The sequence below is a fragment of the Oncorhynchus keta genome, chromosome 27 (genome assembly GCF_023373465.1).
Source record: "Oncorhynchus keta strain PuntledgeMale-10-30-2019 chromosome 27, Oket_V2, whole genome shotgun sequence".
Classification (NCBI taxonomy): Eukaryota; Metazoa; Chordata; class Actinopteri; order Salmoniformes; family Salmonidae; genus Oncorhynchus; species Oncorhynchus keta.
In genome coordinates, this window is record NC_068447.1 from 45,277,764 (window position 1) to 45,566,121 (window position 288,358).

The 288,358-nt window shown below is 42.0% G+C and overlaps 2 protein-coding genes across 3 annotated transcripts; one reads left to right on the forward strand and one right to left on the reverse strand.

Annotated features, from left to right (window-relative positions):
* The first annotated feature begins 72,811 nt into the window (after positions 1-72,811).
* On the forward strand, positions 72,812-88,992 carry LOC118360192 (large neutral amino acids transporter small subunit 1-like). The gene is made up of 12 exons (XM_035739431.2): positions 72,812-73,166; positions 76,658-77,055; positions 77,177-77,348; positions 77,727-77,852; positions 79,757-79,862; positions 82,348-82,392; positions 82,616-82,739; positions 82,916-83,019; positions 83,177-83,273; positions 83,697-83,846; positions 86,381-86,555; positions 86,908-88,992. The coding sequence occupies exons 1-12, from the start codon at positions 73,088-73,090 to the stop codon at positions 87,015-87,017; spliced, it is 1,686 nt and encodes a 561-aa protein (XP_035595324.1). The 5' UTR covers positions 72,812-73,087; the 3' UTR covers positions 87,018-88,992.
* Positions 88,993-95,890: 6,898 nt separating this feature from the next.
* Positions 95,891-220,892, reverse strand: LOC118360193 (TOX high mobility group box family member 2-like). Of its 2 annotated transcripts, XM_035739432.2 has the most exons (9): positions 220,292-220,892; positions 171,036-171,131; positions 149,819-149,878; positions 137,102-137,362; positions 118,385-118,612; positions 106,304-106,384; positions 100,362-100,733; positions 100,028-100,164; positions 95,894-97,382 (listed from the first exon to the last, which is right to left on the reverse strand). In XM_035739432.2, the coding sequence occupies exons 1-9, from the start codon at positions 220,379-220,381 to the stop codon at positions 97,340-97,342; spliced, it is 1,368 nt and encodes a 455-aa protein (XP_035595325.1). In that variant the 5' UTR covers positions 220,382-220,892; the 3' UTR covers positions 95,894-97,339. The 2 variants fall into 2 exon arrangements, with proteins under 2 accessions (XP_035595327.1, XP_035595325.1); XM_035739434.2 differs by lacking the exon at positions 220,292-220,892 and having other exon boundaries at positions 95,891-97,382; positions 170,948-171,043.
* Positions 220,893-288,358: the final 67,466 nt, after the last annotated feature.

Sequence of the window (288,358 nt, forward strand, 5' to 3'; positions counted from 1 at the left end):
TTAAGTGAGGAAAGGTAAGTAAATATTCCTTCATAAATAACTACAGCTAAGGTAGGTGGAAAATCATGTTAGTTTTGTATTCTGAGTAAACTATCCCTTTAAAGATGGTATAGTGTGTTTCTGAAACAAGAACACTTACCCTCAGATGGACAAAGAGGTTTGAAGTTGTTTTTGCTAAACATCCAACTTGCTGTTTGCATTTTCTTAAATGTCTTGAATTTATATTTTATTGTATTTTCAGGTATCATACATTTATTGCAGCCTTCAACCTTTTCATTGGCATATTGAGAGTCATGCAATAACTGAACATCACAATTTATTTACAGTTATATGTACAAAATATCATTGGTTATTTGGTTTGACTTGATAATGTACACCTGGGGCAATGGAATTTCAGGAGAAAGGACATTTAAAGAATGTTTGGATAGAAATGTTTTGTGTAGATACAATATGACTGTCAGATAGATTGGAATAGTATATTCCAAACTTCAATATGAAGTTCCAGATACAACCCTGACATTAGTTGAACGCAGAAAACGTAGTAGCAGAAGATGTCCTGATATACAGTTGAAGTCAGAAGTTTACATACACCTTCGCCAAATCAATTTAAACTCAGTTTGTCACAATTCCTGACATTTAATCCAAGTAAAACTTCCCTGTCCTAGGTCAGTTAGGATCACCACTTCATTTTAAGAATGTGAAATGTCATATGATTATTAGAGAGAATGTTTCTTTTCAGTTGTATTTCTTTCATCACATTCCCAGTGGGTCAGAAGTTTACATACACTCAATTAGTATTTGCTAGCATTGCCTTTAAATTGTTTAACTTGGGTCAAACGTTTTGGGTAGCCTTCCACAAGCTTCCCACAATAAATTGGGTGAATTATTGCCCATACCTCCTGACAGAGTTGGTGTAACGGAATCAGGTTTTTAGGCCTCCTTGCAAGCTTTTTCAGTTCTGCCCTCAAATTTTCTATAGGATTTAGGTAAGGGCTTTGTGATTGCCACTCCAATACCTTGACTTTGTTGTCCTTAAGCCATTTTGCCACAACTTTGGAAGTATGCTTGAGGTCCATTTGGAAGACCCATTTGCGACCAAGCTTTAACTTCCTGACTGAGGTCTTGAGATGTAGCTTCAATATATCCACGTAATTTTCCTCCCTCATGATGCCATCTATTTTGTGTGAAGTGCACCAGCACCAATCCCTCCTGCAGCAAAGCACCCCCACAACATGATGCTGCCAACCCCCATGCTTCACGGTTGGGATGGTATTCTTCGGCTTGCAAGCTTCCCCCTTTTTCCTCCAAACATAACGATGGTCATTAAGGCCAAACCGTTCCATTTTTGTTTCATCAGACTAGAGGACATTTCTCCAAAAAGCACAATCTTTGTCCCCATATGCAGTTGCAAACCGTAGTCTGGATTTTTTATAGTGGTTTTGGAGCAGTGGCTTCTTCTTCCTTGCTGAGCGGCCTTTCAGGTTATGTCGATAAATAGGACTCGTTTTACTGTGGCTATAGATACTTTTGTACCTGTTTCCTCCAGCATCTTCACAAGTTCCTTTTCTGTTATTCTGGGATTGATTGGCACTTTTCGCACCAAAGTATGTTCATCTCTAGGAGACAGAACGCGTCTCCTTCCTGAGCGGTATTGCGGCTGAGTGGTCCCATGGTGTTTATACTTGCATACTACTGTTTGTACAGATGAATATGGTACCTTCAGGCGTTTGGAAATTGCTCCCAAGGATGAACCAGACTTGTGGAGGTCTACACATTTTTTCTGAGGTCTTGGCTGATTTCTTTTGATTTTCACATGATCAAGAAATGAGGCACTGAGTTTGAAGGTTGGCCTTGAAATACATCCACAGGTACACCTCCAATTGACTCAAATGATGTCAATGAGCCTATCAGAAGCATCTAAAGCCATTACATCCTTTTCTGGAATTTTCCAAGCTGTTTAAAGACACAGTCAACTTAGTGTATGTTAACTTCTGACCCACTGGAATTGTAATACAGTGAATTAGAAGTGAAATAATCTGTCTGTAAACAATTGTTGGTAAAATGACTTGTGTCATGCACAAAGTAGATGTCCTAACCGACTTGCCAAAACTATAGTATGCTAACAAGAAATTTGTGGAGTGGTTGAAAAACTAGTTTTAATGACTCCAACCTAAGTGTATGGAAACTTCCGACTTCAATTGTGTATACAAAAGTATGTGGACACCCCTTCAAATGAGTGGATTAGGGTATTATTGCCACACCCACTGCTGACAGTTGTATAAAATCAAGCACACCACCATGCAATCTCCATAGCCAAACATTGGCAGTAGAATGGCCTTACTGAAGAGCTCAGTGACTTGCAACTTCATAGGATGCCACCTTTCTAACAAGTCAGTTCGTCAAATTTCTGCCCTGCTAGAGCTGTCCCAATCAACTATAAGTGCTGTTAATGTGAAGTGGAAACATCTAGGAGCAACACCGGCTCAGCCACGAAGTAGTAGGGCTCACAGAACGGGACCGCTGAGTGCTGAAGTGTGAATGCCGTAAATATCATCTATCCTCGGTTGCAACACTCACTACCGAGTTCCAAACTGCATCTGAAAGCAACGTCAGCACAAGAGCTGTTCTTTGGGAGCTTCATGAAATGGGTTTCCATGGCCGAGCAGCCGTACACAAGCCTAAGATCACCGTGCACAATGCAAAGCGTCGGCTGGAGTGGTGTAAAGCTTGCCGCCATTTGAAGTTAGAGCAGTAGAAACACATTCTCTGTACTGATGAATCACGCTTCACCATCTGGCAGTCTAATGGACAAATCTGGGTTTGGCGGATGCCAGGAGAACGCTATCTGTCCGAATGCATAGTGCCAGCTGTAACGTTTGGTGGAGGAGGAATAATGGTCTGTGGCTTTTTTTCATGGTTCGGGCAAGACCCCCTTAGTTCCAGTGAAGAGCAATCTTAACGCTACAGCATACAATTACATTCTAGAAGATTCTGTGCTTCTAACTTTGTGGCAACAGTTTGGAGAAGGCCCTTTCCTGTTTCAGCATGACAATGCCTCCGTCCACAAAGTGAGGTCCATACAGAAATGGTTTGTCGAGACCGGAATGGAAGAACTTGACTGGCTTGCACAGAGCCCTGACCTCAACCCCATCAAATACCTTTGGGATGAATTGGAATGCCGACTGCGAGCCTGGTCTAATCGCCCAACATCAGTGCTCGTGGCTGAAAGGAAGCAAGCAATGTTTCAACATCTACTGGAAAGCCTTCCCAGAAGAGTGGAGGCTGTTTTAGCAGCAAACTCCATATTAATGCCCATGACTTTGGAATGAGATGTTCAATGAGCAGGTGTCCACATACTTTTGGTATTGTAGTGTACCTGACAAATATTGAAAACTCAATGCCCCCTTTGCTATTTTCAGAATACAAAAAAAATCTCAGGTTATAAAATTAATGTGGAAAAAACATGAAATAATGACAATAGGAAAAAATTAAAAATAATAACTCACGATCTACAGCGATCCTTTAAGTGGATACTTAGGATGATTAATGAGTGACAAAAAATATATAAATATAACTTTATTCCATTACTCAGCATAAATCTTGCAGGTAAAATTAACCTCTTTAGAATACCAATTACCCCACCGAAGACATTCTTTAAAAAAAAGTATACTTGGTATAAAACAGACTTGATATAGTCAAATAAAATTCATAGAATAAAAATAAAATTTTTTCCTAAGTCTGAGGCTTTCACCCAAGGCTTTCACTTGCGACATATACACTGAACAAAAAACATGAACGCAATATGCAACAATTTCAAAGATTTTAATGAGTTACAGTTAAGGAAATATAAGGAAATCAGTCAATTTAAATGAATTCATTAGGCCCTAATCTATGGATTTTCCATGACTGGGAATACAGATATGCATCTGTTGGTCACAGATACCTTAAAAAAAGGTAGGGAAAATCAGAAAACCAGTCAGTCAGTATCTGGTGTGACCATCATTTGCCTCAAGCAGTGGTGACACATCTCCTTTGCATAGAGTTGGTCAGGCTGTTGATTGTGGCTTGTGGAATGTTGTCCCACTCCTCTTCAATGGCTGTGCAAAGAAGTTGCTGGATATTGGTGGGAATTGGAAGACATTTTCAGCTTCCAGGAATTGTGCACAGATCCTTGCGACATGGCTGTGCATTATCATGCTGAAACATGAGATGATGGCGGATGAATGGCAGGACAATGGGCCCCAGGATCTCTTCATGGTATCTCTGTGCATTCAAATTGCCATAGATAAAATGCAATTGTTTTCATTGTCCGTAGCTTATGTCTGCTCATATCATAATCCCACCACCACCATGGAGCACCCTGTTCACACCGTTGACATCAGCAAACCGCTTGCCCATCTTCCTGGTATAGTTGAAGATGCGATTAATCCATGAAGAGCAAGCTTTTCCAGCATGCCAGTGGCAGTCGAAGGTGAGCATTTGCCCACTGAAGTCTGTTACAACGCCAAACAGCAGTCAGATAAAGACCCTGGTGAGGACAATGAACACGCAGATGAGCTTCCCTGAGACTGTTTCTGACAGTTTGTCCAGAAATGCTTTGGTTATGCATAAGGCTGTTACAGTGACCGTATTAGTACCACACCAATGGTCAGGAGTCATGATGGCAGTTAAATTCCATGTGACCGTTTAGTCACGGTAATTAGGCTTCTCCAAGCTCTGATGCTGCTGATGGTCATTAGTAGCCTACCAAACTTGTTAACTGGACTCAGCACTCTATTGTCCCTTTAATCACTCTGACGTCAATGCAAATGTATTTGAAAAACGAATCAAACACTTCATAAGAGCAAATGAGCTCATGTTGCGCAACATTTCTATAGGCTATGCAATTGTGTGAGAAAACAGTGTGATGGCCTCTTAAAATGAGGATGATCCCATCAGCTTTCTATATGCTAGGCCTAATGTATTTATTTCTCAACCTTCCTAATATTAAGCACATGGCTTCTATTTAAAACAGGAGTATAGCCTACCTGGATGGCATGAAAATTATCCACAGGAAAAGCATTCTCCATTTGCTATTTAAGTGCATAGATGACATGTATTTTTTTCCTCTGTTTCCAGACAGGTGCATGATAATGGTCTATTCCAAATTTAAAAAATGTCACACATATATTATTTAGTATATTTAAAGACAATATTAAATCAAGAATAGTGTGATGGGTAGCATATATTAGCATATCACTTGTGAAGTAATATATTATAAATTGTGAATTGATTGAGGCAAACATCGCATGCTTATTTGTGTGACTATTTCAAAACATACATTACAGGTCAAAAGTTTTAGAACACCTACTCATTCAAGTTTTTTTTTTTTTAAACTATTTTCTACATTGTAGAATAATAATGAAAACATCAGAACAATGAAATAACACATATGGAATCATATAGTAACCAAAAAAGGGATAAACAAATCAAAATATATTTTATATTGAGATTCTTCAAATAGCCACCCTTTGCCTTGATGACAGCTTTGCTCACTCTTGACATTCTATCAACCAGCTTCATGACATAGTCACCTGGAATGCATTTCAATTAACAGGTGTGCCTACTTAAAAGTTAATTTGTGGAATTTCTTTCCTTCTTAATGCGTTTGAGACAATCAGTTGTGTTGTGACAAGGTAGGGGGGTATGAAGATAGACCTATTTGGTAAAAGACCAAGTTCATATTATGGCAAAAATAGCAAAAATAAGCAAAAAGAAATGACTGTCCATCATTACTTTAAGACATGAAGGTCAGTCAATACGGAACATTTCAAGAATGTTTAATGATGAAACTGACTCTCATGAAGACTGCCACAGGAATGGAAGACCCAGTGTTACCTCTGCTGCAGAGGATAAGTTCATTAGAGTTACCAGCCTCAGAAATTTCACTCCAAATAAATGCTTCACAGAGTTCAAGTAACAGACACATCTCAACATCTGCTGTTCAGAGGAGACTCTGAATCAGGCCTTCATGGTTGAATTGCTGCAAAGAAACCACTACTAAAGAACACCAATAATAAGAAGAGACTTGCTTGGGCCAAGAAACACAAGCAATGGACATTAGACCGGTGGAAATTTGTCCTTCGGTCTGCAGTCCAAATGAGAGATTTTTGGTTTCAACTGCTATGTCTTTGTGAGACGCTGTGTGGGTGAACGAATGATGTCTGCATGTGTATTTCCTACCGTAAAGCATGGAGGAGGATGTGTTATGGGGTGCTTTTCTGTTGACACTGTCTGTGACTTATTTAGAATCCAAGGGACACTTAACCAAAATGGCTACCACAGCATTCTGCAGCGATACGCCATCCCATCATGTTTGTGCTTAGTGGGAATATCATTTGTTTTTCAAGTGGACAATGACCCAACACAACTCCAGGATATGTAAGGGCTATTTGACCAAGAAGGAGAGTGATGGAGTGCTGCATCAGACGACCTGGCTTCCACAATCCCCCGACCTCAACCAAATTGAGATGGTTTGGGATGAGTCGGACCGCAGAGTGAAGGAAAAGCAGCCAACAAGTGCTCAGCATATGTGGGAAATCCTTCAAGATTGTTGGAAAAGCATTCCAGGTGAAGCTGGTTGAGAGAATGCCAAGAGTGTGCAAAGCTGTCATCAATGCAAAGGGTGGCTACTTAGAAGAATCTAAAATCTATAATATATTTAGATTTGTTTTACACTTATTTGGTTACTACATGATTCAAAATGTGTTATTTAATAGTTTTAATGTCTTCTCTATTATTCTACAATGTAGAAATGAGTAAAAATAAAGAAAAACCCTTGAATGAGTATGTACTACCATTCAAAGTTTGGGGTCACTTAGAAATGTCCTTGTTTTTGAAATATCTATTTATTTTTGTCCATTAAAATAACATATTTATCAGAAATACAGTGTAGACATTGTTAATGTTGTAAATGACTATTGTAGCTGGAAACGGCAGTTTCTTTTGCAATATCGACATAGGCGTACAGAGGCCCATTATCAAATCAAATCTAATTTGATTTGTCACATACACATGGTTAACAGATGTTAATGCGAGTGTAGCGAAATGCTTGTGCTTCTAGTTCCAACAATGCAGTAATATCCAATGAGTAATCTAACCTAACAATTTCACAACAATTACCTTATACACACAAGTGTAAAGGAATGAATAAGAATATGTACATAAAAATATATGAATGAGTGATGGTATAGAACGGCATAGGCAAGATGCAGTGGATGATATAGAGTACAGTATATACATACTGTATATTTTCCAGTGGCTGGAGTTGAGTCAGTATGTTGGCAGCAGCCACTCAATGTTAGTGATGGCTGTTTAACAGTCTGATGGCCTTGAGATAGAAGCCGTTTTTAAAGTCTCTCGGTCCCTGCTTTGATGCACCTGTACTGACCTCACCTTCTGGTTGATAGCAGGGTGTACAGGCAGTGGCTCGGGTGGTTGTTGTCCTTGATGATCTTTATGGCCTTCCTGTGACATCGGTGGTGTAGGTGTCCTGTAGGGCATGTAGTTTGCCCCCCGGTGATGCGTTGTGCAGACCTCACTACCCTCTGGAGAGCCTTACGGTTGTGGGCGGAGCAGTTGCCGTACCAGGCGGTGATACAGCCCGACAGGATGCTCTCGATTGTGCTCTCGATCAGCAACCATCACTCCTGTGTTCCAATGGCACGTTGTGTTAGCTAATCCAAGTTTGTCATTTTAAAAGGCTAATTGATCTTTAGAAAACCTTTTTGCAATTATGTTAGCACAGCTGAAAAACTAGTGATGCACCGATATGACATTTTTGGCCGATACCGATATCCAATATTTTCCTTGCCAGAAAAACCCAGATACCGATATTCTATACTATTATTCTACAATGTAGAAATTAGTAAAAATAAAGAAAAACCCTTGAATGAGTAGAGTAGGTGTGTCCAAACGTTTGACTGGTGTATGTACTACCATTCAAAGTTTGGGGTCACTTAGAAATGTCCTTGTTTTTGAAATATTTATTTATTTTTGTCCATTAAAATAACATCATATTTATCAGAAATACAGTGTAGACATTGTTAATGTTGTAAATGACTATTGTAGCTGGAAACGGCATTCTAGTACAGTTAAATAGTTAACACACACACATGGACGCAGTGGTCTAAGGCACTTAATCTCAGTGAAAGAGTTGTCACTATGGCCCCTTTTCGAGTCCAGGCTGTATCACATCCGTCCGTGATTGGGAGTCCCATAGAGTGGCGCACAATTGGCCTAGCATTGTCCGGGTTTGGTAGGGGTAGGCCGTCATTATAAATAAGATTTTGTTCTTAACTGACTTGCGTAGTCAAATAAAGGTTAAATAAATAACTAAATAGAGTAAAGTTTAAACCATGAGGTAAATACTAATGCTCAGGGATTATTTCAAATAAATGATTAAAATAAAACCTTCTTGCCTTTCAAAGAATCGGGTGTGTATGTGTATGTCTATATGTGTATGTGACCAATACAATATGATTTGATTCTCTCCTCCCAAATATTAAATAACCCTTTCTTCCAAAAACAGTTCTTAGGATGAAAAGGGTTCTAGGTATAACCCTTTGCCTTACAAAGAACCCTCGTCTTCCAAAAATATTTTTTCAAATTAAAAGGGTTCTTGTTAGAACCCTATCCCTCCGCAAAGAACCCTTTTGGAATCCATTTTTCTAAGAATGTAGGTCTTTGAAAGGATTTTGTACTGATTGGGTGCAAGATCCTTCTTGCATCCAATGGATACAGTGATGAATTTATTGGACAAGGTGTCACTCACATACCACTTGAAGACTGTGAAAGTGCCTAATTGTACTTGTGTGTTAAGACATTCCCCTCTCATTTGTGCAAATATTTGTGCCTAAGCAACCTTTTCCGGAACAGCTAGATTACAGTTTTGCCTGGCAAGTAACCAATGTTTCTCAAATAACCAAGAATAATTTGCCTGGCAAATGACCAACTTTCCTCCTGATCTGCATCCTGGTAAACATATATGTAATTGTTTATCATTTACAGAGATTACCTCTCTCTCAGATATAAAAAATGCTTGCAGATGTTATAGTTAATCTTTACTGTTATATTGTGCACCAATGCAGTATGCCCAAACATCTATTATGGTATTATACATGGTCTGTGATTCATAAATACATAGTCTTCCTAATGTTATTTCCCATCCTGGTTGATGTGTCAAGGCAGAATCTCACCCTTTTATTTTGTTTCCAATTTTCCACACCGTGCAGTTTTCCTGAATGTCTGTGCCTCTTTTATTGTTTCACAATGTTGTTATTTGAAGCTTTGAAGCTAGAGTCCTTAATTGAAACAATAAGAAAGTAGTTCACCTCTGTTTCGGTAAAAAGATGAGGGATGGGCCTGGATAAATGTAACCACTCTCAACTTCATAGACAGATTTATGGATGCAAGGACTGGTCATCCATGATTTCAACATTACAGTTTTAACCATGTTTTGAAGCTGTACAATGTCAAAATATAATCAAATGTTATTTGTCATATACACATGGTTAGAAGAGGTTAATGCGAGTGTAGCGAAATGCTTGTGCTTCTAGTTCCGACCATGCAGTAATATCTAACAAGTAATATAACCTAACAATTTCAACAACTACCTTATACACACAAGTGTAAATGTTTGTTTACGTTTACATTGTTTACAAATATTGGAGTAAAATAAGCTTATATTTTGGGTTCTGATCGGGTATGACAGTTGAACTAAGCTCATGAACCATTTATAAGTTATATTCTTCAAGAATGAATTAGTATTTATCATACATTTATAATTCCAAAAATGGATGTTGAATCTAAGGATTCTAGCTTTAAACATCAATTATGTAGATTAGTTGATTTAATTATTTATTTTTATTTCCAGATATTTCACTGTGCAGACAAAAATGGTGAGTACAATTTTTGCGATTAATAAGACGGTCATGCTAATGATTTGCTTTATATGAACTGTGTGCGACTCAGTATGTTTACTCTTGCAATACTTAATTTAGGTGTTTATTGGTGGTAATATTGTCTTATTACCGGCAACATAGAATATAGAATTAGCAAGGGTTTAAAAATTAGAACAAGAATCTAACCAGTCTTTAAAAACATCCTTATTTGTTTGTTAATCAAATAAGTAATTCTAGTTTATAGCTTGTACAGAAAATGATTAACTCTGATGACTTCTTTCAGAATCAAATCAAATCAAAATGTATTGCTAACATACACATGGTTAGCAGATGTTATTGTGAGTGTAGTGAAATGCTTGTGCTTCTAGTTCCAACAGTGCAGCAATATCTAACAAGTAATCTAACAATTCCACAACAACTACCTAATACACACAAATCTAAGTAAAGGCATGGAATAAGAATATATACATAGAAATATATGGATGAGCAATGACCGAGCGGCACAGGCAAGATGCAATAGATGGTATAAAATGCAGTATATACATATGAGATGAGTAATGCAAGATATGTAAACATTATTAAAGTGCCATTATTAAAGTGACTAGTTATCAATTTTGGCCAATGATTTCAAGTACAGTATATAGGGAGAGACATGCTAGATTCAAATCTAAGGCCAAGCATAATGTTCTTTGGGTGATGTTCTTTCCTGTTCATCGGATACAAAAGCAGCTGAGCCTTATTATCTATGTGTTTTGCTGGGACTTTTCTCAGACTTGGGAGCAAAACCTTGTAGCTATTGCAAAGGGGCGATCTGTCTTATTATCTGGAACATGACGATTGACAGGGCATGCCTTGTAGAGATTGAGGGATTGAGGAGATCCTCTTGACTGAGCATCTGGTGTGCAAATTGTCAGTGGAAAACAACCTCATGGATGGGGTTCATCTGAATGGGCCTCATCTGAAAACTGGCTACTCCTCCAGACCCCAGACAGATAATTTGCTATTGATTTGTCATATATTGTGAAAACATGGAAGAAAGCAACATGGTGGAAGAATACTAGACCTGAAGCAGCAGTGAAATTAAATGCAGCACAAAACAATAGTAAACTTGATAGCATCCATGATCCATCCCCTTTAAGCAAAATTGTTTCTTTTTTTAGATTGGTTTATCATTAACTTTATTATTAATCATTAATTTATTTGTGTTTCAAACACAATGTCTTTAAGTGAGTGCCGTCACGATGTCACACCCTGACCATAGTTTGCTTTGTATGTTTCTATGTTTGTTTGGTCAGGGTGTGATCTGAGTGGGCATTCTATGTTGGATGTCTAGTTTGTCTGTTTCTGTGTTTGGGCCTGTTCTCAATCAGAGGCAGGTGTTAGTCATTGTCTCTGATTGGGAACCATATTTAGGTAGCCTGTTTTGTGTTGGGTTTTGTGGGTGATTGTCTATGTTAGTTGCTTGTTTCAGCACAGGTCTCATTTATAGCATAGCGATTGTTTTTGTATAGTTTGTGTTCAGTGCTTTCTTTTATTAAATATTCATCATGAACACATACCACACTGCATTTTGGTCCTACGATCCTTCTCGCCTCTCAGATGAAGAGGAGGACGACCGTGACAAACTAATCTCCTAGGTGGAAAAAAACATCGAAGCGTTTGGCTTTGGGAAATTACAGTGACAAATAGGACTTTATTTCCTCCTCATGTTTTATTGATTCAATCAAATCAAATGTTATTTGTCACACACGCCAAATACAACAGGTGTAGACCATAACCAACAATGCAGTTCAAGAAATAGAGTTAAGAAAATATTTACTAAATAAACTAAAGTAAAAATAGAATAAAAAAAGTAACACAATAAAATTACATCACAATACCGAGTCAATGTGCGGGGGTACAGATTAGTCGAGGTTATTTGTAAAGTGACAATGCATAGATAATAAACAGCAAGTAGCAGAAGTGTAAAAACAGAGTGGGGAGTGGGTCTATGTAAATAGTCCTGGTGGCCATTTGATTAATTGTTCAGCAGTCTTATGGCTTGGCGGTGGAAGCTGTTAAGCCTTTTGGTCCTCTACTTGGCGCTCCTGTACCGCTTGTCGTGTGGTAGCAGAGAAAACAGTCTATGACTTGGGTGACTGGAGTCTTTGACAATTTTCTGGGCCTTCCTCTGACACTGCCTAGTATCTACAGTGATGTACTGGGCCGTACGCACTACCCTCTGTAGCGCCTTACGGTCAGATGCCGAGCAGTTGCCATACCAGGCGGTGATGCAACCGGTCTTGATGCTCTTGATGGTTCAGCTGTAGAACATTTTGAGGATTTGGGAACCCATGCCAAATCTTTTCAGTCTCCTGAGGGGGAAAGGGGTTGACATGCCCTCTTCACAACCTTCTTGGTGTGTTTGGACCATGATAGTTCGTTGGTGATTTGGAAACCAAGGAACTTGAAACTCTCGACCCGCTCCACTTCAGCCCCGTTGATGTTAATGGGGGCCTGTTCGGCCCTACCTTTCCTATATTCCACAATCAAGTCCTTTGTCTTGCTCACATTAAGGGAGAGGTTGTTTGTCCTTGTACCACACTGCCAGGTCTCTGACCCCCCCCACAGGCTATCTCATCGTTGTCGGTGATCAGGCCTACTACTGTTGTGTCGTCAGCGAAATGAATGATGGTGTTGGAGTCGTGCTTGGCCACGCAGTCATAGGTGAACAGGGAGTACAGGAGGAGGCTAAGCACACACCCCTGAGGGGCCCCAGTGTTGAGGATCAGCATGGCAGATGTGTGTTGCCTACCCTTACCACCTGGGGGTGACCCGTCAGGAAGTACAGGATCCAGTTACAGAGGGAGGTTGTTTAGGCCCCAGGTCCTTAGCATAGTGATGAGTTTTGTGGGCACTATAGTGTTGAACACTGAGCTGTAGTCAATGAATAGCATTCTCGAATAGGTCTTCCTTTTGTCCAGGTGGGAAAGGGCAAGTTGGAGTGCGATTGAGATTGCGTCATCTGGGGGATCTGTTGGGATGTTATGTGAATTGGAGTGGGTCTAGGGTTTCCGGCATGATGGTATTGATGTGAGCCATGACCAGCCTTTCAAAGCACTTAATTGCTACCAACGTGAGTGCTACGGGGCGGTAATCATTTAGGCAGGTTACCTTCGCTTTCTTGGGCACAGGGACTATGTTGGTCTGTTTGAAACATGTAGGTATTTCTAGACTCGGTCAGGGAGAGGTTGTACATGTAAGTGAAGACACTTGCCTGTTGGTCCACACATACTTTGAGTTCAATGAATCACTAACCTTTGATAATCAGATGGAACTCACAGGACTTCAGGTTACACAATAAATGTGTGTTTTGTTTGATAACGTTAATCTTTATGTCCAAAAACCTCATTTGAAATTGGTGTGTTATGTTCAGAAATGCATTGTCTCAAACAAACATCCGGTGAAAGTGCAGAGAGCCACATCAAATTACAGAAATACTCACAATAAACATAGATAAAAGATACAAGTGTTATGCATGGAATTCTAGATGAACTTCTCCTTAATGCAACCGCTGTGTCAGATTTCAAAAAGGCTTTACGGTGAAAGCACACCTTGCGATTATGTTAGGTCAGCACCTAGACACAGAAAAACATACAGCCATTTTCCAAAGGAGAGGTGTCACAAAAGTCAGAAATTGCATGATAAATATTCACTTACCTTTGATGACCTTCATCAGAATGCACTCCCAGGAATCCCAGTTCCACAATAAATGTTTGTTTTGTTCGATAAAGTCCATAATTTATGTCAAAATACCTCTTTTTTGTTCATGCAGTTAGTTCACAAATCCAAACTCAAGAGGTGCCAGGCGAAAGTTCAGACGAAAAGTCCAAAAAGTAATATTACAGTTCGTAGAAACATGTCAAACAATGTATAGAATCAATCTTTAGAATGTTTTTATCATAAATCTTCAATAATGTTTCAACCGGACAATTCCTTTGTCTTTAGGTATGAAAAGGAACTCGGCTACCTCTCACGGCCGTGTGCATGATTTAGCTCATGGCATTCTGCCAGACATCTAACTCAAACAGCTATCTTTCTCTCCCCCTTCACAGGTAAGCCTGAAACAAGGTTCTAAAGACTGTTGACATCTATCGGAAGCCTTAGGAAGTGCAATATGACCCCATAGACACTGTATATTCGATAGGCAATAACTTGAAAAACGAAAAACCTCGGATTTCCCACTTCCTGGTTGGATTTTTTCTCAGGTTTTTGCCTGCCATATGAGTTCTGTTATACTCACAGACATCATTCAAACAGTTAGAAACTTCAGAGTGTTTTCCATCCAAATCTACTAATTATATGCATATTATAGCTTTTGGACCTGAGTAGCAGGCAGTTTACTCTGGGCACTTTATTATCCAAGCTACTCAATACTGCCCCCTCGTCCCAAAGAAGTTAAAGGTCAAATCAAATCAAATATATTTATATAGCCCTTCGTACATCAGCTGATATCTCAAAGTGCTGTACAGAAACCCAGCCTAAAACCCCAAACGGCAAGCAATGCAGGTGTAGAAGCATGGTGGCTAGGAAAAACTAGAAAGGCCAAAACCGAGGAAGAAACCTAGAGAGGAACCAGGCTATGAGGGGTGGCCAGTCCTCTTCTGGCTGTGCCGGGTGGAGATTATAACAGAACATGGCCAAGATGTTCAAATGTTCATAAATGACCAGCATGGTGAAATAATAATAATCACAGGCAGAACAGTTGAAACTGGAGCAGCAGCACGGCCAGGTGGACTGGGGACAGCAAGGAGTCATCATCTCAGGTAGTCCTGAGGCATGGTCCTAGGGCTCAGGTCCTCCGAGAGAGAAAGAAAGAGAGAATTAGAGAGAGCGTACTTAACCTCTTGCTCCTACCTGGCACGCAGGCGTCCCATCTAGAGTTCTGGAAATGCAAATGCGCTACGCTAAATGCTAATAGTATTAGTTAAAACTCAAACGTTCATTAAAATACACATGCAGGGTATTGAATTAAAGCTACACTCGTTGTGAATCCAGGCAACAAGTCAGATTTTTAAAATGCTTTTCGGCGAAAGCATGAGAAGCTATTATCTGATAGCAAGTAACACCCCAAAAGACCCGCAGGGGACGTAAACAAAATAATTAGCATATTCGGCGCTACACAAACCGCACAATAAAATATAAAACATTCATTACCTTTGACCATCTTCTTTGTTGGCAATCCTAGATGTCCCATAATCACTATTGGGTCTTTTTTTCGATTAAATCGGTCCATATATAGCCTAGATATCGATCTATGAAGACTGTGTGATAAACGGGAAAAAATAGCGTTTCATAACGTAACGTCATTTTTTAAAATTCAAAAAGTCGATGATAAACTTTCACAAAACACTTCGAAATACTTTTGTAATGCAACTTTAGGTATTAGTACACGTTAATAAGCGATAAAATTCATCAGGAGGCGATGTAAATTCTATAGGCGTCTGGAGAGAGCTCGACCAAAACATCCGGTCGGAGACCGGAGGGAATCGGTTCCCTTGATTCGGTTTGACCAAGAATCAAAGCTGAATCAAATGACAAGACTCTAGACATCGTGTGGAAGTTGTAGGCACTGCAACCTTGGCCTCATTTAATTCGGTTCACTTTGAACAATTCCTGGAAGTAGCGCAAGGATATTTATTTCCATTTTCAGTGATCAGAATTTCCTGCACTTTTCGATGAAACGCACGTTCTGTTATAGTCACAGCCGTGATTTAACCAGTTTCATAAACGTCTGAGTGTTTTCTATCCACACATACTAATCATATACATATACTATATTCCTGGCCTGAGTAGCAGGGCGCTGAAATGTTGCGCGATTTTTAACAGAATGTTCGAAAAAGTAGAGGGTCGACTTTAAATTAAATTCACACAGGACACCGGATAGGACAGGAGAAGTACTCCAGATATAACAAACTGACCCTAGCCCCCCGACACAAACTACTGCAGCATAAATACTGGAGGCTGAGACAGGAGGGGTCAGGAGACACTTTAGGTCTTGCTCACATCGGCTAAGGATAGCGTGATCACACAGTCGTCTGGAACAGCTGGTGCTCTCATGCATGCTTCAGTGTTGCTTGTCTCAAAGCAAGCATAAAAGGAATTTAGGTCTTCTGGTAGGCTTGTGCCACTGGGCAACTCGTGGCTGGGTTTCCCTTTGTATTTTTCAAGCCCTGCCAAATCTGACGAGCGTCAGAGCCGGTATAGTCGGATTAAATTTTAGTTCTGTATTGATGCTTTGCTTGTTTGATGGTTAGTCTGAGGACATAAGTGGGATTTCTCCTCCAATTTGGACAGAAGGAAATAGGATATGAGGAATCACTGAAACAAACCCATTAGTGAATCGTGTCATCCAAGACATGAAGCCCTAAAATATGTTATTTTGCTGGTCAGGGAGATAGGCTGTTGTGTATAGAAGAGGCAGAGGATGTACAATACTGACTTCCAGGAGAAAAGGTCAACTCTTTTTGTATTATAGAGAGTGCCAGAGAGTGACCGTTTGGCTCTGTAGAAATACAGAAGGGTAGAATCTTTGAGAGAGTCTATAGTGGGGATGAACTAAACCTGTGGGTTACATAAAGGGCCTAATGTTGGACATTGATATGTGTTAGGTATGCGTAACTGGCTGTAAGGGAGTCAGGCGCAGGAGATCAGAATTTGGGTAGCAAACAGAGACTTTTATTTAGGTGAACAAAACACACGGCGCAAAGAACACTAAACACAATACGGGTTGACATAACCCAGTGCAGCCAGTCTAACATGGGCATACACAAAACAATAAACAATTCCACACACATACATGTAGGAACAGAGGGTTAAATACATGTCAAGTAATGAGGGAAATGTAAACCAAGTGTGTGGGAAAACAAGACAAAACAAATGGAAAATGAAAGGTGGATCGGCGATGGCTAGAAGACCGGTGACGTCGACCGCCGAACTCCGCCTGAACAAGGAGAGGAACCGACTTCAGCGGAAGTCGTGACAGTATCCCCCCCTTGATTCACGGCTCCAGCAGTGCACCGACACCGGCATCGGGGTTGACCCGGAGGGCGAGGTGGAGGGCGATCCGGACGGAGACGGTGGAACTCCCGCAGAATTGAAGGGTCCAACACGTCCTCCACCGGTACCCAGCATGGGAACCTGGTCTGTAAGAAAGCACTGGAAGCACTCCAGATTGAGGTTGTCAGTCCAGATGAGAAAAGGGTGTTTAGCCCCCTAAAGCCAATGCCTCCACACCTTCAAAGCCTTGACAATAGCCAACAGCTTCCAGTACCCCACTGGTGAAGTCAGGTGCAGGAGAGCAGAGAATTGTGAACAGGTGCACACTTTATTTCAGTCATAGTTTCGCTCCTCCAGGCTGAGCTTCCTCGAGAAGAAGGCACAGGGGCGGAGCTTCGGTGGCGTACCCGAGGGCTGAGAGAGCACAGCTCCTATCCCTGCCTCGGACGCGTCCACCTCCACTATGAATGCCAAGACGGATCCGGATGGGCCAGCACGGGAGCTAAAGTAAACAGAGCCCTGTCCGCTTCAGCCGACCACTGCAAACCGTATCGGTCCCCCCTTCAGCAGTGAGGTAATGGGATTCGCTAACAGACCAATATCCCGGATAAACCTCTGGTAGTAATTGGCAAACCCTAGAAACTGCTGCACATCCGTGGTATTGCTGTGGTGGGAGTCGGCCATTTACGCACGGCTGAAATGTGGTCACTCTCCACCCCTGAGCTGGAAATGCGGTACCCTAGGAAGGAGACAGACTGTTGAAAGAACAGGCATTTCTCAGTCTTGACGTACAGGTCATGCTCCAACAGTCGACCAAGCGCCCTGCGTACCAGGGACACATGCTCGGCCCTTGAAGCAGAGTATATCAGAATGTCATCGATATACACCACTACACCCTGTCTGTGCAGTTCCCTGAAAATCTCATCTGCAAAGGAATGGAAGACTGATGGAGCATTCATCAACCCGTACGGCATGACGAGGTACTCATAATGCCCAGAGGTGGTACTAAATACCGTCTTCCACTCGTCTCCCTCCCTGATATGCACCGGGTTGTAAAACGGGTACGAAAGTTTCTATATCCACAGTAAAACAAGTCCTATATCGACATAACCTGAAAGGCTGCTCAGCAAAGATGAAGCCACTGTTCCAAAACCGCCATTAAAAAGCCAGACTACGGTCTGCAACGCACATGGGGACAAAGATCGTACTTTTTAGAGAAATGTCCTTTGGTCTGATGAAACAAAAATAGAACTGTTTGGCCATAATGCCCATCGTTATGTTTGGAGGAAAAAGGTGAGGCTTGCAAGCTGAAGATCACCATCCCAACCGTGAAGCACGGGCTGGCAGCATCATGTTGTGGGGGTGCTTTGCTGTAGGAGGGACTGGTGCACTTCACAAAATAGATGGCATCATGGGGTAGGAAAATTATGTGTATATATTGAAGCAACACCTCAAGACATCAGTCAGGAAGTTAAAGCTTGGTCGTAAATGAGTCTTCCAAATGGACAATGACCCCAAGCATACTTTCAAAGTTGTGGCAAATGGCTTAAGGGCAACAATGTCAAGCTATTGGAGTGGCCATCACAAAGCCCTGACCCTGATCCTATAGGACATTTGTGGGCAGAACTGAAAAAGCGTGTGCGAGCAAGGAGGCCTACAACCCTGGGTCTCGACCCCGCCCTGTGCAACTGGGTCCTTGGACTTCCTGACAGGCCGCCCCCAGGTGGTGAGGGTAGGTAACAACATCTCCACCCTGTTGATCATCAACACTGGGGTCCTACAAGGGTGCGTTCTCAGCCCTCTTTTGTACTCCCTGTTCACCCATGACTGCGTGACCATGCACACCTCTAACTCAATCATCAAGTTTACAGACGACACTACAGTGGTAGGCTTGATTACCAACAACATGGCCTACAGGGAGGAGATGAGGGCCTTCAGAGTGTGGTGTCAGGAAAATAACCTCACACTCAATGTCAACAAAACAAAGGAGACTTCAGAAAGCAGGAGAGGGAGCAGCCCCCTATCCATATCGACGGGACAGTAGTGAAGAAGGTGGAAAGTTTTAAGTTCCTCTGCGTACACATCACGGACAAACTGAAATGGTCCAGCCACACAGACAGCGTGGTGAAGAAGACACAGCAGCGTCTCTTCAACCTCAGGAGGCTGAAGAAAGTTGGCTTGTCACCAAAAGCACTCACAAACCTTTACAGATGCACAATCGAGAGTATCCTGTCGGGCTGTATCACCACCTGGTACGGCAACTGCTCCGCCCACAACGGTAAGGCCTTCCAGAGGGTAGTGAGGTCTGCACAATGCATCACCGGGGTCAAACTACCTGCCCTCCAGGACAATTACACCACCCGATGTCACAGGAAGGCCAAAAAGATCATCAAGGACAACAACCACCCGAGCCACTACCCGTTCACCCCGCTATCATCCAGAAGGCGAGGTCAATACATGTGGGAAGGTTGTGGAAAGCTACCCGAATCGTTTGACCCAAGTTAATAAACAATTTAAAGGCAATGCTACCAAATACTATTTTAGTGTATGTAAAATTCTGACCCACTGGGAATGTGATGAAATAAATAAAATATTTAAAAAATAATAATATAATAATATAATATATAATAATAATATATGCCATTTAGCAGACGCTTTTATCCAAAGCGACTTACAGTCATGTGTGCATACATTCTACGTAATTCTCTCTACTCTATTATTCCGACATTTCACGTTCTTAAAATAATGTGGTGATCCTAACTGACCTAAGACAGAATTTTTACTAGGATTAAATGTCAGGAATTGTGAAAAACGGAGTTTAAATGTATTTGTCTAAGGTGTATGTAAACTTCCGTCTTCAACTGTAACTGAGTTTTTTTTCAGACATCTTGTTTCATCTGTAGCAGAGATTTGAAATTTCAGGAGGTGCCTGAATTAGGCCGGTGCACACCGGTACAGAGTACTGGCACTTCTAATGTTCTTCTGCTTTTTTAACAGTACCAACGCCTCATTTAGAATATTTGCTCTAAACATATGAACACTGGTAGTGTATATTTAAAATGAGTACTTGCACCTACAATTAGTACAGACACCTTTTACATCCACAGAGGTAGACAGAGGTAAAAGACATGCAGTGTAGTTTGGCCAACTTGCTCTGGGGGAGAAATAGCAGTAGTCATTGCTTAATCATAATAGCAATATAGCCCATCTCAATTCGGAACATGTTTTTACATGAGCAATCTGGACTATGTTGTCTGCTTACTTACATTCAGGTAAGTAAATGGGTGTGAAACTAGAACAAGGAGATTGAAGCATATGGTAGTGCAACCTGGAAACCTGTGCATGGGAATGAGCTGAAAGCTCAACATTCAGTATTTGCCCTAAGCACTGTACTTCTATGATTAAAGTAGAGCAGGCTTTGCATATGGACTACTTTGGAGAAAATGGTTCTGGTCCTTTATGTCATCATTTCCATTTGGGTTCAATTTGACCTGAACTACATTCTGATATGACTTAGGTCAAACCGTTTCCCTCATCCAGTGTAACGACATTCAGAGGAAGAAGGTGAGGACCAAGATGCAACGTGGTACGTGTTCATATTTATTAAATAGAACTGAAAACTAAATACAAAGTAACAAAAGGAGTAACCAAAACAGTTCTGAAAGGTGATACAAACACAAAACAGAAAACAACTACCCACAAAACCCATGTGAGCAAGAGCTACCTAAGTATGGTTCTCAGCTGTCCCTGATTGAGAAAAATACCCGGCCAAAAAGAAAGAAATACAAAAACATAGAAAAAAATAACATAGAATGCCCACCCTAGTCACACCCTGGCCTAACCAAAATAGAGATTAAAAAGCCTCTCTATGGCCAGGGCGTGACAGTACCCCCCCAAAGGTGTGGACTCCGGCCGCAAAACCTGACTCTAAAGGGGAGGGTCCAGGTGGGCCTTCTTTACGGCGGCGGCTCGGGTGCGGGATGCGGGCCCCGGACTGAAGACCCTCGTAGAGGGCAGCTCTGGACTGAGGGGCTGCGATTCTGGCGCAGCCTCTGGACTGACGGCAGCTCTGGCGCCTCCGGACTGACAGGCGGCTCTGGCAGCTCCGGACTGACGGCGGCTCTGGCAGCTCCGGACGGACGGGCGGCTCTGGCAGCTCCGGACAGACGGGCGGCTCTGGCAGATCCGGATAGGAGGGCGGCTCTGGTAGCTCCGGACAGACGGGCGACTCTGGTAGCTCCGGACAGACGGGCGACTCTGGTAGCTCCGGACAGACGGGCGACTCTGGTAGCTCCGGACAGACGGGCGACTCTGGTAGCTCCGGACAGACGGGCGACTCTGGTTGCTCCGGACAGGAGGGAAACTTGGTTCTGGGAGCAGGCACAGGACTCACCAGGCTGGGGAGACATACAGGCGGCCTCTTCCTTGGCCGAGGCAATCGGATATACAGGGCCGTGGAGGCGCACTGGCGGACTTGACCACATAGCTGGCCCCCCCCGTTCTGGCTGGATGCCAGATTCCACCTGGCAAATGCGGGATGCTGGCACCAAGCACACCAGCCCGTGAATACTTGGCCGAGACACAGTGCGCATCACCCCATAGCGCAGGGCCTGACCTGTCACCTGCTCGCCCCGGTAAGCACTGGGAGTAGGGTCAGGTCTCCAACGTGTGCTCCCCCCACGTTTGTTGTGGGTACTGCCTCTCGGGCTTCCTTTGCCAGACGTGTTCCCTCGTACCGCTGGTTCCCTTCTCCTGCTGCCTCCGCTCTCCTGGCTACCTCCACCTGTTCCCATGGGAGGCGATCCCTTCCAGCCAGGATCTCCTCCCATGTCCATTCCTCCTTTTTACCACGCTGCTTGGTCCGTTGGTGGTGGGTAGTTCTGTAACGGCATTCAGAGGAAGAAGGTGAGGACCAAGATGCAGCGTGGTACTTGTTCATATTTATTAAATAGAACTGAACACTAAATACAAATTAACAAAAGGAATAACCTAAACATTTCTGAAAGGTGATACAAACACTAAACAGAAAACAACTACCCACAAAACCCATGTGGGCAAGAGCTACCTAAGTATGGTTCTCAATCAGAGACAACGACAGCCTGCTGTCCCTGATTGAGAACCATACCCGCGCGGAGGACGAGGCGCCGGGCGATCCGGGTGGAGGCGGTGGAAATCTCTCAGAAGAGAAGGGTCCAAAATGTCCCCCACCGGAACCCAGCATCTCTCCTCCGGACCGTACCCCTCCCAGTCCACGAGGCACTGTAGGCCCCCCACCTGGCTACTCGAATCCAGAATGCCCCGAACTGTGTACGCCGGGGACCCCTCGATGTCCAGAGGGGGCGGAGGGACCTCAGGCACCTCACCTTCTTGCAGGGGACCAGCCACCACCGGCCTGAGGAGAGACACATGAAACGAGGGGTTAATACGGTAATACCTAGGAAGTTGTAACCTGTAACACACCTCGTTTATTCTCCTCGGGACTTTGAACGGCCCCACCCACTGCGGCCCCAGCTTCCGACAGGACAGGCGGAGGGGCAGGTTTCTGGTCGAGAGCCAGACCCTGTCCCTCGGTGCAAACACGGGGGCCTCACTGCTGTGCTGGTCAGCGCTCCTCTTCTCCTGTTCTCCCGCTAACCTTAGCGAGTCCTGGACGGCTCCCCAGGTGTCCTTGGAGCGATGTACCCATTCCTCAACCGCAGGAGCCTCGATCTGGCTCTGATGCCATGGGGCCAGGACCGGCTGGTAACCTAACACACACTCAAAAAGGGACAAGTTAGTTGAGGAGTGGCGTAGGGAGTTCTGAGCGAGTTCAGCCCAAGGAACATACTGTGCCCACTCACCAGGCCGGTCCCGGCAAAAACCTCCGGTAGTAATTGGCAAACCCTAAAAACCGCTGCACTTCTTTCACCGTGGTCGGAGTCGGCCAATTACGCACGGCTGTAACGCGATCATCCTCCATCACCACCCAGGAGGTGGAAATACGATAACCCAGGAAGGAAACGGACTGTTTGAAAAACTCACATTTCTCCGCCTTGCAATACAGGTCATGCTCCAGCAGTCACCCAAGTACCTTATACGCACCAGAGATACATGCGCCGCGCGTGTGGCAGAATAGATCAAGATGTCATCGATGTACACTACCACTCCCTGCAGGTCTCGGAGAATCTCATCTGCGAAGGATTGGAAGACGGCTGGAGCATTCTTCAACCCATATGGCATGACATGGTACTCATAATGACCAGATGTAGTACTAAATGCGGTTTTCCACTCATCTCCTCCCCGGATACGTACCAGATTATACGCACACCTCAGGTCCAGTCTTCTTCACAAAAAAGAAGCTTGAGGAGACGGGTGATGCGGAGGGCCGAATGTACCCCTGTCCCAGCGATTCAGCAACATATGTTTCCATCGCTACTGTCTCCTCCTGGGACAATGGATACACGTGACTCCTAGGAAGTGCAGCATTCTCCAGAAGGTTTATCTCACAGTCCTCTCGACGATGGGCTGGTAATTGGGCCGCCCTCTTTTTACTGAAGGCGATAGCCAATTCGGCATATTCAGAGGGAATGCGCACGGTGGAAACCTGGATATGGACTCTCCACCGTAGTCAAAACAATGGCAACTCCTATATACCTGCCTGAACACTCCTCTGACCACCCCTTAAGAGCTCCCTGTCGCCAGGAAATCACCGGGTTGTGTTGAGCTAGCCAGGGAATTCCCAACACCACTGGAAACGCAGGTGAATCTATAAGGAACAGACTAATCTGCTCCTTATGATCCCCCTGCGTTACCATGCCCAGCGGCACCGTAGCCTCCCTAACCACTCCTGACCCTAATGGTCGGCTATCTAAGGAGTGCACGGGGAAAGGTAGGTCTAACGACACCAGGGGAATCCCTAGCCTTAACGTGAGTCCACGATCCATGAAATTCCCAGCTGCGCCTGAATCGACTAGCGCCTTATGTATGTTAACACATACATATGACCGACAGGAAGCTCTGGGTGAGTCTGGTGCTTACTCACCTGGGGTGATCGAGTAGTGCTCCGCCTGCCCTCCCGACTCCCAGATGAGTTCCTCCAGCACCGGTCGGCCGTGTGCCCTCGCCGACCACAACTCGTGCAGGAGGACACTCCTCCTCCTCGAAGCCGCCCCTCCTAACTCCATAGGGATAGGGGCAGGAGGGCTGGGAAGTGGAAACGACAGGACCTGATCCGAACGCCCGCGGGCAGCCAGCTGGTTGTCGAGACGGATAGCCAAGTCAATAAGTTCATCCAGTGTGAGGGTGGTGTCCCGACATGCTAGCTCCCTGCGGACGTCCTCCCTGAGACTGCATCGGAAATGATCTATCAGGGCCCTGTCGTTCCACCCTGCTCCTGTGGCCAAGGTCCTGAACCTCCAGGGCAAAGTCCTGCACGCTCCTCGTCTCCTGACGTAGGTGGAACAGCCTTTCACCCGCTGCCCGACCCTCTGGATGGTCAAACAGCTCGGAATCGGCGGGTGAACTCTGTGTAATTATCCCTCGCCGAGTCCGGACCATTCCACACTGCGTTGGCCCACTCGAGGGCTCGCCAAGTCAAACAGGAGACGAGGGCGCTCACGGTCTCCTCTACGGAGGGAGCAGGACGCACGGTAGCCAGGTACAGTTCCAGTTGGAGAAGGAAACCCTGGCACCCAGCCGCCGTTCCATCATACTCCCGTGGGAGCGTCAGCCGAAGAGCCCCGGAGCCAGATGTGGTTGCAGGAACAGGAGGTGCTGAAGGAGGGGGTGCTGAAGATGAGGTGGGAAGGCCACTCCTCTCCCATCGATCCATCCTCTCCATCATTTGGTCCATGGCCGAACCAATCCTATGGAGAACGCTGGTATGATGGAGGACCCTCTCCTCCATCGATGGGAGAGGAGATGCGGCTGCTCCTGCTGATGCCATGTATTTTTTTAGGTGCGGGATTCTGTCACGGGATACTAGGAGTGGTGGGTTGGAAACAGGCGCAGAGAGCAGGGTTCAGTATATCGTGAATTTATTCTCTGGCCAAAAAAACGGTCACGCCAACATACAGGGCGCATAGAATTAGACCAGCCCGAACACAGGACCAAACAGTCCGGAGAATACACACATGAAAACCACAATGGGAAGCTAATTAAACTAAAATACACACAGGTGAAACTAATAAGACAAAACCAACAGACAAACGAAAAAGGGATCGGTAGCGGCTAGTAGGACGGTGACGACGACCGCCGAGCACCGCCCGAACAGGCAGGGGAGCCAACTTCGGCGGAAGTCGTGACAGAATGATTGCACATGTCCTAACAGATGATTTTATGTACTGTATGCCTAGCTGTCTGACATCTGTTGACTGGCAGATCTCTATCTCTCGCAGAGCTGTCTCTAAGCTCTGCTCAGCCTTGTGGAGCGGAGCTGTGATAGATATCATTAATCCACAGAAAGCCTGCCAGTGAGCCCAGACTGCTCTAACCACCCCACAGTCCGCCTGCCCGCCCCCCAGGGTCTTCACAGGCTCTCTGCAGAGACTTACCATAGGAATACACTGTACTTAACTTTGTCTTACAGACAACTGTCTGTGACAGGGTCACATAGCTGCATAGTCATTATCTTAAAGGGATAGTTTATTTGATTTGACAGGCAATAAAAGTGAACGACCTCTAAGACGAAGAGAAGTTTGAAAATTTAGAAGAGAGAAAGAATCAAATCGGATTGTCAAAGGTCAAGCATAATTAAAATGTTCATCAAAGTTATTGTTTCCATATCATTGGAGAGGATGAGAGACACTGTGATGTACTGTTAAGTAGGAAAGAATAAGACAAAGGAACAATCTGCTTTTTGCATACTTCAGTTTCAAGAGGATAAACTCTTTGAAGTAAATATTGCCTTGAGAAAGGGTTGCCATTGACAAGTGGTTTTGTGTTCTTTATAAGTAACTGAGTACATAGTTGCGTGAAATAATAGGAATTTGAGATAAAGCCAGGCATGAAGAATGATATTCCCAATCCATTATTAATTTATTGCGTGCACTCGACATGCTGAGTCTGAATTAGCTATTTTAGTTCTATTAATTTGAGTCTTAAACAAATGCAGTCATGAATATTCCTTTATTCTCTCTATTTCAGCAGGTAGTTAATATGTCCCTCTTTTCCCTCTCTCAGATGACGGCAAGCTGTCCCTGGAGGAGTTACAGTCGTACTTTGCCGACAGTATCCTCACCATGGAGCAGATGCAGGAGCTGTTCTATTCCATCGACTCAGTCTGAGTGAGTGCATCTCATCTGCCTCTGGGAATCCACCTTAGTCACCATCTGCAGGGTGGGACATCTACTCTTCAAATAGGATGTGTCAACATTTCATCAAGGGGGCATAGAATCTAGAGCATGAGCCCTAGTTTTAGTAGTCTAATGAGGGCTCCAGGAGAGGTGAAGCTTGAGGCTGATAGTGTCCTAAAATGTACACCATACATTTGAATGCGTTCAACCGAAATGTATCTTCTGCATTTAACCCAATCCCTTTGAATCAGAGAGGTGCAGGGGGCTGACTTAATCGATGCCATCGGCACCCGGGAGCAGTTGTTTTTGGGGTTTAACTGCCTTCCCCAAGTGCAGAACTGCAGATTTTTCCACTTTGCCGGCTCGGGATTTGAACCCAACGCTTTTAACGCCCTTAACCACTTTACACAGACTAAAGGTGAAGAATGGAATTTTGAAAGAGGAAAGAAAGAAAGACGATGTGGTCAATCTACTGTATGTGCTCGTAATTACTACCTTAGGTCAGGAAAATTAGAGGTGTAAGCCAGGCTTTCTTTGACGACAACACATGCATTATACAATAACATACACATACTAGATAATGGTCTTCTACACAATCCTTTGTTTTCTTTCTTTTTGCTTCTCTCTTGCTTCTCTACACACACATCCCCATATGGCCCCATATGGCCCAAGGCACAGTTTCTCCACAGTGTCCTGATACCAAATCAACACCTCCTTGTATCTCCAGGGAATGTATCACAGGATAAAATGGTGGCTTTGCTCATTTTTGGAACGTTCTAATCCTCTCTGATTCTATTCTTGTTTTTGTCCTCTTCTTCTCTTCTTCTGTTGACAATTTCCCTCCCTCTCAGTAACCTAGACATGGACAAACTCTCAGGTAATTATCCATGACCTTTGGCCTTTATTATTGACTGTGTGCTGTCAAAATGCTCTCTCCAGAACTTGAACTTTTGAATCCCCTGTCTTTTACAGTATGGTGTGAAGGTGTGACTACTATCCATACTTTGCTTTTGTTAAAATGAACACGGCCAACAAATGCTAATATTGCTGAACTATCTCTTTAAGCTTTTACATTAGAATCAACTTTTAGTGGTATGGGATTCTTAACGGCAGCTCTCATAACTCACTTGGCCATCTCTTTCCATTACATTTTGCTGTTGTTACAGCTTTTGCCGTCGCACACATTTCATGTGACAGCTTTTGTTGATATCTACTGAGAATTTGAAGTAAACACTATATCCGCTTATGACATTCAAACCACTTTTCCCCAGTATCAAATCAAATCAAATGTATTTATATAGCCCTTCGTACATCAGCTGATATCTCAAAGTGCTGTACAGAAACCCAGCCTAAAACCCCAAACAGCAAGCAATGCAGGTGTAGAAGCACGGTGGCTAGGAAAAACTCCCTAGAAAGGCCAAAACCTAGGAAGAAACCTAGAGAGGAACCAGGCTATGTGGGGTGGCCAGTCCTCTTCTGGCTGTGCCGGGTGGAGATTATAACAAAACATGGCCAAGATGTTCAAATGTTCATAAATGACCAGCATGGTCCAATAATAATAAGGCAGAACAGTTGAAACTGGAGCAGCAGCATGGCCAGGTGGACTGGGGACAGCCCAGTAGGATTTTGGGTAGCCTTTTCTCAGTGCCGAAAGCCTATGAGATCTGTCAGCTGTGATGGTGATATGGAAAGTGGATCTGCACGACTTAGTCCTCTTGCTCTTTCTGTTTGAACACACTGATGCTGGCAGGCTGAAATACCCCTGCAGAGACCTCTCACTTACATTTCCACTATGACTCCAAGTCAGGTATTTTCATTGTAAACTTTGGAATGAAATGTGTCTGTCTGAGGACCAACCTATCACTAGTTGGACAGGTGCTGTAAGTACGGTAGTCCTTTAAGCAAAATTACCTCCAAACCCAGTAAACAATTGAAGGATTTCTGCAGTTTCAACTGTGGTGTCGTCTGGGGGAGTGGTTTGCCAATGTCAATGTTGTGAACAGAGTGCCCAATGGTGAAAGTGTGATTTTGGTATGGGCAGGCATAAGCTACGGACAACGAACACAACGAACACAACACAACACATTTTATCAATGGCAATTTGAGGCCTAGCCCATACCTTGAAAAACAGCCCCAGACCATTATTCCTCCTCCACCAAACTTTACGTTTGGCACTATGCATTGGGGCAGGTAGCGTTCTTCTGGCATCCACCAAACCCAGATTGGTCCGTCAGACTGCCAGATGGCGAAGCGTGATTTATCACTCCAGAGAACATGTTTCCACTGCTCCAGAGTCCAATTGCGTCGAGCTTTAATCTACTCCAGCCGACGCGTGGCATTGCACATGGCGATCTTAGCCTTGTGTGCGCCTGCTCGGCCATGGAAAACCATTTAATTAAGCTCCCAACGAACAGTTCTTGTGCTGACGACGCTTCCAGAGGCAGTTTGGAACACGGTAGTGAGTGTTGCAACCGTGGACAGACGATTTTTACGTGCTACATTCTGTGAGTTTGTGTGGCAGTTGACTGGTGCAGCTCTAGCAGGGCAGAAATTTGACGACCTGACTTTTTTGAAAGGTGGCATCCTTTGACGGTGCCACATTGTAAGTCAGTGAGCTCTTCACAAGGCCATTCTACTGCCAATGTTTGACTATGGAGATTTCATGGCTATGTGCTCGATTGTATACACTTGTCAGCAACGGGTGTGGCTGAAAAATCTGAATCCACATGTTTCCATGTTTCATACTTTTGTATATATAGTGTATCTGGCGCTAATAGTGGACTGATAGTGTTTCACAGTATTTCTCACATAAACTTAAATTGAGCGAACAGTGTAGAATTTTAGAAACCAGGAAATGACAGAGTGATTTACACTAGGTAACACAGATGCCACTCTGGTGGGAGAAATCAATAGGTGAATATCACAGCTAATCACAACACTGGTGGATAAGTAATACTGCAAAACATTATCATTCCACTATTACTGAAGATACTGTATATTATGGACGTTTTCTGAAATTACAGTGCAAAATTTCAACATCAAAAATTCCTGTGTAGCACATTTAACTTAGATTTCTGGTTGAGTTGGAGACTTGAATCCAACGTATCAAGTCTGGCACAAACGATACATCTCCTTAAATTTTGATATTTCGTTACGTTGAAAACCAAACACAATTCAAGAATGCTTATGTAATAAATTAAATAGCCTAACGTTAAGGCTATCTTACAAACAAGTATTTATTCCAACTTAAAATACATCCATGGACAGATTTTGAAGATACAGTAACTATTAATGTCTTCTTATGTAATATCATAGAAAGTGTGCATGTTCAAAATAGCATGCAAATGTCACAGGTCTTCACAATATTGTAATAATAATCTGCACAGCATTGATCACTTTTTTTGTACCTTTATTTAACTAGGCCAGTCAGTTAAGAACAAATTCTTATTTACAATGACAGGCTAGGAACAGTGGGTTAACTGCCTTGTTCAGGGGCAGAACGACAGATTTTACCTTGTCAGCTCGGGGATTCGATCTAGCAACCTTTCGGTTACTGACCCAACGCTCTAACCACTAGACTTTGCACCATGTACTTAATATAATCTCATCTGCAATCCAGGTTATTTGGTTGTTCTATAAGATGAAGCAGAGAACACATTAAGTTGTTGTATAAATACAAAATATCTGACATTGTATTCCCATTTGAACTTTGTTGTGCTTTTAAATGGTTGAAAGCAAAGTGATAGCACATTTAGATGACAACTAACCCCAACATCTGACATTTTTCTATTTGTAATTTGTATGCGCTATTAGATGGTTGAAAGCATAGTGAAAACACATTGTGAATTCAACAAACTTCTGGCTGTCTTTTAGGGTGGGTGAATAAAGGTTGACATTTCATTGATCAATGTCTCAACCAAATAGTACCTACATTTCCACGTTGAAATTACATGGTGTGCCCTGTGGGATCTCTTGTCTTCGATGTTCACAGCTCCTCCTCCGTAGGTAGGCTTGATTGTCCACTACTGAAATGTAGTGGACAATCGCTTCAGCTATTGTAAAAGCGGCAGTAAGACCACCACACATCAGAGGTAGTCCGGAAAAGCCTACGAGTTTCTGCATCCATTCACACCGCAGTCCACTTCCCTCTAGGAACCGGGGCAGGTGGCCAAACTGCTGATACTGTTGATCTGGTGTTGTTGCAGCATTCCAATTCATATTCATCTGAACAAAAATATAAACGTAACATGTAAAGTGTTGGTCCCATGTTTCATGAGCTAAATTAAAAGATCCCAGAAATGTTCCACTTTAGCAGGGAAGATGGCAGACAGTGTGTATGGTGTCGCCGTTCGCTAATGTCAATGTTGTGAACAAAGTGGGATTATGTTATGGTCATGCATAACAATTGCATTTTATTGATGGCAATTTGAATGCACAGAGATACCGTGAAGAGATACTGAGGCCCATTGTCGTGCCATTCATCCTCCGCCACCACCTCATGTTTCAGCATGAATGCACAACCCCATGTCACAAGGATCTGTAGACAATTCCTGGAAGCTGAAAATTCTTCCATGGCCTGCATACTCACCAGACATGTCACCCATTGAGCATGTTTGGAATGCTCTGGATTGATGCATACGACAGCGTTGCATCATTTCAAGTATCGTGTAGTGAATCAGTATACCATCTAAAGCGCTGTGAAATATATTTTCCATAAACAAAAATATTGTATTTTCAGGTGTTTGAAGCTGGTGTACAAAACTGAAAGTCAAAGACGTAAAAACAAAACTTAGAACATAGAAAGAGCAAACATAGAACATTTCTACCCCGTCTTAGACATACTTTTAATGAGAATGACAGATCTATAACACACATTTCTATGCGAATTTCAGGTCACCCAAAAAGTGACATATTGCAGCTTATAAAACGAAATGTGTACAATATTTACAGAGCTTTCTGGCAGGGTTGCCATGTCTAGCACATTTCTAGCCCAATGACCACATTTGGGGGAGTGAGGTGTTGCCACATTTAGCCAAAAGGTGTCTCCATAATGACAATCTAAATACAACTGGTAAAATCGCTTTAAGACATTTACATTACATTTAAGTCATTTAGCAGACGCTCTTATCCAGAGCGACTTACAAATTGGTGCATTCACCTTATGACATCCAGTGGAACAGCCACTTTACAATAGTGTATCTAAATCTTTTAAGGGGGGGGGTGAGAAGGATTACTTTATCCTATCCTAAGTATTCCTTAAAGAGGTGGGGTTTCAGGTGTCTCCGGAAGGTGGTTATTGACTCCGCTGTCCTGGCGTCGTGAGGGAGTTTGTTCCACCATTGGGGGGCCAGAGCAGCGAACAGTTTTGACTGGGCTGAGCGGGAACTGTACTTCCTCAGTGGTAGGGAGGCGAGCAGGCCAGAGGTGGATGAACGCAGTGCCCTTGTTGTTTGGGTGTAGGGCCTGATCAGAGCCTGGAGGTACTGAGGTGCCGTTCCCCTCACAGCTCCGTAGGCAAGCACCATGGTCTTGTAGCGGATGCGAGCTTCAACTGGAAGCCAGTGGAGAGAGCGGAGGAGCGGGGTGACGTGAGAGAACTTGGGAAGGTTGAACACCAGACGGGCTGCGGCGTTCTGGATGAGTTGTAGGGGTTTAATGGCACAGGCAGGGAGCCCAGCCAACAGCGAGTTGCAGTAATCCAGACGGGAGATGACAAGTGCCTGGATTAGGACCTGCGCCGCTTCCTGTGTGAGGCAGGGTCGTACTCTGCGGATGTTGTAGAGCATGAACATACAGGAACGGGCCACCGCCTTGATGTTAGTTGAGAACGACAGGGTGTTGTCCAGGATCACGCCAAGGTTCTTAGCGCTCTGGGAGGAGGACACAATGGAGTTGTCAACCGTGATGGCGAGATCATGGAACGGGCAGTCCTTCCCCGGGAGGAAGAGCAGCTCCGTCTTGCCGAGGTTCAGCTTGAGGTGGTGATCCGTCATCCACACTGATATGTCTGCCAGACATGCAGAGATGCGATTCGCCACCTGGTCATCAGAAGGGGGAAAGGAGAAGATTAATTGTGTGTCGTCTGCATAGCAATGATAGGAGAGACCATGTGAGGTTATGACAGAGCCAAGTGACTTGGTGTATAGCGAGAATAGGAGAGGGCCTAGAACAGAGCCCTGGGGACACCAGTGGTGAGAGCGCGTGGTGAGGAGACAGATTCTCGCCACGCCACCTGGTAGGAGCGACCTGTCAGGTAGGACGCAATCCAAGCGTGGGCCGCGCCGGAGATGCCCAACTCGGAGAGGGTGGAGAGGAGGATCTGATGGTTCACAGTATCGAAGGCAGCCGATAGGTCTAGAAGGATGAGAGCAGAGGAGAGAGAGTTAGCTTTAGCAGTGCGGAGCGCCTCCGTGATACAAAGAAGAGCAGTCTCAGTTGAATGACTAGTCTTGAAACCTGACTGATTTGGATCAAGAAGGTCATTCTGAGAGAGATAGCGGGAGAGCTGGCCAAGGACGGCACGTTCAAGAGTTTTGGAGAGAAAAGAAAGAAGGGATACTGGTCTGTAGTTGTTGACATCGGAGGGATCGAGTGTAGGTTTTTTCAGAAGGGGTGCAACTCTCGCTCTCTTGAAGACGGAAGGGACGTAGCCAGCGGTCAGGGATGAGTTGATGAGCGAGGTGAGGTAAGGGAGAAGGTCTCCGGAAATGGTCTGGAGAAGAGAGGAGGGGATAGGGTCGAGCGGGCAGGTTGTTGGGCGGCCGGCCGTCACAAGACGCGAGATTTCATCTGGAGAGAGAGGGGAGAAAGAGGTCAGAGCACAGGGTAGGGCAGTGTGAGCAGAACCAGCGGTGTCGTTTGACTTAGCAAACGAGGATCTGATGTCGTTGACCTTCTTTTCAAAATGGTTGATGAAGTCATCTGCAGAGAGGGTGGAGGGTGGGGGAGGGGGAGGAGGATTCAGGAGGGAGGAGAAGGTGGCAAAGAGCTTCCTAGGGTTAGAGGCAGATGCTTGGAATTTAGAGTGGTAGAAAGTGGCTTTAGCAGCAGAGACAGAGGAGGAAAATGTAGAGAGGAGGGAGTGAAAGGATGCCAGGTCCGCAGGGAGGCGAGTTTTCCTCCATTTCCGCTCGGCTGCCCGAAGCCCTGACGTATGTTTCTTTTCTTCAGAAAACATTATGGTGAAATGGTGTTAACACCATGTTAAACATTGTGAAATAGGGTTAATACAAGTCACATTACTCCAAAATAATAATATTTTCAACTGGAGTATAAAAATCAAAAAGCCCCAACAGTTTGCTTTTTGTCGTCTTTTTGTCCCAGCCATCCATCCCTCTGGAACAACATGGAAAGGAAAGAGATAGAGGAGATCCATCGTGAGTCCAGTACATCCTTTGAGTTTTATTCTACTATTAATCAATCAATCACTACTGTAATTTGATAGTCAATAATGGAGTTAATCTATTCCTCTCTGTCCTCACCGCTGCACCACTTTCTCTCTCCTCTGACTTCAACTTTCTGGCCAATTTTCGCTAGCTAGCTAGCTTGCTACATACAGGGCGCAAGACTAAATGTTTTCATCACCGTACCAGATTTGTCTCGAAGTGCAATTTAAAAAGTCCTAAATTGCAGATTAACTGTCCCAAATGAAAATATTTGTTTAAACTGATAATTGTAGCCTACTACTGAAATAGATAAATAGGGACCATTAGAAAATGTTCCCTAAAAAGGACAACACTGGAGTAATATTTGATTATATTTTGATTAAATGTCTATAAAATTTGCCTACTTGTAAAAGTGAAGCCAAGGTTATATACACTGCTCAAAAAATAAAGGGAACACAATGTAACTCCAAGTCAATCACACTTCTGTGAAATCAAACTGTCCACTTAGGAAGCAACACTGATTGACAATACATTTCACATGATGTTGTGCAAATGGAAAATACAACAGGTAGAAATTATAGGCAATTAGCAAGACACCCCCAATAAAGGAGTGGTTCTGCAGGTGGTGACCACAGACCACTTCTCAGTTCCTATGCTTCCTGGCTGATGTTTTGGTCACTTTTGAATGCTGGCGGTGCTTTCACTCTAGTGGTAGCATGAGACAATCCACACAAGTGACTCAGGTAGTGCAGCTCATTCAGGATGGCACATCAATGCGAGCTATGGCAAGAAGGTTTGCTGTGTCTGTCAGCGTAGTGTCCAGAGCATGGAGGCGCTACCAGGAGACAGGCTAGTACATCAGGAGACGTGGAGGAGGCCAACAACCCAGCAGCTGGAAAGCTACCTCCACCTTTGTGCAAGGAGGAGCAGGAGGAGCACTGCCAGAGACCTGCAAAATTACCTCCAGTAATCCACAAATGTGCATGTGTCTTCTCAAACGGTCAGAGACAGACTCCATGAGGGTGGTATGAGGGCCCGACGTCCACAGGTGGGGTTGTGCTCACAGCCCAACACAGTGCAGGACGTTTGGCATTTGCCAGAGAACACCAAGATTGGCAAATTCGCCACTGGCGCCCTGTGCTCTTCACAGATGAAAGCAGGTTCACACTGAGCACATGTGACAGTCTGGAGACGCCGTGGAGAACGTTCTGCTGCCTGCAACATCCTCCAGCATTACCGGTTTGGCGGTGGGTCAGTTATGGTGTGGGGTGGCATTTCTTTGGGGGGCCGCACAGCCCTCCACTTGCTCGCCAGAGGTAGCCTGACTGCCATTAGGTACCGAGATGAGATCCTCAGACCCCTGTTGAGACCATATGCTGGTGCGGTTGGCCCTGGGTTCCTCCTAATGCAAGACAATGCTAGACCTCATGTGGCTGGAGTGTGTCAGCAGTTCCTGCAAGAGGAAGGCATTGATGCTATGGACTGGCCCGCCCGTTCCCCAGACCTGAATCCAATTGAGCACATCTGGGACATCATGTCTCGCTCCATTCACCAACGCCACAGACTGTCCAGGAGTTGGCGGATGCTTTAGTCCAGGTCTGGGAGGAGATCCCTCAGGAGACCATCCGCCACCTCATTTTTTTTTTCACCTTTATTTAACCAGGTAGGCTAGTTGAGAACAAGTGATCATTTGCAACTGCGACCTGGCCAAGATAAAGCATAGCAGTGTGAGCAGACAACAGAGTTACACATGGAGTAAACAATTAACAAGTCAATAACACAGTAGAAAAAAAAGGGGGAGTCTATATACAATGTGTGCAAAAGGCATGAGGAGGTAGGCAAATAATTACAATTTTGCAGATTAACACTGAAGTGATAAATGATCAGATGGTCATGTACAGGTAGAGATATTGGTGTGCAAAAGAGCAGAAAAGTAAATAAATAAAAACAGTATGGGGATGAGGTAGGTGAAAATGGGTGGGCTATTTACCAATAGACTATGTACAGCTGCAGCGATCGGTTAGCTGCTCAGATAGCTGATGTTTGAAGTTGGTGAGGGAGATAAAAGGAACGAAAGGCGGCCAAATGAGGTGTTGGCTTTAGGGATGATCAGTGAGATACACCTGCTGGAGCGCGTGCTACGGATGGGTGTTGCCATCGTGACCAGTGAACTGAGATAAGGCGGAGCTTTACCTAGCATGGACTTGTAGATGACCTGGAGCCAGTGGGTCTGGCGACGAATATGTAGCGAGGGCCAGCCGACTAGAGCATACAAGTCGCAGTGGTGGGTGGTATAAGGTGCTTTAGTGACAAAACGGATGGCACTGTGATAGACTGCATCCAGTTTGCTGAGTAGAGTGTTGGAAGCCATTTTGTAGATGACATCGCCAAAGTCGAGGATCGGTAGGATAGTCAGTTTTACTAGGGTAAGCTTGGCGGCGTGAGTGAAGGAGGCTTTGTTGCGGAATAGAAAGCCGACTCTTGATTTGATTTTCGATTGGAGATGTTTGATATGAGTCTGGAAGAAGAGTTTGCAGTCTAGCCAGACACCTAGGTACTTATAGATGTCCACATATTCAAGGTCGGAACCATCCAGGGTGGTGATGCTAGTCGGGCATCCGGGTGCAGGCAGCGATCGGTTGAAAAGCATGCATTTGGTTTTACTAGCGTTTAAGAGCAATTGGAGGCCACGGAAGGAGTGATGTATGGCATTGAAGCTCATTTGGAGGTTAGATAGCACAGTGTCCAATGACGGGCCGAAAGTATATAGAATGGTGTTGTCTGCGTATAGGTGGATCAGGGAATCGCCCGCAGCAAGAGCAACATCATTGATATATACAGAGAAAAGAGTCGGCCCGAGAATTGAACCCTGTGAGACTGCCAGAGGACCGGACAGCATGCCCTCCGATTTGACACACTGAACTCTGTCTGCAAAGTAATTGGTGAACCAGGCAAGGCAGTCATCTGAAAAACCGAGGCTACTGAGTCTGCCGATAAGAATATGGTGATTCACAGAGTCGAAAGCCTTGGCAAGGTCGATGAAGACGGCTGCACAGTACTGTCTTTTATCGATGGCGGTTATGATATCGTTTAGTACCTTGAGTGTGGCTGAGGTGCACCCGTGACCGGCTCGGAAACCAGATTGCACAGCGGAGAAGGTACGGTGGGATTCGAGATGGTCAGTGACCTGTTTGTTGACTTGGCTTTCGAAGACCTTAGATAGGCAGGGCAGGATGGATATAGGTCTGTAACAGTTTGGGTTCAGGGTGTCTCCCCCTTTGAAGAGGGGGATGACTGCGGCAGCTTTCCAATCCTTGGGGATCTCAGACGATATGAAAGAGGTTGAACAGGCTGGTAATAGACAATGGCGGCGGATAGTTTTAGAAATAGAGGGTCCAGATTGTCAAGCCCAGCTGATTTGTACGGGTCCAGGTTTTGCAGCTCTTTCAGAACATCTGCTATCTGGATTTGGGTAAAGGAGAACCTGGAGAAGCTTGGGCGAGGAGCTGCGGGGGGGGCGGAGCTGTTGGCCAAGGTTGGAGTAGCCAGGCAAAAGGCATGGCCAGCCGTTGAGAAATGCTTGTTGAAGTTTTCGATAATCATGGATTTATCGGTGGTGACCGTGTTACCTAGCCTCAGTGCGGTGGGCAGCTGGGAGGAGGTGCTCTTGTTCTCCATGGACTTCAGTGTCCCAGAACTTTTTGGAGTTGGAGCTACAGGATGCAAACTTCTGCCTGAAGAAGCTGGCCTTAGCTTTCCTGACTGACTGTGTGTATTGGTTCCTGACTTCCCTGAACAGTTGCATATCACGGGGACTATTCGATGCTATTGCAGTCCGCCACAGGATGTCAGGTCTGGAGTGAACCAAGGGCTGTATCTGTTCTTAGTTCTGCATTTTTTGAACGGAGCATGCTTATCTAAAATGGTGAGGAAGTTACTTTTAAAGAATGACCAGGCATCCGCAACTGACGGGATGAGGTCAATGTCCTTCCAGGATACCCGGGCCAGGTCGATTAGAAAGGCCTGCTCACAGAAGTGTTTGGCAATGAGGCAGTGATCGCTGAGATCCTGGTTGAACACAGCGGAGGTGTATTTGGAGGGCCAGTTGGTCAGGATGACGTCTATGAGGGTGCCCTTGTTTACAGAGTTAGGGTTGTACCTGGTGGGTTCCTTGATGATTTGTGTGAGATTCCATCTAGCTTAGATTGTAGGACTGCCGGGGTGTTAAGCATATCCCAGTTTAGGTCCCCGAACAGAACAAACTCTGAAGCTAGATGGGGGGCGATCAATTCACAAATGGTGTCCAGGGCAGAGCTGGGAGCTGAGGGGGGTCGGGAGCAGGCGGCAACAGTGAGAGACTTATTTCTGGAGAGAGTAATTTTCAAAATTAGTAGTTCGAGCTGTTTGGGTGTGGACCTGGAAAGTATGACATTACTTTGCTGGCTATCTCTGCAGTAGACTGCAACTCCTCCCCCTTTGGCAGTTCTATCTTGACGGAAGATGTTATAGTTGGGTATGGAAATCTCTGAATTTTTGGTGGCCTTCCTGAACCAGGATTCAGACACGGCAAGGACATCAGGGTTAGCAGAGTGTGCTAAAGCAGTGAATAAAACAAACTTAGGGAGGAGGCTTCTGATGTTGACATGCATGAAACCAAGGCTTTTTCGATCACAGAAGTTAACAAATGAGTGTGCCTGGGGACATGCAGGGCCTGGGTTTACCTCCACATCACCCGCGGAACAGAGAAGGAGTAGTATGAGGGTGCGGCTAAAGGCTATCAAAACTGGTCGCCTAGAGCGTTGGGGACAGAGAATAAGAGGAGCAGGTTTCTGGGCATGGTAGAATATATTCAGGGCATAATGCGCAGACAGGGGTATGGTGGGGTGCGGGTACAGCGGAGGTAAGCCTAGGCACTGGGTGATGATGAGAGAGGTTGTATCTCTGGACATGCTGGTTGTAATGGGTGAGGTCACCGCATGTGTGGGAGGTGGGACAAAGGAGGTAACAGGGGTATGAAGAGTGGAACTAGGGGCTCCATTGTGAACTAAAACAATGATAACTAACCTGAACAACAGTATACAATGCATATTGACATTTGAGAGAGACATACAGCGAGGCATACAGTAATCACAGGTGTTGAATTGGGAAAGCTAGCTAAAACAGTAGGTGAGACAACAACAGCTAATCAGCTAGCACAACAAACAGCAGGTAAAATGGCGTTGACTAGGCAACGGGGCCGACAGATAAAACAAACAAGCAGAATGGAGTACCGTGATTAATGGACAGTCCAGCGTGCATCAGCTATGTAGCCAAGAGATCAGTGTCCAGGAGGCAGCGGTGGATGGGCAGGGAAGCTGGACTGGCGAGTGTTATCCAGGTAAAAAAAAAACTAACAATGACTAAATAGCTTGTAGCTAGTTAGCTGGTTAGCGTCTGGAGGTTCTTGAGTGTGTTCTAAAAAAGTAAAAATAATAGCGATTCCGTATCACATTGGGTGAGGCAGGTTTCCGGAAGGTATAAACAAATTAAAAATCAAAAAGAGATATAGAGAGTAAATATGGGTCGAGTGAGTGTTTGGGACGTGGCGATTCAGACGGTTAGCAGGCCTGTGCTAACAAGATAACAGTTCATAGGCCTGGGCTAGACAAGGTAGCAGTTAGCGGACCGGAGCTAGACAAGCTAGCAGTTAGCAGGCCGAATTGGCAAGCAGGGAGATAGCGAGGGCTAGAGAGTTAGCCTTTGGGGGATGTCGCGATGGGGTGAGTCTGTTTATTCCTCTTCATGCGGTGACATCGATAGACCGGTCGTGGGCCCGGGTATTGTAGCCCAGGAGTATGCTACAGGTGCTCTGGCCGGGCTAGCTTCAAGCTAAGTGGGTGGAAACGCTAGCTAGCTAGTTGTGAAGATCCAGTTGAAAAAATGTTCCGTTTGCGGTGGGAATCCGGGGATGAATCCGGGGATGAAAAATAAATAGGTCCGTTATGCTCTGGTTAGAGTCGCGTTGTTCGAACTGGCGAGAGCTTTCCGGGCTGAAGGTTAGCTGATGACCGGTTAGCTGAAGACCGCTAGCATAGCTGGTGGTTAGCTGGCTAGCTTCAGTTGAGGGGTTCCGGTTCCGAAGTAAATATAAATACTTTAGGAAAAATAGCTACATTGGGTGAGGCGGGTTGCAGGAGAGTATTTGGAAGCTTAGGTTTAGCAAAATGTTTTTAAAGAGATATATGCGAAGAAAAATATGTAAAAAACGAAAAAGAAACGATATATACAAGGGACACGACAGGACGACTTACTGCTACGCCATCTTGGAAGCACGCCATCAGGAGCATGCCCAGGCGTTGTAGGGAGGTCATACAGGCACGTGGAGGCCACACACACTACTGAGCCTCATTTGGACTTGTTTTAAGGACATTACATCAAAGTTGGATCAGCCTGTAGTGTGGGTTTTCCACTTTAATTTTGAGTGATTTAATAAGAATATTTCATTCATTCAGATCTAGGATGTGTTATTTTAGTGTTCCCTTTATTTTTTTGAGCAGTGTATGTATTGCTACAGCCTCTCATGTCCACACCTATGCTGACACGAGGGAGGCGCCAGAAAATGTGGCTAAACTTTAAGGAGACTTTTAATCACATAAATATAGGCTAGCCATGTTAATTATCCTACATTATAATTGTCAAACATCTAAAGTCTTGATTCTTTTGACATACTCGAGGCACACTTCATTCAGATCAAATGGTTACAAGAGCAGAGTGAAAGGCCATATTGTCTAACCAGAGAGAAAGCACGTTGTTCGATCCTCGCTCCCTCTCTCTGAAACTGTTGATAATGTCTCAGTTTTTCTCCCTTGCTGTGTTGGGTCTAGTAATGATTGGTAGGACTGGGGATTGTCAGGATACAACACGTTCTACCATCCTCTCACTCATGTGACACAGCTGCCTGCTGCCTGCAGCAGCACTCTCAACACGTTCGAGAGGATCAAAGCCGTAATGTATATTGGGTAAATTGGGACTGACTGACTGATCTACAAATAGTACGTGCGTAGTTGTTTATGATGCAAGGTTCTTTGTAGATCAGTCAGTCGGCAGTCGCCTGCACTATAGGCTGCAATGTCGAACAAGTCCAATGACTGTGCTCAAGACGCACACACCCCTCCGGGTTCCGGGCCTCCCCCTCACTCCCCACCACTCACTCAGTCACTCACTCCCTCAGCAACAGTCTGCCTCACTGCCTGATAGTCAGAAGTAGCTCAATTTGCTGTGAAACCACGACACCATGGCAACCATAGAACTAGTAGAACTGCACCAAAGTTACACGGCGCCATGGCAACCACAGCTGTTCTCCCCATCTCCCCTTCTCTCTCTCCATATCTATTTCTTTCTCCCACCCTCACACAGTCCCTCTTCGCCTTTCCATTCTGTCATTAATCTGCCCAATGTCCGTTTTGATTCACTCAAGGAGACGTTATTGCCTGAAGGGCTGTACTGAAATCAGCTTTGCCTTCCCTAGTCCTAGCCTTGCTTATTCGAAAACAAACTGGCCCTGGAGCGTAAGAGCTTGAGGACAACTCCCATTAATACTCCTCTTTAAATCTCCGAAGTGATCTCAATCAGTCCCCTCAAAGGAAGGAATACAATAAACCATAGGTTGCAATTTTTCAAAACACAGCACACTCAATTTCGATAACTTCATTTCATAGGGCCATTGGGGCTCTTTAGTACTAACAAAAATTAAACTGAATCATAAAGAGACCAGTGCAAACACAGCAGGCTTTCTGAGCTACTGTAAATCAGTGTCCTCCAATGAAATTATGAGTGCAGTAAAACAAAAGAATCATTAACAATATTTTTACCATCATGTTACAGTACTTGTCACATACCATTACACATGGCACCTGCCACTGTAAAATGTTCACCTTTAGCACATTTAAGATCAATTTAGCACAAATTTGGTATGTGATCGAATCAGGCTGGGATTCGATCAAGTGCCTATAGTAGAATTCCGGATGGTACTGCCAGAAGTGTGTTGTTATGTGTTAATAACATTTAGACTACGTTACCCAGCAAGCATGCTATGCGGGCGCGGGAGTTGGTTAAAGAATGCCTTGCTTGGCTAAACAAGGAGTTTTCTAGCTGAAGTCTATGTTCATTAAAAGTAGTTAAACCTACGCCCCGGGTTTGTCATTATATAAGTAACAAACATAACAAGAAGTTAATGCAATTGATTTGCACAGCAGCATGTTCTGGGTGGAGGGTATACACTGAGTGTACAAAACTTAAGAAACACCTGCTCTTTCCATGACATAGACTGACCAGGTGAATCCAGGTGAAAGCTATGATCCCTTATTGATGTCATTTGTTAAATCCACTTCAATCATTGTAGAAGGGGAGGAGGGTTACATGGAGGTTACGTGGTTTACATGTAGAAAATCGGACCTCTATGAAAGGAAAATGGTTGGCCCTCCCTTCAGCAAAATATATTTGACCTAAACCATCCCTGAACGCTTAAAAAAAAACAAGTGACCCTCCCCTATACCCAAAATAATAATTAAAACAAAGTGGATATCAGAGAACATGTCTATCGTTTATCCTCACTTCTTGGACAGACCAGAGCCTTTGATATGCAGTTTTAGAAACAGTTCTTCATCCTGTAAGCATTACCTGGCAATTTTGATAGCACACAGAGCTGCAGGCCAGAAGCTTGTGGGTTCGCAGACCACCGTGGATAAGAGTAGGGGTGGAAAGATCTATATAGTAAAAGCATTGCATGAATCTATCATCGTGTTTGCAGGTCCGAGAAAAAAATGCCTTTTTTAAACATTTCATGCAATTCTATGTAATTTTACATATTAGCAGAATATTTTTTTAATACCACAGAAATTGCCGAAGTGACAGGCTAAGATAGGCCTGTGTGTTCCTCCTATCATATTTCTCCAATGCCAAATCAGTGTGTCTTGTTTGCAAATAATTAAATCTGAGACGTCATTACGAGCATTGTACTTTCAAAAGTTCGGCCTACCTTTCCACACCAGACAGGGTAGGCCTACCTTTCCACCCCAGACAGGGTAGACCTACTGACACAGAACAATTTAAGCTTTAACTGCTGGCTACTCTTCTTCTGTGGCTTAACCCAACGGGAGAAGGTCACAAGTGTTTCCCTAAAGGCTGTCTTGGTTTAAACATCTTCTATTGTACAGAAAGTGAATAGCTTAATCAATTGATAGTGACAGAATTAGATTACGTCCCAAACAAAGTCCGCCTCTGAATGTCAAATAAATGAAACAATGACATTCCCATATGCATCGGAGTCACGTCTTTCCTGGGTATTTTACAGCTTGTTTCTAGCATAAAGCATTGCAGACCAAAGCGCCGTTATATATCACTTTATATAATCAGATACAAATGTCTAAACTAACAAGGGGTAGGCCTGTGCTTTTTTGTCATACCCTCTCATACCCCCTCAATTTGAGTCTTGATTTTAACTTAACAGCCCTTCACTGACACAGAGGTAGGCTATTTAAAGAGTGCATGACGGATGGAGGAATTAACTGACAAATCTTTGGATATAGCAGCCTATAGCCTAATTTAATCTGTCGAACCGGTAGGTCTACTTCTTATTTCTTAAATAGGAAGAAATGGGCTCCAACACAAATCCCTCTTGTCTAATCAAAATGAAGACCGTTGAAATGAATTATGCCAACTCGAATTTGCCTACTTTCAGCACCGTTGGCTGTCTATTTCCTATTTTTTTGTGTGTTTAATTATAGTTATGATCTTGTCTCATCCTGCAACTCCCCAATGGAGCTGTCCATTTCCAATTGATTGTGCTGTGGCTGCTGCTTCAAGTTTCAGCACCACAATGTAAGTTACTTAAATCTGGCTTATTGTGAGGTCAGTGTCACGGCCCCTCCTCTGCAGTGATTGGAGTCACCTGGGCTCAGGGTATTTAAACTGCTTCACTAATCAATCTTGTCTCTCTCTGCTCCTCCAGGTATGATCCTGTTTTGTTTGTTCCTTTGTAGTTTTGTATAGTTTTCACTCAGTCATTCACACACACAGATTCACGCATCCCTGCACTTTACATACACCTTACATTATGGTACTTTCACACCTCATTCCCTTTTCTTTGTTTAAAGTTAATTAATAGTCTGGTTTATAATAAAGAACATTTTTGATTGGCCTACATCTGTTGTTCGTGTCCCCTCATTTTTACCACAGGCTATGAGCTGGCCTGTGACATCATTAACTCTGATAAATACATCATGGGCAAGAAACATATTGTTTTTAATCAAATCAATTATATTAGTAGCAAGCTGACAAAGTTGACCTCCGGTCCTCATTTTCGCGCTCTCCTTCTCATACTGAACAGAACATAGGCTTTAGGCTAGTACGTGCACAATATAATGCATTTTTCAGGCTAGGCCTAATAAAAAAATAAAAAAGAAGAAACATTTGCAGCCGACGTTCAGGGTTAAAATATAATTTGCAGTGTGTTATGCAGCTTAGTTTTCTTTACACCATCCCAGCTATCTTAGAAATATAACTTTGCTCTGAGCTTCTCAGAGCATGCACTTCCTGGTATATAGTCTATAGGCTATGAATCATTTGATTGAGACCACACTAAATAGCCTATAGGCGCAATTGATATTGAGCAACCAGCGGAGAATCAGAGATCAAAGGCAGCATCAGGCACACATCGATATATAGCCTAATAAGTAATACATTCTAAAACACTGAGAAATACTGACATGTTATCAATTACATGACCCTCCCCTGGACGAGAGTAAAACAATACTACACCCTCCCCTTGACTGAAATAGAAATAAACCCGACCCTCCCCCATTTTCCTCCAGGTAACCATTCTGGACATTTCGATCCGTCCCGTAGTCAACTGAAAGTCCAGTACAACATTGGTGCCAATAGACCCATAAAAGAATGCACAACTCTTCGTACCTTGACATGAATGGGATATGGTAGCCGACAACCTTACAGAGTTCCACTTCTTTCAGCAAAAAAACAACAAACTGCTGTTGCCTTGGGCTAAGGAACAAAAAAACACTGGACACTGGAGAATTGGAAAAACATTGCCTGTTCTGATGAATCCCAATTCCCGCTGTTTCACACTGATGGGAGAAATATGGTTGGAGAAAACCACAAGTACATTCATCCATCATGCAACGTGTCAACATTGCAGGCTGGTGGTGGTGTGATGGTGTGGGGTGTGTTTTCATGGCACACTATGGGCCCCTTGATAAAAGTGGAGCAACATTTGAATGCCACAGGATATCTGAACATCATTGCCAATCAGGTGCATCCCTTCATGACAGCAGTGTATTCATTTGCGAATTACATTTTTCAGCAGGATAATGCCCCATGCCACAATGCTTGTCCAGGAATGTTTCCACGAACATGACAGTGAATTCAGCTCACTGTAGTGGACTGCACAGTCACCAGATCACAATCCAATTGAGCGTCTGTGGGATGAGATTGAACAAGCTATTCGGTGTCGAGATCCACTACAAGCCAACTTGACAAAACTGTAGAGTCCATGCCCCAGTGATTTGAGGCTGTTCTGATGGCAAAAGGGGGTGCAACTCAATATTAGGAAGGTGAATATACAATGGGGAGAACAAGTATTTGATACAATGCAGATTTTGCACATTTTCCTACTTACATTTTTACATTTACATTTAAAAAGCATGTAGAGGTCTGACATGTTTTTATCATAGGTACACTTCAACTGTGAGAGACAGAATCTAAAACAAAAATCCAGAAAATCACATTGTATGATTTTTAAGTAATTAATTTGCATTTTATTGCATGACATAAGTATTTGATACATCAGAAAAGCAGAACTTAATATTTGATACAGAAACCTTTGTTTGCAATTACAGAGATCATACGTTTCCTGTAGTTCTTGACCAGGTTTGCACACACTGCAGCAGGGATTTTGGCCAACTCCTCCATACAGACCTTCTCCAGATCCTTCAGTTTCGGGGCTGTCGCTGGGCAATACAGACTTTCAGCTCCCTCCAAAGATTTTCTATTGGGTTCAGGTCTGGAGACTGGCTAGGCCACTCCAGGGCCTTGAAATGCTTCTTACGAAGCCACTCCTTTGTTGCCCGGGCGGTGTGTTTGGGATCATTGTCATGCTGGAAGACCCAGCCACGTTTCATCTTCAATGCCCTTGCTGATGGAAGGAGATTTTCACTCAAAATCTCACGATACATGGCCCCATTCATTCTTTCCTTTACACGGATCAGTCGTCCTGGTCCCTTTGCAGAAAAACAGCCCCAAAGCATGATGTTTCCACCCCCATGCTTCACAGTAGGTATGGTGTTCTTTGGATGCAACTCAGCATTCTTTGTCCTCCAAACACGACGAGTTGAGTTTTTACCAAAAAGTTATATTTTGGTTTTATCTGACCATATGCCATTCTCCCAATCTTCTTCTGGATCATCCAAATGCTCTCTAGCAAACTTCAGACGGGCCTGGACATGTACTGGCTTAAGCAGGGGGACACGTCTGGCACTGCAGGATTTGAGTCCCTGGCGGCGTAGTGTGTTACTGATGGTAGGCTTTGTTACTTTGGTCCCAGCTCTCTGCAGGTCATTCACTAGGTCCCCCGTGTGGTTCTGGGATTTTTGCTCACCGTTCTTGTGATCATTTTGACCCCACGGGGTGAGATCTTGCGTGGAGCCCCAGATCGAGGGAGCTTATCAGTGGTCTTGTATGTCTTCCATTTCCTAATAATTGCTCCCACAGTTGATTTCTTCAAACCAAGCTGCTTACCTATTGCAGATTCAGTCTTCCCAGCCTGGTGCAGGTCTACAATTTTGTTTCTGGTGTCCTTTGACAGCTCTTTGTTCTTGAACATAGTGGAGTTTGGAGTGTGACTGTTTGAGGTTGTGGACAGGTGTCTTTTATACTGATAACAAGTTCAAACAGGTGCCATTAATACAGGTAACAAGTGGAGGACAGAGGAGCCTATTAAAGAAGAAGTTACAGGTCTGTAAGAGCCAGAAATCTTGCTTGTTTGTAGGTGACCAAATACTTATTTTCCACCATCATTTGCAAATAAATTCATTAAAAATCCTACAATGTGATTTTCTGGAATTTGTTTTCTCATTTTGTCTGTCATAGTTGAAGTGTACCTATGATGAAAATTACAGGCCTCTCTCATATTTTTAAGTGGGAGAACTTGCACAATTGGTGGCTGACTAAATACTTTTTTGCCCCACTGTATGTCATGCAATAACATGCAAATTAATTACTTAAAAATCATACAATGAGATTTTCTGGATTTTTGTTTTAGATTCTACCTCTCACAGTTGAAATGTACCTATGATAACAATTACAGACCTCTACATACTTTGTAAGTAGGAAAACCTGCAAAATCGGCAGTGTATCAAATACTTGTTCTCCCCACTGTATATAAACTGAGTGTACAAAACATTATGAATACCTGCTCTTTCCATGACAGACTGACAAGGTGAATCTAGGTGAAAGCTATGATCCCTTATTGATGTCACTTGTTAAATCCACTTCAGTGTCGATGAAGGGGAGCAGACAGGTTAAAGGAGGATTTTTCAGCCTTGAGACAATTAAGACATGTCTTGTGTTTGCGTGGCATTCAGAGATTAAATGGGCAAGACAAAAGATTGAAGTGCCTTTGAACGGTGTATGGTAGTAGGTGCCAGGTTCATTGGTTTGTTTCAAGAACTGCAACGCTGCTGGGTTTTTCATGCTCAACGGTTTTCCGTGTGGTCCACCACCCAAAGGACATCCAGCCAACTGTGTGAGAGATTTCGACACAGTTGAAAGCTTTCGACAAATTGAGGCTGGTCTGAGGGCAGACGGGGGGATGAAACTCAATATTAGGAAGGTATTCTTAATGTTTTGTACACACACTATATTATTAATTGAAATTAACATTGAATAGGTGTAGTTTCATTCTAGTTTTCCTTCCCACTCTTCCCAAACCCCATAACCCCGCCCCCATACAGGAGTACCAGGGTTCTTCTGTGTTATGCCAGTTTGTGGCACGTTTCCTTCTGCGAGAGACCAAAAGCCAGTTGCAGTCCCTTCAGTTATCACTAGACTGCGCTATGGAGGTTGTGGACAAGCAGAGCTGCACTGGAAGGTAGAGTAACACGGCAGTTACTATCTATGATCTTCCGCTTTACACTGCTACATCAAGTAGTTGAACATCTTGTTGTACTATTACCATGACCAGTGAGTGATCAGTTACCGCACAGAATTATGCCTATATCAGGATATGTAGGATGATGATGCATTTGATGATAATGACAATTATAAGGATGCAGCTGGTACTGTTGATGACAATGATGATGACAATCATTGTATTTGACAATAGCAACAACCACACTGTTGTGATGATTGTGTCCCACTGCAGGAAGATAAGGAAGCCAGAGGATATTTCCCTCCAGATAATCACCAAACGCCCCAGTTGTCAAAATCAAAAATAACCTGTGTCTCTCCCCCAAGGACCCTTACTCTGGCATGCTCACTATGGGTACACACCAGTGGAGTACCATCCCCTCAGTGAATTTAATACAAATAAAAATAGTAAAACATTTACAGTTTTTCTCAATTGCTAAAACACAATTTCTGAAACCTTGCTCCATTTCCTGAAAACATTAAACACAAAACCTCATCTTCAGGCACTATTTACATACGTAACCTCTGACTCCTCTTGCAAAATGAAACATTTGCCTCAAAACAGTTTTACCTGTGTTCAAAATCAAACACTGCTCTCAAATCATAAACAAAGTGATCAAAATGATATACACTCTCAAGCAGTCAGTAAACAATACACCGAAAAATAGAAAACACATTGTTCATGTACATTTTTAATCTAAAAAAAAATCATATTTTTCCTTCATTGTCTTTTGATGAATGAAAACATGTTCTATCATAGTAGCTCAAAATTTCATCAGAAATTACTACTCTGCTTTGTTCTTTGCAATTTTGTTTTTTGTTCTTCCTCCTCCTTGTACCCCTGTTTTTACAGTACTGTTCCCTGCATCTCACAAACTTGTCCTTTGTCTCTGTGATACTGTAATTCTTGTTCTTTGTTGACATGAACCTGCAACCAGTCAAAATCTATTGAGCAGTCAGTACTGTTAATAAATGAAAAGCACAATGTTCAGGGCCATACAATTTGTCCATTGTACAATATACAGCCTACAATGCACTGTACTACAGTATACAATACAAGCAATATTGTCCCTCCTGAGGCAACGGGGGAAGAAGCTTCTTGTGTGCCGTATCCAGCCCTGACATGATTCCTCACCTACAGTATATCAACACAGGCTAAATCCATGACTTGCAACAGATTTACTCTGGTGTAGGGTTGTCTATCATACACTTTCCATCTCCAAGAGGAGAAAAACTCCTCAATCGGGTTCAGGAAAGGCGAGTATGGAGGGTTCATAAACTGCCCATTGATGTTAAACCATTCCCTTACCTGAGCAGCTCGGTGGAAACTGACATTGTCCCACACTATCACATAGGTGGGAATGGGATTCTCATTTAGCTCTTGACCCTGCTGCTCTTGAACCTGCTGCTCAAATAAAATCTCTTAGATTAGCAATAAATCTGAGAAGGTGCTGGATGTTATATGGCCCGAGTGTAACATGGTGATGTAGAACACCATGGTTGCTGATTGTGACATTGCCACCTCGTTGACCAGGGACTTCAACAATGGCCCGCTGTCCAATCATGTTTTGGCCTCTCCTTCTCCTCTTTGTTAGCTTGAAGCCTGCTTCATTGACAGAGATTAACTCATGGGGTCCGTCCAAGGATTCCAAGTCAAATATTGTCTGTGTAGAAATACAATATACTGTATGTAGGATTTTGTAAGTCGTACAGAGACAGTGCTATACTGTAGGGAACAATTAGGCTTCTGATTCACATACATTGTATGTACTGAAGAGTAATGTCACTCACATAGTATGTGTTAGTACTGTAGACTATCTGGATTACAGTAAATGTTTCTGAATGTACACTTACTTGCACATACTGAGCTCGCAGTTCTTTCCCCCTTGGTGAGTTGCGCTCAAAAGGTACTCTGTATACGAGTTTCATTCGCATCCTGTTACGATGGAGGACACGGTCAATTGTGGAAATGCTCACACTGTCGATTCCCTGGAAGTGTGTGTTGTCTTGTATCACTCGTTCCTGGATTTCTCTGAGTCGTATTGCATTATCTTGAAGGACCATGCCAACTATAACGGCCTCATGCTCCCGAGTGAATATAGCTGTCCTTCCACCAGCATGTGGCAGCCTTGCAATTCTACAAAAAGTAGTTGTGCAGTTACAAAACATATTCATGCAGTACAATACATACAGTGATTAACTTTACAAATGTTGATTGAAACAGCTACATATAGTGTAGTACAGTAAATTTGCAATTACAAAAATACAGTAGTATACTGTACCTGGTCTCTTCTCTGAATGTCCTTACTATGGTGGACACAGAAAATCGGCTCAAATTGGGTTGCACTCTAAGTCCTGCTTCCCTCATTGTCAGTCCATGGACAAGAACATGGTCTATAACTTGCTTGAATTTCATCAGATATTTCCACTCTTTGTCTTCCTCTTCCTCTTCGTCCTCCTCTTCCTCTTTCTTGCACTCCTCCTCCTCTTCCTCCTCGTCGCCCACCTCGCATACGCACTCGTCCTCGTCCTCTCACATTGTTTCTTCTATCCATTCTCAGACTTTCTCCTTCCCACCTTCAACAACCTGCTTGCTCTCTGAACTGGCTTCTATTGGTTGTGTCACATCATTTGAAACAGGTTAAATCAATTTTGAGTGGTTGTGTTCAATCAATGACATGTGTTCTCTATTTGTATTTTATTGTTGCCACTTGTGTTTACCAGTATGGATGACATGTGCATTAGAGTGCATAATGTGTTTTGAGAATGAGAATGTGTTTTGAGTTTTACTGAAAAGTCTGTGAGATCTGCAAATTGTGTTTTACCATGTGAAATGGTTTAAGGTATTGACAACAGACTGCATAATTAGCTAAATGAGTCCAGGCAACTGAGAACTTTATTCAGCCAATGGGTTTTAGTGTTTTAGCAATTGAGAAAAACTGTAAAAAGGTTACATTATAAACATTAAAAAGGTAGCCCTCTGTAGGGTATCACCATGGTGTAGGCGGAGGACAGCTATCTTCCGTCCTCCTCTGGATACATTGACTTCAATACAAATCCTAGGAGGCTCATGGTTCTCACTCCTTTCCATAGACTTACGCAGTAATTATCCAACTTCAGGAGGACCTCCTCCAACCTACCAGAGCTCTTGCAGCATGAACTGACATGTTGTCCACCCAATCAAAGGATCAGAGAATTAATCTAGCACTGTGAGCGTAAGCTACAGCTAGCTAGCACTGCAGTGCATAACATGTGGTGAGCAGCTGACTCAAAGAGAGAAACAATAGTTGAAAAGTTTTGAACAAATCATTTTTTTCAAAAATGAAGAAGCAAGACAGAAACTATGTCAATTTCACTTTCACTTACTTAACTAAAAAAATGCAGCAAGCTAGTTAAGCCTACTCAAACATCTGGCTCAAACATTGGGATGATATGTTAGCTAGCCACCTATGACTATCCAACACAACACTGGAACTCTTTCAAGTCAAGGTAAGCTTTTGGTTTTACAAGTGTATTGCCATAATTGTAGAAGGTATACTGACACATTTGTTCTATTAGCTATGATTACTATGATGTTAATTTAGTTGATATGGTGACAACGATGTAGGCTGTGTGTAGCGGTTATGATATGGTTTGGCTTGGAAAGTTTTTTTTCGCCTGGTCACACAGCCTGATGTGTTGTCCATTGAAGTCCATAAACGAAGGGAAAAGGTGAGAGGAGGAGTGCGCATAGATGCCATGGAATACAATGTGGCTGCTGTGATTCATTCTGCCGATTCTGTTGAAAAACGTTTCTCAAACTTTCAGTAAACAGGCTAAACGTGGATGAACATACCTGAATTTGTCTGTTGGAGGCAAGAGTGTGCAACCCGGTATTGAATGTGTCACTGTCTGTCCATGTGTCACTGTCTGTCACCTTAATATTTTCTCTCGACCTGTGTGTTCCAATGCTGTAAACTTTCATTCATAGGCTAAGTCGCTTGTAGCAACCTCATGATGGGTATTTGAGTATCATGTAAATAGCCAAAACCTATCAATGTTACATTGAACTGGGTTATTTGAATATGAATGACAGTCATCTTATATGCTGTAATAGAAATAAGGCCGTGCTCATGAAAAAAACAAATGTTTCTCCCTCATCTTAAATGTCACTTATTGACACTGGTACACACTGACACACACCTGTGTTTGGTCTCATTGAAATCTGTTTCATTTAAAAAAAACAATGTGTTTTTGGCACATATCATATAAAAGCCTATAGCAACTGGAAATCAATTCAGTGCAGTTGAATGTTTTGAAATGTAAATCCTTTTGCGACTAGGGGACAGTATTTTATATTTTGGGATAAAAAACGTTCCCGTTTTAAAAGGGATATTTTGTCACGACAAGATGCTCAACTATGTATATAATTGACAGCTTTGGATAGAAAACACTCTGACGTTTCCAAAACTGCAAAGATATTGTCTGTGAGTGCAACAGAGCTGATGTTACAGGCGAAACCCAGATAAAAATCCAATCAGGAAGTGCCGCATTTTTTGAAACTGCTTCATGCCAATGACTCCTTATATGGCTGTGAATGGGCTACGAATGAGCTTACGCTTTCTACGTATTCCCCAAGGTGTCTACAGCATTGTGACGTCTTGTTACGCATTTATGTTGAAGAATAGCCGTAAGGGACCACATTGCGCAAGTGGTCACATGATGGCTCCCGCAGAAAATCTTGCGTAAAGTACTGAGGTAGACATTTTTCCAATCGCTTCTTATGAGAAACCAATTGTCCCGACGGATATATTATCGAATAGATATGTGAAAAACACCTTGAGGATTGATTCTAAACAACGTTTGCCATGTTTCTGTCGATATTATGGAGCTAATTTGGAAAGATGTTTGGCGTTGTAGTGACTGCATTTTCCGGTCGATTTCTCAGCCAAACGTGAAGAACAAACGGGAGCTATTTCGCCTATAAAAATAATATTTTTGGAACATTTGCTATCTAACTGGGAGTCTCCTGAGTGAAAACATCCGAAGTTCTTCAAGGGTAAATGTTTTAATTTGATTGCTTTTCTTATTTTCGTGAAAATGTTGCCTGCTGCCAGCAGAGCCTAGCATAGCATTATGCCATGATAAACTTAGACAAATGCTTGTCTAGCGTTGGCTGTAAAGCATATTTTGAAAATCTGAGATGACAGTGTGATTAACAAAAGGCTAAGCTGTGTCTCAATATATTTAATTTGTGATTTTCATGAATAGGAAGATTTTCTAGGAAGATTTATGTCCGCTGCGTTATGCTAATTAGTTTGAGGTGACTCAAATTCTCATCTTATATTACCTAAGTTCATGCTCTCAAGGCTAGATTCAACCTGCTTAGGGAAATATACACTCACCAGCCAGTTTATTATGTACACCCATGTAGTCCCGGGTCGGACCCCCCTTTGCCTCCAGAACAGCCTAAATTATTCGGGGCATGGATGTTGTTGGAAACATTCCACAGGGATGTTGGTCAATGCTGACACGATAGCTTCACACAGTTGCTGCAGATTGGATGGCGGTACATTCATTTCTCAATTGGTATCAAGAGACCTTATGTGTGTTTCCCCACACCAGTACAGCACCGCCACCAGCCTGTACCGTTGACACAAGGCAGGATGGGTCCATGAGCTCATGCTGCTTACGCCAAATCCTGACTCAGGAATTCGTCGGAATCCCAGGCGATGGGGTTTGGGGAAGAATGGGAGGAAAACTTGAATGAAACTACTCCTATTCGATGGCAATTTCAATTAATAATATACTGAGTGTACAAAACATTAAGAACACCCTCCTAATATTGAGTTGCATCCCCTCGTTTGCCCTCAGAACAGCCTCAATTTCTCTATGAGGTGTCGAAAGCGTGGAACCCAGTGTGGTCGTCTGCTGCAATAGCCCATCTATGACAAGGATCGAGAAGTTATGCGTTCTGAGATGCCGTTCGGCACACCACTGTTGTACTGCACTGTTATTTGTCTGTTTGTGGCCCACCATTTATCTTGCACGATTCTTGCCATTCTCCTTCTACCTCTCTCATCAACCAGCTGTTTTCACCCACAGGACTGCCCCTGACTGGAAATGTTTTGTTTGTCGCACTGTTCTCTGTAAACTCTAGACACTGTCGTGCATGAAAAGCCTAGGAGGGCGGCTGACACCGACGATCATACGACGCTCAAAGTTGCTTAGGTCACTCGTTTTGCCCATTCTAACGTTCTAAAACTCACGGATGACTAGTGAAGCTCAAACTAAGTTTATTCACCCACTGGGTCACACAGCTGCATAAGACAAAGACATATTTACACAAGCACCGATATTTATACCTTCCTCCTATGCTGAGTCTCCTCCTTACACATCTGGACAGCCAATACATTTCTGTTGCTAGACAGGACTTTAGTGATACCTGTTCTTTCTCACTTTATCTGACCTCACCTCAGACCAAATTCCTCACTCCTCCCCAACTCACAGCTGTCCTACCTTATATGTTGACTGAAACATCCGGTTCCGGTTGGAGCGAGCGGTCGCATTCGCACTTCGCTCTGCAGGTTGTATAACTTTTTCATTACATTTCATTATAGTACAACGGTTGATTTGTCTAATCTTAGCAATTCTTCTTAGCTAGCTACATAGCCGTCCTTGTATCAGAGATAATTGCATAATTATCGTATTTCGTCGCCCTAACGTAGCCTTCACTGCTATTCGCCCAGGAGCTAGCTAACGCTAGCTAACGCACACAGATTAGCATCACTGTAGTGCTATTCACTCAACTGTACGACTTGATTAGTTTACTGTTAGCTAGCTACATAATCTTAGCAATTCTTCTTAGCTAGCTACATAGCCGTCCTTGTATCAGAGATAATAGCATAATTATCGTATTTCGTATTTCGTCGCCCTAACGTAGCCTTCACTGCTATTCGCCCAGGAGCTAGCAACGCTAGCTAACGCACACAGATTAGCATCACTGTAGTGCTATTCACTCAACTGTACGACTTGATTAGTTCAGTGTTAGCTAGCTACATAGCTGTCTTTGTTTCCAAGATAATTGTGTAGTTTAGTGTGTGTAGCCTTGGAGTGATTATCTTAATTCACTGAGGTTCGCTAGCCAGCTATTTGTCGTCCTTAACGTAGGAGACTCTGCTAGCTAGCCAACAGCTAACAGCTAGCCAACGTCACCACACGTTTACTGATTCGAATTCAATCACCGGTCAGGGAGTATCACATTTTCATTTCATTACAGTACAACGGTTTGATTTGTTTGATCGTAGCTAGCTACATAGCTAGCTACATAGCCGTCTTTGTTTCAAAGATAATTGTGTAGTCTAGACCGATTTCCTAGGTTAGCTAGCCAGCTATTGTCGTTCTTTTAACTCAACGTAACGTAAACAACACTGCTAGCTAGCCAGCTAGCCCCGAATAGCAGCACTGTAGAAATTATTACACTCAACGGAACGACTTGATTAGTGTAGTGCCAACAACGCAGCTACTGCCAGCTAGCCTACTTTAGCAGTACTGTATCATTTTAATCATTTTAGTCAATAAGATTCTTGCTACGTAAGCTTAACTTTCTGAACATTCGAGACGTGTAGTCCACTTGTCATTCAATTTCCTTGCATTAGCGTAGCCTTTTTCTGTAGCCTGTCAACTATGTGTCTGTCTATCCCTGTTCTCTCCTCTCTGCACAGACCATACAAACGCTCCACACCGCGTGGCCGCGACCACCCTAATCTGGTGGTCCCAGCGCGTACGACCCACGTGGAGTTCCAGGTCTCCGGTAGCCTCTGGAACTGCCGATCTGCGGCCAACAAGGCAGAGTTCATCTCAGCCTATGCCTCCCTCCAGTCCCTTGACTTCTTGGCACTGACGGAAACATGGATCACCACAGATAACACTGCTACTCCTACTGCTCTCTCCTCGTCCGCCCACGTGTTTTCGCACACCCCGAGAGCTTCTGGTCAGCGGGGTGGTGGCACCGGGATCCTCATCTCTCCCAAGTGGTCTTTCTCTCTTTCTCCCCTTACCCATCTGTCTATCGCCTCCTTTGAATTCCATGCTGTCACAGTTACCAGCCCTTTCAAGCTTAACATCCTTATCATTTATCGCCCTCCAGGTTCCCTCGGAGAGTTCATCAATGAGCTTGATGCCTTGATAAGCTCCTTTCCTGAGGACGGCTCACCTCTCACAGTTCTGGGCGACTTTAACCTCCCCACGTCTACCTTTGACTCATTCCTCTCTGCCTCCTTCTTTCCACTCCTCTCCTCTTTTGACCTCACCCTCTCACCTTCCCCCCTACTCACAAGGCAGGCAATACGCTTGACCTCATCTTTACTAGATGCTGTTCTTCCACTAACCTCATTGCAACTCCCTCCAAGTCTCCGACCACTACCTTGTATCCTTTTCCCTCTCGCTCTCATCCAACACTTCCCACACTGCCCCTACTCGGATGGTATCGCGCCGTCCCAACCTTCGCTCTCTCTCCCCCGCTACTCTCTCCTCTTCCATCCTATCATCTCTTCCCTCTGCTCAAACTTTCTCCAACCTATCTCCTGATTCTGCCTCCTCAACCCTCCTCTCCTCCCTTACTGCATCCTTTGACTCTCTATGTCCCCTATCCTCCAGGCCGGCTCGGTCCTCCCCTCCCGCTCCGTGGCTCGAGCGACTCCTTGCGAGCTCACAGAACAGGGCTCCGGGCAGCCGAGCGGAAATGGAGGAAAACTTCGCCTCCCTGCGGACCTGGCATCCTTTCACTCCCTCCTCTCTATATTTTCCTCCTCTGTCTCTGCTGCTAAAGCCACTTTCTACCATTCTAAATTCCAAGCATCTGCCTCTAACCCTAGGAAGCTCTTTGCCACCTTCTCCTCCCTCCTGAATCCTCCCCCCTCCTCCCTCTCTGCAGATGACTTCGTCAACCATTTTGAAAAGAAGGTCGATGACATCCGATCCTCGTTTGCTAAGTCAAACGACACCGCTGGTTCTGCTCACACTGCCCTACCCTATGCTCTGACCTCTTTCTCCCCTCTCTCTCAGATGAAATCTCGCGTCTTGTGACGGCCGGCCGCCCAACAACCTGCCCGCTTGACCCTATCCCCTCCTCTCTTCTCCAGACCATTTCCGGAGACCTTCTCCCTTACCTCACCTCGCTCATCAACTCATCCCTGACCGCTGGCTACGTCCCTCCCGTCTTCAAGAGAGCGAGAGTTGCACCCCTTCTGAAAAAACCTACACTCGATCCCTCCGATCCCTCCCTCCCTAACATTTCTAATAACCTGTTTTTTGTCATTATATGGGTATTATGTGTAGATTGATGAGAGGGGAAAACAGTTTCAATCCATTTTTAGAAAAAGGCTGTAACGTAACAAAATGTGGAAAAAGTCAAAGGGTCTGAATACTTTCCAGATGCAAAATACATGGGATGGGGCATGTACACTGGTTGTATAAAACATTAAGAACACCTGCTCTTTCAATAATAATAATAATCTTCCTCTGCTCTCATCCTTCTAGACCTATCGGCTGCCTTCGATACTGTGAACCATCAGATCCTCCTCTCCACCCTCTCCGAGTTGGGCATCTCCGGCGCGGCCCACGCTTGGATTGCGTCCTACCTGACAGGTCGCTCCTACCAGGTGGCGTGGCGAGAATCTGTCTCCTCACCACGCGCTCTCACCACTGGTGTCCCCCAAGGCTCTGTTCTAGGCCCTCTCTTATTCTCGCTATACACCAAGTCACTTGGCTCTGTCATAACCTCACATGGTCTCTCCTATCATTGCTATGCAGACGACACACAATTAATCTTCTCCTTTCCCCCTTCTGATGACCAGGTGGCGAATCGCATCTCTGCATGTCTGGCAGACATATCAGTGTGGATGACGGATCACCACCTCAAGCTGAACCTCAGCAAGACGGAGCTCCTCTTCCTCCCGGGGAGAAGGACTGCCCGTTCCATGATCTCGCCATCACGGTTGACAACTCCATTGTGTCCTCCTCCCAGAGCGCTAAGAACCTTGGCGTGATCCTGGACAACACCCTGACGTTCTCAACTAACATCAGGCGGTGTCCCGTTCCTGTAGGTTCATGCTCTACAACATCCGCAGAGTACGACCCTGCCTCACACAGGAAGCGGCGCAGGTCCTAATCCAGGCACTTGTCATCTCCCGTCTTGATTACTGCAACTCGCTGTTGGCTGGGCTCCCTGCCTGTGCCATTAAACCCCTACAACTCATCCAGAACGCCGCAGCCCGTCTGGTGTTCAACCTTCCCAAGTTCTCTCACGTCACCCCGCTCCTCCGCTCTCTCCACTGGCTTCCAGTTGAAGCTCGCATCCGCTACAAGACCATGGTGCTCGCCTACGGAGCTGTGAGGGAACGGCACCTCAGTACCTCCAGGCTCTGATCAGGCCCTACACCCAAACAAGGGCACTGCGTTCATCCACCTCTGGCCTGCTCGCCTCCCTACCACTGAGGAAGTACTATGTATTTTTTTTAGGATAAAAATAAATGGAATAGAGCTAAGCACAGGCAAAATCCTAGAGGAAAAACTGGCTTTCCAACAGACACTGGAAGACAAATGTACATTTCAGCAGGACAATAAGCTAAAACAAAAGGCCAAATCTTTGGTAAGAATTGAACATGACTGTCTAGCAATGATCAACAACCAACTTGACAGAGCATGAAGAATTTAAAAAAGAGTAATATGCAAATATTGCACAATCCAGGTGTGCAAAGCTCTTAGACTTATTACATTTTCAATACATTTGCAAAAATGTCTAAACATGTCTTCAATTTGTCATGATGTGGTATTGTATGTAGATGGTGAGATTTGTATTAATTTAATCCATTTTGAATTCAGGCTGTAACAACAAAATGTGGAATAAGTCAAGGGGTGTGAATACTTACTGAAGGCACTGTAGGTTGGGACATAAACCCAACAGCTTCAATGACACATTTTCCTGAACAGAAAAATATATATAAGAATCGGATGTTAGGTAGTATAATTATTGAATATTATATGAATCCTATAAGTTAAAATGGCCAATTTGGGTGGAATCAATTAGCTTAATTTCTCAGAGATCTAATTATATTTCAACAAAATACTGTTTCAGGAATGATGATCTTATCTGTTTCTAACAGAAACGATTTCAGAACAATCTGAGATGGTGGGTGTCGACTTTTATCTTGTGCTACGACCCAGTAGCCTAATCATATTAAACCATTGTGAATAGGTGGTCCTTCTGTAGCTCAGTTGGTAGAGCATGGCGCTTGTAACGCCAGGGTAGTGGGTTCGATCCCCGGGACCACCCATACGTAGAATGTATGCACACATGAATGTAAGTCGCTTTGGATAAAAGCGTCTGCTAAATGGCATATATTATTATTATTATTAATAGTTGTGTTTATGCCACACATACTGTAAAAGCTAATACATGTTCAAAGTTCATTTACAAATATTTAGGCTATATTGAACCGTGAGGTTTTACGTTGAGTAATAGCCGCTCGGATCGGAAAGAACGCAGAACACGTGTTAAGTTTTCCTGAATAACTAGGCCTGCTGGGAGCATCGGCCTGTTGAACAACTTCAGAGAATGATTGGGAACAGACAGCGCATCAGAAGTAAAAATACAGACAATCTGGCCTGCTACTGTGCCTTTCTATAATCTGTCAATCTGTCAAGAGTAGAGTATTATTATATCATTGAGCAATTGACTATGACTTTTCAAATCACCCAACAGTGCAATTTACAGAGTTAACTTCAGCCATTCATGAACCTGCTAACAATAAAAAACTACATTATGGACAGTACCAAAACAAATGATCTAATGATTCTGCCTCTTCAAAGCACAATCTGCAGAACTGGGTGGTTGTATCCCCCATATATATAAAACATTCAAGTGGTTGCAAAAATTCTGTATAATAATTTAAATTGAAAAACTGTGTTTTGAATCCGACGTTGTTGTGTGTATCAGTTCACAAAACATGTGCCATGGAATCGGTACATCGAAAATCTCATCCCAACTACTTAAACAGCTGCAGACTGATTGTGGAGTCTTTAGTATGCAGAGATTTTCTTCTTCTCTGTTGAAGGTAGAGTTCTTAATCATTTGTAATGTATTCAGCTGGCACTGCACTTAACTGGTCTAATTTAAATTGCCAACCATTTCAACATGTAGCTACTGCTCCATGCTCTCTGTTCTAATTTACATTTTGTTGCAGGGTTTTTTGTAGTGCAGTAGAAAAAGGGGTGTATCATCACTCCCACCCAATGTCTGTGTACACTTGGAGTGGGGCTACTGACGGATCACAAGTTACTATGAAAACAATTCTCATTTAGAAGACTAAAATCACGTTGTTATCTTTCCAGAAGTATTTGTATACTTAATCATATATTTTATACAACATTCAGATGAAAACCCCATAATTGAGAAGTGTATACAAACAAAGATATAGTAATGTGGTTCTACTGTGTTTCATGATGTCACAAAATTAAACAAATTGGACATGGTCGTTCTTTAAAAACCCACAGACCATTCCAAATGTTTGGAATAGAGAAATACTGTTTAATTATTCAACCTTCTGATGTTAAAGTTTGGCCAAGTGTTTCTCTGTGTCCCTCAGTCACACATTCCAATCTCAATACTACAGACCCAAAAGGAGAGTATTTACGACTGTCATAAAACTGTGGAGAGAGAGAGGGGGAGGGGGGCACCTATGATCCTCCTCCCAAGGGCACGTCATGACACCCCCTACCCTGAAATCCACACACACTGGTCCCCCGTTGTGACCATTTTCCCAAGCATCTCTGTGCAGTCAGACCTTTTGATTACTTTTTGCCACCATGGCCACCATCATTTGCAGAGTCCGAGTGTGACCCCCTCTCCATGGGGTTCTGCAGCTAGTGTTGCCAGCACTGCCACTACCTGGGTGGGGGCACCCCACCGGAATTCTCACCAGCTTGGTACAAGATCGTCAAGGTTTTCATTAGCAGCTTTGAGAAATTCCTTGTATATTATGCTCACACATTGGCTTTGTTGGACCAACCCTGCCAGGCAGGCTCAGACTGTTGAGGGGGCAGTGCTGCTTTAGTGGGTCTCTGACCACGTTTAACTTTTGGTCTTGGCTGTATATAGGCTACTTGCAGTAGGCCTATAAAACAGGCCTATAAAACAGATAAGGACTTTTCCTTAGTGTGGTATGGTACAGGGTTGGGGACTGTTCCATCATGATATGACAATAAACTATATTTATAATTTATTTAAAAATGTATATCCTATCCCATGTATATCCCAAAAATGTTTATCCCCCCAAAAATGTTTATCCCCCCACGTTCCATCACAACACACCCACACATACTGTGCCTTCTATGTCCTTTGTGTTTTTATCCCTACTGTGTTGATTCCTACCTCATTTCTGGCTTTTGATTACTTTTGTGTTTCAGTTCCTTGTATTTGAAGATGTATTATTTCTATAATTATCCTTTCTTCTAATGCTGTCTTTATCTATTTATAAATAGAAAGTTGAATACTAATTATTTTACAACATTCCCTATTTTTAATGGTATGGTGTATTTGTAGTTTGATTTGCCCTCACAATGTGTAAGCTACAAAGCTTTGCAGACACCTGGCACTCTTCCAATAAATAATCGGGGAGGCACAGGTACTGTTAAGAATCTTTAGTAGAATATATTTTGTTTGTCAAACTGTAACAGATACAGAAAGGAGAAAATATATTATAAAAATCACTATACACATTCACACAAATGGATACAAATAAAGAACAGCATTCCTGTCACGAGCTAGCAACAAGAAAATAAGCCTAGCTAGCCAACTTGACCATGCAGAAATGTTGACAATTTACATCACAGGGAAAGGTGCCACAAAACATATACACACAATCTAAGTGCCCATATAGCTTAATAACTATACTTTAGCTCTGCCACAAGTGATATCTGAACACTTAAAATAGTTACATACATCCAAAACCCATAGAAGCTAAATTCCATCACACAATGTTAGCTAGCATGCTAACACACAATGTTAAGTGAATGGTAGAAGTTTTCGTAGTTACTTTCGCAATTAGCTTAGCATCATCGGAACTTAGAAAACTAGAATAAATATGTAAAAAACAAAATGAGCAAAAGCATGTCCTAATAACTCAAAAGTACTTACACATCAAATCGGTGTCCAAAAATAACGATTTCCGATTGTTATGAAAACTTGAAATCGGACGTAATTAATCGTCCATTCCGATTAATCGGTTGACCTCTAGTACCTCTAGCTTGTTTGTTTCTTTCTCCATTGTCGAAGCTATTTCATCATGCATCTCGAGGCTTGCCTTCAATTCCTTTACATCTTAACTTGGGCATTCTTGAACTAGTCAGTAATCATTCATCGACTTTAGCAAGTCAGTTTCTACACTTACCATTCCCGATGGTGAAATGCATAAATCGTCTGTGTCCATCGGGGGAGTCTTTCTTTTGGGGATTGGTTCTCCATGCTTACTCTCCGAAATGTTTTTGTGTTGATTGAATTGGTTGTATTAGCCTTACAATTTGTTTTGTGTTGTTATCCAGATTGATGGTTATTGTCCATTCTACACCCCAGTCTTCAGTCTGCCATACTAAGCGAAGATATGGAATTGTTTTAAGACGGTAATACCATGCATCATTAGCTATTTGATATTGAATTGTAGGACCCCTTTAGGTATCAAAAAACACATATACATATTATTTGATCAAACTCAATTGGGCCTTTATTACTATAGCCAGAAAGAAAATAATAGACAAGCATGGTATAGGTAAAAGCTACAAGACCATCTCCAAGCAGCTTGATGTACCTGTGACAACAGTTATTAAGAAGTTTAAGGCCCGTGGAACTGTACCATCGCACCATCCATCACTTTTTGAGTGGAAGTGGGCTCCATGGAAGAAGACCCAGGAGAACTCCACTTTTGAAAGAAAAACATAAAACAACCAGACTGGAATTTGCTAAAATGCATATTGACAAGCCACAATCCTTCTGGGAGATTGTCCTTTGGACAGATGAGTCAAAACTGGAGCTTTTTGGCAAGTCACATCAGCTCTATGTTCACAGAAAAAAATGAAGCTTTCAAAGAAAAGAACACCATACCTACATTGAAACATGGTGGTAGCTCGGTTATGTTTTGGGGCCGCTCTGCTGCGCCTGGCACAGGGTGCCTTGAATCTGTCCAGGGCACAATGAAATCTCAAGACTATCAGAAAGCTCTGTCTAAGTCGCAGGTCATGTGTCCTCCAACAGGATAAGAACAGGAAATGTGACTATTCTGGAGGGGCCTTCTATGAGTTCTGATCTGAATCCTATCGAACATCTATGGAAAGAGCTTAAACTTGCAGTCTGGAGAAAGCACCCCCATCAAACCTGAGACATTTGGAGCATTTTGCTCAGGAAGAGTGGGCCAAATTATCTCACGGAAGTCTCATTGAGAGCTACAGAAAACATTGTGCAACAAAATATTAGGGTAAGGGTCCCATCATTTTTGTCCATGCCATTTTCATGTGTTTCATTATTTACAAAATTATGTTGAATAAAAAAATCGAAAGCAAAGTCTGATTTCTATTAAAAGTGGAATAAACAATGATGGATGCCAATTACTTTTCTCAGTTTCAAGTTATTTCATAGAAAATTATGCATTCTTCATTTTTTGTGGAGGCTCACCAACACATTTTAGCTCCTGGGTCTTCTTCCATGGAGCCCACTTCCATTTCTGAGAAAGCTCAGAAATATATTTTTTGGGACATATTTAACCCCTTATTTTTTTGGGACACAAAACTACCTCCATACTTCCAATCGTTTGTATAGATTATCTTCAGACGAGTCCTGTGACACTTTCCGTGAGCACACCATTGTGTTCGTGAGAGCCTTCCCTTTCCATAGAGTGCTCATAATAGTTTTGTAGGCCAAACCATTCAGATGCTACAGATGTTTTCAAGAGAAGACCGATTTTCTGGATGTTTCATGGTCTGACAAAGATGTCTGTAGCTTGGTCACCTTCTACCGCAGATGCTGAAGGCCGACATAGGCAGATGCTTGGATTGAAATGCATAAAAACTGATATCTCTCATTTAAACTGACAGATTTTTTTGTATTATATTACTTAGATTGACGTTCGGTGCGTTATTAACCTATTGCAGATCTGGACAAGAGATCCACCTACCACTATGGATAGAGGGCAGGATAGACAGTTGACTGGTAGACAACATTGACCTGTGATATTGTAAGCGTGAGGGAAGAACCAAAACACCTTGATAGGGGAGGAGCATGCATCCTTGCAGATCAGCATTTTACTTTGTTTATTTAACTAGGAAAGTCAGTTAAGAACAAATTCTTAATTACAATGACGGCCTACCCCGGCAACACTGTGCGCCAGCCTATGGGACTCCCAATCACAGCCAGATGTGATGCAGTCTGGATTTGAACTAGGTACTAGTGTCTTAGATGCAGTGTCTTAGACCACTGTGCCACTCAGGAGCCCTTGAATCAATGTAGGTTTCTATACCTCCATCAGTAGAGAAGTTCACTGTGAGGATCATCTGTACTTCTTCATTCACCAGGCAAATGTAAACCTCTGGTCATCCCACTGTGTGGAAGAAAAACATAATGACATCTGTGACGAAGTTGAACATTACATTGTGCACATGAGATCATTTCTAAAAGCCACAAACAACTGTTTTACTCAACATTTTGAAATTATTGTCAATAAATAGATTAATAACCTGACAGGTTAAAATCAGGCTTAGAGCTAAAAGGATAAAACAAGGATAAAAAAAGAGAGTCCTTGCCATCACTAAATGGGGGTGCATTCTAGAGCCTTGCTTGTCTATGACACCACAAGGAAGGGTATGTTCTAGTCATGGGTGGCACTTTTCATCACAATATTTGAACATTCGCTATAGGACCTGAGCATTCCACTCAATGCATTGTCAATGAGCACTGATGAAGATTTAATTAAAAATGCGTTACAGCGGCTTGGAAATAAAATTACATTTTAAAATGAGGCAAATAATTAGTAGGAAAACCTTTTGTCATTATTTTGATGTCGCCAGATTGACTTTAGTTTCAGTATAGAGTAAGCTAGCTAAGATTGAGGGGAGACCACAGGATTTTAGCGAGCTAACGTTAGCATTGCTAGCTTTTTGACAAACTTTGCTAACTAATGATGACATTGCCATCTATCTAAAGTAAATTTGACGACATGATGATGGATGAATGGTAAATGAATTGCCTCAGTTCAGAACGACTGGGGTTATCACAACTTTTGGGCACCACTATGGCAGAGGGCAGCTTGAGAATGTTCATAACAATGGTATGACGCGATCGAGTGATGTACAGTAGGTGCCATCTATGAATAACTTACAAGGGTGTATTCTAGAGCTATGCATGTCTATGCCATCACAACTAAGGGTTTTTTCTCAAGCTTTGTTAATCTATGACATCACACATTCTAGCACTTGTGTGAGTACATGACAGCGCAAATAATGGTGAGTTCTATTGTCTTGTAGGGTACATTATCATTATCATTGATCACACTGTCTCTCAGGAGACCTCAATAAAGATATAAACCATATAATTACTACGGTATAGTATTAGTATGCTTATTCTAGGATTCGGATCATTGATTTTAACACTAACAGGTTCTGTAGCCTACCCCCCGTCATTTGAGGTAATTTAACAGGACTCCTTTGGAAAGTATAATTGTTACCAAAGGAATTTGGCACAATGTCACCATGAAAAACCAGCATTCCACATTGTATTGGGGTTGGTTGGCGTTTGTGGCACAGTCAATAGGGGTTGCAGCCGTAAATGTACCACATTAAAATGGATTCAGTTTGTTTTCAAATTTGATTTACTAATATTTCACAAATAATGTTGAAGAAAATGCAAATGAAAACATCTGTTGGCCTATGAATAGGCCATAGTTGGCTTACATGGCTACTGCTAATCAACAAGTAAAATCAATCAACAATCACCCATGGAAATAAGAAATCTGTCTACAAATCGATAGATACATAGCCAATGTGTCTATATGGGTCCACCCTTTTCATGGGTTAAATTAACACACAGTTTAGTGTAAAGCCTTTGAAGAAAAGGACTAGGGTGGACTAAGTTTGGTTCAGGACTGTTGCTACCACTATGGTACATTGACAGTGTGATGTCGGAGCAACAACCTCTCCCTCAACGTCAGCAAGACCAAGGAGCTGATCTTGGACTACAGGAAACGGGGGAGCAGGTAGAGAGCTTCAAGTTCGGTGTCCAGATCAATAAAGTCTTAAAATGGTCCTAACACACACACACATAGTCGTTAAGAAGGCGTGACAGTGCCTCTTCCCCCTCAGGAGGTCCTTCTGTAGCTCAGTTGGTAGAGCATGGCGTTTGTAACGCCAGGGTAGTGGGTTCGATTCCCGGGACCACCCATACGTAGAATGTATGCACACATGACTGTAAGTCGCTTTGGATAAAAGCGTCCGCTAAATGGCATATATTATATTATTATATAGGAGGTTGAAAAAGTTTTACATGGGCCCTCAAATCCTTTAAAGGTTCTACAGCTGTACCATTGAGAGCATATTGACTGGCTGCTTCACTGCTTGGTATGGCAATAGCACTGCCCTCAATCGCATGGCACGACAAACGGTTGTGCGGACAGCCCAATACATTACTTGGGCCGAGCTCCCTGCCATCCAGGACCTCTATATCAGGCAAAGATCACAACCACCCAAGCCATAGACTATTTTCTCTGCTGCCGCACGGCAAGAGGATAAGAGGTACCGGTGCATCAAGTCTGACAACAACAGGCTCTTGAACAGCTTCTATCCCCAAGCAATACGACTGATAAATAGCTAACAAAATAGCTACATGGACCGAGTTTACCTTGTATCTTTATTGACCATTTATTTCAGTATTTGCACTGTCTCTATGCACACTCACAGGGCCCTAAACACACACACACTGTCACTCCAACACACACAAACACTCACTTCATCATTTGCTCACTTACACATAATATGCACATACATTTAAACCGACTCTACACAACCGCACACCCACTCACAATCAAGTTGCTGCTACTCTGTTAATCTTATATCACGTTGCCTAGACACCTTACCCCTATACATATTTACCTACATCACTCCAGTATCCCTGCACATGTAAATATGTTATTGGAACTGACTTTTTAAAATATTTCCTGTATATAGTATACTTACTTTATTGTGTATCTCTTATTGTTTTTTCTCATGTTTTTATTTGTAATAATACATTATTTATTATTGTATTGTTGGGTTTTGAGTTTGCAAGAAAGGCATTTCATTGTACTTGTGCATGTGACATTAATTGTTGAAACTTGAAAGACTAAAACCATTTGTCATTACACATAGCTAATAATTCAGTTCAGACAGGTTTAAATAAGATCACAATATCCCCCAGTCTGGTCCCAATTGAGAATAGCAACTTTTATATCAAGTAAATGTACCTGCGGGTGTACAAAACATTAGGAACACCTTCCTAATATTGAGTTGCACCCCTTTTTGCCCTCAGAACAGCCTCAAATCGTCAGCGCGTTACACAGGGATGTTGACTCCAATGCTTTCAACAGTTGTATAAAGTTGGCTGGATGTCCTTTGGGTGGTGGACCAATCTTGATGTTGACTGTGAAAAACCTAGCAGGGTTGCAGTTCTTGATACACTCAAACCGGTGCACCGGGCACTTACTACCATACCCCTTTCAAAGGCACTTAAATCTTTTGTATTGCTCATTCACCCTCTGAATGGCACACATACACAATTAATGTCATAAAAATCCTTATTTTACCTATCTCCTTGTCATGCCCTGATCTGTTTCACCTGTCCTTGTGATTGTCTCCACCTCCTCCAGGTGTCACTTATTTTCCCCGGTGTATTCATCCCCGTGTTTCCTGTCTCTCTGTGCCAGTTCGTCTTGCATGTTTCCAAGTCAACCAGCGTTTTTCACGTTCTCCTGCTTTTTGCATTTTCCGTTTTCTAGTCCTCCCAGTTTTGACCCTTGCCTGTTTCTGGACGTGGTACCCGCCTGCCTGACCATTCTGCCTGCCTTGACCACGAGCCTGTCTGAAACTCTGTACCTCCTGGAATCTCATCTGGTTTGGACCTTTTTGACTGTCCACGACTATTCTCTTGCCTACCCCTTTGGATAGGGGCTCAGTTCCTTGACGGAACGTCATGACCATAGGTTCAAGACTATTATGGAGCTATTATGGAGCAAATCTGAAAACCCCCAATCACCCGGTAATTGTTTCCCTATCTGTGGTGAGTTTGTACAGCTTATCCCGACTCCCCGTGAACCCCGCTTACCTCCTCCAGAGCGATATTTTGGAATCCTGGTACCTGCCGGGGTTTTCTTTCTCAATGCTCACTAGTTTTTGAGCTACAGCCATCTTAGTTTTCTTCAGCCCGATCGAAGATATCATATATAATTATGCTAATGTCGGGAAGGGCGCTCTCCTAGGTTACGGCATTTTGGGAACAACAATTTGCCATTTGTGGTCAATTGGAGGAATTCATGGCAAAGGTGAGAAAAGCTTTTGAGTCTCCGGTATCCGGGAGAAAGGCGGCCAGCAAACTCCTTGACTTATTCAAAACTCCCGTAATGTGGCAGACTACACGGTGAACTTTCGCGCGTTGGCCAGCGAGAGTGCCTGGAATCCGGAGTCTATTTTCTATACTTTTCTGCACAGATTATCTGAGGTAAAGGATGAGCTAGCTTCTCTCCCACTGCTGGTGGACCTCGGCTCTCTTATTGCCTTAACCATTCAAATTGATGGACGCCTAAGGGACTGCAAGAGTGAGAGGAGGTCTAGCCTCGGGCACACTCGCGCATCTGATATGGTGTGAATCTATGACTGCTGAGTTGGATACTCCTGAGCCTATGCAGTTGGGAAGAACTAGGCTATCAGTTTGGGAGCGTTCACAGAGGATGAATAATAACTGTTGTCTGCACTGTGGAGGGGCAGGACATTTTATAGCTACCTGCCCTATTAGAAAGCCCCTGTCTCTCGTGGGTACCAGTACTATGGAGAGCCAGACTGGGAGTTCCCTTATTCCCATCACCTGCACACCCCTTTTTGCTCTTGTGCTGTGGGGAGACCAATCTAAGTCTCTCCGAGTGCTCATTGAGTCTGGGACTGATTCATGTCTTATGGATGCCACGATAGCTTCGGAGCTTGGTATTCCAACTCAGCCTCTCTCTGTGCTCATGGATGCTAGGGCACTGGATGGCCGCTCTATAGGGGAAGTCACTCATACTACCGTGCCCGTTCAATTACGAGTTTCTGGTAACAACAGTGAGACCATACAGTTCCTTCTGATTGCATCTCCCAATGTTCCAGTTGTTTTGGGATTTTCCTGGCCACAAAAACACAATCCTGTGATTGACTGGACCACAAGCTCCATCCTGGGTTGGAGTCCTTTTTGCCATTCCCACTCCCTTCAAGCATCACAGCCTTCCCCAAGTCGTCCTCCTTGGGATGTTAGCAAGACGGTGGATGTCTCTGCTATTCCTACTGAATACCATGACCTCCTGGAAGTGTTCAGTAAGGCAAGTGCTACTTCTCTTCCCTTTCACCGTCCTTATGATTGTGACATTGACCTTCTCCCAAGCACTACACCACATCTGGGTCAGTTGTATTCTCTGTCCGGACCAGAAACCAAAGCTATGGAGGAGTAAATAGAGCAGTCTCTGGCCACTGGGGCCGTCCGTCATTCTGGATGTGCAGGGTTTTTCTTTGTGGAGAAGAAGGACAAGACCCTCCGCCTGTGCATTGACTACTGGGGACTATGGGGACGAAATCACTATCAAAAATCGTTACCCCCTACCTCTCCTCTGCATTTGAACCTCTCGAGGGGGCTACCATGTTTTCCAAGTTGGACCTTTGGAATGCCTACCACCTGGTTCGGATACGTGAGGGGAATTAGTGGAAGACAGCCTTCGACACAGCTAGTGGACATTATGAGTACCAGGTCATGCCATTTGTACTCACCAATGCCCCCACAGTCTTCCAGGCTTTGGTCAAAGATGTGCTCTGTGACATGCTAAACCGGTTTGTGTTCGTATACCTGGACGACATCCTGTTTTTTTCCCGATCTGCCCAAGACTATGTACTCCATGTCAGACAGGTCCTTCAGCGCCTCCTAGAGAACCAATTGTTTGTGAAAGCCAAGAAGTGTGAGTTCCACCGCTCTTCTATCACCTTTAATGGGATATTTCATTGCTGAGGGCAATGTTCAGATGGATCCTGGAAAGTTGAAAGCAGTGGTGGATTGGCCTCAACCAACGTCCAGGGTGCAGTTGCAACGGTTTCTTGGGTTTGCAAACTTCTACCACCATTTAATTTGGGATTACAGCACTTTGGTGGCCCCCCTCTCGGCACTCACCTCCCCCAAGGTACCGCTCAAATGGTCTCCAGCTGTCGACAAAGCCTTTGTGGACCTGAAGCATCGTTTCACAACAGCACCCATACTCATCCACCCGGACCCGTTTGTGTCAATTTGTAGTGGAAGTGGATGCTTCGGATGTTGGAGGGGGCCATCCTTTCCCAGCGATCTGCCCAGGACCAGAAGTTTCATCCCTGTGCCATCCTGCTGAGAGGAATTACAATGTGGGCAACCAAGAAATCCTGGCAGTGAAGATGGCATTGGAGGAGTGGAGGCACTGGCTGGAAGGAGCAGAACAGCCATTCCTGGTCTGGACCGACCAAACTTACTTGGAATATCTCTGTTTAGCCAAGCGCCTCAACTCAAGGCAGGCCCGGTGGGCCCTTCTGTTTACCAGATTCAACTTTACCATCCTGGGTCTAAAAATGTGAAGCGTGATGCGCTCTCCCGCCTATACAGTTCCTCTGCCACACCCTCGACTTCCGAAACCATTCTCCCTGCCTCATGCCTTGTTTCCACTGTGGATTGGGGTATTGAGAATCTGGTTTGCGAGGCGAAACACTCCCAGCCTGGATCTGAAGGGAGCCTGGCTAACCGGCTGTTTGTCCTTAACCCATTTCGGTCACTAGCCTTCTTTTGACAACATTTCTGGTGGCCCACAATGGTCCCTGATGTCTCTGCCTTTGTCACCGCATGCACTATGTGTGCTCAAAACAAGACTCCACAGCAAGCTCCTTCTGGCCTCCTGCAGCCACTACTGGTTCCTCATCGTCCCTGGTCTCATATCTCTGGACTTTGTCACTGGGCTCCCTCCATCTGATGGCAATACTGTCATTCTAACGGTAGTCAACCAATTCTCCAAGACCGCCGATTTCATCCCTCTCCCCAAACTACCTTCTGCCAAGGAGACGGCCCAGCTTATGGTGCAGCATGTCTTCCGGATCCATGGACTCCTGGAAGACATGGTGTCCGATCGGCGTTCTCGTCTCAGTTCTGTAAGGAATTTTGCATCCTTATTGGGTCATCGGCCAGCCTGTCATCTGGATTCCATCCCCGAACTAACGGTCAGTCGGAGCGAGCAAACCAAGAGCTGGAGACCACCCTAAACGGTCTCAACCAACATCACTATCTGGAGCCGTCAACTGGTCTGGGTGGAGTATGCACAGAACACTCTTCCCAGTTTTTCCATGGGACTTTTCCCTTTCGAGCGCTCCATGGGGTATCAGCCTCAACTCTTCCCTGAACAAGAGCAGGAGGTCAGCATATCCTCGTCCCAGGTGTTTGTCCGCCGTTGCTGACGTACCTTGAGAAGAGCCAGGGCGGCAATTCTCAAGACCAACACCAGGTATCGTCGACGAGCGGACCATTGCCGGACCCTTGCTCCCCGCTACCACATTGGGCAGACACAGGCTTAATCCTAGACACATGGAAGATAGGGTGAATACGAAGGGTACGGGGTAACACACGACGGACAGCAGTGGAACTTAGGATTCTGGAGATGGGAAAAGGACCAATGAACCCGGGGAGACTCTACCAGAAATGGCAGATCCCAGGTTGAAAGGCATACGAGGAGAGGTGCTGAGTTCCTGTTAAAGACATCTTGGATCTGGCCCTCATCGCCGATAAGATGGCATCATGTACAGTAATTTCCTTATTTTCCTTATTTGAGATATATTGGTTTAATAGATTCATCCTTATCACCTTTACCTTTTATGTCATATAACCTGTCCATGCATTACCATCTGTAGATGAGATGTTCCATCATGAATCGGAGCTTGGTGCTCACAGGTCACCTTTGGCGGTGTGATAGGTATGCAAGTAAAACTAGCGCATTAAAAGAACATGGCTCATTCTCAGAATGCACTTTTATGAAAATGCACTACTGGTTTAGAAGAACACTTGTGCAGTCAGCGTAGAACAAATGTTCTGTATGTAGCAAACAGGAATGGGCAGCAAGAAATCACAAGCCATAACCACTTTATCTCTCCCATATGCATATGTAAGGGGTGCCATCTAGTGGAAATACGTCAGATACATAAGTTGATGACTTAGAATGACAGCCATGCAGGGTTTCAACTTCATATTCAATCACACATATCCAGATATGAGGGCTAAAAAGTTGTAGTTACTTCCATAGAATCGTTATTGGATAGTATGACTTGCAGTCATTAATTAGGCCTAGTGGTGGTCAAAGGGTATCCTCCTGGAAGGATTGTATCCCAAGGGAAATGCGGTGCTCTCTGTATATATTTGGACAGTGACATCCAAGATGGCTTTTTTTATTTTTAGATCTGATGCATTCTATATGACCCATTCATGGGAGAGAGAACAAAGACAATGGACTTCCCTGTCATGGCCACTAGGTGGAGTGCCGGAGCTTTTTGCATTCTTTGTCCGTGTGCCACGCTCGCATCAAAGCATACAGCCATACACACATCGTTGCCTCACACACGGCACAAAAAGATTTGTCACGTGGCTGCAGTCCCTCCAAAAGCTGACAATGACCTAGTTCCCCCTCTCTTGCTGAGCTCTCTATCACTCCCATCATTCATCAAAAGTGGGCGTAGGCTAGGTGGCAGCATCACCATCACCACATCAGGCACCACACTAGGTCTGCTGCTACCTCTCCTGCACTCACTATCACACTGGAGAGAGGGAGACAAGCGGGACGAGATATAGTGTGAAGGAGAAAAAGAGGGAGGAGGAGAGAAACAGAGGGAGGGTGTGTGTGAGAAAGAGAGGCTGTAGGGAAGCCTAGCTAGGAGGAAGAGAGCAAAAAAGGAAGGGTAAAAGAGATAAGGGGGCCAAACGAACAACAGGATGGCAGAGCCGGAGCTGAAACCATGGAACAGCCAGGAGAGCTTGAAGACGGCAACCGAGGGCCAGGAGAAGATGGAGGGTAGGTACACCGCTCCCGCACAACACACACACATAAACACACACGAACACACACACAAACACACACACACACATAAATTAGCCTAGCCTAGATACCACATGGTGCAGAGTTGCATCAGATGCTCAGGCTACTGCATAATCTGGTGCAGCAATGCATGCATTTATACATGGATGTTCATGTACTGTATATGTATTTGGTCATGCACAGCTTTAAGGCATCTTGAGGTGGTATGGGGTTAGCTAGAGTTTTCTAATGATGTGATTTGCTACAGGGCTAGTGAGAGGTTAAGAGTGGGGATATGTTCTGACTTGTGAAATGGATCTGTCTGAAAGGCCTATGACAGCGCTTACACACACACACACACACACACACACACACACACACACACACACACACACACACACACACACACACACACACACACACACACACACACACACACACACACACACACACACACACATATATACAGTGTGGAGAACAAATATTTGATACACATACACTGCCGATTTTGAAGGTTTTCCTACTTACAAAGCATGTAGAGGTCTATAATTTTTATCATAGGTACACTTCAACTGTGAGAGACGGAATCTAAAACAAAAATCCAGAAAATCACATTGTATGATTTTTAAGTAATTCATTTGCATTTTATTGCATGATATAAGTATTTGATCACCTACCAACCAGTAAGAATTCTGTCTCTCACAGACCTGTTAGTTTTTCTTTAAGAAGCCCTCCTGTTCTCCACTCATTACCTGTATTAACTGCACCTGTTTGAACTCGTTACCCGTATAAAAGACACCTGTCCACACACTCAATCAAACAGAATCCAACCTCTCCACAATGGCCAAGACCAGAGAGCTGTGTAAGGACATCAGGGTTAAATTGTAGACCTGCACAAGGCTGGGATGGCCTACAGGACAATAGGTATGCAGCTTGGTGACAATTGTTGGCGCAATTATTCGAAAATGGAAGAAGTTCGAGGTTACGGTGAATCACCCTCGGTCTGGGGCTCCATGCAAGATCTCAACTCGTGGGGCTTTTTTTTCTTTGAGGATGCTTTTCTGCAAAGGTGACAGGATGACTGCACCGAATTGAGGGGAGGATGGATGGGGCCATGGGGCGAGATCTTGGCCAACAACCTCCTTCCCTCAGTAAGAGCATTGAAGATGGGTCGTGACTGGGTCTTCCAGCATGACAACGACCCGAAGCACACAGACAGGGCAACTAAGGAGTGGCTCTGTAAGAAGCATCTCGAGATCCTGGAGTGGCCTTGCCAGTCTCCAGACCTGAACCCAATAGAAAATCATTGGAGGGAGCTGAAAGTCCGTATTGCCCAGCGACAGCCAAAATCCCTGCTGCAGTGTGTGCAAACCTGGTCAAGAACTACAGGAAATGTATGATCTCTGTAATTGCAAACAAAGGTTTCTGTACCAAATATTAAGTTCTGCTTTTCTGATGTATCAAATACTTATGTCATGCAATAAAATGCTAATTAATTACTTAAAACTCTTACAATGTGATTTTCTAGATTTTTGTTTTAGATTCAGTCTCTCACAGTGGAAGTGTACCTAATGATAAAAATTACAGACCTCTACATGCTTTGTAAGTAGGAAAAACTGCCATATCGCTAGTGTATCAAATACTTGTTCTCCCCACACACGCACACACACAGACAAACACTCAACATTTCTGCATTAATGTGTTAATGAGGTCTGGTCTGTCTTGGTTTCTTATGGCTGAGATCCCATTTCCGGGAGCGATATAACAACAACCAGAAATAGTACAGGGCGCCATATTCAAAACAACAGAAATCTCAGAATTAAAATTCCTCAAACATACATTTATCTTATAACGTTTTCAAGGTAGTCTTGTTGTTAATCCCACCACAGTGTCCGATTTCAAATAGGATTTACGGGGAAAGCACCACAAACAATTATGTTGTTGTCACCAACAATACACAGCCAATTTTACCAGCCAAAAGAGAGAGAGAGAAAAAGCACATATAGAGATAAAATGAATCACTAACCTTTGATAATCTTCATCAGATGACACTCATAGGACTTCATGTTACACAATACATGCATGTTTTGTTTGATAAAGTTCATATTTATATCAGAAAATCTGAGTTTACATTGGCGTATTAGATTCACTAGTTCCAAAAACATCCAGTGATTTTGCATAGCCACAACATTCAACAGAAATACTCATCATAAATGTAGATGATAATACAATTTATACACATGGAATTATAGATAAACCTCTCCTTAATGCAACCGCTGTGTCAGATTTTTTAAAAACTTTACGGAAAAAGAAACGCATGCAACAATCTGAGACGGCGCTCAAAAGTAAAAACACCACAGCCGCAAAGATGGCGTCAACATAAACAAGAAATTACATGATAAATATTCCCTTACCTTTGATGATCTACATCAGAAAGCACTACAGGAATCCCAGGTCCGCAATAAATGTTTGTTTTGTTCGAAGATGTCCGTTATTTATGTCCAAATACCTTCTTTTGTTAGAGCGTTTGGTATACATATCCAAACACTAATTCTGGTCAGCGTTATATCGAACAAAAACTTTAAAAAGTGATATTACCGTCTAAGAAACATTTCAAACTAAGTACAGAATCAATCATTAGGATGGTTTTAACATATAGCTTCAATAAAATTCCAATCGGAGTACTCCTTCTTGTCTTCGTGAGCAATGGAATGCAAGTGACTACCACGAGGAATAAACATGATCAGAAAATGGCTGACTGCCAGACACTTGACTGATTCTGCTATCGTTTACTCCCACAACATCATAGAAGTCTCATTATAATTTCTATTGATGGTTGACATCTAGTTGAACCCCTAGGCAGTGCAACAGCATTCATATCTCAAGGGGATTTCATTGGGGACTCTGGTGAATACATACAAAGCTCAGATTTCTGACTTCCTGTTTTGATTTCAACTCAGGATTTTGCCTGCCAATATGAGTTCTGTTATACTCACAGACATCATTCAAACAGTTTTAGAAACTTTTGAGTGTTTTCTATCCAATACCAATAATAAAATGCATATATTATATACTGAGACTAAGGAGCAGGCCGTTTACTTTAGGCACCTTATTCATCCAAGCTACTCAATACTGCCCCCCAGCCATAAAAAGTGTATAGGTTCGAAGATGCACTGGAGTGGTATTAGTCAACTTGGCATTCATCTGATGTCATCTGTGTTATAACCCACATATTTTCATAAGCATCCAATACAAGTCATGGTGCTTGCATCATCCTACTTTCTCTTCATGACATAGCTTATCAATTCATTCCCTGTCTATTCAGTCTATTTACAATACAGGGCCATGTAAAGTCAATGTGCTGCTCAACTCCTGAACTGTCATCGAGAGGAGAGTGCCAGCAATCCCTTTTAATGAACTCTACCTTGTCCCCCTCTTTCCCACCCTGTCACCCCCTCCTCCCTCAACCTTTCCCCCTCATCCTGCAGCTGAGGCGGCTCCGGACAACACTGACCAGCCTCCGTCGCTGGACAAGCTTCCATTCAAGCCTGCCTCTCCATCCACCCCTACCCCTACGGCTGCTGATGCCATGGAAGCCACCACCCCTACCGCAGAGGCCTCCTCCCCAGCCAAGGCGGCAGGCGGCACGATTGAACTGAAGCGCAGCATCACGCTCTTTAACGGTGTGGGCATGATCATTGGCACCATCATCGGCTCGGGCATCTTCATCACACCCACCGGGGTGGTTAAGGAGGCGGGCTCGGCCGGTCTTTCGCTAGTGGTGTGGGCCGTGTGTGGTGTGGTGTCCACCATGGGTGCCCTATGCTATGCCGAGCTGGGTACCACCATTACCAAGTCGGGCGGAGACTACACCTATATCCTGGAGGTGTGTGTGTGGGGGTGGGGTGGTTGTGTTTGTGTGTGTCTGTGTGCTATCTGCGGGGCTTGAAAAACAAGCAGAAGCCAAAACTGTTGTTTGCAGCTAGACAAATGAAGTTGTATTGTAGGTGTACGGTGAGCTGGCCGCCTTCCTCAAGCTGTGGGTGGAGATGCTGATCATCAGGCCGTCCTCCCAGTACGTGGTGTCGTTGGTGTTCGCCACCTACCTGCTCAAACCCCTCTACCCAAACTGCAGTGTGCCCGATAGTGCCGCAAAGCTCATCGCTTGTCTCTGCCTCAGTGAGTATAACCATCACTACCTCCGGAATCGGGGTGCCTGTACATTGCAGAAATAATACTTTAAAAAATATTATTAGTCAACTATACAAATACTGACACATACTGCAACACACATCAACCAAACAGGTGTTTCTTAGCCAGCTGCACGATTTAATATGTGTTTACCGCCACTACTTCTGTATTCACTCAATTACTATTTTGCTGGCCTCCCTTATGTCTTTTTTTAAGGGACCGTTTTCCCCCACTGATGTTCTCTCACGTCTGCTGTATATTTATTTTTAAATAACAAAAATACATTAATAAAATAATAAAAACATAAAAATATGCAATTTACATTCGAGGGTCAATCATGTTCTACCCTGTGTTTCGCTCGGTCAGCATCGTTGACCTTTGTGAACTGCATCAGCGTGCGGGCTGCCACCAAGGTCCAGGACTTGTTCACTGTGTCCAAGCTCCTGGCCCTGATCATCATCATCATCTTCGGCTTCATTCAGATCGGAACCGGTAAGTTCACACACATGTACCGGTGTCTGTGGGTAAATCGGACACACGCCTGACACATCCTCTCATCCTGTCTATAGGTTCGTGCTTGTTAGACATATTTCACCACGGCTTAGCTAGTCATGTGTATTATCCAGTGTTTTTGCAACCATCTCTTTATAAAATACTAAAGTGAAGCTGAAAATTATTTTGAAATTTCATAGCCTACTGTCTGCGATATAGCTAAACCATCTGCACCCTCATGAATTCCTAGCAAAATAGCTTTGTATTTAAAGACAACCCACCCATCCAACATACATTGTGCAGCCACCTTTTCCCCCTACTACATCTGGTCCCGCTGCCACAAGACCACTCCGGCTACCTTGGTGCTGCACATTGGGTTGCCATGGAAACTAAAACAAATCAATCAAATCAAATCTTATTTGTGACATGCTTTGTAAACAGCAGGTGTAGACTAACAGTGAAATGCTGTTACAAAATCCATTCCCAACAATGCAGAGAGAAAAATTAAAAATTATATTTAAAAAAATAACTAGCCAATGAGCTTGTTCCTTGTGCTGTGCTCTTAAGATTATTTTACGACTGGAGTGGAGGATGGGGAAAAATGAACGCTCTGCCATCTGAAAAGAAGGGGTGTCTGTTTCAGTTTTCTCTCTCTAGCATCTTCTACCGCTCATGTAGATTCTAGAGTAGGAGAGACAGGACAAGGTGAAGGAAAGACTCATAGCTTTACATTGTACAGATATATTGTGCACACGAGAGCAGTGATAGAGAGATCAGCAATCAGCACTGCATATGGATGGGGTCCAGCTCCCCTCTTCACTTCTAATATGTCAATGTGTCATTGTACCCACATGTATCATTTTAGGAGTCAAGGACATGTGGTTTCTGTTACAAAGCAAGTTAGTATATATTACCCTACTTTTCTCCCAATATATGCTTGAAAATAAGATATTTGCCAAATATAAATGATCTTACCGCATGGGCGGATAATTTGGCATGCAGATTATCTTGTTGAGTTCAAAATCAACACAACTATTTAAAAAAAATCTTGATGAGATTGCCATTTTGCAGTGTTGTAAACCCTATTTTCATTTTATCACCACTGCACCTTTGATGTAGGCCTGGATGACAACAAAGAGCCACAACTCATAGGAGTATCATTGTTTGCCTCTAGAGATTATGTTCATTTATTCCAACATGATCAATAAGGCCTAAACTCTTCCAAGGTATGCACCCTTCTGCTTGTTCAGGGACGAGAGAGAGCTATAAAGACAGAGGGTCAGAGAGAAAGAGAGAGGTACAGTATACTAAGCAGTGCTTCTATGGCAATCCTAACAATTGAAGCGCTGTCATTTACAACTAAAATGAACAGGTAGACAAGACAGTGGATTAGAAAACAAACATTTTCCATTTTCCAATCTTGACAGCATGTTCCCTTTCTGATGTAGGCCTCTATAGTAGGCTTTTCACTGGCCTGGATATTACGTGAATAATTGAGTGGATAGACATTTGTTATCATCAAAAAGGTCTCCCTCCTCATTTTAAAATGTCAACTCCCAAACAGTATTATATTCTCAGCGCCTCAATGGCAGATGGACTAACCCAGGGTTAGGTGTTAAAAAAAGCCATTTTCTCTTTTTCCAAATGTCATCTCTATCAGTCAAATGTAGTCATACATAGCAAGTGTGCAAAGGCAAAACATATTGGGCCAAATTATCACAACAATTGTGACTTTATATGGCTTCATATCAAAACGCTCACGTGTGCGTGTGTACACGTGTGTGTCTACCATATTCCATGCATTCAATATACTGTTTATATTCTCAGTTCATTGTTCGTTGGAGTCGGTCCCTTTTTGCCAAGTAGTGACATCTAATGCTGCTTTCTTGTCTGTGTCTAAACAGGTGATGTGCCATACCTGACACCAGAATTAGCATTTGAAGGCAGCAAATGGGGAGTCGACAACATTGTGTTGGCTCTATACAGTGGACTCTTTGCTTTTGGTGGATGGTAAAGGCCTTTGCAACACCACACAGGGCACGTTTACACCTGAGTCGTATTAGGTTCCAACATAACAAAATGTTTCAAAGCCATATGCAATGGAAAGTGTAAACAAGCACTTCTTATTGGACAATTTCAAATAGTTGGCTTCCGTTTGCTTCTATTTTGTGCGCAGTATATACGACCCTGGCATTATCATATGACTTTTGTTAATCAAGATGATCTGATCACAATTGATCCAGGGTTCAATGCGTCTACACATGGTATTAAAAACATGTCTATTACATTGTGACAACAGTGACAGCATGTGTTTTGACTGTCTACCTACACAATCAGAATGTGGACACAAACTGTTCACAGGATGCTTGTTATGTACTATGGATATAATTCCAGTGTGTAGCCTATAGAAGGTTGATGCTATGCAACTAATCTAAACGGATCTAATATTAGATGCTGTAATGTACAGTTGACGTCGGAAGTTTACATACACTTAGATCGGAGTCATTAAAACTAGTTTTTCAACCACACAAATTTCTTGTTAACAACCTATAGCTTTGGCAAGTTGATTAGGACATCTACTTTGTTCATGACACAAGACATTTTTCCAACAATTGCTTACAGACTGATTATTTCACTTATAATTCACTGTATCACAAGTCAGGTTGGTCAGAAGTTTACATACAATAAGTTGACTGTGCCTTGTAACAGCTTGGAAAATTCCAGAAAATTATGTCATGGCTTTAGAAGCTTCTGATAGACTTATTGACATAATTTGAGTCAATTGGAGGTGTACCTGTGGATGTATTTCAAAGCTTACCTTCAAACTTGACATCATGGGAAAGTCAAAAGAAATCAGCCAAGACCTCAGAAAAACAATTATAGACCACAAGTCTGTTTCATCCTTGGGAGCAATTTCCAAATGCCTAAAGGTACCATTTTCCTCTGTACAACAATAGTACGCAAGTATAAACACCATGGGACCACTCAGCCGTCATACCGCTCAGGAAGGAGATGCATCCTGCCCCATAGAGATGGACATCCTCTGGTGCGAAAAGTGCAAATCAATCCCAGAACAACAGCAAAGGACGCTGTGAAGATGCTGGGGGAAACAGGTACAAAATTATCTATATCCACAGTAAAACAAGACCTATATCAACATAACCTGAAAGTGTCACGGGTGTGTACGGGAGGCGAAGTCAGGTGCAGGAGAGCAGAGTGTAGTGAACAGGTGCACTTTAATTCCGTTCCACAAAATACAGCACATTAAAACAATAACGTGCCAAAAACACGGAACATGGCAAAAGTAAAGCGCCTGACAATAATCCACATAACAAACAAACAATTACAAAGACATGGAGGGGAAACAGATGAATAAATACATGCAGTAATTATGGAATGAAAACCAGGTGTGTAATGGAACAAGACAAAACCAATGGAATATGAGAAATGGAGACGCGATGGCTAGAAAGCCGGTGACGTCAATCGCCGAACGCCGCCCGAACAAGGAGAGGAGCTGACTTCGGTGGAATTTGTGACAGAAAGGCCGCTCAGCAAGGAAGAAGCCACTGCTCCAAAACCGCCATAAAATAGCCAGACTACGGTTCGCAAATGTATGTGGACAAAGATATTACTTTTTGGAGAAATGTCCTCTGATCTGATGAAATAAAAATATAATTGTTTGGCCATAATGACCATCATTATGTTTCGACGAAAAAGGGGGAGGCTTGCAAGCTGAAGAACACCATCCCAACAGTGAAGCATGGGGGTGGCAGCATCATGTTGTGGGGGTGCTTTGCTGCAGGAGGGACTGGTGCACTTCACATAATAGATGGCATCATAAGGTAGGACAATTGTGGATGTATTGAAGCAACATCTCAAGACATCAGTTAGGAAGTTAAAGCTTTTTCGCAAATGGGTTTTCCAAATGGACAATGACCCCAACCATACTTCCAAAGTTGTGGCATAATGGCTTAAGGACAACAAAGTCAAGGTATTGGAGTGGCCATCACAAAGCCCTGACCTCAATCCTATAGAAAATTTGTGGGCAGAACTGAAAAAGCGTGTGCCAGCAAGGAGGCCTCCAAACCTGACTCGGTTACACCAGCTCTGTCAGGAGGAATGGGACAAAATTCACCCAACTTATTGTGGGAAGCTTCTGGAAGGCTACACAAAACGTTTGACCCAAGTTAAACAATTTAAAGGCAATGCTACCAAATACTAACTGAGTGTATGTAAGCCTCTGACCCATTGGGAATGTGATGAAAGAAATAAAAGCTGAAATAAATAATTCTTTCTACTATTATTCTGACATTTCATATTCTTAAAATATAGTGGTGATCCTAACTGACTTAAGACAGGACATTTTTATTCTGATTAAATGTCAGGAATTGTGAAAAACTGAGTTTAAATGTATTGGCTGAGGTGTATGTAAACTTCCAACTTCAACTGTTTTTGTTGGAATATAATGCATCATGTTCTGTTTCCTCTCCTTTAGGAATTACCTGAATTACGTGACAGAGGAAATGATCAATCCAGAGAGGTGATTTATGTGTGATTTAAGGTTTTTTTGAGGATTGTACAGTGTTAATCAAATGCCACACTCATATAATGTAATCACATAGAATACAGTCATACAATTGCATGAATTTAAACACTAATATTAGATCAAATCACACTGTTGACTCTGAACCTCAAATGTGATTGGCTGACCCATTATGAGTGCCCCCAATGACATGATCTTTAATTGACGACCTTGTTTCTAGAAACCTGCCCCTGTCCATCATTATCTCCATGCCCATTGTAACCGTGGTGTACGTACTGACCAACCTGGCCTATTTCACCACTATCCCCCCGAGTGTGATGGTTGAGTCCGAGGCAGTAGCTGTGGTAAGGATGGCTTTTTTTTTAAAGATCACGTTTTGGAGCAGGATAACAGTGAGCTAAATTCCTGCCATTTATTTTGCGAACAAAAAGGTAACAGACAGCATAATAATGGTAAAGATAGTACATTGAGATGTTGAATTGGAATGAGAGTATTCAATGGTAGTGCTTTCCCATTGCAGATCTTTGGGGAATATCATCTTGGTGTGATGTCCTGGCTCATCCCTGTCTTCGTGGGCCTGTCCTGCTTCGGCGCTGTCAACGGAAGCCTGTTCACCTCGGCACGGTCTGTATCTATATCCATAGATAACTTGACAAAGAGTGTGTGTGTATCTGCGTGTTTTTAATTCAGTCCTTTGATACTTAAAGCCTAGAGATTTGATCAAAATGCTGCACAACTGCAGAACACTCAATCATCAGGGTTCGTCTGCCTCTTCTTATAGGCTGTTTTATGCTGGCGCTCGAGAGGGTCAGCTCCCTGCTGCACTGGGATTGGTCCACACTGACCTCTTCACCCCAGTGCCCTCCCTAATTTTCACAGTGAGTACTGCCATTGGTCCCTGAATTGATCTCAAATGTAATGCCATCCTTGGTTAGACAGAATTGTACATTTCAGAACCCAGAATTGGGCAAAGTTATAATCATAGTCATCGACTCAAGTCAATCTGGCACAGATTATTATTTGTAGATGCAGTACATCTCAACATCGTACATAGTAACTGAATAGTAGTTATTCCCATTACAATAAAACAATTGTATCAATAAAGTGGTACATTTACTGCATTTTAATGGTAACCTTTCGCTGAAAAACAGTTGGGTGTGGAGTAAACGTGTAAAGTAAAGGCAAATGTATAGTCTACATACTTATGCAGCTGGAGAATGCAATTAGCTATCACAAAATGAAATGAGGAATTAGGGTTAATACGTGAGCCCAATGTCTATATATGATTCCTCTCCCTGCAGTGTTTCCTGTCCATGCTTTACGCCCTGTCCAAGGACATCTTCTCGGTTATCAACCTGTTCAGCTTCTTTACCTGGTTGTGTGTGGGCATGGCGATCGCCGGCTTGCTGTGGCTCCGCTGGACCAAGCCAGAGCTCAGGAGGCCCATCAAGGTACTGTTTCTGAACACAGCTCTATGACCACAAGAAGTTGAAAATACATTGGAAAAACGTAGAAAAACCATAATTCAACCAATTTTGCTCATTGGGAGGCTCGGGTTATGGTTTGAATAATCTTCAAATGCATCCTTCCTTCATCCCTACCTTGAAGTAATCACTGATCTGACATGGCTGGATTGGTGTATACCAGATTTTATATACATTTCTCTCACCGATTATGTCATGTCAGATAAGTGCATTTCAAAAGTATTGAACAGGGTCTTATGGCCCTACTCACAGGCGGTCCCGTCATTAGGCAGGATTAGGCGGATCAACAGCTAAACTGAAGAAGACGCACCTCCAACAACAACACATAAAACCTCACAGAATTCTGCCCAAAAACAATGACAATTTCTCTCAACCAGTGGCATATGGGCTTTTTGGGTAAACAGTGATTTTATTTATTTTATTTTATTTCACCTTTATTTAACCAGGTAGGCTAGTTGAGAACAAGTTCTCATTTACAACTGCGACCTGGCCAAGATAAAGCATAGCAGTGTGAACAGACAACAACACAGAGTTACACATGGAGTAAACAATAAACAAGTCAATAACACAGTAGAAAAAAAAGAGTCTATATACATTGTGTGCAAAAGGCATGAGGAGGTAGGCGAATAATTACAATTTAGCAGATTAACACTGGAGTGATAAATGATCAGATGGTCATGTGCAGGTAGAGATATTGGTGTGCAAAAGAGCAGAAAAGTAAATAAATAAAAACAGTATGGGGATGAGGTAGGTAAATTGGGTGGGCTATTTACCGATGGACTATGTACAGCTGCAGCGATCGGTTAGCTGCTCAGATAGCAGATGTTTAAAGTTGGTGAGGGAGATAAAAGTCTCCAACTTCAGCGATGCCACCTTTTGATAAGCAGTACCCACTTTGTCAAAGGAAGGAGCACAATATATTTTGCTTGTCCATTCCCAGCGTGCCTCTCCAGCGTGCGTTTGGAGAGACACATCTCTGCAGCGCTCCACCAACGTTCCATCAAAAAAAATGATCTAACATAAATCATGTAGCAGATATAGGATATGGTACAAAGAGTATGTGGCCTTTTCTGCAGCTGGAGATAAAATGTATGACAATGCAATGGAGATGGACACTTTTTACATCGTGGAGGTTTCTCCCATCAAATAGCCTAACCTAAATTGCTCTCAATCAAATAGAAAATGTGCTGTCATGTTATCAAACAAAATATCATAAAAACAGGATAGGTCAAAGAGAAATGGACAATATATAATGGACAATATATAATGGACAATCACAGCTGTTGTCCAGGAGTTTCAACCCAATGTCAGTGGGTTCAAGTTTGAATCTGTCCATTTTTGACAAGCTGTTCATAGTGAAAAAGAAAATACTTCTGCATTTCACGCCGTGCAACCACATTGCAAATAGGCTCGCGATAACTCCTGATAACGTTGGGTAGCTGATATTTAGAGCTTAAATAGCCAAATTGATTAGTCACAGGCTTCAGGAATGCCAATACCTTTTGGACTTCTTTTTTTTGTGCAGTTCTGGACTGGCCTTGATTTCCACATCCACGGACATTGGTTTTTGGTCTGGTCCGGACAAAATTCTGAACCAATCATAAACGTCTTGATGTGGCCCAAACATAGACGTCTACAAATTCATGATTTTCAACTTTCATTCAGAACCAACAATTAGCTTGATGTCAACTTCCGGGAAATACATATTTTCAATGTCTGTAAAATAATTATTTTTATAATCCGGGAAAAAAAGTACTTTCAACTTTCATTCAGAACTGAAAATGAACCTAATTTCAACATCCGTAAAATACATGTTTTTTTTACGTCCAAAAAATATATATTTTATTGCAGAGCTAGCTGTGCCACCGGAGATTCTGGGTTCGCGTCCAGGCTCTGTCGCAGCCGGCCGCGACTGGGTTAGGGAGGGTTTGGCCGGTAGGGATATCCTTGTCTCATCGCGCACCAGCGACTCCTGTGGCAGGCCGGGCGCAGGGCACGCTAACCAAGGTTGCCAGGTTAACGGTGTTTCCTCTGACACATTGGTGCGGCTGGCTTCCGGGTTGGATGCGGGCTGTGTTAAGACGCAGTGCGGCTTGGTTGGGTTGTGTTTCGGAGGACGCATGACTTTCGACCTTCGTCTCTCCCGAGCCCGTACGGGAGTTGTAGCAATGAGACAAGATAGTAACTACCAATAATTGGATACTATGAAATTGGGGAGAAAAAAACTAAATTGAATGTCTGGAAAATATGTCTTATACATGTATTTTCAACTTAATTTTGCTTACTGGGACTATTCTAGTTGTGTGGGGGGTGGCATTTTTTGGCCTCACCTATAGAGGCAGAATGGCAAGGACCGGCCCTGGCCCTACTCAATTAAAATATGATGTTCCTGCAGGAAGTTGAAAATATATTTTTCCATCCACAGCGCGATAGAATGTTTGAAGTGATATGAAGCTGAGCCCATTTTTGTTTCTGTACATTTATCTTATTTTCCCTGGCAGATTTGGTTGGTGGTCCCTGTGGTGTTTGTGCTGGGCTGTGTCTTCATGATCGTGGTGTCCTTCTGGGCAGCTCCCTTCGAGTGCCTGATAGGCAGTGGGATCATCCTCACTGGTATCCCCGCCTATCTTCTGGGGTACAAGTGGAAGAAGCCCCACATTGTAAAGAAGATCTTAGGTGAGCTGGATATACATTTAAATCTTACATTCTGTCTGTATGTACAGTACTGCAAAGTCAAGGCCAATGATTTTGTTCCTGTTTTTTTTTTGTTTTGCGTTTTTGTTTTTGCACGTATAGTAACAAGCTGTTTTGTGTCATTTTGTATGACGTTTTTACTCAAATGCAAAGTTTGCATGTTTATTCCCTAATTAAATTGAACATACAAAGTAAATGAGGGTTTGAAAGAAAAAGGTTAAGGTCATTTAAAAAAGTCACATTTACACGTTTCTACATATGCAATCTTTCCATTCCTGCAAATTAAATGTGGCCTTCAGTTTTAGACTAGAAATGTGTGTTTTTCTATTTTCAGAGATCTTTACTCTGTTCTGCCAGAAGATTTTTATGTCCGTTCCAGAAGAACGTGAAGAGAAGGAGTCAGCTGAAGTAGCCGAAGAAGTCGAAACAACAAAGGATGACTGAGTCAATGCTTTAGTTGGAACATTACATGTTTACACTCATTGTTGCTTTTGTTACAGAGTTCCATGACTCTTGGTGAAAGTAGGGGTTTATGCGAATTGCTTCAGTGTACATATTTTGTATTTTACATGCAGTTTCTTACTCTGTTGTCTCTTTGAATTCTCTCCAGCAATTCAATTCCACTTTTCAGTGACATAGTTTACTTTCAAACTTTTTCACATTTTTCCTAAACTAACCTTTTTTACATTTCATATGTTGTAACCTATTTTGCACAGTAATCAATAGGCCTGAATTAAGCTAAAAAGGAAAATCTATTTCTATTAACAAAAGTCATGTATGTTCTCTAGACAATCATCCAATCATCTTTGATAATGCGTACAATACGGTCTTAAAACGGTCTTCATCGAACTAAAGATAATTTCATATTTGACTTATGAATCATATAACTATTAACCCCCCTTTACCTGAAGGTATGTCTTTAACTCAGTGTAGTTGAAGGAACTAGCTACTGGTTACCTAAATGGATTGAACAATGGCCATCAATCTGTGACAAACCCATTATTTTATTCAGGTAACTCATACCACACATTCTGTAAACTACCTTCATTTCCCTTTGACACGATTGCACTCATGATAACAATTAAAGATTTTAACATCTCGTTGTGCACTGTATTGCTACAATCAATTTTAAATCCATTGTTTGGAACACAGTTATATCCCAATTCTCAAATTCACTTTGAAACATTTTCAAATAATTCACTTATTCATTCGACAGATTACTATTTGAAGCACGTTTGTGCAAAGTGGATTTCTGATATGATATCTGATGTGTTGCCTTAAGATTGATGTCACACAAGTCAGTTGCTTGTATTGATACCCAATGCCCTGTGTACATAAAGGCATGTCAAACCATGCCTTCATGAAATCTACCGGTTTCCATACATTTAAAACCATTATATTCAGAGATTACATTTGATGTTTTTTTTTGTTTTATTGTTTGTACAGATACCATGCCAGAAATGTGATTATCAACATTCAGCCAACATTACAATTTTGCTACTGATGTATACTTTTGTCATGTTGTGAGCATCATAAGTGGATATTGAAGGGTCTTTTCTCTTTCGAATGAGCGATTACTGCAAGTACAGATCTAAGCTTTCCCTACCCCAGTCCAAACCTTTTCTGACCCCAAGCCAGACCAGTTCAAGCCAAAAAAAACAAACAAAAACAAAACACCTAATGGCACTATTACAATCCGTATCGCTGAAGCATTACAGATTTAGCATTAGAAATGTGAAGGTAATTTCTGATTGAGCCGACATATCCAGAGTTTACCATGAATGCCATCTCTGCCAACACGGGAGCATTGCATTTACATTTTTGTTGGGCTTTTAGCACTACATTTTTCGCGATATGGGTGGAATAGAGCCTTAATGAAATTCTGGAGGCACAAAATATTAGCACAAACATGTACATGTTACTGAATTAGGGACACAATGCAGTATAGAATGTTAACTGCTCCTATTCTTCTTCTTTTTTTAAAATCCTCATTGAATTCTTGAATCGTTGGGAAAGTAGGGACAATAGCACAATAGGTCGTTGCACTTACAGAAAGCACAAACTGTGAAGTAACTTGACAGGCACAGAGTTTACAGATAGAGTAAACAAGGGAGTTTAGGGAATAGGGACGTTTAAATGGATTACTGATCGCTTTGTCTTGTAAGAGTATATTCATGACTGCCAGCATGAAGGAGAAACTGTCGGGGTACCTTCATATTTTTGTGGCTCAAAATGCACCGCACAACATAGTTCAGGTGTGTACAAAGTCTTGCGTATTATGCACGATAAAGCCTTTGAATGTATTGAATGTTATGGGATATAATACTTTTTATTATTTGAATCGGAAGAAACAATTGTACCTCTGTCAGTTATTGGGACTTAAATGTCAATAACCATTAAACTATTTTTGTTCAAAAGGTCTGGGTCTTTGTTGCGAAATGAATGAACTCATTTTTCCTTCACATATTTCACACATTTTATTGTATTATCATTCTCATTTTAAGAACCCATCTAGGGAGTGATGCTGGAAATAATTGCAAGCTAAAGCATGATGGTGCAATGCTTTGAATGTGTCAACATCTTTATTGCATCTGTCTATTTAAAATAACTAAGGATTTGTATTATTATGCACTTTCATGGGAAACAACGTCAGCTATTGCAAAGCTCAGCGACACTGGCTACATACAGACAACAACCCATTCCCACAACAAGATAACACATCTCCGAAGAACAAAACTGGCTATATTGGAGGGTCTCGGAATACAACCACTATACCCAGTACTCCATGATCATCATCTGATATGAAGTGTTTGGATAATATTAGTCTTGACTCTATGTAATACGCTCTCTTTTGCGATTGTTTCTGTGTTGACTTCCAAAGCTAGTATCTAAGGCATGGAGTAATGAACTCTGTGTTCATTGATTCCCAAACGGTAATAAGATTGAGGCGTGCTCTGGGAAAGGAGTTCATATCCGCTAGGAAAGGAAATGAGGATGCGGCCTCTGTGATTTGAAGCCAGTCGCGGATCTACTGAGGATCATATTAAAGATGGTAGATTGTCTTGGTTCATAGATTTAGATAGTGGGCCCACTTGTTATGAAGCCTGTTTTAGCATGGCCTGAGCCATTGAGGACTTTTACCATTTTCAATTAGTCAAATGGGTGGGACTTCCTATGGGCTAAGGAAGGATACCATAATTCCAACACTCCTGAGCAAACATGTGATAACTGCAGGTGGCAGTAAATCACCATAGCTTGGCTTCATGCCTGTTCAGACGACACACTCCAGGTGGTAGTATGCACCCTTAATTACTGACTGTCGATAAACTTGTAGAAGCCAAAGAAGAAAAAATATACTACTTTGAAATGGAGATTGCCCTCAGTGGCACTGCTCATGATGTCACGGATGCCATTATGGCAAAGATGCAAAGGTGTGGCCTCTATCCAACTCTATGGCCTAGAAATACAGCTATGCATGGCGTGATGCCTTTTGACCAAAAGTCTTCATCAGGCATCATTGAGATTGAAGGTTAATGTGTCACTAAAATCGAGGTGGAGCTCAGGTGGAATGTCAACATTAGATGATAGCAATAACAATATCTACACAATGTGTAATAAAGAGCAAAGAAAATAAAGACAGGGTTGTCGAAATGTAGAGTGAATTTGTTCCATCTGTCATCATTACAGAGGGTCTGTTTGTAACTTTCACTCTTAACATGATACACAACTGGAATTTGTCTCCTGACAAATATCAATAGACCAAACAATTGCTAAGACATACTGTACCATCCAAACAGTAGATCCAAGTGCAGCTTTTAAAAGTGAAAGTTCAAAGTTTACTGCCTGTAGTCTAGTTTCTGAGTGGTCTACGATGGCGACACCTGCTCCTGTCCCTGAGCTGTTGCTGGCCGCTCTGGAAGGCTTGGTCATAGATTACCTGAAGAGATTTCAGTGGCACCTGACTATGAACGTGTTAGATGGCTTGTCTCCCATTCCAAAGGGCTGTCTGGAGAATGCTGACAGGCAAGATACTGTAAGAGAAGATGATGAAGGAGCTGTGAAGATCTCAATGGAAATTCTGAGGAAGATCAACCAGAATGATCTCGCTATAAAGTTAGAGAGAGACACTCTAGGAAAGGTTCTGGCAATAAAAAAAGACTGCATTTGATCAAAAGGAAGAACTGAAATCCAACAGGGAGTCTTTGAAAGAATCAAGAAAACGACTAAAGCATGGAGGTCCACATTAAGAAGCAATGTGCAGACATAGCGAGGCAGATGGAGAGAGTAGTTTGAGAAGTTTCACCATTTCCTTAGAGAGGAAGAGGAGGCCAGACTGGCTGGGCTGTGGCAGGAAGAACAGCAGAGGAGAAAAATATTGCCAGCTTGATGGAGAGAATTCAGGATCAGATCTCTCTGAAACAAGACCTGTAAGAAAGACGACCTTACATTCCTCATGAGCTACAAACACACCCAGAACAACACACACCCCGGTCCACAGTTGGTCTCAGGAGCGCTTCTCAGTGTGGCCAAACCCCTGGGAAACCTGCAGTTCAGAGTCTGGGAGAAGAAGAAAGAGTTAGTCCAATACACTCCTGTGATTCTGAACCATAACACTGCAAACCCCTGTCTCTCTGTGTCTGATGATCTGACCAGTGTGAGATCCAGTGGGGAGGTGTCCTTTTACGACCCCAAAGATATGACACGCATCTAAGCTCACAAAGACACCTTTACTGAGAGACTGTATCCATACTTCCTTGTTGGTCTGGCTGATGACGACGACAAACCTTGATATACACATCTGTCAAACAGAGGTGTCTCCGACTGTCATCTCACCATTTGAAATTGTAGTTCAAAAAACGGGCTTCAATTTCTTTTCTGTTTATGAGACATGTGATGTCAACAGTTCTGATGTGAACATGGCCCTAAAGTTGGGACTTAAGTAAAAAAGTGGAAGGTGCAGTAAAATCAAATGGAAGGTCAAATCAGTGAACCTTGGGAAATAGTACAGTAAGCACCATTGTGCCTTTTGGTTGTCTTCTATCACCTTTACATTAGCCAAAGAGTAAGACATTCACAGATTAATTTGCATCATTTTTTGCCAATGCCTTACTTTATTATTTATTGGTATTATGGCATAATGTTATTGATTATAATGTGCTTGTGCACAACAAACAATGGTATTTTGAATTTCTGATCATTATTGTCTTCTTCTTCTTCTTGTTACTTCTTGTTCTTGTTCATCTTGTTCTTCAAATGTCAATCAAATGTATTCATAAAGCCCTTTTTCCATCAGCAGTTGTCACAAAGTGCTTATACAGAAACCCAACCTAGACCCCAAAGAGCAAGCAATGCAAATCTAGAAGCACGGTGGCTAGGAAAAACTCCCTAGAAAGGCAGGAACCTAGGAAGAAACCTAGAGATGAAGTAGGCTCTGAGGGGTGAACAGTCCTCTTCTGGCTGTGCCGCGTGGAGATTGTGTACATGTCTATTAAGGTCAGATCAAAGATGACCAGCAGGGTCAAATAATAATCACAGTGGTTATAGAGGGTGCAACAGGTCAGAACCTCAGGAGTAAATAGCCGAGCATTCAGAGGTCGAGACGGCAGGTGCGGTAGTAGACAGAAGATGACACAGGACACCACATAAGACAGGATAATTGTACCAGATATAACAGACTGACCCTAGCCCCTGGTACATAGACTATTGAAGCATAGACACTGGGGACTGAGACAGTGGGAGTTCGGAGACACTTCTTCTTCTTCTTCTTTACCACCATGATCATCATCATTATGAACATCACGTGAAGAAACACATAAGTTCATCAGAGGTGGTTCCCTGTTGATCATAGCACGTGTAACGTTTTCAAATGTGTTTTTCTTCCTGTAATGTAATAAATCAACTAATCATCCGAACTAGTTTCTCGACTCACCGCTTCTGACAGACCCAACAACAATCTTGTAATGACTCGGTTTATCAGCCAGGTAATTAAGTACAAAAAGAAGAAATGTGCGTGTGTGTGCTCGCTTGTGCATGCGTGTGTGTGTGTGCACGCGTCTGTTCATGCATGTGTTACCGGAATAGCTACCCAATAAACAAATCAGCATTAGTTAACTGTGGTCAGAAGATTATTGTTGCTTCCTTGTGGCCAGGTGTATTAAAGCTATCCTCTTTCTCCAGCTTAACAGAACATATAGCTGATTACCTGAAGATAACCTAGAAACTACCTGTGATTCACTCTGAAATATATGCTATTCAACTACAGCTACTCGTCTGAACTACTCACTGAATTTGTCTTTGCCCCCTGTCTCTGTCCAACTTGCTTTCACTCTCTCTTCCTCTCTCACTCTCTCCCTCTCTCTCTCTCCCTCTCTCCCTCTCTCTCCCCCTCTCCCTCTCTCTCTCCCCCTCTCTCTCTCTCTCCCTCTCTCCCCCTCTCTCTCTCCCTCTCCCCTCTCTCTCTCCCCCTCTCTCTCCCCCTCTCTCCCCTCCCCCCTCTCTCCCTCTCTCTCTCTCTCTCTCTCTCTCTCTCTCTCTCTCTCTCTCTCTCTCTCTCTCTCTCTCTCTCTCTCTCAGGTGACTATCATCATGGCGATGTTGTTGATCATCCTTCTGCTTCACTTTACATGATTGATTCATTGTGTGTGTCCACATTTGAATTTGGGAAATGCTATCATTATTCTGATAAGACCTTTTGCTATTTCAGATCCCTTACTGGAGGCCAATGATGGGGAACAACTCCTCCCTTTTGATAAGTGGTATATCGCCCCCTGCTGTAACAGGTCTGAATTGACCTCTTCACTGAATTCGCTAACACTTCATCATCATCATAATTGATCACATATGATATATCCCTGTTACAGAGCCCTTACTGCAGACGAACCTTAAACAGATTCCTCCTATGGGTGTTTCATCTAACAGTAAGGCTGGGATTCAATCCCAGCCGTGTCATAGAGGTTCGCACTGGACAACCGTCAACACGCCTTTTTCAAGGTAATTTACGCTTGAACTGACATTCGCAGCATTTACAATGAATGCGATCTCTGTAAACGTCGGCAGTCATGGTGCGCTTCTCTGTAGTGGGCCTTGAATTGAATCCGAGCCGAAGAAGAAGTCTGTCTCAGCCAGGCTATGTAACCTATGATGAGGTGTGGTGTTTATATTGAGTGATGTCACACGGCCTGTGTCTTTCCTCCCTACAGAGACTGAGGAGGTGAAGACACAGAGCAGGTGATGTCCTTCCAGCTGGACCAGATATGGGTCCCGCTGCTTTATGTTTGTCAGTACGCAGAGGACATGGCTTGAGGCAGAGGTACACCGACCGATATTTTAAAACACGTCTTCCACTCGGAACGATTCCATTGTCTACTCTGTATTGAGTCTAAAAAAAGATACAGTTTTGTAACAAACTCGCTCATCAGTACTGACTCTCTCTCTCAGCCTTCCTACAGCGACACTCTGGGGCAAACCTTGCGTCCGTACACAGTTCAGCAGAGCATCACTTTGTGCAAGAGTTGGACGACATACGAATGATTTAACCTATGCTTGTATCGTAGGATTTGACCATGTTCAGGTACAGTGCTCATGAATTAAACCACACCTAGTTATACAGTAGGTTTGGGAATACTTAGCACAGAGCCACACACGCAGGTTGTTGTGTGTACAACCCAAATGATGTACAACCCATTTGACACATTGGTTGTGATACATCTGAATTTTTTGTGATACAACATAGAGTTTGTATGTACAGAAATTATTACACAACCATTATCTGGTGTCTTCGCAAAGCTTGTGTAGTTTCCAAAAAAACTCCGTTGCCAAATGCGTTGTACATCAGTTGTACAACCTGAGTGTGTACGGAGCCTAATTTTGTGGCTTTAAAGAGATTCCCATCTGCCCTGGGTGAATAAATTAAATATTTCCTTCAGAACCGGGTGTGGCTTTGGAGTGAAGGGTGAAGATTGGATTACACTAGCTGGCACACAGGAGAACCCAACAATTACAATGGCAAGCGGGAGCCTTGTATGATGATGAACTCTGGAGGTACATTAAACCTACTGTCATTTGATCCTAATCACTCACCTCACCTTAAAAATCAATCAATTTCAATTGGAGGTGTGATTTTTTTATCCTTGTTTCCCCTATAGGTGAGAAATGCTGGAATCATGAAATATGTAGAAACAAATATTATTTTGTGTGTGTTAAAATAATCTGTTACTAAATCCTGAGAAACGTCAACGGGAACAAAAAATGAAACTTTATGTACCTGATACTGTATAGTAAACATGTTTTCATTCAGTGTTATTCAGAATCTTTGAACAGCATCACTGCTGTTGTCTGAACTACGTGATGATTCATGACTGAAATGAAACGTAATTCTATTTTTTCATCATTAGTATTTCCTCAATTCTGCCTTTAATGCTAAATGTTTTGTGATGTAACTGCTAAGAAATGCATGATGTTCGCTGCTTTCTTTTTTATACAGACATTTTGTCAGACACGATTAAAAGGATAGTTCCGAGATTTCCCATGTTTAGATATTTGTTTCCTTACCTTGAAAGCGTTCTATGGACAAGGAGTGACTGCAATCCACACTTTACTCTCTGAAAACAATTAACAACATTAGCATTTTGGGATCAATTTCTAGTGAAATCGAATTGTCCCTGTTAAGGATTCGGAAACATTCGTTTTACAGCAGTTATTGTTTAAGAACATGTTTCACGCTAACACTAGAGGGCACTATATTATCATGTTTTGCAGTTACAAGCCATGTGTGTGTGAGTGAGTGAGTGAGTGAGTGAGTGAGTGAGAGAGAAAGAGAGAAAGAGAGGGAGAGAGGGAGAGAGAGAGAGAAGAGAAGAGGGATGATAGATTCAAAGAAAATTCTACCTCTAATCCATCTGTGAAATTCAGAAGTGTTTTTTTTTTCATTTTCAGGTAGGCCTAGCAGTACAGCACACACTGCATTAACTCTTATAGTCTTCTCATCTTCATAGTCTAACCTGATGAAAATGAAAACATGTTGTGTGAACAAATATATCTACATTGCTTCAGGCAACTAGTAGCTAAATATATGATATACAGTATGCACATAAAACTGTACATGATTGGTATACTTTAAGAATTGGTTGTAAGATGTTTCCGCCACTGTAAAATTCTAGAGAGAAAGTGTGTAAATGCAGTTTTCAAGCAGGGTGAAGAATTTGGACGTGAGGCAGCCAAGCCTTGAGAGGAAGTAGCCATCCACTCGCTAGCCTCACCATATAAACGTGATAAACCCCCTAAGAACAAGTCTAAATAAACAGAGACAGAGAGTTTATTTTCCACTTACATTTTATTACTGACAAAAGAAAACAAAAAAAAAGCATCGCCACACAAAATGAACCAAATGCTGGCAAAAAGCCAATGCACCAGCAAGAAGTGATGTACAAATAATAATTATTCAAATTACCATGGAATTTAATAATAATAATATTAATAATAATAATAATAATGCACCCTGATGAAAACAAGCCAAAACGTTACTTCATATCATTCATAAATATGTGAAACCAGTCAATCGAATTAAATAGAATGACCATATTGCGTCCATAAACATGTTATTCAACAAAACTAAATGGGTTCTTTCATTGCTGGCTTTACAATTAAAAGTACATTTCGCAGGTTTGTACACAAATGAAATATCTACCAGTGACCATTCCTTATAAACTTAAATTGTGCTACAAGTGAAAAACTATTTTTTTTAAGAATGCCATTTTTTCACAAAAAAGTGTAAAGATGAATTCAACACAATTTCTAAAACACCTAATAAAACTAGTCAAAAACTTTAAAACCCACTGTTATGCTTTTATCTTTAGTAACATCTCACATTTAGCAACATTGTATTTATTTCACCTATACAAGTGGTGCTGGGGAGTGGGGGGGGTGTCGTCCGCTGGACCAGGAGAGGTTTAAACTAAGGAAGAGGTTTCACCATTAACCTCTTCGGTCCAGTCACATCCTGAGGACAGGCTAGAAAGTAGCAAGACCAGTGAACAGAGCTTTAACACAAGATTTAGTGTGTGTATTCCCTCACTGAATCCAGCACGCACAAAAATCACATAACCAAACAAAATAATGTAAAAAATAAAAAATAAAAACGCACGGGATTGTGGTTAGATACACACATCTAGGCTTTGGGGGGCAGGTTCCATCTTGGTAGATATTTACAATCACTTTGAAAAAAAAGGGGGAAGCTCTTATTTGGAGCTGGGATGACGTAAGGATGTTGCCTTTTTCTAATATCACTTTGTGTTTTTGCTTTATTTTACGGGGTGTCTGTCTTTGCTGAAATAGTTGTATCCTCCCTTAGTGAGGTGACTAGGTTCTAGGGTCCTGAATCTGAACCCAGACCCCTACAATGAATATGCTTACAGTATTGTTGGGCAGTACATGGCAAAACTGAGTAAGACGAAAGGAAAAGCAAAATAGGAGAAAAATTAAACACTTTGAAAATGTCAAAACAAAGGCAGAAGACGTTTTTAGTCTTCGTGTACAGTATGTTGACGTGAGCTTGAAGCTTAACCCCCCCACAAAATGGAACATTCGTGGAAAAAAGAAGCAAGGCTCCTGTCCAGTCTAAGTGCTTGGCAAATATGTGAAGTAGTAGCAGTCTTTGGGATTTTAAAAATCCTTCAGAAAAAAACAAGGAGGAGAAAGATACATTGACGTTGTTGTTAATGAACATTTGTAAACTCCCTGGAGTCTTGACTTTTGGAGGTCCGTCAGCTTCAAGTGAGGTAGAGAGGCTTGTCCCGAGCTCCCATGCCACTGCTGATGAAGAGAAGATGGCGTCAAAATCCAATGAATTGAATGCCTCTCAAAAAAACATATATTTATTATATTCAGTGCTATTTATTTGGCAGAGAAGGAGAGCAGTGCATAGCAGTGGAAGCATAGCATAGCAGTTTAAGTGAATGAACATAGCAGTGGATGCATAGAGGTGCAAGTGAATGAACACAGTGATGTTGCATGATCTTGTCCAAAGGTGGGAGGTAAATTGTGAAGAGGAGTGGATTCAATATTGACTCCTGGAGGACACCTTGTGTGACATCCACACACCCTCACCAGTGGTTTTTCAGTAGGACAAACTGTTGCCGGTCAGTGATGTAATTATGAAGTCAAATACGGAGCCACTTTTTTTTTCAAAAGTATGTTGTGAATTTTCAAAGTAGTACACAACTCCCAACTGGTAACACTTGTAACGCAGTCAGTCTTACATTTAAAACCTTTCATTGGGAATGAATTTGTCTGTAGACATCTTTCACGACACAACCATTGATCCAAAATATGTTTATTCTGAAATGAATGAATACATTGGTTTAATCACCCAAACACAACATAATGATACCTTCTCAATTGAGTTATTTTAACAACCAGTTAATCCAACTGCAAAAAATGTAATATTTCATTCAAAAGTTTGGGTCACTTAGAAATATCCTTGTTTTTTAAAGAAAAGTACATTTTATTGTCCATTTAAATAACATCAAATTGATCAGAAATACAGTGTAGACATTGTTAATGTTGTAAATGACAATAGTAGCTGGAATATCTACAGAGGCCCATTATCAGAAACCATCACTCCTGTGTTCCAATGACACGTTGTGTTAGCTAATCCAAGTTTATAATGTTAAAAGGCTAATTAGTCATTAGAAAACCCTTCTGCAATTATGTTAGCAAAGCTGAAAACTGTTGTTCTGATTAAAGAAGCAATAAAACTGGCCTTCTTTAGACTAGTTGAGTATCTGGAGCATCAGCATTTGTGAGTTCGATTACAGGCTCAAAATGGCCAGAAACAAATACCCTTTTTTCTGAAACTCATCAGTCAATTCTTGTTCTGAGAAATGAAGGTTATTCCATGCGAGAAATTGCCAAGAAACTGAAGATCTCGTACAACAGCGCAAACTGGCTCTAACAGAACAGCGCAAACTGGCTCTAACCAGAATAGAAAGAGGAGTGGGTAACTGAGTAAGTGGACAAGTACATTAGTGTCTAGTTTGAAAAACAGACGCCTCACAAGTCCTCAACTGGCAGCTTAATTAAATAGTACCCGCAAAACACCAGTCTCAACATCGACAGTGAAGAGGCGATTCCTGGATGCTGGCCTTCTAAAGCAGTGTGAACCCCCCCAACCCATCAAGCAACTTCATTTTGGATACATGTTGACTGTTTTGGACTTTATGGATTATTTGTGTATTGTATTGATATTGTATTACTGCACTGTAGGAGCTAAACAAATTATTGCATGCCTCATCCATGGCCCGAAGGAGGGTGTTACGCTCATGGGGATGGCAATCATACATCTTCCATCATGTACTGTATTTTAAAGTATTGTATTGTACATAATTATTATAGTGTTCCTGTACATGGCTCAGTTCATAAGCACATGGCCAAGCAACACCAGAGTTTTGAGTTCGATTTCCACTGGGGTCACATACCCCACTGCGTGAACTGTCGTCACATTGGACAACAGTGTCTGCTACGCAAATGGTATACAGTATATTATGGTATTACAGTACTGTAATGGCCAATGCAATTTTAGTAAAGGAACTTCATTTTGGATTCATGTTAACTGTTTTGGATTTTATGGATTATTTGCGTATTGTATTGTATTGATATTGTATTACTGCACTGTAGGAGATAAAAACACAAGCATTTAGCTGCACCTGCTAACATCTGCTAATATGTATACCCAACCAATAAACTTTGAATTGATTTGCTACATACAATACATCTCTGATTTTGTCAATATCAGATTACAAAAAATGTACTGTGAAGTAAAATCATAATAGTCATCATCATAGTAGTGCAGTCGAGTATATACAACTTTCTACGTTTCTACTTTACAGACATAAATGTTCATTATGTAGTTCTCAAACATCTGTAGTAGACAAACCAGTTTACATGTCAAATCTCTAGGTTTACCAAATGTTTAAGTGATCATCAATTAAGTCGGATTTAGTATTGGTAAAATTACTTTTAACAAAAGATGAGAGAATCATAACAAAAGTACTGTGAGTATTGCATTGTGAAAGGCAATTACTTTATATTAAAAAAAATGTATTGCAACATGAAACGTGTATGTGAAGTATACGTTTGGTGAAAAAGTGGGTTTATGATGTGCTGGTGCTTAGAGTTTTGAAACAAATGCCTTTTTGATGATCTGTTTTGAGTTTTGCACTAAGAGTTACCATAAACTTGTGAATATTGCACCAAAGCGGTAAAACATATTGTTGATTTCATCAGAATAGCAACTGTGAGTCATACTTTCTCACAGTGTAGGGAAAAGTGTTATTTCACTACTGTGGCTTTTGAATAAACAGCACAGTGTCCATTTTAAGACACCCTCAGCCGCACTCTGGCAAAGGAATGTTGATAAGACTGTTACTCGTCCCAGTAGGGTATCAGGGCATGCTCACCTGCAATGGTTGGGCCCACAGTCCCGGTTGCAGTACTCGCCGTCCCAGTCTGGGTTCTGTCCATGCCCTGGGTTGGGCGCCCCCGGGGACTGGGACCCCCCCACACTGTTCTGGTAATCCTGAATGTGAGAGAAACCCTGGAGCAGAAGAGAGGACAGAGGAGTGCTCTGTTAAAAAACGCTACCACTTCAAATGCTACAATTTGGTTGGTGGGCTTCCCAGTAGCATGACGTTCACGTCTACTGCAGGCAATAGGGTCAATGCTCAACTTGTTTCCCCACAACTCTGAATGGCCAAGCAGGGCTGAATGCTGGAGAACAGAGATTGGACTAACCTGTTGGCTGAGAGGAGGTGAGTGCAGAGACCCCTGGAGCCCCATTGAGTGTGACTGAACCTGCTGCATGCGCAGGGAACTCTGGTGCAGGGCGAGCTGGGAGGGGTGGAGGGGTGGGCTGATCTGGAAGGGGGAGGGGGGTGAGGCACTCATGCTGGGCGGCAGCATCTGGGATTGGCTGAGGGTCCGGGCCAGGGCGTGGTGGGGCGGACCGGCGAAGCTCTGCAGGTCCGACAAGGGGAAGGAGCCGGGGCCCAGACTGTAGGGGGAGGAGGCCTGCGGGGGCACACTGTACAGGGGCTGCTTGGGGGGCAGCATGTGTGAGGGCTGGCTGCTTTGGGAGCTTTTTGGTTCGACAGGGTCATTGTAGGGCTGGAGAGGAGAAATACAAAACAAAGAGGATGTAGGAAGTAGGAAGGTTAGGATATTTTGTAAAAGGTGTAAAAACTCTCACATTTTTATTGCGATTTCATATACTGTTGACCCCCCTGTTGACCCCCCCCTCCCAACTAATCTCTGATACATGAAAAGGGCCCTATAGCACCATTCAAGTGTTATTCAGGATCCTACTCAGGGTCCAGGCGGTGTCAGAGATAGGCACTAAAAATGGTCAAAGACCCCACCCAGCCACCCCAGTCATAGACGGTTCTCTCTACTACCGCATAGCAAGCGGAGTGCCATGTCTAGGACAAAAAGGCTTCTCAACAGTTTTTACCCCCAAGCCATACGACTCCTGAACAGGTAATCAAATGGCTACCCGGACTATTTGCATTGTGCCCCCCAACCCCTCTTTTTATGCTGCTGCTACTCTCTATTTATCATATATGCATAGTGTCACGTTCTGACCATCGTTCGTATGTGTTTTCCTTGTTTTAGTGTTGGTCAGGATGTGAGCTGGGTGGGTATTCTATGTTGTGTGTCTGGTTTGTCTATTTCTATGTTTGGCCTGATATGGTTCTCAATCAGAGGCAGGTTGTTAGTCATTGTCTCTGATTGGGATTCATATTTAGGTAGCCTGTTTTGTGTTGGGTTTTGTGGGTGATTGTTCCTGTCTCTGTTTGCACCAGATAGGGCTGTTTAGGTTTTCACACGTTTATTGTGTTTGTTAGTTTATTCATGTATAGTGTCTTTATAAATTAAACATGAATAACCACCACGCTGCATTTTGGTCCGCCTCTACTTCACCACAGGAAAACCCTTACACATAGTCACTTTAACTATACATTCATGTACATACGACCTCAATTGGGCCGACCAACCAGTGCTCCCCCACATTGGCTAACCGAGCTATCTGCATTGTGTCCCGCCAACCCCTCTTTTACGCTAATGCTAATCTGTTCATCATATATGCATAGTCACTTTAACTATATATACATGTACATACTACCTCAATCAGCCTAACTAACCGGTGTCTGTATGTAGCCTCACTACTTTTATAGCCTCGCTGCTGTATATAGCCTGTCTTTTTACTGTTGTTTTATTTCTTTACCTACCTATTGTTCATACAATACCTTTTTTGCACTATTGGTTAGAGCCTGTAAGTAAGCATTTCACTGTCTACACCTGTTGTATTCGGCGCACGTGACAAAAACACTTTGATTTGATTTATTCATAAGGACACACGCAAATGTTTCAAAAGGTTGAACGAAAACAAGTGTTTCTCTTTTGGACAAGTTCAGATAGTCTCTCCCTATTATGACCCATTTCCGTGTTGTGCCAAATGAATGCGACCAACTAGTGCTGGGTCATGTGTGATGCACAGGGTTGCAAAGCTAAAGGTTTACCATAGTTACAGGAATCTTCAGTAATTTTGGTAATTAACAGAAAATCTATGGCAATCTATCGGAACTTTCGTAAATTTATGCTTGAATAACTTCATAAAAAGTAATTATATATATAGTATTCATTTGTTATATCTGTGTCCATATTGTCCATTCATTTCTAGTAGATAGACCATATGGTTCAAGAGAAAATAGCCTAATTAATGAAAAGGGCATCTCATCAACAATGGCATTATTTTCAATTAACTCTGCAACTCTTCCAACTATCAGTTTGAAGCCAAAAGTTTTACAACAAATACATACTGACATAGTAAAATAAATGTGTAATTTTTCTATTATTTTTTAATTTCATGCTTACCAACCTCGGTAACACTTTACATTACAGTCATATCCATGTCATAATATGTCATCACAGCTGGTATAACTTGTCATAACCTGTGATAACAAAACCTACCGCACAAGGCAAAATATTAAATGAAACCATAGCCTACATGTCAATAGTATGTGTATGTTATATAACATTTTCTGAAACGGATCATATTGACCATATTAAATGATCATTGTAATTGCACAGAAATTGAAGTCAGACATGCACCTCCCCCAATGCTCTATTGCTGATGACCGGGATGAACGCAGGAGCAGATGTCAGGAGCAGGACAAGACAACCCATTGACTGATGACTGACATAAGGCTATGTAAGTAATTGGCCTATCTGGTTTATATGATTATGGTGGTCATAATGCTTCTTGACAGTGACATAAAGTGTATTTTAACTATAAACTATAACTATAACTATAAACATAATTTATTTGAGCTGTTCTTGCTATAATACAGAATAGTTTTTTTTTTTTTTACCAAATAGGGCTATCTTCTGTATACCACCCCTACCTTGTCACAACACAACACAACACAGCTCAAACGCATTAAGAATGAATGAAATTCCACAAAATAACTTTTAACAAGGCACACCTCTTAATTGAAATGCATTCCAGTGACTACCTCATGAACCTGGATGAGAGGATGCTAAGAATGTGTAAAGCTGTCATCAAGGCAAAGGGCGACTACTTTGAAGAATCTCAAATCTCAAATATATTTTGATTTGTTTAACCATTTTTTTGGTACTACATTATCCCGTGTTATTTCATAGTTTTGATGTCTGCACTATTATTCTACAATGTAGAAAATAGTCAAAATAAAGAAAAACCCTGGAATGAGTAGGTGTGTCCAAACTTTTGACTGGTACTGTGTGTATATATATATATATATAATTACAGTTGAAGTCGGGAGTTGGAGTCATTAAAACTCGTTTTTCAACCACTCCACAAATTTCTTTTTAACAAACTATAGTTTTGGCAAGTCGGTTAGGACATCTACTTTGTGCATGACACAAGTAATTTGACCAACAATTGTTTACAGATCTGATGTTATGTCTAGTGGAAAAAGGGGGAGGCTTGCAAGCCAAAGAACACCATCCCAACCGTGAAGCATGGGGGTGGCAGCATCATGTTGTGGGGGTGCTTTGCTGCAAAGAGGGACTGGTGCACTTCACACAAAATAGATGGCATCATGAGGTAGGAAAATGATGTGGAGATATTGAAGTAACATCTCAAGACATCAGTCAGGAAGTTAAAGCTTGGGCACAAATGGGTCTTCCAATTGGACAATGACCCTAACCATACTTCCAAAGTTGTGGCAAAATGGCTTAAGGACAACAAAGTCAAGGTATTGGAGTGGCCATCACAAAGCCCTAACTTCAATCCTATAGAAAATTTGTGGGCAGAACTGTAAAAGTGTGTGCGAGCAAAGGAGGCCTACAAACCTGACTCAGTTACACTAGCTCTGTCAGGAGGAATGGGACAAAATTCACCCAATTTATTGTGGGAAGCTTGTGGATGGCTACCCAAAGCGTTTGACCCAAGTTAAACAATTTAAAAGGCAATTGCTACCAAATACTAATTGAGTGTATGTAAACTTCTGACCCACTGGGAATGTGATGAAAGAAATAAAAGCTTAAATAAATAATTATCGCTACTATTATTCTGACATTTCACATTCTTAAAATAAAGTAGTGATCCTAACTGACCTAAAACAGGGAATTTTTACTAGGATTAAATGTCAGGAATTGTGAAAAACTGAGTTTAAATGTATGGAGTTTAAATGTATTCGGTGTATGTAAACTTCCGACTTCAACTGTACATATAAATATACTTAAGTATCAAAAGCAAATGTAACTGATAAAATATACGTAAGTATCAAAAGTAAAAGTATAAATAATTTCAAATTCGTTATATTAAGCAAACCAGACACCACCATGTTCTTGTTTTTTATTTATTTGCGGATAGCCAGGGGCACACACCATCATTTAAAAACGAAGCGTGTGTGTTTAGTGAGTCCGCCAGTTCAGCGGCAGTAGGGATGACCAGGGATATTCTCTTGATAAGTGTGTGCATTTGACAATTTCCTTTCCTGCTTAGCATTGAAAATGTAATGAGTACTTTGGGTGTCAGGGAAATCTATGGAGTAAAAATTACATTGTTTTCATTTGGAATTTAGTGAAGTAAAAGTTGCAAAAATATGAATAGTTGAGTAAAGTACAGATACGCAAATAAAACGACTTAAGTGGTACTTTAAAGTATTTTTTAAGTACTTTACACCACTGAATATATGTCACAACGTGTAATATATTGGTCATAACAGTATTACGACCATATTGTGACAGGTTATGTATGACAAGTTATGTCAGCTGTTATGACATATTATGACATGCCATAACATGTTATGGCGCTGGGTGTCAAGTAAAGTGTTACCAATCCCTCATATTAAACACCAAAAGGTATTCACTTAGTCAATGGTTTATTTTTAGGTTTTGTCAACAACAACAAAAATGTAATCATCTTATTTAATTTAATAATTTAATATATTTTGATAATGAGGCCACACAGAGATAATTACAAACACCCAGAAGGGCCAAGTACTCAGAAGGGCCAATAGATGTCTTGTGACAGATTACATAACATCTTTGAAAGATATCAAAAGACTTATTGACTCTTTATGTATATCATGGGTGCATCATTCAGAGCAGGTGCAGCCCTCGCCTTGTTCCCCCTCCCCCACCCAACCCCTATGATGAGCTGTCAGATTGCTTATCTGAACCTATCAGTGTTGATTACAGGGGCAATGGTGCCCATTTGTATGAATTGTTGCCGGGCCACCGGATAATGATCAATGGACACCTTGACAGATGGATGGGAATGGAGAGGGCACACACATACATATACACACATATACACACACACACACACACACACACACACACACGCACACAGGAAAATGAGACTGTTTGCCAGAAGAACAAATGGAATGACAAAAGGAATCTCCCCGACGCTACATTGTGGGCTGTTAACGCGACCCGGCACTAAACAACACAATTCCACCATTCCTTCCTTCCTCTCCATGTTGCTGCGTAAGAAATAGTGTGCCATCACTCATAGGAAAAAAGGAGAATGTCATATATCTAAATTAGCAGCAAGGTGTCACACTGAAAAAATTCTACAAAAACCCAATTATGTGTAGCGTTGAATTGGATGTGCACTCCCAAGCAATGCAACAGAAGACACAATGGGTGCATCAATAACAACAACAAACCAAGAGTTCCATGCATGTGTCTTGTATGAATAGCCATAGACAAGATATATCCCATGAAGACAGATACAGATAATGGCCCAATGAAATATATATAAATAAAATGAAATAAAGTAGTTTTGTGACATGCGCCGAATACAACAGGTGTTGATTTCACTTGTTGAAATGCTTAATATATTGTATACAAATAGAGGGCATACATACAGGCCCTACAACCAATAACATCAAAATATGCCCTTTCTAACCAAGCTTCTTTACTGAATAGCTCTTTGGCATACAGGAGGGAAAAGTATGACATTCCCTCTTTCGGAACAACTGTCCCAACACCGACCCCCAACCCCAACTCCAACTCCAACTCCAACCCCCAACCTATGGAAATAAGGTATTGTCCCTCGTATGTTATAGTCTTGTTGCATCACCCTACCTCCACTCTCCGTTAGCCCCTCCCCCACCATTAGCTGCGATTTTTCATCCAATCCATCATCGCTTTAAGCAAGCCTGGCGTGTCATAAGCGTTACCTTGGAAACGAGACTGGCTCTGTACGTGGCGAGGGCTTTCAGGTACTCTTTCTTGGCGGCTTCGGTTTTCCTCTTATACGCCTGGAAATCAAAGGAAAAGGAGAGTGAGATGAGGTCTACCCACATACAAACATAGAAATGTGCACATAAACACACTCTCACAAATAGTTCACTTTCCATTGGAGCCAATGGAACAGAACCCTTCCATTTCCACATCATACTACATTCGTATGTCCTTATTTCCTCCATTGTAGAAAGACATCATTTCTATACTAGAGAAATTAACTGGCACTCTCCATCATTTTAACACTGCAACACCCATTACACCATACACTCATAAACTGACTAAGTAAAAATATGTTGTTCTGCCCCTGAACAAGGCAGTTAACCCACTGCTCCTAGGCCGTCATTGAAAATAAGAATTTGTTCTTAACCGACTTGCCTAGTTAAATAAAGGTAAAATAAAAAGAACTCAAAATGTTGGTGCAATTCTATAAAATAAATACATGGTTTGTGAGTGTGTATATGCGTGTGTTGTGTGTGTGCACCCGCGTGTGTGTACGTGTGCCTGTGTATGCATGTGTGTGTGTGTGTGTGTGTTTGTGTGTACGCACATGTTGGCATGTGTGTATGTCGAGGGGGGTTGTAAATAACAAGCACACAGTAAGCCCCAAGAGACCAGGGTTGTGGGGTAAATAACACTTCAGCCCTGATGCACCATTGGTTGCTTCCAGTGAATACACCGTAATGGATTACAATTCCATAAGGACAGCATTGCAGCATTTTAATTGACAGTTGATTCTGAAATGGATATAAATGCAAACAGTATTCAGAACCCTTGACTTTTTATACATTTTGTTATGCTACAGCTAGGAATGCATAATATATCGGTGAACATATCGGAATCGGACGATATTAGCTAAAAATGCCAACATCGGTATCGGCCCGATGTCTAGTTTAACGCCGATGTTAAAAGCCGACATCAAAGCACACGTGCAACACAGCCTTCTTAACCTAGCTCACAATGTCTGCTGTGTGGGTTGAGCAGTCAACAAGTCGAACAGTCATTTGAAAGAGTAAAACAATTTCAGGCAGACAACTCAAAGGCCAAGATAATAGAATTCATTCCCCTTGACAATCAACCATTCTCTGTCGTGGGTGATGTTGGCTTTCACCGACTGGTCGAGCACCGGTACACACTACCAAGTGCGCTATTTTTCAGATGTTGCCCTACCGGATTTATCCAGTATTAGCGTCAATGCTATTAGCTTCATGACATACATACTATGGAACGTCGTTTTGGTCTTGGCGTGTCTAAAAAGACACAGCAGCACTGTCATAGCTGTACAAAAGTCTGCAAACAAGCAAACACCCGCCACGAACGATGTGTTTATAATACCGCGTTGGTAATAAAGCATAATTTGTTCGACCTTAACTTTTAGCTTTGGCTAGCTTTGGCTTGGTACCTAGCTAGCACTAATACAACCAGCCTGAAAACAATGACCAGTAGAAACTGCAGTCATTTTCATTATTCTTAGCAATGATTTAGGAATCATTGTGAGTAAGTATTAGCTAGGTTGCCACTTGCTGTTCGCCTATTGAAATTGAACTTCAGTTCATGAAAATAAATAGCTAGCTACTTAACCTTGTTGCCCAAAGATAATGTTATAAGCAGCCAGCTAGCTTCATCTGGCTAGTGAGGCTCGATCGGACCGGGTTATGTGTTGTGAAGCTAGCCACAATAAGGATTAGGCACAATAGTGGAATTTGCGGTTTTCCATCAAAATATAAGAACTTCACACAGATGTGTACAACCACCATTAAAAATAGAATAACTGTCTTATAAATCAGGGTTCTTTTAGATTATATAGTTAGCTAGCTAGCTATAGCTACTGAAACAGAATATGTCGTTTTGCTATGTTTTTGGGGAATAACATTGTTTGCATCCATGAGCTAGCTAGCTTTGTTTTCTGACCAGCAATGTAGGTGCGCGAGACAACTTTACCAGCATCATAGCATACGTATCTATGAATCGTTGTGATATATGAAATACGAGTGATAGTGTAATCAATGTGTAATAACTACGTAAAAAATGTATGAACGCATTAAATTATTATGTGACGTGCAGTCATATTCAGGTCCTGATTGCTCAACAAGCTTATTTGACACGTCAAGTAGTATTATTTGACATTTGACATTATTTGACATTTGACAGTATTTGACCCAAATGGCGTTCCATAGAAATCCTGGTTGAGAATGAAACCACTGAACAAATGAACAACGAAACAAGAAATATGGGGACATGCGTAAATGCCAACAAAATAACTTTTTGGGTCAGTGCGGCGTGTGTGTGTGTGTGTGTGTGTGTGTGTGTGTGTGTGTGTGTGTGTGTGTGTGTGTGTGTGTGTGTGTGTGTGTGTGTGTGTGTGTGTGTGTGTGTGTGTGTGTGTGTGTGTGTGTGTAACCATAATTTAACTAGGCAAGTCAGTTAAGAACAAATTCTTATTTACAATGACGGCCCGGACGACGCTGGGCCAATTGTGCACCACCCTATGGGACTCCCAATCATTGAGCTCATGTGCATCCTCTTTCCATTGATAATCCTTGAGATGTTTCTACAAATTGATTGGTGCCCACATGTGATAAATTAAATTGATTAGACATGATTTGGAAAGGCACACACCTGTCTATATAAGGTCCAACAGTTGACATTGCATGTCAGAGCAAAAACCAAGACATGAGGTCGAAGGAATTGTCCATAGAGCTCCGAGACAGGATCTGGGAAAGGGCACCAAAACATTTCTGCAGCACTGAATGTTCCCAAGAACACAGTGGCCTCCATCATTCTTAAATGGAAGAAATTTGGAACCACCAATACTCTTCCTACAGCTGACCGCCCGGCCAAACTGAGCAATCGGGGGAGAAGGGCCTTGGTCAGGGGGGTGACCAAGAACTCAATGGTCATTCTGACAGAGCTCCAGAATTCTGTTGTGGAGATGGGAGAACCTTCCAGAAGGAAAACCATCTCTGCAGCACTCCACTGATCAGGCCTTTCTGGTACAGTTGGAAGCCATAAGGCATATGACAGCCCTCATGGAGCTTGACAAAAGGCACCTAAATGACAAACCAGGAGAATCAAGATTCTCTGGTCTGATGAAACCAAGATATAACTTTTTGGCCTGAATGCCAAGCATCATGTCTGGAGGAAACTTGGCACCATCCCTATGGTAAAGCATGGCGGTAGCAGCATCATGCTGTCGGGATGTTTTTCTGCTGCAGGGACTGGGAGACTAGTCAGGATCGAGGGAAAGATGAACAGAGCAAAGTACAGGGAGATCCTTGATGAAAACCTGCTCCAGAGCACTCAGGACCTCAGTCTGGGGCAAAGGTTCACCTTCCAACAGGAAAACGACCCTAAGCACACAGCCAAGACAACGCAGGAGTGGCTTCGGGACAAGTCTCTGAATGTCCTTGAATGGCCCAGCCAGAGCCTGGACCCATCCAGTGTTTGAGAGGATTTGTAGAGAAGAATGGGTAAAACTCCCCAAATACAGGTGTGCCAAGCTTGTAGCGTCATATCCAAGAAGACTCGAGGCTGTAATCGCTGCCAAAGGTTATTCAACAAAGTATGGAGTAAAGGGTCTGACTAATATTTCAGTTGTTGTTTTTTTAATACATTTGCTAACATTTCTAATAACCTGTTTTTTTGTCATTATATGGGTATTATGTGTACATTGATGAGGGGAAAAAACAGTTTCAATCCATTTTTAGAAAAAGGCTGTAACGTAACAAAATGTGGAAAAAGTCAAAGGGTCTGAATACTTTCCAGATGCAAAATACATGGAATGGGGCATGTACACTGGTTGTATAAAACATTAAGAACACCTGCTCTTTCAATAACATAGAATGACCAGGTGAATCCAGGTGAAACCTATTATCCTTCATTGATGTCACTTATTAAATCCACGTCAATCAGTGCAGATGAAGGGGAGGAGACAGGTTAAAGAAGGATTTTTAAGCCTTGAGACAATTGAGACATGGATTGTGTATGTGTGCCATTCAGAGGGTGAATGGGCAAGACAACAAACTTTAAGAAGGTGTTCCTAATGTTTTGTACACTCAGTGTGTACACATCACAGCCAAAGGTATATGGACATCCCTTCAAATTAGTGGATTCGGCTATTTCATCCACACCCGTTGTATAACATCGACAAACATTGGTAGTACAATGGCCCGTTCTGAAGAGCTCAGTGACATTCAAAGTGGCACCGTCATAGGATGCCACCTATCCAACAAGTCAGTTCGCATAAAAATCGTCTGTCCTCGGTTGCAACACTCACTACCGAGTTCAAAATTGACTCTGGAAGCAACGTCAGCAGAAGAACTGTTCATCAGGAGGTTCATAAAATGGGTTTCCATGGCCGAGCAGCTGCACACAAGCCTAAGATAACCATGCGCTGTGCCAAGCGTTAGTAGGAGCATTGTAAAGCTCGCTGCCATTGGATTCACGAGCAGTGTCGTGATGAATCACGCTTCACCATCTGGCAGTCCAACAGATGAATCTGAGTTTGGCGGATAACAGGAGAACGCTAGCTGCACCAATGCATAGTGCCAACTAGAAAGTTTGGTGGAGGAGGAATAATGGTCTGGGGCTGATTTCATGGTTTGGGCTAAGCCCCTTAGTTCCAATGAAGGGAAATCTTAACGCTACAGCATACAATGACATTCTAGACAATTCTGTGCTTCCAACTTTGTGGCAACAGTCTGTGGAAGGCCCTTTCCTGTTTCCGCATGACAATGCCCCCTGCACAAAGCGAGGTCCATACAGAAATGGTTTGTCGATGTGGAAGAACTTGACTGGCCTGCACAGAGCCCTGACCTCAACCCCATAGAACACCTGGGGGATGAAATGGAACACCGACTGCGAGCCAGGCCTAATCGCCCAACATCAGTACCCAACCACACTAATGCTCTTGTGGCTGAATGGAAGCAAGTCCCCGCAGCAATGTTCAAACATCTAGTAGAAAGCCTTCCCAGAAGAGTGGAGTCTGTTACAGCAGCATAGGGGAGATCAACTCCATATTAATGCCCATAAAGCAAAGATTGCACCGGAAGAAATGGCAGCCGTTTTTTACGGGCGCCGAACCAATTGTGCTATTATGTGGGGTTTTTTCGGTTATTTGTAACTTATGTTGTACATAATGTTTCTGCCATCGTATCTTATGGCAAAAAAAAGAGCTTCTGGATATCAGGACAGCGATCACTCACCTCGGATTAGACAAGGCTTTTTTCTTCAACAAGCAGGATGCACAGGATGTACTTCGGACACCCGACAAAGCCAAACTCTCCATTATTGGTAAGAGAAAGTGATGCAGGCATAGAGGACACAGGGCGGGGTGCCTTGTAAGGTTCCGCCGACGGCAAGTGGGAAATCTGCCCTTACCATCAGTATTACTTACCAACGTACAATCATTGGACTATAAATTACACAAGGTTGACCACGAATATCCTACCACTGGGACATCAAAAACTGTAATATCTTATGTTTCGCTGAATCGTGGCTGAATGACGACATGGATAACATTCAGCTGGCAGGATATACGCTGCACCGGCTAGATTGAACAGCACACTCCGGTAAAACGAGGGTGGGCGGTCTGTGTATATTTGTAAACAACAGCTGGTGCACGAAATCTAAGGAAGTCGCTAGATTTTGCTCACCAGAAGTAGAGTATCTCATGATAAGCTGTAGACCACACTATTTGCCAAGAGAGGTTTCATCTATATTTTTCGTGGCTGTTTATTTACCACCACAGATGGATGCTGGCACTACGACCGCACTCAGTCAGCTGTATAAGTAAATAAGCAAACCCCTCACCCAGAGGAGGCACTCCTAGTAGCCGGGGACTTTAATGCAGGGAAACTTAAATCAGTTTTACCTCATTTCTATCAGCATGTTAAATCTGAAACCAGAGGGAAAACAATTCTAGATCACCTTTACTCCCCACACAGAGATGCGATAAAGCTCTCCCTCACCCTCCATTTGGCAAATCTGACCATAATTCTATCCTCCTGATTCCTGCTTACAAGCTAAAATTAAAGCGGGAAGCACCAGTGACTCTAAAAAAGTGGCCAGATGAAGCAGATGGTAAACTACAGGACTGTTTTGCTAACACAATCTGGAATATGTTCTGGGATTCTTCCGATGGCATTAAGGAGTACACCACATCAGTCACTGGCTTTATCAATAAGTGCATCGAGGGTGTCATCCCCACAGTGACTGTACGTACATACCCCAACCTGAAGCCATGGATTACAGGCAACATTCGCACTGAGCTGCCGCCTTCAAGGTGCGGGACCCAGAAGCTTACAAGAATTTCTGCAATGCCCTCCGACAAACCATCAAACAGGCAGTGCCAATACACGACTAAGAATGAATCGTACTACACCGGCTCCGACGCTCGTCAGATGTGGCAGGGCCTGCAAACTATTACAGACTACTAAGAGAACCACAGCTGCAAGCTGCCCAGTGACACAAGCCTGCCAGATGGGATAAATCACTTCTATGCTCGCTTCGAGGCAAGCAACACTAAGTCATGTACGAGATCATCAGCTGTTCGGACGACTGTGCGATCATGCTCTCCGTAGCCGAAGTGAGTAAGACCTTTAAACAGGTCAACATTCACAAGGCCGCTGGGCCAGACGGATTACCAGGATGTGTGCTCTGGGCATGTGCTGACCAACTGGCAGGTGTCTTCACTGACATTTTCAACATGTCCCTGATTGAGTCCCTGTGCCCAAGAATACTAAGGTAACCTGTCTAAATGACTACAGACCCGTAGCACACACGTCCGTAGCCATAAAGTGCTTTGAAAGGCTGGTCATGGCTCACATTAACACCATTATCCCAGAAACCCTAGACCCACTTCAATTTGCATACCACTCAAACAGATCCACAGATGATGCAATCGCTATTGCACTCCACACTGCCCTTTCCCACCTGGACAAAAGGAACACCTACGTGAGAATGCTATTCATTGACTACAGCTCAGTGTTCAACACCATAGTGCCCTCAAAGCTCATCAATAAGCAAAGGATCCTGGGACTAAACACCTCCCTCTGCATGTTAAAGGCTTTGCTCAAGGGCCCAACGGTAAGGCAGTGTCTTCAGGATGTAAACATAGTAGCCCTCCAGTTGCCACATCATTTCCCGCCTTTTTTCCAGAGTCCGTCCTGGGCTTTCAAACCAGACCCCTTTCGGTTACAGGTCCAACTCCTTAGCCGCTGGGCTACATACCCTTCACTTGAAGTGAGTATGCGTAAATCATTCATAACACCATTCATGACACCATTCATGACATGAGAGTTGTAGTATCATGCATAACAATATTCAAAACAACTTTAATTCAGAACAACTGGTGCTCTGAAGATCTAGGATGGATACTTATGGACGGGATTACAATGGGCAATGGATAGCATAACTGGACATTTATGGAAATTATTTTTGAAGGAAATTGGTCAAAAATGTGGTCTTCAGTTCTACGTAGAATATTTGGCTATTGGTTAATTCGACATACTGTCACGCCTTGGTCTTAGTATTTTGTGTTTTCTTTAATTATTTGTTCAGGCCAGGGTGTGACATGGGGTTATTGTATTTTCGTATTGGGGTTTGTAGTATTTGGGATCGCGGCTGAGTAGGGGTGTTGTATCGGCTTGGCTGCCTGAGGCGGTTCTCAATCAGAGTCAGGTGATTCTCGTTGTCTCTGATTGGGAACCGTATTTAGGGAGCCGGGGTTTCACTGTGTATTTCGTGGGTGATTGTTCCTGTCTCTGTGTAGTTTCACCAGATAGGCTGTAATTAGGTTTCACGTTCCGTTTTGTTGTTTTGCATTTGTATAGTTATTTCATGTATCGCTCTTCCTTCATTAAAGACATGAGTAACCACCACGCTGCATTTCGGTCCGACTCTCTTTTGACAAACGAAGAACGACGTTACAGAATCGCCCACCACACACGGACCGAGTGGCGTGGTAACAGGCAGCTGGAACAGCGAAGGGAGGTCATTATGGACAGCAGAGGCTTGGAGTATACAACGTGGGAAGAAATAGACAGGTGGGCGGCCGACCCAGAGAGAATGCCGGAGCCCGCCTGGGATTCGCTGGAACAGTGCGAAGAGGGCTATAGGCGAATGGAGTCGAAAAGAAAGACACGGCGGCGCAGAGCGAAAACCGAAAGTTACCCCCAAATATTTATTGGGGGAGGGCTCAGAGAGAGAGTGGCTGAGTCAGGAGTCAGACCTGAGCCTACTCTCCCTGTTAATTGTGAGGAGCAGCGATATAAGGACTGGTCTTGGGAGATGATATTAGACGGAAAAGGACCCTGGGCTCAGCCTGGAGAATATCGCCGTCCCAAGGAAGAAATAGAGGCGGCGAAAGCGGAGAGGAGCTGGCATGAGGAGGCAGCACGGTGACGCGGTTGGAAGCCCGAAAAGCAGCCCAAAAAAATTATTGGGGGGGGGGGCTTAATGGGAGTATGGCTATGCCAGGTAGGAGACCTGCGCAAACTCCCTGTGCTTACCGGTGGGCTAGAGAGACCGGGCAGACACCGTGTTATGCTATGGAGCGCACGGTGTTTCCAGTGCGGGTGCATAGCCCGGTGCGGTTCATACCAGCCCTTCGTATTGGCCGGGCTAGAGTGGGCATCGAGCCAGGTAAGGTTGGGCAGGCTCGGTGCTCAAGAGCTCCAGTGCGCCTGCACGGTCCGGTCTATCCAGAGCCACCTCCACACACCAGTCCTCCGGTAGCAGCTCCCCGCACCAGGCTTCCTGTGCGTGTCCTCGATCCTGTAGCACCAGTTCCAGCACCACGCACCAGGCCTTCTGTGCGCCTCGCCTATTCAGCACAGCCAGAGCCTTCCTTCCCTCCTGCGCTGTCGGAGTCTCCCGCCTGTTCAGCGCTGTCGGAGCCTTTCTCCTCTCCTGCGCTACCGGAGTCTCCTGTCTGTTCAGCGCTATCAGAGCCTTCCTTTCCTCCTGCGCTGTCGGAGTATCCCACCTGTTCAGCGCTATCAGAGCCTTCCTCCTCTACAGCGCTGCGGGAGCTTCCTGCCTGTTCGGAGCAGCCTGAGCTGCCAGTCTGCAGGGAGCTGTCAGTCTGCAAGGTGCTGTCAGTCTGCAAGGTGCTGTCAGTCTGCATGAAGCAGCCAGAGCTGTCAGTCTGCAAAGAGCTGCCAGTCTGCATGGAGCAGTCAGAGCTGTCAGTCTGCATGACGCAGCCAGAGCTGTCAGTCTGCAAAGAGCTGCCAGTCTGCAAGGAGCTGTCAGTCTGCAAGGAGCTGCCAGTCTGCAGGGTGCTGTCAGCCTGCATGGAGCAGTCAGAGCTGTCAGTCTGCATAAAGCAGCCAGAGCTGTCAGCCTGCATGGAGCATTCAAAGCTGTCAGTCTGTTCAAAGCAGCCAGAGCTGTCAGTCTGCATGAAGCAGCAAGAGCTGTCAGTCTGCAAAGAGCTGCCAGTCTGCAAGGAGCTGTCAGTCTGCAAGGAGCTGTCAGCCTGCATGGAGCTGCCAGAGCTGTCAGTCTGCAAGGAGCTGTCAGTCTGCATAGAGCAGCTAGATCCGCCAGTCAGCCATGATCTTCTAGATCTGCCAGTCAACCAGTCTCTTCCAGATCTGCCAGTCAACCAGTCTCTTCCAGATCTGCCAGTCAACCGGTCTCTTCCAGATCTGCTAGTCAACCAGAATCTTCCAGATCCGCCAGCCAGCCAGGATCTACCGGAGCCTACTACCTGCCTGAGCTTCATCTCAGTACTAGGCTTCCTCTCAGTACTGGGCTTTCTCTCAGTACTGGGCTGCCCCTCAGTCCCGAGCTGCCCCTCAGTCCCGAGCTTCCCCTCAGTCCCGAGCTGCCTCAGTCCCGAGCTGCCCCTCAGTCCCGAGCTGTCCCTCAGTCCCGAGAGGCCCCTCAGTCACGAGCTGCTCCTCAGTTCTGTGGGGTTCTGGGTGAGGACTATTAGGCCACGGTCGGCGGCGAAGGTGGATTATCCCAGGACGCGAAGGGGAGGAACTAGGACATTAATGGAGTGGGGTCCACGTCCCGAGCCGGAACCGCCACCATGGACAGACGCCCACCCGGACCCTCCCTATGGTTTTGAGGTGCGTCCGGGAGTCCGCACCTTAGGGGGGTTCTGTCATGCCTTGGTCTTAGTATTTTGTGTTTTCTTTAATTATTTGTTCAGGCCAGGGTGTGACATGGGGTTATTGTATTTTCGTATTGGGGTTTGTAGTATTTGGGATCGCGGCTGAGTAGGGGTGTTGTATTGGCTTGGCTGCCTGAGGCGGTTCTCAATCAGAGTCAGGTGATTCTCGTTGTCTCTGATTGGGAACCGTATTTAGGTAGCCGGGGTTTCACTGTGTATTTCGTGGGTGATTGTTCCTGTCTCTGTGTAGTTTCACCAGATAGGCTGTAATTAGGTTTCATGTTCCGTTTTGTTGTTTTGCATTTGTATAGTTATTTCATGTATCTCTCTTCCTTCATTAAAGACATGAGTAACCACCACGCTGCATTTCGGTCCGACTCTCTTTTGACAAACGAAGAACGACGTTACACATACCTCCCTGATAGCTAGAATATATATATATATTTTACAAAATAACGATAATATTAAAGACAGACGAGACCAAATGCATGGTGAAAGGTAAAAATCTTAATTTTGCAATTTTCTATTGAGATTGTTGGGTGGAGATGAAGATGAACAATACAGCTTATTGCCCTAAATAATCAGAGACAGAGACAGATAGATGCCCTTGAGGCAAATCCAATGACTTTTTTTTATTTTTATAATTCTGTATTCTGGGCAGTTTCAAAATGCCAGGCAACAGAAATAAATAAAAATGGCCGGAAATGAGAATGTCACATTCTCGGCTGTCAAAAGTGTAATTCATCACAGAAGAAGAGCTGAGAACATAGCGGCTCCAGTACAGTACAACAGACTGCCTGTACTCATATACCTCATAGACAAGACCAACATAATGTCTTATTCCTTACACTGTACTGTACACTGTAAACAAGAACACTGTACTGCCCTATACTTTACACAGTACTGTATACTGACTGAACACAAACCACTGTACGGCTGTCCTATACCTTAAACCGAAGGATTGGAGGCAGGAGGAAGGGAATGCTTCCTTTCTTCCTCCTTTCCTTGGAGTAATCGTTGATCTAACGTGACTGGATTGGGGAAACAAAGGTTCCACTATTTACCTTCCATCATCCAGACAGATCCCTGATCCATGTCAGATCAGTGATTACTTCAAGAAAGGGAGGGAAGAAGGAAGGATGCATTAAAGCAGTGGCCAAGATTTCACTTTCCCCTGCCTTTATCCAACCCCTCCCCCCATCCCTCCTTCTCTGATCTTTGTATCCTTCTAAATCAAATTGAGCTTCAACTGCTTTCAATTGAAAATCCAGGTGACAACAACAGCTGTGGATGCCACTTCAGGTGACTTAATTAGCGCCCTGCCCTAAAATACAGTACAGTATAGGGGAAACATAATATTCCATTCTAGATTATAACAAGATTGTCTCTGCTCTGTATCAGCTGTTCTCAGAACTGTTTGAAGGGGGTACTCCATTGCTTAATAAACAGTGGGTGTTTATCGACATTGGCCAGGTTTTTCTGTCAAATGACTTCTCTACAGTTGCTGCGACACACGGAGGCTCTTCTCTTTGGCTCTAATTAAATGTAGAAAATAAAATAATTTTAATGAGAGCCAAGGGACCGGGGATAAACGGATAGATTATCTTTAGAAAGAGCAGAACTAGCTCATTAAGGTGAGTTCTATCTCTGTGCACTGTGCTCTAATTACTATATATTATGGCTTGGAATGTCTGCTAGTGCACTTGCTCCATCTACTGGTAACTCAGCAATGTGTGTGTGTGTGTGTGTGTGTGTGTGTGTGTGTGTGTGTGTGTGTGTGTGTGTGTGTGTGTGTGTGTGTGTGTGTGTGTGTGTGTGTGTGTGTGTGTGTGTGTGATCGTGCGCGTGCATTTGTGCAGACACACCTGTGTATGTGTGTGTGTTTGTGCACCTGTTTTGCCTCCTCCCCCAGGCTGTCCCACATGGAGGCCACTAGCTTGGACACATCCCCGAACGTGGCGTTGGGGTTTGAGCCCTTGATGGCCGCCTGGGTGTCCCTGAAGAAGAGGGCATAGGCCGACACGGGCTTCGACGGCTCGTTGGGGTCCTTTTTCTTCTTCTTCTTCTGCGGTTTGGGCTTGGGCTTCATCATCTCCGAGGATGGCCGCTTCTCCCCTATCTGGAAGGGAGGGGTGATGGAGGAAAGAAGGAGAGGAGGAAGGAAAGAGGGAGAAAGGGAGAGGGAGGATTGTAAGCAAAAATGCACATAACGTTTTCCCAACAAATAAGGATCTCAATGAAATCGGTTGTTGGTTCCACCTATTGTAATTCTATGGTTAGTCTGTGGAAGCTCAATTTATGTTGTTGTTGTCTATGTAGAAAGGGGGGTGCTGTAAATGTGAAAGGTCAACACTACTGAAAGAAACTGAACTATAGAACCGATGTCCTCACAATGGTATCACCATCGAGACAGTGGAGAGACAGGTAAGGAAAAGTAGGGAAAATCCTCGACAAGGAAAGAGAGCAACACTGTTTTATTATTGACAAATACGACATGGATGGAACAGGACTTCTCGATTTCCTCCACAAACAAAAACACATAACGAGCGGACGAGAAAAGGAGGGTTCTGAGAAAAGCAACAGCCCCCTTCTTCTGAGAAGAAAAAGAAAACAAATCAATTTGGCTGAGGATAAGGGAGAATGGAGGCTGACAGAAAGCTGCCGCGGAGCTTATTTTAGGACACACACTCTCAGCCCAGTATCTCTACCTCCCAAAAGTATGGTGAACATTTTAGGACACACTCACCCTCAGCCCAGTATCTCTACCTCCCAAAAGTATGGTGAACATTTTAGGACACACTCACCCTCAGCCCAGTATCTCTACCTCCCAAAAGTATGGTGAACATTTTAGGACACCCTCTGAGGGAGAGAAACTTGGCAGAGTACCGTGGTCTGGAGGAGGACACTAGGCAGTACCTTATCACAATGAAATGTTGTTTTATACTACTCATTCACTCTACATGCTGTTTTATACTCGACTTTGTGTGTGTGTCTGTTGTTTTTAATGTATTTCATTTTTGGGAGAGGAGAGAGGATGAGCAAAGCAATTATAAGTTCGGGATGATTAGGTGGCTATGATAGTATGTGGGCCAGATTGAGAATTTAATTAATACAACTATATTCCTGGGATGAGATTATCTAAAGGATTTGAGTAGACAAATTTCAAACTGCAGCTCTAAATAGTAATTTGTTGGATAAATAAAAGCACATCACAATTTATTTCAAGGACTATCTGCTGGGTTATTTAAGAATGATGATAAATGGCCATCATACTATATTTTCCACAGTAAAGTACAGCTTTTGTACATATATTTGACATTGACGTGAATCAAATGCATATGAATACATCTGTCATTTAGCACATAAAGCTTCGAAGAAGTCAAATCCAGGTCAACGTAGCCTCAGTCTGATTGTTTATGGAAATTGCATTCCTCCTGAAGTGAGTAGAGCCCATCAACCATTTGAGGAGAGGGAAGCAATTCAAACATTTAGTGTAAAGAGGCTGTAGCTAATGGAGGATGGAAGGGAGAAGTGACTGCGACTTGATGTGCCATTAAGATCACCGCAACCTGAGTCCTGGGGAACATAAAGAAAAATAATCACATTTGATAGCCTACATAATGACTGAATATATAATGATCAACTACAGTAGATATTCGAATGAGGCCTCCCGAGTGGTGCAGCGGTCTAAGCCACTGCATCGCAGTGCTAGAGGTGTCACTAGAGACCTGGGTTGTGTCATAACCGGAAGTGATCGAGATATTCCCATAGGGCAGTGCACAATTGGCCCTGTGTTGTCCGGGTTTGGCCAGGGAGGCTTCACTTGGCTCATCACACTCTAGCGACTCCTTGTGGTGGGCAGGGAGCTTGCAGGCTGACTTCCGGTCGTCAGGTGAACGGTGTTTCCTCCGACACATTGGTGTGGCTGCCTTCCAGGTTAAGCTGGCGGGTGTTAAGAAATGCGGTTTGGTGGGTTATATTTCGGAGGACGCATGACTCGACCTTTGCCTACTAAGGCCGTTGGGGAATTGCAGCGATGAGAAAAGATTGAAAAGATGGGAATGAATGATGAATGCATTCAGAATGTCCCATGACTCAAGTGGGACCATTTTCAGGGCTTTTTTCAGGTGGCATGGTCACCGTCACATGATTAGTCTATACAATCAATTTATCTCCAAATGCCATGTTAATGTTAGATTTGACTAAATAAAAGTACTTTGAAAATGCTCTGTAAAAAAAAAACATTAATCCATACTGCTCTCTTTTTAACAGGCAATCAGCGACACAAACCATGTGAAAGAATACTGAATGATCACTTGACTAGCAACTATCAAACGGCAACTCTAGGATGTTTAAAAGCATTCCCATTTCATACAATCATCATGCATACTTATCATGGGATTAAGAGCTGGGGTTGTCTTGCTTTTAACTTTGCTTTCTAAACAGAAATGATTGCCTTTGAAATGTCATTGTTTTAGAAACCATTCGGGTATAAGAGGTCACTTGAATATAACTTTGGATGTGATGTGGAATTGAAACAAAAGAAGATTCCCCTATTCAAATTGAAAATGCACCCATGCCTTTTCTCTCTCTCTCTCTCTCTCTCTCTCTCTCTCTCTCTCTCTCTCTCTCTCTCTCTCTCCATTCCACAGACTGATTTTTTTTTATCCATGAGTGTGTGGTTTCGTAAAAAAAACAATCATCTCTCACGTTTATGCAATGAGGCAAAAAAAAGCGTTTGAAATGACATCTGTTCCCCTCTGCCTTTGATGTGAAGGGTGAATAAATTGGAGGAGAGCTAATGGAATGACAAACTGAAAAGCAAAATAATCTCCAGGAAAAAGCATTTATATTTATAAATTGAAAGCGCGGCAAAACAAGCGAACTGCTTGAGACAAAAAGGAAATTCTCTCATTTTCCCTCTGTATTCAGAATGATAGTTGGCTACACTAGATAGACAAGAAACTACACTTCAATGGAACATTGACTGAGATGGAATAGAATACTGATGAATTGGAATGGATGAGTAGCATTTGTTAAGCTGGGTAGTCTATACAGTCAAGTGTCAGTACAGTAAAAGATGCTTACTGAAGGTATAAAGCGAGATGGTCTTTCAAATGAACTGAACCTGAAGATATATCCAGTCTTGTTTACAGATCTAAATAGTAATGGCCACTCTCCAACCACTACACGGTCACCAATTGCTTATTGCATTTCACTATAAACATATAACAAAATGGTACATAGGCGATAAAGACATTTTCAGTTTGCAAGTCAGGGACTGTATTTGAAAGTGTCAGGCCCAGGCCCATACAATCAGCATGGCTGTTGTCAGACATTTGAAGAGGGAGAGAGGAGAAGAGGGAGAGGGGGGAGTGGTTGCTGTAATTCTGAATGGACAGCACTGCACAGAGAAGATGAGATTAGATTTGACAGCCTGATACCTGCATCACTATCAAAACACGAGAGAGAGGGGTAAGAGAGAGGGGGAGGGAGAGAGAGAGAGACAGATAGATAGATAGATAGATAGAGCAAGTGAGAGAGAGAGAAAGAGAGAGAGATGGGGAGGAAGGGAGGGGTTGTTTAATCAGAGGCTCCAGCACATACCTATATTTACACATAAAATGAAAAGCAAAATGAAACCCAAAAAGGGTAAGGTTATCCCTGAAACATTTCCCAAGTGCTGCGTATCGATTTCAAATGGGTAGGAATGTATACACGCCACGGGCAGCGTACAGAGCTGACGAATAAGATCTATTGCTTTTTGGAGTGAGTGGAGTCAGTGAGGTACTTGATGCAAGTGGGAGCTATACGCTGCAGCCAGCAAGACTGGTTGAGCGGTGCAAGCACAGCTCAGCTTATTAAATACAAATCCTCGAACATCAACTAAAGACTGGGGAGGGAAAAAATACAATCTGTGACCTGTTCTAGCAAGAAAAGTAAGAGCAGTAACCAAAGCCTTCAAGTCTGTGGAAAATAGACCCATCCAACAGCACACTCTATAAGAGGAGTGCTTAATGCAGCTGTTGACCAAGCCTTTGTTGGTCCAAAAATAGCCAAATGGGCATTGCTTTACTGTGATGAGGGATCGCAATGTGTTTAAATTTACAGATGATCCGGATGCTCCCAAGGTGCGTTCTGCAACTCTACATTATCTAATTATTGCTGGTTATAGATAAGGTCCAACGTTTTGCTTCGTCAAGTCACATGGTCACAAGGAAAACCTCCCAGCCCTACCTATACCAGCAAGAGACTGATGTTTATGCTTAAACTATAAACCACACACATCTGGAAACCGTTTCAACTCTTGTCATACTGTCCATCTGTAAGTAATAAGTCTGACTGAATGTCATAACCCTGAGTATATCCAGGCATATGTCCAGAGAACCACACAAATCAAATGGAAATACTGTTCAGCCCACACAATTATGAAGAGGAAGTGTAAATGCACATGTTATGGTATTGGCTCACGAAATTGCAACCAAGGCAGACATTGAAAACCTCAGAACTCTTGATGATTTATGAGAAAAAGAAATACATTGTTTTTCCTCAAACCTAAAAGCCAAATTCTTCAAATCCCATTTTGTTCAGAGATGTGTCAAATTCAAAAACGTCAACTGATTCTCATTGTCAGACAACCTTCTCATCTCCCTGTCTGATCACATCACCAGAGACTGATTGCACAGAGCCTGATGCTCAGTAGTCAATAGTCATCAACGTTGTTCCCGGTTGGGTAACGGGTACAGACTTACAGACATAACTTGCACACCGGACATAACACCGACCAATAACCTCCCATGAAGATGATAATTGAACAGGTAAAAATGAACCAAATCTCAAATTATGAGTGATTGGTCCTGTGTTGCTCAGTTGGTAAGAGCATAGCACTAGCAATGTGAACGTTGTGGGTTAAATTCCCAATGGGGCCACCAGTATGAAAATATATGCTGTATAAGTCGCTACGGATAAAAGCATCTTCTAAATGGCATGCATATTATTATATTATGAACAATGAACAACTGTCAATATTATGGAGGTATGTAACTGGTTTCAGGAAGCTAGGTGTATGTCGCACGTCACTACTTCGCAGGAGAGGCATTTGAACATCTTTAAAAAAAATCTAAATGCATTTTTGGACAGAAATGCCTTCTGGAACACGTGAACTTTCATGTTCCTTAATAACAGAAGTGTATTCCATCTGCAAATACAAATTAAATGTGTAAATTACGAGCCCAGTTAGATTAGCCACAGAAAAAGACAGGAACCTTCCAGCTAGCCATGATTGTCTGAGATAATGGATAGGCTGGACATAAGTTTGGATTGGTGTTCCATGTAGCGTGCTTTTGTCTATAACTTGAGCTGCTTAGTATGTGTTCATAGTCCTTTCTACCGATGTGTTTTTGAAAGATATAATGTTAGACGTCGAGAACTACAAAAGTTTGCTACTTTTCTGAACAACATTGATACCCTGAATTTAGCAGGTGCTACCGACACATTTGTTGGAATTGTGATGGGCTACTTGAACAGGAGTGACCTGACACAATGGTGGCCAAACATGTAGCTACAAACAAAACTGAGTTCAATTGTTCCAGTCTGCCGTGAAGCAGAAATCAATTTGCCAGGATAATTGCTAGTTATAGACTAATGTTAGCTAGATAACATTGAACCTAAAGCTAAAGCTAACCAACCAGCAGATTCATGCTCCAGCTATGACAATGGTTGTATTGGTAGTAGTATGAGTTGGGATTATCCTGGTTCATTGTTTAGCTAGCTAGCTACACACTTCGCCAGATGATTACATGATCTATCAAAGTTACCCAGTTGTGTCTGGGGGTGGTTATAGCATTTCTTTCACATGACCCATCAATTTAGACACGTGTGTCTTGGTAAGCGTCATCTAGGAATGATAAATATTTATACAAATATTTTTATCTGGAGACTTTCTGGTTTTGATATTGCTACTATGCAATTAACCATTTCACTGTACTGTTTACACATTCTGTATCCTGTGGATGTGACAAATAAACTTTGATTTTATTTTATATAGTGTGTGTTTACCAGTGACAGTAATGTGAATAACAACATGACCTGCACCAAAGATTAGGATATAGGCCAAGGACTAGATAAAGTGTATTTTTACCTGGAGTTTTTCCATATTGTAGGCTACTACTTTTGACACTCTTAGTCTTAAAATCTTTGGTTGTTTACTACACTACTCATTCTGTTTAGCACATGGCCTCACATATGAATCCTTAAGAGGTGGGTGGGGATAAGACTTAAGAGGGTGTGAAAATTGCTGAATGGGTGCAGACAAAGAGGAGCTTTCCAGTAGGTGAACCAAAACATTCAAGGGCCATTTTCTCAAAAGTGGGGTTACAAGTTTATCAACTTTCAAACCACAATTACTTTCCCATTGTTCCTCAACTGCAGTGTATGACGTACCGTTTTCTAGCTCTGAGTCTCCAATTGTATCCAATGTAAAAAACACAATTTCAAATTTTGCTACATAGGACTGAATCCAGGTGGTGGGTCTCATATTTCTAATGCCTCGCCCAGCGGTGGACCTAACTAATCAACACAAATTACTAAAGTTGAGGACTCGTATTTGGTAATGTGGCAAAAACAGTCCTAAGCGAAAACTAATTACATCAACACTTCGCTAACGAGATGTTGGAGAGGCCCCTGCAGGTCGACTCTTTATAAAGAGTGGCAAAGCATCTGCCACACACTTCCTGGCTTCGCTAGCGTTCTAATTGGCCCCAGTGGGTTGCTGTAGACGCAACCGTGCAATTTAAAGGGGGTGGGGGGAATAATTATTGTTTTCAACTCAAAATGGTATTCAGTCCCCCCCCCCAAAAAAGAAAAAACCCTGAGTATTGGATTATATTTATATTTCTTTGTTTTATCTGACATGGTCCCCTGAATGGAGCTTTGCAGACTGAGTGGCAATACAAGAAGAGAAAAACAATTAGTCAAACATGAATGGTCTACCACGGCTGGGCTATTTCCATAGCAACAGCCTGATGGAACAATTCAAACCCTTTATTGGCCTTTTGCTATGTTTCTCTGTAAACATCAGACCAGCAGGAGAGATGGCCAGCGACAGAAAGTCAGGCAACAGAGTCATCACCGAGCCACAACCTGTTCATATATCAATCAACCCTTACAAAAAAAAGATTTCCATAAAAGTACAGTGACTGCAGTCGACTGTGGTATTTTGGATGCAGTAATTGCAGAATAACTGCAGTTATACTGCACTGTAACTGCAGTTATACTCGTAGGGGAACTTTTATGTTCTATTGGAGAGAAAAAAAGGAAAGTACTCCGCAGAGCATTCTACTGCATTTTGAGATGACATATCCGGAGAGTGCCTTACCACTTTTTAAGGCACAATATGTCATTTCAACAGGCTTATCCTGCCACTTTGCTGAATGGGGATTGGTAACTACACTTACAGTACATACAGTGCATTCGGAAAGTATTCAGATCCGTTGACTTTTCCCACATTTTGTTACGTTACGGCCTTATTCTAAAACTGATTAAAAACAGAAATACTGTATTTACATAATTTTTCAGATCATTTGCTATGACACTTCGAAATTGAGCTGAGGTGTATACTGTTTCCATTGATCATCCTTGAGATGTTTCTACAACTTAGTTGGAGTCCACCTGTGGTAAATTCAATTGATTGGATATGATTTGGAAAGAAACGCACTTGTCTATATAAAGTCCAACAGTTGACAGTGCATGTCAGAACAAAAACCAAGTCATGAGGTCGAAGAATTGTCTGTTAGAGCTCCGAGACAGGATTGGGTCGAGGCACAGACCCTTCCGAGAGCTGGCTGCCCGGCCAAACGGAGCAATCGGGGGAGAAGAGCCTTCGTCAGGGAGGTGACCAAGAACCCAATGGTAACTCTGACAGAGTTCCAGAGTTCCTCTGTGGAGGTGGGAGAACCTTCCAGAAGGACAACCATCTCTGCAGCATGCCAGCAATCAGACCTTTATTGTAGAGTGGCCAGATGGAAGCCACTCCTCAGTAAAACACACATGACAGCCTGCTTGGAGTTTGCCAAAAGGCACCTAAAGGACTCTCAGGCCATGAGAAACAACATTTTTTGGTCTGATGAAACCAAGATTGAACTATTTGGCCTGAATGCCAAGTGTAATGTCTGGAGTAAACCTGGCACCATCCCTACGGTGAAGCATGGTGGTGGCAGCATCATGCTGTGGGGATGTTTTTCAGCGACAGGGACTGGGAGACTAGTCACGATCGAGGGGAAGATGAACGGGGCAATGTACAGAAAGATCCTTGATGAAAACCTGCTCCAGAGCACTCAGGACCTCAGGCTGGGGCAAAGGTTCACCTTCCAACGACCCTTAACACACAGCCAAGACAAGGCAGGTGTGGCTTCGGGACAAGTCTCTGAATGCCCTTGAAGTGGCCCAGCAAGACCCTGGTCGAACATCTCTGGAGGGACCTGAAAATAGCTATGCAGCGACACTCCCCATCCAACCTGACAGAGCTTGAGAGGATCTGCAGAGAACAATTTGGGGAAACTCCCCAAATACAGATGTGCCAAGCTTGTGGCGTCATACCCAAGAAGAGTCAAGGCATAAATCTCTGACAAAGATGCTTCAACAAAGTATTGTGTAAATGGTCTGAATACGTAAGTAAATGTGATATTTCCGTTTTTTATATTTAATACATTTGCAACAATGTCTAAAAAACAGTTTTTGCTTCATCATTATGGGTTATTGTGTGTAGATTGATGAGATGTTTTAAATCACTTTAAGACTGTAAAAATAATAGACTGAAAAAGTCAAGGGGTCTGAATACTTTCCGAATGCACTGTACTGTAACTAGCCTTCAGTTAAAATGTAACTACTTTTAAATTGATAGAAAATATATGTAAAGACTGAAGCTATGCATTGTGGTTTAGAAAGACTCAGGAGGTAATCAGGAGGTCCTTAGAAATCAGCAATGGCTTCCCTACTAAACAAGGCTTGACATATGCCCATGTACAGTAGGAGCTAACTGCTTATGCAGAAAGACAAGATGATTTGAGATTCTGCCGTAACCCATTAATTCAAGTCAAGGGTTATGTCCAACAAAAAAAGCTGTATTTTCCTGAGAAGAGCATCAGTGAGCTTAGTCACAACCATAATCTCCTCCATGTGCACACCTTATGCAACATGCTCTGCCAGTAAGTCTCATACCTAGCCTCTTTCTCTCTGCGTTTCCTGCTGATGGTACAGCGATGGTGCCCAAACATAACGAGACAGGCTATTATGATGGCAGCTGGTTGCCATAGGTACTATATGCTAATTGTGAGGAGGGGGTGGGGTATTGTCAGAGCAACAGGCTTTGTTTGGCCTCTGACGTGCATTGTCTCATACGAAAAGACTAGATGATAAAGGGGTGTCAAAGTCACTTCACTAGTGTAGCACCACACCAAACATTTGGATCTCTTTCAAACTCGATTTCACAAAAGAAAGAGAAACACATAGCGAGTTATAAATCAAATTATAATAAAAAAAATATATTGTAAGACAGTGTATCTAAGAATAACATTTCCGTCTGTCTCCAATGTTCTTTGGTTAAAACAGGAAAATGAGCAACTGGTTCTGTGGCTCAGAGTTCAGGCCTGTTATTCTCTCTCATTATTCTAGCTCTATAATCTTCACTTCTTCGCCCCAAAGGATGTGCAGGACAAGTGACGTAAGGTAAATATTAACTTGCGGTTGTTGGGATAAAGAAATGCTCATTTACTGCTAATGTAAATGTTATGTATGAGTTATGAATGTGTTATTGAAGTCCCTTCAAATAAAGTGTCACTGGTTGTATTGTAGGCCTATGTGTGCTACACCCTCTCTTGCTTGCAGGCCTAAAGCAGCTGTGTTAAGCGAACGCGCTGGTGAAAGTAGGTAGTAGGGCCTAATCCTGAGAACTGACTCTTAACCCGAACCACAGTCGCTCTCTGGGTGAGAGTAATGGCTTCCTCGTGCATGGGGCCGCGGCTGCTATTGTAGAATCACAAAGCATTTAATTGAAACAAATGACTCTGATAATGGGACATTATCACCCACAGGTTCGCTGTGTGCTGGGCTTAATTAGCGTCGCCCTAGCGATCGAGGACGAGCTCACCATGCTGATCCTTCAAAGGAAATAGCGAGCCCCTTTTAAGTGGGCAAATGGCCCATTTGTCCCACTGTCGATGTGTACTGTAAGCAGGTTCCCCTCTTCAGACTAGCGTAGAAAAGCAACACGTTTTGTCTGTTTGGAGTGTGTCTAAATCTGTTAAGTCCATGCCTTCCCTCTGCCCTAGATTTCAGGATATTGGTATTAGAAATGTATGAGGTTTATGTTAGTTATATTAAATAGTAAGTATTATTTCCTTGTTTTGGGTCTTCTCTCCATGATAGAATATTAGTACTTTACTGTTCTGGAACTATTATGCACTGCAACATAAAACAGGAGAACTTTTTTTCATCATGATTAAAAGCGGTTCTCCAGATTCAATTGTTCACTCTTGTACATCTTAGAAAGTCAGCGAATGCAATTTTCAAAAACTCCATGCTGTTTTAAATATTCATTAGTCTTAACAGTTGCCTAAGGTTATTTGAATTAGCAGCATGAATATTCATGAGCTGCAATAATTGCTCATTTGTTTTTTTATGTTCAATCCTTCAATACACTTCTTCATTACTTCACTCTCATCCATGAATAATACGCCTCTCAAAGCAAATATGGACTTTTATTGAATACTTTCTTTAATAAGATACTTGTATTATTTTCAGAAAGACATATTGCTCACAACCTGTTGACTAGAGAATACCATTGTGGACATCCATCTTTTTGTCAAAGTAAACAACCACAACGACAAAACATTCCACCTGTAGCTAAGAAAGTGATTTATATAAAAAGCCAAACAAGATGTCACATCTATTCCAGTTGAAGGCAACAGTGGAGGCAGGTCATATGAGATGTGTCTCAGGCCTGCACAGACTGTATGGTAGAGACTTCATTGCTTACTTAACTTCAAACAGCAGAATTAGTCCATTTTAGCCACAAATGTAATCAGTGTATTCTTGAGGTTATGCTCTTTGAATATGACCATTAATGTTTTTATAATCACATACTGATTTGAATAATATGTTGATTGGCTAATTCTGACCAAAAACATTTGATTCACCTTCCATAGACTCACTATGAATCTGTAAATAATGGCAGCCAACAATAGGCTTTTTGTGTTGCTGCTTTTAAAATGGTGGTGCTGTTTTATCCTGTCTGTCTAAAATGCCAAGTGACGCAAAATACATGTCTTTTAACATATTACATGAAATAAAATGAAGTCAAGCTCACATAACATTATAACAGTCAGTGAGTCAGACAAAAATGTATCGTGAAAACGCAAACAAACAACCACAGACACTTTCAAAACAAACACTTCGTGTAGATCTAAAACTGGCTTTAAAGAACGCAATGAACTCTCTTACCATACAGTCTGTGCAGGCCTGAGACACATCTCATATGACCTGCCTGCACTGTTGCCTTCAACTGGAATAGATGTGACATCTTGTTTCGCTTTCTACAGTGGGGAGAACAACTATTTGATACACTGCTGATTTTGCAGGTTTTCCTACTTACAAAGCATGTAGAGGTCTGTAATTTGTATATAAATCACTTTTTTTTAGCTACAGGTGGAATGTGTTTGTTATGGTTGTTTCATTTGACTAAAAGATGGATGTCCATCAATGGTATTCTCTACTGTATAACATCCAGAGTAAAAAAGTGATATTTCATCCAAATGTAAGAATTGCTTACCTGTTTTCTTACCCTGAAAGCAGTCTATAGAGAAGGAGAGACAGTTATCCATGCTTGGGCATGTGATTTGAAACATTCTGAACATTGACTTCCATTGTTACTTGCTAAGAAAAAGCTTATGTTAACTATTGGTTACAGTGGCTAGGTAAACACACGAAAAGCGTGGATTGCTATTTCTCCTAGACTGCTTTCAGGGTTATGAGTAATTTTGTAATAAGAGTGAACTATCCCTTTAATATGTTATTATTGCATAGGAGCATAGTCAACAGTTTTTTATATTGATTAAGCAAGTATGGCCTTCAACAGTCTGAACATAACATTAGATTTGCATCACAACAGTAATGCAAACTGGACACTATTCATATTCTTTATTCATTTTTATTTATTTTGTATTTATTATTTTCCCCATTTCGCTCCTCAATTTCAAGATATTCAATTGGTAGTTAAGATCTTGTCTAATCGCTGCAACTCCCCAACGGGCTCGGGAGAGGTGACGTTTGGGACAATACTGCCAAGGAAAGCCCCTGGCCTATGGGGCACCCAGTCACAGGCCGGCTGAAGTGACGTCTCAGCAGTATGATGCAGTGCCTTAGACCGCTGCGGCACTCGGAAGCAACCTGGAAACTATTCATATTCTAACAATAACCCACATTGACAGTGTCTAGACAACAGGGAGAGTCCTGAATAAGGCCAACCTGTGGTCTAGTAACAGATGCACCCTGCCAAAAATAACTATGTAGCGCCACATGTTTAACAAGATTGAACAAATCTTGCTACATGAACTTGCAGATTTGGCTGAGCTTTTTTGGCGGTGGGCTTTTCCCCAAACCAACCTCATTTACGCTTATAATGAGATATCGGCAGGCGTTCAGTTTCCAAATTTAAATGTGCCGGCGTTCTCCTCGGCGACGTGCTCGGGCCCCTCCTCAACCCTCATTACCACCTGCCAGGGAATTCCCTCCTCTTTTTCAAAGAGACATTTCTCACTCCCATCTCCCCTCTCCCCTCTCGCAAAAATGAGCCAGACCAGCCAGGCTCGGGGATCTGGGGGCCTGTCAAACATGAAGCCCCCCCACAGTAGCAGACTGGGGGGAGCAGGCAACATTGACAGTGAGGGCTAGCTGTGATAGGGTTTTTAAATGCAGGCATAATGAGCGCTCCATCCAACTTGGAGAAATTATGCATTGTTCAATGTCCCATCCAAACTATGTGTCTGCCTGGCCTTAGACAACAGAGGGCAGGGGTGGGTTGGGATATCACACTTGGCTAAACACCTAACCATCTTATAAAACATTATCCAGCCAGCAAGCACCTATTGGACCAATGATGGCTATGAGCACACCACTATAAGCTGATGTTGGACCCATGTCCATAGCCTATACTCTATTGGCTACTGTCGTCTGAACCTCTAGAAAACCCATCAGCTGCTGACTTTAGCAATGGCAAGCCACTGTATGTGTCTAATCAAGGATAACATATCAAAACCATTCCCTCGTGTTATGGGAACTTATCTTGCTAGCAGTTTAACCACATTTATGATATGTCATTATTGTAATTTGCAGCTTGGTGTTAGCTACTAAATGCAAATGCATTGTATTGCATTGTAAATGCATTGCAGGCTTAGATTAAAAGTCTCTATATAAATGAAATATTCTGAATAAACATACAGTATCTTAATAATTAATGTAACATGAATTCCTTTGAACCATCATAAAACATACCACTACTTTTATATCTAGGTCCAAGCTATATATCATGTAAACAATCACATCACATTTAAATACCTAAATATAACTATTTCTCATCATTGCTTCAAGCCCATTTTTCCATCTACTGCACATGTCATCCTGTGATTTAGCAGCTAATACTTCTGCCTTCAGAGCAGTCAGAATGAACTGAGAGGGAGGAGGCTGTCAAAAATGAGATGAATTCAGAGGAAGACAGAAGAGGATTCTGATGGAGAGAGCAGGGGTAATACTATTATCATGTGCTCCACCGGTGATCAGAGATCTAAGATATTTGTGACATACTTTACTCTCAGTAAAAACAAGATGTGCTATTTTAGACAACTACAACAAAAACTGAACAAGTGGGCTAATATCGCATTTCCGATAATGGTCATGGTCATGGTCAGATCTACTGCTCACAATACTGTAATGCCTTATTGGGATAGTTCAGCAAAACGACATATGTAGATAATAATAATAATAATAATATGTAGATATGTACAGTATATATACAGTATGGTGGCTAGTTAAACAAAAGAAAGGGGATTGCAGATCACTCCTTGTCCAAAATAATGCTTTCAGGGTAAGACAACAAACATTAAGAAAATGTCATTTCTCTGAACAATCCCTTTAACCGTTTGCTGTGTGATTGGAGACCATGAGATTAATGATGGAAAAGAGGATCCCTAAGCAGAAAGAAGTTTACTGAGCTTTAGCCTTAGGCTAAATGTTGTACTAAAACAAATAACATCATCCCCGGAGATGAGCAATATCTATTGCTCCAGCTGAGCTTGTATTTGTAAGGGAGTTTACATACAGCGTAAGATAGTTTCTGATATGAAATGTATCCTTGAGGCATTGTTGTTGAATAAAAAAAACTACAGCTACAATGGAAGAAAACAATTGACACAAAATTAGGTTCAGGATCATATTATGATCAGTGTATCCCTTACATCGAATACTAGGGGTACCTTTATTTTTTCACATTTCCCCACTTTGCAAAAACCTATCATTCTGCCTTATTTATAGAGTACGTTCCTAAAACACAAATACTGTGCAGTGCCTAAGACAGAAATATGAATTGAATCTGTCTATTATGCTTTTATTGGCATGAAATTAAGGTTCATTGACATCATAGGAAAAACGTCAAATGCAACATCCTGTCTTAATGGAATGAAATAGAAAATAACCTCATCTTCAATTCCTTTAAGATATTTCAGCTTACTTTTCTATGCCTCAGCCTGAGAAATAAGCTTCTCTTGTCCCCAAAGATAATAAATGAATTGAATTTTTTTCCCTTATCGGTCATCTATTTTTCCAGCGTAAGCTAGTACTTGCTCAGGTTGCTAGGCAACAGGAAATATTAATAGTCACTATTATTAGCCAGGCTCCAGTAGAGTAGTACTAAAATGAGGAAGTGGAAAACATGAATGTGTTACATAAATCTTTGGACCTTTCACGGTGTGTGCAAGTCTCTGTTTGCAGTGATTTATGGCAATGACGGTTCATTTATGAGAAAAGGGGGTGTGAAATAAGAAAATGGAACATTACCCTGAAGGACTATTTGAAAATAAATAATTGCAAAGGTGAATCGAAAGCTGTTTAAAAACCAGGTCTGTCTTTCTTTACGGAAATGTTATTGGCCTATTACACCAAGAAGAAAAGGGAGCTGCTTTCTCCCATACATGTTTGTGCGCGTAAGGCATGAACATGAACACGCCCAAATGCACGCACACACACCTCCGTCACCAGCCTCACACCAAATGTATCAATTAAAGCTGTATTTGCTATGAAAAATAGTAGCCAGATCATTTTCTGAACACCGCCAAATGTATAACGAAATAAATAACCACATAAATACTCTTGCACATTATGTACTACATTACTGTACATCTCCATGGCACCAGCTATATTCATCTCACTAGTATGTTCAACACAGTGACTTAATAACCTTTTCACACATTCCAAAAAATGGGAGTGATCATTCTACAGTGGTCCCTGCAGCGTACGCTCAAACCCGTGTGATTAGAACGCTTATGTAGAACGTCCAGCTTCGATTGATGCAACAGTCAGCATTTGAGCAAGCCACACTGTTTTTTTTTACAGAAACATTTTGCACAAACACAGTCCTTACAAAGTTATGTCCTGAATGTGACCAGTTTATTTTTGGATGTGTGAGGAACAACGCTGGAGACGAGAAGCAAGTACAGGGAGTGAACATTTAATGAAACACAGAGAGGAACAGAATACAGACAGCGTCTGGACAGGGGGAAACAAAACGACAATAATTCTGACATGGAGAACAAACTGAGGAGCAGACAGATATAGAGGGTCGATCATCAAAGTAAAGGAGTCCAGGTGAGTCCAATGAGCACTGATGTGCATAATGAATGGTGACAAGTGTGCGTAATGAAGGGGAGCCTGGCGCCCTTGAGCTCCAGAGAAGGGAGGCAGGAGCAGGCGTGACAGAATGCAATGTTCAGACATTCACAGAAGTAGCGACAACATACACTATCATCCAAACCGGAAAATGTAGGCTACAATAGTCCTAGGGTCATATTTAGGCAACTCCCTGCTGTCAGAAACCACAATATGAATTGGCTAATAGCAATTACTATTTATAATTCATCACATCATGGGTGAGCTCAGCATTGATCGAAATAATTGAGTAAAACACTTCCTAGAAATCGAAAGTAATCAGAGAATGCTGGTTTGTGCGTGTTGCATATGTTTTTTTGCGTCAACCAAAGAGGAGACGAGGAGTTTGGTCTGTTTACAGTATGCATGTTGAAGGGGGTGTGTCGTCTACGATCATTCACTTCCCTTCATTCACCTCTGGACGTTTAACCTTCACCTCATTATAACATATTTTGTCTGACAGACAATTATGTGACAACCAGAATGTATTGTGTAATGTCAACAAACATGGTACCACACATTGCTGGCAAATAGCTTAGCATAAGCTCATTATAGAAGAACATTCAGAACATCAGTAGAACATTCAAAAAATATATTTTACACACATCATAAGTGTCCATTATAACCTATGCAATAATCAGATTGCATTATTTGTCACCAGTACTCGAAAACGTGAAAACTGTAAATACACTATGCTCCATACATAGAGTACCAGTCAAAAGTTGACACACCTACTCATTCAAAGGGGAAAATAACACATATGGAATCATGTAGTAACCAAAAAAGTGTTTAAAAAATCCTAATATATTTTAGATTCTTCAAAGTAGCTACCCTTTGCCTTGATGACAGCTTTGCACACTCTTGATATTCTCTCAACCAGCTTCACTTGGAATGCTTTTTCAACAGTCTTGAAGGAGTTCCCACATATGCTGAGCACTTGTTGGCTGCTTTTCCTTCACTCTGCGGTCCAACTCATCCCAAATCATCTCAATTGGGTTGAGGTTGGGTGATTGTGGAGGCCAGGTGATCTGATGAGGCGCTTCATCACTCTCCTTCTCGGTCAAATAGCCTTTACACATCCTGGAGGTGTGTTGGGTCATTATCCTGTTGAAAAACATATGATAGTCCCACTAAGCACATTCCAGGTGACAACCTCATGAAGCAGGATGAGAGAATGCCAAGAGTGTGCAAAGCTGTCATCAAGGCAAAGGGTGGCTTTGGATTTGTTTCACACTTTTTTGGTTACTACATGATTCCATATGTGTTATTTTATAGTTTTGATGTCTTCACTATTATTCTACAATGTAGAAAATATATATTTTTTTAAATAAAGAGAAAACCCTGGAATGAGTAGGTGTGTCCAAACATTTGACTGGTACTGTACATACATACATACATACATACATACATACTGTATGTTACAGTGGAAATGACAACACGATATACAGAAAATAAGGCACTTACTTTGATATGAATGCACACACGTCCAAAGCTGTTATTTGTAAGGAAAACAGCAAGGACGGCAATGCGAGCGCCAGCCAGAAAATATGCCAATTTGTGCAAGACTGTGCTAATGTCTGCATACTTGATCTGCGGAAACATTGGTGGAAGTGCTTGAGCTCTCCTCGAAGAGAGAAGTTTGTCCGTCTCAGTAAAGCCTCAAACATCAATTGTCTGCAACACTGAAATTGGATACTTCTATGTGAATTAATGAGGAGGCGGAACACACCTCAATTCAAACTGTTAAATAAATAAAAACTTGTTTGAAAATCATTTGAAATTGACAAGTTGAAACATAGCCTATAGATAATTAGCAGGCAGCGCGTGTTAAGTGTCCTATTGCATAACAATCACATTTTGGAACCGTGAGTTCCTTCTGACATCTCGTGCATAAAACAAGTCAAGCTGGGGTGACCGTCAGAGATATTTGGAACTCACATTGTGAAAAGGTTAAGCCCAAGTCTGACTTTAAATGGCCCACTCTCTGCCACACACATAAAATGTACTTTGATTCCCGAAATCACACAAGACCTGATTAACCAAGGATAAATGCCACGGATACTCACATTAAAGCATGAATATTTATGACCCAGAAGTTATATTTGTGTCAGATGAAAGTATATAACGCTGAATTATTCACACGCGGGGCCATTTATAATTCATCTCGTTCGATTCTATGATTAAAGGACTTGAACGTGTTCAGTGTGAACCATGTTAAAACACATGAAATAGTCGCTTACTGGGGTTGGAATGGACGTCCTCTGCATCATTTTGAAAGATAAAAGTAGCTGACAAGGGAGAACCCTTTTTCTTTTACCAATCAGAGAGCAGATGAGATGTGTACTGTACAAGCTCCTTGCTCTCTTTCTGTGCTCACTTTGAGGGAGTCAAAATAGTTTTGAGTGTGGTGATTGAATAGATATGACGGAGTCTGTCACAAAAAGAAGAATGTGTAAAAGCATAAATGGTGCATGTGTCTGCTGGGATCTCCTTAGCTTTTGTTCCGCACTCCTGCTAATTAAAACAAGTGTGTATCGCTGTTCTAAGACAATAACATGTCCCTTTATAAAGCCACGCTGAAAATAACAAAAACATGGAATTGAATCCAAGGAGAAGTACTGTAACTGGTGAATCTTACCGAGTGCATATTATGCCCTGAGAGAAGATGGCTATCCTGGCCCAGCATATTGGACATCATGAGGGCAGCAGGCAGCTCTGGGTAGGAATAGGGGTTGAGCAGGCCATTGTGGGGCAGTGAGTGGAAGGTGTAGCCCGACTCGGGGTCCATGAGGTGAAGCAGAGAGGGGTCAGCGTGGTTGGGGGGTGTGATGGGGGGGATCTCGTAGTCTTCATCCACTCCTCCTCCGCTGTTGTTTCCTCGGCCTTGACTGGAGTAGTTCTGAGAATGGGGACAAGATGACAGGACTCGTTTCAAGTTCAAGATTCACATTTTTTCGTTTATTTACCATTTGTGACAAACACATTGGAAATCTTGCTCACTGACGATAGAATGGAGTGAGATGGCAAGTGTGTAGACCATAGGAGTTGAGATATTGAAATCAAACACATCAGCAAATGCCATCAGACATGAAGCCACTAATTATGGTCATCTATTAGAAGGAGATTCAACTATAATTAATTAAGCTGAAAAGCAAACTGCATATGCTTAACTATGTAGCAAAACAGTAATATAGTGATCCTGGTTTAATCACCAACACTGATGTGCTCAATCAGCTTTTAAAATCAATCCTATAGCGTGTTGTAATGCAGAATGTAACGCTCTCGCTGCCTTGGGTGCCTCCGTGTCAGTCCAGAAAGCAAGATAATGTACAAAGAAAGAAATGTGTTTGTGATGAAGAAACTCATTTCTCTTAAAGGTTAATGGCTTATTAATGAAGAACCCAAACAAAGCTTTACTCATAGAACACTAGCAACACCGGTTGGGGTCTATTCCTTTTAACTCATTGAATTTTAAATAGAAAATCCTCACAACATTCCTCAATGTTATGATTCACATTGGGATTTCAATCAAATTCCTTAACTGAATTGGGTTGAGATGGAATTGACCAAATCCCCCTGACATAGTCTCTGTTATGAGCTGTATCTAAGGTCAATAAATTACCTCTTCTCTCCAGACATCACAACAAGGTGAAACACTTTCTTATGATTCTGCAAATGTAAATCAGGTGGTACAGGAAGAAGCCTCACTGTGGTATCTCCAAGGGCTATCTTGACATAATATTGTGCTGAGAAATATGGTTTTGCACTCTCAAAAGCACACCGAGGGTATTCACCAGGGAATGAAAAGCAATTTTGTCAGAGGCAATCTGATGCTGACTCCCTTTATAATGACTGGGGAAAATTAATCATCACAAGTAATATTCCAGTGTCAGCCATTCAAGAGCTTTTTAATAGAATTTGTATGATTCATGTCTCACAGTACACATCAAGCAGTCCGTTCTGCAACATTTCAGAAATCAATTCAATATCATCTTCGTGTAGGCTGTCATCTCGCCTGTCAGAGCAGCCATTTATCTTGCAAACAAATACTTTTAGCAAACAAATGGCAAGAAATACTGAGGAAAATCAGGCATGCTCCATCCGGCTATGTTGGTGCATGGAACCAAGATAAAACTCCTTTATAATAGAACATTGTAAGCAAGGAAAAAGAGACATAAACCTACATTAGGCTGAAATGTTTTCCGTTTTCCTTTCAATGGGAAATTGAGTTCAAAATACTGTTTTTCTTTATGTTTTCAAAATAACATACACTTTACATGAAGATTATCTTGGTGCCGGATGCTCTTAGTGCGGATGTTCGCTACTATTGCTATATCCAACGTCAGGGAGAGCTTGTTTTCGCACATAACAGGTTACTATGAACCTACATTTATTTGCTACTTAGTCCATTGGAATTGCACTTCTCATAAAACTTTCAAGAACAGCTGTAGTTATGTCTAATAAGTGAGATAAATATTGTACGTTCTTGTACTATATATCTTAGGATTTCTTGACAAGAGACAAATATGTAACTTGGCAAGCATTTTCAAGGATGTCATTTGGGCAGACCATACCCTCAAATAACTGTCTACAGAACACCCTATACATTTTTGGGGTCTCTATTCAGTTTTGTTGGCCTCCGATTGTGTCTTCCAGTAGGCCTGGTTGGTATTGGAGGAATAATGGATGATTTGTCAAAGCTTACTGTATATTTATTAAGACATTTTATGACCATTTTCTACTTTCCTCATAGCCTACAGCCTCAATGAGATATTTGTGTCACGGATATTGGCTATTGTGTTGGTAAGAAACACTTATTCTTACATGGATTCACCACTTTCAAATGCTCAACAAAACTAAGCTTTCCATGCATTTCATCTAGCTTTGATCCGAACAACATCATGTATTTCAGACAATTCCTTCTCCAAGATAAAATGTAACTAATGTAGGATGCATGTTCGAAGATTTGAATGCTGCACGAGGCGATTTTACAATCAGGCCTTCCATTGTTTTAAGTCCTTTCATGTCCTTGGGGATACAATCTGGAACAAGGACATAGCAAGTTTAATATTTTCAAACGCAGATAAATAATTCATACATCTGCTGTCTTTCAGGTCATGTGGATAAAACAAAAGGGTCAAAACTAAATGTCAAATGTTGATTCAGCCTTACTCCACCACCTTAGCCCTCCCATTAAAGGTGAAATTTAAGCAAATGCTTGTAAAGCTCCGAGGGCACTACATATCTCCCTCCTCTCTACAGTTCCATTGTACATGTCGGCTGTCCACATGAGATAATCTAACGCTAGTGGTTATATGCATTAATGTCTATGTTGAATACTATCGGATAAACACACTAACGATAGTATTTGACAGCATACATTTACAGTAAACGCTCTGATTTGATATATTTGAATACTGTATTCCATTTGCTTAATCAAACACCCTCTATCTTTACTAAAAATAGCATCTATTGAAAGCAGGTCCAGTAGCCATATGCCATGTCGAGAAAACCACAGATCGGCCTTGTTCTGGCGATGTGCAGCAGCTTGTGATGCACAAACAGAGATGTCAGCCATCTCTAGATAAGATATAGATATAGGAAGAAGACACTTGGGTTAGGATAGGTTACTCAAACACAACACGACATTCTAGTAGTGCCAAATGGCAAAAAGAGCCTCTTGAGCATAGGGAGGACAAATAAGACACCCATCAACTAATGGTGAGGACAAATGGCTGAAGGGTATTTCAGAATGATCGTCAAATAGATGAAGGACAGTGTGTTGAAGCACTTGACCTAGCCACCATGCTCTGAAATGACAATAAACTCCATTGGGGTGATGCATCAGCAGTACTAGCCAGTGTAATACAATAGATGGCGATGAATAGCCCTCGATTGAAAAAGAGCAGAAGATAGATTTCAGAGCTGGCTGACTGACAGCCAGGTAGAACTGGGATAAGTGGATTGAAAAAGGGCGGTTTTCTCCATCCAATCCCGTCAGGACAGGTGGGCTTGGGGGGTATGGGGACTGAGCTATCCTCCATCCTGCTCCCCCCACTGGCAATTCCCTCAAATATCACATCAAAATAGATCTAATTTAGTTGGGTAAAAGACCCCCACACACACTCCATTACAGCGGTGTGTGGCCTATTTGAGTTGAGCTTGAAATCAGACCAAAAACACCCCAAAAATGAAATGTGAGGAAGCTGAAAAAGAAGCACACCATTAACTCTTTGTTAGTTCAGATACAAATCTGGACATATTTGTAGGGTTAGTATTGTGGTGCACCACACTTCCCTATTTCATCCAATCATTATTGCTGAAGTCACATAAATAAATAAAAGATGTCAGCCTGTAGTCACTCATCCCCCCCAAGGGAATGTGGAAGCCCCGGTAATCACATATGGCACAATAGCCTAGCCATAATCCCCCTTTATTTTTATTTTTGTGATGTCATTCTCTTTAAGCCATGGCAAATGGAGGGAGGGGAAGAAGGGGGGAGAGAGGAGAGAAAAACAAATGGTGTGGATCCCTCATTGTTCTCTCTCTATGCCCTCATTCCAGTCAGGGTAATAAGAGAACATTGTGATTTACTGTCACTGAACCGCGAGGAGTGCATCAGAGAGAATCCACTGCGGCAGGGCCATTAAAATAGATTTAACTTCCCACAGTATTAGACCAGATGTCTACACTTCTATTATATTTCAATCAGGCATGACCTTGGTCTCCATATGATGAGAAAGATCACTGGGGAGGAGAGAGAGAGAGAGAGAGAGAGAGAGAGAGAGAGAGAGAGAGAGAGAGAGAGAGAGAGAGAGAGAGAGAGAGAGAGAGAGAGAGAGAGAGAGAGAGAGAGAGAGAGAGAGAGAGAGAGAGAGAGAGAGAGAGAGAGAGAGAGAGAGAGAGAGAGAGAGAGAGAGAGAGAGAGAGAGAGAGAGAGAGAGAGAGAGAGAGAGAGAGAGAGAGAGAGAGAGAGAGAGAGAGAGAGAGAGAGAGAGAGAGAGAGAGAGAGAGAGAGAAAATAAATCCATGGAAAACCAATAGAAATATCAAACTACTTAGTCCTCTCTAAATCCCTCTGCAGCAGCGACGGTAGTGCATATAAAGCGGAGCCCAAAATAGATCCATGGTTTCAAGTTCTCTTAAAAGAGCGTATGAATCATTCAGTGTACTCTCACTGCTGATAAGTTCTGTTTTGGGGTGGTTTTAAGGTTTCAGCATTATGTACATTAAGTTGAGGAGGACCAAGTGGCTCACAGCCAAAAGAGGACCTTCTCTGAATAATCTTCATGCACTGTTCTCCAGACCTGGGTTCAAAATGTACTATTTTAAATAGTTTGCTTTAGCCTGCCTGGATTGCCTGATATTTTGCAACTAAGCTATTGGTTCCTTTGTGCTCGGTAAGCTCAATCAAGCCCAGCAAATATGTTTTTAAAAGTATTTCTTAACCAAGGTCTACTGTACTCATGGCTATTTTGTGTTAGGTCGTTATTGTAAATACGAATTTGTTCTTAACTTACTTGTTTAAATAAATAAAGGTAAAAAAAAAATAAAAAAAAATGTATATATTGGGATAGTCTCGTATCGGTCATGTTGTTTAGTCTAGTAGAACCTGAAATATGAAGAGACATCGTGGATAAAACTGGAATAGACGTAATGGAGACCCTAGGCTTTTTTATTCTTGTATTTCTTCTCTTTTAGAAGCTGATGATAATTGGATTTATTGGCTGACAGACTCACCAAGATAGGATGTCCATAACAAATCCTCTCAGCATGGGTGTGGGCATCCTATTCCCTCAATGTTGTTTCAATGTTGTTTCAATGTCGAAGAATAATGTTTCACTGAGAAACACCCTTAGAATGTAAACAGTTCATTTTCAACCAATATAACTAGATGAATAGGTTTTAATCTCAAAACTGAAGAAGGCACTGCGTGCCAAAACGTTGGTTAGGTTTACCCATTCAAATGTTGGGAGCATGCAGTGCATTCGGAAAGGATTGAGACCCCTTGACTTTTTACACATTTTGTTACGTTACAGCCTTGTTCTAAAATGGATGAAATTGTTTCCCCCCAAATCAATCTACACACAATACCCCATAATGACAAAGTACAATAAATGTTTTTAGAAATGTTTTACATAAGTATTCAGACCTTTTACTCAGTAAAAGTACTGAGTAAAAGGTCTGAATACTGAATACCTTTCACAGCAATTAATAGCCTCGAGTCTTCTTGGGTATGACGCTACAAGCTTGGGACATGTGTATTTGGGGAGTTTTTCCCATTCTTCTCTGCCAATCCTCTCAAGCTCTGTCAGGTTGGATGGGGAGCGTTGCTGCACAGCTATTTTCAGGTATCTCCAGAGATGTTCGATGGAGTTCAAGTCCAGGCTCTGGCTGGGCCACTCAAGGACATTCAGAGACTTGTCCTGAAGCCCCTCCTGCATTGTCTTGGTTGTGTGCTTAGGGTCGTTGTCCTGTTAGAAGGTGAACCTTTGCCCCAGTCTGAGCTCCTGAGATTTTCATCAAGGATCTCTCTGTACTTTGCTCCGTTCATCTTTCCCTTGATACTGACTAGTCTCCCAGTCCTTGCAACTGAAAAACATCCCCAAAGCATGATGCTGCCACCACGCTTTACCGTAGGGATGGCGCCAGGTTTACATTAGATGTGATGCTTGGCATTCAGGCCAATAGTTCAATCTTGGTTTCATCAGCAGAGAATCTTGTTTCTCATGATCTGTGAGTCCTTTAGGTGCCTTTTGGCAAACTCCAAGCGGGTTGTCATGTACCTTTTAGTGAGGAGTGGCTTCTGTCTTGCCACTCTACAATAAAGGCCTGATTGGTGGAGTGATGCAGAGATGGCTGTCCTTCTGGAAGGTTCTCCCATCTCCACAGAGGAACTCTGGAGCTCTGTCAGAGTGACCATTGTGTTCTTGGTCACCTCCCTGACCAAGGCCCTTCTTCATCCAAATTGATCAGTTTGGCCAGGCAGCCAGCTCTAGGAAGATTCTTGGTGGTTCCAAACTTCATCAGTCTTAAATAGAAGGGGGCCACTGTGTACTTAGGGACCTTCAATGCTGCAGAAATGTTTTGGTACCCTTCCCCAGATCTGTGCCCCGACACAATCCTGTCTCAGAGCTCTACGGACAATTCTTCGACCACATGGCTTGGTTTTTGCTCTGACATGCACTGTCAACTGTGGGACCTTATATAGACAGAGATGTGCCTTTCCAATCAATTTAATTGACCACAGGTGGACTCCAATCAAGTTGTAGAAATATCTCAAGGATGATCAATGGAAATAGGATGCACCTCAGCTCAATTTTTAGTCATAGCAAACTGACTACTTATGTAAATAAGGTATTTCTGTTTTTTACTTGTAATAAATTAGCAAAATTTCGAAAGACCTGTTTTCGCTTTGTCAATATGGGGTATTTGTGTGTAGATTAATAAGGAAAAATCCCTTTAATCAGTTTTAGAATAAGGCTGTAACGTAACAAAATGCTTTTCCGAATGCACTGTACACAGAGTGTTCAATTTTCTTTCTCAACTATATCACATTTTTCTAGTTGGGCTTGAGAAAGAGATGTGCATCATGCTTTCCATGTACATGATTAGTAATCTACTCTGGCAACTTTTGGCATGACCAAAAAGGAAGAATGATGAGAAGAGAACTACCCACTGAAAATGGAAGGGGAGAGTGTGTGTGTGTGTCTGCATGCGTGCATGTCTGTGTGTACGTATCCCTGCGCACATGTGTTTCTGTCTGTTGTACTCAAGAGTATAATGGTACAACATTAAGTAATTTTGCCATCGCCCACATGTGTTGAGTGTGGTACCAGTGTGTTATGAGGTGTCTTTGCTCTCTGATATATTTTTTAAATATCATTGTAGTGAAATGGCAGAGAGCAGGCCTCGAACCCTAAACCTTCTAGCCCGAAGTCCAGTGCGCTATCGACTGTGCCCCAAAAGCATGCTCCAGCGGCAGAGTCGATATCCGCGCTGACAAACTCATAATATACTATATATATATATATATATATATATATATTTTTTTTAAGTTATTCAAGTATAAATGACCCGTTACCATAGATTGCCATAGCTGACCTGTTATTTACCAAAATGACTGAAGATTATAGTATCTTTGGTAAATTACTGGTAGCTTTGCAACCCTAGACTTGACCAAGCTTATTGTATGGGTATACCTGGAGTGTAATGTGTGTGTGTTAGTATGAGGGGGAGAGAGAGAGAGAAAGAGAGAGAGAGAGAGAGAGACTTTAACCAACAGGTGAAGTTTCTATTCTAATCTAGACCATCAGCAACTGCTCCCCTGTGGTTGTGACTAAATCAATAGAGGCCCACGTTGTCTCCTCAACAACAGAAGAACCAAAGGCAGAAACACAAAGAAGCTAAAACTATCTAGTTCTTGAAGACCCTGAGTTTATTTCTACAGCAAGGCAGGGTCGGAACAAAAGTTTTTAAAAACACGAGGTAACAGAGAGAAAAGTATTTCTCTCTTGTTCTTTCTCTCCTTCTGCCTCTGGCTCTGCACACCAGACCTGGGTACCAATACTATTTTAAATCATTTCAAATACTCATCTCTAAGTACTCTAAAGTATATGCTAAAGCAAATGCTCAAAGTATTTGAATGATTTCAAATATTATTTGAACCCAGGTCTGCTCTCTGTACAGTGACTGATAACAACATAGGGAGGAAGTTGTAAATCCCATCAGTTTACAACTCTATTGTAAATTAAACCCCAGTGGGATAAGGACTGTAAAAACAGAGAGGAGGGCGATGGCCACAAAAACACACACCGGCTCCAGTCTGTAATGAACCAAACATATCACCCTCACTGCTGATTGACAGACCAATCCCAATCAAAGCATTTCCTGTCCGTCAAATTGGCCTGATACCCAATCAGCCTGGTTATTTGGGGCACTGCTAGACACTCAATGCGCTGATCTTGTAAAGAGGAGACTACACTACCCACAATCCCACAAGATAATTTCCTTCCAGTCACACTTGCCTGATGACCAATCAGCCTGATTATTCGGGGCACCACCGGACTCATAACACGCTGAATGGACGCAGGCTAGATAAAGACTTGAATGGGACACTACACTACTACACTACCCATGATGCCACACAGAATATTGTGGCCATGTTTGTTGATGTTAATACACAATGCATACTAAATATACTTTACATGTATGTATAGCAATGAACATTCTTGCACTCGGAGATGAGTGCTTGTGAACAATGTGCATTCAATGACAGATTGAAAACATCAAATGATAGATTTTATGCTTTGTGGTAAGGAATATATAAATCAGCATAATTGAACGAGCTTATAAAACTCTTATAAAGGCTATATGTCAGATAAATCCCAGATTCAAATGAAACGCGGGACACAAATCAAAGTCCATAGGGTGAATTATTGATATTATGAGTTATATTGGTATGCAGTTGGTATGCAGTCAACACAGATCAAGAATTTCAGCTGGTAAACAAACAAAACATGTCCCCTCCGTGTACTGTTACAACAAACAAATGAATACCTTTTGGAAGAAGCCATTGAGTGACTAGACCTGTTTCCTAGCTTAGAATCAATGAAAGCTGTTTCTATTTAGTGTTTTTCTCTTGAAAGGGCCTGAGATTACATATATAATGTAATCTCCTGACTATGTGCTGAAGTGTGCTAGCTAGACACAAGAAGCTCTGGACACTCACAAAGGTAACTCTATAATATACTTTTTTTAAAATTCCACAGACATACAATATTTATGGGCCGGTGGGACATCAAAAGTATATTGGCATATGTGCAATTGAAGTTATACATTTTGCAACCCACACATTTTTTTTGACATCATCCCCAAGACATCACCTAGAGATTGCACCTAGAGATCTAATCAACAACAAAGGGGGTGGTGGGGGAGTCTTCCTGCATGGGGGGTTTACATTTACATTTAAGTCATTTAGGACGGAGCATGCATGCATACAGTGCCTTTAGGAAGTATTCACACCACCTTACTCTTTCCAAATTTTGTTGCACTACAAGGTGGGATTTAAATGGATTTAATTGTAATTGTTTCCCCCAACGATCTACACAAAATACAATGTAATGTCAAAGTGGAAGAACCATTATAAAAAAATATGTATAAAAAAATAACACTAAAGATCTTGATTAAATAAATATTCAACCCACTCAGTCAATACATGTTAGAATAGCCTTTGGCCACAAATACAGCTGAGAGTTTTTCTGGGTAAATCTCTAAGAGCTTTGCACACCTGGATTGTACAATATTTGCACATAATTTTCTTTGATTCTTCAAGGTCTATCAAGTTGGTTGTTGATCATTGCTAGACAGCCATTTTCAAGTCTTGCGATTTAAGTCAAAACTTTAACGAGGCCACTCAGGAATATTCAATGTCGTCTTGGTAAGTGACTCAAGTGTATATTTGGCCTTGTGTTTCAGGTTATTGTTCTGCTGAAAGGTGAATTTGTCCCCCAGTGTCTGCTGGAAAGCAGACTGCACCAGATTTTCTTTTAGGATTTTGCATGTGCTTTGCTCTATTCAGTTTCTTTTTATCCTAAAAAAAACTCCCTAGTCCTTACCGATGACTAGCATACCCAGAACATGATGCAGCCACCACCATGCTTGAAAATATGAAGAGTGCTGCTCAATTATGTGTTGTGTTGGATTTGCCCCAAACACAACACTTTGTATTCAGGACATGAAGTTAATTGCTTTGCCACATTTTTTGCCGTTTTACTTTAGTGCCCTATTGCAAACAGGATGCATGTTCTGGAATATTGGTATTCTGTACAGGCTTCGTTATTTAGGTAAGTATTACGGAGTAAAAAATGTTGTTGATACTCAGTTTTCTCCTATCGCAGCCATTAAACTCTGTAAATGTGTTAAAGTCACCATTGGCCTCATGGTGAAATCCCTGTGCGGTTTCCTTCCTTTCCGGCAACTGAGTTAAGAAGGACGCCTGTATCTTTGTAGTGACTAGGTGTATTTATACACCATCCAAAGTGTAATTAATAACTTCACCATGCTCAAATGGATATTCAATGTCTGCTTCTTTTTACCAATCTACCTATACTTCTTTGCGAGGCACTGGAAAAACTCTCTGGTCTCTGTGGATGAATCTGTTTTCGTAATTCACTGCTCTACTGAGGGACCTTACAGATAATTGTATGTTTGGGGTACAAAGATGAGGTAGTCATTAATAAATCATGTGAAACACTATTATTGCATACAGAGTAAGCCCATGCAACATATTATGCGAGACTCAAGACGTTTCAGCTTTTAATTTTTTATTAATTTGTAAAAATGTCTAAAAACATAATTCCACTCTGACATTATGGGGCATTGTTTGTAGGTCAGTGACACAAAATCTTATCCATTTTAAATGCAGGCGGTAACACAACAAAATATGAAAAATTCAAGAGGTGTGAATACATTCTGAAGGCACTGTACATCTATACATCTACATTATATTAAAACAAAACACAGAGAAACAATTGGGTGGTATACCGCTGCTAAATTCATATAGGAGAAACACTGACATCAATGGCTATTCACCATCACAGAAATGAACGCAGTGAAGATCCAGTATAAGAAGCCCCAGTTTGTTTCATTCATCTTCAAGGGCCATGATTATATGCAGCAAGTAAATGCACATCTAATGTACATAATTAGATGTCAATTACGCAATAACTGCCTCATTTTCCCAAACACATGCATTGAGTATCTGTAATGATTTCTATGTGGAACGAAGGGAAAACACAGATGTCATGAGCTTGTGAAATCTTCAAATTATTTTCAGATGAGAGGTTGGCTTGGCCTCGAGGCAGTATGGTCTGAAGATTATTGGGAATGGGCAACTTTCATAAACTCAGCTAGAGTTGGGGCGGCAGGGTAGCCTAGTGGTTAGAGTGTTGGACTAGTAACCGAACGGTTGCAAGTTTGAATCCCTGAGCTGACAAGGTACAAATCTGTCGTTCTGCCCCTGAACAGGCAGTCAACCCACTGTTCCTCGGCCGTCATTGAAAATAAGAATTTGTTCTTAACTGACTTGCCTAGTAAAATAAAGGTTAAAAAAATAAATAAAATAAAAAAGTTTAGATTCCATGTTTTGGAAAGCCTTAACTTCTTATGGTTGGGGTCAGTTTTGAGTAGCTTGGATGAATAAGGTGCCCAGAGGTGCCCAGAGTAAACTGCCTGCTACTCAGTCCCAGTTGCTAATATATGCAAATTATTAGTATATTTATATATACACTGCTCAAAACAATAAAGGGAACACTTAAACAACACAATGTAACTCCAAGTCAATCACACTTCTGTGAAATCAAACTGTCCACTTAGGAAGCAACACTGATTGAAAATAAATTTCACATACTGTTGTGCAAATGGAATAGACAACAGGTGGAAATTATAGGCAATTAGCAAGACACCCCCAATAAAGGAGTGGTTCTGCAGGTGGGGACCGCAGACCACTTCTCAGTTCCTACGCTTCCTGGCTGACGTTTTGGTCACTTTTGAATGCTGGCGGTGCTTTCACTCTCGTGGTAGCATGAGACGGAGTCTACAACCCACACAAGTGGCTCAGGTAGTGCAGCTCATCCAGGATGGCACATCAATGCGAGCTGTGTCAAGAAGGTTTGCTGTGTCTGTCAGTGTAGTGTCCAGAGCATGGAGGTGCTACCAGGAGACAGGCCAGTACATCAGGAGACATGGAGGAGGCCGTAGGAGGGCAACAACCCAGCAGCAGGACCGCTACCTCTGCCTTTGTGCAAGGAGGAGCAGGAGGAGCACTGCCAAAGCCCTGTAAAATTACCTCCAGCAGGCCACAAATGTGCATGTGTCTGTTCAAACGGTCAGAAACAGACTCCATGAGGGTGGTATATGAGGGCCCGACGTCCACAAGTGGGGGTTGTGCTTACAGCCCAACACCGTGCAGGACGTTTTTCATTTGCCAGAGAACACCAAGATTGGCAAAATCGCCACTGGCGCCTTGTGCTCTTCACGGATGAAAGCAGGTTCACACTGAGCACATGTGACAGACGTGACAGTCTGGACCGGTTTGACCGGTTTGGCGGTGGGTCAGTCATGGGAAGTTCCTCTCCATGTTAGGAATAGAGAAAACTACAACATGTGGATGACCAGGAGGGTGGTAGCTCTGAAGCAACATTGTTCAATTGTTTTTGCTTTTCATACTTTGCTATTAGACATTTAAATGCTTCAGTTTAGCTGATGCAGCCGCCACAGATAAAATGGCATTTGACCATAAGGTAGAACCTGTTTTTTCAAACTCCAATATTAGTTGGTGATCCGGCCTACTCACCTGGCTTGGTGACCGAAACTCCTGGTTATTGTCATTCATGTACATGTTGTCACCATCAAACTGTAAACAGAAATAGAAAGAAAACAAGTATTATGTGAATAAGAGTTCTAAACACAGAGAGAGTGAAAGAGAGAGAAAGAGAGAGAGAGAGAGAGAAAGAGCGAGAGAAGTAGTGATGGCTTTACGGGTGGCCTGAAGCATGAGTCTAATTACTTTGTCACATTCTCTAAACCTCGTTGTGGCAGTGTCGGTAATTACAGTTCATCGGTGGGCGGTAATTAGGCTAGTTGAGCCAAGTGACGAGCGATTGGCTTTCCCCTGTGGGGTCGAGAATACCCTATGTGTATACTGTGTGTGTGTGTGTGTGTGTGTGTGTGTGTGTGTGTGTGTGTGTGTGTGTGTGTGTGTGTGTGTGTGTGTGTGTGTGTGTGTGTGTGTGTGTGTGTGTGTGTGTGTGTGCGTATGTGTGTGCATGTGTGTGCATGAGTACTTGGCTGTTGAAGGGAAGGGATGCCATGTCTCTCACATGGGGTATAAGCAATGAGGAGTATGCTAAGAGAAGAGAACACTTGATGCTGACCCTAAATGCTAAACACTAATAAATGAGGGGGAATGCCTTTACTGTGGTTTTAGCATGGCTGTGCTCCAATCAGATTGCGTGGCTGAACTGTTTTATGACATGGCCATGAGACTAGACAAACTACAGTGGTATGCTGTTTTAGCTACATTGCTATGGTTAGCGTGACTTACAGATGGGCCACAATTTAGGAAAGATTCCTACTCAGACATAGGCCCCTTTGAGGACTCAGGGGCCATATCAAGTGTCCCAGTACTGATTTAAGACCAGTTTGTCTTTTAGATCACAATTAAAAAGGTTACATGGACTGGTGGGACCTGATCCTAGATCAGCAATCCTACTCTGAAATGCTTTATGAATCAGGCCCAGATTTGAAGCAACACAGAAATTCATGAGGAGTACCACTTTTCAGTTGGAATCTTCTTGACTGATAGTCATCTAACACCTTAAAATGCATTTCTTAAGAATGAGGAAAGTTCACAAAGCCTAAACTGAAGATACTACAAGAGAATTTCATGAAGCCATTGTGATGGACAATTTTTTTTATGGCCCAACAGAAAGCAATATATTGCCGTACAACCTTGGACTCTCCATAGCACTCAGATCTGTCATGAAGCCGTTTATACGGCAAATGGGATTAACCTTGACAGTGCCCTCACCGTGCTTCGGGTAATACAGGACATTCATAGACATATCAATACCAGCTCTCAACCCGCTATGGAATTATTTAAAGGCATGAAGGAGAGACGATGTTTTCTTGTTTGTTGACAAAAGTAATTATTTGCATAGCGTGGGCCACATCACCTAGCTCTGTGGGTTTAGGAAGGGAAACAGACAGACGGCAATGAAAACATGATCAAACAGCATTCTATTTCAAATTCCACAGATGGGGAGATACAGTGGGATTTAATGGGTGGTCTTTTCCGATCCAGAAGAAATGGATTGAAGGTTTGCTAGCTAGAAAAACACAGGTAGAATATCAGTGAACACAGATGGGCCACTGTGATTGGCTAAGAAATGATGACCTGAGAGGTCTGATGGATACGATCCCTGGGGGTGAAAGAAAATATCCACAGTGGAAGACATTAAAAAGAGGGAGATAGAGATACAGAGAGGCAGAGAAAGAGAGAGATTCACAAATTACACCAGATTATTAGTAATAGCGAGTAATGACTGGGGAATGAGCAGTGACCCGAGGCAATGGTTGGTTAATGATGCATTCAAAGGAAACCCTGTGAGGATCTACTTGCTTATTCTAAAGAATACATTACTATTCCTAACTATAGATTCACCACCCAGACACATAAATAAGCCGTCTCAATGACACCTCAGTTTCAGAGGGGGTTGGGTTCAATGCAGAAGACACATTTCAGTTGGAGGCATTCAGTTGTACAACTGACTAGGTATCCCCCTTTCCCTTTCCCTTTCTTGTCTCCAAGAATATATTCAACACGTTTTAGCACTGCACAAAACACACTTACAATATTTTTTGGGGGGGCAACTATGCTACTTAAAGAGAACTATACTGAACAAAAATAGAAACGCAACAGGCAACAATTTCAAAGATTTTAATGAGTTACAGTTCATATAAGGGAATCAGTCGATTGAAATAAATTCATTAGGACCTAATCTATGGATTTCACATGAATGGGAATACAGATATGCATCTTTTGGTCACAGATAAAAATGTGCCTCACGATCTTGTCAATGTACTTCTGTGCACTCAAATTGCCGTTGATAAAATGCAATTGTGTTCATTGTCCATAGCTTATGCCTGCCCATAACATAACCCCACTACCACCATGGGGCACTCGGTTCACAACGTTGACATCAGCAAACCACTTGCCAACACCATGCCATACACATGGTCTACGGTTGTAAAGCCGGTTGGATGCATTGCTCAATTCTCTAAAACAACATTGGAGGCGGCTTCTGGTAGAGAAATTAACATTAAATTCTCTGGCAAAAGCTCTGGTGGACATTCCTAGAGTCCCCATGCCAATTGCTTGCTCCCTCAAAACTTGAGACATCTGTGGCATTTTGTTGTGTGACAAAACTACATATTTTAGAGCGGCCTTTTATTGTCCCAAGCACAAGGTGCACCTGGGTAATGATCAAGCTGTTTAATCAGCTTCTTAATATGCTTCACCTGTCAGGTGGATGGCTTATCTTGGAAAATGAGACATGCTCACAAACAGGGATGTAAACAAATTTGTGCACAAAATCTGAGAGAAATAAGATTTTTGTGTATATGGAATATGTCAGAGATTTTTTTACATTTCAGCTCATGAAACATGGGACCAACACTTTACATGTTGCGTTTATGTTTTTGTTCAGTTTATATAAGTATAGTTTAAATACTGAGCATCAACATTCTGTTTGCTTTGAATAAGTAATATATTGTCAGACATTTAGCTTTGTGAGATCACAGGCTTATCTCCTTTCAAAACCACACCACATTTTTTTATTTTTTTTATTTAAAAATTTTACCTTTATTTAACCAGGCAAGTCAGTTAAGAACATATTCTTATTTTCTTATTTTCAATGACGGCCTGGGAACAGTGGGTTAACTGCCTGTTCAGGGGCAGAACGACAGATTTGTACCTTGTCAGCTCAGGGGGTTTGAACTCGCAACCTTCCGGTTACTAGTCCAACGCTCTAACCACTAGGCTACGCTGAACAACAACTTGATCAATGAGTGGTACAGGGTGATATAATTGTTTCATATGAAAGCCTCTACAGCACGTCCACATACTGTATTTAGACTACTGTATTTAATTTAATGTATCAAAAACCACTGTCATGTCGGCGATTAGATAAAGTGAGATAAAGAGGTAAGGTCGGAACAGACCCTCTTCTGGGTCTCATAGTACAGTCAACAAATACACCAAAAAATATATATATTTTATCCTCTTGTTTTAAAGCTATGCCATTAAACAAAATGGATAAAGAATTAAAGTGTTTATTTCATGTCACAGTCTTGTCTTTTCAACACGGAGGTGGGATGAAAATCTGACGTTCAAATTGAAACCATCCAACTACCAATCAAGCCCCCAAGACAACAGATAAAGGTCAGACATTTTGTAATTCAACATGGCTGCTCATATATTCCAATGTAAGCCTTTTCCTATGCTCTGCTATAGCTCTCCTTGCACTGGCTCTCCCATTTAAAATGCCAATTTATTCTCAGCTGAATGCTATCAGTGCAGCCATTACTCCACATTCACTGCAGAAACCATCCTCTTTGCCCCCCTTTCTCTCTCTCTCTCTCTCTCTCTCTCTCTCTCTCTCTCTCTCTCTCTCTCTCTCTCTCTCTCTCTTTCTCTCTCTCTCTCTTTGCCTGTCTCTCTCCCTGCCTCTCTCCGCCAACCTCGGTCTCTGCCTCTCTTTCACTCTGTCTCTCTCTCTCCAGTGGGCACTGGCAGTGCTTCCCCATTGCCGGTCTAATTGTGCATTCTGACTAGACAAGGGAGTCATTAAGCAGTAATTACACACATGTTGTTTTCGGCAAACATCTCTATTTGGATTGCTTTGCATGGTAATTGTTCAGCAGGGACCACCTCTCGCAATGTTTCACAGTGTGAAACGTGGTGGAGAGAAAGAGAGACAGGGAGAAAGAGGGAGAGTGTGAGAGACAGAGAGAGAGAGAGAGAGAGAGAGAGAGAGAGAGAGAGAGAGAGAGAGAGAGAGAGAGAGAGAGAGAGAGAGAGAGAGAGAGAGAGAGTGTGAGGGGGAGAGTGATGGCCCAGAACTAGGTCAGGCCTTGCCATCATCGAGGAGCATGGCTCTTCAAAAATAATGAACCCACAAGGTGGAAGTAATGCTAACTAGCGTATCTAGGGAATACATGTAATATTTACAGTGCTAATAGTAGAATACAATGTTGCTGTCTTTTCATCTTGGCTTGCGGGATTGTTCAATGCTGGATTTGAAAATTACAGGCTGCATTGAAGAAACCCTTTGATGGATGGGTTAATATGACTGCCATAATGCTACCATGCTACTATGGAACATCTGGGGAGCTGTATGTCCTCATTTCCTCTTGCACATCAATACAACTATCCCACAGACCTGGGTTCAAATACTATTTCAAATTATTTCAAATACTTCATAAGGGTTTGATTGAGCTGGCCTGGCGCAATGGAAGCAAAAGAGTAGCTGCAAAAGTACTAACAAATATTGTGGATGAATGAAGATATCACACTATGTTTAAAAAGCTTTTAACCATTGAAAATAATTGTCAGTTCCGGTCTGCTTATTGGGGTGGTTCTCCCATAGACAACAATGCATTAGCAGGTGGGTCTGGTCTGCTTAGTTCATTGACTGTAACATAACCAGAAATAAATTAGGAAGTGGGATGTCTCGTTTCCTCTTCCATCTCTGGTGCTAACCCTGGTAGGTTACAGCAAACACTAAAAGTATTTGAAGACTTCAAATTTGTACCCATGTCTGCTATCCCACCATTACACTAAAGAATCAATTCCCCTTGGTGGGCAAGCCAAAGTTAAAACACTTCAAACACCTTACATAGACCTGACTTCACATTTTAGCTTGCAGCATAGGCCTCCAGCTGAACGGCAGTAAGAAAACAAACAGGCTGGTCAATTAGACCACTCCATTGGGTTCTATTCACTAGGCACCAAATGGGACTGAAGAACTGAAGGTCCAATGCAGCTGCTTTTCTCTCAATATCAAACCATTTCTGGGTAACAATTAAGTACCTTACTGTGATTGTTTTTCAATTCAAATGGTCAAAAAGAAACAAAAAGAGCTTTTTAGCAGAGAGCATTTTCTCAAGCAAGAATTTTTCGAACAGTTTTTTAATGAAATGTCTTATGTTGACGCAGAAAGCAAGCAACCTTCTGGCTCAATAGTGTGACTGTGCGAGAGCGAAAGTCTTTCATCTCGCTCATTTCAATATCCTAGCCTATTCATTGATGATACTGTAGGCCATGCTTTACTGAAGTCACAAGACATTGCAAGCCAAGAAATGGTGAAATACAGCATTCCATCGCGTGATACAGCTTTCGATTGCCGATGGATCGGCCTAGTGCACGGTTCTGACTGTCTGCCAGGTGGCCGACCTGCCTATACTGAAAGATGCAAGTGTTTGTGTTCTAGGAAGTACAGCAAACTAATCAGTCTCCTCCGTTCCAAAAGCACCAAATCTTTGGAGTTTTGACACTCACAAATGGGAGTTGACACCGGGAGTCGACGTGCAAGGAGTCGAGGAATCGAGGGACAGGTAAGAAGAAATTGCGGACATGTAATGGCTGACTGAACGAAGTTATGTGGACCTCAAGATAAAACGTCATATTCAACATCGACAAGTTAGATTAAAATATTAGCACTGCACAATCTGGTGGGTGATAACCTTCAATCTGGATAATAACGCAAAACAAATCTTAAGACATTTAACAGCAAATATTACGAAAAAAACACGCAACACCCAAACATGACGGAGAGTAAGACAGGGGAACCGATTCCAAAACGAAAACGTGACTCTTCTACAGACACAGACGATTTCATTTTTTCACCACCGGCGAATGGTAAAGGTCAAAACCATTCTGTTAAAATCAATAAATGACAAACTGGGTATACTTGAATGAGTTAGTAAGGATATAAACGTGTTGAAGGCAAGCCTCGAGATGAGTGATGAAAAAGCTGCGACATTGGAGAAGGAAACAAACAAGTTAAAAGGGACAGTCAATAAGATTGAAACCGAAGTGAATGAAATTCAAAAGGAGAACACCGTGCTGAGAGAAGCCTTACTGGACAGACAAACTAGATCCATGAGAGCGAAACTGGTACTTACAGGTATCCAGGAGAAAAAATGGGAAGTTCCTGAATCTGTGGTTAGAGAGTTCCTCCTTACAGCGCTTAAGATTCCACGCCAAGCTATCGACAAAATCCAACTGGAACATGTACACCGCTTTGGACATAGAGGCCAAAGGTATGAGCGCCCAATCGTTGCCAAATTTGCTTCATTTAAAGATAAAATAATGGTTAAAAGCCTGGGTAAAAAACTTGCTGGGACCAAAATTGTCATGAATGGTCAGTTTCCGAAGGAAATTGCAGAACGGCGTAAAGATCTGTATCCAATTTTCAAAGAAAATATATTAAAAGGGAAACGAGTAACTCGCGTCGTTGATAAACTATATATTGATAACCAGTTGTTCAGAGACACAAAGACTACTCCATGGTTATTTTAAAAAATTACAAAGTTCTCATAGCTGAGCAAAATAATGAAACACAATTCTTGCCCGGTTATGGATTGTAACAATACAATTTAAAAAAGAAATTGCTTTTGTGTATATCTTCACATATAACTAATTGGAACACACAAGCACTAATTCAACATGGTGAAGATAAAAACGATGTAAACAGAAGGCACAGTATGTGTGGATGGTGTGGTGTATGTTTATTTTTGATTTTATTTGTTATGTTTAGGAAAGTTGAGTGAGTGAGAAATGATATGGTTGCATATCCCAGAACCAATGTATTGCTGTGAGCCGGGGTATGAAAGGGCTTTCAATGTTCTTCAGATGATGGATATACTTTTATAATGAATTATACGTCTTATTTATTTATTGTCCTATCGTGGGGAACTACATTTTTTAAATAAATTATGTCTAATTATTTATTTATGATCCTAATTTAATGGTACAGTCCACAACTCTATACCCTAGACACCCACCTGAATAACCCAGATACTAAGGAAAGTCCCTAACTGTTTTATGGGCCTGCTGTAAGCGGTCTGTCTGTATGCAGCCAAAATGCGGTCAGAGACCAAGGACAGCACAACCCCCTCATGATTCTGAGCCTGCTTGGCAGGGTTGGTCCTGCAAAGCCAAAGCACCCTAAAGGGAGGGCATACTATACAAGGAAATTCTGAAAGCTGCTAATGAGAACCTTGACGACCTTGTACCTAGCCGGTGGGGATTCCGGTGGGGTGCCCCCACCCAGGCAGTAGCAGTGCTGGCAACACTAGCTGCACTAACCCATGGGGAGGGCGTCACACTCGGACATTCAGAGAGGGGGTATATTATTGTGACCCTGGTGGCACAAAATCAAAAGTCTGACTGCATGGAGATGCTTGGGAATATGGTCAAGACGGGTGACCATGTTGTAGGTGTTTCAGGGAAAAGGTGTACATTTGACCTCCATCATCTAGGATGTGACAATGGTTAATAAATCTCTCAATTTCTGCCCATTTTTTCCCGTGGTCTTTTTCATGCAGCTGCAACAGTAAGTGCATTTGTAAATCAGGACCTTTCTTGAGTTGAGCTCTGGGATGGTGCAACTGTTGAGAATGTGAGTTTATGGTTGTGTGGGGGGAAAGGGTTGAGTGTGTGTGGGTGTATGTGTGTATCCCACAACTGTTGCGAAGGAGTAAAATATGTAGATGATTCACAGCTATATATAATACAGATCGAGGTGAGGGCGATGGAAATGCATTTGGCAGTTGATCTACTTCAATTCGGTAAATGGCACTGTGTGCTCTTTTCAAAGGATGGATCCCAGTCTGTTCAGGGCTATGGGATGCGGGGGGTCGGAGGTGGTCTGCCGGTCATTGGGATGACGGCCCAGCTCGGGATGAGGAGGGCTTTTAGCGGGTGGAATGGTGGGGACCAATTGAAGGTTTACTTAGTAAATATCATGGTACAGCTACATAGACACTCATTCATCATGTTACTTTTTAATTGTATGTTTACAAACATATATTTTGAGTTAAGTCACATTATGGTAAGTGGTGAAATAAGTACAGCCAGTTACAATTGTAATGGCCTAGCAAATAATAAGAAAAGACGATCAGTATTGACCTGGCTAAAAGAGAAGGAATATAATATATATTGTTTACAGGAAACCCATTCAACAATTTTAGATGAAGTTTTGTGGAAAAAGAACTGGGGGTTGCGAAATATATTTCTCCGATGGGCAAAGAAATTCAAAAGGGGTGATGGTTTTAATTAACAGTAATTTTGATCAAAATTTGTAAATTGTCCAAACAGATTATCAAGGTAGATGGATTATTTTAAATACACTGCTCAAATAAATAAAGGGAACACTAAAATAACACACTAGATCTGAATGAATTAAATATTATTATTAAATACTTTTTCTTTAAATAGTTGAATGTGCTGACAACAAAATCACACAAAAATTATCAATGGAAATCAAATGTATCAACCCATGGAGGTCTGGATTTGAAGTCACACTCAAAATTTAAGTGTAAAACCACACTACAGGCTGGTCCGACTGACGGTCCTGCTGCTGGGTTGTTGCCCTCCTACGGCCTCCTCCACATCTCCTGATGTACTGGCCTGTCTCCTGGTAGCGCCTCCATGCTGACAGACACAGCAAACCTTCTTGCCACAGCTCGCATTGATGTGCCATCCTGGATGAGCTGCACTACCTTGTGCGGGTTGTAGACTCCGTCTCATGCTACCACTAGAGTGAAAGCACCGCCAGCATCCAAAAGTGACCAAAACATCAGCCAGGAAGCATAGGAACTGAGAAGTGGTCTGTGGTCACCACCTGCAGAACCACTCCTTTATTGGGGGTGTCTTGCTAATTGCCTATAATTTCCACCTGTTGTCTATTCCATTTGCACAACAGCATGTGACATTTATTGTCAATCAGTGTTGCTTCCTAAGTGGACAGTTTGATTTCACAGAAGTGTGATTGACTTAGGAGTTACATTGTGTTGTTTAAGTGTTCCCTTTATTTTTTTGAGCAGTGTATGTTATTGGACAATAAACAGATATGGCATATTAACCTATACGGTCCGAATAATGATGATCCAAGCTTCTTTGAAAATATTTATAAGAATTTATCAACTCTACAAGCAACAGTAGACTCTATTATTATGGTGGGAGATTTTAATACTGTCTTAAAAACCTCTGTGGACCGGAAAGGGAATCACATTACAAACTATCACCCTCAGGTACTTAAGGATATATTGGAATTAGTGGATATATGGAGACGTAAATACCCTGACCTAGTGAGATATACATGGCGGAGGCTTAATCAAGCTAGTCGTCTTGACTACTTTCTTATGCCATTCTCTCTGGCACCAGATGTTTAAAAAGTGTTGAATAGGGGACAGAATGCGGATGGATCATCACATAATTGGCACATATATTACTCTTACAGAATTTCCACGTGGGCGAGGATATTGGAAATTTAATCAAAGCCTACTAGATGATAAATTGTTTAGATCTACATTTACATTACATTTAAGTCATTTAGCAGACGCTCTTATCCAGAGCGACTTACAAATCTAGGACAGAAGAATTTATAACTGACTTTTTCCTACATAACATAGGTACAGCAGATCCCCTTATTGTATGGGACACTTTTAAATGTGCCTTTAAAGGCCTTGCAATTCAGTACTCATTTATAAAACAAAAGCAATTTAGATCAAAAGAGTCCATATTAAACATAGGAAATTGAAGGACTAACAATACAGTTAGATAGAAATAAAACGGTACCATAGAGGCACAGAATAAGTTAGAGGAAAAACAAAAAGAAATGGAGGATCTTATTTAAGAAAGATCCAGTGTAATAGATTATAAAAAGAAAGCGAACTGGATGGAATATGGGGAAATATGCACCAAATTCTTTTTCAATCTTCAATATAGAAATGCTACCTACAATTTTTTTATTAAAACATGTTACAAATGATGGAGTCACGCATGATTCACCAAAATATATTTTGAAAGAGGAAGTAAAGAATATGTTTTTGTTTCAGGTTCCTCCATCTCCACTAACTGAAACTAATTGTATGGATTTTTGTCCTAATAATATTGTAAAATTAACATCTGTACAGAAAGACTCATGTGAAGGCCAAATTACAGAGGAGGAACTGCTTGATGCAATTGGTGCCTTTAAGGATGGGAAAACTCCAGGTCTGGATGGCATACCAGTGGAAGTATACAAAACTTTCTTTGATATACTCAAAGGACCATTATTAGCATGTTTTAACCAGTCCTATATAAATGGTAGATTATCAGACACGCAACAAGAAGGTCTGATATCATACTGAAACAGGACCCAAGTGGTATATATAAAGATCCAGTCCATTTAAAAAATTGGAGACCTCTTACACTTCAGGGTTGTGATGCAAAAATCCTAGCGCATAGAATTAAGAAAGTATTCATCCTAATCAGACAGGTTTTTTACATGGACGATACATTGGAGATAATATAAGACAAGTACTGGAAACAATAGAATCCTATGAAATATCGGGGACACCAGGCCTGGTTTTCATAGCTGATTTCGAAAAGGCTTTTGATAAAGTACGACTGGAGTTTATATATAAATGTCTAGAACATTTAAATTTTGGGTTAAAGTTATGTATAGAAACCCTAGGTGTAAAATAGTAAATAATGGCTACATCTCAGAAAGTTTTAAACTCTCTAGAGGAGTAAAACAAGGTTGTCCACTATCGGCATATCTATTCATTATTGCCATCTAAATGTTAGCTGTTAAGTTTAGATCAAACAATAATATTAAGCGATTAGAAATCCGTGGCTTAAAAACTAAAGTGTCATTGTACGCTGATGATTCACGTTTTCTTTTAAAACCACAATTAGTCTCTCCACGGCCTCATAGATGATCTAGATACTTTTGCTATTCTCTCTGAATTAAAACCAAATTATGATAAATTTACTATATTACGTATTGGATCACAAAAAAATGCTAATTTTACATGACCATGTATGACAAAAAAGTACTTTTTACTCTCCTAATTATGTTGGGTGTGTGGTATATGGCCAATATACTTTAACACGGCAAAGGGCAATATCACCAAGCCCTCTGCATTGCGTCGTGCCTAAGAACAGCCATATATTGGCCATATACCACACCCCCTCAGGCCTTATAAGCTTAATTATAGTTCAGGACTCTATAGTGACATTTCTTTACAAGGAGTACATGATGTTCTCCTAAGTAGAAATTTAGATGCACACAAATAAATCTAAGGAAACAATTAATGTATTTAAATATTTTAATGATAAGAAATTACAAAAAGTTCATGAATATCCATGACCCATTCTCAATCAAGCGCAATCATTTGGTGAGACAAAAAAGTTCAGCTGCCCCTTTAAGGGAGATATCGTTACCGTGGTAACTTGGGAACTCGCTTGTCTGTGATGAAAAAAATCACCTAGCGTGTGAACAAAATTATATAACTGGCCAAGAAACACGAGAACAAAGTCACATTTTAGTAGCTTTCCTTGTAATTTCGACCAACTTCTCCATGTGGCCTTTGGATAAAAAAAAAACTGTTCCCAAATGCTCTGTGTAACCCCCCGCCAACGTGGCTGGTGAAATAGACATTCTTACCAATGACAAAATCTACCTGTATTTGGCAGGTGGTGGGTGTTAATTTCCAACCCTGCTCGTAATATAAAACACATGGAAATCATGTTTTTGACTGCACTGGGCCTTTAAGTAAAGTGATATCTCAATCCCAGGGGAAGTGGTCTCGGACCCATACACATCGGTGGCTGCATTTCACCGTGTACCATGGTAGAAAGAAAAACTTTTGACAACGATTTATTTTTTGTCAATTTATAAGAGAATCTATTAAGAGAAAGTGTATGATGCTTGTGACTTTAAAAGCTTTTGCCAGTACAGTACACTAACTCTCACTAAAAATTATTATCTCACCAAGCGGAATTAACAAGCACTGCTCAGCCATGAAGAAAGGGGTGCAGTAGAGGGACTCATGCAATATGCATGTCTGTTTGAGCACCCTACTTCTCCATCTCCCCCTTCTCCCTTTTTCTTTCTGTGCAATTAACTGAACAAGGTCCTCGCCAACCTCAACCTCAACATTTCCTGAAACAATGTGTGACTGAATTTTGTGAGGTCCCAACCTGTCACAAAGAAAGAAAGAAAGAAAGAAAGAAAGAAAGAAAGAAAAAGAAAGAAAGAAAAAGAAAGAAAGAATGAGAACAAGAAAAATGTTTCTCAGAGTTATAATGGCGACAAGGAGAGAAAAGTGTCTACCACAGTGACAATCCTGATGTTTTAACACACCCGGAGCAAACAATGGACATGGAACACACACACACACACACACACACACACACACACACACACACACACACACACACACACACACACACACACACACACACACACACACACACACACACACACACACACACACACACACACACACACACACACACACACACACACACACACACACACACACACACACACATAAAGAGAGCAGCCTGTGGCCATGGCAACATGTGCTCTGTTGTCGTTAGATAAGGGGAAACAGGGCCTCTTCCTGGTTCTGACTGCTTGATCCCAACTACACAGACAGAGCTGCTGCAGCAGTGCTAGTTAACTGCCACCACTAGTGCCTCACATCCACCTTTTGTTTTCTCCCTCTCTACCACATAATTCATCTGCAGATGCAAATATGTCTTTATCTATACATAGTACACAGATCTTTATTACAGATATGATCATCTCTACAGCTAGCAGTACACACGAGCTAGACGGGCGAGTGTCAAACTCTGTGGCATTACACCTGAATGAATCCAACTACAAATGTTTATGAAATACCCCCTGTTTGCCAGTCTCATTAGCTTACCTTAGAGCCTAACTTCTACCATTAAGCAAGGTAGGCCTAATGCTACTAAACACTTAAAGACAACAAGATTTTTTATTTTACCCTTATTTTACTAGGCAAGTCAGTTAAGAACAAATTCTTATTTTCAATGACGGCCTAGGAACAGTGGGTTAACTGCCTGTTCAGGGGCAGAACAACAGATTTGTATCTTGTCAGCTCGGGGATTTGAACTTGCAACCTTCTGGTTACTAGTCCAATGCTCTAACCACTAGGCTACCCTGCCAACTCTATAACAATAAAGATAGTGAGTCAGGGAGAATATGTTCCATTGGTATTGTTATTTGGTCCAGGAATCAATGCAGTCCTAATTCATAGTAGAGTGCTATTATTATAAAATATATATTCTAATATGAAGAGCAAAAGAAGGATGGATTCAACTTTTGACAATCTATGGAGGCCTGTTTTCACTGCAAATATGTATGGGTGGTAAAAAAAAGAAAATGTCAGCCAGCTGAGATTATTTCCATCCCTCCACTTTCTGTTGCAGTCAAACCACTAAAACACAGCAGAGTTTGAACAACAGAGAGATTGAAGAGAAAGGCACTGTGGAATGGGGTTAGGTGGGGTGGTGCTTAATAAGGTCTTGTTGTCACTGCGAGAGCGTACAATAGAATAAAAATCTTGACGTCGATGCACAATCTCCCAATCAAGCAATGCTCACAGGTCAATAGTTGAAAGAAAGATTGAATCAGTTTTTATCGTGGTCGTCATGCACCCCAAAAATCAGATGCGGCACAAAGTACGTGACGATGTGCCACTCAAAGATATTCAGAGACTTGTCCCAAAGCCACTCCTGTGTTGTCTTCAAATCAAATCAAATCCAATTGTATTTGTCACATACACATGGTTAGCAGATGTTAATGCGAGTGTAGCGAAATGCTTGTGCTTCTAGTTCCGACAATGCAGTGATAACCAACAAGTAATCTAACTAACAATTCCAAAACTACTGTCTTATACACAGTGTAAGGGGATAAAGAATATGTACATAAGGATATATGAATGAGTGATGGTACAGAGCAGCATACAGTAGATGGTATCGAGTACAGTATATACATATGAGATGAGTATGTAGACAAAGTAAACAAAGTGGCATAGTTAAAGTGGCTAGTGATACATGTATTACATAAGGATGCAGTCGATGATGTAGAGTACAGTATATACGTATGCATATGAGATGAATAATGTAGGGTAAGTAACATTATATAAGGTAGCATTGTTTAAAGTGGCTAGTGATATATTTACATCATTTCCCATCAATCCCATTATTAAAGTGGCTGGAGTTGAGTCAGTGTCAATGACAGTGTGTTGGCAGCAGCCACTCAATGTTAGTGGTGGCTGTTTAACAGTCTGATGGCCTTGAGATAGAAGCTGTTTTTCAGTCTCTCGGTCCCAGCTTTGATGCACCTGTACTGACCTCGCCTTCTGGATGATAGCGGGGTGAACAGGCAGTGGTTCGGGTGGTTGATGTCCTTGATGATCTTTATGGCCTTCCTGTAACATCGGGTGGTGTAGGTGTCCTGGAGGGCAGGTAGTTTGCCCCCGGTGATGCGTTGTGCAGACCTCACTACCCTCTGGAGAGCCTTACGGTTGAGGGCGGAGCAGTTGCCGTACCAGGCGGTGATACAGCCCGATACAGTCTTGGGTGTGTGCTTATGGTCGTTGTCCTGTTGTAAGGTGAACCTTCACCCCAGTCTGAGCTCCTGAGAGCTCTGGAGTAGGTTTTCATCAAGGATCTCTCTGTACTTTGCTCCGTTCATCTTACCCTCAATCCAGACTAGTCTCCCAGTAAAACATTCCCACAGCATGATGCTGCCACCACTATGCTTCAGAGTAGGGATGGTGCCAGGTTTCCTCCAGACGCTTGGCTTGGCTTTCAGGCCAAAGAGTTGAATCTTGTTTTCATCAGACCAGAGAATCTTGTTTCTCATGTTTGTTTCTTGTTTCTCAAACAATGTATACGAAATGCTTCAGTCTGGTTTTAGACCCCATCATAGCACCGAGACTGCACTTGTGAAGGTGGTAAATTACCTTTTAATGTCATCAGACCGAGGCTCTGCATCTGTCCTCGTGCTCCTAGACCTTAGTGCTGCTTTTGATACCATCGATCACCACACACTTTTGGAGAGATTGGAAACCCAAATTGGTCTACACGTACAAGTTCTGACCTGGTTAAGATCTTATCTGTCAGAAAGATATCAGTTTGTCTCTGTGAATGGTTTGTCCTCTGACAAATCAACTGTAAATTTCCTCAAGGTTCCGTTTTAGGACCACTATTGTTTTCACTATATATTTTACCTCTTGGGGATGTCATTCGAAAACATAATGTTAACTTTCACTGCTATGTGGATGACACACAGCTGTACATTTCAATGAAACCTGGTGAAGCCCCAAAATTGCCCTCGCTAGAAGCATGTGTTTCAGACATAAGGAAGTGGATGGCTGCAAACTTTCTACTTTTAAACTCGGATAAAACAGAGATGCTTGTTCTAGGTCCCAAGAAACAAAGAGATCTTCTGTTGAATCTGACAATTAATCTTAATGGTTGTACAGTCGTCTCAAATAAAACTGTGAAGGACCTCGGCGTTACTCTGGACCCTGATCTCTCTTTTGAAGAACATATCAAGACCATTTCAAGGACAGCTTTTTTCCAACTACATAACATTGCAAAAATCAGAAACTTTCTGTCCAAAAATGATGCAGAAAAATTAATCCATGCTTTTGTCACTTTTAGGTTAGACTACTGCAATGCTCTACTTTCCGGATACCCGGATAAAGCACTAAATAAACTTCAGTTAGTGCTAAATACGGCTGCTAGAATCCTGACTAGAACCAAAGAATTTGATCATATTACTCCAGTGCTAGTCTCCCTACACTGGCTTCCTGTCAAGGCAAGGGCTGATTTCAAGGTTTTACAGAAGAAGAACTCTGGAGCTCTGTCAGAGTGACCATCGGGTTCTTGGTCACCTCCCTGACCAAGGCCCTTCTCCCCCGATTGCCCAGTTTGGCCAGGCAGCCAGCTCCAGGAAGAGTCTTGGTGGTTCCAAACTTCTTCCATTTAAGAATGATGGAGGCTACTGTGTTCTTGGGAACCTGCAATGCTGCAGAAATGTTTTGGTACCCTTCCCCAGATCTGTGCCTCGACACAATCTGTGCCTCGACACAATCCTGTCTCGTAGCTCTATAGACAATTCCTTCTACCTCATGGCTTGGTTTTTTCTCTGACACGCACTGTCAACTGTGGGACCTTATATAGACAGGCGAACGCCTTTCCAAATCATGTCCAATCAATTGATTTTACCACAGGTGGACTCCAATCATGTTGTAGAAACATCTCAAGGATGCTCAATGGAAACAGATTGCACCTGAGCTCAATTTCGAGTCTCGGAGCAAAGGGGCTGAATACTTATGTAAATAAGGTATTTCTGTTTTTTATAACATTTATAAATGCATGCTTCGTCATTATGGGGTATAATGTTCCTCCGCTCCTCCGCTCTCTCCACTGGCTTCCAGTTGAAGCTCGCATCCGCTACAAGACCATGGTGCTTGCCTACGGAGCTGTGAGGGGAACGGCACCTCAGTACCTCCAGGCTCTGATCAGGCCCTACACCCAAACAATGGCACTGCGTTCATCCACCTCTGGCCTGCTCGCCTCCCTACCACTGAGGAAGTACAGTTCCCGCTCAGCCCAGTCAAAACTGTTCGCTGCTCTGGCTCCCCAATGGTGGAACACACTCCCTCACGACGCCAGGACAGCGGAGTCAATCACCACCTTCCGGAGACACCTGAAACCCCACCTCTTTAAGGAATACCTAGGATAGGATAAAGTAATCCTTCTCACCCCCCTTAAAAGATTTAGATGCACTATTGTAAAGTGGCTGTTCCACTGGATGTCATAAGGTGAATGCACCAATTTGTAAGTCGCTCTGGATAAGAGCGTCTGCTAAATGACTTAAATGTAAATGTAAATGTAATGTGTAGATTGATGAGTAAATCCATTTTAGAATAAGGCTGTAATGTAATTATTTTGTGAAAAAGTTAAAGGGTCTGAATACTTTCCGAATGCACTGTATCTGGGCAAGCATGTATTTATTTTTAACAGGACTAATCGGAGAGGGCACGTGCCCCTGTTCCCCCTATAGGCATGACGCCTTTTTAGACATTCACCCATTTTACCGCAATTTGATATGGCCACTATGACCACAATCAACCTTAACTTTCAACTCACTTGCAATGTAAAAATAATCATTTCACAATACTTACAGATAGAGTTTGGAGTTAACTCAACATAGCTTTTATTTTAGAACCAATGCCAAGACGATAGTAGAGCAACATACAGTATGCTCAAACACAGTACTAGAAAAAATTGAAACATATATAGGAATCTAATTTAAAACTACTGCCATAGTATAACAAAAGTGTCATTGACCTGGTCTTTTGTATAACATGGTCTAGTCAACCCACAATAGGGGATATGAAATGTAAAATAGCTTCATAATAAATACTGTTTACACACAGTGAGTCTTGGCCTACATGTTTATGTTTGCAAGTATCTTACGTGTGTGAGGGTGCATGCATCTGTGTGTGTGCCTCTTCATGAACTTGAGTATCTGTTGGTTTGACAGTGTGACAAGGATGTGTGTGTAAATCAGAGAAAGTGTGTGAGCATGTGAGTAAAAGAGCCCACATGTGTGTGTGCATGGGTACATGTATATAGAACTTGCTCACATCCCTGGAAAATGTGTACCACCCACACCGTCTTCCCCCATCCTCTCACTGTGGCCTCTGACAGCCCACCTATTAACCCGTGTCTGAGGAAACACTTCCTTAGAAATGAACAGCATCGTATCAAATTAATGAGCCAACTACAATTAGCCAGTCACTTTAGAGGGGATATTAGGTGAAACTGTAAGATATGATTTGGTTAAAAAGCTAAGATTTCAAGGGGGCTTCTTTTTTTAGAAACAGGTCTTGCCTCTCCCTAAATAGCAGGAAATAGCAGATTGTACAGTCAAATTTCCTGCCAGTTCTTGACATTTGTAACACCACTTATCGGATTACAACAGCCACTACTCTTAAACCTTTGGATGCCGTCTACCATAAAGCCCTTCGCTTTATCACAGGTGACAGTTTAAATACACATCTCTGCATCCTGTATCAAAAGGTTAGTCCTGTTGGTAACTTCATTACTCCCTCTTTGTTTACAAAGCTCTTCTGCACAAGCTTCCAACATACCTCACTTCGTTGTTGAAGTATAAAGACATGAGTCACAAAACACTTTCGCAGGGTTGTTTAACTCTTGAGATTCCTCAGGACTTCCCCGAATTGGGTAGATGCGCTTTAAGTTTTGATGTGCCTCTCTGCTGGAACAATCTGTACAACTCGTTGAAATTGGATGTTCTGGTGCCATTTAGGAAGTTTAGGGTATTGACTGAAGACCCGGTAGCTGAGATATGTTGATGTTTTCCTTGATATAATTTTTTATTTTTTTAGTATTTTTGTGTATTTTAACTGTTGCTTGTATTCTAAAAATGTTTAAAGTGTAAAATGCAGTGCTCCCTTGTAAAAGCGACTGTGGTCTCAATGGGACTTCAATATATTGTAGTGTAGGCTAACCTGTGCACTGGCAGAAACCTAAACATGAGCATACATAGGGTAACAAGTGGAGAGGTAGACAAGAACTGAACACAGGCACCGAGACAAGCACACATACTTGCGCACACACAGACCCACACACACAAACACACACACAAACAAACAAAAGTTACACTACATGACCAGAAGTATGTGGACACTTGCACATCGAACAGCTCATTCCAAAATCATGGAAATTAATATGGAGTTGGTTCCTTCTTTGCTGCTATAACAGCCTCCACTCTTCTGAAAAGTCTTTCCACCAGATGTTGGAACATTTCTGAGGGGACATGCTTCCATTTCAGCCACAAGAGCATTAGTGAGGTCGGGCACTGATGTTGGACGATAAGGCCTGGCTCGCAGTCGGCGTTCCAATTCATCCCAAAGGTGTTCTATGGAGTTGAGGTCAGGGCTCTGATCAGGCCAATCAAGTTTTTCCACAATGATTTCGACAAACCATTTCTGTATGGACCTCGCTTTGTGCACAGGGGCATTGTCATGCTGAAACAGGAAAGGGCCTTCCCCAAACTTTTGCCACAAAGTTGGAAGCACAGAATCGTCTAGAATGTCATTGTATACTGTAGCATTACGGTTTCCCTCCACTAGTACTAAGGGGCCTAGCCTCAACCATGAAAAACAGCCCCAGACCATTTTTCCTCCTCCACCAAACTTTACAGTTGGAATTATGCATTGGAGAAGGTAGTGTTCTCCAGGCATCCTCCAAACTCAGATTCATCTGTAAGATAGTGAAGCGTGATTCATCACTCCAGAGAACACATTTCCACTGCTTCAGAGCCCAAGGGCAGTGAGCTTTACACTGCTTCAGAGCCCAAGGGCAGTGAGCTTTACACTCCAGCCGATGCTTGGCATTGGGCTTTGTGATCTTAGAGTGTTCGGCCATGGAAACCCATATCATACCCAGATGAACAATTCTTGTGCTGACGTTGCTTCCAGAGGCAGTTTGGAACTCGGTAGTGAGTGTTGAAACCGAGGACAGATGATTTTTACGCACTACGCTCTTCAGCACACAGCAGTCCCGTTCTGTGAGCTTGTGTGGCCTACCACTTTGCGGTTGAGCCGCTGTTGGTCCTAGACATTTCCACTTCACAATAACAGCACTTACAGTTGACCGGGGCAGCTCTAGCAGTGCAGAAATGTGACGAATTGACTTGTTGGAAAGGTGGCATCCTATGATGGTGCCACGTTGAAAGTCACAGAGCTCTTCAGTAAGGCCCTTCTACTGCCAATGTCTGTCTATGGAGAATGCATGGCTGTGTGCTCGATTTTATACACCTGTCAGCAATGGGTGTGGCTGAAATAGCCGAATCCACTAATTTGAAGGGGTGTCCACATACTTTTGTATATATAGTTTTTGTCTACCTCACCCATCCACCCACAAACTACACCAAAGAGTATACTGTACTGTAGACACACACAAAGCCACACACACATTAAAATGTAATGGCAAAGTGTTGCCGTGGAGCGGGGAGGGGAAGGAGTTTGTGTATGTGTGTGCGTGAGTGTGTGTGCGCGTGCGTCTGCACGTGTGTGTGTGGGTGTGTATGTGGGGTTTCTCTGGCGGGGGAGAGGATGCAGAGCAGAACCCACTTTTAACTGAATCTGGTAAACAGCGATGGGGAGATAAAGGGCAGAGTGAATGTCACATTACCCCAGCCCTTTGCCTCTGCTCACCGCAACATCAGATAACGGCAGTGGAAGAAAAAAAAAGTCTGGTTTCCTCTAGCATATAATTGGTTATCTTAATGCAATCTACTGCTCTCTTGCCTCCCTGCACCATATGAATGTTTGAAAGAGAAAAGGAAAATAAAAAAAATGTTTTAAAAAAGTGCGGCTGAAGTTTTGACTGTTCTGGCAGTGACAAAAATAAATCGTTACAAGCAAAGGAGACGTATCCGTCTATTTACATCTCTGGCTGTTTTTTCCCCCCCTGCGTGGTTCCGTGTCAAAAGGTAGACTGTTGTGTTGCTGCCTTGTGTGATTTATTGAAGACTGCAGTGTTGTTGATGTGTATTATGTGGGATTGTACGTTTGGAGCGACAGACTACCATGGAGGAAACACAAGGGATGATTTCATTAACTACTAGACTATAGTCGCGCCTATTTAGAGACTCGTCGATGTGTGTGTGTGTGTGTGTGTACATTCCCTTCGTACAAGTGCCTCTGGGTTTTCTTGTTGGCATGTCGGAGGACCACTAATGCGCTAATTCTAGACTCTAGAGAGTGTTAATTCGTGGATCACAACCTTCAAGGGGCTCAGCACCGATCCATGGGGAACACCCTCTGGGGCTTTAGTATAGAGGAAGGTTAGGGGGGCCTTAGCCATATCTCACCCCAGCAGTGGGCAGTCTTTTCCCAGCTGGGTTGGAGCCTGGGGGTGGGGTACCGTGGAGGAGCCGAATTCCTCGTTCACCCACACCGTACCGGGCCTGTGGTGAGAGAGACAGGGAGAGAGAAAGAAAGAGTGAGAGAGACAGGAGAGAGAGAAGAGCAGGAGGGGAGAGAAAAAAAGAAGAGGGAGGCCCTTTAGGAGTTACAAACAGTGCATTTTCAAAAGGAACATATCAATCCGCGTAATACCCTCCCCTCTCCACCCTTCCCTCCACATGCGTGCAGGGGGAGGGGTAATGACATGGGTCTCAAACAGTGGTTCCATACAGTGCAACGCTGCACGAGGAAGAATGGAGCTTAATGAGCTGACATTATCGGCCACTCCCCATGCCCCTCAACCCACAAGAGAGAGTGGGGCTGAACACTGGCACAGAGCCAAGGCTCTGGAGACTAGTGGAGAACCATAGAGCTCTCAAGCCTCATAGTAGTGGCTGGCTGGCCTAAACGAAAGCAATCTATACGTTACTGTAGGCTGCTGAGGGGAGAACGGCTCATAATAATGGCCAGAACGGAGCAAATGGAATGTAATCAAACACCTGGAAACCATGTGTTTTATGTATTTGATACAATTCCACCTATTCCGCTCCAGTCATTACCACAAGCCCGTTCTCCCCAATTAAGGTTTCACGAACCTCCTGTGCTATTCGGGCTAGGATGAATAATAACAGGAAAGAGAGGTCACTGTGAATTGTAACCATTGAGGATTCATAATCAAATGTATACACACACACAAACACGAGAACACACACTACACACTCACAGATGCACACAAAGTATTCAGACCCCTTGACTTTTTCCACGTTTATTTCATTACAGCCTTATTCTAAAATGGATTAAATAAAAAAAATCCTCAGTAATCTACACACAATACCCCATAATGACAAAGCAAAAAACAGAAATACCTTATTTACATAAGTATTCAGATCCTTTATTATGAGACTCGAAACTGACCTCGGGTGCATCCTGTTTCCATTGATCATTCTTGATATGTTTCTACAACCTGATTGGAGTCCACCTGTGATCAATTCAATAGATTAGACATGTTTTGGAAAGGCACAGACCTGTTTATATAAGGTCCCGCTATATATGAACCCGATGGTAACTCTGAGTAAGCTCCAGAGTTCCTCTATGGAGATGGGAGAACCTTCCAGAAGGACAACCATCTCTGTAGCACTCCACTGATCAGGCATTTATGGTGGAGTGGCCAGACGGAGGACACACCTCAGCAAAAGGCACGACAGCCGCTTGGAGTTTGCCAGAATGCACCTAAAGACTCTCAGACCATGAGAAACAAGATTCTCTGGTCTGATGAAACAAAGATTCAACTCTTCGGACTGAATGCCAAGCGGCATGTCTGGAGGGAACCTGGTACCACCCCTACAGTGGAGCATGGTGGTGGCAGCATCATGCTGTGGGGGTGTTTTTCTGTGGCAAGGACTGGGGGACTAGTCAGGTTTGAGGGAAAGATGAACGGAGCAAAGTATCCTTGAGATCCTTGATGAAAACCTGCTCCAGAGCACTCAGGACCTCAGACTGGAGTGAAGGTTCACCTTCCAACATTACAACAACCTTAAAGCACACAGCCAAGACAACGCAGGAGTGGCATCGGGACATGTCCTTGAGTGGCCAAACCAGAGCCCAGACTTGAACTCAATCGAACATCTCTGGAGAGACCTAAAATTAGCTTTGCATCAACACTCCCCATCCAACCTGACAGAGCTTGAGAGGATCTGAAGAGAAGAATGGGACAAACTCCCCAAATACAGGTGTGCCATGCTTGTAGCATCATACCCGAAAAGAGTTGAGGCTGAAATTGCTGCCAAAGGTCAACAAAGTACTGAGTAAAGTGTCCATTTTGTTATTGTTAATAAATAAGCAAAAATTACTAAAAACCTATTTTTGCTTTGTCATTATGGGATATTGTGTGTAGATTGATGAGGGGGGGAAACAATTTAATCAATTTTAGAATAAGGCTGTAACCTAACAAAATGTCAAATTGATCTGAATACTTTCCGGAGGCTCTGTACAAGCACCACATTCACACATGCACACGTTTCAGAATGAATGCACACCTCTGAGCACCACACTTAAAAACATCTACCAAGCCACACGGCCTTGCTATACAGCAGTTAGGAACACAGCACGTGCAGCCAAGGTACCCACACCGAAACCAGGGCCTCAAAGCGTTGTGGTGTGGCTGTGGCCTATCACCTTAAAGGACATGATGAAATAACCAATCAGGCCATTGACAGCTCCCCTATTTCTCGTTTGTCACATGGTTTGTGGGTGAATAAAAAGTTAACTAAAGCCTCAGCAGCCTTTATGTTGCATCACCGGAAGCCAGTATGAAGATGCCTCCCACACATGGGTAGCGGAGAGTGGGATAAGTTGAGCAAAAGGTGTAAGTTGATATTATAATTATTGACCAAATATTTAGGAAGAGGTCATTTCATGTAGTCTGTGAAGGAATAAACCACATAGAAAAAGTGGTAAGCAAATTAGCTCCAAAAAATATAGTCAAATTTAGCCAGGGGTACGCGCAATGCCGTCAGGGGTACGCAAAATAAAAATGTGATTCAAATTTTCAAACATGCCATTTAGATTTTCCAATGGGCTATACATTTGGGTGATGTTTTTTTCTCACCTGAGTAGCCTCGTTTCACTGCCCCCCCCAAAAATGAAACCATCTAGTGTTCAGCGAAACAACAACACAAACAACAACACAATGTCAAATACAGGTAGCCTAGTCAAATAATTAACATCCAATCACATTAACCGTTACTCTCTCGCGGAAACTCCACTAACGGTCCATATGTAGCCAGACGTAGCTGCTGCTCATTCTGTTTGCTTTAAAATTGATATATGGTTAAAAAATGTAAAGCCCGCATCCGTAGAGACACATACCAGCTCCACTGGTAGTACCAGTGGTACTACACCTGCACCTGTCGACGACACAAGTTGCTCTGCTTCCACGAGCACATCCAATGCTAGCATCAGTAATTCTACATTTGTTGCTAGCCCAGCTAGCATGGACACTGACCGTTGTGAATCTGACTGCCCCATTACCTGGGAAAGCACCGAACAACAGACAGGGACGTTGGACCATGGAAGAGGTGCAAATATGATGAGAACTACATTGATTTGGGGTTCAATTATATTGGGAGTAGTGCCTTTCCTCAGCCACAGTGTGTTATACGTGCAAAAGTATGATCTCACAACTCAATAAAACCTTCACTCATGCGCAGACATTTAGAAACTAAACATGCCAATTTGAAAAATAAGACAGGCGTTTTTTGAGCGAGAATTAGTAGTAAGTCGTGAATTCTATGCATTACAGCAACATGAGTCAACAGACATGGCGGGCCTGGCACAGCTCCTGGAAAATGTCTGTTACGTTTATGGTGGGTCAATTAAGGAAGACATCCTCTTCTGGAAACCAGGACAACAGGAGATGATATCAAATGGACTTTGGTGGTCAAGATTTGTTGGTATCTGCACTGATGGCGCAAAAGCCATCAAACTCTCGTGTATTTTCTGCATTATGTCATGATATGGGCAGTGACCATGTAATGCTTTTACAACATACAGAAGGGGCAAAGTTTTGAGAAGTTTTTGAAAATTGAGAGACAAGCTTAATGTTTTCTTTACTGACCATCATGTTCACTTGTCTGACCACTTGCATGATGCCGAGTTTCTCAAACGACTGGCCTATCTGGGTGATGTTTTTTTCTCGCCTGAAAGATCTGAATCTAGGATTACATGTACTCTCCGCAACTATATTGTGCTAATGAACTCAAGCTTAGGGACAATGTCAAATGTGATATAGCGAAGCACCGGAGTGAGCTGGGTGCGCAATGACGCAGGTACACACACAACTGGATTCGTTATCCCTTTCATGCCCTGCCTCCAGTTCACTTACCAATATCTGAACAAGAGAGCCTCATCGAAATTACAACAAGGGGTTCTGTGAAATTTGAATTTAATCAGAAGCCACTGCCAGATTTCTGGATAGGGCTGCGAGTATCCTGCCTTGGTAAATCGCACTGTTAAGACACTCATGACCTTTGCAACCACGTACCTATTTGAGAGTGGATTCTCAGCCCTCACTAGCATGAAAATTATTTAAGACTGAGACTCTCTCCAATACAACCCAACATTGCAGAGTTATGTGCATCCTTTCAAGCACACCCTTCTCATTAACCTGTGGTGAGATGTTCACAATTTTTGATGAACAAGTAAGGTTTTATATGTAAGATGGCTAAACAAAGAGCAAAATGATTTATTATTATTTGTGCCCTGGTCCTATAAGAGCTTTTTGTCATTTCCTTTGTTTAATACATTTTGCGTAGAGTGTGTGTGTGTGGCAGGCTTACAATGATGACAAAAAACAACACTTGAGAGTGCGCTGACCATGGTGCTAGAGGGGGTACGCAGCTGGAGGTTGAATGTTTGAAGGGGTACAGGACTATAACAAGTTTGGGAACCACAGTTAGAGGTTTCATGATGCATGTATCTAAACCAAAATAGATAATTTTAACATTGTTCTATACATCAGTTGGGGTTTCAAAAAGCTTCAATATGAGGTCCTAAAACTAGCATTAAAGTGCATCCTTGTAGATGTGTGGGCTAATATAATACAAATGTTAGCCTTGGTATAAGTTGAGTAAATGGCTGAGCCAATGACAAGTTGAGCAAATTGTTGAGTATTCTTCCCAGACGTAATGCAAGGCATTATCGCTGGGATATTGGGTAACAACAGGGCTGGAAAATGTTTTTAAAAAGTGCAAAGTGTTTGTTAGGTTTTAAGCCTGTGTTAAAACATGCTTCAATTAATTAAAATACATTAAAAATGATTGTGTTCAATTGTGTTTTGGAAATAAAGATATACAGGGATTGAAAACGGTAGCAGTAATATTTAATTCAGTACAGAAATGTGTAGGTGGCTTAACATACCCTGTCCCAAGGCTCAACGTACCCCACACCCGGGGTAAGTTGTGCCAAGAGACCATTTTTATCAAGACAATCTATGTTTTCAAAACTGTAATGTTTACATGAATTCTGATGATTTCCAGGGATGCACAACATCCTGAAATACATAGAAAGAATAATGTTGTTATAAAGAATACTATTGAAAGAATACTATTGTTCCCTCGATGGAGTGATGCTGAATGTAAAACTGGCTGAACTTACCCCACTCTCCCCAAAGTACAGTGGTGAGAGAAAGAGAGAATGAGAGCGAACGAGAGAGAAAGACAGAAAAAGAACAAGAGGTAAAGCAAGGTTAAACCGTCATCAAACTAAAATGGGCTCGCAAACAGATGAGAAATGGTGCTAGCTACTGTAAGCAAACTACATTTCAAGCCATTCGACCCTACCTACGTTAAAAAAAAACGACATAAAAAGACCCTGCTTCCCTCAGCGTTGGCACAGGGCTGATGTGTTTGTTTGCCAGTGAGACTTCCCCTAGGAGAGCTGGCACATGTAAGCCCTGGCTACTCATCTACCAGCCTGTCGCCAGTCTGGCTCAATGAGGAGCTCCATTTCCCCCCTATTGGGAGAACAAGTGGATCCATCCAACCCCACTGATATGGAGATAAGTCTCAGGCTCGGTGGTCACAACCACAAGATGCTACTCACTTGGGGATGTGGGGGTGCGGTGGGCATGGTTCTGTACTTCCTCATGATTATTTCTCAATCTAATACGACTGTGTGTGTTTGTTGGTCGACAGGCAGCTTCTATTTTGACCTGTAGATAATGTCAATTTCATGGCAAACATGCTGATGATTCAAAACTGTAAAGAACGGAAAAGTTAAGAAATTGAGGACAAAGAATTAGGTCGGTAGTCCACAAAGCGTTCTTGTGCACAAATAACAAGACAGTTGTGCTCAATGTGTTTTCCTTTAGACATTCTCCTTGCCATAGCCTATGGCCTCAAATGGAAATGACATTTTTAAGAACCTCTGCAAATACAATTCTATGAACATTTTGAAGACGGTTTCACTTGCAATGTTTGTGTCATACGGTTATTTGAAAATGATTTTGTGTAATTAGAAATGTAAAAAGCAGAGAAGATAAAGGATATACCAAGCTATCTGCCGTACGGGAAAATACGTGACATCTAATTTTATCAATTTCCAACCATGTGGAGCTGAATGGTTAGTGATTAAGGCAAATAGCAAATCTGTCAAGTGAATAATTTGTCAGAGGGTTGTACATTTTTAATACTCCTAACTGGAAAGCCCGAGGAACACTAACTTTATAAAATAATAAGAGGCTAATTTCACCTTGGTGCTACACTATCCAAGCAGTTCTATTATTTACAGTTAATGAATATTGCCTTGGGCCACATTTGTTTTTTAAATATCAAAGATCCCACTGAGACAGTGAATTATCTCTGTAAAATACCCGCTGTAGCAAATATGACTAACATAAGGAGATGTTTGATTTCCTCTCATTTCTTTTCTATACCAGACCTGGCTACATATACTATTGGAAATTGTTTCAAATATGTTATCTGTGTGTGATTGAGCTTGCCTGGCTTAATTGACCAACAGAACAATCCCAATGACGATAACAACTTCAACTAGAGAGGAATCCAGCTCATGGACCAATGAAGTGAATGATGTCTTACAGGATACTTGCCTTTGGGGACTCTGCTGCTCTCTTCACCAACATTTTTGTAATATGTCTGCAATGTGACATACTGTATATTTAATATGCATAATAGTGAGTGACAAAGTTTGTTGGGGCATGGACTCTACAAGGTGTCGAAAGCATTTCACATGGATGCTGGCCCATGTTGGCTCCAATGCTTCCCACAGTTGTGTCAAGTTGGCTGGATGTCCTTTGGGTGGTGGACCATTCCTGATACACACGGGAAACTGTTGAGTGTAAACGCTCAGGCAGGACAGAATAATCGTCCAATTCACACACCTATCAATATAACGCCTTGTCATACCTACTGCCTCTGATCTGGTGGACTCACTACACACAAATAATGCTTGTCAATCATTTCTGAGTGTTGGAGTGTGCCCCCATCTGTCCGTAAATACAAATATATCTAAAAAAAATAGTGCCGTCTGGTTTGCTTAATATAAGAAATTTGATGTATAGCATTTACTTTAACTTTGTACTTTTACTCAAGTATGACAATTTAGTACTTTTTCAACCATTGTACTTAAGTACATTTAAGACCAGATACTTTTACAATTTTACTGGCTGACAATTTAGTACTTTTTCAACCATTGTACTTAAGTACATTTAAGACCAGATACTTTTACAATTTTACTGGCTGACAATTTAGTATTTTACTGGCTGACAATTTTACTGGCTGACAATTTAGTATTTTACTGGCTGACTTTTACTTTTACTTGAGTAATTTTCTATGAAGGTATGAAAAGTATAATAATTCAGTACTTTTTCCACCACTGGTTTTCTTTGCTCTATGTCATTCTAAATCACATATAATTAATAATTAGACTGTTCTCTAAAATATTATAACCTTATACTTGTCCTTGACAGTGTTGATGAAATAAAAACATACATTTGTTGTGATTGTTATGTTGTGTTGCTGCCTTGCTGTGTTGTTGTCTAGGTCTCTCTTTTTGTAGTGTTGTGTTGCTGTGTTGTTGTCTCGGTCTCTCTTTTTGTAGTGTTGTGTTGCTGCCTTGCTGTGTTGTTGTCTAGGTCTCTCTTTTTGTAGTGTTGTGTTGCTGCCTTGCTGTGTTGTTGTCTCGGTCTCTCTTTTTGTAGTGTTGTGTTGCTGCCTTGCTGTGTTGTTGTCTAGGTCTCTCTTTTTGTAGTGTTGTGTTGCTGCCTTGCTGTGTTGTTGTCTCGGTCTCTCTTTTTGTAGTGTTGTGTTGCTGCCTTGCTGTGTTGTTGTCTAGGTCTCTCTTTTTGTAGTGTTGTGTTGCTGCCTTGCTGTGTTGTTGTCTAGGTCTCTCTTTTTGTAGTGTTGTGTTGCTGCCTTGCTGTGTTGTTGTCTAGGTCTCTCTTTTTGTAGTGTTGTGTTGCTGCCTTGCTGTGTTGTTGTCTAGGTCTCTCTTTTTGTAGTGTTGTGTTGCTGCCTTGCTGTGTTGTTGTCTAGGTCTCTCTTTTTGTAGTGTTGTGTGTTCTCTCTTGTTGTGATGTGTGTTTTGTCCTATTGTATTGTATATTGTATTCTCTTTTAAATATATTATCCCAGGCCCCTGTCCCCACAGGAGTCCTTTTTGCCCTTTGGTAGGCCGTCAGTGTAAATAAGAATTTGTTCTTAACTGACTTGCCTAGTTAAATGAAGGTTAAATACAATACAAAGTTTTAAAAAATAGCGCCGTGCCATTCTGCGGCGGTGAGCACTTTTTGATAATGTCTGTGATGAGACATGCTTTTTTGGACAATTTTTCTGACGCAATTCTCTATTGAACGGACCTATAGACCTTGAATCAATTAATCATTTTATTGGTGAACGTCCTATATCATCTTGTGAGGTCCCTGGCAATTCCCACCCTACAATAATCCCTTATAACTGTATCAAATGTCCGTGGGGCTATATCCTGATAAGTCACATACAATATTACAAACACAAACACATTGAATGCAATGGACCAGTAAGACCTTGTTCATTGAAAAACAGGGATAGTGTTTAAGTGCAGGTCCATGTAGTGTTCACTTATGTTATATATAAGACTGCATAATGATACTATATCCAGTATATCATTTGAGTAAGTGCATAGAGCTTTTCCCATGTGTTGCCTTGGAGTCTATAGGGGATAACTGACATAAGTGACTGATGTGCAGGCATCCTTTTTTACATTTACAATGAAAATATACTAAATACAGGTACATAGATCCAGAAAATGTTCTACAATTATCATCATCACTGTCAAATAACATTTAAAAAGGAGCCTAAATTTGTCTAGGATATGTGGGTATCCTTTTTATACTCAGTTTGAATTCAAAGTTAGTAACATTTAATGTAGCTACGGGAGGTTCAATCATTAAGGCTGGACTGAATGGATCGTCACTTAATTTATCTAGTAAATTCTTGTAATTCACACCGCTTCCTATCTCACTCATCAGCATAGCAGGTATTTATAAGGTAGTGTCTATAATGTTACCTCATTAGCATAGCAGATATCCGTGGTAGAGGTTATAATGGGACCTCTTATTAAGCATAGCAGGTATTGATATGGAAGTGGCCACGTTACCCCATCAGCATAGCAGGTATTTACACTGAGTATACAAACATTAAGAACACCTGCTCTTTCCCATGACAGACTGACCAGGTGAATCCAGTTGAAAGCTATGATTCCTAGTCCAACGCTCTAACCACTAGGCAGGGTACCCTGCCTAGTGGTTAGAGTGTTGGACTAGTAACCGGAAGGTTGTGAGTTCAAACCCCCCAGCTGACAAGGTACAAATTTGTCGTTCTGCCCCTGAACAGGCAGTTAACCCACTGTTCCCAGGCTGTCATTGAAAATAAGTATTTGTTCTTAACTGACTTGCCTGGTTAAATAAAGGTAAAAAAAAAAAAAAATGGTGGCACTTGTTAAATTCACTTGAATTAGTGTAGATGAATTAGTGTAGATGAAGGGGAGGAGACAGGTTAAAGACGGATTTCTAAGCCTTGAGACATTGATGTGTGCCATTCAGAGGGTGAATGGTCAAGTGCCTTTGAATGGGGTATGGTAGTAAAGAATTGCAATGATGCTGGGTTTTTCACACTCAACAGTTTCCTGTATGTATCAAGAATGGTCCACCACCCAAAGGACATCCAGCCAACTTAACACAACTGTGGGAAGCATTAGAGTGAAGATTTCCCTTCACTGGAACTAAGGGGCCTTGCCCTAACCATGAAAAACACCCCCAGACCATTATTCCTCCTCCACCAAAATGTACAGTTGGGACTATGCATTCGGGCAGGTAGCGTTCTCCAGGCATCCGTCAAACCCAAATTCGTCCGACGGACTGCCAGCTGGTGAAGCGTGATTCACCACTCCAGCCGACGCTTGGCATTGTACATGGTGAGCTTGTGTTCATTTCATGAAGCTCCCGATGAACAGTTCTTGTGCTGACGTTGCTTCCAGAGGCAGTTTGGAACTTGGAAGTGAGTGTTGCAAGTGAGGACAGACGATTTTTACGTGTACGCGCTTCATCACTCGGTTGTCTAATTCTGTGAGCTTGTGTGACCTACCACTTTGCAGCTGAGACGTTGTTGCTCCTAGACATTTCCACTTCACAATAACAGCACTTGCAGTTGACCAGGGCAGCTGTATCAGGTCAGAAATGTGACAAACTGACTTGTTGGAAAGGTGGAATCCTAAGACGGTGCCACGTTGAAAGTCCCTCTCAGTCCCTCTTCAGTAAGGCCAATCTACTGCCAATTTGTCTATGGAGAATGCATGGCTGTGTGCTCAATTTTATATACCTGTCAGCAACGGGTGTGGCTGAAATAGCCAAATCCACTAATTTGAAGGGGTGTCCACATACTTTTGTATATATAGTTTATGTTTATTCCATGTTACTTTGCAGTATAACTGCACCACAGTGGAATTAAAGTGCATAAGATCACATTCCTAGACAGCTGGTAGTTGTAAATTCCTATCAGGAAAAAAGGGGGAGGGGGTTACTTTGAAACCTTTCAAACTGCTTTAGGGATTAGAGATTCAGCACTAGAAAAAAATTCATTAAAATAATCCACAATTTGCATGTTTTATCTTCACACAAAGGGAGCCCCAAAATGCTAAGTCCCACACCCTCCCTCCCCCCTCTCACCCCCTCCCCCAACAACACACAGACACGCATGTTCCATCCTCACGCACACACGCTGTGTAAAATCCTAGCAGAATACATTATTCACCACTTCACAGAGATGCAGTCTCTCTGTATAGTGGGAGAGAAGATTAAAGCTAGTTTGATTTGGTTATGGGTGAAACCAGTTCGTAGGAGAGGGGTACGTCCACCTGTTATAGCTAGTGGGCAAGATGGGAAAAAAACTAGAAATGAACAATGGATGACAATGGGTAATTACAATATCTAACAATGGCTCAAAAATGTTTACCTGGAGCAGGAGTGTGTTTTTGTGTGAGTGTGTTTTTGTGTGTGTGTGTGTGTGTGTGTGTGTGTGTGTGTGTGTGTGTGTGTGTGTGTGTGTGTGTGTGTGTGTGTGTGTGTGCGTGCGTGCGTGCGTGCGTGCGTGCGTGCGTGCGTGCGTGCGTGCGTGCGTGTGTGTGTGCATTTTCATTTGTTTGTGGTAGTGTAGCAAGGGGACGAAAAGCTGCCTCACCCATACTTTACGTTATTGACCTGTTTTGTATCCACCTTGCCCTCCAATTGACCTCAGAGCAAGGCAAGCAATTGTAAATCTGGTGTGTCAGGTGCAACATTCAAACCCTCAGTCATCCTCTGCACCGAACCACACTCTGCCCTTTCAGCAAATAGTTCCTAAAGGCTTCTTTCAGTATTCTTCATTGGGTGAAAAGGTTCTATCTGGAAACAGAAACAGCCCAAGAACCTGGTGCAGTGAATTTCTATCCAAAGTAATATGATCAACCAATTGTAAACATATTATTCTGCCGCCCCACATCGAAATCCACTGCACTGGTATGAGGTTGAGTTATAAAAGCTTCAAATAGGACATACAGTACTTGTCAAAAGTTTGAACATGCCTACTCATTCAGGGGTTGTTCTTTATTTGTAATATTTTCTACATGTAGAATAATAGTGAAGACATCAAAACTATGAAATAACACATTTGGAATCATGTAGTAACCAAAAAAAAGTGTTAAACAAATCAAAATACATTTTATGTTTGAGATTCTTCAAAGTAGCCACCCTTTGTCTTGATGACAGCTTTGCACACTCTTGGCACTCTCTCAAACAGCTTCATGAGGTAGTCACCTGGAACGCATTTCAATTAACAGGTGTGCCTTCTTAAAAATGTATTTGTGGACTTTATTTCCCTCTTAATGCGTTTGAGCCAATCAGTTGTGTTGTGACATGGTGGGGGTGTTATATAGAAGATAGCCCTATTTGGTAACAGACCAAGTCCATATTATGACAAGAATAGCTCAAATAAGCAAAGAGAAATGACAGTCTATCATTAATTTAAGACATGAAGGTCATTCAATGTGGAAAATTTCAAGAACTTTGATGAAACTGGCTCTCATGAGGACTAACACAGGAAAAGAGGGGGTGCTTTGCTGGTGACACTGTCCGTGATGTATTTAGAATTCAAGGCACACTTAACCAGCATGGCTACCACAGTATTATGTTTTTCAACAGGACAATGACCCAACACACCTCCAGGCTATTTGACCAAGAAAATCAGCCACAAGTGCTCAGCATATGTGGGTACACCTTCAAGACTGTTGGAAAAGCATTTCAGGTGATGCTGGTTGAGAGAATGCCAAGAGTGTACAAAGCTGTCATCAAGGCAACGTGTGGCTATTAGAATAATCTAAAATCTAAAATATATTGTGATTTGTTTAACTCTTTTTTTTGGTTACTACCAGATTCCACACGTGTGACTTCATAGTTTTGATATATTCACTATTATTCTACAATTCTACAACAAAAAAAAAATAAAGAAAAACCCTTGAATTAGTGATTGTGTCCAAACTTTTGACTTGTACTGTATATGGCATTCTTCATATTGTAGGTAATAAGCCACAGGAGTCCATTGAAGTAGTCATTTGACAGTCTAAATAACTATTTGAATTGGAGAGTTGCTGCGTCAGGATGTTCGCTTACTTGGTCCTCCCCGCCCTCCTCTCCTTTCCTCTCTTCTTTCCTGCTTATCATTTTTTCCCACCCTGCCTCCTTTTGTCCCAGATGCACTCCCAGCACTGGCTTGTGTTTGGGTTGCGACTGTGAGCGGTCACCGGCTAACTTGTTCTCACACGTGGAGCGTGTGTGTGTGTGTCTGTGCATGTGTGTGTGTGACTGTGTGTGTCGGGGAGTCTGCTAGCTCAGTGCCAGCTCTCTCTAATGAGTCTGTCAGGCACTGTTAGCGACGGCGTGCTCCCCTGGCTCACCGTGCTCCTACAGACAGACTATGATTAGCCAGGCCAACGGCACGCCACTGGGCCAGATTAAACAGTCACTGTGCACACACACACACACGGCTATCATCTCCCATTCGCCTCCTTTGATATAATAACTCACACTTGCCCGCCAGAGTAAGGAAAGGTGATGATGTCACTAGAGTTCTGGTTGGATGCAACAAATGCAGGGTAAGGCAGAGCACTGAAGCTACTGGGCCTAGCTTACATTTCATGGAAAATCTGCACTGAAGGACAGGTTAGGTGTCTACTTAGAACATAATGCAGAATATGTCTAAGGAGATCAAATGCTGATTGAGTGCTGATTTAGGATCAGTTTTGCCTTTAGATCACAATTAATAAGATTACATGGACAGGGAAGACCTGATGCTAGATCAGCACTCCTACTTTGAGATACTTGATACATAACGCCCCTGATGTGCATGCAAAACAAGTGGCCCACACAGGCTTCATTTAATTTGAGTCGTGCACCGTCTTGCACATCCTTCCAAACCTGGACTGCTCCTTCTGGCAGCTCTTACCATCCTCATTAACATGACATGATTCACTAATTATAGGTAATTACCCATTAATGAGGAGCGCAGATGAATGGGAAGATCTGTGGAGGAGGATGCATCGTTTGTCATCACTTATATCTGGGCCAAGTGATTACTTTCCCTGGGGGCTACCTGTCTGACCATTATTGCATGTTCAGTAATGACCAGTCCGTGACCTCCGTGAAACAGTACTCAGATAGGAGAGCGTTCATAGCCTGGTTCCAGATCTGTTTGTGCTGTATGGCCAACTGCTATGGTTGTTGGTGTAGTAGCAAATATTAAAACGAGAACTTTGAAGGCCGAAGTGGAGAAGGGTTCCATGTGAACAGCAGTTGCACATGAGTCAGTCGGTCCTAAGAGATGGGCGAACGCCGTTCGGAAAGGGAGGGGCGATGGCCTCCGTCAGTCGGGTTCAGATCCACGAATTCGGAGAGGCAGAGACAGGCCCTGCGTGGCGTCCAGTGCGATAACGCAATCAATCCCAGAGAAGCTGGCGGGTGCCCCAGGGAGAGTTCTCGTCAATGTTGACGTTGAGACTGGTGTTTTGCGGGTACTATTTAATGAAGCTGCCAGTTGAGGACTTGTGAGGCGTCTGTTTCTCAAACTAAACACTCTAATGTACTTGTCCTCTTGCTCAGTTGTGCCCCCAGGGCCTCCCACTCCTCTTTCTATTCTGGTTTGAGCCAGTTTGTGCTGTTCTGTGAAGGGAGTAGTACACAGCATTGTACGAGTTCTTCAGTTTCTTGTCAATTTCTCGCATGGAATAGCCTTCATTTCTCAGAACAAGAATGGACTGACGAGTTTCAGAAAAAAGTACTTTCTAGCCATTTTGAGACTGTAATCGAACCCACAAATGCTGATGCTCCAGATACTCAACTTCTCTAAAGAAGGCCAGTTGTAAGCTTCTTTAATCAGAACACCAGTTTTTAGATGTGCTAACATAATTGCAAAAGTGTTTTCTAATGATCAATTATCCTTTTAAAATTATAAACTTGGATAAGCTAACACAACGGGCCATTGGAACACAGGAGTATTGGTTGCTGATAATGGGCCTCAGTACACCTATATAAATATTCCATTTAAAAAATCTGCCGTTTCCAGCTACAATACTCATTTACAACATTAACAATGTCTACACTGTATTTCTGATTAATTTGAAGTTATTTTAATGGACAAAAAATGTGATTTTCTTTCAAATACAAGGACATTTCTAAGTGACCCCAAACTTTTGAACGGTAGTGTATATAACCGTAAAAAATGGTTGCAGGTCGGAGGGTTGCCGGAGAACCGGGTCTTCCCACCTCGGTCTCCAACATCAAGCGCTTGAGTCTCGGCCAGGACCCTATCGCACGGCTCCGGGTACCTCGTCAACTGCTCCAGCACAAGCGGGGGTTCAATGTCTCCCCTCACGGCGGTGTTGGAGCACCCGGATGCTTTCGTTTCAACCTCAAACCTTTTTGTGAACTATGGCCTCTCGCTCTGGTGAAGGGCGGACGGGGGAAAGGAGGGCAACCTCCCCAACCCCCTGCCTAGCCACTAGCCTCAACATATAAACATACTGTCTACGGACGTGTTCCATGTTCCCAGGGATTCTGGGGGTAATAATTACCCTCATGGTGACTAGAGCGGATAAGAATGCAGGCCGAAGGGTGTAAGCCAAGAGGATCAAAGGTGGTCATCAGAGTATGAAGGCACTCTGACGACGATGCAGGCCAAGGGAATAAACAAAGGATGGCAAGGCAATGAAAGCAACTTCCGCACACATCCAAACACAAACATCCAAATACAGGTGCGGAATGGTAACAAGTATCACTCGCACCGGCAAAGCTTACACATAGTGATACAGTTCCATACAATGCAGAGGGCGCTACCATCCGATTCACAGCCGACTAATCTTTCTCTTTTGTTGCCCTCAGGTTTCTCGGAGTGCCAGGTGAAATCAAGCAGTTGGAAACGGATGCCCACCCTAGCTGGAGGACCCTAGATAGCAGCGTCAGCTTTGACTCTTCTCCAGGTAAGTAGTGCGTAGCACATCGATGACTAGTTGGTTGACTGACAGACAGTCTCTAAGCTGGAAAAGAGTCTATTCCGCCATGCGGCTCAATGGCTGACATTCAAAGGAGACGAGCCCCGTTTTGCCGGTGCTCCTCATGTCAAAGTGAAGAAATTCAACGAAGCGTGGGTAACTATGACTCTCGAATGGCTCCAGCAAAAACATCCGAGACCAGGCTAAGAGAGTTGCTTTTCCAAAAATGGCAACTCCCACACAATATTGTACAGTACGCACCTTTTTCAAAACAGGGGTTATGACTGACACTAGGCCTTGATTAACCGAACAACATTCTTGAGAAATGTAGAAGACAATTAACACAGATGAAAGATTGAACTGAAAGCCCACACAGACACCAAAGGGTTAAGTTTCTTTGCTCCCCAGAAGAAAGTCCCCAAGTAGGAGCCACTGTCCACTAACTTCCTGCTCCTCTTGCCAAGTGCCCTATTTTTACTCTCTGCTCTACTGTGTGCTACTGACAGGGTTTTCCTCGTCACCGACAAGTTTCCTGTCATTTCAGTGTTGGCTCACGGTACAGTAGATGCACGAACCCAATTCAGTCTCGACCACTGACCACGCATTTGGTAGCTATACCTCTCCATATACATTATGTTGTACCTACACCAAGTTAATTTGTTAATCATCTAACAATGACCCATTGGAGAAAATATGCCCCTGATGGTGCAGTTACATGCACCTATAGTTACATCCACTTTGAAGGACGTTTTTACTTGCACTGCAATAAAGGCAAAGTTATGGTTGCCCCCAAATGTACTATCAGCAACATACAGTACATTGTGGACTAGATAGTTTGAGTTTCTGGATTGAGGCATAATAGCTCTCCTTACGCACTGCCAGAAAGTATGTTAGGATCCCTGTTTGGAATTGCTGTTGAAATACTGTATCTATCTACTGCATATCAGCACTCCCACCTGGACTAAATAATGATCAAATCAATCCTCGGATGGCATTTTGTATATCGCAAATATTCTTCAGTATATTTTTTATACAGTTCACTCCCATTTAATATAGAACGCTAACTGGAGTATCCCAGAAAATAACCCATTGTTTACAATATGTTAATCCAATCTCCACACTATAGTTCGTTCAATTTATGCCCTGACAGTGAACTACCACCCCCCTCTTCCTCTCAACCATATTTATCATGATGCCATATGCCACAAACAACAGCGTCTCTGTTCCCGGACTGAAATGTGCAGAATGTGATATACTGCTCGGCACAATGGAGTAATTGTGTTTTTTTTCCTTTGAGGGAAATGTGTATGTGTGTGTTGGGGGGGGGGGGGACGACGAGGACGATATAACTGTTAAGTATGTTTTGTATTGCAGCCTCATGGCTACTTTATGTGAGTGTGGAAACTCGTTGTGGAAATACATTCTAAACTACTTCATTTCTGCATTAAATTATATTGTGCTGTCAACAATAGATATTCTTGAGGTCCATGGGCCGCTTTTAATATCAAATGGGACATCAAGCAATCTTAGATCCGTATGCCAGATTACTACTATGACTCTTAATAGACACTTGCTGTAAGGCAAAACTTAAGTCTATATTGCCACTTCTGAATCTGCTTAAAAGTTTGTCAGTGAAATGTTCTCCTCACCATGTGGTGATATGCTACGGGTAAACTCATTCTTTGTACATATTTATTGCACATGCTCCTGTAGATCACTAATGTCACGCAGATCAATCTCACACTCTCCATTTCAACACAATGTGCTGATGTGCATCGCCACACATTTGATCCTTTGATATCAATCTTACGTTGCCAACGCGAAGTTCCATTGAGTGAAATGTTCACTGACAGCTGAAGACAGGTTACATTGGTCACTCAGTCCTAAAGTCATCCTATAACAAAAAAAATGACTACATCTGTTATATTGAGGATCTTTGCTTTACAATAAGAGCACACAAATGATCCCTCTCATTTGCCTCAAAACAAATATCTAAACCTAACATGGCCTTTGTCCTTATATAGGAACATGAGTCAAAGCTACTCTTTTTGTAAAATAGGCACATGCACGTCTGGCATCAGGTTCGTATCAGACAACTATCAATGCCAGCACAGATAAGGTATCTTTATTGTGGAAAACAATTACCAGGTCTAACTTGTTTTAAAAAAAATCAAACTGTTCCAAAGCAGCAATGAAGCGAGAAAGGTCATAAAACATGTTAATATGTCAATACAACGACATGGCAAAAAATACATGAATAAGACAACAAACAATGAGAGCTGCCCACCAGTCTTAAACAAACAAAGTAGCAAAAATCTATTTCCTTCCCGACAGGATGTCCACCTCATGCTAGAATTCTTAATGACCACAGCAGCTGAAAGGTGTAAAAAGCTACCATGTTTCAACAGAGAAACTATTCATCTATTTAACAAATATACCTTATCTAAGTGTGGTCCTGTGTGGCTCAGCATGGCATTAGAAACTACAGGGTACATGGATACGATTCCAGCTGTGGTCACCAATTCGAAAATGTGCACTCAATGTTAGTCACTTTAAATAACAGCATCTGCTGAATGGCAAATATTATAACAAGCCATCTGGTATGACTTGGTACATAATGAGTGTAGAGTCATGACGAAATTCTGTTGGCAATACGTCACCTGACCTACGTTTGGAAAATTAGCTCAGTTATTTGAAATGTCTGAGATGCAACTAATTGTTTAGAATATGTGTTGGATGCTAGGAAGAAAATCAGGGTAAGACTTTACTTGACAACCCAGCGTCATAACGCGGTCATAACATGCCATAACAGCTGACATAACTGTCATGAAACAGATATTTAGACCTGTTGTGACATATACTGCGTTATTTTATGGCTAGCTATGACACCTACATAAGCGTTTCAAAACCTACCAACACAAGGCAAAACATTTGCATTACACAACATGTCAACAGCATGTTCATGTTCTATTTTTTCATTTGTATTGACCATATACAATTGTCATTATAATTGCACACACATTGATGTCAGACATGCACCTACCACAAATGCTCTGTTTCTGACGACTGGGATAAATGCAGGAGCAAATTTCAGGAGCCGGACAAAGCACCCTCTTTTTGACCAATGACCGATATAAGGACATGTACGTGATAGACTTATCTGGCTCACAGTATTATGATGTTCATAATGCTTCTTGACAGTGCCATTAAGTGTATTTTGTTAGTCCAAGTAAAGTGACACAGGGTGGCCATAATGCTTCATGATAGTGTCATAAAGTGTATTTTCTACAAGTTATTTAAAATATGATGGGGAAAAAAAAACATGACTGTAAAAGAATTCATTATAACAACAACTACAACAAAGGAATTAAGAAACAAACATTCAAAGGAAAGGAACCTTCTTGGAAAGGAAAAACTCATTTGAAGGACTGTAGGTATCTTAACCTGCCATAAAATGACGCAATATATCTTACACAGACACACACACACACACACACCTGCAAGAAACATCTCATGCATCGAATGGCCGCATCACGACGAGCAAAATCAAGTTTTTAAAAAAATCCTGCAAGTGAAGCCCTCTTCAAAAACGTCACCCTTCTTAGTTCTTATAAAACCATGCCATCATTTCCTCGAGAGGAATAATCTCATTACCTTGTCTTCTTGGCAAGAGGGAAAACATATTAATTTGAGTGTGGCAATCGGCGGAGGGGAGAATTCAATCACACGTCCCTGTTTAATTTTCTGTGTAATTAAATCAGTTAAACGTTATAAAAACATGTAAACTCGTCAATGATTTAAATTCATTTGCATTTTTAATCAGGCCAGATTAATTTTAATAAGCGAGCCAGTATATGGCAGTGACAAAGCAGCCTATTGTCTGTCTGTCACAGGCATTTAATTCTGCCATTATAATCCCTATCCTATTAGGCTAATTGGCCTCTCTTTATTATGGTTTATTCCCCAATCAACAACCAGCCGAGGCTATTAAATAACCATCTTGGTGCATTACACTTTTCACCTTCAGCACCTTTGACTTCACGTTATTTCAAAAGGAAAACAGGGTGTGAGAGTGACTCAGTTTGTGTTCATTTAAGCCAAGAAAGCAACAGGAAATGCATTAAAGTCCAGATAGTCCATCCTGTTTTAGTAATTTGCTGCGTAATGAATACCACCTAGATCTCCATAGCACTCCTGTTCCACCATCTTCCCTTAATTAATAAACTACATGAAATATACATTGTGAGATAAACAATGCAAAAGCACCAAAACATGAAAAACCTAGTATTTTATTATAACAACCGATCACAAGTGATACGTGAAATAGACATAACAGACATAACAGACATAATAGACATAATAGACACGAAGACCGCACTCAGTCAGCTGTATTAGGACATACGCAAACAGGAAACCCCTCACCCAGAGGCGACACTCATATTGGCCGGAGACTTTAATGCAGGGAAACTTAAATCAGTTCTACCAAATCTCTATCAACATGTCACATGTGCAACCAGAGGAAAACAAACTCTAGATCACCTGTACTCCACACACAAAGATGCCTACAAAGCTCTCCCTCGCCCTCCATTTGGTAAATCCGACCACAACTCTATCCTCCCGATTCCTGCTTACAAGCAACAATTAAAGCAGGAAGCACCAGTGACTCGGTCTATCAAATAATGGTCAGATGAAGCAGATGCTAAACTACAAGACTGCTTTGCTATTACAGACTGGAACATGTTCCGGGATTCTTCCGATGACATTGAGGAATACACCACGTCAGTCACTGGCTTTATCAATGTGCATTGAGGACGTCCCCTCCACAGTGACTGTAGGTACATACCCCAACCAGAAGCCATGAATTACAGGCAACAAAGGGTAGAGCAGCCGCTTTCAAGGTGTGGGACTCTAACCCGGAAGCCTACGAGAAATCCCGCTATGCCCTCCGACGAACCATCAAACAGGCAAAGCGTCAATACAGGGCCAAGATTGAATCATACTACACCGGCTCCGACGCTCGTCAGATGTGGCAGGGCTTGCAAACTATTACAGACTACAAAGGGAAGCACAGCCGCGAGCTTCCCAGTGACATGAGCCTACCTGAGGCATGCATGAGAGCATCAGCTGTTCCGGACGACTGTGTGATCACGCTCTCCGTAGCCAACGTGAGTAAGACCTTTAAACAGGTCAACATACACAAGGCTACGGGGCCGGACGGATTACCAGGACGTGTGTTCCGGGCATGTGCTGACCAACTGGCAGGTGTCTTCACTGACATTTTCAACATGTCCCTGATTGAGTCTGTAATACTAACATGCTTCAAGTAGACCACCATAGTCCCTGTGCCCAAGAACACTAAGGTAACCTGCCTAAATGACTACAGACCCGTAGCACTCACGTCCGTAACAATGAAGTGCTTTGAAAGGCTGGTAATGGCTCACATCAACACCATTATCCCAGAAACCCTTGACCCACTCCAATTTGCATACCACCCAAACAGATAAGCAGATGACGCAATCTCTATTGCACTCCACACTGCCCTTTCCCACCTGGACAAAAGGAACACCTACAGTATGTGACAATGTTGTTCATTGACTACAGCTCAGCGTTCAACACCATAGTACCCTCAAAGCTCATCACCAAGCTAAGGATCCTGGGACTAAACACCTCCCTCTGCAACTGGATCCTGGACTTCCTGACAGGCCGCCCCCAGGTGGTGAGGGTAGGTAGCAACACATCTGCCACGCTGATCCTCAACACTGGAGCTCCCCAGGTGTGCATGCTCAGTCCCCTCCTGTACTACCTGTTCACCCATGACTGCATTGCCAGGCATGACTCCAACACCATCATTAAGTTTGCTGACGACACAACAGTGGTAGGCCTGATCACCGACAACGACGAGACAGCCTATGGGGAGGAGGTCAGAGACCTGGCCGGGTGGTGCCAGAATAACAACCTATCCCTCAATGTAACCAAGACTAAGGAGATGATTGTGGGCTACAGGAAAAGGAGCACCAAGCACGTCCCCATTCTCATCGACGGGCTGTAGTGGAGCAGGTTGAGACCTTCAAATTCCTTGGTGTCCACATCAACAACAAACTAGATTGGTCCAAACGCACCAAGACAGTCATGAAGACGGCACGACAAAGCCTATCAGGAAACTAAATAGATTTGGCATGGGTCCTGAGATCCTCAAAAGGTTCTACAGCTGCAACATCGAGAGCATCCAGTCCGGTTGCATTCCTGCCTGGTACGGCAATTGCTCGGCCTTCGACCGCAAGGCACTTCAGAGGGTAGTGCATACGGCACAGTACATCACTGGGGCAAAGCTACCTGCCATCCAGGACCTTTACACCAGGCGGTGTCAGAGGAAGGCCCTAAAAATTGTCAAAGACCCCAGCCACCCCAGTCATAGACTGTTCTCTCTACTATCGCATGGCAAGCGGTACCGGAGTGCCAAGTCTAGGACAAAAAGGCTTCTCAACAGTTTTTACCCCCAAGCCATAAGACTCCTGAACAGGTAACCAATGGTTACCCGGACTATTTGCATTGTGTGCCCCCCCCAACCCCTCTTTTACGCTGTTGCTACTCTCTGTTTATCTTATATGCTTAGTCACTTTAACTATTCATGTACATACTACCTAAATTGGCCCGACCAACTAGTGCTCCCGCACATTGGCTAACCGGGCTATCTGCATTGTGTCCCACCACCCGCCAACACCTCTTTTTACGCTTCTGCTACTCTCTGTTCATCATATATGCATAGTCATTTTAACCATATCTACATGTACATACTACCTCAATAAGCCTGACTAACAGGTGTCTGTATATAGCCTTGCTACTCTTTTTTCAAATGTCTTTCTACTGTTGTTTTATTTCTTTGCTTACCTACAAACACACACATACATACCATTGGTTAGAGCCTGTAAGTAAGCATTTCACTGTAAGGTTTACACCTGTTGTATTCGGGGCACGTGACAAATAAACTTTGATTTGATTTGACCAAGGCCTCTAGAATGCTGAGTGGCCATGGAAGTTCGAATATGTCTAATGTGTTCAGACTCCTCCTTTGAGCCATTCAACAGTTCCATCTCAGACATTTAGATTCTTATCAGACATGAACATGGGGGAACTGGAAGTGTCTACAGATTACAGTACAGCAGACATACTGTGTAGACTTTCCAGTTCAATTAACACAGCGGAATACTGTTGTAATTTCAGCATCATGAGGAGAACATTTAGCAAAACTAATGTTGCATAAAGCCATCCTAACATGACCAGGCTTGACTAATATAGGCTAATGTAGACTCACACTACACTCACACTGTACAAAGCCAATGGCATAAACAGAGGTAGTGTAAAATATGTGCTATGGGCGTATTTCTTCAAATTTGAGTTAATATTCAACTAGAAAGCTTCTTTTTTTTCTCGGAACCACGTGTAAGTGTCTATATGAAATGGGTTGATATTTCCCAACAAGAGGGTAATCAAAACTAACCATGAACATGGGAGGAAATGAAGCATGTTAAATTCTAATGTGCCTAAATTGTACCTTGATTTAACTAGGCAAGTCAGTTATGAAAAAAATATTATTTTCAATGAAGGCTGAGAAACAGTGGGTTAACTGCCTTGTTCAGGGGCAGAATGACAGATTACAGATTTTACCTTGTCAGCTCAGGGATTCGATCTTTCAACCTTTCGGTTACTAGTCCAATGCTCTAACCACTAGGCTACCTGCCGGTTATAAAAGTGCAATGTGGAGCATGGCTAGCTTATAAACGTGGTGTACGTACAAAATAAACCCTAAAACGTGCATACGCCAGTTTCCACATAAAAGTTGGCATTTATAAAAATGTTACATAAAGTGAGAATGTGCTTAACTTCCCTCAAACTTTAGACTAAGGGTGTGCACAATTTCTGGTGGTTGAAGTATTGGTTTGCAAGGAGGCAACTAGTATTTTGTGCAAATGGGGGATATGATGGCACATTTATTCTTTAAAAAAAAGGGGCAAATATAACAACAAGATGGAGTCAATTTGCCATTAGTGAAAACAGCAAAAATAGATTTATGTCATCATTGGAATCTAAATAAAACATTTCATTGGAATCTAGTTCCTGATTATTTTATTTCAATGATCATTTCAGAATAAATTCCTAACATTTTCTGACTGTGACTGTTGCCAGTCAAGAAGAAGTCACTTGAGGATTTTGAAAGGGAAATAACCAGAATTTTCAGACACATAAAAACCACCCCCCATTGATCGCAAGACAAATATGACAGCAAACTCTGCATGACCGCTATAATCTCTACGCATACATATCTATTGCATTGACAATCTCTCAACTCCGAAACATTTGAGCATGTTTTCTTCTTTCAACTCCTGTATATTACACTACAGTCACTTAGCTAGTGCACAGTCACTCATGTAAACAATTTAAAGCCTGTACTTACAAAGACCTCTTTTTGTGGCCTGTCGATAGCCTAACCACTTACATATCACACTATCCATCTCTGTTCACCTCAGTTATAAGTTCACCTGGATGTAGAGAGAGGGTGAACATTACTATTTTAGTTTTTTAACCATTATTTAACTGCCTTGTCCAGAACAACAGATTTTTACCTTGTCAGCTCAGGGATTTGATCCAGCAACCTTTCGGTTGCTGACCCAGCACTCTAAACACTAGGCTACCTGCCGTCCCTATGGGGATGTTCCACTTCTCTTTGAAACAGTGAGGCTGTTCAGTTTGAAACAGTGAGGCTGTTCAGTTGGAGAGAGAGAGAGAGAGAGAGAGAGAGAGAGAGAAGAGAGAGAGAGAGAGAGAGAGAGAGAGAGAGAGAGAGAGAGAGAGAGAGAGAGAGAGAGAGAGAGAGAGAGAGAGAGAGAAGCTGTCTTTACCTTTGGCAGGCAAACAGGCTCATTAAGGGCATCCATGTTTGTTTTTGTGCCCGATACCTAGCCCTGAGCAAACATTGCCCTATCTCCTCTCTGCAGCCCTCACAGTCTCAACATTTCCTTTCCTATTGTGTGAGCCACTGGCAGTTCGGAACCAACCACATGTTTCCCTGCAAGTTTCTTGCCAAGCAGGCAATGCCTTTCAAAGAATTTATGGTTAATTGAGAAATGTGTTGAGGCAGACGATCACTGATGTATTGCTTTGCAGAGTGGACTATCTCTCTGATTTGGTCCTGCCGTACATACCTACACGTACGCTACGGGCACAAGACGCAGGCCCCCTAATTGTCCCTAGAATTTCTAAGCAAACAGCTGGAGGCAGGGCTTTCTCCTATAGAGCTCCATTTTTATGGAATGGTCTGCCTACCCATGTCAGAGACGCAAACTCGGTCTCAACCTTTAAGACTTTACTGAAGACTCATCTCTTCAGTGGGTCATATGATTGAGTGTAGTCTGGCCCAGGAGTGTGAAGGTGAACGGAAAGGCTCTGGAGCAACGAACCACCCTTGCTGTCTCTGCCTGGCCGGTTCCCCTCTTTCCACTGGGATTCTCTGCCTCTAACCCTATTACAGGGGCTGAGTCACTGGCTTACTGGGGCTCTCTCATGCCGTCCCTGGAGGGGGTGCGTCACCAGAGTGGGTTGATTCACTGTTGTGGTCGTCCTGTCTGGGTTGGCGCCCCCCCCCCTTGGGTTGTGCCGTGGCGGAGATCTTTGTGGGCTATACTCAGCCTTGTCTCAGGATGGTAAGTTGGTGGTTGAAGATATCCCTCTAGTGGTGTGGGGGCTGTGCTTTGGCAAAGTGGGTGGGGTTATATCCTTCCTGTTTGGCCCTGTCCGGGGTGTCCTCGGACGGGGCCACAGTGTCTCCTGACCCCTCCTGTCTCAGCCTCCAGTATTTATGCTGCAGTAGTTTATGTGTCGGGGGGCTAGGGTCAGTTTGTTATATCTGGAGTACTTCTCCTGTCCTATTCGGTGTCCTGTGTGAATCTAAGTGTGCGTTCTCTAATTCTCTCCTTATCTCTTTCTTTCTCTCTCTCGGAGGACCTGAGCCCTAGGACCATGCCCCAGGACTACCTGACATGATGACTCCTTGCTGTCCCCAGTCCACCTGGCCATGCTGCTGCTCCAGTTTCAACTGTTCTGCCTTACTATTATTCGACCATGCTTGTCATTTATGAACATTTGAACATCTTGGCCATGTTCTGTTATAATCTCCACCCGGCACAGCCAGAAGAGGACTGGCCACCCCACATATGCTCTCTCTAATTCTCTCTTTCTTTCTCTCTCTCGGAGGACCTGAGCCCTAGGACCGTGCCCGATGACTCCTTGCTGTCCCCAGTCCACCTGACTGTGCTGCTGCTCCAGTTTCAACTGTTCTGCCTTATTATTATTCAACCATGCTGGTCATTTATGAACATTTGAACATCTTGGCCATGTTCTGTTATAATCTCCACCCGGCACAGCCAGAAGAGGACTGGCCACCCCACATAGCCTGGTTCCTTTCTGGGTTTCTTCCTAGGTTTTGGCCTTTCTAGGGAGTTTTTCCTAGCCACCGTGCTTCTACACCTGCATTGGGTTTCTGTACAGCACTTTGAGATATCAGCTGATGTACGAAGGGCTATATAAATACATGTGATTTGATTTGATTTGTATAGGCTTTATATGGAATGTCAGAAAGCAGATTACGTTATGCGATATCAATGCAACCTTTGTGTGATGTATCGTTAGTAGAGGTGTCTGAATGCCTTTCCTTTGTTTGCTTCTGTTTTCAGATGACATCAGACATCACACATCATATCTTAGGATTGATTCACATGTTGCAGCTTCCCTGCACTGCCAATGCTTTCACAAACAATGTTGGCCATATTCACAATACTACAGTAGAAATGGTCACACCAAAGATATTGACTTTTATTTGACAGAAATGTCTGATCCACTTCTGACTTGTATAAACCCCCAGGAAAGCACAAGCCCCCTTTTTCTATCATGTCCATGTTTTAGGAACATATTCCCAGCGTATTTCTCTAAAATGAGTCCACCCCACTTATTTGATTTGGTCTCTTCCCCTTGTTCGTCAAGCAGCCGAGTCACAATCCAATCTGAAATGAGTCCTTAATGTGGAATAATGAGGATATCATGGCGGAGCAATCTCTGCTTGTTTGAGTTTGAGTCATGTTGTAGATTCAATTAAATCAGCTGAAGTCAACCTGGCCTCAGGCCAAATCGGTAATGGATGACCTCATTCAAACAATGCCTCTGACATATTGAAACAATAAGAGGAAGGGCCTTGAGTCAGTTGCAAAAACTTGACTCAAGAGCACACAGTAAATGACAGTACATTCACTAGTCCTTGTGGACGAATTCATTTGGTGGGGCAAAACTATCGGTGTGTTTGGCATCATGAAGAAATATAACACACAGTATAGGCCGAGTCAATCCTTTAAATTGCCTGTCCCTGGTCTATACAATTCAAAAGCTCTGGACTGCATGGAACTTTATATGACGATTTAGAAGGAAAAAAATGGCTCTGTTCCCTGCCTCAAACACACACTGTTCATCAGTATCTTCATTCATAATTTGACAATGAATATAGGCTATTGATAATATTGTCACACATCAGACTATTCTTCATTTAATATTTTAAGTCTATGACTATATACTGTATGTGTACACTGCAATTAGTTCCACTGATATCCTGGACAGGATCCAGTAAAACTGAGAGGCTGCTGACCCTATATAAAACTAATCGGCCTATATTCGAATCTCCCATTCCTCTCAAATATTTTACAAAAAGCTGTTGCGCAGCAACTCACTGCCTTCCTGAAGACAAAATAATTATACGAAACGCTTCAGTCTGGTTTTAGACCCCATCATAGAACTGAGACTGCACTTGTGAAGGTGGTAAATTACCTTTTAATGGTGTCAGGCCGAGGCTCTGCATCTGTCCTCGTGCTCCTAGACCTTAGTGCTGCTTTAGATACCATCGATCACCACTTTCTTTTGGAGAGATTGGAAATCCAAATGGGTCTACACGGACAAGTTCTGGCCTGGTTTAGATCTTATCTGTCGGAAGGATATCAATTTGTCTCTGTGGATGGTTTGTCCTCTGACAAATCAACCTTACATTTTGGAGTTCCAAGGCTCCGTTTTAGGACCACTAGTGTTTTCACTATATATTTTACCTTTTTCTTGGTGATGTCATTCAGAAATGCTAACTTTTACTGCTATGCGGATGACACACAGCTGTACATTTCGATGAAACATGGTGAAGCCCCAAATTGCCTCCCTGGAAGCCTGTGTTTCAGACATAAGGAAGTGGATGGCGGCAATGTTCAGCTTTTAAACTCAGACAAAATAGAGATGCTTGTTCTAGGTCCCAAGTAACAAAGAGATCTTCTGTTGAATCTGACAATTAATCTTGATGGTTGTACAGTCGTCTCAAATAAAACTGTGAAGGACCTCGGCATTACTCTGGACCATGATCTCTCTTTTGACGAACATATAAGACTGTTTCAAGGACAGCTTTTTTCCATCTACGTAACATTGCAAAAATCTGAAACTTTCTGTCCAAAAATGATGCAGAAAAATGTATCCATGCTTTTGCCACTTCTAGGTTAGACTACTGCAATTCTCTACTTTCCAGCTACCCGGATAAAGCACTAAATAAACTTCAGTTAGTGCTAAACACGGCTGCTCGAATCTTGACTACTAAATTTGATCATATTACTCCAGTGCTAGCCTCTCTACACTGGCTTCCTGTTAAGGCAAGGGCTGAATTCAAGGTTTTACTGCTAACCTACACATTACATGGGCTTTCTCCTACCTATCTTTCCGATTTGGTCCTGCCGTACATACCTACACGTACGCTATGGTCACAAGACGCAGGCCTCCTTACTGTCCCTAGAATTTCTAAGCAAACAGCTGGAGGCAGGCCTTTCTCCTTTAGAGCTCCATTTTTATGGAATGATCTGCTTATCCATGTGAGAGACGCAGACTCGGTCTCAACCTTTAAGTCTTTATTGAAGACTAATCTCTTCAGTAGGTCCTATGATCGAGTGTAGTCTTGCCCAGGAGTGTGAAGGTGAACGGAAAGGCACTGGCACAACGAACCGCCCATGCTGTCTCTGCCTGGCCGGTTCCCCTCTCTCCACTGGGATTCTCTACCTTTAACCCTATTACAGGGGCTGAGTCACTGGCTTACGGGTGGGGCGGTAGGGCGGCAGGGTAGCCTAGTGGTTAGAGTGTTGGACTAGTTACCAGAAGGTTGCAAGTTCAAACCCCCGAGCTGACAAGGTACAAATCTGTCGTTCTGCCCCTGAACAGGCAGTTAACCCACTGTTCCTAGAACTTGTTATTAACTGACTTGCCTATTTAAATAAAGGTAAAATTAAATAAATAAAATCTTCCATGCCGTCACTTGAGTGGGTTGAGTCACTGACGTGATCCTTCTCTCTGGGTTGGCACCCCCCCTTGAGTTGTGCTGTGGCCGAGATCTTTGTGGTAAGTTGGTGGTTGAAGATATTCCTCTAGTGGTGTGGGGGCTGTGCTTTGGCAAAATGGGTGGGGGTTATATCCTACCTGTTTGGTTCTGTCCGGGGGTATCGTCGGACGGGGCCACAGTGTCTTCCGACCCCTCCTGTCTCAGCCTCCAGTACTTATGCTGCAGTAGTTGGCAACAGTCTGTTATATCTGGAGTCTTATCCGGTGTCCTGTGTGAATGTAAGTATGCGCTCTCTCTTTCTCTCTTTTTCTCTCTTTCTTTCTTTCTTTTTTTCTCTCTTTCTTTCTTTCTTTCTCTCTCTTGGAGGACCTGAGCCCTAGGACCATGCCTCAGGACTACCTGGCCTCCTTGCTGTCACCAGTCCACCTGGCCGTGGTGCTGCTCCAGTTTCAACTGTTCTGCCTTCGGCTATGGAACCCTGACCTGTTCATCGGACGTGCTACCCTGACCCAGACCTGCTGTTTTCAACTCTCTAGAGACAGCAGGAGCGGTAGAGATACTCTGAATGACCGGCTATGAAAAACCAATTGACATTTACTCCTGAGGTGCTGACCTGTTGCACCCTCAACAACCACTGTGATTATTATTATTTGACCCTGCTGGTCGTCTATGCACATTTGAACATCTTGGCCATGTTCTGTTATAATCTCTACCCGGCACAGCCAGAAGAGGACTGGCCACCTCTCATAAACTGGTTCCTCTCTAGGTTTCTTCCTAAGTTCTGGCCTTTCTAGGGAGTTTTTCCTAGCCACCGTGCTTCTACACCTGCATTGCTTGCTGTTTGGGGTTTTAGGCAGGGTTTCTGTACAGCACTTTGTGACATCAGTTGATGTAAGAAGGGCTTTATAAATATATGTGATTGATTGGTTGAATAATGATTTGAGTGCTTCAATTTCGTTCCACCCAATTCCGGCAGGTCCACATACCAGCACATTTCTGGCTACGTTACTGTGTGATAGAGAATCACCTACTAGACTCTGACTTTTATAATTGTTCCCATTTGTAAGCTGAAACTTTAGGACATTAAACGCTTTTTAAAAAATGTGTGAAATACTGTTTATAACTTTAACTTCTCTTAATGCTATTGATAGGCTAATTTAATTTGCATTATTTGGCATTTGGCAAATAAGTTCGCAACGGCAAGGAAGAGGGATGCATGGATCATTTATTTTATAAAAGACTAAACGTTTCTCAACTGTAAGGTTTGTTCAAACTACTCGTTAGATTTTATAGCTTGCTGTTGTTTGTTCTACCTCTTTCATTATTACCTTATGAAAACTGAAGTTATATTCATATCAAATGGAGAGAAAATACATTTGGCCTCTTAAAGAAATAAAGTAGGCTTCGGTTATGGCCCAGATCATTCAACATTGCACTTTTGACTTTTAAAAGTGTTTCCCCTGCCATTAAATTACCAAGGTGGGGCAGTTCACCTTCCTCGCCCTGTACCCTCTTTACTACTGTAGCAAATGAAATGATTCAACACAGATGAAAAGCACAACAACTAAGACAACAAAGAAATTAGCTTTGGAACAACTAAAAAGCATTATATTGAAAGGAACACAGTTACTATCAGTCTATCACTGATAATGGAATACAAGTTCTTGAACACAACAAATTCACCTATTTAAAAGAATCCAGAAGTCTAATAAAATCATCTGTTTTTTTTTTTGGTGTGTGGAATTAAGACGGATGATGAAGTAGTAATGAAAGTAAACGCCTTAAAGTACTGATATGGAGTCAGTCGATCTTAAGCTCTGGAGCAGTTAAACAGATAAGAACACAGAAGAGTGAAATAGAGACCCACAAACGCAGACTGCACATCATTAAGCTCTGTTCCCTCTGGTCCTTATTCCATTATAAATTAAAACTCAAGACAATTAGCACCAGATTGGTCCCGGCTCAGTGCACGACTTGTGTGCTCGAGGATCTGAGATGACTTAATTACAGTCTCATGTGGAAATCACACAGTCAGTGGCACTGCACTGGGTCACACTGAGAATACCTGGCGACGCTGCATCAATGGAACCACACCGGGTCACACTGAGAATACCTGGCAACGTTGCATCATCAATGGAACCACACCGGGTCACACTGAGAATACCTGGCAATGCTGCATCATCAATGGAACCACACCGGGTCACACTGAGAATACCTGGCAACGTTGCATCATCAATGGAACCACACCGGGTCACACTGAGAATACCTGGCGACGCTGCATCATCAATGGAACCACACCGGGTCACACTGAGAATACCTGGCGACGCTGCATCATCAATGGAACCACACCGGGTCACACTGAGAATACCTGGCGACGCTGCATCATCAATGGAACCACACCGGGTCACACTGAGAATACCTGGCGACGCTGCATCATCAATGGAACCACACCGGGTCACACTGAGAATACCTGGCGACGCTGCATCATCAATGGAACCACACCGGGTCACACTGAGAATAGCTGGCAACGCTGCATCATCAATGGAACCACACCGGGTCACACTGAGAATACCTGGCGACGCTGTATCATCAATGGAACCACACCGGGTCACACTGAGAATACCTGGCGACGCTGCATCACCAATGGAACCACACCGGGTCACACTGAGAATACCTGGCAACGCTGCATCATCAATGGAACCACACCGGGTCACACTGAGAATAGCTGGCGACGCTGCATCATCAATGGAACCACACCGGGTCACACTGAGAATAGCTGGCAACGCTGCATCATCAATGGAACCACACCGGGTCACACTGAGAATACCTGGCAATGCTGCATCATCAATGGAACCACACTGGGTCACACTGAGAATACCTGGCAACGCTGCATCACCAATGGAACCACACCGGGTCACACTGAGAATACCTGGCGACGCTGCATCATCAATGGAACCACACCGGGTCACACTGAGAATAGCTGGCAACGCTGCATCATCAATGGAACCACACCGGGTCACACTGAGAATAGCTGGCAACGCTGCATCATCAATGGAACCACACCGGGTCACACTGAGAATACCTGGCAACTCTGCATCATCAATGGAACCACACCGGGTCACACTGAGAATACCTGGCGACGCTGTATCATCAATGGAACCACACCGGGTCAAATTGAGAATACTTGGAGACGCTGCATCGTCAAGTGTCCATTCACAGTTTGGGAATGGGGAACAACAAGGTTAGCTAGCAAGCCCAGAAAACATTGAAAGTTCCTACAATGTTAGATAACAGTAGGTATTATTATTTTGCCTAGTTTATGTAATACTTGACTAATCTTATCTTCAAGCAAGCAATAGAGGCACATAGCCTAGTAGCCATGAGTGGTCACATGACTCCATCATATCCCATTATATATTCCTATGTTGTCAGAGCAGGGGAGAGGAAATGGAGTGCCTTGCAGCACTATTGTGTGTGTGTGTGTGTGTGTGTGTGTGTGTGTGTGTGTGTGTGTGTGTGTGTGTGTGTGTGTGTGTGTGTGTGTGTGTGTGTGTGTGTGTGTGTGTGTGTGTGTGTGTGTGTGTGTGCGCGTGTGCGTGTGTGTGTGTGTGTGTGTGTGTGTATTAGCACCATAAATTGTCTGAAATGTACAGTTCTAATTGGGCAACCTGGGAATCATATCAACTCTATTGTAACACCTGCTCTAATAGAATAGCCCCCATGTGGTCCTCAACATGACACGTTTCTAATAACTTTCTACAGATTTGACAAGGAGAAAAAAGAGATAGCTAGGCCCATGTACTCGTGAATATATAATGCATTAGGAGTACTGTGTGTTGGTAATTATTTTAGGGGAGCGTTTTGAGAATTTCCCTAGTGTGCTTTGTACCATAAATGACAAGTCAGCATGTTGGTAAGAAAACGACAGTGGTCTGATGTCCTATGTGAAAACCAAGGGCACACTGTATCAAGTGCCATTGTTTGGGTAAGAGTGAACGCTGGGCATTTGCCAAAACGCAGTCATTCATCTGACAAGTTACACAAAACAAACCGCAAGTGTTCTACTGCAACTTCCTCTAGTTGAATTTTGTGCACAGTAGGCAAATTTGCAAATATCTTCTTGCAATTGACTCATATCGTATACACTGTACAGCCGCTACGTTTGAAGCGCCTGCAGGTAGCTTGTTTGTTTGTTTTTGGTCTCAGATGGTGCCAGTTTATGGGAAGCATGCCGTCCAATGAAAAGCGGCGGGAGGTGGATTGAGAGAGAAGGGGGAACGAGATTAGGGAGGAGAGGGGTGTCATTTTTCAGCAAGCTAGGCGTACAACATGATCTCTAATTACCCACAAAGCACTGTGTAACCGGAGCCAGAGATTAGCCCGCGTTATCTCATTTAATAAAACATGACGACGATCTCTCTGTTGGCTCTGTTGTCTTCATTCAGTTTCACTTGATATCACATGACCTGTGGGACCACAAACATTTGCTCCTGTTTACGACAAGAGCTACATATTCAAACAGTGTCTCGGTATAGGAGTGCTGATCTAGGATCGGTTTTCAATTTTAGATCATAGTGATTTAATTTATATTCGTAGGGGAGACCTGGGCCAGTATCTACAAAGAATCTCAGAGAAAGATTGCTGATCTAGGATCAGTTTTGTCTTTTAGATCACAATGAATAATATTACATAGAGAGATCCTAGATCACCAATCCTACTCTGAGACACTTTATGCATACGGTCCCTGGTGCTTTATTTTCAGTGAGCGCCTAACTACATCATTGGAGAGAGAAGGCCAATCGGTAAACAAAGTGTCTTCCTATTTTCTGACAATATTACCATTATTGACTTGTTATTTCAGATAAAATGCCAAAATCAAACATTCTGATTTCATGGGCCTTCCGATTGTCGTGGCTCTTCATTAAATCATTGATACTCAACGAGCCAAAGTATGACAGTTATTATGTTTTTATAACCTCCCTATGTGGAGCTTTTAGAAAATGGTCATCTACAGTAAGAGTGAAGTGGTCCAATTCATCAGCAGCCTATTTTCTTCTATAGCGCGCTAGACTTTACAGAGCCAGTCTTCTGTGTATTGTCCGACCTGTGCAATCTAGCAAATCCCACCAAAGATCATATTGACTTCAGGCATCATGTTTACACTGTTTATGAAGGAAAGGAATCAAGAAAGTAAGACGCATGTTTGTCATATGATTACTGGGTACCTACCATACAGTTCAGTAAATTCAATTGAGAGAGTTGGACCCTAAACCCCTTTAAAAGTGTTATCCTCAACATATTATGACCCCCCACACACACACAAATGGGCCCTGTTCACGTGGGTTATGCCAGTAAGTGCAGCTCCAGACAGTGTTTATTCACTATAGTCTACTGTTCTATAAAAAAAAATATGCTTGATGTTCTCTTTCCTGTGTTTGCAGTGTTAACAACCTTACTAAGTTGTCCTGCTGTTGTTCAGATAAAACAGAGTCAACTAAGCACAGCACGGTTGCCTCTAATAGCATTTCCAAAATCATACTTTATTTCCTCTGTTTGTTTTTCTTACCACTCAACAGGATGGCTTGTGGCCAACCTGAAACTAAATAGCCGGACAAAACAAAGACAAAGAGGACCTCTCTCTCTTTCTTCCATTCTCTTTCATTCTCTCTCTCTCTCTCTCTCTCTCTCTCTCTCTCTCTCTCTCTCTCTCTCTCTCTCTCTCTCTCTCTCTCTCTCTCTCTCTCTCTCCCTCTCTCTCTCTCTCCGTCTCCATCTCTCTCTCTGTCGCTCTCTGTGTGTGTCTCTCTCCTCTCCTCTCCTCTCCTCTCCTCTCCTCTCCTCTCCTCTCCTCTCCTCTCCTCTCTCCTCTCTCTCCCTATCTCTCTCTCTCCTGCCACACCACTTCATTATCGCAATGCAGTGAGAAAAATATGGCTTCAGCTCAGCTCTGCCATACACTGTAATGTTTCTCTCTGCCCATTGTGAATGAATCTCATCATTAAGTCTCAATGAGGAAGAATGAGACACAGATTTGATCTCGCTGTCGCGCTGCCGGCGCCCATCTCCAGTGACTCCATTGGACGCGGGCTATCATCACCTCGCACAGGCAATTATATCTGCTCGCTAAATATAGTACACACAATAATCAGGCATTCCTGACAGACCAGGAGCAAGAGGCGCAGACCCGTCCTTATAAGAGGGCGGCACAACAGTTTATCAGGTCCATCTCCTACCTACCAACCAACGGGATCGATAAACTCAATGGATTTCCAAAAGAGACTGATACTAAATATAACACACATCCCAGCTAGCACATAATGTTCTGAGAACCATATGTTTCTTAGAGCTTATTGAGAGTGTGGTTGCCCTATGGTTATTTTTCAACCTTCCCACAACTTTCTGGGAATGGTGCAGGATAGTTTCTTGGCTTTGCAACATTCTCAGCACAATTATGGAATTTTATTTCATTACTTTACCGGATGTTTCCTAAAAGTTCAAACATGGTTACATTTAATTTACATTTTGGTAATGTTCTAGGAAAGTTCTCCAAATGGTTTGACATTGATAATGTTCTCAAATAGTTCAGAGAATGTTAAGAAACAAAGTTCTTCTGTGGGAATTTCAGTATTTCAGCATAACGTTTCCTACAGTTTTCATGTTCTTAAATTGTTCCAAGAACGTTAACAGACAACGTTTAACTGTGGGAATTTCAGTACTTCAACATAACGTTTCCTACAATTTTCATCATGGTTCTATTTAAAGTTATGTTCTCAAATTGTTCCGAGAACCTTAAGAACTTTCCATTTAAACCACAAGAAAACGTTTGTAAAGTTTGGAGAACGTTCTAATGTTATTTAAAAACATATACATTGCGTTTTCAGTAGCAACAAAACTCTCTCTCTCTCTCCTCTATTTTGTTAAGTGTGTTCAGGTGTGTTGCTTCGCCCACTAATTGGCCACATCTGATCTTAATGAGTGCTGAAATGGGTTCTGTTGGAATAGACTCAAATTAACAGCTTCGCATGCTTAAAAAAACCCATTGTATGCTAGCTCCATCCTGGTGTTGCAGTGGACTAATTCCATGGATAGAGAAGAAATGATTTTACGTTCAAATCTCACTGATGCCGTGTCACAATAAATATTGTAATGTGTTATCATGAGTAATGCCTAAGGAAATTAATTTCCATGTTCCCTATCTGTTCTTGGAGTTCAAAAAAGTGAAACCCAAAAAAAGCTAGCAGTGTTATTAAAATACTTATTGAAAGAAGTTTTAAGGAAGTTATTCAAAAAACCATTTCATTTCTCAGAGAGTTAATAATAACCCCTAGGAAAACGTACAAGGAACCCAGGTAAAACCTCCGTGTAACCTAAAAATAAACATTCACAGAACAGGCTAAAAGTTCTGGTCAGGACACGTATGGCTTTGTTCCCAGATCAATGGGAAACCAAAAACGTACATTCCAACAACTTCCAAGGAACCAAATGTGCTAGCTGGGATTATAAGGCATTGGGATTCATTGCATGTACAGTATCGTGCACACCATTTATTAGTAGGCATGGTTTGAATACCCAAGCTGACAAGGTAAAAAATCTGTCGATGTGCCCTTGGCCAAGGCACTTAGACCTAATTTGCTCCAGGGATGCCGTACTACTAAAACATTCCACTCTTACTGGAACAAGCCGACTGGTCCTAATTATGCCAACAACATATATATTTTTTTTACACTTAGATAAATGACTAAATCCAATCTCTAGCTGTTTGTTGGTTTGCATTTAGACCTAGATCATTAATTAATCAAACCTTTCTTTGTTGATACCATCCCTACAGGTCATAGTGCAAACAAGGCATTGATACCCACCTGATAATGTTCGGAAAGGATTTTATGAAAAATCAAGTGAGGGGAGCTTTTAAGCCAAATGAAGAGCTTGCCATCACTGATACTATTTGCACATGACATACTGTACCTCAGGAGGCTGATACAAAAGTGTGGATGTTTGTCCAGCTCACAGACTCTTCCATACATACAATACAGCCAAAGCCCAGCTTTGCAGTCCTCCCCATTCATTCATTTCCACCCTCGTATTATCTGCCCCGTTGGTTGATCACCTCAAATATGAGAAAACTAAGGTCTAAAGGGGCAAACCTTGCTCAAAGTTCACACACTGGTACGTACATATGCTTCTTTGACTTTGAAATTGACTACATTGCAATCGGACTGTGCAGAATCACTGATCTACACAACACCTAGCCACGGAAGCCCAGGCTTCCCTCACGAAATAGCTCACTATTCCAAATGTCAAGTCAATGAGACACAATTTGGAAGGTTGGCTTCATGAGACTACAAAACACCTTGGCTGCATTTACACAGGCAGTGTTGGTATTTTGACCAACCAGATTAGCTCTGAAAGAGATCTGATATGAAAAGATTTGATGGGATTGGTCAAAACACACAAAAAGATCCGAATGAGGCTGCATGTGTAAATGAAGCCCTTGCATCCCTAATACCTACTTATGATGTGATCAGGAAAATCACATAGAACAACAGGATCACATTGGTTCATCACATTGACCATGCGTCTGTCCTCCTGCAGCAAGAAGTTGAACCAATGTGATGGATGTACATCGTTATTAGCGCATCCATTTGAACAACCCCAGCTTTTGACTTCTTGGCACTCGCAACCATTAACAAACATAATCAACACTTAATAGAACACCCAGGGGCCTACTCCACAGCAGGTGTTGGCACAGCGTTCCTTCTTTTCTGCAGGTAAAATTAGAGTGCAGTGGAGTTGCCCCATGGGAGGCTTGTTCTGACTAACTCAGTCTTACTGGAACAAGCCGACTGGTCCTAATTATGCCAACAGCCTCTCGGGGGAACAGACTACTACTCTCTCTCTCTCTCTCTCTCTAATTAGTGCACAGGCATCCCTTTTCTCTCCCTCTATCCAAGTCTCCCTTCTCTCTCTCTCTCCGAATCTCTCCGAATCTCTCACTCCCTTTCCCACTATCCAGCACACAGAAAGAGAGACACTCAACAACAAATACTACATGCACAGAACTGATTGAGGAGGCCTCCATAAGGAATATTCCATTAGTTGACTGTTATTTCTAGGCTTCATTCACTCTTAAATAGGAACAATCCCTGTTCTCAGATAAGTTGGATGGATACCTATGCAATGATTACACAACCCTACATTTTTTTTTTTATCTGTCAGTCATTTAAATGGATGTCACACCAAGCATTTCCCCTTTGTCAAGAAAATCCATCCACCTGCCAGGTGTGGCATATCAAGAAGCTGATTCAACAGCATGATCATTACACAGGCGCAGCTTGTGTAGGGGACAATAAAAGGCCACTCTAAAATGTGCAGTTTTGTCACGTAACACAATGCCACAGGTGTCTCAAGTTTTGAGGGAGCGTGCATGTTGGCATGTTGACTGCAGGAATGTCCACCGGAGCTTTTGCCAGAGAACTGAATGTTAATTTCTCTACCATAAGCTGCCTCCAACGTCATTTTATTTGACAGTATGACCAACTGGCCTCACAACCGCAGACCACATGTAACCTCCACATCCGGCTTCTCACCTACGGGAGAAGTATTTCTGTCTTTAAGATAGCCCTTTGTGGGGGGAAAACTCATTCTGATTGGCTGGGCCTGGCTCCCTATGCCCTCCCAGGCCCACCCATGGCTGTGCCCCTGCTCAGTCATGTGAAATCCATAAATTAGGGCCAAATGAATTTATTTCAATTAACTGATTTCCTTATATGAACTGTAACTCAGTAAAATCGTTGAAAATGTTGCATGTTGCGTTTATAATTTTGTTCAGTGTATCAAACAGCCTTAAAACGATCTACATTGGTTTGGATGCAAATATCATGAAACCGATAAGACACCTTCATTTGACTGGGTGAAAATCTGTTTTTTGGACCTAACTTGCTAACCACATCTTCCATGTGGTTTCTTGCTTCACAGATGACCTCTGAAATGATGACCTCTTCCTAAATATTTGACCACATGATACATTTTGTGTATGGTTCACTAGAAACAAAGGGTGGCTCAACCAGTGTGTGTGTAGTGGTGCCTGGAGAAGTGAGTATACTCTAATTTTAAAACATTTCCCCAAACAAATGCGCTGCGTGAAAAATAACATGACAAACAGTAACATACACTCTGAATTACCTAAAATGATGAATCCCATATGTCTTTCACAGTCAGGCCAACCTAAGCTGTACTGTGCAAGTAGGCTAATAGTAGGCCTATTCTTGAAAGATGAATTAAGCTGCCAACTGAGTCTTCTTCAGGTTGCTTGAAAGTCAAACTTTTTAAATAGAAAAACAACTAAATGGGATGTTCTAAATTCAAAATAATGCGTAAACCATATCAGAAGACCACTTTTAAGGTCTGGGAAAATCAAATAAGTTTTGTGTTAGTTACCCTTTAATTCAAGTTTGCAGGCATCTACAGTTGAAGTCGGAAGTTTGCACACATTTAGGTTGGATTCATTAAAACTCATTTTTCAAACACTCCACAAATTTCTTGTTAACAGACTATAGTTCTGGCAAGTCGGTTAGGACATCTACTTTGTGCATGACACAAGTAATTTTTTCAACAATTGTTTACAGACAGATTATTTCATTTATAATTCACTGCATCACAACTCCAGTGGGTCAGAAGTTTACATACACTAAGTTGACTGTGCCTTTAAACAGCTTGGAAAATTCCAGAAAATTATGTCATGCCTTTAGAAGCTTCTGATAGGCTCATTTGAGTCAATTGGAGGTGTACCTGTGGATGTATTTCAAGTCCTACTTTCAAACTCAGTGCCTCTTTGCTTGACCCCGTGCGAAAATCAAAATAAATCAGTCAAGACCTCATAACAAAATGTGTAGACCTCCACAAGTCTGGTTCATCCTTGGGAGCAATTTCCAAACGCCTGAAGGTACCACGTTCATCTGTACAAACAATAGCACGCAAGTATATACACCATGGGACCACGCAGACGTCATTCCGCTCAGGAAGGAGACGCATTCTGTCTCCTAGAGATTAACGTATTTTGGTGCAAAAAGTGCAAATCAATCCCAGAACAACAACAAAGGACCTTGTGAAGATGCTGGAGGAAACAGGTACAAATGTATCTGTATCCACAGTAAAACGAGTCCTATACCGACATAACCTGAAAGGCCGCTCAGCAATGAAGAAGCCACTGCTCCAAAACCGCCATTGAAAAGGCAGACTATGGTTTGCAACTGCACATGGGGACAAAGACAATACTTTTTGGAGAAATGTCCTCTGGTCTGATGAAACAAAAAAAGAACTGTTTGGCCATAAATAACCATTGTTTTGTTTGGAGGAGAAAGAGGGAGGCTTGCAAGCCGAAGAACACCATCGCAACCGTGAAACACGGGGGTGGCAGCATCATGTTGTGGGGGTGCTTTGCTGCAGGAGGGACTGGTGCACTTCACGAAACAGATTGCTTCATAAGGAAGGAAAATGTATGTGGATATATTGAAGCAACATCTCAAGACATCAGTCAGGAAGTTAAAGCTTGGTCGCAAATGGGTCTTCCAAATGGACAATGACCCCAAGTATACTTCCAAAGTTGTGGAAAAATGGCTTAAGGACAACTGTTTCCTCCAAGCTATTGGAGTCGCCATCATGAAGCCCTGACCTCAATCCTATAGAACATTTGTGGGCGGAACTAAAAAAGCATGTGCGAGCAAGGAGGCCTACAAACCTGACTCAGTTACCCCAGCTCTGTCAAGAGGAATGGGACAAAATTCACCCAACTTATTGGGAAGCTTGTGGAAGGCTACCCGAAATGTTTGACCCAAGTTAAACAATTTAAAGGCAATGCTACCAAATACGAATTGCGTGTATGTAAACTTCTGATCCATTGGGAAGGTGATGAACGAAATAAAAGCTGAAGTACATCATAAAGTGGTGATCCTAACTGACCTAAGACAGGGAATTTCTACTAGGATATAATGTCAGGAACTGTGAAAAACGGAGTTGAAATGTATTTAGCTAAGGTACAGGTAAACTTCCGACTTCAACTGTAGGACTGTTTTTTGTGTGTGTAACAGGGAGTTAGCAAATAAAATGGCCACTGGATTTATGCAAATAATCATGATATCATTCTCCCAGATAGACATAGGCTACATTTAACAGAAGACTGTTAGGCCTATCATTAGCATCACACTATTTTTCCTGTTCCTTATTTGTTTGAAAGCTGGATGTTTTACTTCATATTATTATTATTGTCTTACCTTGCTTCAAAGTAACCTATAGACAAAATCCCACCTTAGAAACATGGAGGCAATTATTTTATAAAGACTTCCTCATTATGCGTTATCCTGGTCTATTGTTTTTCTTTTTCATTTCTTTCATTGTCCAGCAGCCAAAGGTAATATTAGCAACTCGTGATAGTTTTTGCATCTTAAGATCTCCCCTCTTTCTAAATTTCTAACTTTAATTTTTAAATCTCTGTCTATGAATCAGCTCACAAGTGAGGAGTGCTTTTGAGAAGATGTTTTCTTGCTAATTGCATTTTGGAACATTCACGCATAGGACCACCGCCGTGTGCACATTGCTGCACTTAAAATGTGAAGAAAATAATAGTTTTAAGCTAAACATTTTGGTCTGTTCCATCAGCTTTCTTAATTGATACGTTGTATACCTCCACTACACTACTTCAATACGCATCGTGTGGATTAAGTAGTGAGTATACACAATTCCTACTGAAAAATAAGTGGGTATACAGCGTATACCTCCGTATACCCTCCACTACGCCACTTGGCTCAACTAACCCTTGGCATGACTTACCCCACTCTCGTCCACTGTATTGTATTGGTCTGACCTATATTCCCAAGCTCCTGGGCTCCCGAGTGGCGCAGCAGTCTAAGGCACTGCATCTCAGTGCTAGAGGTGTTATTACATACACCCTGGTTTGATTCCAGGCTGTACCACAACCGGCTGTGATTGGGAGTCCCATAGGGCGGCACACAATTGGCCCAGCTTCGTCCGGGTTAGGGTTTGGCCGGGGTAGGCCGTCATTGTAAATACGTTTTTTTAATTAACTGACTTGCATAGTTAAATAAAGGTTGTTTTTCATGTGAACACGTTTTCCAAAAATTCTTAAATATCTGCTCAGAATTATGATTCAAAGGTGCTGAAAGGATGGGGTGTCAGCTATGACATGACACCTTGAGTTTGAACATTTTATTTGGTTATTGAACTACAGTAGGTGAAGTGGATTTGCTTCTGGTAACGGAATTACAGTGAAGGAATTACATCATGGGTCCCTGATCTGTACTATACAGAAATTGAAAATGATGGATATGAATATCATTAAGGTGATGTATCCTGAATAGGTACATAAAGGTAGAAATATGCTATTTCCTTTTTCATATTTGGATACTGTTCTACACGCTGGCTGGTGTTGTAATGAGCTGCGCCCCAAACAAGACTACATTTGGTTGGTCTGGACCCGACCAGATCTGAAACAATCATAGATGTCTACGTTACAAGTTGGGCATCACAGTACAGCACAGTAGAGCACAGTACAGTTCAGTACAGTACAGTACAGTAAAGTAAATATGTCCAGTAGAGTACAGTACAATAAAGTACATTTGAGTAATTTATACTGTACTCTACTTTAGTGTGCTCTACTGCAATGTACTGAACTCTACTCTACTGTGCAGTACTCTACTTTTCTTTACTGTACTGTTCTGTACTGTAATGTAATGCCGGTGATGTGGATGTCGATTATGGCAGCCCCCCACACCTCTCTGATTCAGAGGGTTTGGCTTAAATGTAGAAGACGCATTTCAGTTGAATGCATTCAGTTGTACAACTGACTAGGTATCCCCCCTTTCCCTTTTTCCTTTGCTGTTCTCTACTGTGCTCTACTTTACTGTTCAAACTTCCGGTGTCGGTCAGTTCTCAGTGGTTGAGGATGCTTATTACTGTCAATAGGCGATAGGTGTCATAGAAGCTGTCATTAATACCCGGGAGAGGTGACATTAACTGGAGAAAGAGAGGAGTGAGAGAGTGAGAGAGACCGGCAGAGAGAGAGAGAGAAAGGGAGAGTGAGGGGCTTTCCAGACTGTTTTCACAGTCTTGCTTTTAACACCTGATGATGCAGTTATGAGCTGAACATAACAGCATCCCAGTGGAAGGGAGTACAGTAGCAGGTGACCCAACTGTGGTTTGTGACAACTATGATTTCCCATTGTAGCCAATTCAATTGCCGTTACAGATTTTTCAGTAATTCCGTTAGCGATTTGGTAACATAATTATGAGTTCTAATCACTTAATAAAACAAACTTGAGATCAGTAAAAACACCAGAACTAATTGGTAGGTCTTCTACTTTTACTTGTTACCACCTCTTTCAATTTTCGTTATCCTTCCTCCTCATGAGGGAGAGAAATGACAAAAATAAGAGAGCTTGGGTCTATAAGGTAAGGTTCTAGCTATCTGCAGACAGAGGATTGTGAGATAGTTGGTTTGAATGGTGTTTTTTTGCTGTGTGTGCTGTCATTCTGTGAACAAACTTTGCATCTGCACTGTTCTTCAAGTAAATGTGTTTTTGTTACATTTTTCTGTGGATATTCTTAAAAGTAGTCATTGTGCATTGAGTTGTATGGTTTGTTTAACATTTGAAAACCAACTCTGTGTTGAATTGCCCTCTATTAACAGTAACAGGTTCATAATGGCATGGGCGACTAAAGACAGTGTGCAAAATATCTGGCCGATTGATGATTTCAAATGGTAGGAATTCCCATTCAAATCTCTTCAGAGGAAAGTGTGTGATTTACTGCATGTTGTTCCTACTGTGCTCTCTGTGTCCACACTGTGGTATGTATGTATGGCCTTCCCCTTCACAGGCTCGAAAATCAATTGTGATTGTGATGCCGTAGTCAGCAAAACCAGTAAATGGCTGAAGTCGGAGTGAGCACACACTGGCTGCATCCCAAATGGCACCCTATTCCCTAACAAAGTGCAATCCTTTTGACCAGAGCCATATGGGCCTTGGTCAAAAGTAGCACACTCTTTAGGGCATAGGGTGCCATTTGGGATGCATACACTGTCCATGTGCTGTGTGGCACTGATTACTTCAACCCATTCTGCTCACTCTCCCTCCACCACATAACACAGAGCTTGTCATTAGCTAATAGCTATAATACTCTGTTGCCCTAGGATATAAAACTGTACCATAGCTTGTATTATTTCAAGGATCTCCTTCAAGGTCTAACAGCTAATGGAATTGACAATATTGCAAATGCTTCTGATCAACAAGTTTAGGTTTCATGTATACAGCATATTATGGAATATGTCATCTTTGCTAAAGGAAAATATATATCATATAAGCCATCCAGTTTTAAAATAAAGAGCTCACTGTGTATGGGACTTTGGACGCCAGAAACAGCTCCACTTGAAGCATTCGACATACTGTAGAACTGAAAGACAACTGCACAGGTTTGATTTAGGTATACAAGCATACCTTATTTCCCAGAGCAAACTGAACGTGCTGGATGACAGAATAGACAGCCATAAATAATGACATCTGTAGAAAAATGTCTAGAAGTGGCAGTAGAGGACAATTAAAAAATACAGCTCAATTCCATATTAAAACGTGGTACTGTTTCGTATTTCCAAAGCAGCACAAAGATTGCAGTAATTACAAAGTTTGATGTTATTTCTAGGCTGTGGGAGCACCACAGAGTAAGGGAGCGTATTATCACAGACATGTCCGAGTTATTCATTGGCACGTGTGAGTCGATTGAGGAGCTTGAGCTTCTCTGCACTTGTACAGTATCTCAACTCTTTTGAAATTCCCCCTTTCATCCTCCAACAGCCCCTTTTGTGATTATTTCACAGAGTTCCATTTGCCCTCAAATGTGGAAAGTTTAGCTCCACTAAGTCAAATGGCTACCTATAGGATGTAAGAGACATTATGGAGGAAGTGACATACAATGCTACGGGGCTATATTCAAACAAAATCTGAAAAAAATACTTCACATTTTCTCTTATCAAGACATTTCAACCAATAATGGAGAGTGCCATGGTCAATTGAACTGAATAGTAAGGTTATTGATTTACCCTTTAGGGTAATTAATTACCTTTAAATACCTTTCAAAAGAGCATTCACACTAAAACTAACAATTGTCTGCTGAAATAGAACCATGCCATTCTTGTTCCTATGGATGTCTTGTAAGCATACTAATTAGTTACCATAACAAGGTTTGTAACCCTTTGTGGGTTTACCTTTTTGACTATACCCCCCCATCTTTCAGAGATATGATTCGGCTTGAGGATGAACATTACAGGCGCACTCTACAGACAGCAAACTATCTTGCCGGGACCTCTTTTTCATTCAAATCACCTCACCATTCTAAGGTTTGACCAGGGATCACAATGTCTAATTCTAAAAATGTCACACACTCACAGGAAGTGAGCAACAAAAAAGTAAGACGGCACCAGTGAACCTGTGTGGCTTAGTAAAGCATGGCGCTTACAACGTTTAACCCACGACAGTGGGTTAAATTCCCGCTGGGGACACCCATATAAAAACACATACATGCACTACTGGAAGTAGCTTTGGATAAAACGTCTACTAATGGCATATATTACCGTTTAATGGAAATATGAGCATGCATGAGACTCATTTGCCTCCTTTCCATCTCTGAAAGGGTCTGTAGCAAAATGTCTGAGGAACTCAGCAGCAGAGTCCGCATAACACTATCGCCACTGAGGGATTAGATATACATTCGAGGCCTACATTAGAGAGGCTGATGCAACTCTTAAAATCTGCAATATGTAACTTTTTGGGTGACCCAACCAAATTCATAATTCTCATTGAAAGCAAGTCTAAGAACCAGGTAGATATTTTCCATAGTGCTCTATTTCAATGCTTCCCGTTCTTAAGTTTAGTTTTTGCGTCTTTTACTTTCGGTTTTGCACACCAGCTTCAAACTGTTGAAAATACAAGATTTTTGTTTATTGAAAAGATAGTACAATGATTCTCTAGTCTTCACATTGCTTGTTTGGTTACATAAACTGAAACTAGGTGAACTATTAGAATTTTTACAACCAGGCAATGATGGAGCGATTTCTGCGTATTGCACCTTTAAATGGGACAACCATTTTCACAACGCTTTGAGGATAATAAACTGACCCATGTTAACATGAGATCAGATGGTCCCAATGGCCTCCGTCTCATTTGCAACACCAGTGAAGGTAGTTAGTGTTACCTGGGGAAGGATTGTAATCTCACTTTGTTATTTGAAAAAAATATATATATTTAAAATAATTACCTGAGATTCAAAGGACTAAAGACACATTTGGGGCCATTCCAATATAGCCTAGCCATGTGTGCTTTCTTTCTGAGATACTCAGCTTCACACCACTGAAGCAGTCTTGTTAGTCTAGCAGTCGTGTTAGTCTACATTCAGGCATAACTTTATCAGTACATCCTTATAAACTCAGCAAAAAAAGAAACGTCCCTTTTTCAGGACCCTGTCTTTCAAAGATAATTAGTAAAAATCAAAATAACTTCACAGATCTTCATTGTAAAGGGTTTAAACACTGTTTCCTATGCTTGTTCAATTAACCTTAAACAATGAATGAACATGCACCTGTGGAACGGTCGTTAAGACACTAACAGTTTATAGACGGAAGGCAATCAAGGTCACAGTTATGAAAACTTAGGACACTAAAGAGGCCTTTCTACTGACTCTGACAATCACCAAAAGAAAGATGCCCAGGGTCCCTGCTCATCTGCGTGAACGTGCCTTAGGCATGCTGCAAGGAGACATGAGGACTGCAGATGTGGCCAGGGCAATAAATTGCAATGTCTGTACTGTGAGACACCTACGACAGTGCTACAGGGAGACAGGATGGACAGCTGATCGTCCTCGCAGTGGCAGAGATCGGTACATCCGGACATCACACCTGCGGGACAGGTACAGGATGGCAACAACAACTGCCCGAGTTACACCAGGAACGCACAATCCCTCCATCAGTGCTCAGACTGACCACAATAGGCTGAGAGAGGCTGGGCTGAGGGCTTGTAGGTCTGTTATAAGGCAGGTCCTCACCAGACATCACCGGCAACAACGTCGCCTATGGGCACAAACCCATCGTTGCTGGACCAGACAGGAGGGGCAAAAAGTGCTCATCACTGACGAGTTGCGGTTTTGTCTCACCAGGGTTGATGGTCAGATTCACGTTTATGGTGAATGAAGGAATGAGCGTTACGCCGAGGCCTGTACTCTGGAGCAGGATCGATTTGGATGCGAAGGGTCAGTCATGGTCTGGGGCGGTGTGTAACAGCATCATCGGACTGAGCTTGTCATTGCAGGCAATCTCAGCGCTGTGCGTTACAAGGAAGACCATTTTAATTGAACAACACATGTAGAGACTAAGTAATTCCACAGGTTTTCATCTGTGAACTGCCTCTCAATGTGACTGGATTGAATTCTTAGAAGTGTGAAATTCCACAGTAACGTAATTATGCTGAGACTTTTCACTTTAAAATGTATGCCAAACAAAATCCTTTGATTTCCAAGTTTAACAAACCATACAACTATACAAAAACACATTTACTTGAAGAACAGTGCAAATGCAAAGTTTGGTAACATAATGACGGCACCAACAGCACAAACCGCCAATCTGTTACCAAGATTTTCATCTGCACTCTTCTTCAAGTAAACGTTTTTGTCAAATTTTGTGTGTACATTTTTAAAAGTAGTCCTTGTGCATAGAGTTGTAAGGTTTGTTCAACTTTGAAATCACCCTCAGCTTAATTCCTTTTCCGTGGAATTACCCTAGTGCAATTCCCAAATTCTTATGCAAAGTTTCAACCACCTAATCTGGATTTAATGGATATGATGACTCAATCCAGATATCGGACTGATTGCGTTCACTTCCTCTTTCTCTTGTTTGCAGGAGTATTGCGGGCCCATCTCAGGGTAACATATGAAGCAAACTAAAGAAGACAGTATTTATTTTAGATGCACAAATATTTGTTGTTTCCATCAGCCATAGTAGGTTTTAGGCTACCACTACGATGTCACTGTGGATGTGATGAAAAGCTGACAGATCAGACCTTTTCCCAGCATTAACACCCACAGGACCAGACCTCAACCGATCATGATTTTCTGAAAATGGAAGCTATAATAGGCCTGTAATGTGAGCAGTATAGTCAAAACCAAAAGCAAAAGTATTACAACTGTCTAATTGTACATTTGACACATGCTTTTTATTATTTTTGATCATGAATGCCCACAAGTTGCCATAATATGCATATTCATGGAACATAGGCTGCCACTGGGCACACTTGTCTGTGATTGTGAAGCAGCACAGTTCGACAACTGAAGCAGTGGATGTACAAATATGCTTCTAAAAGATGTGGCTCTAAAACCATTTTAGTATTCATTTCACAGTGTGACATCATGTTTGTGACTCAGAATCATCAAAGATATGGGCAATATTGACTAATAGCCTATTTTAATCCAACATGCTCATTCAACTAACGGGATAGCCTCTCAGAACGAGAGCAATAGCCTACTCTACCAGCTGATTAAAAAAGATGGTTAGACCTCTAAGAAGGTTAGAACAAGAAAAGTTTCAAATGTAGGGTAAATGCAAAGTGCATGGATATGCACAAGAGCAATGTATTAAGATTTCAGCAACATGGTTTATCAAACGCCGTGTAGACTTGCCAATGTAGACTAACAGCAATCAAGTAGGCTAACGTTACATTGTAGCAGTATATTGTCGCAGGTATCCAAATTGTAGCAGGTATGCAAAGTGTGTTACATTATAGCCTAAACGTAAGCAAAATAGTTATGTTATAGCCTAGAATGCTTATATTATATGCCCAATATGTTGACTGAAAAAGAGATAGAGAAGAAAGTAGAAGTAGAAGAAGAACAATAAAAAAAAAACGGTTCAGGCTATGTGGAATCCCATCTCAAAACGTGTAATTGTTGTAATAAAGAATGGAATCACATGGAATGGAAACACGCGTTGGTGGAAACACGTCCAGTTTCAGTTAAACACCCCATGCCATGCATGTCTATTGCACAAATGTTGCAGGCTGCTGAACAAGAAGCAGAGGCAGGTGAGCAAATGTGTAGACTTCAATCTCTAGGCAGTAACGGACTAGGAGGACTGTACTTTCTTATTACCTTGTTCGCGTGGTAAAAGTCCAACGAGTTTAGACAACTTGGATCAGAACCCACACTTGACGGATGCGCAGGATAAAATCTCACGTCCATATCAGGTTCTGCGAGACTGACGGCATGAAATCCGTTTCAGTGTCTTTGACTCACTCTATTGCTTAGCCAAACAAAATAAGAAAGAAGTAAAGAAATAAAAAGGGGTTGAGTTTTCTGTGCACTCTGTGCACTCTTCCCTCACATCCGTTTGCGGTCGAACTTCTGCACCAACTCGCGTCCTAGTGATGAACAGTCCTTTTTTTTCGCTTACTAGAGCGCGTCCGCTTTGGAGAACCAAAACAGTTATCACTTAACGGTAGAACAAAAATAACAGCACATATGCAGATTAGTTATACTATTAAGTTAGGCATACTCCTGAACAAATGAAATACAATGTTCCCCCCTAGGTTTATTTAAAAGAGCATAAGATGAGCCCTCTGAATATGTTTGTTTTTTCCCGTTGTTCTCATACTCCATAGGCTTTGTGACGGAGGTGCATATTCATGCATTGATTCCAGGCAATGGTTCGAGGACAGAGAAGTGGTTGGACTGTTCTTCACCATATGCCATGCGACCTCTACTGATAATAAATGGGAAAGAGGAATGGAGGGAAAGGGGGGAGGGGAGGTTGGTGGCTGCCTTGGCAACCGCTCTCCTTTCTGCAACTGCGCGTTTCAGATTAGCAATGTAGTAGTGTGCAGGGCTCTGCATTATAAAGCACACACAGATTAGCCTATACAGTATATTGCGTTCCAAAGGTTCCGTTAGCTTTATTTAGTGCCGAAAGGCATGAGGATCCACAGTCTGCATTCAATGCAATATTTCGTCAACATACATGTTAATTTAAACACAAACCTCTGTATAGAAATATAGAACTATGAACCTATAGAATTCCAAACAGTACACAAATGTAAAGGTTTGGGTATACACAGCAACTATTACACATCGACCAAGGACACAAACAGCTGTAATGAAATGAAATGTTACTGCAAAAAGCTGATTGAGCTCTTGGCATTGTTTAATTTTGATGTAAAAAATAAAACAATGTAAACATCCAATGTTATTTCAGACGAAGCAGAGGAGGGTTAGCATTCTTTCCCATTTTAGCAATGATTATGAAGTTAACAATTGTTATATGGTATATAGAGGCTATGTCTAAATCCATCACAACAAAAAGGCATCATGGGAAATTACTTTGGAATGTTAAAAGTAGGCTAATAGGAATGGCTATTGGCTATTCATGCTTTGTCTAAGATCGACATGATTTTTTATATGTTTTGCCAATTGTGCTTGCATTTATACAGATAATATAATGGTATAGCAATTGGCACCACTTTTATCAAAACAATAACAGATAAGGAGTATGTTTAATGACTAGCATATATGAATATAAATACATTGATTATTAAGTCCCGTTACTGATTAGTGACATGAGTTGTGATAAACATTTTACATTCTCAAAGGAGTGCAAAATATCCACAGGAGCTACATATTATACTGGCAATTGAGTGCAAACGTATAGGGAAAGGTTGAAAAAGCTAGCTCCCTTTGACAGCTCACTGAATTTGATGGATAGCACTCCCTTGCCCTGTGATGTGCATGCACATTTGATGTTGAAATTGCCTATCCATGGGACCATTGTCTTTCAATCATGTCAAGGCAAAGTACAGATTACACTTTGCAGTGTTGTGTTATTATCATACCACTGTAGATCCATGCACCATGCACAAAATTGTTTATATGTTCATATAAAGTAGGTAAATATTTCAGGTGCCCATTGTCAATGTATTGTTGGTTGCAGCATTCAAAAATAATCCTTCCAGTCTAGTCCTTAGAATTATTATGATTTGCATTTACTGATAGTAAAAACATGAAAAGAGTATGGATCTGAATAAACATTTTATTTGTAGTAGGCTATATGTCATAATGTTATATTGACAGCATTATTATGATTGGTTGTGGACCTGTTCCGTTCTCGACCCAATAGTGCATGCCCGTTGTTTAGTATGGACCTGACTGTGTAGTTGTGCTTTACCACTGTCAGCACACACAGAGTTAACCCCATGGCCCAGTGCCATAACTTCATGGGAATGGAATGTGGAGTGCTGTATGTATAGAGCTCCCTTCCCAGAAGCCTTCACTGCCCACCGAATGCTAATGATCAGTATTATTGAAGCACAATTGATGTGCTAGCAACCAAACAAGAGAAACAAATTTCTACAAAAGATGTATTGTTCTTTAATTACTGAATGCTCAATGGCAATTAATGGAACAAACTACACTAGCCACTTTAATGCTAAACAAAATAAGATGTGAATGAAAGAAAACAATAGTAAAGATGAAAGCTGGATAACGTATTTTCGCTCGCTGTACTGCTTCTGCCGAATAATGCAAAAAATATTCATCAAGTTGACATCTTCACTGAGACAGGTTATTATAATACTACAATTTCTTCATTAAGCAGACAGTCTTATCCAGAGGGGTTAAGGGGTCAAGGTCACATCGACAGATTTTTCACTTAGTTGGCTTGGGATTCAAACCAGCAACCTTTCGGTTACTGGCCCAACGATCTTACCTGCTACTCTACTCCCCATACTATGCCTCCCCATACTATGCCTCCCCCATACTATGCCTCCCCATACTATGCCACCCCATACTATGCCTCCCCATACTATGCCGCCCCATACTATGCCGCCCCATACTATGCCTCCCCATTCTATGTCGCCCCATACTATGCCTCCCCATACTATGCCTCCCCATACTATGCCTCCCCATACTATGCATCCCCATACTATGCCGCCCCATACTATGCCTCCCCATTCTATGCCACCTCATACTATGCCTCCCCATACTATGCCTCCCCATACTATGCCATACTATGCCCCCCATACTATGCTATACTATGCCTCCCCATCCCTCCCCATACTATGCCTCCCCTATGCCACCCCATACTATGCCTACTATGCCTCCCCATACTATGCCTCCCCATTCTATGCCTCCCCTATGCATCCCCATATATACTATGCCTCCCCATTCTATGCCTCCCCATACTATGCCTCCCCATTCTATGCCACCATACCCATACTATGCCTATTCTATGCCTCCCCATTCTATGCCTCCCCATTCTATGCCGTCCCATACCCCCCCATACTATGCCTCCCCATACTATGCCTCCCCTCCCCATACTATGCCTCCCCATTCTATGCCTCCCCATACTATGCCTCCCCATTCTATGCCGCCCTATGCCGCCCCCATTCTATGCCGCCCCATACTATGCCTCCCCATTCTATGCCTCATACTATGCCCCATACTATGCCCCCATACCCTCCCATACTATGCCTCCCCATACTATGCCTCCCCATATGCCTCCCCATACTATGCCTCCCCATTCTATGCCGCCCCATTCTATGCCTCCCCATTCTATGCCTCCCCATTCTATGCCTCCCCATTCTATGCCTCCCCATACTATGCCGCCCCATACTATGCCTTCCCATACTATGCCTCCCCATACTATGCCTCCCCATACTATGCCTCCCCCATACTATGCCTCCCCATACTATGCCTCCCCTATGCCTCCCCATACTATGCCTCCCATACTATGCCTCCCATACTGCCTCCCCATTCTATGCCTCCCCATACTATGCCTCCCCATATGCTGCCGCCCCATTCTATGCCTCCCCATTCTATGCCTCCCCATTCTATGCCTCCCCATTCTATGCCGCCCCATTCTATGCCTCCCCATTCTATGCCTCCCCATTCTATGCCTCCCCATTCTATGCCTCCCCATTCTATGCCTCCCCATACTATGCCTCCCCATACTATGCCTCCCCATACTATGCCTCCCCATACTATGCCTCCCCATACTATGCCTCCCCATACTATGCCTCCCCATACTATGCCTCCCCATTCTATGCCGCCCCATTCTATGCCGCCCCATTCTATGCCTCCCCATTCTATGCCTCCCCATTCTATGCCTCCCCATACTATGCCTCCCCATACTATGCCTCCCCATACTATGCCTCCCCATACTATGCCTCCCCATTCTATGCCTCCCCATACTATGCCTCCCCATTCTATGCCACCTCATACTATGCCGCCCCATACTATGCCTCCCCATACTATGCCTCCCCATACTATGCCTCCCCATACTATGCCTCCCCATACTATGCCTCCCCATACTATGCCCCCCATACTATGCCTCCCCATACTATGCCTCCCCATACTATGCCTCCCCATACTATGCCTCCCCATACTATGCCTCCCCATACTATGCCTCCCCATACTATGCCTCCCCATACTATGCCTCCCCATACTATGCCTCCCCATACTATGCCGCCCCATACTATGCCTCCCCATACTATGCCTCCCCATACTATGCCTCCCCATACTATGCCTCCCCATACTATGCCTCCCATACTATGCCTCCCCATACTATGCCTCCCCATACTATGCCTCCCATACTATGCCGCCCCCATACTATGCCTCCCCATACTATGCCTCCCCATACTATGCCTCCCCATACTATGCCTCCCCATACTATGCCTCCCCATACTATGCCTCCCCATACTATGCCTCCCCCATACTATGCCTCCCCCATACTATGCCTCCCCATACTATGCCGCCCCATACTATGCCTCCCCATACTATGCCTCCCCCATACTATGCCTCCCCTATGCCTCCCCATACTATGCCTCCCCCCTACTTTGCCTCCCCCATACTATGCCTCCCCCATACTATGCCTCCCCCATACTATGCCTCCCCATACTATGCCTCCCCCATACTATGCCTCCCCCATACTATGCCTCCCCCATACTATGCCTCCCCCATACTATGCCTCCCCCATACTATGCCTCCCCCATACTATGCCACCTCATACTATGCCACCGCATACTATGTCCCATTATCTCACACCACTGTCCGTATAATGATTTGGTAACTAGTACATTTAAAAAATATATATATGAACTATATTTAACTAGGCAAGTCAGTTAAGAACAAATTCTGAGTTACAATGACGGCCTACCCTGGCCAAACCCTAACCCTGACGACGCTGGGCCAATTGTCCTATGGATTCCGAATCACGGCCGATTGTGATACAGCCTGAAATAGAACCAGGGTCTGTAGTGATGCCTCTAGCACTGAGATGCAGTGCCTTAGACCGCTGCGCCACTTGGGAGCCCTGAATGCAAGTATCTTGCAAACTGCTGCTTCATTGCAAACTCTTGCTTCACCATTTTGTTTTTCAGTTACACTTTACACAAACTTCAACTTATAATAGATGTATAGGATATTTGTAAAGTATTAATTAGCTAGATCTGCATAAAGGATGTATAGTCTAAGTAGTGTCTACTTTAGATCTGCATAAAGGATGAATAGCCTATGTAGTGTCTACTTTAGATCTGCAAAAATGATTAATGGACAGTGTGAAAAGAGAGGCACATATTGTGAGTGATATAACAATGTATGCACATTTCAGCACATTTCAGTGATGCCCTGAAAATGTTATCCCACTTAATGTTCTGGATAAGCACAGCGCACGTTGGACAATTACATGTAATTGTTTGTTTTCTGTCTGTGTCTATAGCTTGCACAAGAACATCAGGACTCGTGATTTCACTTCTCACAGAGCAATTAGTTGATGGCAACATCAAGCTGCCCTTGACGTCTTTTCAAGGTACTGAACAGAACAGCACATTCCTAGAACATGTCTTCTATTTAATTTCCCACTGAGTTCTATACTGAGTATGGTTTGTCACCTAAATGGCTTTGGAGTAACACGTATTTCATCAAATCCATCAAAAACCTCTGGAACTAGGAAGCTGATCCAGAAAGCGGGATCAATTAGTTAGCGAGCTAATTTTATTAAGATCCCAAATAAACTCAAAATGTCCTGCTCCTGTTCAAAATATATAAACTACTTACAGTATATACCCTTTACAAACCCTTTATAAGGGGTGCCTTAAAAAGTTAGACTTAGCTATACGAAATTAGCATTAGCAGGGGAACAAAAGTGTACCAAACACGTTTCAGCCCAGCTTAAACAACAAGGGAACAAGGTGCTAGACTGAGGCGTATTAGCAGTATTGGGCTGACTTTAACCACAACAAAGAGCACAAAGCGAGAGGCTAATCTTCTCTGATTGCACATGCACAGATACTTTTAAACATTATGTGTGGGTGGTGATGAGTGAAGCCTTTTGACTCAAACTCGACAATATCATTATCCAAAACCTCTGGCCGCACTGATGCCCGTTTAATGCAAAGTGTTATGAGGATGTCATTATTGGGGGTGCATGGTGCCAGGAAATATTACAACACATCTATGTCTACAAACTGTCAAATCTCTCCATTAAAAGTTACTTTTTTTTGCACTTTAGCTAACCCTAACCTAACCCTTTTTTATAACCTTAACCTAATTATCCTAACCTGCTACGTTAATTCTCCTAACATGCTGCGTAAGTTAATCTGATAAAAAATTTAAATCGGAGGACTGGCTCGTTGTATTGGCTCATTGTAATGTGCCGTCTTCCCTTCACTAGCCTCCACTGACCGGAGTCTAGCCATGACCGGAGTCCTGGGAAGAGCAGAGTAACTGACCTTTGACCCCAGTGTAGGGGGTCACGGGTTACCCTGTGTGTTCTACAGGGGCATGGGAACCAATCTGAAGTCTTCAGTGAGTCAACATTCTGGTCACATAGTATAAACAAAGGCTGAAATAACTCATAACTCTGCAGTTAAATGTCCATGGAAGGAGAAGAGGAGCATTAGTGTCTCTCCAGTCAACTTTGGATATTGTGTTTCCTACACACGTTGATATTTGTATCAATCTGTCCTCTCTGTCTGCTTTCTATCGGACCCCGTCATACACCAGTGGAGGCTAGTGAAGGGAAGACGGCACATTACAATGAGCCAATACAACGAGCCAGTCCTCCGATTTAAAGTGACACTAGCCACCACTGCCTTTCCACTGCCATATACCCAGACAGCTCTAGTTTGGGCTCCATTCACAAGGTCACGCACTACATCCTCCAGAGGTCAACAACCGCTCCCATCCTCCTTTGCAGGAGATGTAGGTTTAGGACTTAATGCCACTAACATCTGAACCACCAAGATATTCAATCCAGCAGGGGTTTCACCCCTGATACATTGCGTAATTCTACATGAAAAGGAGAAGTAGGTTAATTAAACATCCATGAACATTACAGAGATTATATAATTCATCTGATCTCATGTCTTCATTATGTCATCCTCATCTACCTTGAAAATGACCTTCAATACAGGCAAATTTTGGCAAATCTTTATTTGATAAAGTAGGGATGCAATATCTGCCTCTGCATGCAGGATAGACTGAAGAAAGACAGAGGAGCTCCTTTTAAAAATGACCCAGTTTGTCAGTCCAACCACGTTTCATTTACCACTTCATTTGAAGGAAATTGAAGCGACTACTTTAATTGCTTAGCTTTTCAGCTCTCGTTGTGGAGTGTGTATAACCAGTCTGAATGTTTTCACATATTAAAATGCCAACTTGTAAAAAATAGTATGGTTGTTTTTTTAATCTACTAAACCAGATCTCCAGAAAAGAACCTAAGTCACAATGCAAATTTATGACATTAGCTTGTAAAAATTATGACAACAAACACACTTAACCATGGATTTGTTACAGTAATGCCAGAACCCTGAATTGGTTAAGTTGAGGATAAATTATAAGATAACATCTGAACATGTTTTCTATATGACCCAGCCTTTTACCGTCAGTACCTTGTAAAGCACTTGGGATTTTTCACATGAGAACACAGCATAATTTCAGCAGTGGAATGATGAATCATTTTTATATAAAGAAAGCCGAACATCTATATAATCATGTCCCTTTCAAGCGAGCAATTAAGAGCACTTTTGAGGGGCCAGAATCAAATATGTTTCCATCTAGAGAAAAAAACACTAAGGTAATTTGGATGATGTTAATACCTAAAAGCATTGTGTTATAGACGTTGATATAGGAATACACTTTCTGCTATTACTCTAACAAAATGCTAATAGTTTAGAGTGTAGGTACTTCATTTTTGTCAATGATTTATGTTGACAAATTATTATGAACAGATACATACAGCCCAAACACCAAAGCTATCAATTGTTAAACCACCTTATGTCATTCCTGGCTTCCATCCAGTTTCATTGGGCAAAAACAGGAGAAATGAATAGGGACATGCAAATGGGGAGCGATGCTTTGGGCAGTGTTTTAAAGATGTACTGTATTTAATCTAAAAATCCTGGATTATTAACCTGAGGGGCAGCATGTGGCACATCTGGTCTTTGGTCATGTCCTAGGCTTAATTCAATTCCCTCTGCCCTGGTTAACTCCCCCTTGCAGACTTGCTAGGGCTGAATAGTTAAAAGAAATACAGAACAAAACACAAATTATTTACCAATTCATCTAATGAGCATGTTGTCAGTGTGACTTTTACAAAGATCCCCAAAAATATAAATGTTCTTCAGGGTTTAACCTATCATGTTTTACCTAAATGGTTCACAAGTACAAAGGTTGTAGTCAGGTTGAAGAAATAGGGCAGGGAGGGAGTGTCTTACATACAGTAAGTATATCAGGGGCGAGTGGTTTTGGAGGGAGATTTAATTTGATTTTAGGACATGTTTAGCCATAGGAACTTTATAAATTGTTACACCAAGGATTTCCACATTCTGGCACATACTCATACTGTAATACATTGGTTGACACAAAAGCCTGTCAATTTGAATCATTTAACACAATGAATCTAACTCTAATGGCGGTGCATTTTAGACTTCTAATCCCTTTTACACATTGTGTGTTTGAGCTACAGATTGGATTATGCCGTATGATTTTTCTATTTCTTCTGCATCCGTCGGTACCAACCAGTAGTCTGTGTGATTAACGGGGGCTGCCCTAGAGTGGCGTTTGTGAGACAAGGGTCGATTCCAAAGGGGGCCGGGCCGGGTCTTGTGTACAAACATGTCTGTAGAGTCCGAATGGTTTGAGGCACAAACTATTAAAAGCTATCACGAACATGCACATGTAACCTGTTTTGCTCTACGACGCTCACAAGCTACACAGGAGTCGTTAGAAGGTAAGGGGTTCTTCAACATAGAAAATCGTAGGAAATCCCAGAAAACATTATGTTGTCATAACATAGTTGCTGTCACAAACTCAAGTCAGATAAATGAAAAGCCAATATTTTTTTATGCTGGGATCTTGGGACTGATAGGGCTAAAAGCCTGTAAAGTGAAATAATTAAATGAATCTATTTGAAAGACAATCCATTGGATTCAGAGTTTCAGGATAAAACCTGTGAACGTGCATGGTAGTAGAATGGAATGTTAACCTTGTGTACATTAACTCATGTTAATATGATTGAAACTAAATATTTTCCTGTGATATCATAATGTACAATCACATTCTACTCCAAGTCCATCAGTGTATTAAAATGGCCAGCACTTACAGTGAGAGAATAGCGGCTATTGAAACCAATGAAGCACATTAATGGCCATGGTCAAGCATTGAATGCTAAAGTACAAGCCCATTCCTGTGGAATCCTATCACAGTCCATTAGTGCAAATTCTTGTGATTCCTTTCCAGTGTTGTTCATCCATGGAAGGCGATTACATCAAAAACATTGACTAGTCCAAGTTCGGCACCTAGTCCAGGATCCACACGTGGAATAGCCTGCAGCCATTCTCTTAATTTGTCATGTTTATAAAGGTTTGTCATGTGCAAAATTGTTAAATAAATGTTTCATCAGTTGTATGATGATTCTGTAACGTTTATTGACTGAGTGGATAAACGTGTTTACATTACAGGTGCTTACAGTAGCTACTGTAGCTAGCTAGCTACATCAGTGAAAAATAGGGAAATGCTAGCTAGCTAGCTTTACCAACCTGTTAGTATGTTTTACTAACTAAAACAGTTATGGATTTGAATCTGAATAGTTTTAATATAAATCTTTGTCAAATCCATTAAAGAAAATTCAAACTGCAACATTTTTCTGTCTCCTTATTTCTCCTGACCAGCCTATTGTCTGCAAAAAAGGTCAATTCACTATACATTACGTTGCCTTGTAAATACATGTATATCCCTTGTAACAACATTGTAATTACAATGTAACTAAAAATCTAAAAAGGTTATACTTAATGTTCTCCTGTCTCCTAATTTCTGTTGACCAGCCTATTGTCTGCTAAGGTTGTTACATTGTAACTATATAGTAATTATAAAAGTTATACCCTACTGGGTTTCACTTTACAATAAATTGCTTGCTCTTGAATAGGTACATGATAATTACAAATATATCCTATGCAACTGCATTGTACTTGATTCGGAATAGCCTTTGAGCCATGTCATAACATAGAAGTAAACTAATTGAAAATGACCGGTAGTTAATGACAGGGTGTATGTACCCTGTTACAATTGTTGTTCAAATTTAACAGGTGACTTTGAAATGTGTAATTACAAGACATTAGTTACATAGTAAAACAAGAAAATGTGTAATAACATAATTCATTACACATATGGAATAACCATCAGCAAGTGGATGTGTAATTATACGTTCCTTGTTACAATTGTGTAATAACTACAACTACCAATTACCTTCAGAAGTCACATACAATTGTAGTCGGAAGTTTACATACACTTAGGTTGGAGTCATTTTTCAACCACTCCACAAATTCTTGTTAACAAACTATAGTTTTGAAAAGTCGGTTAGGACTACTATGTGCGTGACACAAGTAATTTTTCCAGCAATTGTTTGCAGATTATTTCACTTAGAATTCACTGTATCACAATTCCAGTGGGTCAGAAGTTGACATACACTAAGTTGACTGTGCCTTTTAACAGCTTGGAAAATTCCAGAAAATGATGTCATGGCTTTAGAAGCTTCTGATAGGGTAAGTGACATCATTTGAGTCAAGGTGTACCTGTGGATGTATTTCAAGGCCTACCTTCAAACTCAGTGCTTCTTTGCTTGACATCATGGGAAACATTTTTAAAAATCAGCCAAGACCTCAGAAAAAAATGTGTAGACCTCCACAAGTCTTGTTCATCCTTGGGAGCAATTTCCAAATGCCTGAATGTACCAAGTTCACCTGTACAAACAATAGTACGCAAGCATAAACACCATGGGACCATGCAGAAGTCATTCCACTCAGGAAGGAGACGTGTTCTGTCTCCTAGAGATGAACGTACTTTGGTGCGAAAATCAACCTTGCGAAGATGCTGGAGGAAACAGGTACAGATTTATCTATATCCACAGTAAAAGGAGTCCTATATCGACATAACCTGAAAGGCCACTCAGCAAGGAAGAAGCAACTGCTCCAAAACCGCCATAAAAAAAGACAGACTACGGTTTGCAACTGCACATGGGGAGAAAGATCATACTTTTTGGAGAAATGTCCTCTGGTCTGATGAAACAAAATAGATGGTATCATGAGGGAGGGAAATGATGTGGATATATTGAAGCAAGATCTCAAGATATCAGTCAGGAAGTTAAAGCTTGGTCGCAAATGGGTCTTTCAAATGGACAATGACCCCAAGCATACTTCCAAAGTTGTGGCAAAATGGCTTTATCCTGAAAGTCTTTGTGGGTGCTATTCTGATGAACTTTGAGGTTGGTAGAGTTTTCCCTTTTATCTCTGTTCCACACACACTGCCATCTTCTGGCACTACAATACATTTTATTTGGTCCTTTCCAGCAATGTACTCAAAATAATCCCATACGGGGCTTTGCCTTTTGCGACCGACCTTTGCTGATGTTGGGTTTGCTATCGCCATTGTTCACAGCTATTGTTCACGTTCATGCTTTGCGCTCGCCCTCATATTTCTTTCCTGTTAGCTACTGATAGCTTGTGATAGTGAAGCACAAGTTAGGCCTATTTGAAACATTGCCATCTACTGGTAGCATTTATCTGCCCGATTCGGAAGCTCGAAAACCCTATTAGAAAAAATAGCTTGAAAACACCATTCGATCGTTTTACCTTCCCTCATTCACTCAGTATCTTCCTGTCATGAAATGGCTGTTATGAAATTTGCCCATTAAAGGGAAGGTAACATGAGGCTTGAGTGCATTATATAAGCTCACTTAATGTTAAAAACATACAGTATTGCTATTCATAGAATGGATATTGGACGGGAAAGGGTTTCATTGCACAATGTAAAAACTGGATGGAGAAAATAGTCTTCCGTTGGATCAAGTTGCCTTGAGTGTAAAAATGTAAGTTTTATCAATGCTTCTTGAACTGTAAGGCTGTGCCATGAATTGTCTCGTTGTAGAAAACAGGGCGGACAGAGTGCGTGTATGCTGAACATCACTGCGAGAACAATGAATACAGAGTGCGAATTATACCGTGACATTTGGGGTGGTCTCAATTTTTACCATGGGACCTCCCTTCTTTTTTTTCTTCTTTTTTTTTTTTACGGTAAAAATGTATTACCTTTTAATGTGGCATGAACAAAACCAGTCATGATGTTTCTATCTGATTGTCAAACAAATCACTTCAAAAAGTAAGCTACCTGCTCACATTTGTCCATTAGATAATTACAGCATCCAAACAGTGCACAGTGCTCCCGCCAATAATTGGTTCAAACCATGACAGAGAGGTGGGGTGTTTAATTTGGAACACTTTTTTATTTTCATACCACGTTAGCAGCACAAACTTGCATGTTAAACAAAAAGGAGAATGGTTAAATTAGCAATATTTAGGTCTCACCCATGAAAAAAAGTATAATAATGTGCACACTGAATTAATAGATTAATAAAATATGGCAATGAGAGGTGGGAACAACGATATCCTTTTAAAAGTAATTTCACCAACCCACCCTCTCTCTCTCTGTTTCTCTCTCTCTCTCTCTCTCTCTCTCTCTCTCTCTCTCTCTCTCTCTCTCTCTCTCTCTCTCTCTCTCTCTCTCTCTCTCTCTCTCTCTCTCTCTCTCTCTCTCTCTCTCTCTCTCTCTCTCTCTCTCTCTCTCTCTCTCTCTCTCTCTCTCTCTCTCTCTCTCTCTCTCTCTCTCTCTCACACATATACACATACACACACACAAACATTTTCAAGGGTGAGAGTGTTACAATGCCATTACCACTGAACACAGAATCTGGAGGAGGGAGGGGGGTAAATCCATCAGATTTGATGGCATGGTGATGTAATGTTCTCTCCCACCACAGCTTAGAGAAAAGAGACCACATCAACACTATTCACCATTCTCTACACACAACGACCACGGTATTCACTTGCCTAACATTTCTCTTTACGTACATAACACCCAATCGAATTAGTTTAATCATGAAACCCCTCTCTTTGACATTCATATCGGGTTGATTGCTAAACAAATACACATTACTAACACACAGCCCCATTCACATAATTTGACTATTTTAGATCTGTTTGCTGAAATATCACACAAAACCATTGAAAGCCACGGTAATGCACTGCACAGAAAGGTATGAAAACAAATTATTCCCATACAGGAAATAGGCATGGATTTAATGTCTGAAAGCCACAGCTGCTTGGCAAGCACAAGCCAGCTCCTTTTGTCTTTTATCTTCTTCTGTAATGTGCACAGGTGCTGCTTAATTCAATTGGAGAATGTTGCCATGGTTTTACATTAATATATTTCCATGTTACCATTACGACTGTTGTCATGGAGATCATATGACCTATTTGAACCAAAAAAAGACATGGATTGTATTGGGGTATTGCATTCATTCCTGTCTTCATGTCAAGTTACATGTTTATATTTGAATCATATTAAAATATAAAATCATACTGTTCCTCCATCAAATCATGCAGAAATAAGTTCGTACATCATTAAAAACACAATTATGTGACAATGTTTACCATCTCAATGTTCACTCTCCCTCCATTGTTATTGGAATCCCTAATGACAGTGAAAACTCTTTTCCAAAATGTCCCATATTGTTAAATATTACCCTACTAATAAATACTGGATTTTCAGTATGACCATGACTGAATGCATTTGAATCAGCACTGAATAAGCGACCTCAGCAAGAAATGAACAAGCTAATCATGTAGAAAGGTTTTTCTGAAATGAAATCGAGGCTTCGTGAAATCATTATGTTGATCTTCATCTCTTTTTTTTTTGTACATACCTACTGTATCACCATTCACAATAAAGACAGATACATTGGTTTAGACAAATAAAGTAATCGTATATATTTCACTAAATTATTACCTCTCCACATACCATTACTGGTTCTTTCAATCAATTTAACAAGGATATTTTTAAAAATCCAGCCATTATGGAGGTTGATGAAATGCATTTTTTGGTTATTAAAACATTGGATGTGTTTTCTCTTTGTGTACACTCATGTACGCCCTTGCTAGATTCAAACTCTGTTGTAATTCAGAATGACTTGCAGTCAGAGTACACACATACATTACTGCTTGCTCAGTTGAACGATTGCATAGAAATCTCAGTAACTGTATATTTGAACATATTGGTAGTGAGTGGAAACGTGGCAAGCGTTATACAGTAAGTATAACAGCAAGCGGCAGCATGTTGGTATCTCGGTTGGGGGTAAAATAGGACCAGGGTTCAAACAGTGTAGCATAAACTTGTAGCACAGGAAGTCAGTAATACTGTTGTGCAGGTCCCAAGGCTGGGACCTCCCATCTACAACAGCGCAACTGAGGCATCCAGCAATTCCACTGTAGGGTTACAGTGCTGACTGTGTCCTCTAGAGTCTAAGCCTCTAGATAGTGATAACTACTGTACTAAGCTAACATACTGTATGCAATTGTTTTAAGATGGTCATACCATAAACAATTTAGCTATTTGATTTAGAATTTTAGGACCCTGTAGGTAAAAAAATATATATATAATAATAATTTGAATTTGGCCTTACTACTATTAGCCCAACATAATTAATAACACAGTCATACATAGCAAAACTGATAGTAAAAAAAATCTATCAAAGGGAAGTATGTTTTGAAGTGTGTTTCGTATATCTGAGAGATATAAGAAAGCTCAGGACGAAGAATGACCCATACCTTTATAATGTGGAAAGACCCTATTCACTTCCAGTCCTTTTTATCGCACAATCACCTGATGACCTTCTGAGGATTCTTGTGAAGCTTGTGGGAGTCGTAGAGCAAAGCTAGTTCAAACCGTTCAGACTTTACAGATGTTTTCGTGAGAAGACCTGTTTCCGGGATGTCTCCTGGGGCTGGTTGCACCATTTGGGTGTAAAAAAGTTGGTCTTAAAAGATATGGATCAGAATTTACACCTGATTTACCAACCAAAAATAAAAGCCGATCCGCCTTCTGCAGTGGCTGTACAGCATTTATAGTGATGCGTCCACCCAGAAGTCAAAGCATTCGTGCTTCTTGAGCTTCCGGGTGCTGTCATGCGCTTCCAATAAATTGGTCTGCACCACACTGCTCGTAGTGATAGCCATCCAGCTAATTACGAGCAACTGGCTAAACAAAAAGCCCTTACCTCTTCTGAGATGCCGGAATCCGTTTCCCGGTGCTGAACATAGGAGCTCAGCCAAGATGAAGTAAAAAGGTTGCACCGTTATCGCACCTGCATCTCCATCCCGAATCTCCCCATTGCCCCCCAGCAAAATTTGCCTGCATTTAGGCTATTGTTAATGTGTATTTCACACTATGTTGAGGTAAAAATTGTAGTATAATGATTGTATAGATGTTAACCCCAATACATGACTATCAACACCGATTTCTGTATGCTAGCTACGCTACCAGCCTATACAAACAGGAGTTAACATTTAGCAGTAACTTCTTCTAAACCTGAAAAGCTACAACTTCTAAAGCAGCGAAAACAAATATCCACTTTCTTCGATCAGATATGTTGTATGTGCGCCAATCCAGCATCCTTCTATCCGCCAATGGTCTGCATTCCATTGAACTCTTTCCCCATTGCCTCCCCAATCTTTTTACAGGAGTTCATACTCATTTTGGGGTCTTTCAAATCCCTACACGAGGTATCATAAAGATGTATTTTATTTGTAAACTTGTTCTGATAGACTTTCATCAAAGTTTTCTATGTTTAATGTCAAGGAAGTGGTCAAGGAAGTGAGTTTGTGTTTATACAGGATGCACCACCCCCACCTACCATCAACCAATCATGTCAATGCAGAGCTATACGGAGCCCTCCGCATTGTTCCAAAATGTGCAAGTTTGCATGGCATCACCCGTACGGAGCTAGTTTTGGCCTCTAGATTTGGCCGGCACCTCCAAACCGCATTTCCAGGTTCAAACATAAATCGGCTTTAAGACTCGTCATAGCTAAGTCCAGGGTAAGCCATGGGCGTTCATGAGATTTGATGCTTCATAATGATGGTTAATAAGCAGTGCCCGTTACTAGGCAGTGCCCATCCTCGTGGCAGTTCTAAACATTGCGAGGCATGTCAGTTTGCCCATCACTTCGCAAAGCCCACCACAATGCATGCACATATTTTTAACCACAACTGGATGGATCATTCAATAATTACCGTGGGAATGAATATCACTGAATGACGAATAAAGTAGGCTAATGCTATTGAAGGCATTTATCATATGGTTGTTTACTCAAAATCCCAAAGTCATCCAACGTTTTAGATACTTTAAAGCACTAGTCGTGTCACGCGTGCTGTCGACCATCATTTCAGCACCATTATGATTGGGACAGCGTTATCACGCTGCTTTGAGACGAGTGGGGACTTGTCAGGATAAATCAATCCAAGTCCCATTTTTGTTTTCACAGAATTAGGCTGGGAAATTGAGTGTTCATGATGATAACGTTTTGTCTAGTTTGCTCATCTGGAGGTGAAAGAAACGCACATGTCACCTTAGAGATGCTTTTTATTCTCTATGTTTGGTTAGGTCAGGGTGTGACTCAGGTGGGAAAGTCTATGTTTTCTATTTCTTTGTTTTTGGCCATGTGTGTGTGTGTGTGTGTGTGGTTCCCAATTAGAGGCAGCTGTCTATCGTTGTCTCTGATTGGGGATCACATATAAGTTGTCATTTTCCTTTTGGGTTTTGTGGGATCTTGTTTTCTGTTTAGTGTCTTAGCCTGACAGAACTGTTCGCTTTCGTTTTCACTTTTGTTATTTTGTTTGACTGTTTTTTTGAAAATAAAATCATGCACACTTTCCACGCTGCGCTTTGGTCCACTCCTTTCGACGGGAGCCGTTACAGCACACCTGTTTAGGCGAGGGGTTGGCTAGCGGAGTAGAACACTTGACAAAGAAAAGGAGAACTGCACACTCCTGGAGCTCAGATGCAATAATTCAATAACCTATTAACCAACGTTTCGACAGAAAAGCTGTCTTCATCAGGGTATTAAAATTAGGCTGCGAAATTGAGTGTTCGTGATCATTTTTTGTCTTATTTGCTCATCTAACAGTGTTGTCAGAACAAAAAAAACGATCAAATAAAATCACCAAACGGTACAATGTACAAAAGTTCCTTGTTGTATAAAGTGTTGTTTGAAGTCCCAGTTATACATTAGCCTAGTATAACAGGTGGATTATTTTGCTCTTCATTTATCTGATAATCAATCAATGTGATTTTGTTTCACTGAATCTGTATATTTGGCTATTTGATCTCTGGCTGGGAAAATAATTGTAGGTGGCATTTCATCTATTTGTTTGCTAATATCTGATCAGACACATTTAGCATGCTATGTAGCATAAATCAAGTTTATTATCGACTCACACATAGGCAACTCAAAAGCCAGAGGAGGTTATGAAATTGCTCATAGAAGGGCTATGCCCAGGTGGTGCAATTGGTAAAAAATGTTGGTCCGGCATTGAGCGTATTTTACGACCAACTGGTGCACCCGGCCCCTGGTCTCACAAACACTGTTGTAGCTCTGCCGTCTTCCACCGCAGAGATGAAAATGATTATGCTAATTTGATTTCAGCGCGGTTTGTGTGTGGAGGTGGGGTCCTGTGCGTCTGTGGTGAATCATTTTACCTCCTGTAATGGCTCTCGTTGGTGGTAGAAAGAGTAGACCAAGGCGCAGCGTGGAAAGTGTTCATGATTTTAATTCAAAAAACACACAAACAAAAAAACAAATCGAAAATGCACAGTTCTGTCAGGCAACAGTAACTAAACAGAAAACAAGATCCCACAAACTCAGGTGGAAAACAGGCTGCCTAAGTATGATTCCCAATCAGAGACAAAGATAGGCAGCTGCCTTCAGTATAAACACAAACTCACTTCCTTGACATTAAACATAGAAAACTTTGACGAAAGTCTATCAGAACAAGTTCACATACCTCGTGTCGGGATTTCAAAGACCCGAAAATGAGTGATCTAAGAAAGTGGATATTTGTCAAATCCGTCACTGGGAACCACACTCGGCCAAAAACAAAGAAACAGAAAACATAGAACTTGCCACCTGAGTCACACCCTGACCTAACCAAACATAGAGAATAATAAGGATCTCTAAGGTCAGGGCGTGACACTTCCCAAGTAGGAGAAGAATTCTGGAGACACAAACTAGGGCCTATTGTCTGTATTGATGTTGTTAGGATAACCCCAGTGGGCCAAGGGAGCCCATTAAAGCCCTGGTTGGACTGACCACAACCTGCTTCCAGTTAGGTGATGAAACAAATTTGATCTCCTTTTCCAGACACTCCTGACCAAGGCATGCAGTATCAATGTTTCACACTTTGCAGTTGCAGTTTGCATTGCAGTTTGAAGAGGGTAGTAGAATCTTTCCATCCTAAGCTGCCAAACATTTTGAATAAGTTTGAAAACTCTTGGTCTCTTTCCCTCTGTTACACTTTTGTACACACACTCACACACATGCACACTCCAAAAGGCAGACATACCCAAGTGTTTCAGACTGATTTTTTCTTTCTTTTTCTCTTTCCACCATTTTGCTGATAATGAAAAATCTCTGAAATGAAACTTGAGACTCTCTGAAACAGAACACACAGCATTCTGCTATTCTTATACAAACACAATGTGACAAGATGGTTACTCCCCCTCTGCAGTGACAGTTCATTCCGGACTAGAGAAAATGTCAAAAATGTTTAGTCGCGCTTGAATGGAGTTAATTACAGTCCTCTAGGCTGCCTCCAACTCTGCCACTAATGGTACTGAGCTACAGATACAGTTCCATTTACAATAATGTTTTAGATACATATCTAATTTGCGCAATATTAAATATTTATGCTGATGTAATTACAGTGACAATTTATCTTCCAAAAGAACAGCAATTCTGCTGTAGTTTCGATCACCATTCTCTTCAAATGTATAGTATTGATGTTACTGGTGTTGTTGTTGCAACGGTGGTAGTTGTATCTAAAAGTATAGTTCTTAGCAGTGGTTTAACTGGTCAGCCAGTGGTCAGGGATGAGTTGATGAGGGAAGTGAGGAATGGGAGAAGGTCTCCAGAGATGGTCTGGAGAAGGGAGGAGGGAATGGGGTCAAGCGGCAGTTTTCCCTACTGACGACAACCTTTACCTTGAGCATTTCTGTTTCATGCTCTTCAAGCATTTGTCATTTGAACATTAGTGGAATGCTACATGCATCACTGGTAACACAATGATGGAAGAGAAGCAAGTAAGGCATTAATGAAAATGTTTGCCATTAAAAACTTGTCAGAACATGGAGTGAGTGGAAGCAGCATTAGTTATTTATAATGTTTTTAAGTGACAAACTGTTGATGGTGGAGCTATTTTTAAACTGTTTCTCTTCAGTTCTCCATTCAAGGCAATTTTGCTACCACTTCACAGTTGTTATGCTTTTTATATTATTTGAGAACAAATCAACTGCATCCTTGAGGGCGATATGTTGTAGAAATAGGTATGTTACACATGCTGGTGTATAATAATGAGTATAAAAGTATATCTCTTCACAATGTCATGATTATGAAGCCTTTACAAATTGCACTTTTATAGTGATTCCAGTGTTTACTTTATACTCAACATTTGAGAAATCTTAGAACAGATTTGAGTGGGGGACTGACCTAGAAGAGACAATAGTGTCACGCCTGCCCCCGCTCCCCATCTCTGGCGCTCAAGGGTGCCAGGCGGCCCATCATTACGCACACCTGTCTCCATCGTTACACGCATCAGCGCTTCATGGGACTCACCTGGACTCTATTACCTTATTGATTGCCTCCCCTATATTTGTTACTTCCTCAGTTTCTTCCCCGTGTCTGCATTAATGTGCGTCGTGTTTCCCCTGTCTAGACGCTGTCCTTGTTTGGTTTCATATCTGTTTTTTTTTTTTTTTTAATATTCACTGCCTGTTCTTGCTTCCCTGTACCAGCATCTGTCCTCACAAATAGATACAGTACATTGGTCTGGCAACATGTGAACTAAAAGCAAACAGGTGTAACAAGTCTATAACGTAGATAAACATACGTGATCGGGTCTTTCATACGTTGCCAATGGGTGATATTAATGTGTTTAGGGAAACACTCTGTGTTTGGGACAAGGCATGGGATCATGGGACAAAAAAAAGAGTATTACTTCTCCTTCCATATAATGCATTTAAAATTGAAAAGCACTACAGTGTAATTACATTTTGTACTTGTTTCTGGCATGAATCTGCTTATGTCATGCCCTGACCATAGATAGCCCGTGGGGCTACGTCCCGCACCGGAGCTGCCACCAACGCTAGTTGACTACCGTAACCCTCCCCATCCAGGTACGCACCTTTGGGTTCTCTATGGTGAAATAGGTCAGAGCGTGACTAGGGGGTGCTCTAGTCTAGAATTTCTATGTTGGTGTGAGTATGGTTCCCAGTTGGAGGCAGCTGAGTATCGTTGCCTCTAATTGGGGATCATACTTAGTGTGGTCCTTTTGCCACCTGCGTTTGTGGGATATTGTTTCGTTTTGGTTTGGTGCTATCTGCGCTACGAACTTCACGTTCGTTTATTCTTTGTTGTTTTTGAAGGTTCACTTTAATAAATATGTGGAACTCTACTCACACTGCGCCTTGGTCTGCTCATTATGTACATGACTTACGTGACAGCTTCCATAATTCTCAGTCCTACCTTTACCAACCCTAGCTGGTACTATACCAGTACATGGCTGTATAGAGGCCTCAATGGGAATACCACACGAACACCCTATTGTGCATTCTCCAGAACTTCTCCTCTCTCTGTCTCATAACCTACATTCACTAGCGCAGTGGTCTAATCGATCACGGGGAGTCATTTTTTTCATTCCGGCAATTTTCTTCTGAGCACAGAGGGGATAATGTGAGCTAACAATGTGGAAAATTAATGCTCCACTGGCATAGAATAATTTAGTAGTCTCCCTGGCTGAACCACAGGCTACATGAGGCAAGTTGGGGAGACAAAGCCACCCAGCATCTCATTTTGTCTGATAGAGGCTCCCAGCCAGACTTGACTCTCAATAGCATCTTAACGGCTTTTTATTCCACATATGCTCACTCCGTGAGGTGTACTATACACTGATGCACATGGGAACAGTGTGCTGTTTGTGTGTTTGTTCATATATATATATATATATATATATATGTACACTGCTGACACCCCCAACCTCTCACAAATTACAGCATCATCAGTGTAATGTATGTCATTATTGTTGTCTTCATTTATGAGTCTAGCAGGACTTTCAGCAGAGTCATCTACACACTGTGCAACCTCAAAACTGCACAAGGCATTGACTGTTTGAAACCATGTCATGATAAATTATTATTGTGGTTGACACTTACCGGAAAATGGTGAAGTGTGTGTGTGTGTGTGTGTGTGTGTGTGTGTGTGTGTGTGTGTGTGTGTGTGTGTGTGTGTGTGTGTGTGTGTGTGTGTGTGTGTGTGTGTGTGTGTGTGTGTGTGTGTGTGTGTGTGTGTGTGTGTGTGTGTGTGTGTGTGTGTGTGTGTGTGTGTGTGTGTTTTATTGACGGTTCTTGTCACCCTGGCTTTCACCACCCACGTTGACCCAAAGCTAGCCCCAAACTTGCTGGTATTACTCACAGTGAGTAATATCAAGAAACACATTGACATAAATACATTGGGTTTGTCTCTGTGTGAGTGAGAGTGTTGAAAAAAGCAGCCTCCTCAACAGTTTCAGTACTTTCAGTTTCCTCTGTCCTAACAGTCTATTTAGTTACAGATAAATAAGCTGTGCTTTTGTTAAAGGTTGTTTGTTAAAACTAAACAGAAACCTAAAAGAAAAATGTGTCAACTAATTGGCCAATGCTAGAAACATCATTGATCATTATTGACTTAAAAGGGAAATTTCACCCTGGCTTTGCCATGGCGAGGGCTGTGGTGGTCACGAAAGTTTGTCAACTGGTAATTGTCAAGCAAATAACTGTCGGTCTCAAGGTAATTGACCGTTAATTAACATAAGAACTTTTAGCATCTCCTGGCCTCCACACGCAAGCCACTGATGCAGACCTTGTTACTGATGCAGACCATGTTATATAGCTGAGTTGTCCTGTGCCAAATGGCTGTGGGCTACACTAGTTCGTTTAGCAGACAAGATTTGCTTAGAATTCTGTGGCATTATTTGATATTATTGTATCGTATGAAGAATACAATTGAACAGTGCTGAATAAAAAAAAGGGTTTGAGGGAGTGCGCACATGTGGCTATTCTGTGTTGAGCGGTTAACAAAGAAATAGTTTATCCTATATGCTTAATTGAACGTTTTTAATGTATCTTTAGTTGTTCTACAAACATTGGGTTGTATGTTTTGATTTTTAATACATTGTAAGGCTGCATGATGCGACTCCAACGATGATTTGAAAAGGGTCGCTTGAAAGGCATGAGCTCTGCTTAGTTTTTTGCGCATGCTTTAGGCAATTCATTAGTCTCTCATTCACAATTTGAGAAGCACTTGATAATGCCTTGAATTTCCCAGCGGCATGCTGTTTGTGTGGCCATAATGCACCCTAAAAAAATCCATGCCTTTTGCAGCCCTTCTTCCTGAGTGCTGCCTGCTCTGAAGCTTCTCTCATCTCACTCACATGGCTCTCCATCACGTGGTCTTTCTCACAGGCTACAAGTGAAGACAGACAACTGCACGTGTCTGTATCCAATTCCCGAGGTGCATTTTGAAGATATTGGAAGAACTGTCCACATTTACTTTTCTTCAGCCAATAAGATGAGTAGGCTTAACAAACAAAAAAAGCTCTACAAAAGTTGACCTATTCTATTCTGTGCGGGAAATATATGCTCCAAACATAGTCTGAGACAGTTGTGGGATGCGATAGATGCCAAATGAATACAACCAGTAGCATCAAAAAAACTTTTTTACACAATGAGGCTGATGCAACAGATCAGAACATTTAGCTTAAAATGTTTATAAAATATTAGGCTATTTCTTCACATTATAAGCGCAGCAATGCGCACCCGGCAGTAGGCTATAAGCACAAATGTTCCATTAGCAGAAAACACCGCAAATGTGACTATGCATTTAATGCTTAATTATAAAGGTGCATTTTTATGGTGAAAATTATCTTCCCCAAACTTGACACTCACGTGCTGCTTATGTATGCCAGTTAGGCTATACACCCCTTGTAAAGCAGATTAATGTGCTTAATTTTAAGTTATTTGGCCACTTTAGTTGTGATACAAATCTTACCCAAACATATAGGCCTATGGGCGAGGCTACATGAGGTGTGCGACTATGATACAAATAAGTCACACAAAAAAAGGCATTGTTGCTTGCTTTAAAATGGGTATCATTCACAAGTGATAATATATAATTGTCACCCATCAGAATATTCTTGATTTAATCCTGTCTTTACATATACTAAATAATATGTGTGAAATTCATTTTGATTTAGAATGAACCATTATCATGCACCTGTTTCGAAACAGGTGGAAAAAATACACCTCTGCACTTAAATAGCGAAAGGAGGACGTTTGTCCTGTGGTTCATTTTCATGCCAGCAAGGTGGGCTATTTCCTATTGTAAAGATAAGCAATGTGCTTAATATTTGCTTAATATTAGGAAAGTTGAGAAATAAATATAGTAGGCCTAGCTTATAGAAAGCTGATGGGATCCTCCTCTTTGTAAAAGAGGCCATCACTCTGTTTTATCACACAATTGCATATCCTATAGAAATATTGTGCAACATTAGCTCTCATGAAATGCTTGATTCAATTTTTCGATTACATTTGCTTTGATGTCAGAGTGATTCAAGGAACAATAGAGTGCTGAGTACTAGGCAGTTAGCAAATGGTCACATATTAAATTTGACTGCCTTCATGACTTGGCTGTGGTGGTAATACGGTCACCGCAACAGCCCTAGCCATGGCATACATAAACATAAAAATTATCCAAACCACAAGCTAGATCGAGCTCATTTTCATTTCACTGGTAGAATCAGGTTTAGACTTCCTGTGCGTTTGTCTGCACATAGTGAACCACAAAGACTGGCATTCATAGCGAATGCAGATACCGCCCCACTAGGTAGATGATTATCAAAGATTATCAGAGGGATTTTCAGGCTGAACTGGTGGGGAATGTATTTCAATGACAGACAGTTTAATGCTATTTTTTCCTTCACAACAAAACAGAAGATTCTTGATTCGAGGTAACCTAGCTAACGTTACAGTCCTATATTGAACTCGAAAAGCCATCAGCTAAAAAATACAACTATCTTTTGGATAAAAACTGTCAATCAATTTCACTATGCCATGGTAGTCACTGCTACACTGGTAGCTAACTTCAAGAGAGTAAACATGTTTGTTTGTTCATTCTATCTTTGACTAACATTAGCTAACGTAAGCTAGCTAATGTTGGCAAATAAGAGTAGCTCAATCTGGTAGCCATCTATTACACACTTATCGGGAAAACACTCAGTTTCTAAAAATAGAATTGTCACTATAGCGAACTTTGTGCATTGGTAGCAATGATGAATTTGTATGAATTGTCTATGGTTGGTTAGTTGGTTCTCAGCTGGCTAGCCATCATGCTAGCTAGCTAACAGCAAGCTGATAATATTGAAATGTCCATGTTAGATGTGCCAATAGAAATCAATACAATTAGTTGGGTGGTAAAATTGGGTAATGTTGTGTATTTTGTTGTAGATGATACAGAACCTGATTCCACCAACATGCGCTTCCAACCCATAGCTCTGCACAAGGTGAAGGTAAATTGGCAACATCTAAAATAGCTCAATTTACAGTAAGCATGGCATAAACATGAATTGGGTAGTGTTTGCGTTTCAGATGGCTAAGGGTAGCCTGAGGACCACAGAGTACCTTCCAGACCATGTAATCAATTTAGACTGACCCAGTTCTCTTTTAAATTTACTCTTTGTAAAAATTCAGGTTCGTTGGGGTCCTTCCACAGTGCCCTGCTATAAAATACTCCAAGCAGCTGCAGGTTGGGTACACAAACATGAGGGAGCGGACACACCTTGTGGTTATGGAGCACAACAAGATTGTGGGACAGAAGCCAGCAAAGGACACTGAAAGGTATAAAATCAAGACTACAACAATAATGACACAACCACCTTATTCTTCTCTATGGAGATTCTCAAAACACAACACAAAGATGTCTACAAAAATCCTCTGATTTGTCAAAATCAACAGGCTGGGGGAGGTTTATAGACAGGTTTTTGAAATGAGAAAGGAGGGTTTGGTTGTGTAGCGTTGTGCTTAGAGACAGCAAATGTAAAGTTGTGTAGGAGAGTGATTGAGAGGTACTATTTCTCCTCTATCTCCCATACTGAACAATACAGACTATGTAAGACCTGCCCTCGTAAGACTTTTCACACCATCTGCAGCCCCCAGCCCATTCATTTTGTTGACTGATCTTTCCTCTCAAAATTTCCATCAATGTGTACACAGCCATCTTGTCTATTTCAAGTCTTCTCTCATTGATCGAGATGTGGGTGGCCACCCAAAAGTGCTGCATGTCATGAAGACAGACACCAGTCTCGATCAATGAGAGAAGACTTGAAATAGACAAGATGGCGTGGTACAAATTGTTGACTTACTTTATGGCGCAAAAAAAGTATTTATTTTAAAACAACAGAGCATTTTCTCAATTCAAACTGGCCCCACCCCTGCAATTGGAAACTGCTCATTTGTGAGACTCCTGTTTCCCACGAATCGGGGATGAAGACAGCATCGCCAAGCTAAGGTTGGTCAAAAATTATTTGTACACCAAACGTACAATATCGGTCAAAGGTTTTAGAAAACCTACTCATTGCAGGCTTTTTCTTGATTTTTACTATTTTCTACATTGTAGATGTCTACATTGTAGATGTTCTACAGTTGAGATTCTTTAAATAGCCACCCTTTGCCTTGATGACAGCTTTGCCCACTCGTGGCATTCTCTCAACCGTCATGAGGTAGTCACCTGGAATGCATTTCAATTAACAGGTATGCCTTCTTAAAAATGAATTTGTGGTATTTCTTTCCTTCTTAATGCGTTTGAGCCAATCGGTTGTGTTGTGACAAGGTATACAGAAGATAGCCCTATTTGTTAATAGACCAAGTCCATATTATAGCAAGAACAGCTCAAATAAGCATAGAGAAACAACAGTCCATCATTACTCAAAGACATGAAGGTCAGTCAATGCGGAACATAAGACCTTAAGTACTTTGAAAGTTTCTTCAAGTGCAGTCGCAAAAACCAACAAGCTATATGATGAAACTGGCTATCATGAGGACCACCCCAGGAATGGAAGACCCAGAGTTACCTCTGCTGCAGAGTATACGTTCATTAGAGTTACCAGTCTCAGCTATGGAAGCACAAATAAATGTTTCACAGAGGTAAAGTAACAGACACATCTCAACATCACCTGTTCAGAGGAGACTGTGAATCAGGTCTTCATGGTCTACTAAAGGACACCAAAAAGAAGAAGAGACTTGCTTGGGCCAAGAAACACGAGCAATGGACATTAGACCGGTGGAAATGTGTCCTTTGGTCTGGAGTCCAAATTGGAGATTTTTGGTGTCTTTGTGAGACACGGTGTGGGTAAACGGATGATCTCCGCATGTGTATTTCCCACCATAAAGCATGGAGGAGGAGGTGTTATGGTCTGGGGGTGCTTTGCTGGTGACACTATCTGTGATTTATTTAGAATTCAAGACACACTTAATCAGCATGGCTACCACAGCATTCTGCAGTGATACGCCATTCCATCTGGTTTGGGCTTAGTGGAACTATCATTTGTTTTTGAACAGGACTATGAACACACCTCTAGGCTGTGTAAGGGCTATTTTACCAAGAAGGAGAGTGATGGAGTGCTGCATCAGATGACTTGGCCTCCACAATCCCCCTGATCTCAACCAAATTGAGATGGTTTGGGATGAGTCAGACTGCAGAGTAAAGGAAAAGCAGCCAAAAAGTGCTCAGCATATGTAGGTACTCCTTCAAGACGGTTGGAAAAGCATTCCAGGTGATTAAATAACATTATTTGGTGTAACAATCTGTAGCTAAAAGAACTGGTGATCGACAGATGATGGGAGAGGTGGTCATGATGAAACTGTCATTCACAAAGAAAAATACTGTACAATCAGTGTAGTAAAGTTCCGGGAATACTTGTGTGACATAGCAGATTCTGGGTTGTGTGTGAGTGTGTCTGAGGTATAAACTGCAGACATCTGTTGATCAGCAAATTATGTTGTCATGATCAAACTGCCATACAGCTCCTCTTGAGTGATCTACTGCTTGAAATCCAGCACAATGTCCAATCCATCAAGAGGAATACACTTCTGCTTCAATGACACATGCAGGCAAAGGAATCATTTTTCTCTAGATATAGAATCCACTCCAGGAAGAGGCCCGGGCACCACACAATATTGTCTGTAAGACCAAAGAATATAATAAATTATACTCTATTGTACAGTTTAAACTACAGTTGAACTGTGCCAGCATAACATCAGCATTAGGGTAGGCTAGTTGAACATGCATACATGTGCACAGGCACAGAGTTAACAATTAGAAGAATATCTAGCTTAAAAGTGTCGTGACGTTGTATTACTTAATGTGATGACTGTTGTTCACCGAATTATTAAAGTTTCTAATTGTGTGATTAACTGAATCCAGCAATTATTAACTCATTAACCTGGGTGTCCATGGGAAAACTTGTTTTTATTGAGTTTCTATTTCCCAAATTAACTCAAAGAATATCAGAATATCGATTTTACAACAGCCGCTAATTAACCAGTTGCCTCTACCAATCTCGTTCTGAACGTTGTATAGCCCGTGAATCTGCACGGACCCGGGTCTCACCAATGAATTCGTACCACACCAATCTTAGTTGAACATTTATTTACTAAAAAGCTAAAATGATGATAAAAGATACACATAGACAAAACACATTATCGGCTATTGATTAGAACGTAGTATAACGGGCCAACACACTATGGCGCATGTTACCCACGATGGGGATTTCAATAGAGAGAGAAAACAGAAAGTACACAAGATAAATATACATTTGGGTGAATTTGTCAGCTATGCTATTCTAACCCTTTCCCCAAACTGCTGCTCTTACGGGTCAGAATATAATGATGTAATTCCGTGGGGATGATTTCCGAGGATTCTCTGCGTAGGCCTTCAGCTGCTCGATGACGCGCTACTCCGGTGCACCTCTCTGAGAGTCCTCCCGATGTCAGTGCACTTTTTGGCTTAGGAGTCTGTTCTCTCACCCTTTGCTCTGGAAGGGATCTTCTGAGGACAGACAGCTCTGTAGCTCAGAGCTTACAGCCTAGGAATGAAACCCTTTAGATACCACGATTCGATGGGAGATGGAGGCTAGGTGGTTTGACATGAATTCACCCGCTTAGACACAGCTACTCATCCGTAGCTTCGGTAGAAAAGTATTTCTTTGTCCTCAAACTTGTGTTGCGTTCTGGGTTCGTTGACTTTTTAGACCTTGCTGGGGCCACGTAGTCCTCCTGTAAATTCTATACTCACAGGTTTGGGTCAGAAGTGGGCGTAAACGCCTTTAGGGCAATTCTCTGGGCGTACCAAGTTAATGAGGCAAGGTCTAGATTTTATTCAAATCCAATTTTAGACAACTAACTTAACATTTCATCTTCCCCAAAACATTCTCTTTGATTTGGATATTTTCCATTTAACGTACAATGTATAAACATCAAATACTAGGAAAATTCTTCACATTACAATGTTTTCGTAATAACGTAATCTATTAACCTTTAATAACAAAACAAAAATGATATACATTTTCATGACCACCATTGTGGCTGACGGAAGCCATTGTTCAAAAGTCCCTTTATTTAATGTTTAATGTTCTGAGGCTGGTTCTCCATAGTAACAGGAAAAAGGAATTTGTCTGTGGCCTGAGATTTAACAGGGGCGTGAGGGGTCATAAACCCCCCCACATCTTCAGACCACAAGATCTCTCCTCCTCTGTTGGGGTTGAGAGATAATCTGTAGGTTGTGGTCTCCTGTAACCTGACCTGATCAGGACAGTCATGACAAAAGAAAGAAATATGTCATAACCCTAGTTTTGCATAGTGACCAGATGTACAAATGTACCTAGGTAGGTAGGCAGACAGTATCTAGCTACAGCCATGTCGATCAGGCATGCTTAGGCAAATATTTTTATAGTAAAACCAGTTTATCAGTTTTAGAGATTTACAACAGTAAATGTATGTATTATTGTTTCTCCTCACTGTAAGTAAATGTAGCTAGCTAGCTTGCTGGATAGCCAATAATGGTTATTTAACTCTTTGGAATCATATCTAGCGTCTTGCCTTTACTTTTCTGAGATTGAAATCCATCAACTGTCATCATCATAACCAATGTCTACCAATTATGTTACATCACTAGCTAGTGCAATTATTTACAGTTGCTGATGTTATCTGCTAACAAGTTACAAACACAAGGTGTGGCGCATAGCAAGTTAGCAGGCATCATGCTAAGTAGCTAGCCAACTACAGTTATGTGCTAACATTTGCTGGGAAACCTAGCTTTAGATGGCTGGTTGTAACATTGTAGCTTGCTGTTTAATAGCCATATCTACATCTAAAAAGAAGAGGTTTTACAATCGAGTCACCACAGATCTCTACGGGACAGTAGTGGAGAAGGTGGAAAGTTTTAAGTTCCTTGGCGTACATATCATGGACAAACTGAAATGGTCCACCCACTCAGACAGCATGGGCAAGAAGGCAGCTGAAGGCGAGAGAAATTTGGCTTGTCACCGAAAACACTCACAAACCTTTACAGATGCACAATTGAGAGCATCCTCTCAGGCTGTATCACCACCACCCACAACCGTAAGGCTCTTCATAGGGTAGTGAGATCTGCACAACACATCACCAGGGGTAAACTACCTGCCCACTACCTGCCTTCCAGGACACCTACACCACCCGATTTTATTTTATTTTTATTTAACCTTTATTTAACCAGGTAGGCTAGTTGAGAACAAGTTCTAATTTACAACTGCGACCTTACCAAGAGAAATCATTGCAGTGTGACACAGACAACAACACAGAGTTACACATGGAGTAAACAATAAACAAGCCAATAACACAATAAAAAGTCAATGACACAGTAGAAATAAAGAAAGTCTATATACAGTGTGTGCAAAAGGCATGAGGAGGTAGGCAATAAACAGGCCATAGGAGCGAATAATTACAATTTAGCAGATTAACACTGGAGTGATAAATGAGCAGATGATGATGTGCAAGGAGAGATACTGGTGTGCAAAAGAGCAGAAAAGTAAATAAAATAAAAACAGTATGGGGATGAGGTAGGTAGATTGGGTGGGCTATTTACAGATGGACTATGTACAGCTGCAGCGATCGGTTAGCTGCTCAGATAGCTGATGTTTAAAGTTAGTGAGGGAAATGTAAGACTCCAGCTTCAGCGATTTTTGCAATTCGTCCCAGTCACTGGCAGCAGAGAACTGGAAGGAAAGGCGGCCAAATGAGGTGTTGGCTTTGGGGATGATCAGTGAGATATACCTGCTGGAATGTGTGCTACAGGTGGGTGTTGTTATCGTGACCAGTGAACTGAGATAAGGCGGAGCTTTACCTAGCATAGACTTATAGATGACCTGGAGCCAGTGGGTCTGGCGACGAAGATGTTGCGAGGGCCAGAGCATACAGGTTGGCACTGTGATAGACAGAGCAAAACAGATGGCACTGTGATAGACTGCATCCAGTTTGCTGAGTAAAATATTGGAAGCTATTTTGTAGATGACATCGTCGAGGATCGGTAGGATAGTCCGTTTTACTAGGGTAAGTTTGGCGGCATAAGAGAAGGAGGCTTTGTTGAGAAATAGAAAGCCGATTCTAGATTTGATTTTGGATTGCATATGTTTAATATGAGTCTGGAAGGAGAGTTTACAGTCTAACCGGACACCTAGGTATTTATAGTTGTCCACATACTGTAGGTAACCTGGGATATGACTAAAGAGTTAAATCAGGGTGAATTCTTTCCACAAATAGATAGGTATTTTACTTTCCGTGGTTGCAAGATCTATCTATTTTTGTTAACTTTCTATTCAAATGTATTATAGTGAGAGAATATTTATTTTGGGATATGACATAAGCTTTAGTGCATATGGAACATTTCTGGGATATTTTATTTCAGCTCATGAAAAATGGGACCAACACGTTACATGTTCATATTTTTGTTCAGTGTCGTTGGTCGTCGTAATTTTTTTATGTATGAGTGTAGGAATAGAGAATAGTTGAAGTGTAAATTACAGGCCTCTCTAATCTTTTTAAGTGGGAGAACTTGCACAATTGGTGGCTGACTAAATACTTTTTTGCCCCACTGTACATCAATGTTGTTGATGCTATCTGGAACATATCCCAGTCCACGTGATCGAAGCAATCTTGAAGCGTGGAATCAGATTAGTCGGACCAGCGTTGAATAGACCTGAGCACGGGCATTTCCTGTTTTAGTTTCTGTCTATAGGCTGGGAGCAACAAAATTGAGTTGTGGTTAGATGTGCTGAAAGGAGGGCGAGGGAGGGCTTTGTATGCGTTGGTAGATAATTTCTGTCGGCGCGATGCGTGAAGAAACCAGGTGGCTGTACCGACTCTGATAACGCATCCCAAGTGAGCCATGTTTCCGTGAAACAGAGAATGTTATAATCTCTGATGTCTCTCTGGAAGGCAACCCTTGCTCAAATTTTGTCTACCTTGTTGTCAAGAGACTGGACATTGGCGAGTAGTATACTCAGGAGCGGTGAGCAATGTGCCCGTCTACGGAGCCTAACCAGAAGACCGCTCCATCTGCCCCTTCTGTGGCGCCGTTGTTTTGGGTCGCCTACTGGGATTCGATCCATTGTCCTGGGTGGTGGTCCAAACAGAGGGTCCGCTTCGGGAAAGTCGTAATGTTGATAAGTTGACGTTGCCCTTATATTGTTCTTCCCCGGCTGTATGTTATAAGACTTCAGATGTCCTGGGGTAACAGTGTAAGAAATAATACATAAAAATACAAAAATACTGCATAGTTTCCTAAGAACGGGAAGCGAGGTGACCATCTAGTGCGATCAGTATAACATAGATGCTTTGCGAAATACCAAAGCAGGACTACATTTATTTTCAGATCTCGCACCACCCTTAATAGACCAACAGTCATCAAAGGGTATATCGTTCAGTGCGCGAAGGCCAGTCCCGCCCTCTTCGTGTACAATTATGTGTGAAACACATCTCATTAACCTAGGTATCACTCGGGACATGATAAAAGCAAACCCAGGGGTTCCCCAGGGTGAAATTCCCCTTTAAAATCAGCTACATTATTCTGTAAAACCCGTTGTAATATGCTGACAACAGCTGTCATGATGGCAGGATTAACCAGGCCTTGACAGAAGTTGCAATTTAAGTATTAACCCACTGGGCACAGACGTCAGTTCAATGACTAGTTTTGATTTACATTTGGTTGAGTTGTCAACTAACGTGAATCCAACGTGAAATCCCACAAAAATCCCCATGTCATTGGATTTAGTTTAAAAATTGGGTAAAAAAAAAAACTTATTTCAAATCCATTCAGTTTTCCACATTGATTCAACGTCATTACGTAGTTTTCTTTTTTAGGTTTAAATGACATGGAAACAACATTGATTCAACCATTTTGTGCCCAGTGGGAAGCCTTCATGGATGATGTCGTTTCATTACAAGTCAATCTGAAGCAGTGTTAGATAAAAGTATTGAACACAATGTCATCAAACCAGCAGCACCAGTGACTGACTCCTCTCTTCATTTAAAATTCCATGTGGAAACAAAACCAAGTTTAGATCGGAAAGGGAAACACCAGTCGTTCTCTTTCATATCCCTGCTTGCCAATTACAGATTGTATGATTCTTCCCCTAAATTAGGAATGAGCTGAGATTAAAAAATGTTCTTGGCAAATGGTGTCATAAGGGTGTCATAAGCAATGCATATCAATGCTGGGTTCATAACAGCATTCACAGAACATTCATAACATATTCATGAAGGTGTAAGTAAACATTCATAAAGAACTGCATAGTGCATAAATGCTGCTCATAAGTGAAATGAGTGTTGAATAGTATGTCACATGAGGAAAACATAACTAGTTTATTCCCTTATGTTACAGCATTTGTCCACTGAAGTGCATTTTCTTTGTACACTTTCCAAAAGCCCTAGTCTTTCACTAAAATCTATAATCATGAATATTGTGTGACTGTCATACTTTTATCACATATTACTATATAGTTTATAGTAAATACTAGGCAGCTGAAACAGAGCTGTACAATAAAGCAGTACTTTTTAAACTAGCAATTGCAGACATGTAACCTTAAACCAAACAACTAACATCAACTATCTTTAAATGCATCACTTGATATGCATGAATGCACAACACAATCAGATACAACATATACATTTTAAAGATAACTTAGATATGTATACATCCTCAAATTGGAGTTTTTTGAATACCAGTGAAATAACATTACCATAAGCTTGGTGCAATGCATGCATAATAAATTGTTGTTTTCACTGTGCATATGGTGGGAGCTGGATTCGCTTCAAAGTGCACCAAATTTGCATGATTCGATGTGAGGGATTCTGGGATTACAGAAAACACCATTTCCACCCCCCGTTCACTGTGCTACAGAAAGGTATCACATCCCCACAGATGGTGGAGAGCACTGTGGAAATATTGCCATTATGATACAAAAGAGTAAACACTTGAAATAAAAACATACATTTTAACCACATTTGTTATTTGTTCTGAGATCTCAAAAGGGTAAAGCACATTTTTGAACCAAATATTAAAACCCCCTTTGGTTGTAGGTATCTGTAAGGTATTGCCATTTTGATTTGAGTTAATATGTATTAGAGAAAACTGGCACAGGGATAATGATCAATGCTTTTGGACACTTAGACTTAAAAGAAATTGAGGGCAGAATCCTAGCTTGAGATGTGCATACTTAACTTGACCATCAATGATAGACTTCAGTGAAAACTCAGGTTACGCCCACTGATCTTAGGTCCTTAGAGAACCCCTCCAATGCAAGGGCAGTCATTGTGCTTCTCAGTGTGATGACACCAGAAATGTCATTTAAAGCAAGCTGCTGCACCTTTATTTCGATGGGTTCCAAATGACTGAATGACTGTAGCATTTCCCCCAATAGATGAATGCAGGTTTGTTGCTTTCTGCACGACTATTGTCTCCCTCCTCTTGGTTCCATTGTGGTGATTTAGACATAGATTCATGCAAATTTCATGCCTGTCAATTTAGAGCTGTCCCTCTTCTCATTGGATAACCAGATTATAATTTAGATCAGGTCTTCCATCTGTTTGCACACTCCCACACGAAGTGTTGTGTATGGGGGAATAGTGCCACCTCATCATTTGCCCGAAATCCACTCCAAACAATGTGAGAGAATGGCAGTCAAAAGGTTTATTATGCCTGCCTCTCAGGGTTCTGCTTTTCATTTATGTTCACTTGTGTTTTTTCTTTCCAATATGAATGGAATTTTCACTTAAATGACACCTTTGAAAATGACACAGGCCCACAAAACAATATAAAAAAAAAACATAAAACCTCAACTACATTTTAATCCATGTTTTATTTAATGTTGAAAGAGATCTTTCGACATGGATGGTTTGCATCTGTATGCAGTGTTTTACTGAAAATGTTCAACATGTGGCAAAATCAACAAAGGACCATAGAAAGGACAATAGAAATATAAGGGATTACATAATGTATGCTGTCATACGTCAAGGCCAAGACATACAGTGCTTACAGTGCTAGTGGGAAGTTGAACCTGTTAAAAAACAGAGCCCATTTAGCCTGGCGAGCGTTCAACCTCTTGAATGGAGACCAAGTGCTTATGGTCCGTCCAGATCACGAAAGGATGAGGTACCCCCTCCAACCAGTGTCTCCACCCTCAAGGGCCCACTTAACTGCCAAGAGCCCCCGGTTTGCTTACATCGCAGTTGCGTCCCTTGGCAAGAACCGCTTGGAGAGAAAGGCGAGTAGATGCAGTTTCTTGTCCTCCTTGTTCCGCTGTGAAAGGACCACCCCTGCTCAGGTGTACAAGGAGTCCACTTCCACCATAAAGGGACAAGTTTGATCAGGATGAACGAGGATAGGTCCAGAGGTGAAACATCCCTTGAGCTCCGTGAATGCCCTGTCAGCCTCGGGGGTCCAGCAAAAACGGATCTGGGACTTACAGGTTAGGACCGCGAGTGAGCAGACCCGAGGAACCTCTGGACCTCTGAGTGAGGTGGGAGAGGTCCAGTCCGTGACTGCCTCAATCTTAACGGGGTCCATTTGGATGCCTGTGGTAGAGATAATGTGACCCAGGAAGGAAACTTGGATACGTGGAACTCTCACTTCTCTGTCTTGACATTATAGTTGACTCTGCAGGAGGCATCTCAGGAATTGGCGGACATGCAGAATGTTTTCCGGAAGGGTCTTGGAGAAGATCAGGATGTCATCGGGGTAAACTAAGATGAACCGATTATACATATCCCTCAGGGTGTCATTGACCAATGCTTGAAAGACTGACGAGGAGTTCAATAATCCAAAGTGCATGACTAAATACTCAGTGTGGACACGAGGGGTGTTAAAGTCGGTCTTCTACTTATCTCCCTCCCTGATTCTCACCAGATTGTAAGCATTGCAGAGGTCCAGTTTGGTAAAGAATCGGGCCCATTGGACCAGCACCAGCAGGGGATATAGAGGGGCGAATGAAACCTCCATCGAATCCCAGATATACTGTAATTGTCCATGATGGCTGCTTCAGGTGTCGAAAGGGAGTCAGATGACCCTGGGGAAGTGTGGCGCCGGGTAGGAGTTCTATGGCACAGTCGTAAGGACGATGAGGGGGATGGGTGGCAGCTTGCCTCTTACTGAAGGCCTTCCTTCGTTCAAAATGCATACAAATGAAGTTACCAATAACCTTCTTCCAAACATATCAAACAACATTCCTAATCAATTCGCATGTACCCTAATATGTAAATAAATTATCAAATTTAAGATGGAGAATACCGGAGACCATTACCGGAGATAAATAACAAAGTACGCACACTCTCCGGAATGCGCAACAAACACTACAGCCAAAATGGGAGCCACTTACTAAAACTACAAATTTTTTCAAAAAACAAGCCTGAAACTCTTTCTAAAGACTGTTGACATCTAGTGGAAGCCCTAGGAACTGCAATCTGGGAGGTATTCCTTTTATATTCCCATTGACAGCCATAGTAATCAAGGGTGAGCTGAAAAATATTCTGGATGTATTGTCCTCTGGTTTTTGACTGCCATATCAGTTCTGTTATACTCACAGACATTATTTTAACAGTTTTGGAAACTTTAGAGTTTTCTATCCAACACTACCAATTATATGCATACCCTAGCTTCTGGGCCTGAGTATCAGGCAGTACTTTGTTTACCTCATTCATCCAAACTTCCGAATACTGCCCCCTAGCCTGAGGAAGTTAAAGGGGAAACAATAATGAAATGATAAGAAACCCCTGGGTACCATAGTCTCTAGGGCGGTCTCTGCAACCCTCTGGTGCCCGGTGGAACCATGACAATACAGTGCATTAAAACTAAAAACAGATTTACGTAGCTCAGTGTAGACCCTTGGAAACTCAAGAGTTAACCAATCCTGTGAACGGGTTAGGCTGTACTTCAACAGCAAAGTTAGATAAGACAGTAATGGCCCATGTAGAGATCAACGGGTATTTGCATCCAGCAAACATTTTGATACAGGATGCAGTGAGGAGTATCAAAACTGTCACCTGTAACAAAACAAAGCGTAGTATGGTAGATGGCATCCAAAGGTTTAAAAGTTGTAGCAGCTACACTTTGATATATAATATCACCATAATTAAGAACAGATAAAGGCTAATGAATAATATTCTTCCTACTGCTTAGTAAAAGGCACAATCTGTTTCTGTAAAAAAAGCTAACTTTCAATCTCTTCTTAATAACCAGCTCATCTACAGTATATGTTTTTAAATGTGAAATCCATATCAATCTAAATGCCTAAGTACTTATATGCGGGAACACGTTTGATCGGAGAACCATCTAATGAGTGAACATGTAGTTAATCTGAAACATTTAGAGTTTTGCCCATATTAAGCACGTTTTAAATCAGCAAGGGATTCATGCATAGCAATCAAATCTGACTGTAGTTTGGACACAGCCAGATCAACAGTCAGGGCAATAGCATACATAATAGTATCATCTGCATATAGATGAAGTTAACAATTTTCAACAGATAGACCAATGGTGTTTATATAAATAGTGAAGAGAAGAGGTCCCAAAATCGACCCCTGTGGTACACCTTTATGTACTTCAAGAAATTCAGACTTAACTCCATCAATCACGATGGCCTGAGTTCTGTCATTAAGATAATCATGAAACCATGAACAGGTGTCAGAGCTCAGGTCTACCGAGGACAACTTATTCAATAAAATAGCATGATCAACAGTATCAAAAGCTTTTGAAAGGTCCACAAACCAAGCAGCACATTTTATTTTAGTGTCTAAAGCACTAACAAGTTCATGAACAACTAAAGTGGTTGCTGTAATAGTGCTATGCCCAGGCCTGATTGGTTTACATTTAAAATATATTTCTCAGATAGAAAAGAGCAAAGTTGTACATTTACCAAGGATTCAAGAATACTAGCAAGACAAGAAAGCGATCATTTTTAAGATCACTACTATCCCCTCCCTTATGAAGTGGCTGCACTCTGCTGATTTCCATACTTTATGAATAATATGTTAAATAAAACACGTGGGTTATGGAGCCAACAATGATGGGCGCTGCACACGGAAGCAGCCCAGGATACAATTGGTCAGCCCCTGTCGATTTCTTGTTGTCTATTTCTAGCAAAGCATCCAGGACTTCTTTTTCTGTATATAGTCCATAAGTAAGGCTTTGACTATCATTTCTCTGATCATTCAGCAAGTTTTCCCTATCAGCATCTAGCTCAATATAATTGTGAATAGGCTAAGAATTTATTTCAAAGAGTTAGCCCCCTGAAATAAAATAGTGATTAAATGCATCAATGATGGCATTTTTATCTGTAATGAGGCCAGTGTCTGAATGAATTTGTTATGGCAGAGAAGAGGAAGTAGAAACATTCAGGGATTTGACAGTTTTCCAGAATGTAGCCTGGTTCCCATTACAATCTGAAAGAGCAGTTACATAATAATCACATTTAGCCTTTCTGATTTGTCTGACACAATGATTTTTTTTTTGTTTATTATCCCATCCACACTCTTCGGCGGACAAAAAAATAAAATAAATAAATAAATAAAAATAAAAAAATCGCTTTTTTTGTTTTACAGCTTTTTTGTTGCATATTACATTTTACATACTACAAACATGGGACTTTTATATACAACATACAAAAGTAGGTGGACAACTTCAAATTAGTAGATTCGGCTATTTCAGCCACACCTGTTGCTGACAGGTGTAGAAAATTGAGCACACAGCCATTCAATCTCAATAGATAAACATTGGCAGTAGAATGGCCCGTTCTGAAAAGCTCAGTGACTTTCAACGTGGCACCGTAATAGGATGGCACCTTTCCAACAAGTAAGTTCATCAAATTTCAGCCCTGAGATGCTTCCCCGATCAAGTGCTGGTACTGTGAAGTAGAAACATCTAGGAGCAAAAACGGCTCAGCCGTGAAGTGGTATGCCACACCAGCTCACAGAACGGGACTGCCAAGTTATGAAGCACACGGTACGTAAAAATCCGCTGTTCTCGGTATCAACACTCACTACCGAGTTCCAAACTGCCTCTGGAAGCAACGTCAGCACAATAACTGTCCGTTGGGAGCTTCATGAAATGGGTTTCCATGGCCAAGCAGCTGCACACAAGCCTAATATCACCATGTACAATGCCAAGCGTCGGCTGGAATGGTGTAAAGCTCGCTGCAATTGAACTCTGGAGCAGTGGAAACTTGTTCTCTGGAGTGATGAATCACACTTCACCATCTGGCAGTCCGAATGACAAATCTGTGTTTTGCGGATGCCAGGAAAACACTACCTGCCCCAATGCATAGTGCCAATTTTAAAGTATGGTGGGGGAGGAATAATGGTCTGGGGCTGTTTTTCATGGTTCGGGCTAGATCCCTTAGCTCTATTGAAGGGAAATCTTAACGCTACAGCATATAATGACATTCTAGACAATTCTGTGCTTCCAACTGATGTGGTAACAGTTTGGGGAAGACCCTTTCCTGTTTCAGCGTGACAATGCCATGGTGCACAAAGCAAGGTCCGTACAGAAATGGTTTGTCGAGATCGTTGTGGAAGAACTTGACTGGCCTGCACAGTGCCCTGACCTCAATCCGTCTGTGGTTGAGTTCCTCTATTCGGTGTCCGTGTTCTTTTGCCCGGTGTCTGTGTTCTTTTGCCTGGTGTCTGTGTTCTTTTGCCTATCTTAATATTGTAGTTTTATTGGCAAATAAAAAGAAAACTGACCAGAAGGCCAGCATCCCGGAGTCACCTCTTCACCATTTACATTGAGATTGGTGTTTTGCGGGTACTATTTAATGAAGCTGCCAGTTGAGGACTTGTGAGGCATCTGTTTCTCAAACTAGACACTTGGCCTCCCACTCCTCTTTATATTCTGGTTAGGGCCAGTTTGTGCTGTTCTGTGAAGGGAGTAGTACTCAGCGTTGTATGAGATCTTCAGTTTCTTGGCAATTTTTTGCATGGATTCCCCTTCATTTCTTAGAACAAAAATATACAAGAATACAAGTTATTTGTTTCTGGCAATTTTGAGCCTTTAATCAAACCCACATATGCTGAGGCTCCAGATACTCAACATGTCTAAAGAAGGCCATTTTTTGCATCTTTAATGAGCACAACAGTTTTCAGCTGTGCTAACATAATTGCAAAAGGGTTTTCTAACGATCAATTATCCTTTTAAAATTATAAACTTGGATTAGCTAACACAACGTGCCATTGGAACACAGGAGTGATGGTTGCTGATAATGGGCCTCTGTACGCCTATGTAGGTATTCCATTAAAATCAGCCATTTCCAGCATTAACAATGTCTACGCTGTAATTCCAATCAATATGATGTTATTTTAATGGACAAAAATGTGCTTTTTTTTCAAAAACAATGACATTTCTAAGTGACCCCAAACTTTTGAATGGTAGTGTATACATACACACATACATGATTAGATTTTAATCCGGTATAGGTCCACAGACGATTCAATCACCATCACACTGCACACTGCCCTATCCCAAGAGGAATACCTATGTAAGTATGCTGTTCATTGACTACAGCTCAGCATTCAATAACATAGTACCCTCAAGCTCATCATTGAAGGCCCTGGGTCTCAACCCCGCCCTGTGCAATTGGGTCCTGGACTTCCTGACGGGCCGCCCCCAGGTGGTGAAAGTAGGAAACAACATCTCCACTTCACTGATCCTCAACACTGGGGCCCCACAAGGTTGCGTGCTCAGCCCCCTCATGGACTCCCTATTCACCCATGACTACGTGGCCATGCACGCCTCCAACTCAATCATCAAGTTTGCAGACGACACAACAGTTGTAGTCTTGATTACCAACAATGACGAGACAGCCTACAGGGAGGAGGTGAAGGCACGCCGAGTGTGGTGTCGGGAAAATAACCTCACACTCAACGTCAACAAAACAAAGGAGATGATCGTGGACTTCAGGAAACAGCAGAGGGAGCACCCCCCTATCCACATCGACAGGACAGCAGTGGAGAAGGTGGAAAGTTAAGTTCCTTGGCGTACACATCACAGACAAACTGAACTGGTCCATCCACACAGACAGCCTCCTGTTGCGCCTTCTTCACCACACTGAAGAAATTTGGCTTGTCACCTAAAACCCTCACAAACTTTTACAGATGCACAATTGAGAGCATCCTGTCGGGCTGTATCACTAACTGGTATGGCAAATGCATCCGCCCACAATCGCAGGGTCTCCAGAGGGTGATGTTCTTTGCACAACGCATCACCGGGGGCAAACTCCCTGCCCTCCAGGACACCTACAGCACCAGATGTCACAGGAAGGTCAAAAAGATCATCAAGGACATCAACCACCTGAGCCACTGCCTGTTCACCCCGCACCATCCAGATGTCGAGGTCAGTACAGGTGCATCAAAGCTGGGACCGAGAGACTGAAAAATAGCTTCTATCTCAAGGCCATCAGACTGTTAAACAACCATCACTGCCACAGAGAGGCTGCTGCCTACATACAGACTTGAAATCATTGGACCACTTTAATAAATGGATCACTAGTCACTTCAATAATGCCACTTTAATAATGTTTACATATCTTGGATTACTCATCTGATATGTATATACAGTATTTTATAACATCTATTGCATCTTGCCTATGCTGCTCTGCCATTGCTCATCCATATATTTATATGTATAAACAAAAATCCATTCCTTTACTTAGATTTATGTGTATTAGGTAGTTGTTGAGGAATTGTTAGATTGCATGTTAGATATTGCTGCACTGTCGGAACTAGAAGCACAAGCATTTCGCTACACTCGCAATAACATCTGCTAACCATGTTTATGTGACCAATAAAATTTGATTTATACTTTATATATAGTGTTTTTAATAATACCATTACTGATCACGAGGTCTTTAATCCCACCCCTCAGCTACCATCAGTCCATCCCACCTATCACCGAAGACCACCCTCGTTTGGTTTCCATGTGCCATGTATTTTTCAACTGTGCTGTGATGTTTTACATGGATTTTGAACCTTTCTGAGCGCATACTATCCACAGATTGTCAGCTAAAGATGAAAGCCTTTCCGATGAGTATAATTATGTTGTTGATTGATTGACTATGGCTTTCCAAATCAACCAACACTGCTAATTTTATATGGTTAGTCTTTTGTTGTTGCCATTCCTGAAACTGTGACCGGAAACAAACTACATAGGGGTAGTACCAGAATGAATGATCTAATGATTCTGTCTCTTCGCACCAACATCTGAAGAGCTGAGATTGTTGAATAGCCAAATGTAAATATATACATTGACAGTTGAAGTCTGAATTTTACAAACACCTTAGCCAAATACATTTAACCTCATTTTTTCACAATTCCTGACATTTAATTATTGTAAAAATTCCCTGTCTTAGGTCAGTTAGGATCACCACTTTATTTTAAGAATGTGAAATATCAGACTAATAGTAGAAAGAATGATTTAATTCAGCTTTTATTTCTTTCATCTCATTCCCAGTTCGTCAGAAGTTTACATACACTCAATTAGTATTTGGTAGCATTGCCTTTAAATTGTTTAACTTGGGTCAAACGTTTCGGGTAGCCTTCCACAAGCTTCTCACAATAAATTGGGTGAATTTTGGATCATTCCTCAGAGCTGGTGTAGCAGGGTCAGGTTTGTAAGTCTCCTTGCTCTCACACAGTTTTTCAGTGCTGCTCACAAATGTTCTATAGGATTGAGGTCAGAGCTTTGTGATGACCACTCCAATCCCTTGACTTTGTTGTCCATTTTGCCACAACTTTGGAAGTATGATTTAGGTCATTGTCCATTTGGAAGACCCATTTGCGACCAAGCTTTAACTTCCTGACTGATGTCTTGAGATGTTGCTTCAATATATCCACATACTTTTCCTACCTCATGATGCCATCTATTTTGTGAAGTGCACCAGTCCATCCTGTAGCAAAGCACCCCCACAACATGATGCTGCCACCCCCGTGCTTCACGGTTGGGATGGTGTTCTTCGGCTTGCAAGCCTCCCCCTTTTTCCTCCAAACACAATGGTCATCATGGCCAAACAATTCTATATTTGCACTTTTCGCACAAAAGTATGTTCATCTCTAGGAGACAGAATGCGTCTCCTTCCTGAGCGGTATGACGGCTGTGTGGTCCTGTGGTGTTTATACTTGCGTACTATTGTTTGTATAGATGAACGCGGTACCTTCAGGTGTTTGTAAATTGCTCCCAGACTTGTGGTCTACAAAACATTTTCTGAGGTCTTGGCTGATTTCTTTTGATTTTCCCATGATGTCAATCAAAGAAGAACTGAGTTTGAAGGTAGGCCTTGAAATACATCTACAGGTACACCTCTAATTGACTCAAATGAGCCTATCAGAAGCTTCTAAAGCCATGACATCATTTTCAGGAAGGCACATACATTTTAGTGTGTGTAAAACTCTGACCCACTGGAATTGTGATACAGTGAATTATAAGTGAAATAATCTGTCCTTAAACAATTGTTGGGAAAATGACTTGTGTCATGCACAGAGTAGATGTCCTGAAATTTGTGGAGTGGTTGAAAAATGAGTTTAAATGACTGCAAACATCCGACTTCAACTGTACAGTATACAGTGCCTTGCGAAGGTATTCGGCCCCCTTGAACTTTGCGACCTTTTGCCACATTTCAGGCTTCAAACAGAAAGATATAAAACTGTATTTTTTTGTGAAGAATCAACAACAAGTGGGACACAATCATGAAGTGGAACGACATTTATTGGATATTTCAACAAATCAAAAACTGAAAAATTGGGCGTGCAAAATTATTCAGCCCCCTTAAGTTAATACTTTGTAGCGCCACCTTTTGCTGCGATTACAGCTGTAAGTCGCTTGCGGTATGTCTCTATCAGTTTTGCACATCGAGAGACTGAATTTTTTTCCCATTCCTCCTTGCAAAACAGCTCGAGCTCAGTGAGGTTGGATGGAGAGCATTTGTGAACAGCAGTTTTCAGGTCTTTCCACAGATTCTCGATTGGATTCAGGTCTGGACTTTGACTTGGCCATTCTAACACCTGGATATGTTTATTTTTGAACCATTCCATTGTAGATTTTGCTTTATGTTTTGGATCATTGTCTTGTTGGAAGACAAATCTCCGTCCCAGTCTCAGGTCTTTTGCAGACTCCATCAGGTTCTTCCAGAAGGGTCCTGTATTTGGCTCCATCCATCTTCCCATCAATTTTAACCATCTTCCCTGTCCCTGCTGAAGAAAAGTAGGCCCAAACCATGATGCTGCCACCACCATGTTTGACAGTGGGGATGGTGTGTTCAGGGTGATGAGCTGTGTTGCTTTTACGCCAAACATAACGTTTTGCATTGTTGCCAAAAAGTTCAATTTTGGTTTCATCTGACCAGAGCACCTTCTTCCACATGTTTGGTGTGTCTCCCAGGTGGCTTGTGGCAAACTTTAAACTACACTTTTTATGGATATATTTAAGAAATGGCTTCTTCTTGCCACTCTTCCATAAAGGCCAGATTTGTGCAATACACGACTGATTGTTGTCCTATGGACAGAGTCTCCCACCTCAGCTGTAGATCTCTGCAGTTCATCCAGAGTGATCATGGGCCTCTTGGCTGCATCTCTGATCAGTCTTCTCCTTGTATGAGCTGAAAGTTTAGAGGGATGGCCAGGTCTTGGTAGATTTGCAGTGGTCTGATACTCCTTCCATTTCAATATTATCGCTTGCACAGTGCTCCTTGGGATGTTTAAAGCTTGGGAAATCTTTTTGTATCCAAATCCGGCTTTAAACTTCTTCACAACAGTATCTCGGACCTGCCTGGTGTGTTCCTTGTTCTTCGTGATGCTCTCTGCGCTTTTAACGGACCTCTGAGACTATCACAGTGCAGATGCATTTATACGGAGACTTGATTACACAAAGGTGGATTGTATTTATCATCATTAGTCATTTAGGTCAACATTGGATCATTCAGAGATCCTCACTGAACTTCTGGAGAGAGTTTGCTGAACTGAAAGTAAAGGGGCTGAATAATTTTGCACGCCCAATTTTTCAGTTTTTGATTTGTTAAAAAAGTTTGAAATATCCAATAAATGTCGTTCCACTTCATGATTGTGTCCCACTTGTTGTTGATTCTTCACAAAAAAATACAGTTTTATATCTTTATGTTTGAAGCCTGAAATGTGGCAAAAGGTCGCAAAGTTCAAGGGGGCCGAATACTTTCGCAAGGCACTGTATATAGTATTCTGTTGGTGGCAAGAATTTTATACAATAATTTAAACTGAAAAACTCGAAGTGTTGAATCAAGTGTTGTTGTTTTTTTTGTATCAGTTCATTTACCGTGTCCTATGGAATTGGGACACCGACAATCTCTTCCCCGCTATTTTGCAACCTGGATGGTGAAGGTGTTAACATTTTGGTCCTCAAATGAAACTGGTATATTTTTATATTTATACCAATCCTTTCAAGCCAATTTCTATCTTTAATATATGGCAGACAGAGAATGTAGGGAACTTGTCTCTCTTCCACTTGCCTTCTCTATTTTTGTGGTAATGCTGCAATCAGTTGGCTGTAAATTTGGATTGACCAAACATTCCCATTGTAAGGGTTTTCTTGAGTTGAAGGAGAGGCGGACCAAAATGCAGCGTGGTTTCTATTCATGGCTCTTTAATAAAGACTCTACACATGAACAAACTAAAAAAACAATAAACGTGAGAAAACCTAAACAGCCCTATCTGGTGCAAACACAGAGACAGGAACAATCACCCACAAACACACAGTGAAACCCAGGCTACCTAAGTATGATTCTCAATCAGAGACAACTAATGACACCTGCCTCTGATTGAGAACCATACTAGGCCGAAAGATAGAAATACCCAAATTATAGAAAAACAAACAGACTGCCACCAACTCACGCCCTGACCATACTAAATAATGACAAAACAAAGGAAATAAAGGTCAGAACGTGACACCCATATATTTTCGATAGCTGCAAATGTGACAGAACTTCATCATTCCTATTCAGAATTGAATTAAGTCAAACAATAAAAATAAAAAAACAATTCCATAAAGATAAATTTTTGTGTGTTTTATTTAACCATAATATTTGTTGTAGTATTTGTTGTGTTTTTTTCTGGAGGATAATATTTAAATTTGTAACCAGCTTTCTATAGCTATTTTAAGAAAGGGTGATAGTTGTTTTTTTACACCCCTTTTCTCCCCAATTTCATGGTATCCAATTGTTAGTAGCTACTATCTTGTCTCATCACTACAACTCCAGTACGGGCTCAGGAGAGATGAAGGTCGAAAGCCATGCGTCCTCCGAAACATTACTTCTTGACACAGCGTGTCTCCAACCCGGAAGCCAGCCGCACCAATGTGTCGGAGGAAACACTGTGCACCTGGCTACCTTGGTTAGCGCGCACTGCGCCCGTTTCTCCAATTCTTTTTATTTTCCTCTAACTTGTTTTGTGCCTCTTTAGTACCGTTTCCATTACCATCCACCTGCGCTGTTATTTCCTCTATTTCTTTTATTAGTCTAATCTCTTTTACTGCTTTTGTTTTCATGATGATCATTGAATTGAATGGTCTCCAAAAGTACATTTGAAAGTATCCCATACAATAAGGGACCTATATTGTACCTATATTGTACCTATATTTTGTCTTAGTTAAGAACAAATAGTAATACAGTAGGTTTTGATAAAATGTCCAATATCCCCGTACACGTAGACATTCTCTTTAAGAGTTTTGTGGAGGCCAATTAGATGGTGGTCCGATCACATTCGGGCTCCTATCAAAACCTTTTAAACTTTTGATGCCATCAAGAATGACACAAGAAAGTAATCAAGAAGGCTAGCTTGATTAAACCTCCTCCAAGTACATCTCACTAGGTCAGGGTTTTTCTGCCTCCATAAATCCACTAGTTCTAATGTATCCATGATATTAGTGATCTCCTTAAGTGCATGAGGGTGATAGTTTGTAGTGTGATTTTCTTTGTTATCCACTGAGGTACTTAAATTCTTATTATAATCTCCCACCATAATAATAGATTAATTTGTTACTTGGTTACTCAATAGGTTGTTCTATATATTTCTGAGGAAGTGTAGATCATCATTATTTGGACCATATAGATGAATTAGCCAAACCTGCTCATGGATGTGGAGTAAGATCAGTCTGGAGATGTCTTTGGGAGGGATCAGAGTATTCTTTAGTTCCGTAGGCATAGCAGATTTGCTTAACCTTCCTCCCACTCTCAGAATGTCATTGTCAACAAATGGATCAAACTTACAGATTGAGCTGCTTCTCTTGGCACATTGTTTTCCTTTCACAACTAGTGCAATTTCTTGTTTAAAGTGCTTTAAATCGAATGATGACCTTTTCTGCTTCATTACATTTACATTTACATTTAAGTCATTTAGCAGACGCTCTTATCCAGAGCGACTTACAAATTGGTGCATTCACCTTATGACATCCAGTGGAACAGCCACTTTACAATAGTGCATCTAAATATTTTAAGGGGGGGGGGGTGAGAAGGATTACTTTATCCTATCCTAGGTATTCCTTAAAGAGGTGCTTCATCTAGGTCATCCACAGACAGACTTTCTTTTCCAAACATCAGTTTGAACTTGTCAATTTGTTCATTCAGTGAGTTTGTCAGACTCTGATCTGATCTTGGAACAGTTTGTGAGAGAATTTTCCTTTTCTGGCTTAACTGTAGAAGAAGTCCCTTCAGTTTCAGCATCCAGGCAACTGCTTTCTTCAAGCTGTTCCATGTTGAATAGTACTCAATCAGTTTGCTGGTTGGACTCTTTTCTTCCACACTTGTACTGTTTACGATTACCTCTTTTCTCACCTCTGGATCATCCAGGGGGATGGAGCCAAGCTCCTCGGCGACTTTCGGCCATTGAGTTTCTGTTTTCTCCAGGAATGCTGGTCCTTTGAACGATCTCTTTGAGTTCAGGAACATTTCAACATGTAATCCTTGAGGGATCATCGGCTGGGTTGTGTTTGGAGTTCAAATACCTCCACTGGTTTGCTTTCGATAGGTCACGGATCATAGCAACCCTATTAGCCACAAAGGTATGTAATCTCTTGGTATCATTGCGGATGTATTTTAGCACAGACTGGCTCTCTGTCCAGAAAGTTGACTCCTCAAGTTCAATCTGGAGCTCCAACCTTAACATCCTGTCCAATCGCACTGCCAATGTTGCTGCAGCAAGTTCCAGTCTGGGGATTGTCATCTGCTTGAGTGGAGTCACCCTTGATTTCCCCAGTATGAATGCAATGTGGACCTTTTCCATACCGTTTGTGAACCTAAGGTAGCTTGCCGTGCCATAACCTTGTTCACTTGCATCACCGAAGTAATGCAGCTGTGCGGTCTTGACTTGACCAAAGTTCTCAGGCATCATACACCTGTCTATCTGGAATCTGGAGAGCTGGTTCAGAGCCATCTCTTCCATGAAATAGTGTGTTCTTCAGGGATGACTTCGTCCCATCCACACTTTAGCTTGCAGAGCACTTGAAGAATTTGCTTTGCCTTTAATACAAATGGGGCGAGGAAACCTAATGGATCATAAATAGAGCTGACAGTTGAGAGAATAACTCTTCTTGTTAGGGGTCTGTTCCGCTCTCTCCACTGGCTTCCAGTTGAAGCTCGCATCCGCTACAAGACCATGGTGCTTGCCTACGGAGCTGTGAGGGGAACGGCACCTCAGTACCTCCAGGCTCTGATCAGGCCCTACACCCAAACAAGGGCACTGCGTTCATCCACCTCTGGCCTGCTCGCCTCCCTACCACTGAGGAAGTACAGTTCCCGCTCAGCCCAGTCAAAACTGTTCGCTGCTCTGGCCCCCCAATGGTGGAACAAACTCCCTCACGACGCCAGGACAGCGGAGTCAATCACCACCTTCCGGAGACACCTGAAACCCCACCTCTTTAAGGAATACCTAGGATAGGATAAAGTAATCCTTCTCACCCCCCTTAAAAGATTTAGATGCACTATTGTAAAGTGGCTGTTCCACTGGATGTCATAAGGTGAATGCACCAATTTGTAAGTCGCTCTGGATAAGAGCGTCTGCTAAATTACTTAAATGTAAATGTAAATGTTCTTGACAGTGACTCGGAAGGTAAACGCATCACTTTCAATGTTCCATCGGATTCCAAGTGCTCTTTCAACAGGCAGCTTTTCTCTGTCCAGGTCCGGCTCTTTTATATGCTTGGCTTTGTGTTCATCAGGGATAGAAGCCAGCACAATGCGGCTGTTGCTGACCCACTTGGTCAATTTGAACCCACCCTGAGAGCACACATCCCTGAGGTTTTTTGTGAGCGCTATGGCTTGTTCTTCTGTGGCCACTGACTTGAGGCAGTCATCAACATAGAAGTTGGACTTGACTGTTTGAATAACCTCTTCATCGTACCTCTCACAGTTGTCTTCCGCAGTCTTTCCGAGTGCAAAGTTTGCACAACTTGGAGAGGATATAGCACCAAAAAGATGTACCGTCATTCTGTACTCCTCCAATCTTTTGTTGGAATCGCAGGAAGTCTAAGTAATCTTCATGGACACGTACTTGATGGATCATTCCTTCGATGTCTGCCATCGAAGGAATGGCAGTGTGCTCTTGCCGAAATCTTAGCAAGACTCCTATAAGCGTGTTTGCCAGGTCAGGGCCTTGAAGGAGTTCACTGTTAATTTAGAGATGTCCCTTTATAGGATGATGGACAGTCAAACACCACTCGTATCGTTCCTTTGCGCTTATGGTGAACACCATGGTGTGGTATGTACCATACCTTGCCTTTCTCTCTGAGGAGCTGTTCTTGTGGTACCTTCTCGGCGTAACCTTTTGTTATCATCTCTTCCATGAAGCCTTTGTACTCTACAGCGTAACCTTTGTCCTTCTTGAACTTCCTGATAATATTTAGAGCCCGCTGCTTTGCCATGTCACGAGTGTTTGGCAGGACTACATCTTTGTTGCGAAAGGGCAACGGTAAGTAGTAGTGATGGTCTTTGAGGGTTATGGAGCTTGATACGATCTCCATAAACCTACGATCCTCAGCTGACATCTCACTTTTCTCTTCATACTCTCTCTCAGGGAAGTCATGGTTGTACTGATTTACAAGAAGAACCCCCAGGTCGGCCATTGAGATACGATTGGCCATCACCGTAGGATGCCCAGATTCTTCTGCCATGGTACAACTGTTAAGAGGACCGTTCATCACCCATCCAAAGAGGGTTTTCACATACGGTCCATTGCCTTGACTATTTATGATTTGCCAGGGTTCCATTGCCTTTGGAGCATTTACGCCAATCAGGAGTTTGATGTCGGCATCAATTTCCTTCAACTGAACCTCTTTCAGGTATGGCCACCTTTTGATAGGGGACATTCTCTCTTATCACTGGGATCTTATTTTGGGTGTAGACCTTTGGCAATGCAAGAAATGTGTCCCCTTCCACATTGCCAATCTCTAATCCAGATATCTCAAAGCTCTTGGTGGGACTCTCCTGCCCCATTGTGCGTAGCAGAATTTCAGTCTCACTGCCTTTAGCAACTGCCTCATGAGTCTCTCCGTACAAAATGTTGCTGAGCTACCAGAATCGAGAAATGCATAGGTTAACGCAGATTTGCCATCTTTACTTGAACTGGCACAAACGCAAGTGCACAATCTGTACCGGCCCGGTATCTTCACCAGCTTCCAGTGAAACAAGAGCACTGCTGACAGTCTCCTCCCGCTTTACTGCTACACCCCTCGTATCTGCCTTCAGAGATCTAAATCTCTCTCTCCCTTCAATATGCAGGATAGTGGGGTGCTTTCTTTGACAGCTCTGACAGGTCATCCTTCTTTTACATTCTTTGCTTAAGTATCCTCTCATCAAACAGCCAAAACAAAGGCCTTTTGATCTCAGAAACTCAACCATGGCTTCATGTGGCTGTGCCTTCACCTGTTGGCAGTCGACCATGAAATGCTCACCAGCGCAAAATACACAAGATACTGGGAGCATCAGAAGGGTAGGTGCCTGGTTTCTTGACTTTGAATGTTTGTTCTTTTAGAGGTTTTTCAGAGTCACAATCTGCCACTACAGCTACTGCAGTGGCAAAGCTGCTTCCCCTACTCTTGGACTTGAACTGCTGTTTAACGTCAGCTTCTGTTTTGGTTTTTAAAAGCTTTGTTGGTCAGGGGATCTTGAATATCTCCGTACAACGGATCCTGCTGTATTTTGGCCTGTTTTTCCATGAACGTCACCAGGTCACTGAACTGGGCCCTCAGGTGGCTTCTCTCTAAAATATCACATGCTGTAGACCTCCATTTCTCCCTTAGTTTGTAGGGAAGTTTTGACATTATCAACTTTATGTTGGAGGGAAGATTAAGCTCTTCCATGTTCTGTAGGTCTTGCATAGCGTTACAGCAACCTCTAAGATAGAGTGCATAGCCACCCAGTCACTTTCCATCATCTGGTTTGATGTTTGTCCAGTTCCAAGCTTTTTCCATGTAAGCAGTGGTGACTTTGATTTCATTGCTAAAGTGTTCCTTTATCAACCTCTTAGCCTCTGCATAGCCTCTTCTGGCTTCCATATGCAGACAACTACGGACCAGATCCTTGGGCTGACCAGAGGTGTACTGTTCCAGGTAATAGAGCCTATCCTGGTGACTACTTGTCTTACCTTCTATACCATGCTCAAATGCATGCACAAATGGCCTAAAGTTTAGAGGATCACCGTCAAACATAGGTGTCTCCCTAACAGGGAGTGTGGCCTGTTTGTGCTGTAGTACAAGGAGGTCAGCAATTTCATTCTAATCCTTTGCATGACAGTAGAGAGGTTATCATGGCTGGTAATATGGCTCTTACCTGCAGTGTTGATTCTGTGTTGATTGCTAGACCTTGATGTTGGCTGCCGAAGGGCGTGGTTTATGACTGTTTTCTGAATAGGTTTTTATGGCTTTGTGGTCGGTTGTTGTAAAACACTTTGTAGTGGGGTCTTTAGAACTGCACCTAATGCAGCAAACTCAACAGGTGATGGTTCCTCATAGACCTCGGGTTCCTGGTTCTCAAAATAGGAGTTCATTACATCTTTTTGGCTTAGAAAATGGGCTGCCACAGCATGGGATTGAGAAGTTGACTCAACACTCTCCAGGACCTTCAGTTTGGCATTATATGCTGCTATGTCCGTTTCCAGTGCCACTTTTTCCATCCTAACATTCAGTTGAGCTTTCTGTTGCTCCAGTTGAGCTTTCTGTTGTTCCAGTTGAGCTTTCTCCAGTTCCAATGCATGCTGAGGAAGCAGAGGAACACTGAGGAAGCAGTCTTAGAATACTTTGGTTTTACTTGATGTTTTTGACACATTGGAAATGCTGTAGTGTGGTTCAATGAACGTTTGTGGCTCAATTTAATTTTTTTTCCATATTTCCACCTCTCAGGAAATGTTCATAAGTTCTCATTCTTGGTTGATAATAGTTAATGCTCTCCTGTTCCTGTTCCTCCTCTCTGACCAGCTCTAGCACAGAGTCATGAGCATTCTTAAAGTCATTGAGAACAGCATGAAATGCTGCAAGACTCATCCACAGTTTCAATGTTTCCTCCATCAACAAGAAGGACTTTTATTTCATAAATTTTGCATGTACACACTCCAAGTTTGCCTCTCCTCTTTAGATGCACCTCTGCCCTCTCCAGTGGAGTCTTATTTGGGATTTCATCCTCCATCATTCACTTTTAGTTCACTCAATTTACAATGACACAGTTGTTGGTTTTTGATTGTTAAATGTAATGCCCCTTTAGACCTCCTTTAATTCTTTAAAACACAGTCCTCCATTTCAGCATATTGACCCATTTTGAATTGAACATGTGCAAGTTCGGCATTTTAGATGCGTTTTAAACATTTCGTCCCATTGTTGCATTCGTTGCGTTGATGCATTGCATTTCCATGTTAGGCCAAATATTAGACATAAGATAGGCTACATTGTGTGTAGGTTCTCAGTGTTTCCCAAACTTAAACTTCTTATTTGTTTTCACAGCGCTGTGTTTTGAATTCCATTCCCAAGTTTATCAAACATTCCAATTAAAAGCTCATTTGCGCTTCCATAATATGAGTGATCAAACGATCGCATTGAACAGGGCAGCTCATTCATTCGCAGTGGTTACTCACGGCTGGTGAAATCGAGGAGTTCAATTCCTTCCAAGCGAGATGTCCTTGTGGTCCGAATGCAATTACAAATAGAACAATATCCAGCATGTGTTCGAACTGGAGATTTCCTTCCGATAGCAATCCTTCACTGAGTTTTTTGACTTGATTGTAGTGGCTTCCTTTCCTCTTTACCATAGCCACTGCCCAAGCCTGAAGCAGAGTTGTTTGGTACGCATACAGTCCACACTCAAGGTTTCCAAACGACCAAACATTCAATGAGATCCAGGGATATGGTGCAACATAAATGTTTATTCCTCTTATATCTAACAAAGAAGTGATTCTCCAATCAACTTAAAACATAGATTACTTGATATGGAAAATACATAATATGACCTGTTTGTATGTCTGTCTGTCTGTATGGTCAAAAAAAACTATACCGCTCCCGCATCTAGCAAGGACTCTCTCCCCCCTCCCCCCCGAAGGCCCAATTTCCTGCCTTTATCCTAACACACTTACCACAATACAATGAATGGGCAAGAGGGGGGGGGGCAAAAACGGAATTACACTAACAAATGATCGCTCAATCAAGTAAATATAAATCATAAATGTACGTACCTAATATTTCATCATGTCCATTAATATTTAATATATTTACACAAATATACATGGAGCTCCGTATGTTCAGTCTTTTACACAAATATATCCAAATCGGCTCTAACAATCTGCTAAGCCATTACAATTGTAACTGGCTATATTTATTTTCCCACTTACCAGAATGATACACATGTTTCAGTTATACTTACCACAACCAATGCTTGTAAACATACCATGAAAAAGCACCGTGATGATTGAGTGACCATATAGCTGTACCATAATATCTGTTAAGCATACTGTGGCTGCAACTGTTTAAACCTCCAATTGTCCACTGACATTCACCCAATTAAACCTCCCCCTATCTATGAGGTCTGTTGTCCTTTTAAGACCATCAGACTACCTTCCTGACTCATTACTCGCCTTTGCGTCCAAAGCAAACCTTTGGGCATCAACTGGCGTGGGCCCAATGGAAATGTGGGCAGTCCCATGATAACCTAATTCGATACTGCCACCCTTCACTCACACATGCAAAGCCCCAAAGCCCCAATGAGGGTGCTTCTTAAGAATAATAACCTTATAGCCTAATAACATGGAAAACAGTCGTAAAAATAAAAGAATAACAAAAATAATAATACATAGAAATAGAAAATAGAAATGATAGCAATAGCACAATGTTATAGATGTATGCTTATATTAAGAACATCCTAGCAAAGGCTATAAGCATGTCAGCCCAGCCTGCTCAGTTCAATGGATTCGATTGTTTGAAAAAATGAGGAAAAATAAATCATTGAAGAAAGAAAAAAGGTCCTTCTATATAATATTGCAAGACCAGTGCTTCATTTAATGTCAGTTACATGCATGCTGCCTATGATTCCTCAGTTGCTTAAAAGCTTTCCGGGCCTAAGCCTGTGTTCCTGGCCTTTTTATTTGCCATTTAGCAGACGCTTTTATCCAAAGCGACTTACAGTCATGTGTGCATACATTCTACGTATGGGTGGTCCCGGGGATTGAACCCACTACCCATTACAAGCGCCATGCTCTACCAACTGAGCTACAGAAGGACCAGGGCCTTGAACCAAGTGTCATCTCTTTTATGAATGACTTCTGATAATTCCGGAGTGTACCAGGCATTCAATCTACTTTTAACCCTTCATTTTTTGAAGGGAGCATGATTATCCACAGTAGTATTGAATACATCTGCAAAAAGTCTTAAAACTAAATCGGGCACAGGGATATCTGAAATGCAATCAAGGTCACTAAAATAAAGAGCATGTGAAAAAGCCTATTCACTGAAGTTTCTAAAGTTCCTCTTCGTGATGACACAAGGCTTAGATTGCTGTACTCTCACACTTTAACACAAACAACTGGACAATGATCACTAATGTCTGGGGCGAAGACACCAGTAGAAACATTTCTGTGGTGTATTCGATAAAATTAGACAAATCAGAGTTGACTTTAGAGGATCTTTAGGATTGGGCCGAGTAGGCTTAGTCACCAGCTGGGTTAGGTTTAGATCAGTGGTTCCCAAACTTTTTATAGTCCCGTACACCTTTAAACATTCAACCTCCAGCTGCGTACCCTCTCTAGCACCAGGGTCAGTCAGCGCACTCTCAAATGTTGGTTTTTGCCATCATTGCATTGTAAGCCTGCCACACACACAATATACGATACATTTCTTAAAGATAAGAATGTGTGTGAGTTTTTGTCACAACCCAGCTCGTGGGAAGTGACAAAGAGATCTTATAGGACCAGGGCACAAATAATATAATAATAATAATAATCAATAATTTTGCTCTTTATTTAACCATCTTACATATAAATTCTAATTTGTTCATTGAAAATTGTGAATAACTCACCACAGGTGAATGAGAAGGGTGTGCTTGAAAGGATGCACATAACTCTGCAATGTTGGGTTTTATTGGCGTCTGAAATCATTTTCCACACACAGTCTGTGCCTGTATTTAGTTTTCATGCTGGTGAGGGTATCCACTCTCACATAGATACATGTTTGCAAAGGGCATCAGTGTCCAGCGCGATACTCTATCCAGAAATCTGGCAGTGGCTTCTGATTAAATTACATTTTCACAGAACCACTCGTTGCAATTTCGATGAGGGTCTCTTGTTCAGATATCGGTAAGTGGACTGGAGGCGGGGCATGAAAAGGATAATGAATTCAGTTGTTTGTGTCGTCCGCTTAGGAAATATACCACCCAGCTTCGCTATATTCCATTTGACGTTGTCCGTAAGCTTGAGTTCATTTGCAGACAAAACATCATATGGAAAAACCTGTGTGTTGTTAATGCAGACAGAGAAGAGCTCCAACTTCTTAATCATAGCCTCAATTTTGTCCCGCCTTGATAACCAGCGCACTTCTGTATGTTGTAAAAGTGTTACATGGTCGCTGCCCATATCATTGTATAGTGCAGAAAATACATGAGAGTACAGGGGCCTTGCTTGAACAAAGTTAACCTTTTTCACTGTAGTGTCCAAAATGTATTTCAAGCTGTCAGGCATTCCCTTGGCAGCATCTCGGTGGATGCTGCAGTGTACCCAAGTGGTGTTGGTGTGTTTACATTTTTTTTTTATGTTTAATGTGAATCACATTTTTATTTGGCGTACCCTCGACGACATTGCGCGTACGTTTGGGAATACCTGGTTTTGATCATTGCACATGTCTTTTAGATTGTCTGAAGCCTGCATTTCCTAATCATAATTCAGGTCACCCAGGAAAATAACTTCTGATTTTGTAAAAGAAGACAACAAACTAGTAACTCCTCAATGGCACAAAGGTTAGCCGAGGGAGGACTGTAGTAGACCCCTGCCGTGTCTTAGGCTATGCCGGATTAAGTGATATGACATGGTATTAAAGCAAATCATTTCTCTGTAATTAATATTACCTGATTAAGCTACTCAGGTAAATAATTAACTAGAAAGTCAGGGCACCCCGAAATAATGTTTATAGAGCTGTTATCTTCCGAATAAACTCTTAAAGACATGGTCATATTTTATGTCAGTAGCAGTCAATATTTAATCCTCACCTTATTTAGTCTCATCTGAAAGTTGTAAATTCTTGGTTCTTCACAAACCCTGGCTAACAAGTTGAATCAGCAATACAACATTTGGTTAAATTATTTATTTACTAAATACCTAACTAATCACACAGAATTACATATACACAGAATGAATCATACATTGATGGACCTGGTGAACGGAGCCGATATAGTGGCTGGTTACACAAAGAAAAGGGGGGGGGGTTGAGTGAAAGAGCGGGAAGACTGGGGAACAAAGGGAGAAGCTATGCTATCGTAAATACAGTATCTTATGCATTATAAATTACCGCCCATTTGAAAATGGAGAATGCAATAAATATTTACTCTGAGCTGCGCTTCGGTAGATTGGTCGTCGATGGAAGGCCGGTTTGTTCTTTGAAGAATGTCTCTTCGTGAACTGGAGTGTGGTAGGTTGGATACTCTGTCCGTCCTCTCCTAGCCCACGTCTACAGTTGCTGCGCAAACGCAACGGCTAGGAGCTATCACTTCTTTAGTGAATAAGGGTTCAAAGTTCATACTTAGTTAGTTAGTTCTGTAGGTGGTCTTTGTCCTTTCAACGTGGGGACTGCCAGTCCGCACGTCCTTGGAACAGGTTATTATCTGAGCCCTTTTAATGTAGGACTGTTGCCCTAACGTCCTCGGAACAGGAAGTTACATTTTTGTTAAGGGGCTTATATAGGATTGGGAGAGAGGGCCGTGTTTCATAGTTTACAACCAGTGTCTGTTCACATGGGCGGGGCCACTGGGTTGGCAGAGTTTACTCTATGACAAAACGTTCTCTCATTAAGAAGCTAAATTACATTTAATCTTTTCACAAATAGTTTCATATTTAAACATTTAAATTGCACAACAATTCCATTGTTATAATGTGTAGACTTTCCAAGATACAGTTTATGTCGTCCTATCATCAGTAATCATGTCTCAGACGCCAACTGAACTGACATCATATTCATTAAGTCCCGACGCATATTTTCAACTGGTTGGATTACCAAAATATGGTTCCGTTTCCCATCTTTTGATGTCACCAGAATCTCTGTTAACAAAGGGCTTTTTCAAGAGTCCAATCTATAGAGTAGGGAGAGAGAAGCGGGGGAAGGTATTTATGGGGGTCATAAACCTCCCCATCAAGCCAACGTCATGACACCCCTATAACAAAGGGTTAAAGATAGAAGCTAAAAATAATTGGCAAGGGAAATGGATATCAGTAAAGAGAGATATTACATTTTTTAAACCTGGCAACTCCACCACCTCTACCCTGTCTGTCAGCTCTGAACACATTAGAACCCTTAACATTAATATCCAAGTCCAGAATGTCCCCAGAGATCCAAGTTTCAGTCAATACCAGAATGTCCAGATCTTGATGTAATCCAGTTTAGGAAGGAAGCTCCTAATGTTCAGCTGCATCAACCCAAGTCCTTTACAATTTTTTAAGTCACATGAAAACTATGTTCAATAGGCGGTTGCAGGCCCTGTCTGATGATTGATATTATGTAGTTAGTATGGCTATAAGATTGCATAGAACTGCACCATTTGGTCTATCCCTATTAGTATAAGGAGGAAGGAGTAGAAAGTGGAATTACTTTTCCAAGGTTAGCACCATAGGGCCTGAGGCCGCAGCCAATGTCAATACGAGGAACTCTCAGAGTAACCAATGATGGAATGTTACAAACTGACTTACATGGGCTTTGGTTGCTATCGTGCGACAGCCCAAGCCCTCTACGTGATTTGAAAACTGAGGGGGTATTCAAGTTTATGGAGTTCACATTTGAACTAAAAGCACTGTGAGAGCAGACCAGTGGGCTTCTCTTTTGAGCTAACAACACATCAATGGTGTGCAACTGTATGCAGTGTTTGACTGAAAAGGAGCATATGTTCAAAATGTGTCAAAATCAACGAAGGACCACAGAAAGGACACTAGAAATATAAGGGATTACATAATGTATGCTGTCAAAGGCCAATGCATACAGTTCTTGGAAATCTGCCCTTGAATTAACTACCAGGGTGCAAAAGTGATGCTAACCTCTTGAGTTTGTCATTGGTAATGCAGCCTATTAAAACAGTGTAAGCCATATCCTTACTTGAGCTATGAGCACAACTCCAAGCAATGGAGTCGATGGAGGATCCGAGTTGTGTGCATAATGGATAAATCAGAACAAGTCCAGAGCCATACATTTCCAAGCAGAGCTGAAATGTCAGTATATGGCCAGTAGTTGCAGATTCAGATTGTGTCACGCCCTGGTCGAAGTATTTTGTGTTTTTCTTTATGTATTTGGTCAGGCCAGGGTGTGACATGGGTTTTTGTATGTGGTGTGTAGCTTAGTGGGATTGTAGCTTAGTGGGGTGTTCTAGGAGAGTCTATGGCTGTCTGAAGTGGTTCTCAATCAGAGGCAGGTGTTTTTCGTTGTCTCTGATTGGGAGCCATATTTAGGCAGCCATATTCTTTGGTTGTATTGTGGGTGATTGTCTTGATGTCCTTAGTATGTGTTAGTTTGCACCAGTTAAGGCTGTTTCGGTTTTCACTATGTTTATTGTTTTGTAGAGTTTGTGTTTGGATTCGTGTTACGTTGTGTAAATAAACATGGATCACAATATACGCGCGGCAGTTTGGTCCGACTCTCCTTCACCATTAGAAAACCGTGACAGATTGATTATTTTGATAAACAAGATATTCTTAGAACCCTTTTGTTTTCTCCCTCTGTTTGCTTTTCTCCAACTTTCATTCACATTCAATTTAATCTATTTTAAAATTGTGTCTGGCCTTATAGAGACTGATGAAATAGAAATGAGTCAAACTGGCAAGCCGCTGGGGTTTACAGCCCTGAGGAAATACTAATCAGCTGTAGTTATCGTGGTTGAATATTGTGAGTGTGCTTCTGGCACACAGGCTTTGTGATGCTCCAGTCCAAATATACCCGAGTCTTTTAAAATCAGCTGATGATCAGGTGCTTGGAACTTCTTGAAGGAAAAGGGTTTCTTGCTCTGACAGGGGCCTTCATCCTCCTACCTTGGAGAGAGTCTCTCTCTCTCTCTCTCTCCCTTCTCCCTTTCTATTTATATTGGATCTTTGTCCAGCAATTGTGAAAAGTTTGGATGTGGGTAAAACCCTCTATAGCCTGCATTGTTTTATTATTAGATGCCCACAGGGAGAAATGATGCTGCCTGTAAGTGTTACATAGCCTATTTAAAACTAGTTGTTTTTAAGTTTTGATTAGAATTATTTGTTCTCTTTTTAGGCCTTATCTATAATTCATTTAATCTTGTTTATTGACAACATTTGGCATGTCAATGCTCAGCCATAATGCAATTTACGGCCTCTAGCCCCTACATCAGTGCGAATTATTGAAGCCATGCAATTACTTAGAACAATGTGGACTGCAAATGGGTTCAAGTTAACATATTTAGCAAAGATAGGTCTACATTTTGTTATTTTGTTTCTGGAAGCCCTTTATAACAAACTATAACGGACTTACATTGGAGTTTATTCCAAGGCAATACATAAAATACTGTAAATACACAACATGAAGCAACCACATATTTCGGCATGGAGCAGGTTCTGATTGGCCAGTGAGCATCGACACATCCACAACTTGTTTATGCATCAAAACCCAACCTTTTATTGCCAACGCAAGCAAGTGCCCCAATAATTGTGATAGTGAAAATATTTCTGACACACCACTGAACCTATAGCGCAGCCGCCTGCGCTTAGATTTACCATTGCTTTAAGTTTGTTAAAATAGAGCCCATATTGTCAGACCTGGCTTCTCATACCATAGTTGAATGTATTCGACAGACTGCTGGCCATACCTGAACAATGCATTGCTGAAAATCCAAACGGAACAATTTCCATGATAAATTATTCCCTTAATGAAATGTAAGCAATTAATAATAAAAGCCCTATCAAATAGTCCCTGACTGTCAGTCAACATAGTGACATGTAATTGAAAATGTCCCCTTTCTCTGCTCTCGGTTCGCTCTGTAATACGAATCCATTTAAAAACAGATCAGGTTGCCAGAGCCCACGGGATGTAGATGAACTTAATCAACTAATTGACACAGCAAAGACCTTTTCTAATGTGTGTGTTCAATTAACGCTTATGCAAAATTGAATCATGTCTGGGCATCTTGTGTTAATGCTGAATTATTCAAGAGGAAGGCTTGTATGTCCAACGAGCCAGAATTTGGCATTTGTGCTGTTGATATTTGGTTTCGCTGAAAGCTAAAGACTGTTTTGGTGGCAAGGGTAAAGGCAACTAATATCCATAATGACATATTGTACAATCAAATATTGTAATTATGTGTTGAAATTAGTTTATGCACATTGATTGACAAATCAAAACATGACTGGGATCACTTCATTTGGATAGTAGTCTACAGATGATCTCTAGATGCTCAAAGGCAAGTCAGTTAAGAACAAATTCTTATTTTCAATGACGGCCTAGGAACAGTGGGTTAACTGCCTGTTCAGGGGCAGAACGACAGATCTGTACCTTGTCAGCTCGGGGGTTTGAACTTGCAACCTTTCGGTTACTAGTCCAACGCTCTAACCACTAGGCTACCCTGCCGCCCTTTAAGCTAATGATATATTTTTTTGCTTGGGCTGCGTCTCAATCCACTGAATCCGTTTATGTCGGCCTTCCGCATCTGGGTAAAAGGTGACTGAGCTACAGCGCTGTTTGTCAGACCATGAGATTGTTCTTCTCACGAAAAAAGTCTGTAGAATCCGAACAGTTTGGCCTAAAAACGGATATGACCACTCTATTGAAAGATGTGACTCTCACAAACATGTTGTTTTGCTCTAGGACGCCCATAAGCCTTACAAGGCTTGTCTGAAGGTAGCCTGGTACCAGTTTACAAAATGTATACATAACATGAATGTCTTTCCATCACATAGACTGACCAGCTGAATCCAGGTGAAAGATATGATTCCTTATTGATGCCACTTGTTAAATCCACTTCAATCAGTGTAGATGAAGGGGAAGAGACAGGTTAAAGATGGATTTTTAAGCCCTGAGACAATTGAGACATGGATTGTGTATGTGTGCCAATCAGAGGGTGAATTGGCAAGACAAAAGATTTAAGTGCCTTTGAACAAGTTATGGTAGTAGGGCCCAGGCGCACCGGGAAGCATTGGAGTCAACATGGGCCAGCATCCCTGTGGAACGCTTTCGACACCTTGCCCCGACGAACTGAGGCTGTTCTGAGGGGGAAGGGGGGAGGGGTGCAACTCAATATTAGGAAGGTGTTCCTACTGTTTGGTACAGTATACTCAGTGTGTATAGAAGTAGTTTAGTGCCCAAAATAATTTGTTAAATATGGGTAAAAACATTTTTTAAAATTATATCTCTCAGATACAGTATAGGACAGACACCTTTCTGTTTTTCCATGTGTGAATCTGTTATTCAATGCATTTCAATGGGCTAATAACAATAAGGCCAAATTCTCTACTTCTGATAGACCAGGGGTCCCCAACCTTTTTCTTTTTCAGGACCGGAGCAGACAGAAATATTTTCACGGAAAAAATTTTCTATACTTTTTCTTTCACTTTTGTAGATGTTTGAAGACAATGTTATTTAGTTCCTTTTTATATGTGAAGGCAGCCAAATGTGACGACTGTGCAAGCGATGTGTCGACTTTCACAAGGCTTTGTATATATTTTATTCCAATGCCAGGCGGCCTGGTACTAAACTATCCGTGGCCCGGGGGTTGGGAAACCCTGTGATAGACTAATAGTCATGACATGGGGTTAACAGTCACTGTGATTGTAAAGGTTGATGATGAATATCATTTTCTGTACAGGAGCTGCCTGGACAGCTCATCTTGAAAAGCCCATTATAAACAGGTTGAAGGGCATTTGGAGTTGTTGACATTCAACTGTTAGGTATTGATTCACATTTAGATTTAGAAAAAGAGAAGCAATGATGAAAGTAACAAAGGTTCTATCGGCTCTTGTCCTTTGTATGACAAAACAACTTCACAGAAAATAGTTTAATTGTGCTGAGATAAAAGTGACCACAATTATTTCTTACCACAATGACACTGATGCAATCCATTTCAAAGAGAGGCTGCAACTTCAGATGAAGTTTACTTGATTAATCATAAGCGGAGCAAGTGTTTCAGAAGTGTGGAGCATGTGCATTTGGGTATGGGTGTGTGTGTGCAAATAATAGCTCTTTGTTAAATATCAGGGCTTTCAGATTTAAAATCATAAATTCCTCGTAGCAGAATTGAAATAGATTGTGAAGCCCACCCTATGGTTCACTATACAATTAAACTGTTTCTGCATGATTTCTGAGCGAGGTGAATTTTATTGTTGACATAAACCATATTCCGTTTGTACAGTGGGGCAAAAAAGTATTTAGTCAGCCACCAATTGTGCAAGTTCTCCCCCTTAAAAAGATGAGAGAAAAATACCAGCAACAGTGTGTGAAAACCCTGTGAAGACTTACAGAAAATGTTTGACCTCTGTCATTGCCAACAAAGGGTATATAACAAAGTATTGAGATAAACTTTTGTTATTGACCAAATACTTATTTTCCACCATCATTTGCAAATAAATTCATTAAAAATCCTACAATGTGATTTTCTGGATTTTATTTTCTCATTTTGTCTGTCATAGTTGAAGTGTACCTATGATGAAAATTACAGGCCACTCTCATCTTTTTAAGTGGGAGAACTTGCACAATAGGTGACTTTTTTGTCCCACTGTATATGGGTGTTGTGTAGTCAGTGAGTCACTTTCTCACTATATGAATGCTGGTCCTCCTGCCATCTAGTTAAGGGAAGGGAAAGGGGGTAGAGCAATCAGAGACTGAATCATACACTAAGTCATTTAATGAGCGTTTACTTGTAATTGTCAAGGATTGTGATTCTCCCTGTCAGACCTTGTGCTCCCAGGTGACGGCACATCTGTTCACAAAGAGAAGGCATGCCAATGATTTAATTTTTCAACATATGAATAGTTTTCATCATTGCGGGTGTCTGACTAGGAGCCCAGTGTTGGTAATCTAATGATTTTGCATCACTTTTGAAATGTCTAAATGAGAACAGACCATGAAATGATTACAGCGGATTTTGGGGTTAAGAGTATATTTGGTCATCAGCTAGGAGGAGCTTGACATTGGCAAGTGTGCCAAAGGAAACAGAAAACATGGTAAATGTGCATTTTCGTTAAATATTGTGTTATGAAACCAGGCAACTAAAGGGGTGCTGTATCAATGGATATCAAATGAAACGCTGAAAACATGTTGCCTTTATAGTTCTCGCTAAACACTTAACTAGGTCTTATATGCCTTTAATTAGGATTACGTTACATGTTCAAGTTTTCTCATTTCAGAAAGAAATGATAGAGAACAACACACATGGATATAAACATTTTGTGATTCTGAGAAGTTTCCACAGTATTGGCAGTACCAAACCAAAATAGTGTAGAATTAATTCAGTGTACTTAAAATACACATTTCTTGTACAGCTAATACCATTCAACCAGTTCAACACTTGGTCTGTATTCTTGTGTTTTCTATAATGGGCAGTGCATTATGGGAAAAGGATGGGGCAATGTACTAATTACTTGTTATGGTAAGCGTTTCTATTGTTCCCTGGAATCCAATTATAGGACAAAGGCATGTCTATTGAAAGCATTGAGCTCAGGAAATAGTACAACGCAAGGAAGCACAATGTTAATGTGAGCTGCACATTCAATTGTATATGACCTGCACACACACACCTTACATGATGTAATATGCGAGTGCAAACTGTGTATGTTTGCACTTTTAAAATACATTTGGGAAAATGCATTTTCTGGGTCACTGCAAGGGGAAATGTATAGATGTTTTAGTTTCCAAATAGTGACTGCAATCCACACTACCACTGCCAACAAATGCTAATATTAGCATTTGGAGACATAACCGCCATTTAATCCAATCTCCCCCATTTAGTAGGTTTGAAATGTCATGCTCAAATCATCCCAAAATATTTTTAAACCAAGTCATCGAGGAACAAAATCCATTTAAAAGATTATCCTAGTACTCCTACTCTGAGACAGTTTGCGAATACGGGCCCTGGCATAGACTTTTGGTGTCCTTCCACTGAATTTAAGAAACACTTGATCATTTGCCTGAGGTTGATCATTTGTTGTGCACCGAATGAATATCTATATAATGCATCGGTGCAATGTGAATACAGACATAGCTACAGTGCCTTCAGAAAATATTCACACACCTTGAATTTTTCCTTATTTTGTTGTGTTACAGCCTGAATTTAAAATGGTTTACATTTAGACTTTGGGTCAATGATCTACACACAATACTCCATAACATCAAAGTGGAATTATGTTTTTATAAAACATTCTAAGCTGAAATGTCTTCAGTCAATAATTATTCAACCCCTGTCACGCTCGTCGAAAGGAGTAGACCAAGGCGCAGCGTGAATAGAGTTCCACATATTGAAATAAACTGAAACTCACCAAAACAAAAACGCACAAACGAAACGTGATGCTACTGGTGTGCACTCAGGCAACTAAATGTAGACAAGATCCCACAAACACAAATGAGGAAATGGCTACCTGAATGGCTACTTAAATATGATCCCCCCCCCCCCAAAGGTGCGGCCTCCAACCACAAAATCTGACTCAATAGGGGAGGGTCCGGGGGGCATCTACCCGTACCCTCCCGGGCGGTTCCGGTGCGGGACGAAGTACCCACTCCGCTCGCAGATCCGATGTCTTCCTCCATGGTGGCTCTGGTGCGGGGATCGTCGCCGGAGACTCTGGACTGAGAACCCCTGCTGTTGGCTCCGGTCCGAGAACCCCTGCTTTTGGCTCCGGACCGCAGACCATCACTGGAGGCTCCGGACCGCAGACCGTCGTTTGAGGCTCCGGACTGCGGACCGTCACTGGAGGCTCCGGACCGCAGACCGTCATTTGAGGCTCCGGACTGCGGACCGTCTCAGGAGGTTCCGGACCGCGGACCGTCCGGCGACAGTACCCAGTCCAGAGCATCCGGCGACAGTACCCAGTCCAGAGCGTCCGGCGACAGTACCCAGTCCAGAGCGTCCGGCGACAGTACCCAGTCCAGAGCTTCCGGCGACAGTTCACAGACCAGAACTTCCAACGACGGGCCACAGTCCGGAACCTCAAACGACGGTCCCCAGCCCGGGGTCTCCAGCAAAGGTCCCCAGTCCGGGGTCTCCAGCAACGGTCCCCAGTCCAGAACATCCGGCGATGATCCACACAGCGAGGGTTCCCAGCCCGGGGCCTACGTTGAGGATCTGCAGTCCAGAGCCTCCGACGATGATCCACGGGTCGGTGCTACAAGAGCGGACTCAGTGTAAAGAAGGGGACGGCGTCCAGAACCAGAGCCACCACCGAGGTTAGATGCCCACCCAGACCCTCCCATATATAGGTTGAGGTTTGCGGCCGGGGGTACTGTCACGCCCTGACCTTAGTTATCTTTGTTTTCTTTATTATTTTGGTTAGGTCAGTGTGTGACGAGGGTGATATATGCGTTTTTGGCCTGTCTAGGGTTTTTGTTTGTTTATGGGGCTCACCGGTCTAGGTGTTTTTATGTCTATGGTTGCCTAGATTGGTTCTCAATCAGAGGCAGCAGTTTAACGTTGTCTCTGATTGGGGACCATATTTAGGTAGCCATATGCTTTGGATAGTTTGTGGGTTATTGTCTATGTGTAGTTGCATGTCAGCACTTGTTTTTATAGCATCACGGTCGTTTTGTATAGTTTAGTGTTCTTTCTTTCATTAAAGAAGAATGTATTCTCATCACGCTGCGCCTTGGTCTCCTCTATACGACGAATGTGACACCATATCCTTTTTACGCCCTAAGTTGTTGTGGGTTTTTCTTTTAGTTTGTCTATTTGGAGGCAAACCTAGTGGGCATCCACGGTGGATGTCTTTTAGAACCCCTTACTAGTGGCTTTGCCAATTTTCAGTGGGCAACCATATGGGTGCCTTTCCCAACCCATTTTGAACCCCTTTCTGTCTTGTTTTGGTTGTCGAATTGATTTTCTTTGTTGTCTTTGTTGTGAGCCACATATTGAGTTTGTCTTGTGGGAATGTAACAGTGTATGCGACCAATAACATTTGATTTGATTTCATCATGAGGCCAATTTGGGATTTTAAAACATTTAAAGAGTTAAATGGCTGTGATAGAAAACTGAGGATGGATCCACATTGTAGTTACTCCACAATACTAACCTAAAACACTGAGTGAAAAATAAGGAAGCCGGTACAGAATAAGAATATTCCAAAACATGCAATAAGGCACTAAAGTAATACTGTAAAAAATGTGTCAGAGAAATTAAAATGTTGTCCTGAATACAAGGCATTATATTCGGAGCAAATCCCAACACAACACATCACAGAGTACCACTCTTCGTCAAGCATGGTGATGGATGCATCATGTTGTGGGTATACTTGTCATCGGCAAGTACTAGGGAGTTTTTTTTTTAGGATAAAAATAAAAGGAATAGAGCTAAGCAGAGGCGAAGTCCTAGAGGAGAACCTGGTTCGTAAGGCCAAATATACACTGGAGTTGCTTATCAAGAAAACATAGTTTGTTCCTGAGTGGCATAGTTACAGTTTTGACTTAAAATCGTCTTGAAGATATATGGCAAAACTTGAAAATGTCTGTTGACAATCACCTTGACAGAGCTTGAAGAATTAATTCAAGAATAATTGGCAAATATTGTACAATCCAGATTTGCGAACCTCTTAGACTTACCCAGAAAGCCTCACAGCTGTAATCGCTTCCAAAGGTGATCCTAACATGGGTTGAATACTTAATCAAAATATATTTATTTTCCATTAATATATATACACTTTGTTTAATGTTCTTAGAGAATATTTTGTGTAGATTGTTGACAAAGATTGACAATAACCCTCATGCTGTGTTCCGGTCGAATTGGACCGATTTACAAGTTTTCTCTCTGAAAAAATGTAGTTAATTTAATCTGATTGTCACAAGGTTCCATGACTTTGTCCACACATGGCATCTGAACACACAAAATACATTTGGATGATTTTCGTGAAATTGTGGATGTTTTATTTAACTTTTGTACACCTATGGTGTTCCAGGTAATAAAATGACCAGTCATTAGAAATGAATGGGTGAGACTACAGTTAGTGTATAAAATTGACTTCAGGCATATGTCCATTCATCAGATAGACACACTTCCACTCCAGACCCCCACAAGCATG

Excerpts from the sequence above, each read along its gene's own strand:
- LOC118360193 (XM_035739432.2), bottom strand. The coding sequence starts at position 220,381 with ATGGACGTGAGATTTTATCCTGCGCATCCGTCAAGTGTGGGTTCTGAT. Across the intron at positions 149,879-171,035 it reads AAAGACTGCCCACTGCTGGG|TTTGATGGTGACAACATGTA; the intron begins GTGAGATATGGC and ends TTCTGTTTACAG. Across the intron at positions 100,165-100,361 it reads CACCTCCTCTCAGCCAACAG|GGTTTCTCTCACATTCAGGA; the intron begins GTTAGTCCAATC and ends CTTCTGCTCCAG.
- LOC118360192 (XM_035739431.2), top strand. The coding sequence starts at position 73,088 with ATGGCAGAGCCGGAGCTGAAACCATGGAACAGCCAGGAGAGCTTGAAG. Across the intron at positions 77,349-77,726 it reads CATCGCTTGTCTCTGCCTCA|CATCGTTGACCTTTGTGAAC; the intron begins GTGAGTATAACC and ends TCGCTCGGTCAG. Across the intron at positions 79,863-82,347 it reads CTCTTTGCTTTTGGTGGATG|GAATTACCTGAATTACGTGA; the intron begins GTAAAGGCCTTT and ends CCTCTCCTTTAG.